Source organism: Cibotium barometz, chromosome 25 (assembly GCF_041138505.1).
Source record: "Cibotium barometz isolate CiBa-2024 chromosome 25, ASM4113850v1, whole genome shotgun sequence".
Classification (NCBI taxonomy): Eukaryota; Viridiplantae; Streptophyta; class Polypodiopsida; order Cyatheales; family Cibotiaceae; genus Cibotium; species Cibotium barometz.
The window spans coordinates 4,766,916-5,055,273 of NC_141070.1; the positions used below are offsets into that span (position 1 = coordinate 4,766,916).

The following is a 288,358-nucleotide window of genomic DNA, read 5'->3' on the forward strand; positions in this document are numbered from 1 at the left end:
ACACACACACACACCCCAAAAAAGAATGCCACATGTTATGTTTTTTGCCTACATACATATACACATATGGTGACACTCTCACACACACCCACACACACACACACACATGGATAAAAGTGATAAAAGGTTATGTTGTAAAGCAATAAAAGGTTACATGGATGAGTGTGTGGGGGTGCGTATGCATACACCCACCCACCCACACACACACCCGCAAACACTCCCACACACACACACACACATGGATGCCCTTGCATGTTTGTTGCCTTTCAATGAGTTTGTTGTAAAGTGATAAAAGGTTATGTGGATGAGTGTGTGTGTGTGTATGAGAGAGAGAGAGAGAGAGAGAGAGAGAGAGAGAGAGAGAGAGAGTTAGTGTGTGTGGGTGCGTTTTGTAAATGGGGTGACACTCACACACACACCCACACACATGTAAAGCACATATGGATGCACACACACACACACACACACACACACACACCCCAAAAATTAATGCCACATGTTATGTTTTTCTGCCTACATACATATACACATATGGTGACACTCACACACACACCCCCCCCACACACACACACACAAACACTCAATGAGTTTGTTGTAAAGTGATGAAAGGTTATGTGGATGAGTGTGTGTGTGTGTGTGTGTGTGTGTGTGTGTAAGAGAGAGAGAGAGAGAGTGGGTGCGTTTTGTAAATGGGGTGACACTCACACACACACACACACACACACACACACACACACACACACACACACACACCCCAAAAAATAATGCCACATGTTATGTTTTTTTCCTACATACATATACACATATGGCGACACACACACACACCCACAAACACTCCCACACACACATGGATGCGCTTGCATGTTTGTTACCTTTGAATGATTTTGTTGTAAAGTGATAAAAGGTTATGTGGATGTGTGTGTGTGTGTGTGTGTGTGTGTGTGAGAGAGAGAGAGAGAGAGAGAGAGAGTGAGTGTGTGTGGGTGCGTATGCATACACACAACCACACACACACACATGTAGAGCACACATGGGTGCACATACATATTACAAAAGTTGTATAGTGTAATGTATTTTAAATTAGAGAGCAAGTTCAAGATATATGTTGCCCATGTTATGTTTTTTGAATATAGCTATGTTATGTTTTTTGCTACACACACACACACACACAGACACACTCCCACACATAAACATGGATGTATGTACATATTACAAAAGTTTTATAATATAATGTATTTTTTATAGAGAGCAAGTTCAAGATGAGACTATTTTCAAGATGAGCAACACACACACACACACATGTAGAGCACACATGGATACACATATAATTAGAGAGAGAGAGAGAGAGAGAGAGAGAGAGAGAGAGAGAGAGAGGACATGTGTGTGCGCCCTTGATTATGTGCTTTTTGTGTTTAGGGGTAGGCAGTTTTGTAAATGCAGTTTTAATATAAAAAAGAATGCCACATATTTTGTACAAACATGAGAGAGAGAGAGAGAGAGAGAGAGAGAGAGAGAGAGAGTTAGTGTGTTAGTGCAACAAAAGTTAATAATAAGTTGTATTTATTTTCATGTATCTAAAAGATTAATGTGCATTTGTATATGTGTGTGTACATATGTACATACATACATACATATATAGACAAATCTAAAAATATTCCTTTCTTTGCTACACTCTTCACTGTAGGAGGACCCTTCTTTAAAATATTCATGTTTTTTGTGCAATATGCTTTTTAATTTTCATGGTGATCTTTGTAATTAGATGTGTTTATTTACATGTCACATCTTTTTATATGTTGCACATCTTTGTATATCTTTGCACATAGTAGCTACAATTCTCATTTATATACACATGCACACAGTAATCATGTATCTACTTACCTATATGTATGTATGTATAATTGACAGAGATGGAAGAGGTGGCACACATTTTTTTTGAGCACGAGGAGTACTCTTTCCTTTGAGGAATACAGAATTTGAGCGTTGCTTTTTTGATAGTCCAAGCTGGTTCGGACCATGGGTGGTTGGTTCATGCTATTGGATGGAACGATGTTTTTAAAATTATTATACGTTTAGATTTAGAAAAATTAGATAAAAATTTTACGTTAATAAATATTAAAGAAATTCTAGGCTTGCTTGAACTTTATGAAATAGACTATAATGTCTCTAGCCCAAGATATAAAGTACCTCAAGTATTTGACGAAGCTATTAAATGTATCCCAAATCATAAGTTCATTCAAAAATAAATATGGTTGTCTTCTTCTTTGGTGGTCATTGGTATTTGAATAGTCTTTATTTATTTTTTATAAATACCATCTTTGTCTCTCTCCTTCTTTTCTTATGCTCTGTGTGTGTGTGTGTGTGTGTGTGTGCGCGCGTTGCTAACTATAAAGAAGATTATGATTGTTATTGATGTGAAGTTTGATTCTATTTTACATAAAAACATGGCATTAGACATTTTGAAGTTGACCTATGATAATAATAAATTGTCAGATACGATCTTCTTTGAGGAGATGTCATGGTTGGGTTTTTTTGGGTCCTAACCTAGCCCAAAATGGGAACTTCTTGGGTTTGATGGATGGGATGATATTAACCCACGGTATATGTATATAGTCTTAGACCCTTACAGGCTAGATGACAATTTGAAGCTCCTCTTAATTAATCAAAGACGCATTGGGATTACTAGATGGCTTTTACATTGTGAGTAGTAAATGTAGGAGCCTTGAGGAAAATCACTTCATTATGAAGTGCATTCCAAGAAGGAAATTGATGAAGTTAATGATGTAATTATCTTTGAGGTTATTGATCATTCTCTCTCTCTCTCTCTCTCTCTCTCTCTCTCTCTCTCTCTCTCTCTCACACACACACACACACACACACACACACACACTCTTAGACACATGTAACACACAAATAGTTACCCTTGCCTTGAGGTTATTGATCATTCTCTCTCTCTCTCTCTCTCTCTCTCTCTCTCTCTCACACACACACACACACACACACACACACACACACACACACGTGCACTCTTAGACACATGTAACACACAAATAGTTACCCTTGCCTTGAGAAATCGAGAGAGAGAGAGAGAAAGAGAGAAATCATAAGTTTTGTATTGTTTTTTAGAGGAAAGGCACAAGGTTGCTATAGCCAACAAAGCTGGTGGTTCGAATATCATTCTCTCTTCAACTTGAGGTAGGTTTTATTGTTGCCCTTTATTATCTATCTATTTGTATATTTGTAGTTGAGAGAGAGAGAGAGAGAGAGAGAGAAGACACCACACATTAAAATACTTTGTATATCTCTTACTGCCTCATTGAATGCTTCAAAATTGATAATTGGAATGGCAAATGTGAATGTTGTGATGTTTTTTGTGTGCACACAGAAATAGTATTTAATACCTTAGTGGCAAGGCTGGCTACGCTATAAACTTTTTAATTATAGGACATTGCGTTTGATTATAGAGTAAGCTCTAGAGAGAGAATATATGACCTAAGAGAATATTCAAAAGTTTAAAGATCTTTAATTTGGATTTCAGCAAATGGAGATGTCTAATGGGTAACAACCGTTCAAAAGCCAAGTGGAGGCATGTGGACCTTCCAATTCTGATGTGGCTTTGTCTACCCCGCTAGAGCTGATAAACGTTCATGCTGCAAAAAACCTTGCTCAATCAAGGTCTCCATTAGAACAGCCAAGCCTTAAGAGTCTACAGACTATTGTGGACATATGTGAGCACACCGAGAAAAATCAGATTGCTTGCAGGAGTTCTTAGATGCCATTTGAGATGAAGTCCGTGGAAGTGGCACTCAAAGGGGAGATATGATGAGAGATGAGTTGCCACATCATCTTCATCGCGTTTTTAATAGTAGTGCTTGCATGGAGGCCAAAACCAATCAGATATAATTTCTTTTGTGGAAAATTTGCATGTTCCTTTTGACCCTGGAGCTCCTATCTCTTTGGAGTCGAGCTTTCCTTTTGACCCAGGAGCTACTACCATTTCAGCTTCAATGGTTCAGGATGTATATCATACATATTGCTTTGATCCTGGAGGATACTCAACTAGCTTCATCTCATCGACAGTGGTTCCTTATCCTATCCACTTGCACCAGATTATCATGGGCCATTGCCTTGGATTTTGCATGCCTAGGATTTCCTTTCAATCCAGTTGATTGCATACATAGCCTCATCATCGGGAGCCCTTTATCCTTTCCATTTGACCCAGGGGGTCATATGATTCATGTATGGGTCTTCTGCTCTACATTAACATTCAGTCATGGATGTGATTTTTAGCTTTTGTACATAGCCACTTGTACATGTCTTTTCTTTGGGCATGACCACCCTTCGATTTCGAGAATAAAATCATTGTAGGAGGGGATGGTTTATAATGAAGTAGGTTTGGGTGCACATACACATGGGGAATGAGACCTAGGCACTTGGGCTTAGGGACATTTATATGTGTGCTTTTGGGGGCCTTGGGCTATATTAGGCATAGGGCTCATGGACATTGTACCCTTTTGATGATATTCACTCTATGACATTCATGTCTTCTTGGTGCTCATGCCCAAGATTTCGTGGCCTTCTTGGCTATTACCCTAGGATGGTGACCCACACCCATGTTATCACTCCCTGCTTTGAGTGGCCAACCCTAGTCTCTTGCAAGTCCAGTCCACATGTAGATATGAGAATGGTCATTAGTGAAGCTCGATCAACCTTAAGGAAATACTTGGTTCCTACGCGGGTAGTGAGGTAGCTACTATTATGCCAGGTCAAGGAGATGATTTTCATGTAGGTCATAGAGATATTCAAATAATGTCTTCAAGGTGCTATAAAAATAAGATCTAATTGCATCATTCATATATGCCGCTATTATATGTTCTTCTGTTTTCGCGGGGAGAGGATGGTTGGTATGTTGGAATTCCACTCCATGGTAGAAATAGACAAGGTTCAAATGAAGAGACAAAGACTGTAACTCAATGGCAATATTATGCATATAGATTACAAATAAGGGAAGATACAAATACTTGCCTTCTATTATGCGGTGATCGACTTTTGTGTTATGGCTCACCCTAACCCCCCTTGAAACACATCTAAGGAAGATATTACTTTGTAAAGTGCAACCAATGGCCAAGCTCGTAACCCTCGAGGTCTCCAAGCTCTACAACTCCTTGAGAAGCAATTCCACCGCACCTCCCGCGAGTGTTATCACACTGCCGCGTTGCACTACGGTTACTCATCCCTCCTCTCACCTCACATCACGCACACACACTCACTAGCATACATTAGAGAGAGACCAACAAGAGGATTAGCAAGATCAAGACTCTATTGTGCACAATGGGAGAGTATCCTTGTATTATGCGAGATATTCACTTATATACATGGCCATAAGTGTTCACACTCACTTAAACTGTGGTCGATCGGGCACTTTAGGCTCATAAGAGACCTAATGCTATTACAATGACTACTCTCATAATATATTCATGAAGTACATCATTTGGGACTACATCCTAACTTACTACCACACGCTCTTGAAGCAGGAATTGCCATAAGTATTCCTTCATACCATTACGGGCACCCAAAAGTTGTAGCTTTGGACACCATTGCTTCATATCTTGAATGTATGAACTTTTGGTGTATCTACCTTGACTCTTTGATGTAAGATAGTGGCAGTAGCTCTTGTTAACTCTATAAATGAGTTAACATTCCCCCTTTCTTGATGGCAATCACGTCCTCGTGATCGCGTTGAAGACCTTTGTGTGGGGAGAATTGACATGCTTGGAGATGGCGTTGATGTTGATTGACGTTCAATGGTCTTTTATTCCTCTGGAAGGAATAAGAAGGGCTAGTTAGTAAATGAAAAGGTTAGTGGTTTATCGGGAATTCCTAACGGGGTGGGGGAGTGGAGTTTTTTACGAGTGTGCATTTTTATATTTGTGTGAGTATGTTTTTTTGGGGGTTTTTTGCTCACTTTGTTTTCGGCAATCATAAGCAGGGTTACATGTGATTGTGTTAGTGGGGACGCTAAGAGATGTTAATAATGGGAGAGAAGAGAGGGAAGGATCCGAAGAAACGTAGGCATAATCATCAAAACGAGATGGTGATTCTCAATTCCTCATTTAATTCATTGAAGCGACATTCATCATTCGAAGAAATCGGCTTTCGATTATGTCCCTTAGTGTGGCAAGATTCTTGTCAAATGTTTTTGAGTAGGACCTATTCCTGCATACTTCTTCCCATGTGCTTTTTATGTTTTTATGTATATTTGAGTGCTCTTATGAAGTAGATATACATGAAGTACAAGAAGTAAGTCCTATAGACTCTTACTAAACTGCTCTGTGTTGAAGTAGCCACTTGTTGGCAGGGATTTGAAAGAATTACATCGACTTGCGAGGCTAATATAGATATCTTCACTAAGGCTTGGAGAACATTGATTTGTGAAGATGGTAGCGTTGTTCGAAGAGGTTTGTAATTTGAAGGAAAATTCCAGCCTGATGGGTTGTACCATTGACCAGGCTTTCACCCACGATGGCCCCGCATCCAAAGATGTACTTGGAAAGTTGTTGAGATGGTGAGGCGTTGGTGTAAATGTCCTCCAGTGCATGAGTATAGATATGTATTCATGGAGCAGTTACTACATTAACTTAGCCAAAAGAATAGTAAGCTATAAGCTTAACAAAAATGAAATGGCTATTTAAGATGCTTGAGAGTTGTTTGTGATATTCTACTACTTTTAGATAGGAAATATGTGTGACTCCCTTGTGTTTGTTTATTTGTTTTTTTTTTTTAACCACCTTGCAAGCAACAAGTTCTTGTGGATACTCTCCTTTTTTTTAAAAACCACCTTGCAAGCAACAAGTTCTTGTGGATACTCTCCTTTTTGAGAGGATAGGTTCTTATGTCTGCCGCAAAGCTTCTGCACTTACACTTCACATCCAGAGAGGTGAAAAGAGAATTGTGAGTTTGTCTTTTATGCACGCATAATTCTCCATTGTTGTAGATGTAGGAATTGATTCTTGAATTTTTGGCTCAAATGTTGTTGAGGTGATAGATAAGATTGCTGGTTGGTTACCATTGGGGTTACTTGAGCACACAAGCTCTTGTGTAGGTGCTGAATGCACAAGAGTGTTTAAGTGACATGCTTTGGTGTTGCTTGGCCTCCATTCTTGTCGAAATTTAGGTGAAGCTGTTGGGGTTAAAGGCTATAAGAGGTTGTCTTCACTTTGTTCGATTTTGGCAACCATATAGTGGGATTGCCATTAGAGTATCCTTGTTGTTGAAGCACGTGCACAGACACCCATCTTTGATGAACATTATAAATTGGTGGGCTGATGCCTTTGGTGCTGAGGTTTGTTTCTTTGAACAAGCTTAGGGGACTTTTTGATGCACTTGGGAATCCAAGCTTTGGTATTAATTTGGTAGTAACCTTATGCTTGCACTAAATTTTTTGGTACCTACACTTGTTAACTTGGTGTTCTTTGAGGAAATCTCATAGGCTTTTGTGGACGATGTTGTGGAGGAGTACTTTTATTTTTCCTTGGGCTGCTCTGAGTGTTGCGTTGAGGAAGAGGCTTTGATGATCGAGGCACCCAAATTGGATTGGTGCCTTCGTAGTAGCCTTGGGCTACAAGTGGCTTCTTCTCCACCCACCTATTGATACCATGATTTGTGTTGTCTTGGTGGATTTTTCTTTTTGGTGGAAGTGGAAGGTTTTGGGCCCTCCTTCACATTGGTTGGCAGTAGTGAGGCTACAGGTTTGAGACTCATGGGCATTGTTGACGATGAGGTTCAAGTCTCTTGCAGAGTGGTGGTACTGATGTGGAGGCTATTGAGCATACAGTCCCCTCTTTTGGCAAGGTTGGTTGATGAAGAGGCATTTCCTCTGGGGCTTTTCCCTTGAGTTTCTTCTTTGAGGTTTGAGTTGGGGATTTTCTTTAGGAATAGCAGTTGATTGCATGGTTTTGGCATCCAACTTCGTTGGTGAGGATGGAGTTGAAGGAGTAGCTGCTTTATCGGAGTTGGTTGAGGCAGATGGTAGGTCATTGTGTAGAGGGGCTTCTGTGGAAGAGGCTTGTAACCTTTTGCGTTCCGCATCATAGAAATCCATTAGGGTTGGATGCTCTTCTGTGCAGTATTGTATTATCAACTATGTGTCATTGACCATCATGGGGTGATGACCCTATCACTAGAAAAGCAGAGTGGTTCTTGGGCAGTAATAGTCCATTTATGCCCCAAAATCACATCTGCTTCTAATACATACTCAACCACAAAAAACTTGCAAGTAAGGGGGTTAGTTTCAATGTACATTGTATGTTCAAAGTACCCCAGACATGGCATGTTTAAGTCTTGTGTAAATGGAATTCTTTCAGGACATGTTTAAGTCTTGTGTAAATGGAATTCTTTCAGGATAAGCTGTAAGTGTTGGTTGACCTAACAAATCCTATAACTTGAGGGTCATGAGATTGTGTTCTTGAGTTGGATAAAGCTGTGCTTGGATTGTGGTGATTTTATTGGAAATTTCCAATCCAACCATAATTCTTAGAATATTCTCATTAAGGTATGTTGGAAGTTCCAGCTCCTTCAAGGTGTCTTCCTCCCATAAGAGCACAATGCCTGCGCAGGAGTGCTCAAGGTGACTATATGCATGGATTCATCAAGTGAATACAGCAAGTCACGTATCCAAGTTTCACTTAAGGACGACATCATACTCAAGGGAATCTGTGGGTAAAAATGGAATCTAAATTCCACATCTCCACCTATTGTTTGAGTAGCATAGCTAAAGTAACCTGGAACTTCAATGTTTTGTCCATTGGCTCCTCTTGCAAGACCATGTCTTTAGGGGTGATTTTAGGTTGTCCCAATGACACCCAAGTGTCTATTGTCAAGATGTTATGACTAGCTCGAGGGCTAATCAATCCGCGTTTGCGTTTAACATCATTGTCTCTAGGGAAATCCAACCATATCATGATAGAATTTTCAAGAGGAACCATGGATGTTTTAGTTTGTGTTTTAGCTTCAGCTCCGTTTCGATTTCATATTCCCATTCACTTCCATCCTCGTTTTGGCTCTCAGCTTTTTCAAGAGTTCCCAATGTGTACAATGGTACACTCGATCCTTTGACAATTCTAACTAATGTTTGTTTGAAAACTTGTGAATCCTCACAGTCTTATTCTATGGAGCTCTTTATTTCTTGGTATAACTCATGTTTAGTCTTTAAACGTGTAAGTGTTGATGCTATGCTGGCTTCACCACCATGAGAGAATAGCACTCCTCCAAATGAGGTTTTGAGAGACTGCTTTTATTTCGTAAGGGATTCATCGAATTTCTCACATGCTTTTTTAACTCTATAATTCGTGCAATATGCCTCTATTGACTCTTTTATCGAGAGTTTGTCTTCCTCTTGAAAGAGGAAGCCTCAAAGCATACCTACACTAAATCTTATAATTTGCATATACAACACTTCAAATATACTAGTCATGTAACATGTTTACGACTAGCCAACTCACATCAAAACTAATAAGTAAGCTCTAAATCTTATAATATGCATACACAAGATTTACTTTATCATCTCAAAGCATACCTACACTAAAAGGAACATTGGGTTTATGGGATTTTGGAAACCATGTAAAAGTTACAATTCTCTAAACTACAATAACTTTTGTTGTGCAATCCAGAATTACAAAAAACTTACATAGTTAGGAAGCTTACTATTTGTAGATAACTTTTGATTATTTGATTGCCCCAATCCGACTTACAGATCTCAAGGTACTAGCATAGCAAGTAAACCCAATCTGGAAGAGTTGTCAATGTGCCTGGCCAAAAGTTGTCAACACCTGGTAATATTTTTCACATCAAGTATTGGATTTTATATGTGACTTTTGCTGGATGATATTGGAGACTAGTTCTACCCTTGTGCCATGTATCACCTTTAAGCGCTAAATATAGAAATTAAATAAATATGGTGCCCTGGCCTTGACTCCAGTTCATGCGTGGCTAAAAATAGCAAGTGAGAGGTAAAAAACATGACCTAAGGTGTGAGGCTTGTAGATCATGGTGGGATGTAGCTGGATTTTATGCTTTATGTTGAAGACTTTTAAGTCTCTTTAGGACCTTGTCCATGCCTCACTTTAAACAGCACCATAACTACCGGTTTTGGACAAGCACATACATGGTGAAGGTCCTTGATGGGCTCTACGATCCTATTTGGTCAGATTTTTATTCCAACCACCACCAGTGTGGAAATGACAATCAGGACTAAACGAAGCAGTATCCCTTCTTATAACCTCTATGGGGACGCCCATTATTTTATTTCAGGCTATTTTATTTGGATGCACCTTTTATTTATATCATCTACCATAATTAATCAAGCTATGTACACTGGTATGATGTCTACCGGGATTAATATGTTTAATCAACTATGTGCGCTGGTATGATATGGTTAGGATTAATTTTTTCAATCAGCTATGTACACTAACTAATATTATTTTGGATGAAAGCAATGATTGAGTGGCAGATTATGTGTTAATCACGGGTGGAACATGTGTTGGACCACTATGAGATATTTTGGAAGACATGTGAACACCTTTTATGGTTTCATATTTAGGCATCAATATTTTTGTAAGGCTTAGTTCGATTGAGGTCATGTAACCACGTTCACCCTTCACAAACTTCGTAGCTTTCACTTAGACCTGCTTTCTATTGCTAGCTCAAACAAGTTGGGAATATCCACTTAGTTAACACCTCAAATGGTCTTAACACCCCACATATCCTTAAAATAGTAGCAAGTAGCTTTTATTAGCTTGAATCCACTAAATTTTTTAGAGTTTTAGTGTGGTTTGACTCAATGGACCACAACCAAATGATACTAAATATGGCACATGATCACTAGGATTGGTAAGCCCTTGGATAATAAATCTAATACAAAGATAAGAGTTGAGAACTCATTACCGTAGAATACCTTCCTTGCAGTCACAAACATGTCATTCATTGTCATGGACACCAAAACCACACTATCAAAAGAGAGTATGTAAGCTTTCTTGTCTTGCCTTGGCTCAACTAAAGGAGAGAGTCTAAGTGGTTTTGGTCACACCACACACTAGTAGAAATAACAATGAGCGAGGTGTGATGTTACCTTGCTTACTTGCCATTCCTAGCTGCTTTTTGAGAGCAAATCCTCGTTGATGTCCAATATATAAATACAATACAAATGCATGCAAATGTGTATGTAAAGACTAGGTGGATTTTGTAAGTCACACTAGTCAAAATATGCCGAGTGAGAGTATAGAAAGATTACTTTACTCACATGATGCTCACCACCTAAACTGTAGATGATCGAGTTCCTTCTTTTCTTCACACTTGCAACTTGCAACCACCTAACCGTAAATGATGCCCACCACCTAAACCATAGATGACCGGGTTCCTTCTTTTCTTTGTGCACTTGCAACCGCATGTTAGTATCCAATGCAAAGGATCGAGACGAGACATGTATGTAAGCTTAGATAAGAATTTATAGCTCAAAGTAGTGTAAAACAAACTCTAGTAGTGCCAGGGATAATTAATGATGTAAGATGCAATTCACAACTACCCCACAAGAAAATATAGTATGTAAAAGCACCAAAACCAAAGTTAAGACTCTCAGACATTGTAACAAAGTAATCCAAATCTTAACCTAATCAAATAAAACCAAGTTTTATCACAATACTAAGATAACAAGTGATTAACAGGCAAATACAACCTAGATTATAATGCCTAGCTTCACTAATCCTTATTAGGGACCAAAAATTTAGAAAATATGTAGGCCAAACTAGGTAGAACTGAAGTTATAAGCTTGTAAAGCTTGATCTCCCGGTTCTAATGGTAGTATGGATTTCAAATTTGAGTTCAGGAACTCTAGATATGAGCAAAACAAAGTTAGCAAAAAATTAGTTACAAAATTGCTAATTAGTTCCTAACCCAACTTAATTAATACTAATCACACCTATAAAATTAATCAAAATACTTCTAATCATGATGTGAGTGTATTCTTTAATGTAAATCACTAATTAATTATTGAATTAGAGATTAATTAATTAAAAAAACTTTCTTTGCTATTCTTTCAGAGTTACTAAAGAGAGTTAATAAGTAATTAATCTTCTAATTATTATAAAAATTAAGATGAAAATACCTACAATGCAATACAAAGGCTTAGCAAATGCCTAATATATAATTAAAATTAACTAAATCTAATAATTCTCTAAACTTATAACTATTTAACATGCCTTTGAGAACTTAATTCTGAACATAGCTAAGAGCTAAAAACATGTCTGTGAGAACTTAATTCTGAACATAGCTGAGAGCTAAAAACATGTTTTTTTTCTTTTTCAAATCCATTAGATTAAATCACAAAAAACACACACAAACACTAAAAAACAAACGAATGCTAACAAGATTAAACACAAAAACAAGGTAAAAACATAAAAATAAACTCATTTTCCCCTCTCCTTCCACATAACTTATACTATCTTCTCTACATAAGCAAAAATGGATATGAAAGAAACACAAGAAAAACCATAGAAACTGCCTCACGGGTCTAAGGAGGTAACCTTGCCTCCATTGCATGTACCCTCCTCTCCACAATGTGGTGGCCCAAAACAAAGCAAGGAATCCTTATCTTCATCATGGGAATGCAAATGCTACCCATTTAGAGCTTCCCAAGGGAGGCTCTTTAACTGCTTGTGTTATAGCTAACCCTTGAGGCTGTCACCCACAGCGTTGGATGTGGAACTCCTTGGACAAACCCCTCTCACGACAACAAGAAGCTATGGTGTTATGAGATAATAATCTGCAAGCTCTCACTCTTACACTCACTCTCACCACACTCAAGAGATAAGATAGAGAAGCTAGTGCTCTTAATCTCATACAAGGGAAGTGTCCATTTCTCATTAGAGAAGTTATCTTTATACAACTTACTAAGTGCCTAGGCACCTAGACTTAGGCAATCGGCCTTAGTCTAAACTATGTATATATGTGTCCTAGGCTAACTAATGTACATTCCTTTGATTCCAACATTACACTTAGGTTGGTCATCCCTCGTTTATATCATTATGCACGCATTAGAGTGAAAAATTTAATGGATCTACATGAAGTGCTAAAAAAAATCGCTTAGGTGACAAGCAAAGTTTACAAAGAGACCTAAATGAATAGATTTGTTGATGCCGATCACTCGTAATGACTTTAATTTTATTAAAAAATATGTTGAAGGAACACGTCGTCGAAGACGTTCATCTCATTAACCACCATTAAGTTGCTAGTGTCCACCACCTTGGCTAGACATTACTACAAAGTACCAAAAACTAGTATCTCTTGAAACTTAGGTACTTTTTCCACAACTCTAGCAATAAAAATAATTTGTGATGGGACCCAATAGAGTTGTCCACCTAGTTAACTACCAAAAATGGGCTTAATATTCTTCATGTTGGGCACACCTTCTGCCCTTTGCCAAGTCACATCTCTTACATATTTCACTATGGCCATCACAAATTTTTCACATCTCAACATTCTTAGACTATGAGTCACCTAATCCCCCTCTAAATCTTTATAGTGGTATCCTTGACTACATTTCCTAGCCCACCATAATCTCCTTCTGAGCAGCCTGTGTACAGAGCTCTCTTGATTCTTTCCTCCCATTGAATATAGACTTTGATAATCAACAATTTCATCTTTCTAGCCCTCTTCACTTATCAGTTCATTCCCTTATTTATTCCCATCCACCCTTCCTCCCCAATCTTGGAGCCAAACGATCCCTAGCACACTGTCCAAACTTCCCATGATGGAAGCATGCCCTAGTAAAGGACACAAATTATAGTTTATTTCTCATTTCTTTATACCTAACCTTAGCAAGGGTCCCAACGGAGCACATTTATAAGCCCTTTAAGAATAATAAAGGGGCCTTAGTTAAAAGCTTAAAAAACAACATAGGATTAGAGAGCATGATATGAAAAAATCCCTTAGTTAAAAGCTTAAAGGGGCCTTAGTTAAAAGCTTAAAGGGGCCTTAGTTAAAAGCTTAAAAAACAACATAGGATTAGAGAGCATGATATGAAAAAATCCCTTACCCAACTTGAACACTTCTTGAACCGCCTTGGCTTATATAACTTTCTTTTCAAACAAAGTCACCAAGTCATGCTTCATAAAAATACATAGGATACAAATAGCTCACTTGTTTATTCTTAAAGTCTACATGCACATAAACCTGAATCATGCCACCTTGTTGATTCTTGACACTATCTTCCGCTTTTTGTTTCTCTAAGGCTATGCTATGTAAACTCTATTAGAGCCTTGCCTTTGCCTAGGTGATGTGAAACATGGTTGGATCATTAACCTGTAGCGATTCCACAAACTACTTGGACCTCTTGCTATTGTCCTTTCATTAACTTTTCTCTCTTGTAATGTCATCAACCTCCCCCCTGTATCCTCTCACACACACTCCCCCTGTATCCTCTTTGTAATGTTGTCAACCTCCCCCTATATCCTCTTTGTAATATCATCAACCTCCCCCTTGTATCCTCTTTGTAATGTCATCAACCTCCCCCTTGTATCCTCTCTCACACACACTCCCCACTCGTCCATCTCTCTCTCTCTCTCTCTCTCTCTCTCTCTCTCTCTCTCTCTCTCTACTTATGGAAGCACCTTGCATGTTGTCATTCACCGAAGAGAAGGCCAAAATTCCATAGTGTCAAGGCCTATCCTCTCCTTTCCTCTATCTAAATTCACCTCATTGACATTTTTAAAAGAACCTTGTCTACTTGCTTGCTCTTTGTGTTCGTGGCTTTGCAACTTCTTTTCTCCCTAACCTATAAATGGCCGTAATACTACAATCCCCCCTGTATCCTTTCTCTCACACACTCCCCTTGTATCCTCTTTGTAATGTCATCAACCTGCCCCCTGTATCCTCTCTCACACACACTCCACCTTGTATCCTCTCTCTAATGTCATTAACCTCCCCCTTGTATCCTCTCTCACACACACACTCCCCCCCCCCTCTCTCTCTCTATGTGTGTGTGTATATATATATATATATATATATTTCTACTTATGGAAGCACCTTGCATGTTGTCATTCACCTAAGAGAAGGCCAAAATTCCAAAGTGTCAAGGCCTATCCTCTCCTTTCCTCTATCTAAATTTATCTCATCAATAATCTTTAAAAGAACCTCTATCTAAATTTATCTCATCAATAATCTTTAAAAGAACCTCTTCTTCTTGCTTGCTCTTTGTGTTTGTGGCTTTGCAACTTCTTTTCTTCCTACCCCATAAATGGCGGTAATACTACAATCCCTAAAGATTTTATCATCTAATACAATCCCCTAAAATTTTATCATCTACTTTTATTAAAACTCAAATCTTAGAGCTAGTAAAGTAATAGATTCAATTTTACAAAATTCAAATCTTGAAGCTAGTTAAAGAAATAGATTCAATTTACAACAAACTAATTGGTTATTTAAGATCAAACTACAAAATTTCAAAATTTAAAATTTGCATATCTTGGTAATATGACACCTAATGAGATTTTCTTTTTCAAACTTAAATTCTTTGTGCAGAGAATTAAAAAAATAAAAAATTAAGCATGTGCTTACCATATTTTCAATTCAACAAAAAATGCTAAATAGTTATCTTACAACGTTAGACCTTGACAAAAAATTTAATAATAATACAAGTTATAGGAAATAGTGGATCTTGATACTAACACTCTTCTACGTGACTTCATAGACTCTAATGAATTTTTTGATACCTCTTCTTCTATTTTCACATTGGCGCATGGCAAAGGTCACTCTTTATTAGGATTCTTCCAAGATAGTCACTATGAAGGACTCACCCTGACAGCATTATTTTTTGGAAGCAAAAGGGACACAAATATAAAGAACACAAAAATTATCAAAGAATAGCACAATCTAGTACTATCACTCTTTTACATGACTTTATAGACTCTAATGATTTTTTTGATACTTCGTTTTCTATTTTCATATTAGCACCTATGTCAATCTCCATTGGGAATATTCCTCCAAGATAGACACCATGTAGGAATCAACTTATCAACTTTACTTTTTGGGCATGAAAGGGGCACAAATATAAATAACAATAATCAAGCTATCAAAGAATAGTACAATTGAAAATTTTAAATTATGATCATAGATTTGATAAACATATTATATATATATTTAAAGTAATTAAAATATAAAACATTAATATTTTATAAAGAAAAATTGAACAAAATAATTATTCAAGTTAAAGATGTGAAAACCAAAGCAAACCTTGACAATATATATCAAGATTTGCAACGACGGTTAAGAATATCACTAGATCACGTAAGATACCTATGTAAGGGCATCTAAGCTTTTTTGTAACATTTGTAGAGTGTAGAACATAATTAGGAGCCTTTATAGCATGCTCTGGGCAAATAAGCTCAAAATAAAATAATAAACTTACATTTAAAATAAAAAATTACAAAAGTTATCATGGTATGGTAGTACAATCAAAGAACAACAACTTTATGATAAATAAACACAATAAAACAAGAAACTAACATTTTAAATATAGAATTACAAAAATCAAAGATCCTATAAGATGGGTACGATATTAGAATCAAAGAGGGATATTAATCACAAAAGATCAAACTTTCATAGGTGAAAGGAGAGTTTTCTTTTTCGTGATAGAATTTCAATCTAAAGGCAACGAAGATGGCTATGGTCTTCTATGGATTATTGATTTACAAATGAAGAATTCATAAAGGCTTTTGACAAATACATATCATATCGCAAAAGAAACTCCTTGATTGACTCTTAAAAAATGGTAAACCAAGTGAGTTGGCTACCATATTCGGGCTATGCCTCAATTAATGAAGCACTAAGGTATTCACTTTCGCAGCCATGCGCATCAACCACACCGCATCGACTTTCTCTCTTTCACTCACCGCCTCGTCTCTCTCTCTCTCTCTCTCGGCCTTTTGCCCAGATGAAAAAAAGCAGCCGAGTAGCTTTTATACCTGCGGTGAGGCAATTATTGAACGAGTTGAGAAGATTCAAGATAGTTCTCTTTTTTTAAAAATCTGCCTCTAGACACTTCACTGCCTAAGGTTTGAAACCCTAATGTTAATAAACCTAAGCCTAAGGTCCCTCTTTCCTTAACTAATTAATTAATGAAAAAGAAAAGTTGGTACCCATATTTGAAGGAAAGGGTATCCCTTTCTCCTAAAATACATGGCACACTTGTATGTGAACAATGTGAACACACACCTACCCTCAATGATATAAGTTAATAGTTTTGCTCACAAGAGAATTGTGAACCTTTTGAGTAAGCAGAGTGTGCACTGTGACCTTTTTGGCATGCAACGTGACGAGCTTTATATTGGCCAGAAGAAAAGCTGATATATGCGTGTATGGAATATTCTGGTCTCTGAATCTCAGCTGTATTGGGACGATGTCGGGCGTGTTAACGTGTGCCTTCTTCTCTAATCCTATCACAAGTGGGCATTTTGGGTCACACCTGTTTCAAACCCTTGTCCTGCTTTGAACAGTTAACGTGGATGAAAGCTCAGCTCAGCACACTTTGCGCCATGGACTCTTCTTGCTTCGTGAATTCAAGAAGCTTGCTGGAGAGGGCAGATTTAAGCCGTGGGGGCAGCACGCTTCTAGAGAAATGGCACCAAAAACCCATTTTCTGGGCACGGTCACTCCCTTCGCCTACCTTCTCTGGATTAAGGATTTGTAAGCTGAACATCAGTCATAAGCCTTCATGTCACTTCCTCGTCTCAGCAACAGCAAAAAGCCTCCACGATTCAGCGCCTGCAGAAGAAAAGGTATGTGCCCACATGCTCACTTGTGTCAGAAAGCACCACCTGCGCTTGACATTCCAAAATATGCTAGTTGTTTTTGTCTCTGATCCATTGGATGGTGCATCACCTGTGGGATGATGGTTCGAACATGCTCACATATCTTATTGCTGGGCTGCTTCTCCTCTCTTCTAAGATGCTAATGAATGTCGCCAGCAGGCTCTGGCCGAAGTGGCTATTGCACCATGTTATCCAGAGCAGGGGGCAAGGGTTCGAACTGACACCTATAATACATATGGCTCACACATTAAAAAAAGATGTCAGTGAATGTTCTTCTGTAGGATGCCTTAATCAAGGTGCCCTTGATTGCTACATGAAGTAGGATAAGCAGGTCAGTCTAATTTCCAGTAGCGACGGTTATTGCAACTCTTTGCTGAGATGATGAAAATATTGTATCTCCCAAGCAGATGGATGCCTAGGTCATGGAATTGCATCACCCGTTTTGCGGTGCCTTCTGACCGATGCACCAAAGAAATACATGATAAAAGATTTATCATGCACGTTGCATGTTCTGCATTGTTAAGAATATGTCACCACTTCTTTAATTCATAAAAGACAGCATAAAGCTTCCTTTCATGCATTGGATACTTACTACGGGGTGTTGTCTAGAAAATTGGTCATTCTGCATTAATCTGATTTTCTGATGATTTTTCCCTGAATCTAGTGTCCAGTTCCTGTCGTCTCCTGCTCAAATGTCCCCATCCTATTTCATCAATGTAGGCCACTGCCTCCCAGCACTGACCATTCCATCACACCTGTGCATCCTACTCTACCCATATGCATACCCTAGTCTCACTAACACTCAGTAGGGATTATAATGATCGCTCTCCCACCTAAACTACCCTATACTGGTCTTTGTAGGCAAGGTGATTGCTTTGATGCATATAACAATCAAGTTGGGGACCAGTGGAATTTGCTTAGTTCCCGGTCTGGATTGCTTAGAGAGTATGGTAAGGTAACAGATTTCAGAGATCAGCTAGTATTGTACTTCATTCTCATATGATCAAAGGAAATCAGCAGATTCGGAGGTGGGGCCAGAGGAATTTGCGTAGTTCCTGGTCTGAATTGCACAGAGAGTATGGTAAGGTAACAGATTTTAGAGATCAGCTAGTATTTATATATATATACCTGGATGAATCCAGGAACATGCCCAAATTCACCTTTTAGGAACGTGCATGTTATATACTTATGGTAGTCAACCCACAAGACTATATAACTATCAACTCCATTATGCATAGTATGTACTAGATACTACGACATCCCCACTAACGTCATCAGTGCCCAATAGTGGGTGTCGAACTCTGTATCAAGATATGCTCTCACACACGCACTCCACACACACACACACACACACACACACAGACACACACACACACACACACATAAGAGCATATATTCACACAAAGCCCTTCGTATTGAGTTTTTGTCAAACCTCCGGACATGCAGGGCAGACTCAGCCATAATGAAGCCTAGCACTAAGGGAAGTAGCAAATAGAAAGAATTAGTAAAACAAATAAGTAGTTGATAGGGAAAATGCATCACTAAAGATAGAAAGAATAAGCACAATATCAACTGGCGCAACTCGGATGAAAACTTCACAATGTGAAATCTGTATGTCCGCTAATACAATTGAATTATATACCCAGATGAATGCATGAACATGCCCAAATTCACCTTTTAGGAACGTGCATGTTATATACTCATGGTAGTCAATCCACAAGACTATATAACTATCAACTCCATTATGCATAGTATGGACTAGATACTACGACATCTCCACTAATGTCATCAATGCCCAATAGTGGGTGTAGAACTCTGTATCAAGATATGCTCTCACACATGCACTCCACACACACACACACACACTTTTTTTTTTTTAGTAAAACCAGTAATTGTTATATTTTCATAAAGTCAATATACAAGACATTAGACTCCAAAGGAGAGCCTAATGGAAGCACACAAGAAAGTTTACATAATCATATTCTCCAGAGTGGAGAATATCCAAAGATCAAAAGCACTCGAAGAAAAGCTGAATACAAGATGCATCCATGTCACCCTCAAGGCAAGCAGCATATACAGACTGTCGCAATGAGGCTCGGAAAGATTCATATGATTGGAGATTGTGCCTTCCCAAATATGCAAAATTGTGTTCACTCCAGATGGTCCATAGGGCCCAATATCTCACCCAAAATAGAAAAAGTGAGTATTGGGACAAAGTTCTGAGATGTCTGCCAAAGAGCCAGAAATGTTTCCCAAATCTATGAGTTGGGAAGCGAAGGCAAAGATAATCAGAAATACGCCTGAGGAGGATTCTAGAACAAGGACAATGCCAAAGCAAATGAGGAATTGTCTCTGAAAGAGCCATACATCTTAGACAGGTGGATGATGCAATATGGCGTCTTGCAAGTGTAACCCCCACTGATAATGTACCTGTCAAACATCTCCAGAGGAAAAGTCTTTGTTTCAAAGGCATTTTACTTTTCCATATCATTCGAATATTCTTCCTCCACCATGAAAGGGGTTTCCTTATATGCCATAAAGAATTGCCATATTGCTGGATCCATGGAGCAGGCTGAAGTAAATGATAGGCTTTAATGGAGGTTAGAGCGGGGAGAGGAACAGGATGAGTGCCTGTAGTGGAGGAAAGCAGCTGCCAATCCATAAGCCGATCCATAGGAGCCATAGGAGGAACTGGTAGAAAAGGAAATAATAAATCAGCAATTTTCTTCCATATGGTCCTGTGATGCATTCCCAAAGGATAGGAAGCCATAGCCTGGGGAAAAGATAAAACATATCCCTGATCATCCACCACATCTTGTATATACCGAATTCCCAATTTAGAGAGGTTGTATGCTCGGATCGGTTCCTGTAAGGCAAGTGGAGTGTCAAAGATGGCACTCCAATGAATACTTTCCTGTCTCATGGAATTTGTCCCCGAGCAATTATTAGGAGCCCATTTAACTTTTGAAAGTAGCTGTTTCCAGTCCAAAATCAAAGCAGTAGAGAAAGGGCAGCCTGGTATCTTTCCTGCAAATCTCCCAATGACAACCTCCCAGGGATCAGTAGTCCATTGGCCATAAGCAGAAGTCCTCATATTAACACACATAGATGCAAGCATACATGTCCATGGCTGTTGTTGGCGGAAAAAAGTATGCAGCATAGTGATTTTCCTTGCAAGGACATGATACCGCACATTTAGAATATTTAGACCACCATGCATCCCTGGGGAGCACAACAATTCCATCTTCATCAGTCTTAATGCTTTCACTGCCGCTTTTGTTCTCCAGAGTATTTCCATGGCTTGTGACATAAAGGCTGAAATATCCCGAGAGGACCAATGTAACAATGGCAAATAAAATTGCACATATGACATTACAATAGACTGCACTATTCTGAGCCTGACATGAAGTGGCCAGGTAGATATCTTCCAGAAATCCAATTTATGTTGCAGTCTTTGTAAGACCCATTTGAGCTGCTGCTTCCTAGTAATATGCCACACACACACACACACACACACACATAAGAGCATATATTCACACAAAGTCCTTCGTACTGAGTTTCTGTCAAACCTCTGGAGATGTAGGGCAGACTCAGCCATAATGAAGCCTAGCACTAAGGGAAGTAGCTAATAGAAAGAATTAGTACAGCCAATAAGTAGTTGATAGGGCAAATGCACCGCTAAAGATAGAAAGAATAAGCACAATATCAACTGGCCGCAACTCGGACGAAAACTTCACAATCAACTAGTATTGTACTTTATGCTCATACTCCACGGCGGGGGTCTGGTGGGTTTGGGGGGGGGGAACGTCTTGGCCATTGAGACTCAATGCACTTGTTCTATCTGAGGTGCATAGTTGCCAGACGTTTTAAAAACGGGAAGTATTATACGAGTTTTATACTTTTAAAAGCGTTTTTTATTTTTTGGGAAAGTTTTTAAAATAAGTTTTTTATTCATTAATTTTTAAAGCTATAATTATGGCATGTATATATAGTTTTCAACCTTAGGAACCACAGATTTCATGTATAAAAGTTAAACTTGTGCATAAAAACTCAAGAGCGAACAATTTGAAGCCTATGGCTATCATAATTCATTAAATCATAATGATAATATATTCACATGGCCCCAGGCCCCCATGGGTCTGGTGGCGGCAATGCCAACTTTAATATTGATTTACCAATGACCATTCAACATTGAGCATTCTTGTTTTTAAAAAAACGTGTCCCAATTTTTTTTTTAAAAATAAATATTTTTTTTTCAGAAAGAAGACTTCTACTAAGTATGAAAAATTTTTACAAAATGGAGATTTCACACCAAGAAAGGTGGAGATCTCAACCAATCAGGAGCCCTGTGCTGCCAATAGGGTCCCGAATGAGAGGACGTGAAAAAGATACCAATGTCCCACTCTCATAAACTGGCCGCGCTTCCTCTCCGCAGCCCTCGAAGATCCCTGGATTCTGGCCCAGGTAGCCATGATGGTGTGAATAATATCACTCCAAATCCTGCAAAGACATTGAGAAACAAAAACGGGAGTACCCTCAATAGCCTCGGTGCATCTAGCCTTCTAGATATTCTATCCATGACTGTGTGTTTTTCTCTGGACAGTATGCAGGTGTGCATGGGGACATGGAGGACAGTGTGAATGGCATCAGATTGGAGTCAAAAAGTAAACCCATGTGTGGACAACCCCAAGTGTGAAGGGGGCCAAGTGATTAAAGTCTTTTCTCATAACCCATGGGGACAAAGGGGTTTGGAGGGGACAAAGGTTTTTTTTTTTTTTTTCCCCCCGAGAATAGATCCTTTCATTAGTTATATAAAAACGCCCGTAGGGCTACAAAAGATCTCTCCTGCTCATAAGAGAAACAGAGCAGAGAATACAACAAGGCAGTCTGGGAGACTCTCCCTAGGAGCTGCAAAATACAAGCATCAGTACTAAGGATTGAGGGGCTAAATCATACAATAGGGGGGGGGGGAATAGCCAAACAGGTGGCCTGTAATGCCAACGGGGGGATCCCGTGTGTAAGGTGTAGAAAGGGCCGTTGCGCCAGGTGGTGTGAAAGGCCTGGCGCTGCAAGATCGCCTCGTCCGAGTCGCCCCGGATGCGGTCATACTGTCCTCGCAGGGTGTGGATCAACTCCTGCCAGATCCCCCGAACAGTCTCTGCTGGTGGCTCCAGTCTCCCCTCAAAGGCCGTGAAACACCGGGCCCTCCAGGTGAACCAGATGGTCAGGCTGTTGAGGAGCTTCCATCGTAAATCCCTCTCCTGTGTCCAGCTGGCGGACGAGAAATCTGGTGCCGGAACCAGGCGAGGCTGGCCCCTAATGAATCTGATGGCCTGATTGTCCTGCTCCATCTCATAGCCCATAGCAGGCCCTGTCGAAGTCGACCAAGCAGCGGCACCCCACGTAAACATTCCCTCTGGAGAGAGGGGGGCCAGAATACGCAGCATCCGCAGCCAAATCTGCTGCGCCTGAGGGCAATCCCAAAGGCAATGTCTCTGTGTCTCCATAGGGTGGCCGCATCGGACGCAGGCCGCCGGAAGACCGCTGTAAACAAGCCAGGTGCCAACTGCTGAGCCCCTGTGGGCGACCAGCCACTGGAAAGTCGAGATCCTGCGGGCCTGTCGACTAGCCCAGAGCCGAGCCCAAAAATCCTCCAGGAACTCCTGTGAGAGTCCCTGTAGCCGCCAGCTGGAGAGACCATCCTCCTCGCCGTCAAAATATGCCTCCCCAGCCGAACAGTATACTGGAAAAAGGTGATCTCTGTGGCCTCAAGGGATGCATAAGGATCATGCCACTCGTACTCCCCTGGGTCCCACTGTAACCGGGCCAAGGGGCGCGCTGCATATGCCCATATACGCCAATCCGGGAGCACATCAACAGGGTCGGGGTCAATATGCCACTTCCGAGAAGCGGCGGCCACTACCCGTATCCTCTACAAGGTGCACTCTGCAACCAAAGGCGACTCCACCTCCACTCTCTGAAGTCTGCCCTCATCCTGTATCTCATAGTAGAGGCATCTGCCATCCTCAGTGCAAGCTCTGACAGCAATCAGGATCTCCAACTGAGTAAAGGCTCCCATCCACCGTGGGGCCACTGGCTCGAAAGGCGTGAACCACTCCTCTGTGAGTGCCTCCTGAATATCATCCCTCATAATCATCCCCCCTCTGAAGTGACTCAGCCTCTCCACCTGGATCTCCTCTGGGAGATTGCAGAAGGTCTGCCAGTCTCCAAAACTGCGTGCTGGGCCTGCCGCTAAAGGTCCCCAGGCTAGACGAGGCCGAGAACCCAGCATATGACCCTGCTCTGTGCGAACCGCTGGGCTCCAGATGAGCAGCTGTCTGGCCCGCTCCTCAACACAAGAAGGAGGTCACTGAGAGAGCCCCGGTCTCAGCAGCTCCCAAGCTCTCAGGATACTCAAAGCAAATCTGTCCTCCCATCCTCTACTGAGGCCTGTCCTCATCTCTATGAAGATCCAGCGAATCTCTGGTGCCCAAGTGCCCCCTGCTGGGGAGCCCGAGCCTGCAGCTGCTGCAAGAGAAGCTCTTTCCAAGGCTCAGCGCCTGGAAGCAGCCCCCGAACAATAAGCTTCCCCAATAAGGCTCTACTCTGATCGACTGGATCTATAATGCCCAAGCCTCCCTGAGCCAGCGGAAGTGTAATAACTGCCCATGCAACCTTTGCCCGGGCTAGCTGACCGTCCCGCCCAGACCAAAGAAAGTTCCTGATCAGCCTCTGTACCTGGCTGATGCAAGAGCTCGAGAAGATCCAGCAAGACGTAATGTACCACATGGTCGCTATAGCAGCACCTGATTTGCCACCACCACCCTCCCAGCCAAGGATAGTCGAGCTGTACTCCAATACAAAAGCTTCTTCCGAATGCTCAGAAGAAGCGGGGCAATCTGCTGCTCAGGTGACAAATCCAGTCCAATCTGGCATCCCAAATACCGCACTGCTGTGCCAGGAGGAATCCATCTAAAACCGGGGTCCGGGCTCCATGCCGGAGTGGGAGCACTGCTGATCCAAAAGGCCACTGTCTTGCGCCAATTGATCAATGCTCCCGAAGCTGCACTAAAAACCTGGAGCGACTGCTCTGCCCGAAGAAGATTGGCCTCTTGGCCATGCAAAAATAAGCCCGTGTCGTCTGCAAACTCAGCATCAAGCAGGTCCTCCCCCCGGACTGGGAGCTGAAGTCCTCTCAAACCAACCTCCTCTGCCGTCAAATACATGCTCATAGCCTCCGCAAAGAAGAGAAAAAGAAAAGGGGCGAGGGGACACCCCTGTCGGACTGATCTGGTCAGCTCAAAACTCGGCCCCCGTCCTCCTGCAATCAACACCTGGCTACGAGCTGTGGAGTACAGAGCCGCCACCCCTCTGATCCATCCTGGCTCAAAGCCCAGGCGCAGCATAGTGCCCTCTAAGAAACCCCAATCAACTCTATCGTATGCCTTCTCAAAATCGAGAAGCATCACGACCAAGTCCTCGCCAAGAAATCTAGCTCGGGCCGTCGCCTCCCAGAAAGTAAAGATGTTGTCAAGGATACTGCGCTCCTTGACGAATCCTGTCTGGGTAGCATGAATCAACTCCCCCAAAAAGGGCTGGATCCTCAAACTCAAGGCCTTTGCCAAGACCTTGTAGACAGTGTTGAGAATCGTAATAGGCCTCCAATGCCGAATATCATCTGATACTCCCTCCCCCTTGGGGATAAGAAAGATCAAGCCCTCTGAAAAGCTCTGTGGCATCACCCCAGTGTCCAAAACATACTGAAAGCCCCTACGGAGGCCTGGCCCCAAAAGGTCCCAATAGCGCATAAAAAAGGCCGGCGTCAGTCCGTCCTCCCCTGGGCAACTATGTCGCGGCAGGACCCTCAAGGCCTCGGCAAGCTCAATCTCTGAAAGAGGCGCACCAAGAACTGTGCGCATACGATCTGTGATCCTCCTCTGCACATGGGCCCACACAGTCTGTCTGCAAGCATCTCTGTCCTCAGTGGCTGGCTCCGCTGAAAGCAGGTCTCTATAAAATGCAGTGGCTCCCCGGGCTCAGTAGCTACCGAACCATCCGGTCTACCAAGCTGACGGACTCCTGCCCGAGCATGGCGGGGTCCAGTGATCTCAAAAAACTCCCCAGTCACTCTATCACCAAGCTGCGTCCACTGAGCGGCCTGACGACGATAGTAAAACTCATGTCTCTGCTCCTCTGCCTCTCTAACCTCCTGGCGTGCCTGGCTCAGCTGTGACGCCAACCACTCACATGCAGGCTGCTGCTCCTGGAGGCGCTGTAGCGAGGCAAGGCTGTGTCTCAGCCGATGCTCCCGCTCGCGAATCTCTCCCAGCCGTGTCAAAGGTGCAGCGTGCAGAAAAGAGCTAAGCTCGATGAGTCCCTGGGCACACTGGCCTGCTGCATCCTGGTCAGAGCACTGACTATCATGCCAGATCCTCTCAATGTCCTCAGCGAGACTGGGATCTGTAAGTATCCTCTCTGGGATCCTCAACTGCAAACTGGGCTCCCGTGTCCTCTCCTCCAATGTCAGGATAACTGGCGCATGATCTGAAAATGAGGTGCCAGCGAGAATGCCGACGGAGCCCCCTCGCTCCCCTAACCAGTCTGTAATATGCGGAAGCTTCGGAGAAGGATCGGTACTTCAAAACTCAGAAATCAGCACTCTTTTCGCGACGGAATTAACGCACAAACTGAAAGGAGATGTGCAGAAAATAGAGAGAGAAGGGGAAGATGGAGAGGACACAGTATTGCGTCCCAATTACCCTCTGTAGGGCGCCCACCACGGATGGTGTATTTGCTTTATTAGAATGATGTAAATCTGAAAACAAATACAGAAAACTTGACCTTTTCTTGGCTGGAAAATCCTGCCCTTGACCTTCAGTCCTTCACCCCTTTGCGTTAGCAACCTCTTGGCTGTCTTGGCCCTTGTTTGCTTGAACACTTGGTGAATTATGAGATGCTTTCATTGTTTCTTGGCTGGAGTATTTATACTCCCCTTATCATCCAGTCGGCCAGCTTTATAAAAGCCCCACGACTAGGTCTTTAGAAATAAAATGCTTTCACATTATGCAAGCTGCTGGCCACTCTGCGCATGCCTGCTGGGACAGTACCAGGCTGCTGGGCACTCTGCGCATGGGTGTGGGACTGCCCCCTACACCTGGCCGACCTGCTGGGTAGGGTTTTTAGCCCTGTCGGCTGCCTGTCCAGAAGCACTAGGGCTGGCCGACAGCCCTTCCAGCCCATGCCATGGCTGGTGGGCACAGCCTGGGCCCTCCTGGCCCCTTGGGGGTGGTTCTACATCTCCCCCATGCCCACACTAAGGGTGCAAATCTTCGCACTGGGGTAGCCCTATGGGCTGGCCCCATCTCTATATGCAAACCTACATGCCCACAGAGTTCTGGCATCCAGTTGCAAACTAGATACACAGAACATCTGACATCATTCCAGAGGGAGACTCACAGCGCGGACTGGCACTGTTTCATGTGCAGGACAGTGCACACCTGACCTTGGACTCGTGTGCAGGACAATGCACACGTGACCTCGGACGACTGAGATGGATCCCTGGCTGACTCGTCCCGGACTGGGCTCACATGGGACCAGCTCACCATCCCAGGTCTTGCACCTTCTGTACAGAAATGTCTACGTGGCATCCAAGTGCGGGATGCACGTGACATCCCCTTCTGCTTAACTTGACGGAAGCTGCATAGCCTCCAAATAATCCGTCAATAATGCCGGATAGTCTTCGAAAAATTCTTTGTCGAGCCATACCGCTTCATGAGTTCCTCGGTCCTGAAACTTCGTGAGAAACTGTCGTAGTCTTCGGCTTGAGCCATGCTTGAAACGGTGCAGAAGGATCTGTTCTGGAACCATTACTTCTGCTTCATCAATAATGTCTGGTTCCGCTTCGTCTTTGACCTCTGAAGGGGGTGGACCTGCATATGGCTTTAACCAACTGACATGAAATACATCGTGCATAGTCCAACTCGGAGGTAGCTTTAACTGCATAGACACCTCATTAATCTTTTTCCGGATGGGAAATGGTCCGAAGCTCCTGAAAGACAACTTTGGGCATCGCTTGCCCACCTGCTTCAATCTTTGCTTCATAATCCGATGATACACCCAATCCCCTTCCGAAAACTTCATGTCCCTTCGGTCTTTATTGGCCTGTCGAGTGTAGGCCTCTTGCGCTTTAGCCAATCTGTCTTTAACGGACTCTAGGATCTCCTGGTAAGACTCCGTCACTCTGTTCGCCTCCGGTACTGAAGACGAAGTCTTGGTTAACGACTGGAAAGGCCTTCCAAACGCTGCCTCATATGGAGTCCTGCCAATAGCTGAAGAAAAAGAGTCATTCAAAACAGCTTGAACTAAAGGCAAAAACGATTCCCACTTACCTTGCTGATCGTGGACATAACACTTCAGCACATCAAAGGCCAACTGGTTGTATATCTCTGTCTGGCCATCTGTCTGTGGGTGGAATGCACTTGAAAAATTCAACTTAGTACCAAAATTATCAAACAATGCCCTCCAAAAATGACTGGTAAACTTGGCATCTCGGTCTGACGCTATGGTTCTAGGAATCCCGCCAATCGGGTACCAATGCCGAATGAATAGCTGGGCAACATCCTCGATGGTCACATTGGCCCTGCAAGGAATAAGCATAACAAATTTGCTGAACCTATCAACAATAGTTAAACACTGCGTATTACGCTTACTCGGACTGGGAGGCAGATTTGTGACAAAGTCCATCGAAATGTCCTGGAAAGGACCCTCAGGAATTGGCAAAGGCTGTAACAACCCTATCTTCTTTCCACGAGGAGCTTTCACCTTTTGACAAATGTCACAGCGTTGTACATATGTAAACACATCACGCCTCATCTTTGGCCAATAGTATTGCCGTTCTAATTTCTCTAGAGTCGAATTCATGTCCCTATGACCACCTGTAATGGCGTCATGGGCATCATGGAGAAGAGCTGCCCGGAATGACTTCATGACACATAGTCGACCTTTGTAGAAAAGCCAACCATCGCGTATCAGAAAATGGCGTGGTCCTGTGGCATCCAATGCCTGTTCCCACTGTGTACCGAATTCCTCGGAATCCGCGTACGTGTGCTTCATGTCTTCTAGTCCTGTACCAACAAGGTCAAGTCTAGTGGTCTGAATCGCAGATACTTGTCCCTTCCTGCTCAAAGCATCGGCCACTGGATTGGCCTTTCCTGCAAGGTACTCAATCATGCCACCGAACTGCTGGAATATCTGACTCCAGCGGTGTTGTCGATCACTCCACTGTGCACTTGGCATCGTCTGAATCCAGTGCAATGCCTGATGGTCAGTGCGAACCTCGAAGTCACGGCCATACAGGAAATGTTTCCAATGTTTCAAGGCCTGTATAACTGCTAGGAGTTCACGATCATAGACTGAGTAGTTCTTTTCGGCGGGCAGTAACTTACGAGACATGTAAGCTACCGGATGACCATTCTGTTGCAATACACCTCCAATTGCGATGTTACTCGCATCGGTGATCACTTGAAATGGTTCGTCCCACGAGGCAAGGGCTAAACAAGGCGCTTCTGACAAAGCCACCTTGAGGTTCTGGAATGCCTCCAACGCTCGTGGAGTCATTCGAATCTTTTGCCTTCTTGTCTTCACTCCCTTTAGCAGATCGGTGAGGTCTGCCGAGAGATCAGAAAACTTGTCAATGTGGGTGGAATATGCTTGGCATATACCCACAAATGATCTAATGTCATAAGCGGTCTGAGGTACTTCCCAGTTAACAATCTCGGCCACTTTAGCCGGATCAAGTCGAATGCCTTCAGCACTAATTATATATCCCAAGTAATGTACCTGGAACAGATAAAATTCTGACTTCTTTTCATTGACATAGAGCTCGTTGCTTTCCAGCAACTTAAGGACTTTCTCCACATCAATGTCATGCTGCTCAACTGTAGCTGAAAATATGAGTATGTCGTCCAGAAATATGAACACACACTCTCCAATCAACTCCCGGAAAATACGCATCATCATGCGATTAAATGTAGCTGGGGCGTTCGTCAATCCAAATGGCATAACCACAAATTCATAGTGGGCCTGTTCTGTACGGAAGGTTGTCTTGGGGATGTCCCCCTCTACAATCCGTACCTGGTGGTACCCACTCTTTAAATCCAGTTTGGAGAACACCTTAGCTCCATTCAGCCTCTCGAGAATATAGTCAATTCGAGGCATCGGGAATCTGCTCTTGATAGTCAGCTTGTTGAGTGCACGATAATCGACACACAACCGGGAAGACCCATCTTTCTTCTTGACAAACAAGATCGGTGCTGCAAACGGCGACACGCTGTCGTGCCATGGCACGTCTATGATATGAAACCGTGCATGTGAGGCCGTCAAATACACATCCAGATGCATGGGTTAAGTGCCATGACGAGTCATTATATGATGCCATGTACATATGTTCATATTGTAGATAAGGTTCAATAAGATGAGCTGAGGCTGAGCTAGGTTTTGAAGCCTTTGACAGTGTGGTGTGAATTGTGGAGGATTTTTTTTTATGCTTATGGAGAATTTTGGAGCTAGCAGATATCTTGTGCCTTGATAGGACTGGATTTTGCTTGTGACATTAGCACTGAGACAGAGAACCTAATGGTGCATATTGGTCGGGATCTTGATTGTATGCTTTAAATGGCAAAATCATATGCACAATAAGGATGCTAAATGGAGCTAAGGCGTGAGAAAAACCTTTAGAAAGGTTATGGTGTAAAGGTAAAAAGGAGTTGATTATATATATATATATATATATGGTCAACACTCCATAACAATGGAAAAAAGGGAAATAATAGGTGCATTGAGGACTTTAACCTTAATGCTAAGGTTATGCTTTATAACCTTAGTGCTAAGGTTAACAAAACATTGGAGGTTTTCTAGAAAACGCGCAGTTTTTTTTTATGGCATGTATAGCTGGCCGCCGAGTTCGCCGCGGGAAAAGAAAAAAAGGGCCGGAAAGAGAACGGCGATTGCAAAGTGAAAGGGGATTTTCGCAGAGTTAAGAGAACAGCGTCGTTGGCGACCAGTAAATTTCATGGGAAGAGCTTATTTTCTGTGTACTGCTTTTAGGTGCTAGAAATGATGGGAAAGTTGAGTGCTATTCAATGATGTGCTTCTGGAAAATTCAAGCTCACAGTCAGCAGTAGAGGGCTCTGTTCCGCCATTTCTTCCTTCTCCGTGTACCGGCGCTGAAGCGGCTATTATGGATTAATAAAAACAAAGAAAAAATCGACGTGTTCACTCCTCGCTTATTTCAGATAAGCTTAATTTAAAATTTACTTTGTTACTTTAGAAAAAGGGCATGGCAAATAAGCCCTTAAAGGTTTTGGAATATATGGGCAAAGGTTGATGAACAAGATATAAATTTTGGAAGAACTGAAGTTTGTAAAATCACGGAAGATGGCCTTGTGACTGCTTGACTGAGTTTTGGAAATTATGTACATGAAATAGCTATGCCGTATTCTATCTTTTGCTTGTGAAATGTTAGAATATTAAGGCAGGTTTTCAGGTGAAAAAGAGCATCATGATTTAATGGTTTTGAGGGCACTGGATGTAATGGATGTAGCTGGCCACATGTATATTGGAAAAATTAGAAAGCTTTGTTATGCTCACATGTGAATGGTTCAAAGGATTTCATGCAATTCTGTGCAATCATCTGGATGATTTCAAGGATGTATTGAGGGGAGTTGACACATGTATTTGTCATTGGAAATAATGATGTTCAATACTCCTTGGGAAATCTTGTACGTGAAATTCCTTGTTGGATTTGACATTCACTCTCACAGCTAGAAGTTTCGTACTTTCCTGGCTGTACCGCACACTTCACGACATCTTTTGGTGAACCCGACGTGAAACTGCTGGGGTGAGAGTGTGGTGAAATATACAGGGAAGCTATGGCTGAGAATTCTGAGGGCCAGGGGGTTCATTTTGACCCCGGAGTTATGCAGATGTTCCAAATGTTTTCCATGTACATGCAACAGCAACAAGCTGCTGAGAGGGGACAGATTTCCACGACCAAAGCCTTACAATCAATTGTGAAAAAGGTGGATCAATTTGATGGGAAGGACATTACAAAGTATCTGCGCAATTATATAAAGGAGATGGAGTTAAACAGGGTGACCGAGGAGGATATGGTTCGAAGTTTCGAGTTGGTATGCGTTCCTGAAATAAGAGAGCGCATAAAAGGATTGCAGACAGCACAGGGTGGCAGAAATTGGGAAGAATTCAAGCTTGCTTTAAAAGATGAATACTTCATGGAGGATTCTGAGCGAGTGACTAAACGAACTTTTTTGGAATGGGTCACAAAACCTAAAATGGGAATTTTTGCCACAGAATTGCTAAGGGAGTTTGAGAAGCGTTATGCCCAGTTGTCAAGAATAGAGCGTGCAACTTTGGACAGAGAAAAGACAGAGCTCTTCTTGCAAGCAGCTGGGAAAGATCTCCAGGAGAAATTGGAAATCCTCCTTGAGGATAAGAATACAGAGCAGGGATTAAAGAGTGACTGGAATGATGTTGAGGATGCAGTCACTATGTTAGCAAAGCGGCAGCGGAGGAGGGATAAAATGGTGATGGGCTCTGCAACCCCCATAGCTGCTGTTACCCCTGAGAATTTATCCAAGCCAGCTGCCACAATTCCTAAGATAGATGGGCCGATGGATGAGCTTATCAAGGGTATGCGTGATTTAAAATTGAAGATGTCCAGGATCGAAGAAAAAGGTCTACCATTGGGGCAGGCTTCTATGCAAAGGCCTCAAAGCAAAGAAGGGTTTACATATAGATGCATATGGTGTGATGACCCAGAGCATGCAAAGAAGGATTGTACCAGCTATAAAGAAGCTCTTAAAAATCAACTTGTGTTCTTCAAAGATGGGAAAATCCATCTTACAGAGACTGGTCTTCCGCTGAGTACAAACTTTGGAAAAGGAGGGATGAAAAAGCTGGTAGAGGATATGGCTGCTAGTCATGCCATTTCTATGGTTGAGGCAGCAACCTATGGATTAAAGGTTGGTCAACAAAAGCAGGGATTTGAGAATGATGAGGATTATGAGAATGAGAATTTTTGGCCGTCAACAATGGAATTAATAGCATCAAAGAAAGTGTCAAAGCAAGCTTTGCATGAGGCAGGTGATTGTATACGTCTTGAGACTGGCTGGGAGGAGCCTGTGGATTCTTTATCCATTCATGCCTATATTGCCAAATGTCAAAATAATGAGGCACAGGTAGAGGAGAAACGTAAAAGGGAAAATGAGGAAGGAGGGCCATCAAAAAGAGTTACACGTGGAAGTGAAAAGAAGGATCCTGGGCCATCACATATGCCTCCACAGCATAGCAGACCTCCACATGATGTTTCAATGGAAGAAGTGCCAGCAAAAATGAAGGAGAAGGGTAAAGGGAAAAGTCCACTCTACAAGCTTCAATCTGATATTGAGGTTGCAACAGATCTCAAAAAGGTGCTTGAAGAGAGAATTCTAAACAGCAGGGTGGAATTCACACTAGGGGAAGTCTTGGGGATTGCAAAGAAAGAATTTCATGATGAGATAATTGATATTATACGAAGAAAAAGGCAGTCCATAATTGAATCTATTCCATCACAAGGGGAGGCAAGCACTTCCAAGACTCATGGTGTACAGGTACAGAAAAAGGAAGAGAGAGAAAATGTGGTGGAATGTAATCACTCTGCTGATGGGGCACGACAAGTGCGTTTTGTGGAAGAGGATGATGAAAAAGAAGTTCTTACAAAGAGTCATTACTCCAGGAGCCATTGGGCAAGAGCAACCACTGAAACCCTTGTCAAGATAGGTGATTTGGAAGAGCCATATGTCGCTCTAATTGATCATGGGTCTGAAATAAATCTCATGGCTAAAAATCTCTACAACAAATGTAAGTGGCCAATGGATGTGGATCATGGGTGGATGATTAAAGCAGCTAATAATTCATCTGGAGAGCTTTATGCAGCATGTCCAAATGTAAGGGTAACTATAGGGGATGTGAAGGATGATCAGAATTTCTTTGTTCAGGAGATGTCATCGTATCCCCTCATTCTTGGGCAACCCTACATTACAGCTGTAAGGATGGAAACAAAGGTTTTGGATGATGGCTCAGCATATGCAAGAATAAGGAGTAAAGATGGCAAAAAGGCTGTTCAGTTTTTGACAGTTTGCATTAATCATGAAAGGAATCGTGAATCTCTTCGGGCACAGTCACTCCCAAAGATAAACAGAGAGTTTATGAATTACAGGGAGATGAGGGATTTTGGCCAGGTGCCATTGTAAAGCGGGATTCCAATGGTACAAGGGAAAATGAGTTCTCGCAGGACTCAATCAATGTAAATAGTTTTTCAGCAAATTTTCAGGGATTCTCCAGCTATGGGTCACTGGTTTTTGTAAAAAGCAAGGATTTAAAGCGTGGCATGCAAAAACATATACAAAATGAACAAAAAAGTTTTGAGCAGTGTGGTCTTTTGGAGAAGAATGAGTTCATTTCAGGGGTGCTTGATGAGGTGTCATTTATAGATACTGTGGATGTGCTTTTTGATATGGGAAGAGCATGCTTACAGGGTGGAAATGAAATGATAAAGGTGTCATCTGTGGAGATGTATGATATAATCCAGGAATTTAAGGGGGTGGAATGTAAAAACATGAATTGTGAAATGGATGCTCATGTTGATACAAAGTACAAAACGGTTGCAAAAAAGGTGAAGCCAGTTGCCTTGCCCTTGCCACCAGGAAGCAAGGAGAAGATAGATGAAGCTTCTATGCAACCAAATCTTAGAGATCCGAAGAAAATTGGGCATAAATTTACTCAAGAAACTCTGAAAGAGCTGAAGATTGGTGAGAGGGATTTTCTGTTGCCAGTTGAAAGGGAATGCTTTGAGGAGATGCTTGTAAAACATGGGAAAGCTTTTGCCTTTCAGCCGCATGAGATTGGTTGTGTTGATCCAAGTGTAACAGCACCAATGGTGATCTTTACTGTTCCACATGTGCCCTGGAACCTGCGGCCAATTCCAGTACCAAAGGCTCTCTTGCCAAAGTTGATGGAATTACTAAAGGAAAAGATCAAGATGGGAATCTTGGAGCCTTCATGTGCCCCATATTCCAACAGATGGTTTACTATACCAAAGAAAAATGGGACATTGCGCTTTATTCAAGACATGCAACCTGTAAACAAAGTCACAATCAGGAATGTGGGAGCAGGTCCAATTGTGGATGAGTTTGCAGAAGCATTTGCAGGGAAAGCTATATACTCTATGGGTGATTTGTATTCGGGATATGATCAGTTCCAGCTGGATATACAAAGCAGGGACTTGACCACAATGAGAACTCCTTTGGGATTAGTAAGGATGTGTATCTTACCACAGGGAGCCACTAACTCAGTGGCACATATGATGAATGGAATGAATAAAGTCTTACGAGACTTCATACCACAAAAAACTATGCCATTTTTGGATGATGTGCCAATAAAGGGCTGTGATGAGAAAGACAAAGATGGGAATTTGGATTCAAAAGGGTGCCGCAAGTTTGTGGCAGATCATATAAAGGATTGTGACATGATTCTATCCAGGCTTGAAGAAGTGAATCTTACTTTATCTGGGCAGAAATCAGTGTTTGGGGTTGGTGAAGTGCTAATAGTGGGACATCTTTGTAGTACTAGTGGACGCCGTCCTTGTCCAGCCAAGATAGACGCAATACAAAGAATGAAGGAAATATGCATTAATGTTACAGAGCTGAGGAGATTTCTTGGAGCATGCGTCTTTTATGTTATTTGGATCCCACACTATGCACATGTAGCAGATCCTCTTTATCAGCTTTTGAGGAAAAATCAAAAATTTTTGTGGAGTGCAGTACATATTAAAGCTATGCGGAAGCTGAAATATTTGCTCCAATCATCACCCATTTTGAGAAAGGCAGATTATGAGTGTGGCAGGCCTGTGATTGTTACAGTTGCTACTAGTCCTACTGGGATTGGATGGGCAGTAGGGCAAGATGATGAGGATGATCATAGGTATGTAATTAGATTTGGAGCAAAGGTATTAAGCTTTCGGCAGCGAAAGTATCCACAGATCAAGAGAGAATTATGGGGGATTGTCATTGCTCTAAAATGTGAAAAAGAATATCTTATTGGGGCATCTGTACTTGTGGAGACTGATTGCTTGCCACTTCTTGGGATGATAGCAAGTTGTACCACTCCAGATATTGCTATGCTTAGGTGGATTGCTTATATTAAGTCACTAAATCCTGAGTTTGAGCATATTGCGGGAAAAGATAATCCAGTTGCAGATATGCTATCAAGAGCCAGGTATGAAGATGAGAAAGAGATGATTAGTGACATTGATGATGTGGGTACAAAGTTCTATACCACAGCATATGCAAAGGGGGATCATATTTGCTTGTCAAATGCACTTGAGTCTTTTATTGAGGAAATATATGAAGGAGATTGGTTGCTTATTGGTCAATATTTGAGCACTCTAACAAGGCAACAAAATTGGTCTGACTCAGAATTTAAGAGGATCCGCAGAAAAGCATATGGTTACTTTCTAAAGGATGGGTATCTCTGGAAGCATCCTAAACAGAGGAATGCTATGCCACAGAGAGTCATATGTGATAAAGAGACTCAAGGAAAGCTTGTGAAAGAATTCCATGAGAGTCTCTGGGCTGGGCATAGAAGTGTGTGGGCCACTTTTACCAAAATAAAGGAAAAATATTGGTGGAGAGGAATGTACAAGGATATTTCCCAATATGTGGAAACATGCATAGTATGCCAAATGTACTCAAATGTGAGGCATCGTGATGGCTTACAACCAACCTACCCACCTGCCATGCACTACAAATGGGTAGTGGATCTAGTTACAATGCCTTTGGGAATTTGGCAGATGCGGTATATAGCACTTGCAAGAGAAGATTTGACAAATCAGGTAGAAGGGCGTGCTCTTAGAACAAAGAGTACGGAAACAATATGCAAATTTCTCTTGGAAGATGTGATCTGCCGATATGGTTGTGTTGGGAAAATAACAGCTGATAGAGGTGAGCTAGATGTTGGAGAAGCAAAGGAATTCTTCTCTAGAATTGGTATCAAACTGTCTCTAACATGTGCTTACAATCCTGAGGGCAATGGGAAAAGTGAACGAGGACATCCTCCAATCATTAAAGCTTTGGCTAAGGCATGCAGAGAAAGGATGAGAGAGTGGCCAAAGCTGCTACCATATGCCTTGTGGGCTGACCGTACAACTCATAGCTCAGTGACAGGATACATGCCTGCAGAATTAATGTATGGTCAGAAGCCAGTGATGCCAGTTGAAGAAGTAATTCTAACTTGGAATGTATTGCCCTGGGTGGAAGGATTGAGCAGAGATGACCTCCTTGCATTGAGAATAAGACAGTTGGAGAGGAGGCCTGAAGATGTAGAGCTTGCTAAAGCTCGCCTGAAAGATGCAAGGTTGAAAAATAAAGAAAGATTTGATAGTAGACACAGACTCCGGCCAAAACCTATTGAAGAAGGTGATTGGGTTCTAATGTATGATAGTAGCCTTGACAACCAATTCACTGTTCAAAGAAAATTTGCAAAAAGATGGTTTGGCCCTTACATTGTCAGGCATGTGCATGGAAATGCCACATATACTCTGTGTGAGCTTGATGGAACAGAAGTAAAGAATCTTGTGGCTGGCAAAAGAATCAAGATATTTAAAAGAAGGCATGATGGTGATCCTTTTGATTCACAAGAAATTCAGGATGAGAAGCTTGACAGTGGAAGTATGGATATGATTGAAGAGGAAGAGAATGATCTTCCTGGAACTGCAGAAGATGAAGACGACATCCAGTTATATGTGGACCTTGATGATGATTTGGCACATACCAGAGGATGTGCAGGTTTAGAGGGGGTGGATGTCGTGCCATGGCACGTCTATGATATGAAACCGTGCATGTGAGGCCGTCAAATACACATCCAGATGCATGGGTTAAGTGCCATGACGAGTCATTATATGATGCCATGTACATATGTTCATATTGTAGATAAGGTTCAATAAGATGAGCTGAGGCTGAGCTAGGTTTTGAAGCCTTTGACAGTGTGGTGTGAATTGTGGAGGATTTTTTTTTATGCTTATGGAGAATTTTGGAGCTAGCAGATATCTTGTGCCTTGATAGGACTGGATTTTGCTTGTGACATTAGCACTGAGACAGAGAACCTAATGGTGCATATTGGTCGGGATCTTGATTGTATGCTTTAAATGGCAAAATCATATGCACAATAAGGATGCTAAATGGAGCTAAGGCGTGAGAAAAACCTTTAGAAAGGTTATGGTGTAAAGGTAAAAAGGAGTTGATTATATATATATATATATATATATATATATATGGTCAACACTCCATAACAATGGAAAAAAGGGAAATAATAGGTGCATTGAGGACTTTAACCTTAATGCTAAGGTTATGCTTTATAACCTTAGTGCTAAGGTTAACAAAACATTGGAGGTTTTCTAGAAAACGCGCAGTTTTTTTTTATGGCATGTATAGCTGGCCGCCGAGTTCGCCGCGGGAAAAGAAAAAAAGGGCCGGAAAGAGAACGGCGATTGCAAAGTGAAAGGGGATTTTCGCAGAGTTAAGAGAACAGCGTCGTTGGCGACCAGTAAATTTCATGGGAAGAGCTTATTTTCTGTGTACTGCTTTTAGGTGCTAGAAATGATGGGAAAGTTGAGTGCTATTCAATGATGTGCTTCTGGAAAATTCAAGCTCACAGTCAGCAGTAGAGGGCTCTGTTCCGCCATTTCTTCCTTCTCCGTGTACCGGCGCTGAAGCGGCTATTATGGATTAATAAAAACAAAGAAAAAATCGACGTGTTCACTCCTCGCTTATTTCAGATAAGCTTAATTTAAAATTTACTTTGTTACTTTAGAAAAAGGGCATGGCAAATAAGCCCTTAAAGGTTTTGGAATATATGGGCAAAGGTTGATGAACAAGATATAAATTTTGGAAGAACTGAAGTTTGTAAAATCACGGAAGATGGCCTTGTGACTGCTTGACTGAGTTTTGGAAATTATGTACATGAAATAGCTATGCCGTATTCTATCTTTTGCTTGTGAAATGTTAGAATATTAAGGCAGGTTTTCAGGTGAAAAAGAGCATCATGATTTAATGGTTTTGAGGGCACTGGATGTAATGGATCTAGCTGGCCACATGTATATTGGAAAAATTAGAAAGCTTTGTTATGCTCACATGTGAATGGTTCAAAGGATTTCATGCAATTCTGTGCAATCATCTGGATGATTTCAAGGATGTATTGAGGGGAGTTGACACATGTATTTGTCATTGGAAATAATGATGTTCAATACTCCTTGGGAAATCTTGTACGTGAAATTCCTTGTTGGATTTGACATTCACTCTCACAGCTAGAAGTTTCGTACTTTCCTGGCTGTACCGCACACTTCACGACAACGCTGGGGCGGATGAAGCCAGCTTGCAACAATTCTTGGAGTTGGCGGTCCAACTCCGATTCCATTGCCTTAGAAAGGCGATACGGAAACTTGCTCGGGGTTTCCGAGCCTGGGAGGAGGTCAGTCTTGTGATCCTCCGGTCTGGACGAGGGGAGCTGGGAGACTGTCCCGAAGAAAAATCTTCTGGAACTTTTCATGGAGAGCCGAGTACTTCTTGGAAGCACTGGCCACCGTCTGGGTTGTCTGGATGTAAATCATCGCACACTGTGCGCCTTTCCTGACTGCTCGCTTAGCCTGTAAGTGGCTTATGAGCGGAAAGTTTGGAATACCTGGCTCACACTTAATGGTCACCGGGGTGTTTGACACATTCCGATCGATCTGGAACGTGTGCTTGTCCCACTTGACATCAGGAAGAGACTTGTGAAACCACTGGATACCCAAAATTATGTCTGCTCCTACAAGAGGGGCAACCATAAAATCACGCACAAACTCTATGCCCTGAATCACTAACTTAGCACCTAGAGCTTCATACTTGACGCTCGTTGTCATACCTGTGCTAAAACCCTCAACTTGTTTGTCCACCGGAGTCAGCTCGAAACGGGTACGCCTAGCGGCCTGTTCCGTGATCACATCCTCCGTGCTGCCCGCTGTCAAACAAGACGACGACTCTCTGGCCACCTATGTAGCCAAAGGACTTGAGCAATTCGTTGCGCTCATACTCCTGGTCATGGGCGCCCTTCTGCTTATCTTCGAGCTCCCGGCTAATAATTGCTCCAACTGAAGCACCGGGGGTTGAAGAACTAGGGGTAGCCGCTGGGGTCTGTGTGGGAGCCGTGCTCACCACGGAAGCTGTGGAGGCGGCGGCGGCCTTTGGAGGTTTCTTCGGACAATCCTGAGAAGTATGTCCTTTTGTGTGACAAAAGAAACATCTACCCTCCTTCCTGTACTGAGAAAGCTCCTCAGCACTCAACTTGCCACCTGTCTTGCCTGCCTCTGCTTTCTGGTCTGGAGTAAGCTTAGACGCATTGTTCGAGTTCTTGGAGCCAGAGGCTCCTGGGCTCTGTCCTGGGGAAGACCCCGTCTGGTTCTGGCTTTTGCCCCCCAAGGCGTTAGCCTTGGGAGAAGCCGGCTGGGAAGTCTTGGGCTTGCCACCATTGTGTTTCATTTCTGCACTCTGCGCAAGCGAGAGTGCGTCCTCAAAAGTGGCTGGCCTAAACATACGCACCTCCCATTGGATTTGCGTGTCCAGGCCATACAAAAACTGCCCTTTCTTGTCCGTATCAGATAAGCCTAATTGCAGACACAAGGTCGAAATTTTATTGGCAAACTGAAGGACTGGTTGCGCGTTTTGACGCGCTCCCCTAAACTCGTCTTCGAGTCGCTCAAGGTAGTGGGGCGGTAGAAACCGCTGCTTAAGGTCGCGGACGAACTCGTCCCACACATAAGCTGCCATACCTGCTCTGGTGTGGGCATGAGCCCACTGAGTCCACCAAGGAATGGCCTCACCTTCCAAGTACCAACTAGCTAAGATCACTTTGTCAATATCTGTTTTCCTAACTGCGGCAAAGTAAGCTTCAAATTGATGTAACCATAAATAAAGAGTAGTGGGATCGAGTTTACCATTATACTTATTGAAATTCATTTCCTCGGGAAAATGATTCGAGGGCGCCGCCGGTGTCAATCTGGCGTCCAAAGCTCTGAGGTAACGCTCGTGTTCCACTCGTCGCATGGCGTCGTCTTCTCGTTGTCGAATCTCCAATGCACGCATCTGCATCTCAAGCAAGGAGCTTGGCTGCGGCTGTGACGAGGATCTGGTATCTGGGATACGGAAGGAGAGGGAGGAGGAGATGGAAAACGTGACGCTGGAGAGCGAGAATGCTCCTCCAGAGCCAAAATCCGCGCCTTCTGCTCATCCAACTTGGTTGTCTGGTCTGCGATTGCTCGCATCATCTGTTGGAACATGTCTGTGACTCTCAAGCCGGGTGCCCTGGCTGGGCTGCCTGGTGCACTCTGGTCCCATGGTTCTGGTTCTCTCTCGTCGCCGAAACTCGCCATAGCGGGAAAATGCAATTCCTTTCCGGAACGCAATCTGACCATCCACTATCTGTGTGGGAGACTTCCGGAGGCTTCCAGAGGCTAAAAACCAACCGTCCTTCGAGGGACAGGAGTCACTCCGAAAGGGGTAGTCCACCGGCGTCTAAAAACCAACCACACGAGCGAAAAAATTTTCTGGTTTTCTTTGCTGAATCCTTGTCCTTGAGGTAGGCTCTGATACCACTGTAATATGCGGAAGCTTCGGAGAAGGATCGGTACTTCAAAACTCAGAAATCAGCACTCTTTTCGCGACGGAATTAACGCACAAACTGAAAGGAGATGTGCAGAAAATAGAGAGAGAAGGGGGAGATGGAGAGGACACAGTATTGGGTCCGAATTACCCTCTGTAGGGCCCCCACCACGGATGGTGTATTTGCTTTATTAGAATGATGTAAATCTGAAAACAAATACAGAAACTTGACCTTTTCTTGGCTGGAAAATCCTGCCCTTGACCTTCAGAAGTCCAGCCCTTTGCTTGGCAATCCCCTTGGCTTGACTGGCCCTTGATTGGCTTGAGCACTTGGTGAAAACTGAGATGCTTTCATTGATTCTTGGCTGGAGTATTTATACTCCTCTTATCATCCAGTCAGCCAGCTTTATAAAGCCTCACGACTAGGTTTTTTTAATAAAATGCTTTCTCATTATGCATCATGCTGGCCACTCTGCGCATGCCTGTTGGGACAGTGCCAGGCTGCTGGGCACTCTGCGCATGGGTGTGGGACTGCCCCCTACACCTGGCCGACCTGCTGGGTAGGGTTTTTAGCCCTGTCGGCTGCCTGTTCAGAAGCACTAGGGCTGGCCGACAGCCCTTCCAGCCCATGCCATGGCTGGTGGGCACAGCCGGGGCCCTCTTGGCCCCTTGGGGGTGGTTCTACACCTTCCCCCATGCCCACACTAAGAGTGCAAGTCTTCGACTGGGGTAGCCCTATGGGCTGGCCCCATCTCTACATGCAAACCTACATGCCCACAGAAGTCTGGCATCCAGTTGCAAACTAGATACACAGAACATCTGACATCATTCCAGAGGGAGACTCACAGCGCGGACTGGCACTGCTTCATGTGCAGGACAGTGCACACCTGACCTTGGACTCATGTGCAGGACAATGCACACCTGACCTCGGACGACTGAGATGGATCCCTGGCTGACTCGTCCCGGACTGGGCTCACATGGGACCAGTTCACCATCCCAGGTCCTGCACCTTCTGAACAGAAATGTCTACGTGGCATCCAAGTGCGGGATGCACGTGACACGGACGAACTCGTCCCACACATAAGCTGCCATACCTGCTCTGGTGTGGGCATGAGCCCACTGAGTCCACCAAGGAATGGCCTCACCTTCCAAGTACCAACTAGCTAAGATCACTTTGTCAATATCTGTTTTCCTAACTGCGGCAAAGTAAGCTTCAAATTGATGTAACCATGAATAAAGAGTAGTGGGATCGAGTTTACCATTATACTTACTGAAATTCATTTTCTCGGGAAAATGATTCGAGGGCGCCGCCGGTGTCAATCTGGCGTCCAAAGCTCTGAGGTAACGCTCGTGTTCCACTCGTCGCATGGCGTCGTCTTCTCGTTGTCGAATCTCCAATGCACGCATTTGCATCTCAAGCAAGGAGCTTGGCTGCGGCTGTGACCCCGCGAGAGGGTCCCTGTGACGAGGATTTGGTATCTGGGATACGGAAGGAGAGGGAGGAGGAGATGGAAAACGCGACGCTGGAGAGCAAGAACGCTCCTCCAGAGCCAAAATCCGCGCCTTCTGCTCATCCAACTTGGTTGTCTGGTCTGCGATTGCTCACATCATCTGCTGGAACATGTCTGTGACACTCAAGCCGGGTGCCCTAGCTGGGCTGCCTGGTGCACTCTGGTCCCATGGTTCTGGTTCTCTCTCGTCGCTGAAACTCGCCATAGTGGGAAAATGCAATTCCTTTCCGGAACGCAATTTGACCATCCACTATCTGTGTGGGAGACTTCCGGAGGCTTCCGGAGGCTAAAAACCAACCGTCCTTCGAGGGAGAGGAGTCACTCCGAAAGGGGTAGTCCACCGGCGTCTAAAAACCAACCACACGAGCGAAAAAATTTTCTGGTTTTCTTTGCTGAATCTTTGTCCTTGAAGTAGGCTCTGATACCACTGTAATATGCGGAAGCTTCGGAGAAGGATCGGTACTTCAAAACTCAGAAATCAGCACTCTTTTCGCGACGGAATTAACGCACAAACTGAAAGGAGATGTGCAGAAAATAGAGAGAGAAGGGGAAGATGGAGAGGACACAGTATTGGGTCCCAATTACCCTCTGTAGGGCCCCCACCACGGATGGTGTATTTGCTTTATTAGAATGATGTAAATCTGAAAACAAATACAGAAAACTTGACCTTTTCTTGGCTGGAAAATCCTGCCCTTGACCTTCAGTCCTTCACCCCTTTGCGTTAGCAACCTCTTGGCTGTCCTGGCCCTTGTTTGCTTGAACACTTGGTGAATTATGAGATGCTTTCATTGTTTCTTGGCTGGAGTATTTATACTCCCCTTATCATCCAGTCGGCCAGCTTTATAAAAGCCCCACGACTAGGTCTTTAGAAATAAAATGCTTTCACATTATGCAAGCTGCTGGCCACTCTGCACATGCCTGCTGGGACAGTACTAGGCTGCTGGGCACTCTGCGCATGGGTGTGGGACTGCCCCCTACACCTGGCCGACCTGCTGGGTAGGGTTTTTAGCCCTGTCGGCTGCCTGTCCAGAAGCACTAGGGCTGGCCGACAGCCCTTCCAGCCCATGCCATGGCTGGTGGGCTGTAACGGGAGGCGGACGCGTGTATTGGAATCGTATAAATGTGAACAAGATTCTGAGCACTTAACACTTGAGCATTACAACCACAAAGCTGAAAATGACAGTACACCACATAAAGGGGCCGATGATAGGCTGACCCCCCCCCTTTAGGTTATATTACCAAAAGAGTCTGCAAAGTACAAGATTATGGGTGCCTGGGGATTCACCACCAGCCTGCACCTGATTCTTCCAGATACATCATGTATGAATACATCTCAAACAAGAGAATCTGTAGGTACATCCGCCCTACACACAGGTACATCCGCCCTGCACAAGCCTCTTCACAGGTACATCCGCCCTGCACAAGAGTATCACAATCCTCACAGGTACTCCGCCCTGCACAGGATGTAAATGGATCTTTAGGCCCTGTTTCCACGCGAGAAACTGATCCAGAAACCTGTGTTCTCCGCGAGCAAGTGTTCCCAATGCTTGCCCTAAACACCTGTTACACCAGGAATCCTTGAGACACATCCATGCTCACATATTCCATTGCTGTCCGGCCTGTTTTATGCAATAACCAGTCCAAAACAGCAGCTTTCCATCGCGAGAAATCCACCTGTAAAGGGTCCTATAGCCCTGTGGAGGTCCCTAGAGCTGTCCTGTATTGTCCAAGTTGACTTTGGACACCTGTAACCAGCCCAAAACTCGCAATAACCAGAAAATACAGGTCTGAAATTTACCAACCAGCCCTTTAGAAGAGTGTGGGGATCATTATCCAAGCTTGTGTGAGTCTGGGAAGCAAGCAACCAGCCCTGTAGCAACTCCAAAAGCTTCAACCAGCTCTCCAATGTGTTGAGTTATCAATAAAACAGCCCAAATGGTCTCTTGAAGGAGGCGCCTTTCTCCAGTGCCACCTATGGTGCTTGGTGGGTACACATACAGGCTGACAAGTGTCCCCATAAGGTGTCCAGGTAGGTGTCCAGCCCATAGTGCTCCATTTGTCCTGTTTGTATAAGTTTAGGTCCAACCAAATGGGAAATGGCCATAAGCTGTCCGGACTTCATTAATTTTGGTCCAACCAAATGCGAACGCATTGTAAGTTGTCCGGCCACTTATTAATGAGTGTGGACCTGCAAACCAATAAACTTTAGTAGTAAATGAAATAAGCTGTAAATTGAGTGTGGACGCACTTACCACCTGCAAAACCCATAAGCCCACAGTTTTAGGCCCAAGCAGGAGTGCACACACGTGTCCACAAGGTGCCCGGGCGTCCCCGGTCCCTCGGACTTCACAAGCCAAAATAACAAGCATTGTCCAGGCAGCAAGACAATGTCACACAAAGTAAAATAAAGTTATGGCATGCATCATTTATGCATTGTGCACATGTAAACTTGGAGAACCACCTATCATCATTCTTGTACTTGAAAATATTCCGCCTGCCATCATAACACACCATGTGTGCATGGCCGGAATCCACACGGGCACCGCCCGAAAGTCCACAAATGTCCTGCCATGTCCTTGGACTCATATGCATCCACTCATATGATCCATACACATGCCCAGGTATAATACATACATGCATCCGCATGTTTCTAGGCCTGACACGCATCCGCATGTCCCTAGAATATAGGGATTTGTGACACTCAGTTTTGACCATAAAATCAGCCCCTAAAAGATAGTGTTTCCAAATAGTAAGGGCATGAATTACAGCCAACAACTCCTTCTCATAAACCTGTAAGTGAAGCTCTGCATGTTGCAAGCGTCTGCTCTCATAGGCAATGGCATGTCCTTCTTGGTTCAAAACAGCCCTATGCAGTCCCCACTTGCATCACATTCCACAACAAAAGGTTTGTGCAAATCCGGAATAATGAGTACCGGTCCCGAGATGATTGCACTCTTCAACTTTTGAAAGGCATCTCTCTCTTCTTGTGTCCATTTAAAGATTGCTTTCTTCTTCGTTAAGTCATGTAACGGAGCGGCAATAAAAGAAAAATGCTTGACGAACCTCCTGTAGTAAGCACATAAACCAAGGAAGCTCCTCACTTCATGGACTGATTTCAGCTCTGGCCATTCTTGCATGGTTTGTATCTTTGCGGGATCCATGCGCACACCATCCTTTGATACAATGTGACCAAGATAGTGAATTTCTGGGAGGAAGAATTCCCTCTTTTTTGCGTTTATGTAGAGCTGATTTTCCTTAAGCTCTTTAAACACAATAGCCAGGTGCTCACGATGTTGGGCTTCATTCTTTGAGAATACAATAATGTCATCAAAGAATATACCTGTGAACTTTCTATGCTTTCTGAACACCCTGTCCATCATCCTGTTGAAGGTAGCGGGTGCATTTGTAAGGCCAAAAGGCACCACCAAAAACTCATAAAGACCAAAGGCTGTCCTGAATGCAGTCTTGTGTACATCTTGAGGTGCCACTCTCACTTGATGATACCCACTCTTGAGGTCTATTCGGCTGAAACATGCCGAACCTTCAAGCTTGTCCAAGATGTCATCAATACGCGGAATGGGAAACCGATTCTTGATGGTTATCTTATTGAGGGCACGGTAATCAACACACATCCTGTAAGTACCATCCTTCTTTTGAACAAGAAGTACCGGCTAGCAATATGGCGAGGAACTAGGCCGAATCAAACCCTTTTCCAAAAGTTCATTCACCTGTGCCATAATCTCTTCTTGTTGACTAGCACTCACCCTGTATGGTGGCCTATTAGGTGGAGAGCTACCGGGAATTAGATCTATGCAATGATCTTCTGGCCTCTCTGGTGGCAACCTTGCTGGCAAAGCATTTGCAAAACAATCTTTGAACTCATTCAAAAAGTTAAGCTTGTCCTGATCTAATGCAGTAACATCAACACTAGAATGTTCAATGGTATCACGTACAAAAACCAAGTAAGAACAAGCTGATTTCTTTATTGCCTTATTAATTTGTACATGGCTTACAAGAGGTATGGTACTTCCAGTAGTACCAGCATCTATAGAGTGCTCACGGCCTCTATGTACAAAGCTGATTTTCTTCTCTTTGTAAGCCTTAACAGGCTCTAAACGGTGATGCCAGGGCATCCCCAACAAAACATCACAACCTGTAAGAGGAGCCACTAAAAAGCTCTCATAGTCGAGGTAGTCCTGTATATGTACACGGAGCTTACCAATGACCGGAGTTACATCAACCTGTTTGCTCTCAAAGGCGGCATCTGCATTCATTTGCATTCCCATGTCTTCCACATTGAGACCTATGGCGGCAGCCATCTGTACGGATATAAAGTTATCTGTGGAAGCATCATCAAAAAGAAACAAAGCGGGCTGATCCTTCAATTTGCCCCAAGCCTTGCATATGACTCTACTCTTGGGCTCATGCCCTGTATTACCCTGCACATCGGGTACAACATTCACAAGAGGCTTTTGCACATTAGGCTCAGCATTCTTAGGATTCTGTGGGCATTTAGGATATATATGATCTTTACTGCCACACTTAAAGCATTTTCCAGCCTTCCTGTACTCTTCCAATTGCTGTTTTGAGAGCCCAAAATTGTGGCGTTTACCCCCCGGCTTCTTTTCGGAGTCATCCTTTGCATCTCGGCCATCTTTGGGAGCATTCTTAGGTGGCTGTCCACCCTTCTTCTGGTCATAACCAGCCCTGAATTTGCTCTTGTTTTGACCTGCAAATGGCTTATTTGTGGGTGCTTTTATGTGCAAGTTCTCCGCAATCATGGCTGAGTGTATAAGCTCTTGTATGGTCTTATTTGGGTACACTCCCAAGCTTTGTTGGATGATGTGATGGAGCCCCGATTCAAACTTTCTCTTCTTCTCGTCCTCTCCAATCTTCATGAAGGGAGTAACCTTGAGAAGGACTTTCCAAAACTTTGCTATGTATGAAGCAACGGACTCTCCCTCATCTTGGGACAACCAATCCCACTCCTTGCGTACATCCTTTGCAAAGTTTGGTGGTAAGAATTGATCATAAAACTGAATTTTGAAAGAAGACCAAGTTGGGGCAGCACTTCCATCAAGTATTTTTGCAAGCCACCAATCACTTGCCGTATCCTTGAGATGCATTCCCGCATGCCTGAGCATAGACTTTTCCGAAAAGTCTTCATTGCAAAAAGCTATCTCAAACTGTCTGATGAAAGCAAGTGCTTTGGTAGAGTCCATCCGTCCCTGAAAGTTTTCAAACTTTACATCCTTGTCACCGGACTTGAACTCTCGAGGCTTCTTCCTTCTATATGCATCCCTATGTACATCCTGTTCATCTGCATGATGATGATGCCGCGATGAAGATTCACGATCCCTCTTCATTCTCTCTTGAGTCACACTCTCCAGATGAGTGGAAAGCTCAACACGAGAACGGACGTGTCTTCTTGGAGCAAAGCGGGAATGAGTAGAGGATCCCTCATCCTTACTCTTCTCTTGACCTGCATCAAGCCTAGCACCAGGGACTCTTGTCCTTTCAGCATTTGGCACTTGTTGTGCTCTTTCTGCTTGTAGTGCATCATGTGCATCACCATGGGCAGCCATGAGGGGTGGCTTCTTGAAAGCCAAACTACCATCTGCTTCAGTGTATATATCACCCTTAACCATTAGGTATGCAAGTGCAAGCTCTCGAGGCTTCTCAACATCCATTTCCTTTGCAATTGCTTCAAAAGTGACTTCATGGACCGAAGCCTTTGCCTTCGCAGCCAACACCCTTTGTACATCCGGGTCATTTTTCAATGACCTAAGCTCTTCGGTTTCAGCCCTATAGCGTCGCACTTGACGCCTCAAAGATTCCAAATCAGAATGCATAGTGTCATGAGTACCTGCATCTCCATAGACATCATTGCCTGCAGCACCTCTTGCATCCTTTGTACCATGAAATTCACGGTCCTGTGTGTCCTCCCCACTGTCAGAAATGTGGCTGTCCATGACACTCAAATCAGGTCACCACTTATGATTCCAAGCCTCAGACCGTTTTTCCAATGAGGAGAAAAACTGAGCTCTGATACCAATGTAACGGGAGGCGGACGCGTGTATTGGAATCGTATAAATGTGAACAAGATTCTGAGCACTTAACACTTGAGCATTACAACCACAAAGCTGAAAATGACAGTACACCACATAAAGGGGCCGATGATAGGCTGACCCCCCCCCTTTAGGTTATATTACCAAAAGAGTCTGCAAAGTACAAGATTATGGGTGCCTGGGGATTCACCACCAGCCTGCACCTGATTCTTCCAGATACATCATGTATGAATACATCTCAAACAAGAGAATCTGTAGGTACATCCGCCCTACACACAGGTACATCCGCCCTGCACAAGCCTCTTCACAGGTACATCCGCCCTGCACAAGAGTATCACAATCCTCACAGGTACTCCGCCCTGCACAGGATGTAAATGGATCTTTAGGCCCTGTTTCCACGCGAGAAACTGATCCAGAAACCTGTGTTCTCCGCGAGCAAGTGTTCCCAATGCTTGCCCTAAACACCTGTTACACCAGGAATCCTTGAGACACATCCATGCTCACATATTCCATTGCTGTCCGACCTGTTTTATGCAATAACCAGTCCAAAACAGCAGCTTTCCATCGCGAGAAATCCACCTGTAAAGGGTCCTATAGCCCTGTGGAGGTCCCTAGAGCTGTCCTGTATTGTCCAAGTTGACTTTGGACACCTGTAACCAGCCCAAAACTCGCAATAACCAGAAAATACAGGTCTGAAATTTACCAACCAGCCCTTTAGAAGAGTGTGGGGATCATTATCCAAGCTTGTGTGAGTCTGGGAAGCAAGCAACCAGCCCTGTAGCAACTCCAAAAGCTTCAACCAGCTCTCCAATGTGTTGAGTTATCAATAAAACAGCCCAAATGGTCTCTTGAAGGAGGCGCCTTTCTCCAGTGCCACCTATGGTGCTTGGTGGGTACACATACAGGCTGACAAGTGTCCCCATAAGGTGTCCAGGTAGGTGTCCAGCCCATAGTGCTCCATTTGTCCTGTTTGTATAAGTTTAGGTCCAACCAAATGGGAAATGGCCATAAGCTGTCCGGACTTCATTAACTTTGGTCCAACCAAATGCGAACGCATTATAAGTTGTCCGGCCACTTATTAATGAGTGTGGACCTGCAAACCAATAAACTTTAGTAGTAAATGAAATAAGCTGTAAATTGAGTGTGGACGCACGTACCACCTGCAAAACCCATAAGCCCACAGTTTTAGGCCCAAGCAGGAGTGCACACACGTGTCCACAAGGTGCCCGGGCGTCCCCGGTCCCTCGGACTTCACAAGCCAAAATAACAAGCATTGTCCAGGCAGCAAGACAATGTCACACAAAGTAAAATAAAGTTATGGCATGCATCATTTATGCATTGTGCACATGTAAACTTGGAGAACCACCTATCATCATTCTTGTACTTGAAAATATTCCGCCTGCCATCATAACACACCATGTGTGCATGGCCGGAATCCACACGGGCACCGCCCGAAAGTCCACAAATGTCTTGCCATGTCCTTGGACTCATATGCATCCACTCATATGATCCATACACATGCCCAGGTATAATACATACATGCATCCGCATGTTTCTAGGCCTGACACGCATCCGCATGTCCCTAGAATATAGGGATTTGTGACATGGGCACAGCCTGGGCCCTCCTGGCCCCTTGGTGGTGGTTCTACATCTCCCCCATGCCCACACTAAGGGTGCAAATCTTCGCACTGGGGTAGCCCTATGGGCTGGCCCCATCTCTATATGCAAACCTACATGCCCACAGAGGTCTGGCATCCAGTTGCAAACTAGATACACAGAACATCTGACATCATTCCAGAGGGAGACTCACAGCGCGGACTGGCACTGTTTCATGTGCAGGACAGTGCAGACCTGACCTTGGACTCATGTGCAGGACAATGCACACCTGACCTCGGACGACTGAGATGGATCCCTGGCTGACTCCCGGACTGGGCTCACATGGGACCAGTTCACCATCCCAGGTCCCGCACCTTCTGTATAGAAATGTCTACGTGGCATCCAAGTGCGGGATGCACGTGACACAGTCGCCCACATAAAAGCGATCAATCCGTGATAGATTAGTCCCTCCTTGTCGGCGATCCGACCGAGAGAAAACTAAGACTGTCCTGAGAGCGGGAGAAGGCCCCATGCTACCATGCATCAGTGATCCTCAGTGACATGCAAAACCGGTCCCAAGCTGCAAGCTCCGTGCCGTGCACTGTAACATGACTGCCTCCCACCCTATCGGCCGGGTCCTCAAGCATGTTGAAATCTCCCCCGACACACCAATGTGCGGCCTCTGGCAATGCATCCGTAACCTGGGTCGAGAACTCTGCTCTGGCACTAGCATGATTAGGCGCATAGACGTTGAGCACGCCCAATAGCTCATCATGCATCCTCAGAATGACATACTATGCTCTACCAGGCACAATGATCCCTCGATCCACAATGGCCTGCCGCCATACATCGGCAATGACCATGCATACTCCTCCCTGTCCACCCAAAGGACCAAACCCTGCAGACCAAAATGTATCCCATCTACCAGGCATCACCGAACCATATCTCCGGATCCTGCTCTCACCCAAATGGTGCTCCTGCATCATCAAAATATCAATGCTGCCACCAACCAGGCATCTCTGAAGCTCCTGCCTCAAGCAACCTCGATAGCGTATAAAATGTGCTCCGCCCAGGCCCTGTACATTCCATGAGATGATCCTCATGGATGACCTGCTGAGGTGGATGCTGTCTCAGCCGTGCGGCGGGCCTTCGCAAGCGGCTTGGATGGAGAGTAGTCCCCATCCGAGCGGCTGCAAATCTGCCCACCCGGTGTACTGCAAGAATCACGGATCAGGCGCCAGTAGCTGTGGCCCATGGCGACTGCCTCTCCCGCTCTGACAGAGCAACCTCGTGTATACATACATATCCAGGGTCGCGTGCTAAGTCTGCCACTATACGCACGACCAAATGACAAATCCCTGAGGCATCCACACTCCCGGGATCCAAGAAAAAATGAGCCAACTCCCAGAGCCGGCCTATCACATCTGTCACCTCCAGATCGCTCACATGATGACAAAACTCAACTGCCTGAGTCTTCAAAGTACTAAGAGCGAGCTCTAGAGTCCACTCCCGGTCACAAGGGCCACATAGAGGGAACGAGAAGGCCACCGTTGAATCAAGTGCCTCCTCCCCGCGGGCCGGAGGTATCACTACATGAACTCGGATGGGTGCTGGCTCATGGGGGCCCTCTGCTCCAAAAAGCCGAGTGAAGGCGTAATCGAAAGCCTCCGATCGCTGTCTAACACCGAGGCGACTCAGCCGACTGCGGATAGATGATATCCGTGAAGCCCGAATCGGCATGGTAGGTCTCCTCTGTGGTGCTCGAGCGAGGTCGGTGCTCAGCACCCTCCGGACTGCGGGGGAGCGCCAGGGGACTGCCAGGGTCTCCCGAGAAGGCGAGGCAGGTGGGGGGGGAGGAGGGGGGTGGAGAGGGAGCCGCTGCCGAAACCGGAGCGGGGGCGGGAGGAGGCGAAGGTGGAAGCGAGGCGGTGGGAGGGGATGGGGGTGGGGGGGGTGAAGGAGGGGGTGTTGGCATCTCCTGGTCCTCAGTCGTCGCTGCAGGTGTCCTCTCCTGGAGGGGAGCAAAGCTGTTCCTCACGGTAACCCAGTGAGGCTGAGACTGTGGCTGCTGCTGCAGTGGTCTCTGTGCGTGCTGCTGTGGCTGTCTCCCTCGGCGGCGCCCCTGTCTAGGCTGCCACTCCGAGGTCTCTGTGGCCTGAGCAGGTGTCCCGGAGGCAGCCTGCCGTGCCGCATCTGTGGGCGGGCCATCAGGGGCCTGCTACTGTGGTGAGGGTCGAGGTCTCCTGCGAGGGCAGGCCTTGGCCAGATGACCGACCTGCCTGCATATGAAGCACTGGTTCGGGAGCCCCGAGAACTCCACTCTCTGATCAATCCATCCCCCCCCTATCCTAGGTAGCTGAATGACCTTAGGAAGGGAGGAGATGTCAGACACCAAAACTCTGACGGAGGGTAGCCCAGCTGCTCTGGCCACCACTGAAGCTGCTGTGGGGCCAGTCTCGAGTACCAAGCCCACCAATGCTCCTAGCCGAGAGAGGAGCGGAAGATACTCCCGGCGGAGTCCAGGGAAGCAAACTGTAACATGAAAAAGGCGCTCCCCCTGCTCAGCCGCTGCTGGGTCAAAGCCATGCTGCCAAGGTCTGAAGAAAGCCCGAGCACCCCTGATGTCAAGGGGACTCATGGCAAGGACCTTGGCCACACTCTGGGCGGTCTCGAACTCGATCTGATAATGTCCACGGCCCAGTAGCTGTACGTCCAGGATCTTGCCCACATCTGCAAGAAGGCGGGCCTGGAGAAGATCCCGGATCTCCCCTCTGCTGGGGCGAGTGCCGACTATACGGTAGATGGTGGAATGAGCCTGAAGGCGTTCCACCTCTGCGGTGAGGCTCGCTTCCTCTTCCGGCGAAAGAGAAAGCCTGATGGGGGTGTCCCCAGGGGCAGGCGAGGGGGCTGCGGATGAGTCCCTCTGAGGCGAGGCGGGAGGAGTCTCCATCAGAGTCTGAAGCTCAGGCGTAGGCGAGGCGAAAGCGGAAATCCTGCAAGAAACGGGCTGCACACAGAGAGGCGGAAAACTGGAGAAAAAGGAAAAAACAGAACCCCCTGGGGGCGGAAGTCAGCACGAAAGGGGAGGGGGGGGGTGAAATGGCGAAGGAGAATCCCTTGGGGGGGGGGGGGGGGGGGGGGGGGGTGCTATGCGGAAGAGGGGCGGGGAGGAGAAAAGCTGGCGGAGGGGGGGTCGGAGCGTTGCAGAGGTGAGTTGGGCGCGAAGAAGGGGGGGGGGGGCGAGAAGGCGAGGAGGGGGGCGCAGCAGCGAGGGAGGGGGGCGCAGCTTCTAAGCAGGCGGAGGGGGGCAAAAAGGATGGGCGGCGGGCAGAGCAACGTGGGAGGGGGGCGCAGAAACTACAGCAGGCGGGGGGGGCAAGAACAAGCGCGAGGGGACAAGGCGGGGGCCGCAGGTGTGCAGGACGCGCAAGCAAGGACGGGGCGGAGCTTCAGCGAGGGGGCAAAGGTTTAAAAGCCTTTAAAAATAAAAGAACCCCTTTTAGGGGATAATCGTGGCCTTTATGCTTCTTTTAGAGGGAGTCGAGCTGCAGCTTCAGTCGCATGTGCTTTTTGGCTCGTGGAAAAAAAGTTCTGGCAGGCTGGTCGGGCCAACAGACTGATGCGCTTCATCCTTTGGGGAAAAAGTCGGGCAGCTGCAGAGGGGCTCCTTGAAAGGCTGGTGGTTTGGGCTGCAGGAAACGCAGGGCTGTCCACGCCTTTGGGGAAGAGGTCGGGCTGCAGCACGTGTACTTTCCCTTTTGGCTACTGGCGGGCTGGCTGCAAGAGGTGCAGTACGACAGGTTTTGCTCCTCCTTGTGGCTATTGGTCGGTAAATTGCAGGTAGTGCACAGTGAGCAGGAGGCGGGGCTGGACTACGTTTGCTCTCTCTCTCTCTCTCTCTGTCTCTCTTTGGATAGCTAGTGGGCAGACCGCAGGCAGTGCACAGCTCAGCAGCAAGAGTCGGGTTGGACTGCTCTCCCTCTTTGGCTGGCTAGGAGTCGGGCAGCATATATACATGCTTTGTTTCTCTTAGAAAAGAGGGACTGGCGGGCAGAAAAGGAGGCGCATCCCTTTTGATAAAAAGATGCTTTTCGCTTGGAAGGAGATCTGTGCTGCTGGTCACAGGTTGCTTCTTGGAAGAGCTACAGTCGGACTGTGCTGCAGAGTGCAGAGGCGCAACCAAATACTTGTTTACACATGCTTTTAGGGGATTAAAGTCGGCTGCTGCTGCTGTGCTGCACTACAGGGCAGAGACACAGGCCTACTTCTCTCTCTCTGTCTTTGGCCGATGTAGGATTGGTTGGCTGTTGTGTGGCTGAGTATACAGGCGCGTATAGGACTTTTCTTTTTATGGGCTGTTTTTGCTTGGCTGCAAATTCAGCTATGTACTTGGGTTTCCGGCTGCAAGTACAGGTCACTTGAATGTGTTTCTTGGCATGGGAGTGAAGCAAGCTCGCATGGCTGCATGCTCATGGAGCAGATTGTTTTCTTCCTGCTAGAAAGGAACAGAGGGACCTACAGTTATGGGCATCTCTATGTTTCCAGATGTTTCATGAGGGAACATGTAACTAGATGTATGCCGTTGTTGGCACTGTTGTTGAATGGTGCCATGAATGGTTCTGTATGGAAACAGGACAGAAGTTTCAAAGGGAAACAGGCCTAAGGGTTTCATGTGGAAACAGGTCGTAGGTTCCTCGAGGAAACATGTTTTTGGGTTTCTCCAGGAGATAGGTCACATGCAGGCAGAAGGTACAGGAATGGACACATGTTTGGTACAGCCTTGCTACTGATTGGGCAGGGGAAAGGGAATCCATGACAAATATGGATAGTACCCTTGGAAGGTAGAGAGGGTTGGTACAGGTGTGTCGACTGTGTGGTATGCTGTGCTGTGATACAAGTTCTCTTTTGAGAGACAGTTTGGGAGTCTGTTGTGTGATGCAGAAGCACTGGATGTGTCAGGGTGTGATGCTGTTCATAGGGTGAGAGGCTATGGATGGTTGTGGCAGTCCTGATCATAGGAGAAAGCTTTTGTATGCAGACTCAATGTGAGAGAATCTCGATGAGAACAATGGTTGGACTTGTTTGTGGATGCCGAGTGGACAAGAAGCCATGATGCAGGTTCTTTGCAGGCTTCAGGGGTTCTACTGTGACGGCTGAGTTCCCAGCCTTATTGTAATCAAAGCTCTTATAATCAATTAAAGAAATACCGCAAGGGACGCCACTGCGTTTTGGGGCCAATCGGTGTTCGTGTGCTGTTTGCAGGAGCACTCTAGCTTCCCCTTTTTGTTTTCCTTTTCTAGGTCCTCAATGGCGTTGAAGTGTTTTATGTGCGAGTGTTTGTTTCACCACCCGTCAGATTTTTGAAGGCCGGTTCCATATTCCAGGCTGAGATGCTAGCAATAATCTCCCAAGAACTGTCTAACCTCTGTGCCGGAGGGACAAAGTGTGAAAGTGGCAAATCCTGAAAACAACACTGCCGAGCAACTCCTTGCCTAACCATAATGGCCAAGCTCCTGTCAGTCCCCTCGAATCTCAGCTGTGGCCCAGACTGTGTCAACCAAATGATAGAACCAAAAGAAATGATAGCATCCCAAAAACTCCTCATGAAGTCCCAGGCCCATAGGAGGGACCTAACTAGGGGGGATGAAGGGGAGCAATGAACTACATCCGAAAAAATAAAGCGTGAGCTGAGAGTCCAGTCACCTCCGTGAACAGGGACACACTTCATGATCTGCTGCATGAGAAAGTCCTTCCACGGCTCAGAGCCTGGAAGAAAGCCCCTAACAACCAGCTTACACAGCAAAGCCTTACATTGCACCTCAGGGTCAATGATATTCAATCCCCCTTCCTGCTTAGGCCTGATAATGGTTTCCCAAGCAATTCTAGCCCTGGTGTGTGCATTTCCATCAAGCCCCGACCAAAGAAAGTTCCGAATAAGGCGACGAAGCTGTCCAATGCAGCCCTTATGAAAAATCCAGCACGAAGCGATAAACCAAGTCGTGGCTAGCAAAACTTGGTTAACCACCAAAGCTCTTGAGGCCAAGTCGAGCTTCCTCCTAGTCCAGTGATGGAGTTTGCTTTTAATGCTTAAGAGCACTGGAGCAAACTGTTGTGCAGGGGAGATGTCAACGCCCACTTGACAACCAAGGTATCTAGCAGAGCATCCTCTCTCAATCCAAGTAAAACCAACATCTGTACCCCAATCTGCAAGAGGAGAATCACTGATCCAAAAACCAACTGACTTATGCCAATTGATAGTAGCTCCTGCTGCCAAACAAAAGGCCTCCAAGGCTGTCTGGAAAGCACATAAACAAGCATTTGAAGCCTCAAGGAACAACGCCGTATCATCTGCTAACTCAGAGTCCAAAAACTCTTCCTCCGTACATAAGGTAGCCTGAGACCCACAACACCAGGGGCAGCCCAAAGAAACCTGCTCATAGCCTCAGCTACAATGAGGTACAGTAAAGGGGCGAGGGGACAGCCCTGCCTCACTGAACAGGAAATCTGAAAATGCTCACCACGCCCCCACAGGCTAAAACAGTGCTATGAGCCTCCTTGTATAGGCAAGACACACCTCTGATCCAGTTTTGGGAAAACCCCATGTGTGCGGTAGTGCCCTCCAAAAAATCCCAATCCACTCTGTCATAAGCTTTTTTAAAATCAAGCAAAAGAATGGCAAGAGGCTGCTGACTAGCCTTTTGCCCACTCGACAGCTTCCCAGAAAGAAAAGATGTTATCAAATATACTCCTTTCTTGGAGGAACCCATTCTGGGTATCATGGATAGTCCTTTGGAGAATCGGCTGCAACCTTATACTCAAGGCTTTAGCTAAGATTTTATATGCAGATCCAAGGAGGGTGATGGGCCTCCATTGCTTGATGTCAGTCTTGTCCCCACTCTTGGGGATAAGGTGAATCAGCCCCTCCGTGAGGTATGGAGGCATCATACCTGACAACCACATTTCCTGAAGGGCAACAGTGATAGCATCTCCAGTATGATCCCAAAAAAGAATAAAGAAGGCGGGAGAAAGACCATCATCCCCAGGGCATGAACCACTGGAAAGAGCATGCAGTGCGTGAAGGAATTCATCCTTCAAGAAAGGAGCAGCCAGGGAAGAACACATAGCATCTGTAATGAGCCTGGGCATGCACTCCTAAACTTTCTGCCGTGCCACATCTCTCTGAGGGGAGGGCACCTCTGCAGTCAACAGAGACCGATAAAATTCTAAAGCAATATCCCTCACCTTATCAGGCTCAATCTGAACCTCACCCTGTGAATCCTGCAAGTACCTCACAGAGTCCCTGCTATGGGAAGGCCTGTGTGCTGAAAAAAACTCTTTGTTGCATCTGCCACCCATCTGAGTCCAAAAGGCCTCGTTCGCATGAAAGGCGAACTCAGCCCTCCTGTCCATGGCCAAGTGCAGCTTTGCTCTAACTGTGGTCAAGAGATTTGTAATCCAAGTCGCATGTGGATGCTTTTCATGTTCCCTCTGAAGAGCAGCAATCCTACGCCTAATAGCTCCCTCCTTGTCCAGAGCCTCCTGCTTTTCATGTTCCCTCTGAAGAGCAGCAATCCTACGCCTAATAGCTCTCTCCTTGTCCAGAGCCTCCTGCTTCTTAGACAAGGCAATGCTATGATAATGATGGCTGGTCCTCTCAAGAGCTAGCGCAATATTATGACGAGGATCAAGACCGTCACAAGATCTCCATATCTCTCTGATCTCAAGGGAAATGTCAGCATCTAGATAAAGAGAGTCAGGGATACAGATACGGGGAGAGGCCGAGCGAGCCCTAGGTTCCCTGAGACACAAAACGACAGGGCAATGATCGGATTGGGTGGTGCCAGGCATAATAGCAATGGTGCCTCCTCTGTCCAAGGACCAATCATCCACATAAAACTTGTCCAGACGTGCAAAGATGCTCTCATCCCCACACCTGCGGTTATGCCAAGAGAAAGATAAGGAATTTGGCCTTCTCTGGAAGTCATCCTCAGTCTAGCAATCCCTGCCAAAAAAGGAAAGTGTGAACCTCTCCCATGAGGCTCGCTCCAAAGGGTGTAAACCCCCTTCGCGTCCACCCTTCTTGTTAGAAGGTTGCTCAACCATATTAAAATCTCCTTCCGCTATCCAATGATCAACCTGGGGAATGACATTTGTAACGGTGTCCCAAAAGGCCACCCTTTCACCTCTCACGTTAGGTGCATAGATATTCAAAATTCCCAATTTCTGACCCTCATGCATGATCAAGATCCACTGCGCTCTAGCAGGGATGATAACACCGTGCCCATGATAACACCGTGCCCAATAGCATGAGGTATAATAGATGCTGCCACTGAAATACAAACACCCCCTCTAGTCCCAACTGCCGAGGACCAGAAGGTGTGGCTAGAAAGCATCTTACCAGTTTTGCCACACTGAGATCTATCTAATTTGTGTTCCTGCAACAAACGTGATGGGGAGAAACCTGAAATTAGGGTTTACAGTTCATTCATGGGAGACATACACAGAGAAGCAAGGGAGAGAGAGAGAGAGAGTTGTGGGGATAAGTCAACTCATGAAAAGCATGAGTGTGTGACTCCCCTATCACACATGTATATTGCACTAGTACACATAGTGCACTTAGTACATTAAAAGTACTAAGTGTACTATGTACTATAACTTATGGGCTTGTACACACTATAAGGGTGGGCATAACGCCTTTACCCCAACAACCTCCCACTTAAAGACAAAGTGCCCTTAAGGAAAGGAAAAGAAAAAATCAGCATGTACATGATAATATACAAGGCCATATCAAGGCTGAAAATGGCCTCATCCAATGCCCATCAAGTGTCTGCAATGAGCAAACCGCTCCGGAGGCAAACTCTTCGTCAACAGATCAGCCGGGTTGTCATCCGTGTGAATCTTAACAAGCTGAATTTGCTTGTTCTCTATCACCTCTCTGATGAAGTGATACTTCACATCCACATGCTTCGTCTTTGCATGAAAGACAGGGTTCTTTGCCAACTGGATGGCACTCTGACTATCACAATGCAACAATGGAATATCCCCTGTATAGCCCAAATCAACCACTAACCGAGATAGCCATAATGCCTCCTTGCAAGCCTCTGTGGCTGCAATATACTCGGCCTCTGTAGTAGATAAGGCAGTGCACTTCTGCATCCTGGATATCCATGACACAGCACCTCCTGTGAATGTAAATACATAACCGGTAGTAGACTTCCGGTTATCTGGATGACCGGCATAATCCGAATCCGTGTAACCATGCACTAATGCATCCTGTTTGCCAAAGCAAATGCACATATCCTGTGTGCCCTTCAGGTATCTCATGACACCTTTCACTGCTTCCCAATGCTTCTTGCCAGGGTTGGCCATGTATCTAGAAACCACTCCCACTGCAAATGCAATGTCCGGCCTAGTAGCAACCATGGCATACATGAGACTGCCACAAGCTGAAGCATACGGAATCTTGGCCATATCAGCCCTGTCTCTATCTGACTGTGGGCTGTCCATAGCACTGAGTTTCACATATGGAGGCAAAGGAGTACTAGCCTTCTTCCCCCCGTCCATATTGAACCTCTGCAAAACTTTGCCAATATATTCCTTCTGAGACAAATACAACACATGCTGATTTCTGTCCCGAAGTATCCGCATACCCAAGATGTGATTTGCATCACCCAGATCCTTCATATCAAAGGTCTCATGCAGCCTCTTTTTCAATGCATCCATCTCTTTACGAGATTTCCCGGCAATCAACATATCATCAACATACAAAATGAGAATCAAGAGACTGCCATCCAAAGCTTTCTTGGTGTACAAGCAGTGATCAATGTCACTTCTCCTGAATTTCTGAGATTTCATGAATGTATCAAATTTATGATACCATTCTCTTGGTGCCTGTTTGAGCCCATAAAGACTCTTTTTCAGCTTGCATACAAGCTTCTTCTTTCCACTCACTGCATAACCCTCTGGCTGCTGCATATATATCTCCTCATGGAGATCACCGTGAAGAAAAGCAGTCTTCACATCCATCTGAATCAAGTCCAGATCATCATGCGCAACCAAAGCCAACACAGCTCTAAGTGTGGTCATTTTGACCACTGGAGAGAAGATCTCATCAAAGTCCACACCATATTCCTGCTTAAAGCCCTTAGCCACTAACCTGGCTTTGTATCTTGGCTTTGCATCTGGTGCAACTTTGAGCCTGTATACCCACTTGCATGGCAAAACCTTCTTGCCTGCAGGCAAAGGCACCAATTTCCATGTTCCATTTTTATGCAGAGAATCCATCTCTGACTTCATGGCACGCTCCCAAAGAGCCTTGTCTGCCCTCTGTAAAGCCTCCTTATAACATGAGGGCTCCCCACAGTCAGTAAGCATCAAATAGTCAACCCCTGGAACAAACCTGTCAGGGGCTCTGGAGGGTCTAGTGGACCTCCGTACCCAATGACCATCATTTGCAGGTTGCTGTCCAGCCTGCATATCACCCATTGGTGGCTCCTGTTCCATGCCATAAGGCTGAAAAATCATGCCCGGTATATCCTCTAACTGTGGTATATCCATAGGGATATCTTCTGCCATATCTGGCTGTCCATTTGGACCATTTTCAGCACCATTTAAGGGCTGGTTTTCCTGCTGTAATGGCTGATTTACAGCCCTTTGTTGTTGTCCATGATGTCCATCATCATCAAAGATGACTCTGCCAGGCTCCTGTTGCCTTGCAGGCTCCTTATACATGCATGTTTCATCAAAAATGACATCATTGCTGCGTATGATCTTTCTATTCATGGGATCCCAAAGTCTATACCCCATTTCACCTCTGTCACCATATCCTAGGAATATGCATTTATGAGACTTAGGATCAAGTTTGGTGCGCATTTCCCTGCGTATGTGCACGTACGCAACGCAACCAAACACTCTCAAGTGCTTGTATGACGGAGGCTTCCCTGTCCATACTTCTTCTGGCACTTTCCCACCAAGCCTCGTGTTAGGTGACCTGTTTATAAGGTGAACGGCTGTCATAACAGCTTCAGCCCAAAAACCATGAGGTAATGCAGCATGTGACAACATAGAACGGACCTTCTCCTGTATGGTCCTGTTCATCCTCTCTGCTGTCCCGTTTTGTGGAGGATCATAAGGAGTAGAGAGCTCCCTCTTGATGCCTTTAGCATCACAAAAGTCCTGAAACTGTTTGGACGTATACTCTCCACCATTGTCGGAACGCAAAGCCTTCAGTGTTTTGCCAGTTTGATTCTCAACAAGAGCAACAAACTTCTGAAACACTGAGAATGTATCACTCTTCAAACGAAGAGGATAGACCCACACCTTGCGTGTGGCATCATCAATAAAAGACACAAAATATTTTGCCCCTCCCAAAGAAAGCTGAGGCATCTCACATACATCTGTATGCACAAGCTCTAACTGAGCATCTTTCTGTCCAAGAGCTTTCTTGTGGGGGCACTGTAGTTGCCTACCATAAATACAATGCTCACAAAACTGAAAACTTGAAAACTTTAGAGAAGGCAAGTAACCCAAACGAGACAATTGCTCCATTCCCTTGACACTCATGTGTCCCAACCGGCTATGCCACATAGAAATTTCCGGCAGCTCGGTTGCATTTACATTAGCATGGTGACAAACACCTGCATGCATGAAATAAAGAGTGTCCACCTTAGAGCCTCTGGCAACAACCAGTGAGCCCTTACTAATCTTCCACTTTCCACTACCAAATGTGGTAACATAATCAGCATCATCAAGCTGTCCAGTAGAAAGCAGATTCTTCTTGATCTCAGGCACATGCCTGACATCATGGAGCATAAGCTGTGAGCCATCTGAAAACACAAGTCTCACATCACCTCTGCCAAGTATCTTGCATGCATGGTTATCACCCAAATAAACCACTCCTTCATTGCCAGCAGTGTACCTGACAAACAAGTCTCTGCAACCTGTGACATGAAAGGAGGCACCTGAATCAATGATCCATGAGTGCATACCATGACCACCTGTAAGAAGTGAATGGGCATCAAGTGAAGAAGTAAATAGGACCTCATCCTCACTGCCACCTGCATGTGACACATTGATTTCTTCGATCTTGACTCCACTTTTGCCCTTTGGCTTTACATCTTTGGCTTCGTCTTTCTCTTTGTCTTTGCCTTTTCCCTTTTCCTTTTGATCATTTTTCCATTTGTAGCATTGCTTTTTGATGTGTCCCTTCTTGCCACAATAATGGCATTCCAAATCCTTTTTGGAGCGAGACTTGCTACTTCCCCTTTCTTGGCTTTTCCCCCTTTGCTGGGATCTCCCACGTGCATTCATTGCATTAGACTTGCCAACAGAGTTGTTTTTCCTGTTCATCTCTTCTTGAAGAAGAGCACCCTCAACATCTGCATATGACAGCATAGCATTCGAATTGCTAGTGGCTGTCCTGAATGTGTCCCAACTCTCTGGCAAAGTGCATAACAGAAAAGTGGCTTTGAACTCATCGTCCATTGCCAACTTTTGATTGATGACTTGGCTGACAATACCATTAAACTCATTGAGATGGGCTGTCATAGAAGCCCCTTCCTTCATCTGAAGACCTATGAGTTTCTTCAACCAATACACTTTGCTTGAGGCACTTTGTTGGGCATACAAGTCCTGCAATCTCTGCCACATTCCCCAAGCTGTCTTCTCTTCACGAATGCTGAAAAGTAATGAGTCTGACACAGACAACATGATAGTAGATCTTGCCAGCTCATCCATATCTTCCCACTCTTCAGCTGTAAGAGAAGCGGGCATCACACCCCTTTCTTTGATAGGCTTATGTTGCTTTTTCTGAAGCAACACATTGTAGCACTGGGTTTGCCAAATATCATAATTATGCGAGCCTTCAAGCTTCTTGATGTGAAGCAATGAAGAGCTCTCACCTGTGGTTGCCATAGCAAAATACAACCTGTAATGCCTGACTCCCTGCAAATGTGCAAACACTGCACCCAAGATGTGCAAACACTGCACCCAAAGCACACAAAGTGCTTACAAATGTTCTCCCAAGCTTTATCTCCCACTGCGGAAGCAAGAATGCAACTTTTCTCCCACTTTTTGTGATGAAAACACCAAAATCTGGTTGCTGCAGATTTTGGACAGCACCTCAAATGTGCTCTTTTGCCCTTCGAAAGTACTGTACAGCAGTACCAAGCGCTCACCAATGATGTACCAAACCTGTACCGGCAATTTCAGCAGCTGAATTTGAACCTTTTGATCACTCAAAACAGTGTACAGCCATGTCAAAACATGCACAAAGCTGTGCCAAATCTGTACCAGCAGGTACAATAGCAATAAATGCTCTCCTGGCTGTCCAAATGAGTGAAAATCAGACTTTTACAGTCCTGTACACTGCATAAAACAGTCCCGAACAGAAATTGGGCAAAAGCCCCTTGACTGCAAGCTGATTTTTGAGGATTCAAGGCATAAATGGCTTGCCTGCTGCTTTGCCAAGCTCAACAAGCATACAAACTTGAAAAGCCCCTTGATTTGAGATCAATTTCTGATCATACATGGTACATTGACGCACATAAAGGCATCCAGAGTGTTCACGATGCTTCCCCCTGGCCACATATACATCCAATACATGAAAGCCCCTTGATTTACAGGCACATTGAGTGCTTGTAAGGCATCAACACATTATTCACAGCATCAAATGCGATTGCCTGCATGCAAATCAACCAAATCGGCACAAAAGCCCCTTGATTTGCACTGCAATTTGCTGCGATTTTGCCCAAATGTGCGATTTTTCACATCATACAGCATGTATGAGTGCTTAATTGCACAATTACATCAAAAGCCCCAAATTTCGACATCCAATTTCCTGCAAATTGATCCTGATTTGACCAATTTCCTGCAAATTTATCCTGATTGTGACCAATGTCACCCAATTTTGCCAATTTTGCTCAAAAATTGAGCAATTGGGCACCTGTACCTGCTCAATTGCTTGAATTGATAAGAAATTCGCAAAATTGAAGCAAAAATACCTCTGAAATTTCTGATTTTTTCTGATTTGCAGGTTGATTTCTGTTGCAGGAAAGGAGGGCGTCGATTAATATGCTGGTGCTGTATTGATGCAGATGCTGATGATCCTGCTCAAATACATGTATCAAGAAGAGGCTGGTTGAGATCCATTGTCAAAGTGGCCAAGTGTGCTGCTGCATCCGGGGAAGCAGCAGACGCCTTCGCTTCCTCCTCCTTGGTCTTCTTGTGTTCTTTTGGTGGATTCAAGCTGCCAGCGCCGGTGTCAGGCGATGCCCAGCTTCATAGGAAGATCGCCATCGCCCACAAGGAGAACGTGTCGAGCTTGCCTTCGCCGTCTCCGTCTAGCCAGCCGTAATGCTTTCGCCTTGCTACCTTCACCGTGTAGAGCTACACGCGACAAGGAGTCGCCTCCGACTGAGAGCCAGCCGACACGTCACCTTCGCTATGCTGCCTTCGCTCCACGCCAGCTACCTAGTATTCGATGGACGCCCGCCACACCGACTTCGCCTAGTCGCCAGCGCTTTTGTATTCGCCTTGAATTCTTGCTGCCGACTAGCGCTGGCGCTACACACGACTTGGGCTGGCCATGAATGAGTACAAGGCAGCAACGAACATGACGGAACAGATCAGCCGTTGGCAGCCATTGCTCACACTCACGCTGAAGGGCCAGCGCTCACCACGTTTATGGAAGCAGGCGACCAGTTGATGGGGCTGAATACGACCAGAAATCAGCAAGGAGAAGAGGGAGGGACCACTAGGCTCTGATACCAGTTGATGGGGAGAAACCTGAAATTAGGGTTTACAGTTCATTCATGGGAGACATACACAGAGAAGCAAGGGAGAGAGAGAGAGAGAGTTGTGGGGATAAGTCAACTCATGAAAAGCATGAGTGTGTGACTCCCCTATCACACATGTATATTGCACTAGTACACATAGTGCACTTAGTACATTAAAAGTACTAAGTGTACTATGTACTATAACTTATGGGCTTGTACACACTATAAGGGTGGGCATAACGCCTTTACCCCAACAAAATGCACATCCATAGACCCTCCTGTAACAGCAGGGTGAAGCTGGTCCTTTAGAAGGCGCTTCCTACCACGGGTGGGAAGCCCTCCAAGGCCTTGAACATTCCATGAGACGATTCTCATGGAAGAGAAGAGGGTTTGACCCCCGATCTAAGAAGACGATGGGCAGCCTGAGGACGCCTCTCATAATGCTAGAGGATGGGAAAATCCACAGGGCAAAGTCCACTGACATGCCCTTGTCCGAGGCCCTGCACCGTGCCTGCATATGTATGAGAAACCTGTTCGCCCTCCTGCGGGGCATCAAGGGCAATGGCATCATGCTGAAAATCCTGCAATACATGATCCTCACTGTGCTGAACATCGTGCATATCGCCCCCTCCAAGTAGAGAGGACTCCACAAAGTCATCCTGATCAGAAATATCATCTCTTTGCAAAGATGCATTAGCTGACACATCCCTCTGACCAGAAACATCATCCATCTGTACATGATCCGAGGAAGCCTTCCCATCAATCGCACTAGGGGGGTGGGCGTGAGAGACAGCACGCCATACCTGGCGAACTGAAGGACGGGAAGGAACCAAGGAAGGTGGCGCCTGAGAGGCACGCTTACGAGGCCTCCTGCGACCTCGAGCCCGAGGACAATCTCGAGCAAAGTGACCCTGTTGGTGACAAACCCGGCATTGATTGGGTTTACCTGCAATCTCCATACGTTGCTTCAAAGGGCCACAAGGGCCCGGAAGCAAAACATAGTCCTCAAAGAGCTCAATGTCACGGGCAAGAACCATGACCTTGGGGACACCATCCGCCGAGGCAGTGACCACCTGGGCAGAAGATGTCGGTAAGGCGTGAAGGGGGGCACTTGAAGAACAAGCCCAAAGGCAGACCCGATGGCCTCTAACATAGGCCAATAAGCACGCGGAAGACTTGGAAATCTGAGAGTAATCGGGAAACGGTTCCGGTCTTCCTCAACAGGGTCAAAATAGCTGGAGTAGGGAAGAAGGAATATCTTCCTCGGGCCCAATGGCAAAGGACTGCCCTTCAAAACCTGTGAGGCTGCGTCCTCAGAATCAAAATCCACTTGGAAGAAACCTCTTCCAAGCAACCTGACATCTCAAAAGTGTAGAGCGAGGTCGGAGGGCAGAGCCGCTAGGACCCAATCCCGAGCCTGGAGACGGGACGGGTGAGATCCCAAGATTCTGGCAATGAGGGTCGTTTTGGAGTCTTTCTCTATTTCGGCGTAGAGGACCGCGAGCTCGGCTTCGGAGAAAACAATGGTTTGCCCGGCCGAGGGAGAATGATTAGCCATGATGCTAATCGAAGAAAAAGGCCGACTTGAACCCGGATGAGGAGCAATCCGAACCAGGGGAAGAGGAAGGCGTTGAGGTGGAGGAAAGGAAAGGAGGGTGGAAAAGGGAACAGCAAAAGGAAAAGGGAAGCAAGGGGAGAGGCTGAACACAAAGGCGAAGAGGGGCGGGGGAGGGGCATCACAACAGCGCTGCGCTGAGGGAAAAGGCGGAGGAAGGATTGGAGGCGATTAGAGGAGGGGAGGCGAAACGATGAACAGGAGGGCTAGGGCGGGAAAAGGCAAGGAGGGGAGGCGGAGGAGGAAAGGGGGCGAAGCAGGAAGAGAAGCGAAATGGCGCAGCGAAGGAAAAAACGAGGAAGGAGGAGGGGGCAGCAATGAGGGAGGGAAGCGAAGGCAGAGGCGGAAGGGAACGATTCAGGCAGCGATGGAGGAAGGAGGGGTGCAGCAATGGAGGAAGGAGGGGCGCAGTTCGGGGAGCTCGCGGTTCCTCGAGACATGTAACTTTTTGAGAAAGCAAAATATATATTTTTTTATTTTTTTTATTTTTTATTTAAAAAAAAACTGCCATAAAAAAAATGCCTCCCAAAAATTGGGACGTTTTGAAACGTACACGATTTTTATTGTAAAAAAAAAAATTGCGTTTTTTTGCAACTATGCCGAGGTGGTTTTTGTGAACGCTTAATTGCTTCCCTTAAGCTACCTGATATTGGTATCAAAGGAAGGCTCAGACAACAGGTTTTATGGCTAAAATGTGTTCTCATGCGGGACAAATTTCTGTTGGTTTTTTAGACAATTGATGGTAGTGTTGAGTTTGGGCAATGAAACAGACATGGTGAAGAACAATGTCCAAGAACAATTTGAAGAGGAGAAGCCTCCCAAAGATGAGATGTATTCCCAGAATCCACCCATTACTCCATCCATCCACCACTGAAGATCGATTATAGGTTTGGTCCTCAGATGATGCACACTATGGATTGGCGTACAGAAGAGGACAATTAACAGGAAGTAGAACAGAAGGCACATGCTGCAAAATTGGCACTTCAAACAGCCCCGGTACGAGGATGACTGGATTGCAGCACTAAAGCCTTTAGCTGAAGAAGTTGCCTTCAAGAGAAAGCCTAGTTTTAGTAAAAAAGGAAGTCACATGATAAAGATGTGGCACTCCAGAAGGCTTAATTCCAGCAGGAAGTGCAGAAAGTGGATAATCAGGAGTTGTTGGAGTAAGACAAAGAAGATTGTCTTTGGAAAGAAGTCGAAACTAACCTGATCAGACCCCCCCTGAAAGTAGCCTTCCACACCTTTGGAGAAAAAGCTTAACGAGTGGAATTCAGTTTGCATCCTGTTTTAAGGTGGTGAATATTGAAGAGAGAGCCTGGTTGCTTCATGCATCCATTTATTTCAATGAAGATGCAGGCCGAGGCTATTGGCGGCAAAAGAGAATATGCACGTGCTTGGGAATGCGACTTTTACATGGAAGGCCTTTACAGACTCGTTTTCTCCTTCAACCGCTTTGTACTAAAAGCGGTTGAAAACAAAATTCAAGAGTCTTCAATAGGAGTTGTTGAAATTGGTGGAAGTGTTTGCCTAAAGAGTTCATCAACTAGGTGTGCGGTTACAGGAGTTAGACGACAATTAGTTGACACAATTATCATTGGACTTGTGCAGGACCTCAAATGCTATGTGGAAGGGTTGGAGCCAGCTACGTTTTACAAAGGGTTGGCTTTTGCACAATCATATGAGCCAACTATGCTGAAGAATGCTAAAAAGGGGCTCGTTCAACAATTAGACCAGAAGTCTAGCAACAACAAGAAAAAAGAGGAGACCACTCAAGATAAGGAGAAAAGGCCTCATTTTCTGTTAGAGGAAGAGAGGAATGCCATTTTGAAAGAACGTGTGCTTCCACTATCATGAATCAGGGCATTCTAAGAGAATAATTTAGTAGAGGAAGAGAGAAACGTCATTTCTGGCAGAACAGTTGCTTCCATAGGGGATTCTAAGAGATTGCTCCTAGTGTCAGCAGGCATATCAAGGTTTGATGAGACTGGCATAGTTGGGAGATGGGTAGCACCATTGTTGCTCCGTGTGTTTTGGTCCAGTAGAAAGGAGTTCTTTTGATGGAAGGAGGATCCCATTTGAAGGAGAGTCTGCAATGCTTTGGAAAAGTGCATGGGGTCAAGATATCTGATTGAGGTGGTATAAAAGATTTGATTTCTTTCACAGTAATGAAAAGAGTTACCTGTAACACCTACTGCAGTTTATAGTTGTCAGGTGCTTTTTTAGGTGGTGTTTGTTACACAAATTCAGAGGTGCAGGATGTAGAAGTTGTGGATCTAAGTTCAGATCAAAGGACCATTGTACATATTCATGTTTTGGAAGAAAAAATAAAAAGTAGACTAGGGTTGCATCTGTTGTCTCTCTTCTCCTATGTGTTTGCTAGATCATTAGAATTAGCATCAATCTAGTTTGCGTAGCGTTAATCATGTGTTTAAGCCTTCTACTGTTGGCACTCATGTGACATTGGTAAGAGCGTCAAGGTCATGTAGGGCTAGATTTTTGCATTTGCATAGGTAGCCAAGTTTTTCACTTGCAACCAGTTTTGTGCATGTGCATTAGGCTTCTCTCAATAGAACTTGCACAGATGGCCAAGGTTGCACATAACTAGCTGAGTTTGCTCGATTAGCCAATCAAGGGTTAGGTGTTGTGAGCCATGCTTCCAGACATATACTGCACCACCACGGAAAGCATTTCAGCTGAGTTGCAAATGTCATATGCACACTCTCGTGAGCGCGACGCGGACATGCTTCTAACCATTGGCTAGCTCAAAGCTTGAGTACGTGGCCATATTCATGTGTTTGTAAGGACTATTGTGCTAGATCATTGTAGTATTGTCTAGGCGCCTAAGTGCCCAATGAGCAGTCCAGTGTGGACAGAGTTATTGGGTTATTGTGTGAATACACTTAGTTGGACATTATTATTAGGGTTGGTAGTTGGAAGCCAACCCACCAACATTAGACACTATAAATAGGAGTCTAGGCCTTCATTCATTGATCAGTCATTGCCTCACAAACATGTTTGATAGGGCCTTCAAGATGTGGCAGCTGAAACACCATGTCATGCTTATGCAAATGCAGCAAATTGCCAAAGTTCAAGTGACCAAAGCGTGCATGCCACAACTTAGTATCACCCGTTGCCTTTGTGGCAAAGTATGTATATACATCATGCTTTTGTCTTTCATATTCATCTAGCCTGGTAAGGCCATGAGACAAAGTACCAGCAACAATAATTATATTGTCATCGCTGCGATCAGGAACAATATATATGTCATCCACAAAGCGAACCACGAAGCCAACCTTAGTAATGCCAGAGACAGATAACAAGTTCTTCTTGATCCCTGGTACATATAATACATCTGAGAGCGTGATTGTTTCACCATTTGCAGCAATGAGAATAATTTTACCAACTCCTTTTACATGATATGAGGAGTTGTTTGCACATGTAACAGTATTTCCTTGTGGAGCAGATTTAAGTGATGGGAACAAATTGCGATGAGAAGTAATGTGCTTACTAGCACCATTGTTAAGATACCAGACATGTACATCTTGTAACAGCTATGCATTAATTCTTATGTAAAGGGTCAAAACTGCGTTGCACAATTAAAGCCCAATCATCATGTGCATGGTTTGCAGATTCTTTGTTTTGTACATTAGATGCTGATGCATTAGCTACAATCATTCCTGAGTCTTTCTTTTTCTCCTTCTCCAGCCGCTTCCTGTACTCATTAATGTAGTGACCAGGTTTCTTGCAATAGTTGCATTTGTCCTTTTTCTTTGCTTGTCGCCTTTCTTGTCTGCAGGCTTGCTCGATGACTTTGATTTCGGCTTGTAACTACCCCGAGGAAAGGATTTACCTTTGCCTCTTTGTTGATTGGCAGCAAAGGCCTGATCTCCTTGTCACGTGCATCCCGCACTTGGATGCCACGTAGACATATCTGAACAAGAAGGTGCAGGACCTGGGGTGGAAAATTGGTCCCATGTGAGCCCAATCCGGGACGAGTCAGCCAGGGTTCCACTCCATCCGTCCGAGGTCAGGTGTGCATTGTCCTGCATATGCGTCCAAGGTCATGTGTGCATTGTCCTGCACATGAAACAGTGCCAGTCCGCGCTATGAGTCTCCCTCTGGATTGATGTCAGTTGCTCTGTGTGTTTGGTCTGTGACCAGATGCCAGACAGCTGTGTAGGTTGCATGTAGAAGGGGGCATCCATTAGGGCTACCCCAAAAGGGGTATTATACCCCATGTTTGGGCAAGGGGTAGGCCTTAGGCCACCCCAAGGGGCCCATGGCCCTTGCCCACCAGCCCAAGGAGGGGTTGGGCAGGCTGTCGGCCAGCCCAAGAGGGCTTGGCCAGGCAGCCGACTTGCCTTTGGGCAAGCCCAGCCAGTCGGCTAGCCCATACAGTAGCCAGGATTGTAGGCGGCCAGAGCCCAGAAGGCTGCCCAGCAGCATGCGCATAGTGGCCAGGCAGTATAGGTTTGAACACATGGTATTTTTAGCATTTAATGCTACTTTAAGTAGGTTGTGGGGCTTTTTCCAGCAAACCGACCTAGATAAAACCAGCCAACCAGCATCTAAGAGGGGTATAAATACCCAAGGCATAATTCACTTCAGCCATCTCGTAATTCACAAGGTGCAAAAGCTACTCAAGGGCCAGGACAGTCAAGGGAGAAGCTAACGCAAGGCTCAAGGATTGAAAGTCAAGGGCAGAGATCTATCTCAGCCAAGAAGGTTCAGGTTCAGTCTTTTATTTCAGATTTTGCATCATTCTAATAAAAGCAAATACACCATCCATGGTGGGGGTCCTACAGAGGGTATTTGGGACCCAATACTGTGTCCTCTTCTCCCTCTCTCTCTCTCTCTCTCTCTCTCTCTATTTTCTGCACATCTATATTCAGTTTTATGCGTTATTCTCGTTGTGAAAAGTGTGCTGATTTCTGAGCATTGAAGTTACTGATCTCCCCCGAAGCTTTTGCATGTTATAGTGGTATCAGAGCCTACTTCAAGTGTAAAGATTCAGCAAGAAACGAGAATTTTTTTTCTCGCTCGTGTGGTTGGTTTTCAGACTCCGGTGGACCACGGTCCACCCCTTTCGGAGTGACTCCTGTCCCTCGAAGGACGGTTGGTTTTCAGCCTTCGGAAGTCTCCCACACACATAGTGGATGGTCAGATTGCGCTCCGGAAAACAGGTGCATTTTCCTACTATGGCGAGCTTCGACGACGAGAGAGACCAAGAACCTTGGGGCCAAAGTGCACCAGGCAGTCCAAGCTAGGGCATCAGGCATGAGTGTAAAAGAGATGTTTCAACAGATGATGCGAGCAATTGCAGACCAGAGTACCAAGTTGGAAGAGCAGAAGGCGTAGATACTGGCTCTGGAAGAGCGCACCCGTTCTCCAGCTCTGTGTTTTCCATCTCCTCCTCCCTCTCCTTCCGTTTCCTAGATACCAGATCCTCTACACAGGGACCCTCTCGAAGGGTCACGACCGCAACCGAGTTCGATGCTCGAGTTGTAGTTGCGTGCATTGGAGATCCGACAACGTGAAGACGACGCCATGCGACGCGTGGAACATGAGCGATACCTTGCGGCTTTGGACGCAAGACTGACACCAGCGGCTTCCTCAAATCATTTTCCCGAGAAAATGAATTACAGTAAGTATAATGGTAAGCTCGACCCCACAAATCTTTATTCATGGTTGCATCAATTTGAAGCTTACTTTGTCGCAGTTAGAAAAAATGATACTACTGACAGAGTGATCTTAGCTAGTTAGTACTTGGAAGATGAGGCCATTCCTTGGTGGATCCAGTGGGCTCATGCCCACACCAGATTAGGTATGGTAGCTTATGTTTGGGACGAGTTTGTCCGTGACCTTAAGTAGCGGTTTCTACCGCACCATTACCTTGAGTGACTTGAAGACGAGTTTAGGGGAGCGCGTCAGAACGCGCAACCAGTCCTTCAGTTTGCCAACAAAACTTCAAACTCATGTTTGCAGTTAGGCTTATTTGATACGGACAAGAAAGGGCAATTCCTGTATGGCCTTGACATGCAAATCGAGTGGGAGGTGCGTATGTTTAGGCCAGTCACTTTCAAAGACGCACTCTCGCTTGCGCAGAGTGCGGAAATGAAGCACAATGGTGGAAAGTCCAAGACTTTCCAGCCGGCTACTCCCAAGGCTACCACCTCGGGGGGAAAAGGCCAGAACCAGACGGGGTCTTCCCCAAGACAGATCATGGGAGCCTCTGGCTCCAAGAACTCGACCAATGCGCCCAAGCTTACTCTAGACTAGAAAGCAGAGGTAGGCAAGACCGGTGGCAAGTTGAGTGCTGAGGAGATAGTCCAACATGCCGGCTGTTGCTCTGTACCCGCCACCAGCCCTGCTCTCGGCTGCTGCTCTTGTACCTGCCATCAAACAGGCCCGTTTCTGCTGCTCTTGTATCTGCCATCAGTACCGGCTGCTGCTCCTGTACTCGCCATCAAACAGGCCGGTTGCTGCTGCTCTTGTATCCGCCATCAGTACCGGTTGCTGCCGCTCCTGTACTCGCCATCAGTACTCGCTGACTGTTGCTGTTTGCACCAACCAAGACCACATTAAAGGGGACATTCTCATCTCCTTAGATCCTAATCTGAATTTCAATCAGGTATTTGTTTCTGTAATTCAAATTCAGATAAGATTAAATTTAAATGTTGTTTTTCCAAGTCTTGTGTAGGCAACCATCACCACCGGTTTTCTTCACCATGGAAGGCCACTGGATTGGTGATCTTTTCTCGTGAGTACCCTGACCGCGCCCTCACATTCAGAGGAGCTAGTGAAGGTGAATGGGGTCTTAGGAAAACTGGGAGCAAAGCTTACTTGGGAGCAGCAGGTATCACTCCCTCTGTAGTGTCTCACCCTGCCAGGTGTTTGTACGGGCGTGCCTATTGGTGCACGGTCCCGGAAGACCAGTGAGGGGCGGGTGTTCACCCAGTGAAGGTGGGAGACTACTTGTGATTTGGGCTACTCTGACTACCGATTCTTCATCGACAGAAATCTTATTGTTTTCAGTTGTATTCACTCCATGTTATGGAGAAATCTGGCCTTGGGGCCCTTGAACACTTGTGCATATAAATACTCCAAGAAATACAAACTGTATTGAGGGAGGGGGGGGGGATCTTTCCGGCCCCAGTGATGGTGTCAAGTGTTCTTTGTCATTTCCAGTTTTAATGTTGCAAGTATTGTTCCATTGTTTGTATTGGTTTAGTGATCTAATAATGTGTATTTTATCTTCCGATTTGTAGGCCTCCCGTAGGGAGCGGTTATAGCGTGCAGTAAGAGAGCCTACTCCAAACCAAGACAGAGGGCTCCAATTTATAGATTAGGACCTCCCATGCGATATAATGGCAAGAGAAGGCTATAATGACAAGTGGAGAGCCACACAATAGTTGAAGTGACAAGTGTGAGGCCACTTGTCTCACTTTGATCCACTTTCTTGCCACATGTCCCAATCTAAGAGAAAGGGTCAGTCATCTTATGTCAGATGGACGGGAACTAGTTTTGTGCCACCCGTGTGTGACCAGTATTATGCGATATGGACGGGAGCCTGTTTGCTGCTACCCGTGTATGACTAAAATTGCGTCTTACCCATGGGACTGTCACTCCATGGTAGGATTGATATTTGTGCCGAGCTTTGTCTATAGGATTGTCACTCCATAGGAAGGCCCATACCAGGATTTGTGTTTTGCGTATGGGACTGTCACTCCATAGGAAGACTAGGACTTCACATTTCTATCGCGCCAGTTTTGTGCCCGGCAAGAAATTCTTGTACAAGTTTCATGAAAGGGAGATTTCGTCCATTACATGTGCACATGCATTCATGTTTGCATGCGTAAACTTGTTTTCACATGACTTGTTTTCGTGTGTTTGCCTGCTATGACGTGCCAGTACACTGGACGGGAACACCCCCAGTGTACCGTGGGTGTGCTGTTTGCTGACGAGTTGGTGTGGTGTGTGAACAGGTGGTAAGTATTGCCTTTTTGACCTTTTTCAAATGTAAAATCTATAAAGTAGTGTAAACCTTAATATTTATAAGGTTGGGTGTTCACACATATTTTAAGTTATGGGTGGATACCTTTCAATTTGGGTGCCCAAGGATTAACCATTGATTAAGGCCTAATAATATTTAAGACTAAGGATTGCAGGGGAAAAACTCTCTGTAGCACGTGGATGGTGTGTGGGGGTGGTTGATGGAAAGAAGGCGCCTAGGATTGGAGGAGGGGTGAATGGTTTCACCCGCCTGTGGCTGTCACTGTACCGGCTCTCACACCTACCATCGGCTGCTGCTCTGTACCTGTCACTAGTCCCACCTGCCAACTGCTGCTCTGTACTCGCCACTAGCGCCACCTGCCGGTTGCTGCTTTGTACCCGCCATTGGCTGCTGCTTTGTACCCGCCACCAGCCCCACATGCCGGCTGTTGCTCTGTACACGCCACGAGCCCTGCTCTCGGCTGCCGCTCTTGTACCTGCCATCAAACAGGCCGGTTTCTGCTGCTCTTGTACCTGCCATCACTACCGGCTGCTGCTCCTGTATCCGCCACCAGCCTTGTTGCCGGCTGCTGCTCCTGTACTCGCCATCAAACAGGCCGGTTGCTGCTGCTCTTGTATCCGCCATCAGTACCGGCTGCTGCCGCTCCTGTACTCGCCATCAGTACTCGCTGACTGTTGCTGTTTGCACCAACCAGGACCACATTAAAGGTTAAAGGGGACAGTCTCATCTCCTTAGATCCTAATCTGAATTTCAATCAGGTATTTGTTTCTGTAATTCAAATTCAGATAAGATTAAATTTAAATGTTGTTTTTCCAAGTCTTGTGTAGGCAACCATCACCACCGGTTTTCTTCACCATGGAAGGCCACTGGAATGGTGATCTTTTCTCGTGAGTACCCTGACCGCGCCCTCACATTCAGAGGAGCCAGTGAATGTGAATGGGGTCTCAGGGAAACTGGGAGCAAAGCTTGCTTGGGAGCAGCAGGTATCACTCCCTCCGTAGTGCCTCACCCTGCCAGGTGTTTGTACGGGCGTGCCTATTGGTGCACGGTCCCGGAAGACCAGTGAGGGGTGGGTGTTCACCCAGTGAAGGTGGGAGACTACTTGTGATTTGGTCTACTCCGACAACCGATTCTTCATAGACAGAAATCTTATTGTTTTCAGTTGTATTCACTCCATGTTATGGAGAAATCTTGGCTTGGGGCCCTTGAACACTTGTACATATAGATACTCCAAGAAATACAAACTGTATTGAGGGGTGGGGGGGGGGGCTGGGGCGCGGCTCTTTCCGGTCCGAGTGATGGTGTCAAGTGTTCTTTGTCATTTCCAGTTTTAATGTTGCAAGTATTGTTCCATTGTTTGTATTGGTTAAGTGATCTAATAATGTGTATTTTATCTTCCGATCTGTAGGCCTCCCGTAGGGAGTGATTACAGCGTGTAGTAAGAGAGCCTACTCCAAACGAAGACAGAGGGCTCCAATTTATAGATTAGAACCTCCCATTGGAGATATAATGGCAAGAGAAGGCTATAATGCCAAGTGGAGAGCCACACAATAGTTGAAGTGACAAGTGTGAGGCCACTTGTCTCACTTTGATCCACTTTCTTGCCACATGTTCCAATCTAAGAGAAAGGGTCAGTCATCTTATGTCACATGGACGGGAACTAGTTTTGTGCCACCCGTGTGTGACCAGTATTATGCCATATGGACGGGAGCCTGCTTGTTGCTACCCGTGTATGACTAGGATTGCGTTGTACCCATGGGACTGTCACTCCATGGTAGGATTGATATTTGTGCCGAGCTTTGTCTATAGGATTGTCACTCCATAGAAAGGCCCATACCAGGATTTGTGTTCTGCCTATGGGATTGTCACTCCATAGGAAGACCAGGACTTCACATTTCTATTGCGCCAGTTTTGTGCCCGACAAGAAATTCTTGTACAAGTTTCATGAAAGGGAGATTTCGTCCATTACATGTGCACATGCATTCATGTTTGCATGCGCAAACTTATTTTCGCATGACTTGTTTTTGTGTGTTTGCCTGCTATGACGTGCTAGTACACTGGACGGGAACACCCCCAGTGTACCATGGGTGTGCTGTTTGTTGCTGACGAGTTGGTGTGGTGTGTGAACAGGTGGTAAGTATTGCCTTTTTGACATTTTTCAAATGTAAAATCTATAAAGTAGTGTAAACCGTAATATTTATAAGGTTGGGTGTTCACACATATTTAAAGTTATGGGTGGACACCTTTCAATGTGGGTGCCCAAGGATTAACCATTGATTAAGGTCTAATAATATTTAAGACTAAGGATTGCATGGGAAAAACTCTCTGCAGCACGTGGATTGTGTGTGGGGGTGGTTGATGGAAAGAAGGCGCCTAGGATTGGAGGAGGGGGGAATGGTTTCACCCGCCTGTGGTTGTCCCTGTACCGGCTCTCACACCTGCCATTGGCTGCTGCTTTGTACCTGTCACCAGTCCCACCTGCCAACTGCTGCTCTGTACTCGCCACTAGCCCCACCTGTCGGTTGTTGCTTTGTACCCGCCATTGGCTGCTGCTTTGTACCCACCAAAGTTCCACATGCCGGTTGTTGCTCTGTACCCGCTACTTGCCCTGCTCTCGGCTGCTGCTCTTGTACCTGCCATCAAACAGGCCGGTTTTTGCTGCGCTTGTACCTGCCATCAGTACCGGCTGCTGCTCTTGTATCCGCCACCAGCCCTGTTGCCGGCTGTCTGCTGCTCCTGTACTCGCCATCAAACAGGCCGGTTGCTGCTGCTGCTGCCGCTCCTGTACTCGCCATCAGTACTCACTGACTGTTGCTGTTTGCACCAACCAGGACCACATTAAAGGGGACAGTCTCATCTCCTTAGATCCTAATCTGAATTTCAATCAGGTATTTGTTTCTGTAATTCAAATTCAGATAAGATTAAATTTAAATGTTGTTTTTCCAAGTCTTGTGTAGGCAACCATCACCACCGGTTTTCTTCACCATGGAAGGCCACTGGAATGGTGATCTTTTCTCGTGAGTACCCTGACCGCGCCCTCACATTCAGAGGAGCGAGTGAAGGTGAATGGGGTCTCAGGGAAACTGGGAGCAAAGCTTGCTTGGGAGCAGCAGGTATCACTCCCTCCGTAGTGCCTCACCCTGCCAGGTGTTTGTACGGGTGTGCCTATTGGTGCACGGTCCCGGAAGACCAGTGAGGGGTGGGTGTTCACCCAGTGAAGGTGGGAGACTACTTGTGATTTGGTCTACTCCGACAACCGATTCTTCATCGACAGAAATCTTATTGTTTTCAGTTGTATTCACTTCATGTTATGGAGAAATCTTGGCTTAGGGCCCTTGAACACTTGTACATATAAATACTCCAAGAAATACAAACTATATTGAGGGGGGGGGGGGGGGGGTTGAGGCGCGGCTCTTTTCGGCCCCAGTGATGGTGTCAAGTGTTCTTTGTCATTTCCAGTTTTAATGTTGCAAGTATTGTTCCATTGTTTGTATTGGTTAAGTGATCTAATAATGTGTATTTTATTTTCCGATTTGTAGGCCTCCCGTAGGGAGCGGTTACAGCGTGCAGTAAGAGAGCCTACTCCAAACGAAGACAGAGGGCTCCAATTTATTGATTAGGACCTCCCATGAGATATAATGGCAAGAGAAGGCTATAATGACAAGTGGAGAGCCACACAATAGTTGAAGTGACAAGTGTGAGGCCACTGGTCTCACTTTGATCCACTTTCTTGCCACATGTCCCAATCTAAGAGATGGGTTCTCCCATAATCTTTACCTTTAAAAATATCCCAACTGAAAGACCTTATGCCAAATGTGCTTTGGTATGTCTCCCCATTTGCTCAATTCCAGACGTAATGACGCGATTGGAATTTTCATTGGAGTCAGGCCAAAAATAGTAACTCTCCTAGATTTTAGGAGTGTGATTCGTTGTATTCCAGGATAATCCCCCATTCTCAAAGCTTGTACTTTCCAAATATTTAGACATCCTGGAGTCCACCAGACCCCTTTGATACTTGGAAATTTCTAGGCTAGTGACATTACCCCAGGCGGATGCAAGGCATCTAGGATTAGCGTAAGGAGTAAAAGTGCATCTTCCATCAGCGTTTGCATGGAGGACATCTCCATTTTCAATCATGCATTACTAATCATACATAAGGAGTAAAAGTGCATCTTCCATCAACGTTTGCATAGAGGACATCTCCATTTTCAATCATGCATCAGTAATCATACATAAGATCAGTTTATGCACATCATTCATGGTCCAGAGATGATGTAGATCTGTGGACAGCATTGTATATTTCATGTTCTGAGTAAAAGACAATAGATTAGGTCTTTGCCATGGCTTCTGTGTATTTGCAACATTCATGTGATCAGCGTTAACCTTTGCTTAGCTTTAATCTAGTCAGCTTCCACATAGTTAGCATGCTAAAACATGCATAAATTTAGCCATGTGTGGATAGATTTATGCATTTTATTGGGTTGTGGGTCGACCAATTGGCCAACTCTAGCCAACTCTACCAGCCGACCATCCCTACAGTGTCTTATAAAAGGGCAGATTGAGGGTCATTTAGAAGCATGTATGGAGACAGTTTCAGCCACAACACCCCAGGTGGATGCACGGCATTCAGGAGTAGCATAAGGTGGCATCTTCCATCAGCGTTTGCATGGACATCTCCATTTTTAATCATGCATCAGTAATCATACATAATATCCGTTTATGCACACCATTCAGGGTCCAGATTTATGCATTTTATTGGGTTGTGGGTCGACCAATTGGCCAACTCTAGCCAACTCTACCAGCCGACCATCCCTACAGTGTCTTATAAAAGGGCAGATTGAGGGTCATTTAGAAGCATGCATGTAGATAGTTTCAGCCACAACACCCCAGGTGGATGCACGGCATTCAGGAGTAGCATAAGGAGTAAAAGGGCATCTTCCATCAGCGTTTGCATGGACATCTCCATTTTTAATCATGCATCAGTAATCATACATAATATCCGTTTATGCACACCATTCACGGTCCAGATATGATGTAGATCTGTGGATGTATATATTCATGTTTTGAGCAAAATACAATAGATTACGTCTTTGTCATGTCTTCTGTGTATTTGCAGCATTCAATGTGATTAGCATTAACCTTTGCTTAGCCTTACTCTAATCAGCTTTTGCATAGTTAGCATGTTACAGTAATGGACCAATCGAGAAACAACCCAAAATTGCAACGAAAAGGTTTTTCCTTCCAAGAAAGGATCCTTCTATTAGTCAAAAGAAAACGTCTTTCTAAAGCAGACTACAATCCTCAATAGAGTCAACAAGGTACAAAAGATCCTTCATATGAGGTTTGGAAACCAACAAAAAAGGAGGGGGGGAGTTCCCTCTTTGGTTGGCCGCTCTCACAGAGAGGCTACATTGGGGGACGTCCAGGAAAGAGCCACACGGGGTGCTGATATTGCTAGACAAGTCCGTTGGGGCACCGGTACCGAGTAGGCATGGATGGCTGAGATGCAAAAGTGTGAGCTGAATTGCAGGGATTGCATAGTGAGGTAATGGATTTTAGATTTCAGGCAGCATTGTACTACATTCTGATATCAATAAAAAGCAAATACTTTGCAAGAAAAGAGGAGGGGGGGGGGTGGGGCGTGTGGGTTATGCTGGCTGTTGGAGCCCAATGCCAATGTTTTGTGTGGTTGATTTCGTAAAGTTTGAGGTTCAGTTGCTGTCTAAAACGACAAATTAGTAGCAAGAGACAATCGTTTTGTGAAACTATCTGACATTGATTGTGTACCAGTTTGCCAAGTACAACCTAATCATTGGCATACCTCTCAACAATCTTGGTTGATTCTGCAGTAGGGCACCACCTACAGCCTAATAATTGACTCACAAAAGCTATGGGCTGTTGATTCTGGGATAGATCTGAAAGAATTGTACAAAGCTTAAATAAAGGCTTCTTTTTTGTGATAGTTTTAGTCTTGGCATAGTTATCGTGGTTTTGATGCTTTGGCATACGTGTCCAAACATGTGTTGGTAAGAACCCAACCGTCCACATGTCTTTTCTTGGAAGGAGCCATTGCTAACCCCATTGAGATTTTTGCATTCAGCCTACTAGCCAACCCTTTCTAACACCATTGACAACTACGTTTGAAAGCTTTGGCTGGCAGGTTGGGAAAGGCCACATGGCCACATCACATTAAGCTTGGCCCTTGGAAATTTATGTTTTACCTTACTGTGAAAGAGGATCGCGATGGCCACCGTTGAGTGAAACCATTTCCATTGCCATTGTTTTGCTCCTTCCACCAACTCTTTTCTGCAGATTCACGAATTTGATCTTGCTCTTGCATGTGAATGTGTCTATGGGCACCTTGACATGGCATGAGATTTGTTTTTGTTTTAGTTTTTTGTTTTGTGCAAAATGTTCAGGGCATGTCCATTCTCATTTCGTTAGGAGACCTGGATACCTTCAAACGTGTGGATATGGCAAAGATATATATATATTTTGAAGAACTCACACTTGCTCAACTTCGCATAGAGCACTTCATTAGAATTGTCAAGACATTTCTCAAGTGTCCAACTTGTTTGGAGTGAGACTTATATTATATACAAGGATGTTGTCGCTTGCTAATCTAGGTTTGATTACTTTGCTCCCTTTTCTCCTCTAAAATGATTTTAGGCTGAAACCACTATATTCTGATGACTGTTTTGGAATCTTCTTAGGGACAAGTTATTGTTTGAAGAGTGGACATTGAACCACACTTGGAGTAGGACTAGTGATGTTGTGATGTGGCCAATGGTTCAAGCAGCAGAGTTGAGGAGCTCCTCAGTGGTTTGCAAAACAGTTTGGTTAAGTGCCTTAGTGTGAGGTCCACCATAGGCATAAACCTAACCTCACCAGTAGTGCTAGCCAAGTTATGGGCCTTGGGGCATTACAAGAAGGGCATTTTTTAGGTTCCAAGAAGTTTTTTTTAAAAAAAAAAACAAGGGCTAGAAACAATTTGTTTCTTTGATCAAAGCCTTTTGAACTTTCTTGAATCACAGTTAGTACTTTTGACACTTTTTGTACAAGAATCATGTCAAAGTCCTATTTTAAATTGCTGCAAGCTTTCAATATCTCAATTTAGATCTCTCTTTCATGTTCCGTATAAAACAAAAGAACTTTGGTCCCGTAGCCCCTTACCTGCCATCGACCACTTTGCCTAGAAGGGGGTGTGAGTTTGGACCCCGACACCTATAATTTAAGTTTCCACTCACCAAAAATAAAACAAAAGAATTTGGATGTAGGTGCATTCAAATTCAGCAGGGCTTGTATCTTATTTTGCTTTCTTACAAGCTTAATTGTGCGTCTCAGGAACTTTCAAACCCGAGCAGAGTACATAGAAAAGATTCACTCAAAACAACTTATGGAGGGACTAGGAAGTACAAGTTTTATCAAGTTGGTGGAGGTGAGGTAAGGTATTGAAGGTTGATTCATAACCATAGCTAGGTCTTGTTAAAGTGAGAAAAACAATTAGGCTATTTTATACACACTGGTCTTCAGTTTCTTCAAATCACATCTAGAAAAAAAAATGCTAAACATCTGTATTTATGCATACCATCAAAATGCTGGATCGTACTTTCACAAATGATACATATTTTGAAGAATGAATTGAAGTTGTCTCACACAAAAACATGCATGTTGGGCCTTGACAAATTTGCGTGCAAGCATTCACAGAGAGAGAAAGAAAGAAAGAAATACTAACGTCTTTAAAAGATCCACGTGATCTATCAGACCAAAGAGTATTACAATAACTCCATGAAAATGCTGCAGCATCCATGGAAAAACTGAAAACTAAAAGAGAAAACTAGCTACTAATACTATGAACATGTGTCAATGAGAAAAGGTATGTCCTTTTTAGGTTACAAAGGTTCTCTTTTGACATCATGCTTATGTCATAACACAAATATATCTTGATATTATTTGATACCCCTTTTAGAGGTTTCCTCACACACACAAACACATAAGTGGGTGTTTACTCCTTTGCTAGAGGATGTTCACACACGCACACACATACTCAGGCTTAATAGCCTTTCATATGCAGACATATTACCACACATATGAGTGGGTTCACACAAGTAAGACCTTGATTCCCAACAATCCCCCCCTCAAGGGATTGCCTCATACTATGTCAAGGATAAATCTAGCCTCATAGGATCAAGTCACAGACTTGCAATAGGAAACAACACACAACTGAATAGAACACAACACATAACTTGGACTTTAAAAAGTCCTTGGACAAACACAGACATTTGACATACACAAGACAACACACATTTGTGCTGTGGCACCACATTTATCATCACCACCCCTTGATACCAACTTGGCCTACTCATTTGGTGGCTTAGAGATTGAATCATTACGTAGAACATATTTTTCATCTTTTGCTACGGAAAAATTAGGGTTTCCTAGAAACTAGGGTTTCCCAGAAATTCGGGCTTTTTGAATCTGATGCTATAGGAGGTTGCAGCAACTCGCCAATGCTTGATATATGCCCTCAATTTTGAAAACATTTGGGGGATTTGAGATTAATGCTTCGATTTAGCAAGAGTTTAAGAAAATCGTAAAAAACCACAAATTTACCTCTCTGATTTGGATTTGATACTTGTGTTGTTTTGATGCATATCGTTGAAGGAGACTACCCCCTTTCTTGAGATGTGTACTATTGATGTGGGCGGGTACCGGACTTTTATGTTGCTCTTTGGCACTGAGGCTTCAATAAACCTTATTACTAAGGCTCATAAGCCTTATGTAAAGGGTTTACACAAAGCCTTAATTAAAGGCTTAGTCGGGCAGCTGAAAAACCAAAAAACTGGATAGTCACAAACTGAGGGGTCATCGGCCAGTCACAAGTTGGGGCAGGTGGGCTGCGCACAATATCAGCAGCAGGCAGAGAGGATGACGAGCTACAGCAGCACTATTTGATGATCAGCATAAGGGGGCTGCTGTAGGTGCAACAAAAGGTGACAAAGCATGTGCGGAGTGTCAATGAAGGGGGGCACAAGGAGTAGGAGGAGTCTCGTTGCCATTTGATGGTACAGTCCACATGCTAGGCTTGCAGGTAGCCAGGCTATGGGGGCTGGAACTTGAACATCATCATGGCATTTGATTAATAGAGATAAACGAGAGAGAGAGAGAGAGAGAAAGAAAGAAAGAAAGAAAGAAAGATATATTAACGTCTACGAGAGGCCAAAGTCGGCCTATGAGACAAAAAATAATACAACTGTGTTCTTCCGGTCATCGGAAGAAAAGAAAGAAAAGAAAAAGTGTGCATGTGTCTGGATACAACTGTGAATCATCATGGATTGGTGGAGCCCATATACAAACAATATAAGGGGGGGTGGGGATGTGGATGGAGTGCTAAGGTAAGATGCATCTCTATATGCTGAAGGAGTAGGAGGAGTCTCGTTGCCATTTGATGGTACAGTCCACATGCTAGGCTTGCAGGTAGCCAGGCTATGGGGGCTGGAACTTGAACATCATCATGGCATTTGATTAATAGAGATAAACGAGAGAGAGAGAGAGAGAGAGAGAGAGAGAGAGAGAGAGAGAGAGAGAGAGAGATGAAATGAAATGAAATGTTATATTAACGTCTTCAAAAGGCCATAATGACCTATGAGACCAAAAGTTACATCATGGTGGATCTGATACAATGTCTGGATAAAAAAACCCAGAAAAATGAAAAATAAAGATGATACTACTTGTACCTAGAAAATGAAACTGGAACTGGAATATAGCGAGGGGGGGGGGGGGGGGGGGGGGGGGGGTACGCTATGGAGGTGAGTGGAATATAGTGAAGGGATACAATATCATGTGGGACGGAGGGGTACACTATGGAGGTGCCTCCATCTCATAGTATGTGCCGCATCGGACACTGGCGGATCTCCTCAATATCCTCTGTGGTCAGCACCCTGACTGGGTGTCCCGCATGCCTCGCAAGAATAATCCGAATCTGCCGCTGCAACCTCCGTCTATGCTGGGATGCCCCCCCTCCGTAGTCGTGGGCGTCTGGACCACCCAAGCTCAATCGCACGATCAATCAGTGTACCCCTGGTGTGGGCGGTATCCATGTCCTGCTGCTGCTGTGGTCCATCTGGCACAGTGATGGCTGGACTAAAGAAATCTGTAATGTGCCTCTGAGTCTGGCTCTCTGTGTGCCTAAGCAGGCTATCTCTATGTCTCCGCAGCTCAAGCAAGAACAATCCCAAACACCTCTGGTCCTGGTACCCCATGACTCTGGAAAGTGGTCCAAAACCCTCTCTGAATAAACAGTGGAAATGACCACGTATCTCATAGTATGCAGTACAATGGCATATATAATGCAGCTCTGTCTCTGGCTCCCCATGGCATACTCGGCATATCCTGGCCTCAGCTGGTATACCTCTATATCGGCCAATCTCAATCTCAAGCTGGTGTGAGGATGTGCGAATCTGACCAATAGCACATCGTACTACATGAGACAAGTGTACATCCATGTAACTGGGTCTGATCACAAAACCATCTGCTGTGAGCTGAAGAAAATGCTCTCTGTAGAAAGCCATCTTCGTGCCCAGCTCCTCAGTCGGCTGTGTCCATGTCCTCCTAATGTCCAGCTGAACTAAATCCTGACGGATGAGTCTGGTAATCTCTGTCCGTGTGAGAGTGAGAGAGGGTGCCTCCAGAGAATACTGGAAGGGAGGCAATCTGTCCATGCTAAAACCATGTGCCTGGAACCAAGATGTCATCTGTCCATACCAACAAGCCGTGTCTCCCTGTAAAGCTAACTGTCGGGAGGACTCCAGGGCGAGGCGTGCATATCTGTCTCGGGGGAGATCCCACAAGCCATGTATGTAGGAGACTGATCTCGTAAGAGCCTCAATCACCAGAGGGGCAGCCGCCAGCTCTGCTCGAATAATCTCATGAGGTACCACGGCCTTGGCTCTTATAATCCTAGCAATCATAGATACCAAAGGCCTCTCCATACCTCTCCACCCGCCTGCGCTATGATGGCCCACTGAAGGTCCCCATATCTGCACTCCATAAAGCATAGCTGATGTCACTAGAGTGTCAAAAAGCCAAAGTTTCGTTCGAGGTTCTTGAAACTGAACCTGCGAACACATCCTCTCCAAACCACCCAGGGCTGCATGTGCTCTAGTCAATCTAGTCTCTGCTGCTCTCCTCGAGAGAGAGAGAGAGAGAGAGAGAGAGAGAGAGAGAGAAATGAAATGAAATGAAATGTTATATTAACGTCTTCAAAAGGCCAAAGTGACCTATGAGACCAAAGTTACAACCATGTGACATCTGATATACTGTCTGGAAAAGAAAAAAGAACTGAAGGTAAGTATCTAGCCCTACAATACATCAGTAGGGAGCATCCGGAAGCAGCAACTAGGGAGAGTGGGAAGCTAATGCTACTAGTCAAAATGGGGTACGTGAGTACATGGATACACGAATACATGAATATGGGGGAGTACAAAAGTGACAGTGAGTACAACAGTATATGGCTAGAGTGGTAATCATCCTAGGAGCTCTAGCATGTGTCTCTGCCGGATGGCCTGGATATCTGCCATAGTGAGATGCCTGGTAGGACGAGCTCGATGCCTCGCAATGATGCTCTGAATCCTCCGGTGTAGGCACCGTCTCTGATGTGAGGATCCGCGAACCCTCGGGCGTTTGGATCTGCCCAACTGGATAGCTCTCTCAACTAGTCCCACGGGGTGCCTGCTACTGGGCTGTCGGCTGTGTGTCCTCCCGGGTAGTCCCTCTAAAGAAGTCAGTAATCTGTCTCTATGTGGAGTCCCTGCCAGTCGGGCGTCTGCTCCTAATAATGGACTCTCTGAGCCTGCGGATCTTCAGGAGATAAAAACCCAAGCATGACCTATGAGACCAAAAAGGTTACAACAATTGGTGGATTTGATACAATGTCTGTGTAAGAAAAGCTAAAACAACTAAACAACTAACTGAAATTGAAACAACAACTATGAGGAAAAGTAAGGTACTAGGAGCTTCTAATGGATAACATCTGGGAAGGAAAACTCCAACAACAAAGGTAAGCATCATATACATCACTATCCAAAGATGTCTCTCATCGGTCGATGGCGGATATCCTCAATGTCCTCCATGGTGAGTACTCTGATTGGACGTCTCCCATGCCGTGCTAGTATGGTCTTGATCGTCTGTTGTAGTCTCCGCCGGTGTCGAGATGGGCCTCTCATCTTGGGGCGCCTGGACCGCCCCAGCTCTATAGCCCGATCAATTAGTGTACCTTTGGTGCGGCTATACTCTGGGGCTAGCTGCAATGCCTGCTGGCCTGATTGCTCAATCTCTGGTCGAAAGAAGTCTGTAATCTACCTCTGTAGGTGTCTCTCCCTCTCTGATCCCCTCCCTCTCAAGAGACCCTCTCTATGTCTATGCACCCCCAGCAAGTATAATCCGAGGCATCTCTGATCCTGGTATCTCATGACTCTGGAAAGTGGTCCGAAACCCTCTCAGAACAGGCAGTAAAAATGGCCTCGTATCTCATAATATACTGGACAGTGACATATGTAATGTAACTCTGTCTCTAGCTCCATCTGGCACAACTGACAAATCCTGGCCTTCGCTGGTACTCCTCTGAATCTGCCAGTCTCAACCCCTAGCTGGTGTGAGGATGTGTGTATCTGACCAATAGCACACCGTACCCCATGAGAAAGATGAGTATCCATGTAGCTGGGTCTAATCACAAACCCATCCTCCGTGAGCTGGAGAAGATGATCTCTATAGAAAGCCATCTTCGTACCAAGCTCGTGTGTCGGCTGTATCCATGTCCTCCTAGTGTCCAGCTGAGTCAAGTCCTGCTTGATAAGTCTGGTAATCTCTGCCCGTGTGAGAGAGAGGGATGGTGCATCGAGGGAGTACTGAAATGGAGGTAGCCTTTCCATACTAAAGCCATGCAGTTGGAACCAAGCTGTCATCTGTGCATACCAACATGATCCGTCTCCCTGTGATGCCAACTGTCGTGAAGACTCCAGGGCTAAGCGAGCATATCTGTCTCTAGGGAGAGCCCAAGTGCTATGTATAAAGGAGACTGATCGAGTGAGTGCCTCTACTACCAATGGGGGGGCAGCCATCTCTGCACGGATAATATCATGTGGTACGGAGGCCTTGGCCCTAATCATCCGGGAAATCATAGAAACCAAGGGCCTCTCCATCCATCTCCATCCATCAGTGCTACCAGCTCGGCTGTGGTGATCCATTGAGGGTCCCCATATCTCCACTCCATAATACAGCATGGCTGAAGTGACCAAAGTGTCAAAGAGCCAGAGCTTTGTTCGAGGTTCTTGAAACTGAACGTGCGAACACATCCTCTCTAGTCTCCCCAATGCTGCATAAGCTCTGGTCAATCTGGTCTCTGCAACTCTCCTCAAGGAAAATAGTGGGCCACTAAAAACCACACCAAGGTAAGTATATGCATCTGTATACTCCACTGTCTCCTGACCATATGTAAAGGTGGGTGTTGACCTCCTAACCCACTGTGCTGTGGTGTTTGAAGTGGTGGGCATACACCATGGGGTATTCATAAGCCTCATTGCCATCAAGCTTCATCAACATCTTCAAGTGCACAAAGCATCTCAAAGTGTGCTAAGCACTAATAGTGTTGATTAACACTAATGAGGCTACTAATCCAATAAACGGGAGCCATTCCAAAGTGTTTCTAACACTAAGAGTGCTCTTAAACACTAATGGTGAATCTAATCACCAATGCAAGTGTCATTAGATGCTAGAAATATACTCTTAAGCACTAATAGTGTTGCTAAACACTAATGGTGATCTTAATCACCAAACAAAGTGTTCTTTGACACTAATGAAGCTAATCTCCATCAGAATTAGTGGTTGGGCACAAACCCTAAGTGCTAAACCATAAGCTTCATCAACTTAATCTCCTTTTTTTATGTTCTTCAGGGTGGTGACTAAGGCGGGGTACACCTTCTTGACTGCTTTTAGCAAAATAGCCACTGCACCATCTTCATCCATTCTCACATTCACTGATGCAAGCTGAGCCATAAGGCCTTCAAGTGAGAGATGAAGGCTCCAATGCTCTCTCCCTCTTTGAGTTCCAAGCTGAAAAATTCAATTTTAAGTGAGATCTTGGAATTCTTACCCACGAGCTCCATAGAGCTTGTCAATCTTATTCCATTTCTCCTTTGCAGTCGGAAGCTGGTCCACATGGTGAATGAGAGCCTCATCAAGATGAAGCATGATGATGGCTTGTGCCCTCTCATCATCTTCAATATCTTCAGCCTTAGTTCGATCAATAACCTTAGTGCCGGAGATGAATGGCCAAAAACCTTTGGACATCATCTTGTACTTGACATTGGGTATTGAAGGAGATTACTAGAGAGTAATGGGCTGATTTATGAAGAAGAAAACCAGAAAATTTATGACGTTTGGCTTAAGTAGAAAGAGAATGGCTTATGAGAGTGCAACAACCCTTAATCAAACCAAGGATGTTGCATAGTGTAAACACTATCACCTTGGTTTTACCAAGGTTAACAGACAATCCACTGTCCTGTGCAAACGTGTGCAATGCATCCAAATGACGCTGCATACCCTCCGCTCTACATAGTCCGAAACCTCATCCACATACATCCCAAATAAGGTGGGAGAAAGGGGGCAGCCTTGTTGCACCCCAATAGTGGAGTGAACCATCTCAGATATACCCTAAGTAGTACGTACCTGCCTCACAATTGTCCTGTATAAAGCCATGATTCCCCAAATTAGCTCCGTGGGCACTCCCATCTTCTGTAGTCTGCGCATCAGTCTTGCTTTCGGTACTGTGTGAAAAGCTTTGCGGAAATCCACAAAGCAACAATAAATCCTCCTGCCATATAATCTGCCCTCCTCAATAATAGCTGTGAGTATCAAGATATGGTCAAGAGTGGAGAAACCTCTCCTGAACCCTGCTTGCCTTGATGCACGTATGCCCTCTTTCTCTGCCCATCTACTCAACTCGTGCTCAAAGATAGATGTACATAATCTAGCCAATGCGTGACCAATCATGATGGTACGATAATTCCCAGGAAGCATGGGATCCCCTGACTTGAAGATAGGCACAATCGTGGACATATTCCAAGTCTCAGGAAAACCCTCACACATGGCTCGGTTAAACATCATAGCAATAAGCTCTGCAAGCATATCTCTGGCATGAATAAAGTGCTCTGCCACCAAACCATCATGATCATATGCTCTCCCAGTCCTCATCCTGTCAATAGCTTTCCTTACCATCTCAGCAGTAAAGAAAGCACATGTCTGGGCTTGGCTCCGATGGGTCTGGCAAGGGCGGCTGTCCTGGTGCTGTGTACAGGGATGCTGCATACTCACCCCAAATCTCTGTGGAGGTAATGGTTGGTGATGGTGAATGCTCATGGAATAGTCTCCATGCCTCGCCTGAGTCCTGACTCATAAATAACTGATACAAATCCCTCTCTAATTGAGCAAGATAAGCCCCCTTCTTCCGTCGCACTAGGCGCCGGAAGGTAATCCGTGTGACTGTCTGTGAGTGGTAACACCCATGAGCACCTCTCTCTGTAATCTGATCCTCATCTCTTTGCACTCCTTATCTTACCAGCTGTTCTGGGGCATGTTCCCAGATCGTCTCCGTGTAGGCTGACTATGGGGATATGCCTCTGATGCTGCAGCATGAAGCGTCTCTATCAATATCTGAGTGAGCTCATCTAATGACCGTCCCGGCTCCTCGGCACATAAGCGTCTGTATATCTCATCGGTGTAAACGGTGTCAGTCTCCCTCGTAAAGGTATAACGAGTGTGTGTGGAGACCTGTCCCAATGGAGCTGTGCTGAACTGAAATGTGAGAGTGAAGGACAAGATAGCATGATCCACTGCTACTCCAACCGGCCTAGTGCCTACCATAAAATCCTGAAAAGAGGGAATGAGACTTGGCTGAGCCATAACATAGTCCACTGTACTAGCATCATGCCGATGTGGAAAGCTAGTGAAACTGCCCGTTGTCGGGAATCTCTGTAGGCCATTCAGGATGGCGAATCCATGTGCAGTCCCCATGTCTATCAAATACCGCCCATACACAGTATGTTCCTGATCCTGTGAGAGTCTAGATAGGCCCATATCCCTAACATCAAGCTCCCTTAACATCTCTGAGGTATCGTAAAATACTGTCTGGTTATGGGCGGTCCTGGCATTGAAGTCCCCCAGGAGAATGATGTCACCATCCCTGGAGAACTCCCAAATGTCATCATCCAAAATAGAAAAGGGAGACTGCCCGCTAGGTGATGCATACACTGATGTACTAGGAGCAAAATAGCATATAGCAATGTAGAGATATCTGCCCGTCTCTGCTCTCAGTCTAACCCACATGTACCTAGCCTGCTCATCTCTGCGGACTATATGTATCAGTGGCTGCAGCTCCTCTCTAAACAATACTGCCACTCCTCCTGAGCCCCGTCCTCTATGCTTTGAACGAGTCTCCTGTCTACAAGCTGTCTCCCATCGGTATCCACTAACATGTGGCATGGACTGTCCAGGAGCCTGATGTGTCTCACAGTAGAAGATGATGTCCCTCCCAGTGAAACTATCCTCAAAAGCCCCTACATCAAGGCGTAGAGATCCATTACAATTCCAAGTAGTAACTTTGAGTGTAGTCCCATAGGTCTCGCGCCATCATGAAGAGCGCCTCTCCATAATCACCACTCTACCATCTCTATAGAAGGCCACTTTGAAACTTTCCCTTTCTCTCTGGCTGCCCTTATCTCGGGCATAACTTCTTTCATGTGGGCAAGTTGCGAGAGTGTGAGGTCATCTCCAAGAAATATTCCCGTCTTCTTGAGTGTAGGACGTCTCTTCAAGAAGTCCTTCTTCGCTTTCATGGAGGGGAAACGAATGATAAGTGCTCTCTCCTTAGAAGATTCGCCACTACCTTCTCTCTTCTTTCCCACTCTCCATGTCTTTGTGTGCGTGGCTTCAATGCCCATCATAGAGAAGAGCTCCTTGGTTTCCCCTTCCGCATCATCACGGTCTTTTAGACCGGACACTCGTACATGTAAGGCCCGGGTCTTCCTCCTTTGCTCCTCTTCAAGGGTCATGTTGATGATGGTGGGAGTGGGGATGGGTGGCGATTCTTTACCTTTCCCTTTCTTGGCGACCTCGATCCAGTTCTCTGCCTCGTCCATCTTCTTTTGTGTCTCTGTGATCACCTCCACCCATGAAGATGTCTTCTCTTTATGTTGCTCCTCCTCCTCTCGAATGATCCTCATTTGTTCCTTGATGGTATTCAGCTCTTCAATAAAGGAGGGCTGAAATTTTCCATCCTCAAGATTGCCTTGTGAAGTGGCTTTCCAACTCCTTTTTGAGGGCTGAGATTTCAGCCGCTTGACTTTTAGCATGCAATTAGGCCTCCACTAGTTCCTCCTTTAAGGCTGAAATCTCAGCCTCTTGCCTCTGGGGTGATACAAAGCTGTCCATGGAAACTCATTATGGAACACTAAGAACATAGAAACATGAGAGCAACATCAGCTGTGAGTAGATGGTATACCACTCTCCAAAATATCAAGCATGGGGCTAACGAGTATGGCCGAGAGGTCTCCCTCAGCTATGTCACGTGGAAAGGTAGCTCGATGGCGGTGGAGCATGTCTTGGATTTGGAGCTGATGAGGTGATCGTGGCCGACGGGGGGGTCGAGGGCGTCGGGCACGTTGGAGTGCAGAGGCTCGGTTCTAGGTAACTCCTCTCGGAGAGCAGCTCGTGGAGGGTCCACAAGATCCACTTTGTCTGTGTCCTCCACCTCCTGGGTCCAAAAGAAACTGGTGATGGTTGGCTGGCGAGGGAGGGAGCGGGGTGGCTAGGGCCGAGGCTCTCTCAAGAAGGTGTCCCTGTGTCTGTGGAGCTCAAGCAGGAAGAGGCCCAGGCAACACTGGTCCTGGAAGTCAATGATCCTGGTGAGTGGACCAAACCCCTCACGAAATAGACAGTGAAACCTCCCGCGGATCTCATAGTATACTGGGCAGTGGCATATGTAATGCTCCTCCGTCTCAACCTTTGTGTGGCATAGTCGGCAGATCCTCTCCTCTCTAGGTCTCCGTATGAGCTTCCCGACTCTAAAGATGCGCTCAGCTCTACCTGTCTCCACTCTAAGGCGGTGGGATGAAACCCGTATCTGGCCAATCGCAATCCGCATGGCATGGGACATATGAACACTCAAGTAGCCTGGCTGCTGGATGAATCCATCCTCAGTGAGTGTGAGGAAGTGATCTCTGTAGAAGTGCATCTTCGTGTGGAGCTCCGGAGGTGTGATCCATGTGCAATGTGTGTAGAGGTTGAGAAGATCTAACTCGGTTGGTATCCTCGTGAGACATCCGAAGAAAAGGGGAGTCCAGACTGTACTGAAGGGGGGGTAGGCGGTCCATGCAGAGCCCATATACTGAGAACCAAGTGGAAACTAGTGCATACCATACTCCAGAGTGCCCCTCAAGTGCTAGCTGTCTGGAGGACTCCAAGGCAAGCCTCAGGTACCTGTGGGGATCCATGTGACTGATGCGATGGAGGTATGTGATTGTCTGGAAGAGTGCATCCACTACCATCGGGGCTGCAGCAAACACTGCCTGGATAATCTGATGTGGGACTGATGGTTTGCTGCGGGTCATACGGGAGAACATCATGACCTGGGGCCTCTCAACTCGCTGCCAATCCTCATCGGATGAATCTGGCCCCAAAAGGCTGCTCCATACATCAAGGTTGGTGTGACGAGGGTGTCAAAAAGCCAGCCCTTCGTCCTGGGCTCCTAGAAATCTGCCTGGAAGCACTGCCACTCAAGTAAGCTCAAGGCTGCATATCCCCACGTCACTTTGGCATGTGCTGCAGGAACCATGGTAAAGCGTGGGCCACTGAAAGTGACACCAAGGTAGACATAGGATGAGACAATCTCCACAGGATCCCCTCTATATGTGAAGCTCAATGTGGATGTGAAGGGGCGAGAGGTATTGAAGACCATTACCTTGGTTTTACCAAGGTTAACAGAGAGGTCCCGCTGAGTGCAAAAGTCATGTAAGGCATCCAACTATCTCTGAAGCCCTTCGGCTGAGTCTGAGAGGAGGACGATGTCATCTGCATAAAGTAGTATGGGGATCAATATGCTTGCTAGTGTGGGACCAGCCCCGCCTAATCCATCAATGAATCTCGAAATCTCATCAATGTAGAGGCCAAAAAGAGTGGGTGATAGAGGGCAGCCCTGTTTCGCCCCAATAGGGCTGGAAATCTCCTGTGATGTACCTCCTGGGGCTCTCACTCGTCCGGTGACGGACTCATAGAGGGCAATGATGCTCCAAAATAGGTCAGATGGGACTCCGATATCCTGTAGACGATGTAGGAGGCGGGCTCGGGGTACAGTATCAAAAGCTTTGCAGAAATCCACAAAGCAGCAGTAAATCCTCTGATGTCGTGCTCTACCCTCCTCGATGATGGCACGGAGGGTGAAGATGTGGTCAAGGGTAGAGTAGCTCCTCCGAAAGCCAGCCTGTCCTGAGGCTCTGCATCCCTAGCTCTCTGCAAATGAACTGAGCTCCGCCTCTAGCACTGATCCATTGAGTTTGGCCAATGTGTGGCCAATCATGATCGTCCTGTAGTTATTAGGATCAAGTTGATCTGCGGCTTTGAGGATGGGGGTGATGGTGTTGGTGGACCAAGAGGGTGGAAATCCTTCACAAAGGGCTCTATTGAACATGTAGGCTAGTAGGGGCGCTAGGGTGTCATCGGCATGCGAGATGTACTCGGCAGTGAGTCCCTCATAATCCTGGGCTCGCCTTGCGTAGTCTACGAATGGCCTTGAGGACCATGCCCTTTGTAAAGAAGGTGGAGGTGGTGGGACGGGGATCTGGTGGTGGGTTAGGTGTGACTGATGGGGGATATGATAGAGGGAGTGTGCATAGGAGTGCCATGTGTCCGGGCAGGTGATAGGTGTGGGAGGGCGATGTTCTCAGAGTTTCCTCCATGCCGCTTTGCAGTTCGGTCCTAAGAAAAGTCGGTATTACTCATCCTCTTTCCGAGCATATAACTCCCGGGTGAGCCGTTGAGAAATCCGTCGCGCTTGGCGCTTCGTGATTTGCCCAATCCGTGCTTAAGACGGGAGCGTGTGGCCTGGCATTCGTCAATTGATGTGGCATTAGCTTGTATTCTTTCAATGAATTACATGTACCTTTATAGGTTACAAAGGTTCTCTTCTGACACCATTGCTTATGTCATAACACACACAAATATCTAGTTATTATTTGATACCCCTTTAAGAGGCAGTTCACACACACAAACACATATTCAAGCGTAGTAGCCTTTCACACACAAACATATTACCACACTTATATGAGTGGGTTCACACAGGTAAGACTTTGATTCCCAACAATCTGGTGTCGACTCTCTATCTCTATAGTTCTATCTCCTATGTATAAAGCAGGTTGCTTAAACTCACTAAAGAAAAGATCTTGCTACGCATTACACGATCATACCGGTTGCATACATACATTGTTCACTTGTTTAAAATTCTGGTTGAGCTTGTGTGACTAATTTATAAATTGTCCGGCCTTGTTTTAATGTGGTGTGTATCTATCAACACAAACCTTGGTAATAAAAACATTGTGAGTTGTAAATTGGGTTGTGTGAACACTCACCACCCATGAAACACATAAGACAGTGCATAAGTCCCGAACAAGTCATGTGCATACGCGTCTACATGGTGCCTAGGCGTCCCCAGCCCCACTGACATTTCACAAGCATCAATACCAGGTGGTGTCCACGTAGGAAGATACTTTCACACACAAGAATATAGTGTTCAGATATTCATCATATATGCATATGCACTTGTTGACTTGGAAAATTAGATACCGCTTGGCCATCACAGTACACTGCGAGTACTAGCGAGTATCCGTGTATAGGCACCACATAATCCATACGGGCATCATCCATAGATTATCTAACACTCAAAAAGAGTCACCACTCTCAATGAGTCATCATATAAGGTCATGGGCACCACCCAAGAGATCCATACACATATCCAAGTTTTCTTGTCATGTTCTTGGACTCCTCATGGACATCATCAATGAGATCCATACACATACCTATAGACATCCACATGTCATTAGTCAGAGGGTTAGTAACATCCCCTCCGCTTCTAATTAGTTGCCCACAACCAAGAGAGATCCAAGTCAAGCCACTCTTGATTGGATTGTGGCCCACCATTTCTTGATCTAGTCACCACTAGTGACTCTGTGATCAAGGAGTCCGAATCTTGATTTGGTTTCCATGCACAATGAACCACAATCAAGCCATAACTTGGTTTAAACTATAGCCAATGGTCTATGGTTGAGAGCAATCTCTTGGCCTAGCCTGCAATCAGTGGACTTGGGCTAAAAGCCTCAATGTCCACCACTCTCATATGGCAACCAGCCATAATGGACCATAACTAAAGCTACCAGCTATAGGTTCATGATGACCACATGCCATAAGGTCCACAAAATGTCCCTGACTCTTTTCATAAGTTTTTGATGTCCACCTGCCATTTACTAATTTATGGCTGTTGGCCATGAAGTCCACATGGTCGTCTGCCATGTTTTGACCTCATGTTACATATCCAGCTCGTGACACAACCATGGTAAGCTGTCCAAAGCTTACTCTACCAAGTCCACTGCATGGTAGATTCTCCAAAACTTTTTGAAGAATTCACATGATTTACATGACAACTCTTGTATATCCAATCTCCTTCTTGGAGATGAAGTACATAGCATGCTTATCATGGGATCTTTACATGGCTGTCCGCCATCCCAGGTTTCCCGCTTCCCTACACTCCAGGAGTACACTAGCACTTCTTCTAGTTTATGGATGCACCATGGCCTTGTAGCCTTCCATGTGTACCATTTTGTACAGTTGTTCATTTTTTGTATGTACCAGAATGTACATTCATCCAAACATGCATGTTACTTAGAGTATGGTGTCTACATAACCTCCAAACATGCATGTTACTTAAGAGTATGGTGTCTACACAACCTTACAACGTGTTTTACGCCAAAAATAGTGCCAAATTGAGCATTCAATCAGCCCCAAACATCAAATGTTTCATGGTTGCAACAAAGTAATTACTATATGATGAAACATGAATCGCATGTCACCGAACATGTCTAATATCATACCACAAAAAACTTATTGACAAAAGAATGGTATAATTACCAACTTCTCAGACGACAATTCATCTAGTATTTTGCACCCATGAAGCAATCCTTGTAAGTATGCAAATAGTTAATCTATGTTTGTCCAAACGACCCACATTAACTTTTGCTCATGTTATCATTGCTTGAGTATGATGCTCCACGATCCAAGATCTTGGTCGTAAAGTAAGCTCTCATGGTCCAGATACCCTTGTATATGAATACGGACTTTACCAATTATGGGTGTTTCATCAACCCCTTAAAGATAGCATTTGCAATCATATACATTCAAAATTGTTATATTAAGACTAGTGGCGGTAGCCATTTGTACAAAAATGAAATTATCAGTGGAGGCATTATCAAACAAGAATAAGGAAGGTTGATTCTTGAATTGCCCCGAAGCTTTACATATCACTCTGCAACTACTAGGCGGTTGCCCTGTATTACCTATATGGGCACCACATTTACATTTGGCTTGTCCACATTTGCATTAGCATTCTTGGAATTCTTGGGGCATTTGGCATACATATGCTCTTTACTACCACATTTAAAGCACTTCCCATCACACACACATGCGGACAGCCCATAGTTGTTGTGGTTAGCCCCCAGCTTTGTAGCCGAACCATCCTCTTTCATCCTTGCCATCAATGGATACACGTTTAGGTGGCTGTACACCCTTTTTCTGGTCAAAACCAGCCCTCTCTTTGCCCTTAAATGGGCCTGAAAATGACTTACTAACAACCCATTTCATGTGTAGATTCTTTGCTACCAAAGTAGAGTTCATCAACTGCTGTATGGTTTGATTGGAATATACCTCTAATTCCTGCTGAAGGATGGGATGGAGTCCAGATTCGAATTTCCTCTTCTCCTCGTCATCTGAAAATTGCATAAGCGGGGAACTTTGAGGAGTGCTTTTCAATATTTTGCAATACATGAGGAGACAGATTCTCCCTCATCTTGGGATAGCCAGTCCCACTCTTTGCATACATTCATAGCAAAATTTGGTCGCAATAATTGAGCATAAATTTGAATTTTAAATTCAGCCCAAGTGGGTGTAGCACTTCCATCCATTAACTTTGGAAGCTACTAGACACTTGTTGTATCTTTCAGATGCATGCCTCTGAGAAGTCTTCATTGCAAAAAGCAATCTCAAATTGTCTAATGAATGCAAGAGCCTTAGTAGTGTCAAGCTGACCATTGTAGTTTGTGTCTTGATTTGAACTCCTTGTAGTTTGTGGCATGTGCCCTATAATGTCTCACCCGATACCTCAAAGTTTCCAACTGTGAGTGTATGCCTTCCTGAGAGGCTGGCATATGTTCATGAGTGTTCTCCACACTTTGTGAAGAGTGGCTGGTCATGTTGCTCTAATCAAGTTACTGATCAGTATTCCGAGCCCCAAACCATTTCCCAACAAGAGGGGAAATCCATGCTCTGATACCAATGTAACAAGGAGGCATGTATCCTGAATTACTTAACGGTAAAACATGATTAAAATCACAGAACATAACATAATCACAACCACAAAATAAACTGCACAGTGCACCAAACTAGGGGCCGAAGATGGGCTGACCCCTCCCCTTTAGGTATTTGTATTACCAAAATTAGTGCTCCTTGCACAAGATTGCGGGTGCATGACCTCATAGATGGGCAGGCCTGCCATGCGCAGTCTGTATGGGCTTTCAGGCGCACTACAGGAGAACATGACTCCTCCAGAAAAGCATAGACGTGGATGCTAATTAGGGCATAACAAAATTAAAAGCTATTTAATGCCTAAAAGAGGGCTATAGCTGGGCACATGCTTTTCTTTTTGGGGCAAAAATTAGCTTCCTTTGGAACTCGCCCATCTCTGCACTTCATGTGTGAAGGAGCATCTTGGGCATGGAATCTGCAGGAAAAGCACATTTTTGCACAAAGTTCTGGGTTGCCATTTTTTTGCCTTCATAAACCCACATGCACACTTTTTCTCTCTGCTGCGATTTGAATTTCAGAACTGCGCTACTACTCTCTAGGCCTTTGGCAAATCTTTTCCATGGCGGAACACCATGCTGGAGCAGCTATGGGTGTAGACACATGTGATGGACAGCCTATCCAGCCTTTTGCACCTGAGGTTGTGGGTGAAGTTTCCTCGAAGCCCATGGCGTATGCAGTACTGGGAGGACTCAGGAGATATGCCAATGGGAACTCAAGTACATATATGTTCGGCATCACGGGTACCATCTCAATGGGAGGACTCAGGAGATATGCCAATGGGAACTCAAGTACATATACGTTCGGCATCACGGGTACCACCTCAATACATATTACATGGGACAGCCAGTTCATGTGGTGGTATTTGGTAATGATCCTAATCTTTTTCCTGTTTTCTCTTCATATGCTCAACCATATCAGCAACATATGGGCTTTATGCAACCTCCTTTGGCTCTCGGACTGCCATCATCTACTACTACTCATCCCCCTGAATCTCCTTAAAATCTTGTGAATTCTTTGGACTTTACTGTTCTTGACTTGCAGAAATAGTTGCAGGAGTTATGCCCAAGTTGCAGATAGTAATCTCCCCACCCGAATCCCTTCTCAGGAGAGCGGAAAGAGTGTGAGGAGCTGGTTTGGGAAGTGGAATGCTTTTTTCACTTGGTATTCGAGACTTTGCTTCGTATTCTCGAAGCTATTGCTTAGTGGTGATCGCTTCGTATCTTTGAAGGAGCTGCAACTGCTTGGCATTGTCTATGGCCAAAGCCAAGAACCTTTCTCCTGGGAACAAGAAAGACACAGATATTTTGGCATCTACATTCGTGCATATCCTTGGGGAAACAATTAGCTGCTAGGGACCAAACCCTACGTGCTTAGGTGATTGTGTGGAAGATTGTGTCAACTTAAAGGGGTGAAGCTCTCATGGAGGATTGACCTCATGTTATCTCAGGGCTTACTCCTAATGAGCCTAGTTTTCATCATGTTCAGGGTCAGGCCTTGGCCCCAAAAAAAGGTCAGCACATAGCTGCTGTGGATGTAACTATGTTTTGATTTGCACTAAAGGTGAGACATAAGTAATTTATAACCTGAAACTATCATGTGTCTGGTGATTTTCTGGTAAGCTCTTATTTGTGAATCTGTTGCAGGTAAGAGTAATGGTGAGAAAAGAAGATAACTGCTACAAAGTGAGCATAGTGGTCTCCTCAATGCAGGGAGGGGAGACTCTGCATATGCGTTGGGTACGCCGTTTTTACCGAGTTTGTTCTTTTAACTCTTATCTGTTGCATGACCTAAGGTCATTCCCAAGCGGCATTTCCTCCTAGACATGCTACAGTCAGCATGCTCAGAACATAAACTAAGACACATGATGTAGCTATTGTTACTCAAAAAAAGTAATGAAGCTTTGCGAAGTGTGGCTTTTCTAAATATTTGTATTTACGGTTTTGTGTATAAAGATACATACAGAGAGAAATGTGTGCACGTGTCCATATTTTTATATCAATTTATACTTTGAAGTTTACTTACATGGAGTAGGAAACCTATCTTTGAGAGCATTTATTAATGTTCTGAGTACTAATGTGTGGAAGGGTTTTAGATTAATGGATGAAGTAAGCATTGAATCCCTTAGATGACAAGGCGATAACTAAAAGAGAACATGAGAAAGCAATGTTGGCGCAAATCTAAAGAGAAGCAACTCCCCATGCTTTACCTACAGCACCTTTTGTAGATTGTGGAGTGGTTTCCCTCATCAGTGGTCCAGGTTTCATCCTTTGTGTGCTACTCTCTTGTGAATGCTGCTGTCTCAGGAGCACAAAGTTTGTAAAATTTGTATTACATGCGCGCGCGCGCGCGAGTGTGTGGGAACGATCTGCCACCGACTGTCCATCGCCGACCGAGAGAGAACAATCTGCCGCCGTCGTCACTGTACAGCACCGCCTTCGTTTCTGTGCAGGGCTGTCTTGGGTGACTTCCTCCTGTTCCACTTTGCGCACTTGTGCTTTGCCCTTATTCGGTCTGCCAGAAGCACGGGCTGCCACGTGGAATCTCAGATGGACTGAGGGCTCCGACCAAGTCTAATTGGCCTGCGCAGGGCTGACGCTGAGCAGCAACACTCCACCGACCTCCTGTGTGTGTGCGCGCGCGCGTGGGAGTGCAGGTAATTGTGTGTGTGCTTCTGCAATCATGGCAGCTGTTTATGAAAGAAAAAGGAATCAAGAAATCAAGAAAAGACATTTTGAAGTCAACTGTTCAGGGGTGCTCCATAACAATGAAGATGCTCAGTTCGTTTATGATGTGCTGCATGATGAGTTCAAACATATTAAGAGAACCTGGGATAAGCTTGTACCTGCTCTCAAAAGCTCAAGCTGCCTTGTGTGGTCTCGCCAATCATAAAATACTCACAAAATGCAATCACAGTTCTTCCCAGGTAGAATAACCATGGCAAGTGATGTTGCACAATGGATTCAGTCTTTACTAGGTGGCAATTATGTGGAGGGAGTGTATTATGTAGACAGAGGATTTTATGAAGTGCTGCTCACTGAAAATCAATATAACTTGCAGATGTTGGAAAAATCGCCACTGTACTTTGGAAATCAAATGGTGCATATCTTACCGTGGATGCCCACTAAGGCGAGAGGATTTGCTCGGGCTTGCTGCTTGTCTTGGAACAGTCACATGCCCACCTCGTCCTTCGGGTAATAGGAACAGGTTTTGTCTACTTTGGGAAATGATTCAACCCAGGCCTTCGTCCATTGCAGTGGAAGTAGATGAGGTTCATCTGGGCGAAGCATACTATGAGTTGAAATGGGGTGTATTTGTTTGTGCATGTTACACGTGTGGTAAATTTGGTCATATGGCCACTCAATCTCCCATAGTGTTGCATCCTCCACCACATGCTATAGTCCCACAGTCGACACCAAATGTCAATGTGAATGTTGAGGCACCTCCTACCACTGCAGGTGGGGAAACCGATAAGGCAAAAAAGCAGCCTCATCTGCAAATCCAAATGTATCATATTCACAAGTTGTGCAAAAAGGCAAAAAAAAGGGAAAAGAAAAGTCGGCAAATGATGGTTGGCAAACACCTAAAAGACCAACACAGGTGTAGCCAGCCTGAGTGGCTCAGGTCGTCTACTCACTATGGACTCTCTCTCAGATGACAGTATGTCGAGCCAGGGAGTCTACTCACAGGAACTGCTCAAATACCTACAAAGTGCTAGTGCATAGTGGGAACAAGCCTGTGATGAAAAGAGAAATGCAAGGTGCTCATGTGCAAGTGCTCAGTGAACATGAGAGAATATAAGTGCACAAGTAGTACAACAACAGTGAACTGCAACAACCATGAATAGTAGGAAGAAATGAGAATAGCCAAGCCAAGACAATCCACTATATATCCCAAAGAGTACAAGAGTGGCCACTGTCTCCGCACACGAGCATCTAGACCAGTAGCCGAAGGGAAACCAAGGGATGTGTAGGGAGTGCACCACGACTACTGTAAGAGAAAACAGTGCAGCTACAGAGGAAGACCAAGGGCTGAGTGCTCCTAGATGAGATACAAAACTGATGATGAGGATGTGATATATAGATTCTCCCACCAGGAACGCGTGTAGTAGCCCTTGGTAGAGGTCAACCAAAATAGCCTATGGTAGGTGCATAGCCGACTCCAGTAGTCCATGGGTAGATGGGCTAAGCCAGCTTGCCATCAATGGCCGACTAACTATCGCCATCAATGGCCGACGACCTGCCAAGTCCAAGTCGGCATCTGCCAGCTCGCCATCAATGGCTGGCTACCTGCCAAGTCCAAGTTGGCATCTACCACCTGTCCCATGTCCCATGGCCGGCTATCCACCAAGTCCACATCACTCCAAGTCACCTCTCCTTTTGCCATGTCACCTGGTGCTGTTCCCACGATAAGGGTGCTGGCTACAGGTCGACCGCCACTAGAGAACTCACCGTCCACGAGAGAACTCACTGTCCACGGTGAGGGCAATGAGAAAAAAACATGCTGATAATGAAAGACAAAAGAAACTGAAGTAATTGAAACGCTGGTATATACAATGGGAAAAAGTGGTGGATGATGAGAAGTCAAGGGGGAGTAGTAGTGGTGGGAGTGGAGTGATTACTGGCGGAGGATGGTGTAGGTGCAGTAGAGGTAGAAGGTGCTGAAGGAGGTTGGTGTAGAGGCTGAAGTAGAGCACCCAAGCTGGCTTTCCATTGGCTAAGTTGATCGGCTTCAGCTCTTTCCTGGGTAACAGTGGCTTCGGCGACTTGAAGTTGCGCTTCCAAAGTAGTGATGTGAGAGCGAAGCTTAGAGATGGTAGCTTCGCTAGCAGCGGCGTCGTGCTGTTTAGTGGTCATGGAAGCAATCTGCGAGCGGGGATCGGAGATGATAGTGTCACGGGAGTCGATGTTGAAAAGACTGAGGCGAAGATTTTCACGAAGGTCATGGAGGGCTTGAACGGTTTCATTGTAGGCTTGGGTGAGCCTAAGAAAACCCTGATCCAGGTTGGTAATAGCTGCATTGAATTCGGTAGATGCCGTCTCAGCTCTTGGAAATCTGCGGTTTGGATCAGAAGACCTAGGTGGGCCTATCAAGACTGTGGACCGAGGGCGAGGGCGGGGTGTTGGCGAAGAGGGATGAGGAGACCAAGGTGGAGAGGTTGCAATAGATACTAGGGCAGCGGGTGGTGCAGTTATTGAGGCGGATGGGATAGGAGCCGTAGCATAGGAGAGGTTAGGAGCAGAGGTAGGAGGGGGCAAAGGTGCGGACCTCCTCCCGATGAGATGAAAAGGATGCTTGTATAGGGGGGGTTGGGCGAGCCGTTGAGGGGTGTCCTGAACCACCTTGGGGCGCTTGTGAAACTCGCGGTGCCGGGGGCACTAGGGCTTTTGACACACTTGTTGATACCATCAATGCATATTAAAACATTTAAACATGGCCACAACCTTAACACATATCCATCATCACTTTGCATTAAACATAAAAGTTGGACAAAACATCCACAAATGCTGAAAATGGATGACACCACATAGCGGCTGGAATGGGCCGACCCCCCCCTTGGAGTATTGTATTACCCAAGGAGAAAATATCATGTACAAGCTTTGAGGGCCTTACTCTCCCCATGGGAGATGCCAGATTATCCATATACAAATGCCATAACACAGCCTGACACGAGGCAACAAAACCGGAACACAGGCTGTAGAAATGCCAAGCCAACAATATAAACCATATACCTCCGTGTGGGTACTAATTCTTATTTGCTGTACTAATTCTTTCTAATTGCTGCTTCCCTTAGTGCTAGGCTTCATTATGGCAGAGTCTGCCCTGCGTTTCCGGAGGTTTGACAGAAACTTAGTACGAAAGGCTTTGTGTGAATATATGCTCTTATGTGTGTGTGTGGAGTGCGTGTGTGAGAGCATATCTTGATACAGAGTTCTACACCTACTATTGGGCACTGATGACGTTAGTGGGGATGTTGTAGTATCTAGTCCATACTATGCATAATGGAGTTGATAGTTATATAGTTTTGTGGGTTGACTACCATGAGTATATAACATGCACGTTCCTAAAAGGTGAATTTGGGCATGTTCCTGGATTCATCTAGGTATATACTAATTCTTACCCAAAAACCACGGGTCTTCATGCAATAGAGTTGGTACAGGAAGCACAACTCTCCATTCAGCCGGTACAAGTACAATGGCTGGGACAGCAAGTACAAGGGTTGGTACAATAGGTACAGTGGTTGGTACATCAAATATAATGGTTGGCACAGTAGGTACAGCAAGTACAAGGGCTCGTAGAGCTAGTATAGTGGCTAGTACAGTTGGTACAATGGCTGGTACAGCAAGTACAGCAAGTACAAGGGTTGGTACAACAAGTACAATGGCTAGAAATCATGATAAATGATTAAATATCCTTGCCTTCAGTATTTCTTCGCGATGGAAGCCTCCAAAACAATCCCCAACACCGGTATACTTCATGGGAAGCCTTCAGGAGAGAGAAAGAAAGAAAGAAAGATTTTATTAACGTCTTCCAAAAGACCGAACTCGGCCTATGAGACAAATCGGTGTACTTGTATGGGGTATCCTTTGTCATCCCAACAAAATGAAAAAGTACTGAACTAAAAAGCTGAATCTGGGTGTGCAATAAGTACAATGAGTGGTGAAGGGGATGGAGCTCTACTACTAGGAGAATGCAAAGCTATATGCATGGAGTATACAATCATGATATGCAACCTAGCTAGCTCCATCCTGTACCATACTGGGGGGATAAAATGGTATACATCAATGAAGGGGGTGTCCACAGCTCCCTGAAGAACATGCCTGGGTGTGCTCTGAAGCGAGCCAGTCGCTCCGCACCCTCTCTGTGAAATTGAGCTCTGATCTCTGTCATCTCTCTCTGGTATAGGCGTGGTGTCCGAAAGCCAGGTGTCCTCTGTCTCCTGCGGGCTCTGAGTGTCTCTGCTCTCTGGAGAGTAATTCCCTGCCGTGTAGGGGCTGGGAGTGGGATGGATCTCTGAAAAAATGTAGTAATCTGTGTCTGTCGTCCCCCCTCTGGAGCTATCTGAGCTTGTAATGATGTCTCTCTGTGGCGCTGTATGTCTAGAATGAATCTCCCCAGTGTGCGCTGGTCTGCTGCCTCAAAGATCTGGCGTAGGGAATGTGGATCTCTGAATAAAATGGGATATCTCTCTCTGATGGCTGTATATGCTCTACATCTGCATACATAATGCTCCTCACTCTCCACCTCCTCTCTGCACAATCTGCATACCCTCTCCTCTCGGGGGATCCGTGCTGTTCTGCGAGTCTCAATCTCCAATCGGTGTGATGAAACTCTAAGCTGACCAATAGCCACTCGGGAGCGGTGTGGTAAAAAGCCCTCCATGTATCTAGGTCTCTCTTTTTTTTTTTTCCCGGAAAAAAGATCCTTCTATTAGTTAATGAGAAAACGCCATAAGGCTACAAAGCTCACCTCGCAAGGAGGGATAAAAACACAGTGAACTCTTGAGCTCCACCCCCGTGGCTGGCTGCTCTCTGGGGGGGGCTACCTAATAGTACATGTGGGAGGTGAGAAAAGCCAAACTGGAGGCCTGTAGTGCCAAGTGACATCCTCGCCCCTCGCGGTGAGGAAAGGGCCAGGCTGCCAAGTGCGGAGGAAAGCCTTGCGGCGCCCTCTCATGCGGTCCGAGTCGCCCTGGAGTTTCCCCCAGTGTCCTCTCAAGGTGTGAATGATGTCCACCCAGAGGGCCTGTATGACCTCCGCCGGTGGAGTCGCCTGGCGGTCAATGGCCTCCCTGCATCGGGCTCTCCAAATGTGCCAAGCCGTCATGCTGCTGATCAACTCCCATCTGTGCCCGACCCCCTCCTGAGGGGCTGCCGAAGAGAAATCTGGCGTCGGAACCACCACCATCACCCTGTCAGAGACCTGGATGGTCGCACTGCCAGGGACGTCCTCATATCCAAGGGCCGGGCCGCTGTCCGTGGCCCAAGCCACCGCACCCCACGTCACCAGCATCTCACCTGGTGAGCCTGCAAAAACCATCCTGAGAGCGCGCTGCCAGACCTGCTGTGCCTGTGGGCAATCCCATAAGCAGTGCCGCTGCGACTCCTGTGCATGGCCGCACCGAGGGCAGGACCCTGGGTGACTGCCGAAAGCTAGCCAAGCCCCCACAGCCAGTCCTCTATGCGCTGTGAGCCAGAGAAACAGCGTCACCTTCCGGGGCCGGAAGCTGGCCCAAAGGCGCTGCCAGAAGTCCCTAAGAAAGGCAGGGGAGAGCCCCTGTCGCCGCCAATGCTCGGCCGCCGCCGGGGTGCTCGCTATCCTGTGTCTCTGAATCCGCCGCCCCAGCCTCGCTGTGTACTGAAAAAAGGGAATGCCTGGGCTGGTAGAGGCCAAGTAGGGATCTCGCCAAAACCACTCACCTGGATCCCACTGACGGCGAATAAGAGGCCTGCTGTCCCAAGCCCATAATCTCCAAGAACAGTCCTCCCCTATCGAGGCCGGTGAGGGGTCTACATGCCACTGTCTCTGATGAAAGCCGACCGCCCGCACCCTCTGAAGAATACATCCCTGGAACCCATCCAAATCTAGTCGTGTCCTCTGAAGCTGGCCACCCTCTCCCACCTCGAAAGTGAGTGGGGCGACTCTCTCCGCTGTGCCGCAGACCGCTAGAAGGATCTCATGCCGAGTAAAGACACCCATCCACTGTGGAGGTGGAGGGTCCTGTACTGGGGTCCGCCACTCCCGGGGGATGGCCGCCTCAATGTCCTATCTCATCAACTCTCTGCCCCTCATCCCAGTGAGTCTCCTCTCCTGAGCCTCTAGAGGCAGCTGCTGAAAACCTATCCAGTCGTCTAGGGACTGGGCTGGGCCAGAGCTCAACGGGCCCCACGACACGTGAGAGCGCGATCCAACCATATGGCCACTAAGGAGACGAATCAAGGGGTTCCAGATCAAAGGCTGCCTCAGGCGCTCCTCATCGGTGCCCGGGGGAGTCTGGAAGAGTGACGGCCTCAGATGCGACCAGGCCCTCAGAAGGCTAGCTGCAAAACGCTCCTCGAAGCCAAGGCCCACTCCTCTGGATTGCTGCTCTGTAAAGATCCACCTGATGCTGGGGGTCCAGGGGCTGCTAAGAGAAGGGGTGCGGCTGAGCATCCTGGAAACAAGAAACTCCTTCCACGGCTCAGCGCCTGGCAGGAGGCCACGAACTACCAGCTTGCCAAGCAATGCTCGGCTTTGGCAAATAGGATCAACAATGCCCAGGCCGCCTCTCTCCCTTGGCTGAGTGATCACCGCCCATGCCACCTTGGCCCTGGCGGGCCGCCCGTCGCCACCGGACCAAAGAAAGTTCCTGATGAGCCTCTGCACCTGGCCAATGCACGCCCGAGAGAAGGCCCAGCAAGAAGTGATGTACCACATAGTAGCAAGCAGAACCTGGTTGGCCACAACTACTCGGCCAGCCAGAGATAAACGAGCGGTACTCCAATACAGAAGCTTCTTCCGAATGCTCAGAAGAAGGGGGGCTGTCTGCTGCTCCGGAGATATGTCAATGCCCACATAGCATCCCAAATAACGCAGTGTAGTGCCGGGGGGCAGCCACTGAAAACCGTCAACTGGCCTCCAAGTCGGGGGGGGCATAGAGCTGACCCACAACCCACACGACTTGTGCCAGTTGATCAAAGCGCCCGAAGCTCTGCAAAACCTGTCCATGGCTAAGGTGAAGCGACGGAGGTTCTCCTCACCCCCCTGAAGATAGACAGCAGTGTCATCCGCAAACTCCGAGTCTAGGAGCTCCTCTGAGGTGCGGATGGGAAGCTGGAGGCCCTGCAAACCTGTATCCTGTGCCGTCAAAAAAGTGCTCATGGCCTCCGCCACAAAAAGAAAAAGAAAGGGCGCCAAGGGGCACCCCTGCCGCACCGAGCGCGAGAGCTGGAACCTCTCTCCGCGCACGCCCTGTATCAGCACCTGGCTATGAGCCGATGTGTAGAGTGCAGAGACCCCACGGATCCACTGAGGGGGGAAGCCCATCCTCTCCATAGTGCCTTCCAAGAAGGCCCAGTCCACCCGATCATATGCCTTCTCGAAGTCGAGAAGGAGCACTGCCAGATCCTCCTGTCGAAATCTAGCCAGAGCCGTAGCCTCCCAGAAAGAGAAAATGTTATCGAGAATGCTCCTATCCTGGATGAAGCCTGTCTGCGTGGAGTGGATGATGTCCGGAAGGTGAGGCTGAAGCCGCCTGCTGATCGCCTTAGCTAGGACCTTGTAGGCCGTGCCTAGCAAGGTGATCGGTCGCCACTGTCTAATCTCTAGTCTGTCTCCTCCCTCTTTGGGGATCAAGTGGATCAACCCCTTTGCCATGCTGTCCGGCATGACTCCTGACTCCATAATCTCCTGGAATGCCACTCTGAAGCCCCTATGTAAGAGGCCCCAGTACCTCTGGAAGAAAGCCACCGAAAGACCGTCCTCTCCAGGGCATTTGCCCCGAGGTAATGCGTGAAGAGCCTCCTCCAGTTCCGTATCCGAGAAGGGGGAGAGAAGGGAGTGCTGCAAATGGGCCGGCACAACCGGTCTCGTGAAGCTCCAGACTGCCTCCCGAGCCTCTCTCACCCTGTCATCTGCTGGCTCAGCAGAGAGAAGATCCCTGTAAAAATCTGTGGCTATAGCCCGAACCCTGGGGGGATCCACCACAACCTGGCCATCAGCCTGCCGAAGACGCCTGAGACCCTCTCGTCTGAAGTGAGGCCCTGTCGCCTCAAAGAAATCTCGAGTCACTCTGTCTCCAGCCTGTGTCCAAAAAGACGCCCGAGCATGGAATCGGAACTCCACCCTCCTCTCCTCGATGGATCTGATCTCAGTGCGAGCTGACTCCATCTGCTCTGAGATCCAAGGGCTCGTAGGATCCCTCTCCTGGAGTCTCTGGAGGGACACTAGACTCCTCCGTAGGCTCCTCTCCTGCTCTCTGAAGGCCTCCAGCCGGTCCAAGGCAGCCTGTCTGAGCATCTGGCTGATCTCCTGCAAGCCACTGGCAAGATCGCTGGCTACCGATCCTCTCCTGAACTGCAGCTCCTGCCAGACCTGCTCAACTCTGATCGCAATCTCGGGCTCGTCTATGAGACAATCTGGAATCCGGACGCTCTGGCCCTTCTCTCCTCTCGTGGGGTCCTCGATCTGGAGAAGCACTGGAAAGTGGTCTGAAAACGAGGAGCCTGCAAGTATGCCCACTGTGCCACCTCTATCACAGGCCCACTCATCAATGTAAAACCTGTCGATGCGGGAAGGGTTAACTCGTGTGGCCCGTCTATCCGAGTGCGAGAAAGATAGACTCCCCTGCAACCTGCCAAACTCCGGGAGAGTCCACGGATCCTGGCCTCTCACCTGTAGCACTAGTTCCTCCCAGGCAGCGAGCTCCGGCCCATGAATGGTCTCCTGGCTGCCCCCCATCCTGTCCTCTGCATCCTCTAGCATGTTGCAATCCCCTCCGAGGCACCAGTGGTCTGCCAAGGGGAGGGACTGCCTAATGGTGCTCCAGAACTCGGCTCTCCCGGTCGCCCCATTAGGGGCGTAGAAGTTGAGGAAGCCAATGCGGTCTTCCCCAACCCGAAGGATGATCCATTGCGCACGACCCTGGACCAGAATGCCAGAGTCCACAACCTCGGATAGAAGCTGCTCGCTGACTGAGATGCATACTCCACCCTGGTTCCCCTGGGAGCCATATGCCGGTGACCAAAAAGTGTGACTCCTGCCTGGCAAGATCTTCCCGCAGGTGCGGGTACGCCCGGCAGAAAGGTGGTGCTCCTGGATGAAAAGGATATCTATGGGTCCTCCAACGAGAGCCCTCTGGATCTCCTGACGAAGTCTGCCCCGACCAATGTAGCAGCGATGTCCACCGAGACCCTGGATGTTCCATGAGAGGATCCTCATGGATGAGCTATGGCAAGTGAAGCAGCCTCCACTGGCTCACCCCTCTCAGCCGGCCCGGATGATCTGCCCTCCACTCTGTGAGTCTTGGGCGCCGGCTTGGAGGGAGAATAATCACTGTCTGTCCGGGTGCGGAGTCTCTCCAAAAAGAGGGTGACCTGTCTCTGTGTCCAGCCCCACTCCGCCTTCGCCCTGTCCAGGGCATAGGCGTGAGACCAATCCTCTGCATATATGTATCTAAAGGTAGGCTGCACCCTCGGGGCTGCATGGAGGAGAATCAGAAGCACCGCCTCAACTGAGGTGTGGACCGGATCCGCCCGCCAGTCTCCTATACCAAACAAGCTCATGCGGGCTGAGTGTAATCGGGTCTGCAATAGGTCCGTGAGCCCCAAGTCACTGAAGTGGTGGGAAAACTCCAAGATCCGATCACGCAAAACTTCCTCTACAGAGTTGCAATCCCAAGCTGTGTCTGGGGCAACACTGAGAGGAAAGGAGAAAGCCACCATGCTGCTCACCACAGAGGGAGAACGAGAGGGATGGCACACCACGCAAACTCGCAAGGGCGCGACCAGTGTCTCGAAAGGGCCAGCATCCAGCTGGAGGCACCTGAAAAAACCGTAATCCACTGGTAGCCCCATCACTCGCGGGGGCCCCCCAGGGGAGGCAGGAGAGAACTCTGTGGCGGGCGTATCTAGGTCTCTCTATAAATCCATCATCAGTGATACTCATGAAGTGATCTCTGTGGTGGAAGAGGCTGTGTAGGCGATATCCATGTCTCTCGTGTATAGAGCTGCCATAGATCCTGTCTCAATACTCTGTTCCTCTCACTATGAGAGAGACAGATATGTGGTGCATCCCTGTCATACTGGAATGGTGGTAGATGATCCATGTCTAGGCCATGCTGTGAGAACCAATGTGTGACCTGTGCATACCATGATTCTCTGTCTCCTGCCTCAGCCAGCTGTCTAGATGCCTCAAAAGCTCTGTATGACAATCTGTCCTGTGGCATCTCTCTGAATCTGTCTAGCAAGCATATAGTCTGGAATATGGCCTCTACCATCATAGGGGGCGCAGCAAACTCTGCTGGGATAATGTCATGAGGTACTGACTGTTTGCTGCGTATTATGCGTGCCATCATGAGGGCCTGTGGTCTCTCTATCTGTGTCCACCAATGGGTAGCAAGGCCTGGCACCCATACCGTTGCTCCATACATCAATGCCGGTGTGACTAATGTGTCAAATAGCCACCCCTTCGTCCGAGGCTCCTGAAAATGCGCCTGGTGGCACTGTCTCTCTAGCGTAGCCAATGCTGCATATCCCCGTGTCAATCTAGCTCTGGCTGCTGAACCCATGGTGAAGCGGGTGGCTGCTGCAGAGAGGGTAACCCCTAGGTACACGTATGATGTCACCGCCTCCACCTGGCGTCCTGCGAGAGTGAATGTCAGCTGACTCTTGCCCTGTCTCGATGAAGACCATAACCTTGGTTTTCCCAAGGTTCACAGTAAGACCCCTTTGTGTGCAGAAATCATCGAGTGCATGTAGATGTTGTTGTAGACCACCTGGAGACTCAGACACTAATACAATATCATCAGCATAAAGCATAATATGTACTGAGGTACCTGCTAAATCAACCTCATCTCCGCCTCCGCGTGTAATGAAGTCAGCCACCTCATCAATGTATAACCCAAATAGCGTGGGGGAAAGTGGGCATCCTTGCTTCACACCAATGGTGCTAGCAATAGTCTCGGACATCTGACTCGCCCAAAAACTTGCTCATATAATGCATAGATGCCCCATGTCATATCTGCTGGTATGCCAAGAGACTGCAGGCGCTGAAAGAGCCTCTCTCGTGGTACTGTGTCAAATGCCTTGCGGAAATCCACAAAGCAGCAATAGAGCTTTCTCTTCCTCACTCTGGCCTGATCAATCATACATCTCAAAGTGAATACATGGTCAGTGGTAGAGAAAGCTCTCCTGAAGCCTGCCTGCCCTGATGAGGGTAAACCTGCTCGCTCAGCATATAAGCTAAGCTCGTGCTCCAACACTGCACCATAGAGTTTGGCCAGCACGTCGCCAACCATAACCGTCCTGTAGGTGCTCGGATCGATTATATCCCCTGTTTTGTGAATCGGCACAATGGTGTGCATCGTCCACTCCGCAGGCAAACCCTCTGCTAGTGCCCTGTTAAACAGGTGTGCAAGAAAAGGATCCAAAGAATCTACTGCATATATGAGATGCTCACCCTGCAGGCCCGTATGGTCGGCGGCCCGTCCATGCTGTAGGCGGCGGATAGCTTCCTGTACCATCGAGTGGGTAAAGAAGCTAGCTGTGGTAGGTGGAGGCTCCTGTGGCTGAGGTATAGGTGGCTGCTGTGGGGCGTGGTATAGGCCCTCTGCATATGTGTGCCATGTCTGTGGGTCTGCAATAGGTGTCGGTGTCCGGGGCTCTCTGAAGTGCTGCCATGAGACAGGGCTATCTCTACTCATGAAGAAATGAAAGATCTCTAGCTCCTGTATCTGTGCGAAGGCCCGCCTTTTGCGGCGAGTACGTCTCCTTATCTCTCTCCTCGACTCTTGCTCTGTGATGGCTCCCAAGGCTCTCTGTATGCGGAGCCGTGAGTATAGGGCTCTGCACTCGTCATCATACCATCTGTTCTGGGGCATAGTCCCAGATCTCGCAGGCTCTCCTGAGTGTACACGATGTGGGAAGCTCTGTAATGCAGCCGTGTGTAGGAGTGATGCCAGCTGGGCTGTAATGGTATCCATAGGTGCCAGGGGATCCATGAGTAGGAGCCCATCCTCTACTCTGCCAGTGTATATGTCTGCCATGTCATGTGTGAAGTAGATGGTAGTGTGTGGCGTCGGTATGTGGGGGGCTGGTGATACCGGTGATCCGGCTAGTGAAAATGCCAAGTATGTATGATCTGCCCCAATAGGACGAGGTGGAATGGAGAATGAGGTGACAAGCTGTGATGCCTCCAAAGACCCCATAATGTAGTCTACCACCGTGCCTCCGGTCCGTGTATGACCCCCATGTGGGAAGCATGTCAGCCCTCCTGATCCCGGCCACTGTAGCATCCCGTTATAAATAACGAGACGATGCATGGCTCCCAACTCTAGTAAGTGGTCCCCATAATGTCCTCTGTCTGGTCCAGTGTCCTCTGATGCCCGACTAGCCCCTATCTCCTCTGGATCCACAGGGTGGAGGATCTCCATGTCATCATAGTCATACACCTCACACTGTATGCTCTGTGTGTGGGCATTGAAGTCGCCCGTAAGAAATACTTCCCCTAGTGTAGAATAATGCATAATCTCCTCTGACAGGCAAGTGTATGGCGAGGCTCCTGTCTCCTCCTCCTGTGGCATGTCCTCTGTAATGACATAGGAGGATCCTGATGGAGAAAAGTAACATAGAGCTATGTATATAACCCTGTCCTGTGAGAGCTGTAAGCTGATCCACATGTATCTGGCCTCTGGATCCTATGCTACCACTCTCAGTCTCCCCTGTAGCTCCCGTCTGAATAGGACTGCTACTCCCCCCGACCCTCTCGAGGTACCCTGGCGTGTGGTCCTCCTGTATGCTGACTCCCACTGGAATCCCTCTACTCGAGGTAGCCCTCTCTCTGGGCTCTGATGTGTCTCTGTCAGAAGTATGATGTCTCTCCCCACCATAACATGCTCCAGTCGTCCAGGCTGCACCCATAGTGAACCATTACAGTTCCATACTGCCATGTGTATCTCTGTCAGTGGCCTGGTTTGTGTCCCATAGGCCCCAAACCGCTAATCCATGGGCTGGCCATCAATGATGACCCGACCATCTCGATAGAAGGCCTTCTTGCCTTCTCTCCTCGCGTGTAAGACTCGTGGCATGCAAGTTCTCCTATGCTCAAGCTGCATCCTCGTGAGATCATCATCCAAGAAAATAGGAGCTCCCTCTAAACCCCGTAGTATGACCCTCTTCCTCATGAAGGTGACCCTCTCCGTCTCTCCTGCAAACTGTAGGATGAGGGCTCGCTTGCGTGTTGAGTCTTTCCCGGCTCTCCATGCTTTGGTGAGGGTGCTCTTTCTTGTAGCCGAGCTTCATGCATAGAAGCTATCCATCTTTCTCGGGAGTGGAGTCGGGTGTCTCGGCTATACCTGTGACTCGAATGTTGAGGCGGCGGGCATGTCTCATCTTCTCCTCCTCAATGGTGGTGTGAATGATTTGGTGTTCTTCCCTTTGAGTCTCCTCCCTCAGTTCTTTACGGATGTTCTTCTTTACCACCTCAACCCATCCTGACTGCTTGGCTTCGAGCTTTCCCTCCATGTCCTTTGTGATCTCCTTGGAGATCTCTTCTTTGATGGCCGTGAGAGTGTTGTCATTTATCTCCCCTTCTTCCTTCTCAGTATTCTTGATGGCTACCATTTCCACTCTCAATGCACTCACCTCCTCCTTGAGTGCCGTGTTCTCTTGTTCGAGGTTTGTGACCCGTGCTTCGAGAGTCATGATGTGCCGGTGTAGTTTGTTCTCCACCTCATTGAGGTTGGAATCGGATGTCTTCTTGTTCTCCTTGATTAGTGCCTTCATTGCCGTCTCGAGGACCTCGAGTTTCTCTTGGAGACTCGGGGCCATTCCTCCAGATCACTCTGCAGTCCTTCCCACAGGCAGGGAGGAGAGAGAGAGAGAGAGAGAGAGAGAGAGAGAGAGTTATGTTGCTGCCTTGGGGGCCTGAGCAAGACTGCGTCAAAGAGAGAGGGAGAAATGAAATGAAATGTTATATTAACGTCTTCAAAAGGCCATAATGACCTATGAGACCAAAAGTTACATCATGGTGGATCTGATACAATGTCTGGATAAAAAAAACCCAAAAAATGAAAAAATAAAGATGATACTACTGGCACCTAAAAAATGAAACTGGAACTGGAAGGTACACTATGGAGGTACCTCCATCTCATAATATGTGCCGCATCGGACACTGGCGGATCTCCTCAATATCCTGTGTGGTCAGCACCCTGACTGGGTGTCTCGCATGCCTCGCAAGAATAATCCGAATCTGCCGCTGCAACATCCGTCTATGTTGGGATGCCCTCCTCCGTGGTCGTGGGCGTCTGGACCACCCAAGCTCAATCGCACGATCAATCAGTGTACCTCTGGTGTGGGCGGTATCCATGTCCTGCTGCTGCTGTGGTCCATCTGGCGCAGTGATGGCCGGACTAAAGAAGTCTGTAATGTGCCTCTGAGTCTGGCTCTCTGTGCGCCTAAGCAGGCTATCTCTATGTCTCCGCAGCTCAAGCAAGAACAATCCCAAACACCTCTGGTCCTGGTACCCCATGACTCTGGAAAGTGGTCCAAAACCCTCTCTGAATAAACAGTGGAAACGACCACGTATCTCATAGTATGCAGTACAATGGCATATATAATGCAGCTCTGTCTCTGGCTCCCCATGGCATACTCGGCATATCCTGGCCTCAGCTGGTATACCTCTATATCGGCCAATCTCAATCTCAAGCTGGTGTGAGGATGTGCGAATCTGACCAATAGCACATCGTACTGCATGAGACAAGTGTACATCCATGTAACTGGGTCTGATCACAAAACCATCTGCTGTGAGCTGAAGAAAATGTTCTCTGTAGAAAGCCATCTTCGTGCCCAGCTCCTCAGTCGGCTGTATCCATGTCCTCCTAATGTCCAGCTGAACTAAATCCTGACGGATGAGTCTGGTAATCTCTGTCCGTGTAAGAGTGAGAGAGGGTGCCTCCAGAGAATACTGGAAGGGAGGCAATCTGTCCATGCTAAAACCATGTGCATGGAACCAAGATGTCATCTGTCCATACCAACAAGCCGTGTCTCCCTGTAAAGCTAACTGTCGGGAGGACTCCAGGGCGAGGCGTGCATATCTGTCTCGGGGGAGATCCCACAAGCCATGTATGTAGGAGACTGATCTCGTAAGAGCCTCAATCACCAGAGGGGCAGCCGCCAGCTCTGCTCGAATAATCTCATGAGGTACCATAGCCTTGGCTCTAATAAGCCTAGCAATCATAGATACCAAAGGCCTCTCCATACCTCTCCACCCGCGTGCGCTGTGATGGCCCACTGAAGGTCCCCATATCTGCACTCCATAAAGCATAGCTGATGTCACTAGAGTGTCAAAAAGCCAGAGTTTTGTTCGAGGTTCCTGAAACTGAACCTGCGAACACATCCTCTCCAAACCACCCAGGGCTGCATGTGCTCTAGTCAATCTAGTCTCTGCTGCTCTCCTCATCGAAAACACTGGCCCACTGAATACTACCCCAAGATATGTATATGCATCTGTATACTCCACAATCTCCTGCCCATATGTAAATGTGGAAGCTGATCGCCGAACCCACTGTGGCGTGGTGTTAAACACCATAACCTTGGTTTTGCCAAGGTTGACAGACAATCCACTATCATGTGCAAACTCATGTAAAGCATCCAGATGACGCTGCATACCCTCAGGAGAGTCAGAGATCAACACAATATCATCAGCATATAACAATAGTGGGATCCATGTACCTGCTAGCTAGGCTCCTCTGTCCCCCAATCTCTCAATGTAGTCAGAAGCCTCATCCACATACATACCAAACAGTGAAGGAGATAACGGGCAACCTTGCTTCACTCCTATAGTGGAGTGAACCAAAGTAGAGACCCCCTCTGGGGTGCGTACCTGTCCTGCAACTGATCTGTATAAAGCCATAATTCCCCATATGAGCTCTGTGGGTACCCCCATCTCCTGTAATCGCCTCATCAATCTGGCTCTGGGCACTGTATCAAATGCTTTGCGGAAGTCCACAAAGCTACAATAAATCCGTCGCCCATGCGACCTGCCCTCCTCAATAATGGCCCGGAGAGTCAAGATGTGGTCAAGAGTAGAGAAACCTCTCCTCAAGATGTCGAAGAGAGAGAAGAGAGTCGAAGAGAGAGAGAGAGAGAGAGAGAGAGAGAGAGAGAGAGAGAGAGAGAGAGAGAGAGAGAGAGAGAGTAGCCATCATTAGGGCAGCCTGTAACGGTAGTAGAGGCCAGTGTGCAGCAACAGAGCCTCCTCCAAATGAGGAGAGAGGGCTTCAATTTATAGGTCTCACTTTGGTTCACTTTCTTGCCACATGTCCCAATCTAAGAGATGGGTCCTTCCATAAACTTTATCTCTAAAAATATCCCAACTGGTAGACATTCTATCATAGGCACTTTACCAACTCTTGGTATCTGGTCAATTCCAGATGTAATGACGCGAGCATGATTTCCATTGGAGTCAGGCCAAAAATAGCAACTCTCCTAGATTTTAGGAGTGTGGTCCTTTGTATTCTAGGATAATCCCCCATTCTATCATAGGCACTTTACCAACTCTTGGTATCTGGTCAATTCCAGATGTAATGACGCGAGCATGATTTCCATTGGAGTCGGGCCAAAAATAGCAACTCTCCTAGATTTTAGGAGTGTGGTCCTTTGTATTCTAGGATAATCCCCCATTCCCAAAGCTTGTACTTTACAAATATTTAGACATCCTGGAGTTCAGCAAGCCCCTTTCATACTTGGAAATGTCTAAGCTGGTGACATCCTCCCTAGCTTCTTAAAAGTTGTCCTCAACTTTAAGCTTCAAGCTCTATATCCAAGATATAATCATGTCCCATCAAGTAGACAAGACGAGATTCAATATAATTGAAAAAGTCCATGCCCCAAATAAATGAGCGAGACTAAATAAGTCTCCATAATACCGTGGAAAATATGCTAGACACAGACACAAGAGCCAACTGTGTCTCAAATGAGTCAAATGAGTATATCCTAGACATGGCGATAAGAGTCAACCATGTCTCCATATATAATATACTAGATACGGGCATAGAGCCAACCATATCTTCGAAACAATATATGTGTGAACATGGGATATTAAATCCAAATCCATAATCCAATAATTCAAGGCACACAAATAGGTGCCAGTCCAGAGCACAAACACGCTCAAGGCACAGAAAGAGGTGCCGATCCACATGATCCTTGGTGTAGACATAAGTTTTTTGCTAACCAAGCATCATGTTCACTCTACCACTTGCACTCCGTGTTGGTACTCCGACCACACACCTTGGATGAGAGGTGGGCTCAAGTAATAAGATAAATAATCACTCGCAGGCATAGACGGCTTGGTGTTCCATAAGCATTTCTGCTACACATAGTTTATAGGCATTTCAGCCACCAATAGTTTGTAGGAATTTCGGTCACCAACTCATGCTACCTTTCACTACACAGGGTATGTTGTGCTTGACACTACCCTCTGAAGTCCCCATGTTCCCTTCCATCTGCTCTCTATTGTTCCACCCACACATGGTAGAAACAATCTTCAAGAGAGCATGTAGGACAAGAGAACACTACATAGGGTATGTGAACCATGAGTTCCATAACTCCAATGCATCCCAAATAAAGGGAGCCATAAACAATGTTTTCCTGAAACCATCTCGAGGCAAACAATAGCACCTTCTCCTCGCATGGCTATACAAGGGTTTGTGAACATAAAAAACACTTCATGGTAAATAGCAAAAGCACCAACTTTGCAAACTCAAAGTATACTTAGGTTTTCTTTGCCAGGTTGGTGATGGAGCCAAAAGAAATATCTCCTCACCATATCCTTAAGATATCTCGAGATATATCTCCATATAGCTTGCATGTAATCTTGATAATATAATCCACAATATCTATATGGAAAGAGTGCTAAACATGTACACTTAAAGCCAAATCCATACTTCCAAGATAAAATTTTGTGAATTCATAAATCCTTAGATCAACAAGCTGTCTACTGCTCATACTCTTGCGTCACAGGCTATGAAGCGGTTGGCCATGCTTAACAGCAATGATGGTACATGTGGTCCCCACTTGAGATCTTTTCTCTTCCTTATTGATAGAAGGAAGCCTTCGCTTCCAAGAAAGCCAATGCTCTGATACCAATGAAACTCGCAGTGCCCGGGGGGCTAAGGCCTTTGACACACTTGTTGATACCATCAATGCATATTAAAACATTTAAACATGGCTACAGCCTTAACACATATCCATCATCACTTTGCATTAAACATAGAAGCTGGACAAAACATCCACAAATGCTGAAAATGGATGACACTACATAGAGGCGGAATGAGCCGACCCCCCCCCCCCCCCTCGGAGTATTTTATTACCCAAGGAGAAAATATCATGTACAAGCTTTGAGGACCTTACTCTCCCCACGGGAGATGCCGGATTATCCATATACAAATGCCATAACACAGCCCAAGTTCCAACACGAGGCAACCAAACCGGAACACAGGCTGTAGAAATGCGGAGCCAACAATATAAACCATATACCTCCGCGTGGGTACTAATTCTTCCCCAAAAACCACGGGTCTTCATGCAATAGAGCTGGTACAGCAAGTACAACTCTCCATTCAGTTGGTACAACAAGTACAATGGTTGGTACAACAGGTACGATGGTTGGGACAGCAAGTACAAGGGCTGCTACAGCAGGTACAGTGGTTGGTACAGCATGTATAATGACTGGTACAACAGGTACAGCAAGTACAAGGGCTGGTACAGCCAATACAGTGGCTGGTACAATTGGTACAGTGGTTGTACAACAGGTACAACAAGTACAAGGGTTGGTACAACCAGTACAATGGCTAGAAATCATGATAAATGATTAAATACCCTTGCCTTCAGTATTTCTTCGCGATGGAAGCCTCCAAAACAGTCCCCAACAGTCGGTATACTTCATGGGCAGCCTTCAAGAGAGAAAGAAAGAAAGAGAGAAAGATTTTATTAACGTCTTCCAAAAGACCGAACTCGGCCTATGAGACAAATCAGTGTACCTGTGTGGGGTATCCTTTGTCATCCCAACAAAATGAAAAAGTATTGAACTAAAAAGCTGAATCTGGGTGTGCAATAAGTACAATGAGTGGGGGAGGTGATGGAGCTCTACTACTAGGAGAATGCAAAGCTATATGCATGGAGTATACAATCATGATATGCAACCTAGCTAGCTCCATCCTGTACCATACTGGGGGTATAGAATGGTATACATCAATGAAGGGGGTGTCCACTACCATTACAGGCTGCCCTAATACTGGCTAGTGTGCAGCAAGAGAGCCTCCTCCAAATGAAGAGAGAGGACTCCAATTTATAGAGAGCTAAAATGGCAAGAGAAGGCTATAATGACAAGTGGAGAGCCACACAAAAGCTGAAGTGACAAGTGTGAGGCCACTTGTCTCACTTTGATCCACTTTCTAACAAGTGTCAGGCCACTTGTCTCACTTTGGTCCACTTTCTTGCCACCTGTCCCAATCTAAGAGATGGGTCCTTCCATAAACTTTATCTCTAAAAATATCCCAACTGGTAGACATTCTGTCTCATAGGCACTTTGCCAACTCTTGGTATCTGGTCAATTCCAGATGTAATGACGCAAGCATAATTTCCATTGGAGTCGGGCCAAAAATAGCAACTCTCCTAAATTTTAGGAGTGTGGTCCTTTGTATTCTAGGATAATCCCCCATTCGCCATCTGGCAAGCATTTTGTGGCACAGGCTTATCCAGATGATTCCTTCTTCATGCCACGAGATGATCCTCGTGATCTCCGCGTTGTAATGGATGCCTTGGATGTGTTTGGTACATCTGCAGGATTGCGAATTAATTTCCATAAATCCAAGCTTATTCCTCTCAAGCCACAAGCTTGGCACAGTGTCTTGTGGCCAGGGTTCTTGTTCCTTCCAATCAACTGGTTGGACATTTGGGTTACCCACTTGCATGGCGCATGTCATTCGAACTCCAAGCTGATTGGATTCTGCAAAGAATAAATGCTAAATTGCAGTACTGGAAGTTGGCCACATGGCCTTTACATGTTAGACTCCATATTGTGCAGTCCATTCTCATTGCATACATACAATTCTTCTTGCCGCTCCTTGCTTGGCCAAAGAAGAACTTGGATGAGTACATGTTTGCTATATTAGAGGTACTTTGGAAAACTAAGCACAATACTAAAGGCCTTAGATTGCTATGAAAGGACAAGCTATGTACACCAAGAAATCATGGAGGCGTCAACATTCTCGACCTTTGTACTCATGTTATTGCGAGGAAAGCCACTTTGCTCGCTGATTTTGCGGCTCAAAAACAGCCATGGGCATAGATGTTAGTAGCCATGTGCACCACTTTGCAGTCCGCCACATTCGATGCATGGACCACAGATTATTGGGAGGTGGCTTTTGGGAACTTTAAAGGAAAAATTCCAGGCTGCCCTTACAGCTTTAGGCTACTCATGGACTGGAAATTACTGACAGAGAAACTACAATGGCATGGAAGACCACCCGGGGTTGGAAACACCATGCGGTTGGAAAGCATACATTGGAGTAGGTTGTTTTGTGCTCTGTTAGGCCTTCTTAAGCCACGGAAAGCTTTCTTCTTGTCACAAAAGGGTGTACGTTTCGTGGTGGACGTGGTTAATGATGAAGGCTATGTTATCTCCTTCCTAGTAGCACGCCGGATGTATGGGTTAGGCATGCACTACGGGCCTCTATGGCATCTCATATGCACCCTCTTACAACCTCTTCAGCCAGCGCCTCTGCTGAATCATGAGGAGCGTTTGAAGGACTGGCGGGTCGCTTCACCACAAGCTATAGGGTTACATGAACTACCAACTAAAAGGGTCTATATCAATTTCCTTACTCCTCCTTGGATCGCGGATCATGCTAAAGCACTTTGGACAATGCACAAAACAGATAGATGGTGGGGTGGTTGTTTTAGGAGCATATGGAAAATCGGTTTGTCATTGAAAGAAAGACTGTTCCTTTGGGGATGCATCGTGGGAGTTCTGCCGGTCGGTGTATTCTTGGAAAAGAGAGTTCGCTATGGCAAGATGTCACTGTTGCATGCTATGCGATCAGACAGTACCCCATTTGCTATGGTATTGTGATTTGTCTTGTGTCCTCCTGGACAAATTTGTCTCTTGTCCTCTTGGACAAACTGTCAGGGCATCTTCGCATGTGATTCCGGGGAGCTGAATTTGGGAAGACATTCTGGGTTTTTGCTCGGATTCCACAACGATATACCAACTTCAGGGTATTCTTCTCGTTGTGGGCTGCCCTCAAGGGCACACAGGTGTACATGGGAGATGATCTCACCCCAACATAGGTGGCACACCGGCATGAGGCGATGGTGATAGTTCATGAGGCCCGTAGAGCCGTTAAGTGGGCTATCTACAGAGATGGTAGGGAGGTTTGAGCGAGATTCTCACAAGCAGGGATGTCATTTTCTATACAGAGACTCATTAGAGCCCTGAGAGGGGCTTACCATACATGGCCGGGTATGAGTGGGAGTCTGCTTTCCGAGGTGAGACCCGCACATCATCAGGAGTAAGTGGCTCTGGAGGGGTAGCTGTCCTTTTTAGATCCCATCTTCGACAGATTCTCAGCATCGTCCAGAAGGACGAGGATGCATGATATCTTTGGGTGCGGCTACAACTTAGCAGTGACAGTCATCCACATTGTTGTGTGTTATTTTGCACCACGCCACTCCCCTTACGCTGCACATCATGGCCAGTCACCGTACTTACCATTATATGGGGATATTATGGAGTTCTCATAGCTGGGGGAAGTCCTCCTACTTGGGGACTTCAATGCCAAGTCGGGAAGTCAGCAGGTCCCACTACTCGATCTGGATGACCCTATCAGACTACAGGAGCTGGACATCACTGACACAGGGCTGCAGAGATCACCACAGGACTATGAGGAGGTCACGGTGTATGGGAGATATTTCTTAGAGTTGGGAGCTGCACATGGTCTCATTATCTATAACGGGATGTCCTGATGGCCCTCCTCCGATGTCTCACCTCCTTCCCTCACTTAGGAGGCACTAGCACCGTGGACTACCTTATGGGATCTCCAGCTTTGGCACACCTTCTCCCCAACTTGTCCATCCTTCCACCACCCTTTGAAGAAGCTGACCATGCCTACCTCTCTTTCACTCTTACCTGAGGCTGCACACCACCCGTCCCTCCGCCACCGCCCCCCATCTCACATTACACCCAGGTCCTTTTTGATCATGAGCTTGACCTTGTTTACACCAACCACATCTACCGCCAACTCTAGGATGTGGAACCTACTGTCTCCCTATCCACCCTCACATCACAGCTCACCACCATACTCCACACATCCGCCACCACTTCTTTCATCTGCACGTCGTGGTCTACTGCCAAGCCACCTTGCGGTTCCATGTCCCAGAACTGTTGGAATGATGACGAATGCCGAGCCACACGCTCCCATCTTAAGCATGAAGTACAGATTGGGCAAATCACGAAGCGCCAAGCGCAACAGATTTCTCAATGGCTCACCCAATGCAAGAAACGGAAGTTCTACGCTGAGAAAGAGGATGAGTTATACCGACTTTTCTTAGGGCCGAACTGCCAAGAGGCCTTGAGGAAACTCTGAGAATATCGCCCCTCCACACCTGGACGACACATGGCACTCCTATGCACGCTCCCTCTATCATATGCCACTAGAATCTCGCCCCACCACCTCCACCTTCTTCACAAAGGGCATGGTCCTCAAGGGAATTCGTAGACTACATAATGGGCAAGACCAGGATCGTGAGGGACTCAATGCCAAGTACATCTCGCATGCTGATGATACCCTGGCGCCCCTACTAGCCTACATGTTCAATAGAGCCCTTTGTGAAGGATTTCCACTCTCTTGGTCCACCAACACCATCACTCCCATCCTCAAAGCCGGAGATCCACTTGATCATAATAATTACAGGATGATCATGATTGGCCACACATTTGCCAAACTCTACGGATCGGTGCTAGAGGCGGAGTTCAGTTCATTTGCAGAGATCTAGGGATGTAGAGCCTTAGGACAGGCAGGCTTTTGAAGGAGCCACTCTACCCTTGACCACATCTTCATCCTCCGTGCCATCATCGAGGAGGGTAGAGCACGATATCAGAGGATTTACTGCTGCTTTGTGGATTTCCGCAAAGCTTTTGATAGTGTACGCTAAGCCTGCCTCCTACAGCGTCTACAGGAGATGGAAGTTCTATCTGCCATTGTTTGGAGCATCATCGCCCTCTACGAGTCTGTCACTGGACGAGTGAGAGCCCCATGAGGTACATTGCAGGCAATTTCCAGCACTATTGGGGTGAAATAGGGCTTCCCTCTATCACCCACTCTCTTTGGCCTCTACATTGATGAGATCTCCAGCTTCATTAACAGATTAGGCGGGACTGGTCCCACACTAGCAGGCATATTGATCCCCCTACTACTTTATGCAGACGACATCGTCCTCCTTTCAGATTCAGCCGAGAGGCTTTAGAGACGTTTGCATGTCTCACCGGAATTTTGCACTCAGCGGGATCTCACTGTTAACTTTGGTAAAATCAAGGTCATGGTCTTCAATTCCTCCTGCCGCTTCACATCCAAATTGAGCTTAACGTACGAAGGGGATCCTGTGGAGATTGTCTCATCCTATGTCTACCTTGGAGTCACTTTCAGTGGCCCACGCTTCACCATGCTTCCCGTAGCACATGCTAGAGTGACACCGGGATATGCAGCATTGAGCTTACTTGAGCGGCAGTGTTTTTAGGCACATTTCTAGGAGCCCAGGATGAAGGGTTGGCTTTTTGACACCCTCGTCACACTAGCCTTGATGTATGAACTTTGAAGTAGCCTTTCTGGGGGCCATACTTATCTATCTGATGAGGATTGGCAGCGAGTTAAGAGACCCCAGGTCATGATGTTCTCCCGTATGATCTGCAAGAAACCATCAACCCCACACCAGTTTATCCAGGCAGAGTTTGCTCCAACCCCGATGGTAGTGGATGTACTCTTTCAGACAGTCACATACCTCCATCACATCAGTCACATGGATCCCCTTAGGTACCTGAGGCTTGCCGTGGAGTCCTCGAGACAGCTAGCACTTGAGGGCCACTCTAGAGTATGGTATGCATTAGTTTCCACTTGGTTCTCAGTATATGGGCTAAGCATGGACCGCCTACCACCCCTTCAGAACAGTTTGAACTCCCCTTTTCTCTGGCTCTCTCATGAGGATACCAACTGGGTTATCTGGTTAGATTTTCTCAGCCTCTACACCTGTTGCACATGGATCACATCTCTGGAGCTCCCAACGAAGACTACCCGAGTGTTCACATGTCCCATGCCATGCGGATTGCGATTGGCCAAATATGGGTTTCATCCCATTGTCTCCTCAGAGTGGAGACAGGTAGAGGTGAGTGCATCTGCAAAGCCGGGAAGCACATACGGAGACCCAGAGAGGAGAGTATCCGTCGATTATGCCACACAGAGGTTGAGACGAAGGAGCCTTACATATGCCAATGCCCAGTTTACTATCAGATCTGTGGGAGGTTTCACTATCTGTTTCAAGAGGGATTTGGTCCACTCTCTAGGATCATTGACTTCCCGGACTAGCGTTGCATAGGCCTCTTCTTGCTTGAGCTCCGCAGACACAGGGACACTTTCTTGGGAGAGCTTCGGCCCCATCCACCCCGCCCCTCCTCCCTCGCCAACCAATCATCACTAGTTTCTTCCAGACCCAAGAGGTGGAGGACATCGATACAGTGGATCTTGTGGACCCACCTCGAGCTGCTCGGGACCTACCTCGCCTGAGAGGAGTTACCTCGGACCGGGCCTCCGCACTCTAGCGTGCCCCCCCACCCCCGCTCCTCGGCCGTTAGCCACGATCCCCTCATCAGCTCCAGATCCAAGGAGATGCTCCACCGTCATCGAGCGACCTTTCCATGTGACATAGCTGAGGGAGAGCTCTCGGCCATACTCGTTAGCCCCATGCTTGATATTTTGGAGAGTGGTATACCATCTACTGGGAGCTGATGCTGCTCTCATCTTTCTATGTTCCTAGTATTCCATAATGAGTTTCCATGGACAGTTTTGTATCACCCCAATGAGATAGCTATGCTTATGTTTTGTTTTTGTTTTATTTCCATTCTATGATGAGATATGCCATGGTGAAACCGATCCCGTCAAGTGGGAAGACTCCGTTGGACATCCACACGCTGAATAGCACAACTTTAAAACCACAAATTTGAAATGGACAACTTAATACAACTTGAAATTGAATTGAAATGAAATGGAAAGATGGACACCAGCACTGGGGCCGGAACGGGCCGACCCCTCCTTCAATATATGATATATTTTTTTTTTCCAGAAAAGATCCTTTCATTAATTATATAAAAAACGCCCGTAGGGCTACAAAAAATCTCTCCTGCTCATAAGAGAAAAGGAGCAGTGAATACAGCATGGCAGCCCGGGAGACTCTCCCTAGGTGCTGCAAAATACAAGCATCAGCACAAAGGACTGAGAGGCTAAATCATACAATAGGGAGGGGGGGGGGGGGGGGGAAGAGCCAAACAGGTGGCCTGTAGTGCCAACGGGGGAATCCCGTGTGTAAGGTGTAGAAGGGGCCACAGCGCCAAGTGGTGTGAAAGGCCTGGCGCCGCAAGATTGCCTCATCCGAGTCTCCCCGGATGCGGTCGTACTGTCCTCGAAGGGTGTGGATCAACTCCTGCCAAATCCCCCGTACAGTCTCTGCTGGTGGCTCCAATCTCCCCTCAAAGGCCGTGTAGCACCGGGCCCTCCAGGTGAACCAGATGGTGAGGCTGCTGAGGAGCTCCCATCGTAAATCCCTCTCCTGTGTCCAGCTGGCGGACGAGAAATCTGGTGCCGGAACCAGGCGAGGCTGGCCCCTAATAAATCTAATGGCCTGACTGCCCTGCTCCATCTCATAGCCCATCGCAGGCCCTGACGAGGTCGACCAAGCAGCGGCACCCCACGTAAACATACCCTCTAGAGAGAGGGGAGCCAGAATACGCAGCATCCGCAGCCAAATCTGCTGCGCCTAAGGGCAATCCCAAAGGCAATGTCTCTGTGTCTCCATAGGGTGGCCGCATCGGACGCAGGCCGCCGGAAGACCGCTGTAAACAAGCCAAGTGCCAACTGCTGAGCCCCTGTGGGCGACCAGCCACTGAAAAGTCGAGATCCTGCGGGCCTGTCGACCAGCCCAGAGCCGAGCCCAAAAATCCTCCAGGAACTCCTGTGAGAGTCCGTGTAGATGCCAATGCCCCGCTGCCGCTGGAGAGACCGTCCTCCTCGCCGTCAGAATATGCCGCCCAACTGTATACTGGAAAAAGGTAATCTCTGTGGCCTCAAGGGATGCATAAGGATCATGCCACTCGTACTCCCCGGGGTCCCACTGTAGCCGGGCCAAGGGGCGCGTTGCATATGCCCATATGCGCCAATCCGGGAGCACATCAGCAGGGTCGGGGTCAATATGCCACTTCCGAGAAGCGGCGGCCACTACCCGAATCCTCTGAAAGGTGCACTCTGCAACCAAAGGCGACTCCACCTCCACTCTCTGGAGTCTGTCCTCATCCTGAATCTCATAGTAGAGGCAACTGCCATCCTCAGTGCAAGCTCTGACTGCAATCAGGATCTCCAACTGTGTAAAGGCTCCCATCCACCGTGGGGCCACTTGCTCGAGAGGCGTGAACCACTCCTCTGTGAGTGCCTCCTGAATATCATCCCTCATAATCAACCCCCCTCTGAAGTGACTCAGCCTCTCCACCTGGATCTCCTCTGGGAGACTGCAGAAGGCCTGCCAGTCTCCAAAACTACGAGCTGGGCCTGCCGCTAAAGGTCCCCAGGCTAGACGAGGCCGAGAACCCAGCATATGACCCTGCTCCGTGCGAACCGCTGGGCTCCAGATGAGTGGCTGTCTGGCCCGCTCCTCAACACAAGAAGGAGGTCGCTGAGAGAGCCCTGGTCTCAGCAGCTCCCAAGCTCTCAGGATACTCAAAGCAAATCTGTCCTCCCATCCTCTACTGAGGCCTGTCCTCCTCATCTCTATGAAGATCCAGCGAATCTCTGGTGCCCAAGTGCCCCCTGCTGGGGGTGCCCTAGCTTGCAGCCGCTGCAAGAGGAGCTCTTTCCAAGGCTCAGCGCCTGGAAGCAACCCCCGAACAATAAGCTTCCCCAATAAGGCTCTACTCTGATCGACTGGATCTATAATGCCCAAACCTCCCTGAGCCAGCGGAAGTGTAATAACTGCCCATGCAACCTTTGCCCGAGCTGGCTGACCGTCCCGCCCAGACCACAGAAAGTTCTTGATCAGCCTCTGTACCTGGCTGATGCAAGAGCTCGAGAAAATCCAGCAAGACGTAATGTACCACATGGTCGCTAACAGCACCTGATTTGCCACCACCACCCTCCCAGCCAAGGATAGTCGAGCTGTACTCCAATACAAAAGCTTCTTCCGAATGCTCAGAAGAAGCGGGGCAATCTGCTGCTCAGGTGACAAATCTAGTCCAATCTGGCATCCCAAATACCGCACTGCTGTGCCAGGAGGAATCCATCTAAAACCAGGGTCCGGGCTCCATGCCGGAGTGGGAGCACTACTGATCCAAAAGGCCACTGTCTTGCGCCAATTGATCAATGCTCTCGAAGCTGCACTAAAACCCTGGAGCGACTGCTCTGCCCGAAGAAGATTGGCCTCTTGGCCATGCAAAAATAAGCCCGTGTCGTCTGCAAACTCAGCATCAAGCAGGTCCTCCCCCCGGACTGGGAGCTGAAGTCCTCTCAAACCAACCTCCTCTGCCGTCAAATACATGCTCATAGCCTCCACAAAGAAGAGAAAAAGAAAAGGGGCGAGGGGACACCCCTGACGGACTGATCTGGTCAGCTCAAAACTCGGCCCCCGTCCTCCTGCAATCGGCACCTGGCTGCGAGCTGTGGAATACAGAGCCGCCACCCCTCTGATCCATCCTGGCTCAAAGCCCAGGCGAAGCATAGTGCCCTCTGAGAAACCCCAATCAACTCTATCGTATGCCTTCTCAAAATCGAGAAGCATCACGACCAAGTCCTCGCCAAGAAATCTAGCACGGGCCGTCGCCTCCTAGAAAGTAAAGATGTTGTCAAGGATACTGCGCTCCTTGACAAATCCTGTCTGAGTAGCATGAATCAACTCCCCCAGGAAGGGCTGGATCCTCAAACTCAAGGCCTTTGCTAAGACCTTGTAGACAGTATTGAGGATCGTAATAGGCCTCCAATGCCGAATATCATCTGATACTCCCTCCCCCTTGGGGATAAGATAGATCAAGCCCTCTGAAAAGCTCTGCGGCATCACCCCAGTGTCCAAAACATGCTGAAAGCCCTTGCGGAGGCCTGGTCCCAAAAGGTGCCAATAGCGCATAAAAAAGGCCGGCGTCAGTCTGTTCTCCCCTTGGCAACTATGTCGCGGTAGGACCCTCAAGGCCTCGGCAAGCTCAATCTCTGACAGAGGCGCACCTAGAACTGTACGCATACGGTCTGTGACCCTCCTCTGCACATGGGCCCACACAGTCTGTCTGCAAACATCTCGGTCCTCAGTGGCTGGCTCCGCTGAAAGCAGGTCTCTATAGAATGCAATGGCAATGGCTCTGATCTCCCCGAGCTCAGTAGCTACCGATCCATCCGGTCTACCAAGCTGGCGGACTCCTGCTCGCGCATGACGGGGTCCAGTGATCTGAAAAAACTCTCCAGTCACTCTATCACCAAGCTGCGTCCACTGAGAGGCCTGACGACGATAGTAGAACTCATGTCTCTGCTCCTCTACCTCTCTAACCTCCTGGCGTGCCTGGCTTAGCTGGGACGCCACCCACTCACATGCAGGCTGCTGCTCCTGAAGGCGCTGTAGCGAAGCAAGGCTGGGTCTCAGCCGATGCTCCCGCTCGCGAATCTCTCCCAGCCGTGTCAAAGCTGCAGCATGTAGAAAAGAGCTAAGATCGGTGAGTCCCTGGGCACACTGGCCCGCTACATCCTGGTCAGAGCACTGACTATCATGCCAGATCCTCTCAATGTCCTCAGCGAGACTGGGATCTGTAAGTACCCTCTCTGGGATCCTCAACTGCAAGCTAGGCTCCCGTGTCCCCTCCTCCAATGTCCATATAACTGGCGCATGATCTGAAAATGAGGTGCCATCGAGAATGCCGACGGAGCCCCCTTGCTCCCCTAACCAGTCGCCCACATAAAAGCGATCAATCCGTGATAGATTAGTCCCTCCCTGCCGGCGATCCGACCGAGAGAAACTAAGACTGTCCTGAGACCGGGAAAAAGCCCCATGCTGCCATGCATCAGTGATCCTCAGTGACATGCAAAACCGGTCCCAAGCTGCAAGCTCCGTGCCGTGCACTGTAACATGACTGCCTCCCACCCTATCTGCCGGGTCCTCAAGCATGTTGAAGTCTCCCCCAACACACCAATGTGCGGCCTCTGGCAATGCATCCGTAACCTGGGTCCAGAACTCTGCTCTGGCACTAGCATGATTGGGCGCATAGACGTTGAGCACACCCAATAGCTCATCATGCATCCTCAGAATGACATACTGTGCTCTACCAGGCACAATGATCCCTCGATCCACAATGGCCTGCCGCCATACATCTGCAATGACCATGCATACTCCTCCCTGTCCACCCAAAGGACCAAACCCTGCAGACCAAAAAGTGTCCCATCTACCAGGCATCACCGAACCATATCTCCGGATCCTGCTCTCACCCAAGTGGTGCTCCTGCATCATCAAAATATCAATGCTGCCACCAACCAGGCATCTCTAAAGCTCCTGCCTCAAGCAGCCACGATAGCGTATAAAGTGTGCTCCGCCAAGGCCCTGTACATTCCATGAGATGATCCTCATGGATGCCCTGCTGAGGTGGATGCTGTCTCAGCCGTACGGCGGGCCTTCGCAAGCAGCTTGGATGGAGAGTAGTCCCCATCCGAGCGGCTGCGAATCTGCCCACCCGGTGTACTGCAAGAATCCCGGATCAGGCGCCAGTGGCTGTGGCCCATGGCGACTGCCTCCCGCTCTGACAGAGCAACCTCGTGTATACACACATATCCAGGGTCGCGTGCTAAGTCTGTCACTATGCGCACGACCAAATGCCGAATCCCTGAGGTATCTACACTCCCGGGATCCAAGAAAAAATGAGCTAAGTCCCAAAGTCGGCCTATCACATCTGTCACCTCCAGATCGCTCATGTGATGAGAAAACTCAACTTCCTGAGTCTGAAAGTGCTGAGAGCGAGCTCTAGAGTCCACTCCCGGTCGCAAGGGCCACACAGAGGGAACGAGAAGGCCACCGCTGAGTCTAGTGCCTCCTCCCTGCGGGCCGGAGGTATCACTACATGAACTCGGATGGGTGCTGGCTCATGGGGGCCTCTGCTCCAAAAAGCCATGTGAAGGCATAATCAAAAGCCTCCGAGTGCTGTCTAATGCCAAGGCGACTCAGCCGACTGCGGATAGATGAAATCCGTGAAGCCCGAATCGGCATAGTAGGTCTCCTCTGTGATGCTTGAGCGAGGTCAGTGCTCAGCGCCCTCCGGACTGCAGGTGAACGCCAGGGGACTGCCAGGGCCTCTCGGGAAGGTGAGGCGGGCGGTGGGGGAGGAGGGGGGGGCGAGGGGGGTGGATAGGGAGCCGTTGCCGAAACCGGAGCGGGGACGGGATGAGGCGATGGTGGAAGCGAGGCGGTGGGAGGGGGCGGGGGTGGGGGGGGTGAAGGAGGGGTGCTGGCATCTCCTGGTCCTCAGTCGTCGCCGTGGGGGTCTCCTCCTAAAGGGGAGAAAAGCTGTTCCTCACGGGAACCCAGTGAGGCTGAGACTGTGGCTGCTGCTGCAGCGGTCTCTGGGCGTGCTGCTGTGGCTGTCTCCCTCGGCGGCGCCCCTGTCCAGGCTGCCACTCCGAGGTCTCTGTGGCCTGAGCAGGTGTCCCGGAGACAGCCTGCCGAGCCGAATCTGTGGGCGGGCCATCAGTAGCCTGCTGCTGTGGTGAGGGTCGGGGTCTCCTGCGAGGGCAGGCCTTGGCCAGATGGCCGACCTGCCTGCAAATGAAGCACTGATTCGGCAGCCCCGAGAACTCCACTCTCTGATCTATCCATCCCCCCCCCTATCCTAGGTAGCTGAATGACCTTAGGAAGGAGGAGATGTCAGACACCAACACTCTGACCGAAGGTAGCCCAACTGCTCTGGCCACCACTGAAGCTGCTGAGGGGCCAGTCTCTAGTACCGAGCCCACCAATGCTCCGAGCCTGGAGAGGAGCGGAAGATACTCCCGGCGGAGTCCAGGGAAGCAAACTGTAACATGGAAAAGACGCTCTCCCTGCTCCGCCGGCTGCTGGGTCAAATCCATGCTACCAAGGTCTGAAGAAAGCCCGAGCACCCCTGATGTCAAGGGGACTCATGCCAAGGACCTTGGCAACGCTCTGGGCGGCCTCGAACTCGATCTGATAATGTCCCCGGCCCAGGAGCTGTACATCCAGGATCTTGCCCACATCTGCAAGAAGGCGGGCCTGAAGAAGATCCCTGATCTCCCCTCTGCTGGGGCGAGTGCCGACTATACGGCAGATGGTGGAATGAGCCTGGAGGCGTTCCACCTCTGCGGTGAGGCTTGCTTCCTCTTCTGGCGAAAGAGAAAGCCTGATGGGGGTGTCCTCAGGGGCGGGCGAGGGGGCTGCTGATGAGTCCCTTTGAGGCGGGGCGGGAGGAGCCTCCATCAGAGTCTGAAGCTGCGTCGAGGCGAAGGTGGGATCCTGTTGGAACCGAGTTGCACATAGAGAGGCGGAAGACGGAGCAAAAAGGAAAACAAAACCCCCTGGGGGCGGAAGCAAGAAAAAGGAGGGAGGGGGGAGGGGTGGGGGAAGTACGCGAAGGAGAAACCCTAAAAGGGGGGGAGGGCGGGAGCTGCGCGCAAGAGGGAGGGGAGGAAAGCGAGTTGGCGGAGGAGGGGGGGGGGGGATGAGGCGCTGCAGAGGGGAGGAGGGCGTGAAGACAAGGGGGGGGGGGGGGGGGGGGGGGGCGCGAAGGAGAGGAAGGGCGGCGAGCAGAGCAGGGCAGCGGCAGCGAAGGCAGGCGGAAGGGGGTGCAGCAGCAAATGCAGGCGGGGGGGAGGCTAAAAGAAAGGCGGCGGGCAATGCAGGGAAGGCGAGGAGGCGAGCAGGCGGGGGGGGGGGGGGGGGGGGGGGGGGCGACGGGCGCTGTGCAGCAACGCGAGCAGGGAGAGGGGGCGGGAGCTTCAGCGAGCACCGGTCAATTTTCGCTATAATATATGATATATTTATTGGGAGTATTTAACAAATACAATGCTCCATGGGTTCCAAGAACTAGATGATGTCCATGTACATATGAAAACAGTACCAAACAAATAGATTCGAAGTCGACGTTCGAAGTAGACGCTCGAAGCAGAATGACCACTAGCGTGGTCCAATCTCTACGGTCCTGTGCTTTCACTGGACTCCGCGGAGAGCGCCTCACTGGTGTTGAGAGACCACGCACAAACAGGCGCTCTCGTACTAACGCCTGGCTCTCCCGATCTCAGCACCTTTGGACCGAGGTTCTCCAATAGAGCTTGGACTCCCGGGCACCGAACAGGTGTATAGGGAGTCGGGAATCCCTTATCAGATTTAACACAAAATACTTTACCCAACAATACATCACATCCATTCAGTGGAGCAACTAGGAAATGCTCATTATCAAGGTAGCCCTGGATATGGATGCGCAACTTCCCTATCAACGGGGTAACCTGCACCTCTTTACCAATAAATGCAGCTTCGGCTTCAATCTGAGGTCCCATATTCTCAACCTCAATACCCAATGCAGCTGCCCTTTGCATTGAGATGAAGTTATCGGTTGCACAGTCATCAAACATGAATAGTGCGGGCTGATCCTTGATTTGCCCCCAAGCCTTGCAAACCATTCGCTCTTTTGCATCATGACTTGTATTTCCTTGCACATCAGGAACTGCATGTACATTAGCCTTGGTCTGCTTGTCCTCGTGCTTTGGTTTGCGATCTGGGCATTGTCGAAACATGTGGTTTTTGCTACCACAAGAAAAGCATTTTCCATCCTTGGCATATTGCTCTCTTTGCTCCGGAGTTAAGCCGAATTTGTTCTTCCTTAGGCCCTGATCTTTAGATGTGTTATTTTCAGCTTTACCACCCTTGTAGGTCTCCCGGAAGTTCTTTTTAGGTGGCTGTCCACCCTTTTGCTGATTTGGAACAGCCTTGTCTTTCCCCTTTGAACTTCCTTGATCCTGTTTAATCTTGAGCACCAATTGCTCCGTAGCAAGAGCAGAAGCTGTGAGCTGTTGCAACGTATGTTTCGGGTGCAATTCAATGCCCGATCGATATGCTGGTTGCAGTCCAGAACGAAACTTCCTCTTTCTTTCATCCTCACTAATTTGCATGAAGGGAGTTACTAACAGCAACACTTTCCAGAACTTGTTAACATACTGTTGCACGCTTTCATTGTCTCTTTGTTCCAGCCTGTCCCACTTTTGAGTGAGAGTTTGCTCCGCATTTGGTGGCAAAAACTGAGCATAGAATCTGTCTTTAAATTCCTTCCAAGTGGAAATGGGATCCTTGGTGATCTTTTCAGTGATCCACCAATGAGCAGCAGTCCCTTTCAAAAACATGCTAGCATGGCGTACCTTTGACTTTTCAGTAAAGTCCTCATCGCTAAAAGCAATGTGGAACTGTGCCACAAATGCTAACACTTTAGAAGCATCATGTTCACCATGAAAGACATCAAACTTAACAGATTTGTCACCTGCTTTGAATTCCTTGAGCTTTCTGGCATGAGGCTCATGGTCTTCTCTTTTTCTTTTCCCCTTGTCCAACGGGGCAGCCCTATCTGCATGGGCTCCATGGGCCGTCATAGAAGTTTCATGAGGCACGGTGGCATGTGCTCCACGAACTTGAAACTCAGATGCATGTGACTTACCTGCATAAGGCAGTGTCTCTCCATGAGACAACTCAGAAGGCAAAATTTTTCTAGCAGTAGACGTGTCACCCTTACCAAGAGATACATGTCTTGAATGCATGTGACTTTCATGCCCTTCATGAGCACTGGCATACATATATCTGTCAGGCTTAGTGCCTTGTGGAGAAGATGCATGTCGAGAGGTGACTGTCACCTCTTCCTTTTGCATTAAAGATTTTAGCCTTTGAGATGTAGGATCTCCATGCTTCAAACGAGGTGGATTTCTGAATTTCAGCTCTCCGTCATCTCCCTCTTTAATATCACCTTTGCGGAGAAGGTAGGCAAGTGCCAACTCCCTTGGTTTCTTGCTCACTTCCCGAGCCATAGACTCAAAAGTTACATCTACCATTGCATCAGTCTTCCTGGCTTCAATAGCACTTTGCACATGGGGATCTTCATGCAAAAACTTTAACTCTTGCTCTTGTGCTTGCAAAAGTTTTCTCATATGTTCCATTTCAGCCCTCATAGCATCAGGCTCTTGTTCAAGCATAACTGTCTTTCCTGGAGACAGTTGACCCTTTGATTCACTATCATTAACCCTTTCAAGGGGCTTGTGTCTTCCTCGTAGGGCATCAAACCCACGAGAGGCACTAGATGGACCCCTCGAATTAGGCACTTCCAAAGGGTTGCCTTGGCTGTCCGTTGTGTTTAAAGTGTGCTAAAAGCGGGATGTCCAGTACACAGGTTCGTTTCCCCACTAGGAAGAGGGAAACAACCTTGCTTTGATACCAATGAAACCGATCCCGTCAAGTGGGAAGACTCCGTTGGACACCCACACGCTTAATAGCACAACTTTAAAACCACAAATTTGAAATGGACAACTTAATACAACTTGAAATTGAAATGAAATGAAATGGAAAGATGGACACCAGCACTGGGGCCGGAACGGGCCGACCCCCCCCCCCCCTCAATATATGATGTATTTATTGGGAGTATTTAACAAATACAATGCTCCATGGGTTCCAAGAACCAAATGATGTCCATGTACATATGAAAACAATACCAAACAAATAGATTCGAAGTCAACGTTCAAAGTAGACGCTCGAAGCAGAATGACCACTAGCGTGGTCCAATCTCTACGGTCCTGTGCTTTCACTGGACTCCGCGGAGAGCGCCTCACTGGTGTTCCGAGACCACGCACAAACAAGCGCTCTTGTACTAACGCTTGGCTCTCCCGATCTCAGCACCTTTGGACCGAGGTTCTCCAATAGAGCTTGGACTACCCGCCGGCACCGAACGGGTGTTGGCCGTATAGGGAGTCGGGAATCCCTTATCAGATTTAACACAAAATACTTTACTTAAATCTGAAATTCACTTACTTGTGGATGGCAGATAGAGGACCAATACCCGTGGTATTTGTGTAGAAGATGTAGCCACTCAGGAGATGTGAAGTCCTCTGGTAGTCGCCAGTGGAGAAGATGTGCAACCTCTTTCAAAGTAGGAAATAAAGAGGCAGCCTTAGGAGAGATAACACCTTGTTGAAGAAGCAGCCACCTTGTTGGGATGGCACAGTCGCCTCGTGGTGAACTTAGCGCAGCCACCAAGACAAGTACCACCGCAAAGGGCACAACTGCCCGCTGTGAGAGAAGAAACACCCACTTGTAAGGGAGGAGATGCCTGGCTGCAGCGTGGAGAGAATGAGCAGCTCGCTGGAGTTGGAGCGCACAGCCACCTGCCTTACTGGAGATGGAGAGCACAGCCGTCTGCAGGTGGTGATGCTGTACACAGTCGCCTACAGGTGGTGATGTGCAGCCTGTATAGATAGGAGGATACACAGCAGCCTGCGCAGCATTCAGTCGAACTGCCTGTAGCCTGTGGAGTCACCAGCAACGATGGAGAAGGAAGCATGCGCAGCCTGCAGCGATGGATGAAATAGCACTTGTTGAGAGCATGCGCCGACTGTATGCAACAGTAGCACAGCCGCCTTTGATTTGGCTCAACCGGCAGCAGGCGATGAAGCGCAGGGTGGTGGAGGCGCACAAAATCCGTGTCTTTCAAAGGTGGTCGCCGGCTTCTTTTATTATGGTTGGAGGAGGAGTAAACAAACTGTTTTGGCTGCCCCCCCCCCCCCCCACGCTTGCATTTGGGTGGCCAGTTCCAAAGAGGTGTGGTAGGTGACCATGCCCACTCCCACACTCACTTAAGTGGGGCTCCCCACCTTGGCCCCTAAGTGGGTGCCCAAAGGGGGTGCCCACTTTTAAGGGGGTGTGAACCTGTAACCTTATAAATCAGAAGGTTAGAAATAAAGTATTTAAAACATGTTAATTATACTTACCACCTGTTCACATGCACTAAAACTTGTCAGAAGACAGAGCAGACTTCACGACTCACTGGTAGGCGTCCCTGCTCAGTAAGTAACACGTCAAGCAGGCAAACACAAAAATACAAGTTATGCGAAAACAGTTTCAAACATGCAAAACATGTGTGCATGTGCAAATAGTAACATGGACATATCTCCCGTTCATGGAACAAGTACAAAATATCTGTCGGCACAAAAACTGGCATGACGTAAAACATAAAAACCTGGTCTTCCTATGGAGTGACAGTCCCGTAGGTAAGACACAGTTCCAGGCACGAGCCTCCCTATGGTGTGACAGTCCCATAGGCAAAACACTGCACGAATACTGGCTCTTTCATGGCGTGACAATCCCATGGGTCGAACATAGTCCAGGTCATACACGGGTGGCACCAGTTTGGCTCCCGTTCGTACGACACCATCCTGCTAACACACAGGTGGCACCAAACTGGCTCCCGTCCATGTTAGCAAAATACTGGCCTCTTCACATGAGACACCGGCCTGGCCTCAAGTGAACGAGACGCAAAAACTGGAGATGGACCAAATGGTCGGCCAATTGGTGACACATGGACATTGATGTATCACTTTGGTCTCATAGACCACAACATCCATAAGGGGGTCTTCATGTTCTTTATGTGCTTTTGGATATTGCTATGTAACCGCCAACTAAACGATGCCGAAAGAAATTATCCTACAACTGAGAGGGAAGGGTTGGCCATGGTTTACACTGTTAAGAAGTTTTGCCATTATCTTCTGGCGACCAAATTTATCTTCTTCGTAGACCATCAAGCTCTTGTATATCTAGTAAACAAGCCCTGTTCTTTCTCTCTATCTCATTAACTCTTTCTCTCTCTCTTTGCCTCAACGACCACTGAGGATGGGCTTTCACTTCTAGATGTGCTTTGAGCGCCTTCTTGAGTAGGCACTTTCACACAAAGCCAGGTGGTATTCCATTAGGATCGAATCTTGGTGGGCTTTCCCCCTTCCTAGGTCGAGAAAACAAAGAGAAAAGAAATAGAAGAGAGGGGGCGGCTCAGAGAAAAAAAGGGGGGGGAGGGAGAAGACAATGTACAGCGAGGAGAGGCAATCTGGCCTTCTGTAAACATTAATCTCTCTGTCTCTCTGTCTCTCTCTCTCATATGGCATGAGCACCTTCGCACCTCTGCTACTGCGTGTCTATTCGCTGGTCGCTGTGCTCGCTGGGTGCTTGCCTGCTGCACGTCTGTTCGCTGGTTGCTGCATTTTTGTGTGTACCCTCTCCGCCTCCCTTATCCCACCCACCCACTCACCCTGCTGAGGCCCCCAAGGCAGCAACTAGGGGGGAATAGCCAGAATGAAGCTACAAGAGCTGGAGGCATACAACAAGACTGGAGGACAACACCAAGAAGATGCTGGGCGAGCAGAAGGTGCTGGACAGGGCCTTGAACCAACATGAAAAACAACCTCCGCAACAAGGAGTTACAAGGCAAGAATAACAAGATTGAAGAACTGGACGCAAAGGTGAACCACCGAGAGGAGGAGATTCGGATGTTAAAAGAGACCCAAATGCAACAACAGGCAATGCCAGAGGCTGCCCCAGTGATAGGGGAACTCCACGCAGAAATGGAAGCCCTAGAGGCTATTGTCAAGGATCATATAGTGGAGGAAGGGTAACTGATATACAGGAGGGCCTAAGAAAGGACCCGGAGCAGTTGAAGGCTGCAAGTGATAAGTTGCGGGAAGAACTGCAGACCACCAAGAAAGATTGGGTGGAGGTGGTGAAGAAGCACAAACCCCCACACAACATCATACATGAGGCTTATGAGGAGGAGAAATGCAGGAAAGATAGAGCCCTCCATGTGCGAGTGCAGGGGCTTCCCCCAAGGAAGATGATGCAATGACACTTTACCAAATGATAGGAGCAGATGGGAACCCCCCTCCCCCTTTTGCAAATACATGGAGGGCAGGGAAGGATATGCCACGAGAGCGGCCTCTCATCATCAGATTTCCTGACGCCATGAGCAGACCGACGGGCTTCCCTCAAGGCACACAAGTCTACATGGGGGATAATCTCACCCCAGCATAGGTGGCACACCGGTGTGAGGTGATGGTGACAGTTCATGAGGCCCATAGACCTAGCAAGTGGGTTATCTATAGAGATGGCAGGGTCATTATCATTGATCACGGTCCCAAATAGGGACGCAAGGTTTATGAGACGAAACACGTGAGGTTAGCAGTATGGAATTGTGATGGCACCTTGTGGTCGAATCTAGGAGGTTTTAGTGAGATTCTCACATGCAGGGATGCCATTTTCTATACAGAGACTCATTAGAGCCTTGAGAGGGGGTTTACCATGCATAGCTGCGTATGAGTGGGAGTTAACTTTCCGAGGCGAGACCTGCCCATGAGGAGGAGTACGTGGCTAGGGAGGGAAGCTTTCCTTTTTAGACCCCACCTCCGACAGATTCTTAGCATTGCCCGGTAGGATGAGGATGCATGGTATCTTTGGGTGCGGCTACAACTTACCGGGGATAGATTCATCCACATTGTTGTGTGTTATTTTGCACCGCAGCACTCCCCTTATGCCACACAGCATGGCTAGTCACCGTACTTACCATTATATGGGGATATTATGGACTTCTCTTAAAGCTGGGGAAAGTCCTCTTGCTTGGGGACTTCAATGCTAGGATAGGAAGTCACCAAGTCCCAATACTTGATCTGGATGACCCTATCAGACTATAGGAGTTGGACATCACTGACACGGGTTTTCAGAGAGCATCACGGGACCGTGAGGAGGTCACGGTGTATGGGAGACATTTCTTAGAGCTGGGAGTTGCACATGGTCTTGTTATCTATAACGGGATGTCCTAGTGGCCCTCCTCCGACGCCCTCACCTCCTTCCCTTACTTTGGAGGTACCAACATGATGGGATCTTTGGCTTTGACACACCATCTCCCTGACTTCTCCATCGCGCCACCCCCCTTTGAAGCTGACCATGCCTACCGCTCTTTCACTCTTACTTGCACACGCCTGTCCCCCCACCACCACCCCCCATCTCACATTACACCCAAGTCCATTTTGATCATGAGATTGACCTTGTTTACTTTGACCACATCTATCGCGAACTCCAAGATGTGGATGCTACTGCCTCCCTACCGGCCCTCACATCACAGCTCACCACCATTCTCCACACATCTGCCACCACTTCTTTCATCTGCATGCGGCGGTCTACCGCCAAACCACCTTGCGGTTCCATGCCACAGACCTGTTGGTATGATGACTAATGCCTAGCCACACGCTCCCGTCTTCAGCATGAGGTATGGATTGGGCAAATCACAAAGCACCAAGCGCAACGGATTTCTCAACTCCTCACCCAACACAAGAAATGAGAGTTATACGCTTAAAAATATGAGTTATACCGATTCTTCTTATTACCGAATTGCAAAGAGGCTTGGAGGAAACTCCAAGAACACGAACCCCACACCTATCACGTGAGCCCCCCCTAATTGGAGCGGGGAACGCAGGAACCAAAAGCTTTGGGCCGGCAAGGGGCCTAGACTTCTCATTCGTCATTTGAGCCGTCTGCGAGGAAACTTGCACGTTGGTTCCCCCAGACACATGGCACTGCTATGCACGCTCCCTCTATCCCCCATCAGCCACCTCTACCCCCACCACCAGACCCCTGCTCTACCACCTCCACCTTCTTCACAAAGGGCATGGTTCTCAAGGCCATCTATAGACTATCTAATGGGCAGGCCTAGGATCATGAGGATCTCACTGCCAAGTACATCTCATGTGTCGATGATACCCTAGCACCCCTATTAGCATATATGTTCAATAGAGCCCTTTGTGAAGGATTTCCACCCTCTTGGTCCACTAACACCATCACCCCTATCGTCAAAGCTGGAGATCCAATTGATCCTAATAATTACATGATGATCATGATTGGCCACACATTGGCCAAACTCTATGGATCGGTGCTAGAGGCGGAGCTCAGTTTATTTGCAGAGAGACAGGGATGTAGAGCCTTAGGACAGGAAGGCTTTTGGAGGAGACACTCTACGCTTGACCACATCTTCACCCTCCTTGCCATCATCAAGGATAGTAGAGCACGACATCAGAGAATTTACTCTGCTGCTTTGTGGATTTTTGCAAAGCTTTTGATATTGTACCCGGAGCCCACCTTCTATAGCGTCTATAAGAGGTCGGAGTCCCATCTGCCATGGTTTGGAGCATCATCGCCCTCTATGAGTTTGTTACTGGACGAGTGAGAGCTCCGTCAGGTACATTGTAGGCAATTTCCAGCACTATTGGGGTGAAATAGGGCTGCCCTTTATCACCCACTCTTTTTGGCCTCTACATTGATGAGATCTCCAGCTTTGTTAACAAATTAGGCAGGACTGGTCCCACAGTGGCAGGCATATTGATCTCCCTGCTACTTTATGCAGATGACATCGTACTCCTTTCCGATTCAGCCGAGAGGCTTTAGAGACATTTGCATGTCTCAGAGGACTTTTGCACTCAGCGGGATCTCACTGTTAACCTTGGTAAAACCAACGTAATGGTCTTCAATTCCTCCCGCCGCTTCACATCCAGATTGAGCTTCACGTACAGAGGGGGTCCTGTGGAGATTGTCTCATCCCATGTCTACCTTGGTATCACTTTCAGTGGCCCACACTTCACCATGCTTTCCGCAGCACATGCCAAAGTGACATGGAGATATGCAACCTTGAGCTTAGTTGAGCGGTAGTGCTTCCTGGCACATTTCCAAGAGCCCAAGGTGAAGGGTTGGATTTTTGACATGCACGTCACACCAGCCTTGATGTGTGGAGCAGCCTTCTGGGGGCCAAATTTATCCGATGAGGATTGGCAGTGAGTTGAGAGACCCCAGGTCATGATGCTCTCCCATATGATCCGCAAAAAACCGTTAGTCCCACACCAGATTATCCAGGCAGAGTTTGTTGCACAGCCCTCAATGGATGCACTCTTCTAGACAGTCACATACCTCCATCGTATCAGTCACATGGATCCCCACAGGTACCCGAGGCTTGCCCTGGAGTCCTCGAGACAGCTAGCACTCGAGGGCCACTCTGGAGTATGGTATACTCGAGTTACCACTTGGTTCTCAAGATATGGGCTTGCCTCAACCGCTTCCCACCCCTTCAATACAGTTTGGACTCCCCTTTTGTCCGGCTTTATAATGAGGACTCCAACCAGATTATCTGGTTAGATCTTCTCAGCCTCTACACCCATTGCACATGAATCACACCTTCAGGGCTCCCACTGAAGGTGCACTTCTATAGAGATCATTTCCTCAGGCTCACTGAGGATGTACTTATCCAGCAGCCGACCCACCTGAGTGTTCACATGTCCTCATGCCATACGGATTGTGATTGGCCAGATATGGCTTTCATTCCACTGCCTTAGAGTGGAGACAAGAAGAGGTGAGTGCATCTTTAGAGCCGAGGAGCTCCTATGGAGACCCACGGAGGAGAGGATCCGCTGATTATAACACACAGATTTTGAGACATAGGAGCACTACATATGTCGCTGCCCGAACACACTGAGATCCGTGGAAAGTTTCACTATCTGTTTCATGAGGGGTTGGGCTCACTCTGTAGGATCATTGACTTCCCGGACCACCGTTGTCTAGGGCTTTTCGTGCCCAAGCTCCGTAGACATAGGGACACTTTCTTGAGAGAGCTTCCACCCCAGACACCTTGTCCCCTCCTTATATCTATGAAATAGCTCACTTTAGTGGATGAAGGGCATGACGAATTCGCCTTCAGTGGATGAAGGACATGAAATAGCTCACTTCAGTGGATGAAGGACATGACGAATTCGCCTTACTTTTCTTTGTGTAGATCCGCACCTCAAATAGCCTCCACGTGTCAACAATGGAGAAAGTGCACCAAAATAGAGTGCCACAAATAATTGAAAAGCAATCTTTGGAGTGATAAGCAAGTTGACGAAAAGTGGTGCTTTAACTCTCTCTAAAAAAAAAGCGTTGAGGCCGTATCTTTGTAGATTATGTCATATAAACATGTCTTCTTGCGCCTTTGATTCATGTCCTGCGATTGCAATCCAAATTTTGCCATTTCAATCCTCGAATTGAAACTGTAAACATGCGATATGGAAATCTAGTCACAAAGTCAGTACAAAACAAATTCTGCAGCATCTTCGGACCTTTGTTTGGACACCAAGAAGAAAGAATTAGATGGGATGCAAAAAGACAAAGTTATTCTACTCTAGAAATGCTACAATTCTCTCAGCAAGTGTTCTCTAGATTCATTTTCTAACATGCTCGAAAATAGCTCATAAAATAGGGAAAAAACCATTTCAATACTATGTTAATAAATTTAAATTATTAAACTAATAAGAAAAAATGAGTTTCTAGATCTAAATGATTAGTCTAAGTAAAAATCTCATGACAAATTTTGAAAATCTTCGATAACATTTTCTCGTTTTGGGAGGTTGTGGAATGGGCCAAAGCGAGAAATCAGGCTCTAGCCATTTTGCTTTTGGATTTTGAGAAGGCTTATGATAGAGTGGATTGGGACTTCGTTGAGGTTACTCTTAGCCATATCGGTTTCTCTCAGAGATGGATCGAGAGTTTTTTTTTTTTTCACAGAAAAGAGACTTCTATTAAGTATGATTTTTTTTTACAAAATGGAGATTTCACACCAAGCAAGGTGGAGATCTCAACCAATCAGGAGCCTTGTGCTGCCAATAGGGTCCCGAATGAGAGGATGTGAAAAAGATACCAATGTCCCACTCTCTCATAAACTGGCCGTGCTTCCTCTCCGCAGCCCTCGAAGATCCCTGGATTCTGGCCCAGGTAGCCATAATGGTGTGAATAATATCACTCCAAATCCTGCAAAGACATTGAGAAACAAGAACGGGAGTACCCTCAATGGCCTCGGTGCATCTAGCCCTCTAGATATTCCAGGCTTAGATGCTAGCAATAATCTCCCAAGAGCTGTCTAACCTCTGTGCCGGAGGGACAAAATGTGAAAGTGGCAAATCTTGAAGACAACACTGCCGAGCAACTCCTTGCCTAACCATAATGGCCAAGCTTCTATCAGTCCCCTCGAATCTCAGCTGAGGCCCATACTATGTCAACCAAATGATAGAACCAAAAGAAATGATAGCATCCCTCTTAATCCTACCAAAGAGGTGTGCAATCGCAGACCAAACCCTCTATGCTTCCCTGCATTCCCATAAACAATGGTAAACTGACTCCGAAACTCTTGCACATCTAGGGCATGCTGGGCAAGCACCAGTAACAGACCTCCACTGATTGGTGGTTGGCCAGACCACCATGAAGAGAAACCCAGATAAAGGAGGAAATCTGTGGCTTCCTATAAGAATGCCACAATCTCCGCCAAAATACCCTCTGAATGTCAGTCAAAATGCCGTAAGATTCCCAATGGGGTCTAAAAGTAGGGACACTGAATGTGTCCTAAGATAAGATGTCTGGCATTCCACACTGTATAACTGAAAAAAGGCATGCTTTTCAAAGGGTTACAAGCATCCTTCCACTCCCACTCACCAGGGTCCCAATGCAAATGTCTGATAGGGTAGCCACCATACAACCAAAGGCCAACACTCTCTGTGATCATCCCTAGGGGGGGGGGGGGGGGGGGGGGGGGGGGGGGGGTCAACAAAGACGTGCTTCCCTAACCTGCCAACAACTCTAACTGGACGAATTTGGGGGCCCTCAATAAGGTCTTGCACGTCACATCTCTCCGGCTGCCATCCATCTTGTACAGAAAAAAAGACCGGTACATCATCCTCCCTAGGCAAGGGGAGACCCATAACCTGAAGAGGAACACCTGTCCCAAAAAAAACCCCCAAACCAAGAATGATGACGGCCTTCCAAGAAAGATCCAGTAATCCAGTGGTTGGGAATGGCTGCATCAATTTGTGCAATCCTCCGGCTAGAGCCTCTCAAATGTTGCGTGAAATCCAATCTCTGCACCTCGGTGAGGCTCTGAAGCCTCTTCGAAGTCAGCAATGTGGGGCATAGGGTCTCCCAGCCAGCCCAAAGAATATGCATAGCTGTCCCAAGAGGCCTACCATGCACATCTAAGATCAAATCATTCCACAGAATGGACTGCCGGTTAACTTCCTCCGCTGAACGCGGGGGGGTGTGTACCAAAAAAACTCCTTAGGCAGTCCTAGGCCCGTAGTAGGGACCTAACCAGGGGGGATGAAGGGGAGCGGTGAATTGCATCCGAAAAAATAAAGCGTGAGCTGAGAGTCCACAGCCACCTCCACGAACAGGGACACACTTCGTGATCTGCTATATGAGAAAGTCCTTCCACGGCTCAGTGCCTGGAAGAAAGCCCCTAACAACAAGCTTACAAAGCAAAGCCTTACATTGCACCTCAGGGTCAATGATATTCAATCCCCCCTGCTGCTTAGGCCTGATAATGGTTTCCCAAGCAACTCTGGCCCTGGTGTGTGCATTTCCATCAAGCCTTGACCAAAGAAAGTTCCGAATAATAGCAGACAAAGCCAATGCAGCCCTTATGAAAAATCCAGCACGAAGCGATAAACCAAACCGTGGCTAGCAAAACTTGGTTAACCACCAAAGCTCTAGATGCCAAGTCGAGCTTCCTCCTACTCCTGTGATGAAGTTTGCTTTTAATGCTTAAGAGCACTGGAGCAAACTGTTGTGCAGGGGAGATGTCAACGCCCATCTGACAACCAAGGTATTTGGCAGAGCATCCTCTCTCAATCGAAGTAAAACCAACATCTGTACCCCAATCTGCAAGAGGAGAATCACTGATCCAAAAACCAACTGACTTATGCGAATTGATAGTAGCTCCTGCTGCCAAACAAAAGGCCTCAAGGCTGTCTGGAAAGCACATAAACAAGCATGTGAAGCCTCAAGGAACAACGTTGTATCATCTGCTAACTTAGAGTCCAAAAGCTCTTCCTCCATGCATAAAGGCAGCCTGAGACCCACAACACCAGGGGAAGCTCGAAGAAACCTGCTAATAGCCTTAGCTACAATGAGGTACAGTAAAGGGGCGAGGGGACAGCCCTGCCTCACTGAACGGGAAATCTGAAAACGCTCACCACGTCCCCCACAGGCTAAAACAGTGCTATGAGCCTCCCTGTATAGGCAAGACACACCTCTGATCCAGTTTTGGGAAAACCCCATGTGTGCCATAGTGCCCTTCAAAAAATCCCAATCAAGTCTGTCATAAGCTTTTTCAAAATCAAGCAAAAGAATGGCAAGAGACTGCGGACTAGACTTTGCCCACTTGACAGCTTCCCAGAAAGAAAAGATGTTATCAAATATACTCCTTCCTTGGAGGAACCCATTTTGTGTATCATTATCGTGATGCCCATAGTAGTGTGCTCATTTGCGGTGATAGAGGTGAGCAGTTTCAGATCTCTCGCTCAGTATGGCAGGGATGCCCTTTAGCCCCGTTATTATATATCATAGTCGCAGAGGCAATGAGCATCGTTCTCCACTCCACTGCCGGTATTTCTGGATTGAGGTTGCCTCTTCGTAGTTTGGAGGAGCTGGTTGACTCGGAGTTAGCTGATGACACATCCATGTTCTTGGAGGCCTCATACATATGTTTATGTTGCTTTCGGGTGGCACTGGAAGAGTTTTGTTTGGCAGTAGGGTCCCTCATTAATTGGCACAAATCTGTCGGTTTTTGGATTAGTGACTTGCCGAGAGTTGCTTGGGGTGCAAAGTGTGGTTTTACTTGGATCAGCAGAGGATGCACTGCTAGATACTTGGGATTGCCATTTTGGGGTTGATATTTCTCCTGCACAGCAGTTTTCCCTGGTACTTTTGAGTATTCGAAAGAAGCTTGTTCATTGGAGCTCGAGGAGATTGGATTTAGCCTCCAGAGTAGTGGTGGGTAATCAAGTATTGCTTGCCTCGGCTTGGTTTATTGCCTCTTGTTGGTGCTTCTCTCGTACGTGCATTGGTCAGTTGTGAAGGTTGATCTGCAATTTTCTTTGGTCAGGTTTGGATGGCACCATAGACACACGTGCCAGGGTAGCTTGGCTTACAGTTATTCAGCCCAAACGAGAGGGGGGCTGAATATTATTGATCTGGATGTTCAGTGCAGGACTTTGCATTGCAAGCTTGTGGTTAGAGGTTTCCTACCAGGCATCGAGCCTTGGAAGGATTTTTTCTTGTCTCAAATTTCCATATGTACACCCCACCCCGTGTTGGGAGAGATTGGCTGCCCAGCACACGGCTTTTGTTCACAGAGGCAAATATGAGGGCACCATCTTCCCCTCTTATTGTAGCCATTGTTAGAGCATGGAGAAGCATGAGACCTTACTTGCGACAGAGGCTTCCTAGGTCTTTGGATGAGGCTGATCGACAACCTGTTATGTGGAACGAGTTCATTAGGGATGAGGCTGGTCGGCCACTTGGTGCATCTCGTTACATGCAATGGTTAGGATGGGAGAGATGTGCATATACAGTTCTTACTTGGAAGACCTGCAAGAGCCTTCCAATGGATCGAAGAGTTGCATCCATTCAGCATCTTTGGGGCTTTCACATATGTATTGATCAAATTGATACAGCTATACCGCACGAGTGGCTCTCTGGGATCTTTCATTGAGATTATCATCTGAGATGGCTGGAAGTTTTCTCTAGGATAGATGTACCTTTGTAGGTCATTGCTCTCCCGGGCTAGGAAGCTACAGATTGCATCATCTATTCTATCATGCTTGGATGGAGGTTGAGGAGATGTAGCATGGAGGGGATCATCCCAGACATCATCCTATTGGCTTTTCAACAAATTCGAGGTAAATTTAGAATCTCTAACACTCACAATGTTCTTTGGCCTTCCATAAAGTCTAAAACTATGAATGATTCTTATCTTATGTTTTAGACTTGAGCCCACCTCTCCTCCAAGGTGTATGGTTTTAGTACCAAGACGGAGTGCAAGTGATAGAGTGGACATGACGCTTGGTTTGTAGGGGACTTATGTCTATGCCAAGGGTCATGTGGACTGGCACCTTGTTGGCAGGAGACTTGTGTGTATGCCTAGTGTTAGTGGACTCGAATCTAGTATGTGCTAGGGACTTGATATTTGCGCTCAGATCGAGTGGACATTCTACATCTACGTCCACGGTCAATCGGTCTTGTATTTCTCAGCCTAGTGTTCGCAGTGTGTGCGTATGCATTTGACGCGACACGGAGGATTGGGGAACGAGGGGTTTCTCCTTGGAGATGATTATATGAAATGTTGCATTGGCATATGATTTATCTCATTGATATTGGTTATTGAGACAGATTTGACTCTTGTGCTTATGTTTGGCATGACTTTGTGGATTTTCAAAATGGGAGTATGGATAATTTGGATTTCCTTAAGAAAATATGGAATTTTTGGATCTCTATGAAGAGATATAATTTGAATATTTGTATTATGGAGACTCATTAGTCTCGCCAATTTATTTGAGGCCATGGTTATGATATCTGGACTTATGGGACTGATTTGTCTCACCCATTTATTTGGGACATGATTTCCATATTGGTATTGTAGAGACTTATTCTTTCAGCTACATTGCATTTATGAGACTATCTCGTCTAGTCCACTTGAATGGGACAGGATTTTATCTTGGATATATGGTTTGAAGCTTAAAGTGGTGGATAACTTTTAAGAAGCTGGAGGGGATGTCAACAGTGTAGACATTTCCCAGTGTGAAAGGGGTTTGTTGGACTCTCACCATATAATACACAATGTTCTTCTTCTTTTGACCCTTGTTAGAATGACCTCTGTCTAGACAAATACGGGGGCTACCTGTGGTGGTTCCCACATGTCCTTGGGCTCCCAAGGGCCACATTGCAGATGTCTAGTGACCTTGAATCCAAATGGCGCAGTGTCTTTGTGTTGGATAATTCCCCATTCTCAATGCTTGTACAAAAAAGTTTTTGCGTCCATATTGTCTAGATTGGTGAGACAGAGTATACAAAGGGTACTTCTAAGTTGAGGTCAGCGGGGGGAGAGGTGGGGTGGGGTATATACGAGGCTCTAGAGGAGGGCCAATACATTTTAGGTCTCATCTGCCCAGGGTGATCACAATGGTTAGATGGGATGAAAAGGCTCGATTTATGTGGATTTGCCTAGTCTTGCCAAGATCATGGACAATATACATTGCAATATGTTATTCCCCTTGGGAGTCGTCAGCTTTTGGTAAGTCATATTATGCTCCCCTTTTGTGGAGTTTGCCTAACAAGAAGACATCCTCCTTGTCGATGACTTCAATGCTTGGACAACTAGTGCACAGGTGTAGATGCATGGCTTTCACATGGACCCACGGTCCTCTTCGAGATAGACCCATGAGAGCTAGGCATGTAGCAGGTGTGGATGACATTGCGCCTATGACTAACTTTGGAAATTCCTCCTAGAGATGGGTGCAATGCATGAGGTGATCATATACAATGGGCTATCATAATGGTTTCCATTTGGGATATTCACCTGTTTTCGACATGGTGGTGGTTCGAGTATGGTAGACTATCTGCCTTTATGCAACATCTAGGACTTTACCATCCCTCCTCCACCTATTGGTGCTGATCATACTTACCTAGCCTTCACCATATCTCTCCACACCCCGCGTCCCCCCCCACCTCCCCCCCCCCTCCTTTCACCCACATCCACTTCCAACATGACTTGGATCCTAGATATGATTAACATCAAGATAGCCGTAAAGCCAATCTAGGCCTCTCATTACCTTTACCAGGCCTCACCTCGCAACTCATTTCCATTCTTTATGAATTTGCACAAGCCAACTTCCCATTGATCACCTTCTCTAATGGCCTCTTCCATTCATGAGAGTCCAAGGCGGTTGTTGAGCCAAAAAAGGTTGTAGTAGGGTTGCTTTGCATGCTAACATATGATAATGAATATCAAGTACATTGAGACCACCATACATCTTGGGTGAGCAGATTCTTTCAGATTTAAGAAGGCGCAATGCTTTCTGATGATGTTTTGTTCACCAGAAGACCTCCATGGTCTTTGACATAAATTTGGAAATCTGTTTTTTTGACCATATTAAAAGCAGCAAGAAGAACTGCATGTAAGCCATAAGAATGGACTGCACAATGTTGAGTTGCACATGAAGAGGCCAAGTAGATAAGCGCCAGTAATCCAATTTGGCTTGCAGTCTTTGCATGACCCAGTCAGTATTCCAACCTAGTGGATATCCCAGGTGTCGAACAATGTCAATGGGCTAAATAATCTGTCCCGGCCATAAAATGCTATGCCAATGCATCTCCTTCAATGGCCGTAATTTTGTTTTTAAATTTATGAATAGGCCTGCCGCTTTTCCAAAGAGCTCAAGAGCTTCCTTAAGTATTTGAAGATCATTTGGTGTATTCTTAGGGAATAAAAAAGAGTCATGAGCATAAGCTTGAGCAACCAAAGCACACTCATTTGGTAATTGCAACCCGTGTAACTACCCTGTATAAGTGAGTTTATCCATATAGAGGAGCAAAGGACGAGTGGCGATTGCATACAATGAAGCACTTAAGGGGCAGCTGTGTCTAACAGATTTCCCCAATACCCCTTGAGAGGACAGTCCTTTGCCCAGTATACAACGTGCCATATTGTCTTCATAAAGCTAGTAAATAACATTAGATAGTTTTTGCCCAAACCCAAGCTTTGTCATGACTACAGCAATGTAATCCCATTGAATAGTGTCAAATGCCTTTGCTACATCAACTTGCACTAATAAGAAATCTTGCTTTGTATATGTTGCATATTCTATTCCCACATAGGCATTACAGATACTGTCAATGATCTATCGTTGAGAACAAAACCATACTGTGCTGGATGGAGGTCTCTATGCATCAATGTAATGGGTCTCCAATCAAATAAATTTGGACATAGATGTTTTTTGGGCACCAGTTTGATGAGCCCCTCTTGCCAAGAGGATGGCATAATTCCTTGCAACCATGATTGACACACTCACACACACTTTTTTTTTTTGGTAATATCCAGTGCAGTATATTTATATGCTCATAAATTTACATGATGGGAGGTCTCTGAAATGGAGAGTATCCCAAAGATCAGAAACATAAAAAGAAAAGCTCTATGCAAGAAGCATCCATATCACCCTCATGGCAAGCATCATATAAGGATTGCCGCAATGAGGCTCGGAAAGATTCATATGACTTGTGAATCTGCCGACCCAAGTATGCCAAATCATGCTCACTCCAGATTGTCCAAAGAGCCCAATATCTCACCCGAGAGAGAAATAGTGAGTATTGAGACAAAGACCTCATAAATCTGCCAAAGAGCTAGAAATGTTTCCCAAATCTGTGACTCGGGAAACGGAGCCGAAGATAATCTGAAATTCTCCTGAGGAGGATCCTAGAACACGGGCAGTGCCAAAGCAAATGAAGAACAGTCCCTGAAGGAGCCTGACATCTTAAACATGTGGATGGTGCAATGCGACGTTTAGCAAGTGTGACCCCCACTGACAATGTGCCTGTCATACATCTCCAAAGAAAAAGTCTTTGTTTCAATGGCATTTTACACTTCCATAACGTCCCGAGATTCTTCCGACACCATGAGAGGGGCTTCCTTATATGCCACAGAGAATTAGCATGTTGCTGAATCCATGGAGCAGGCTGAAGAAGCCTGTAAGCTTTGATGGAGGTTGAGGCGGGAAGAGGAACAGGATGAGTGCATGTAGCAGAGGGTTGCAATTGCCAATCCGTAAGGCTGTCTGTGTCAGCCACAGGAGGAACAGGTAGAAAAGGATGTAATAAATCAGCAGTTTTCTTCCATATAGACCTATGATGCATTCCCAATGCATACGAAGCAGTGGCCTGAGGAAAAGATAAGACATAGCCCTGATCATCTACCACATCATGTATGTATCTAATTCCCAATTATATGAGATTGTATGCCCGAACAGGTTCCTGTAAAGCGAGTGGAATGTCAAAGATGGCACTCCAATGAATACTTTCTTTCCTCATTGAGTTTGTCCCCGAGCAATTATCAGGAGCCCATTTGTCCTTAGAAAGTACTTGTTTCCAGTCAAGTATTAGAGCAGTAGAGAAAGGACAGCCAGGTATCCTCCCTACAAATCTCCCAATGACAACCTCCCAATGATCAGTAATCCAATGACCATAAGCACAAGTCCTCATGTTGACACACATGGATGCTAGCATACAAGTCCATGGCTGTTGTTGGCGGAAAAAAGTATGCAGCATAGTCGCCTTCCTTGCAAGTACATGGTATCTTATATTGAGGACATTAAGTCCACCATGCATCCTAGGAGAGCACACCATTTCCATCTTCATCAGTCTCAATGCTTTCACATCAGTTTTTGTCCTCCATAACATCTCCATAGCTTGAGACATAAAGGCTGAAATATCCCTGGAGGACCAATGCAGCAAAGGCAAATAGAACTGGACATAGGACATTACAATGGACTGTACTATTCTGAGCCTGACATGAAGAGGCCAAGTAGAAATCTTCCAGTATTCCAGTTTATGTTGAAGTCTTTGGAAGATCCATTTTAGTTGCTGCTTCCTGGTGATATGCCATCCTATGGGATATCCCAAATGCCTGACTACATCTTTGGAATGCACCACCTGACCAAGCCAAAGAATAGAATGCCAGTCACATTGTTTCAGGGGAAGTAATTTAGATTTGTCAAAATTGACATGCAATCCCGCTGCCAAGCCATACAATGAAAGAGTGGTCATAAGCATTTGAACTTCCCGGGAAGAATTCTGTGGCATAAAGAAGGAATCATCAGCATATGCTTGTGCCAAAAAAGATGCAGCTCCAGGGATTTTAAGACCAGTCATCTGTCCTGTGTTTGTAAGATGATCAAGATACATTAAAAGGGGATGGGTCGCAATGGCATATAAGAGAGCACTAAGAGGACAGCCCTGTCTAACTGATCGACCCAATGTCCATGACTGAGACAGATGACCCCCAAGAATGCACTGAGAAGTAGAGCCAGAGTAAAGCCAGTAAACTGCATTTGCCATCTTGGGACCAAAGCCTAACTTGGTCATGATTTGAGAGGTAAAATCCCATTGAACAGTGTCAAATGCCTTAGCAATATCCACCTGCAATATAAGCACATCTTGATGTGAATACTTAGCATATTCAATTGCAGTCAAGGCATTGGATATATTGTCATGGATTTGTCTTCGCGGCACAAACCCATACTGATGAGGATGAAGTCCTGCATCCAGTATCCTGTGAAGCCTATGCACAATAATTTTGGTAATGAGTTTGTAAACTACAGGCATCAAAGTAATAGGCCTCCAATCTGACATATGGTCACACAGATGTTTTTTGGGCACAAGTTTGACTATGCCATGCTTCCAAGAGTGCGGCACAACTGATTTTCTTGCCAGGCAACATTGATCATTTGCAAGAAGACTTCTTTTAAATCATCCCAAAAAGAAATATAAAATTCCACCGTAAGGCCATCCCAGCCAGGGGACTTGTATTTGCTGAGGTGGAACAATGCATTATCAAGTTCTGTGTCAGTAAAAGGTCTCTCCAAGGTAAGAGCTTCATCCATTTCCACTATTCCAGAAACATATTGGAGAAACTCAGTCCTAGCCTCAGTCATTTGATTTGATGGGGAACTAGGAGCGGAGAATAATTTCTGGAAATAATTCTGGCATTCATCTTGGAGATCAGAGAAAGAGTGCGTCCAAGAGCCATCTAGCTTCCTTACCCTTAGGCATGAGTTTTTCTTTCGAGTAGCATGCAAGCCCTGAAAAAAGGCTTTTGATGAGCAGCCCTTATCCATGAGGGGCTTCATTCTTGCCCTAATCTGCCATTTGTGCAATTTCCTCTGATCATTAACAGTCAATTTAAACTGAGCATGTGAAAGGAAATCCTTTTCTGAATCACAGAGAGGCCTTAACTGAGAAAATTCAGTCAAGTGTTGTGCTGTCCTTTTTGCCCATTTAACCTCATTCCTCCATTCAGTCATATGCCAGTTGCCATACTCCCTGATGACATTCTGCATACGAGAGACAAAGCTGTCCCAAGCATAATTCATGTCCTCCTGGGCATGCAAAGGCAAGGGATGAATTGCAAGTCTGATCATTTGCTGGAAATAGTGATGTCGGAAATAAGCCTGATTAACATGCAATAATCTACTGGAGAGAGGTGGCAAATCATCCAGAGGCATGCCAAGCTGCAAATTCATCCACAATGGGGCATGATCTGACAAGCCCAATGAGAAATCTATAAGGAGATGAGGGCTAAAATCTGCAAATTGTTGAGGGTCAAACAAATACCATCTGTCAAGCCTTGCCCAGTATGTAGTAAGTGCATTATGATGAAAAGTATATCCAGGCACTGACCCTTGGAGAAGCACTCATAAATCTTCAGCCTGCACAGAAAGAAGCATGCTGTCCCATTTTTGCCTTTCCAATGATAGCATATGAGATCTTGAAGTGGTGTTATCTCTTGGCAGAGGGGAATTATTAAAATCTCCATAGATGAATGCATTGGATCTCCATGGATATCTGCATAAAGAATCCCATAATGAAGCCCTCATGGCAGAGGTCTGGGAAGCATAGACTGATGCAAACTCAAGAATATCACCATTGACATTACATTGTATGACCATCCATCTGCCCACTGCTGTCATTGAAGGCTAACTGAGGCTCCAGCTCATGTCTAACCAGTATGCATACACCCGAGTAGGTAGTGGTACCAGCATAATATATATCATAACCGCCAAAATAAACATGATGACCAACCATGGAGTGTTGATTATGCTCTTGCAAACAAACAATATCTGGCTGCATTTTATGTACATAATTCCATAAAAGCCTCCACTCTGAGACATTGCAGAGGCTCTGTACATTGTAGGTAAAGCACTTAAGTGTTTGAGGCATGAAAGAGGTATATACAGCAAAGTATCAGATATAAAAACAAGACATCAGAGAGGCAAAGCCTCTGCCTGCATGGGCTGCATTCCATCATGACCCGACATAGCATTATCCCCTTCTTCTAAATCACATATGGGGATGCCCTTCTTCAAAACCCCCACCCAATTTTGAAGGACAGGAGCTGAAGTAGAAGCCTGTCCTGGTAAGGGAGAAGAAGCATCCCATTGACGAGATTGAAGGGGGCGTTGCTTCAATACAACCACCTTCTTAGGTTGTTGAAAACCATCCTGATCAATCCCCGCAGATTCCTTCATCTTCTCTTTTCCTTTATCTTTTCCTTTTCCAGCAAGTGACTGCACCTGATTGATTGGTTTGGCATTCTTTGCTCCATCTTTATTTGCTGTCTTAGCTTGCAAATTCTCATTCTTTTCCCGTGTCTGGGGCGGCAAGGCATTGGGAGGGGGCTGATGCAGAACCATTGGGCATTCAGAGGCTAGATGCCCAAACTTGTGGCAGGCAAAACACACACACACACACACTTTTTTTTTTTTGTAAAGCTTCATGTCATTAATTACAGGTGGGAAACCTCAAAACGAGGAAAACCCACCAAAAAGACCATATACAAGGGAAACTACTAGAGTGTTCACTATGTTCAGTGTGAACATAGTTGAACATCTAAAAACAATCTGTAAAAAGAGCATACAGAGATGAGTCTATCTCATGAAGAGAGAGACAGTCATATAAAGATTGCTGAAGAGAGCAACGGAAGAATGAGTAAGCATCCAAATGAGGCCCAGCAAAAACTATCCTGTTGCGAGACTCCCACGTAGTCCATAAAGCCCAATAGCGAACCCAATCAAAGAAGACTTTATAGGATCTAAGGGGTGAAGGGAGAAGGCCGAAGATCCAAAAGTATTTCCCAAAGGGTGCCTGTCGGAAGCGGGCTCTCAAACGTGTAGCAATCCGATCCAATAAAGTCCTGGTGAGAGGACAACTCCATAAAAGATGAAAGACTGTCTCTTGAGAAGCACCACAACTATGACAAGTTGAAGGTGCCAAAAGTCGCCTAGCCAAGAAAAGACCGACTGGCAAGACTCCAATCAAGCATCTCCATAAAAACAGTTTACTTTTCAAAGGTAGACTGCATTTCCAAAGAGAATGAAGCCGCTGTTTCCACCAAGCTTGGCTTTTATGAAGATGCCAAATCTGATTTGCATGTTCTTGAACCCAAGAGGCAGGCAACAAGAAATGATATATCGAATGAACCGAAAGTTTAGCCATTGATAAAGGGCCTCGTGCAGGTTGTTCTCTTTTAAGGCTCCAATCAACCAAACGATCAGAACGATCCAAATCTGCAATTGGTTCAAAAGGAGCAAGAAGCTCTCGAATAAGCTGCCAGATTGATCTATAATGCATCCCCAGACCAAATTTCCTGGCGGCAACCACAAAAGAAAGCACATGGCCAGCAGCATCCAAAACATCATCAATAAGATAAACTCCTTTCTTTGAAAGGAAATATGCCTTCCTAGGCTCACGTAGAGCCAGTGGTACATCAAAAACCTTCGACCAATGAATACTCTCAAGGCGAAGCGAAGAAGATTGCGCATTAAACCTCGGATTCCAAAAAAGATATTGCGTAATCTGTTTCCAGGCAAAAATTAACTTAGATGAAAGAGGACAGCCGACAATCTTTCCATTGAAATGGCTGAAAATTGCATCCCAATACGTAACAGTCCACTTTCCAAAAGCAGGTGAAGACATAGACATACACATATGACCCAACATAATAGCCCATGGCTGGCGTTGTTGTACAAATTCCAATAGCAAAGTGGATTTACGAGCAAGCACATGAAAATGAATATTCAATATGTTCAAGCCACCATGTGTCTTTGGAGAACACATCTTTGGCATTGACAAAAGACGAAGACCCTTTTTACGATGTTGAGTTTTCCACACAATTGCCATTGCCAGAGACAAACCGATCTATATCAGCTTTCCTCCACATAATCAATGGAAGAAAGAACTGTATGTAAGCCATCACAATAGCCTGCACTATCCTGAGACGTACATGAAGAACACACACACACACACACACACACACACACACACGCATGCATGCACACACTTTGCCCAAACACAATTGTTGCCGACCACACCGAGGGTCTGTTAATGTAGTAGCAAGAGAGGCCAAGATGGTGACGATTTAGGGTTGTCACCGAGAAGTGTTCCGAGTTGTACATGAAGACCCACGCTTGCACGAATGCATGCATGTGCACACACACACGTGCCCTTGCAATGTACATTCTTTTTTTCCCTCATGCAAATCCAAGTCTTCCATATTTATGATGTGTTTTCTAGTTATTGTTTCCTAGCTGTTCCGGTCATCTTTTTTATGGTGGTTCCGGCCTCTCGTGGCTTTTGTTGCTGTCAGGTCCGCAAATAGAAAAGGATGGTGATAATCATTAGCAATCATGGCTTTGCATACCATTCCGTTGGGGGGCCCATGATGGCAAAGAAATTGAACTTAGATGTCCTTATGGAAGCCACATTTCTCATGAGCACATGTGATATGTATAGTTATTAAAGTATGTTCTTCAAGGGGCAGTTAGAATATCTAGAGTGATTTCATGCATGGTTGATCAGGCTGGTTTACCAACACAGATATAATATAAAAAAATGTATGTGTCTGTCAAACATACATCCATTCTAATGTATGCGTGTTGTGATTTTAAGTATTTAGTCTATGGTATGTGAGCAAAAGTCGATAGTTTGCAGCTTTACGAACTGCTTTTTATGTGGGTAAGACTGAAAGACTTTCCCTTTTACATATTTGGCTTGTTTTATTCAGGCCATTTTCCGGTCAATCTCTTCAAATTGGGGGGTTCTTGACTTGAAAGACATGCCGGCAGGGACAACAAAAGTGTAAGAGGACCTGTATTTATGCAATTGCTGTAGATGGCAAAGTAACCTTACATATATGGTGGCTTTTAATTTTGTAAGTAATTTTGCAGAGCTAAGTCACTTCAAACTCCATTTAAGGAGGTGGAGTCTGGTGTGCACAGCTTGGAGTTTGAGCTGGGATCAAATTATGCACCACTTTTTATCAGTTTCTCGCTTTCTCAATTATCAGACTGCACATCACAAGACGTCTGGACAAGGTTCCATGATTTGTACTCGTGCCCTTTCCAGATTGAAATAAAAGTCTCAGGTTCCAGATTGGAGTTGTTTAGCAAATGTTGAAATGATGAAGTTTGTAGGAATGTACTTCGGCAAGGTTTTGTGACATGTTGTTATGTAATATGTGTTGAGGTTTTTGGATTTAGCATTCATGGATTGAGTTTTACAGGGAGGCATCCGACTCAAACTTTGTTTTCCCGGTGGGTTGTGGAAGGGGACGGCCTGATCCCTTGGGGACAGTGGTGCAAAGTAATGGATCTATCAATTTTGCACTTTACTCAAAACATGCTGCGGAGGTGATTCTGTGCTTGTATAATGCTGGGAGTACACAACCCTCAGTAAGTTTTTGATTGAGTGCATACATTAGCTTAGCATGTAGGTCTTCATATATCATATCTAGGAGATGTTACTGGCCACTTTCTCAATTAGGAGGTTCGAGGTTTATGATCAGAGAATACGTGAAGATACTCCTTACCCATGTCACACTTTGGGCCTAAATTTTGCACTCTTTTTATGGCTACTTTTTTGTGTGTAGTCGTCAGTTTTTGGTTTTCTTGTTTTCATGTCATATGCCATTGTGCATATAAACCCTTGTGGTCTTTTTTTAAGAGATTAATATTTTTTTTTTCAAATTTCTTTTGTGCCCAGAGCGTGTTGACCCTGTGCACACGTGGAGTTCTCAGAAGGAGAGCACAGTCCCGAGTTCTCAGGCGGTCCCCCCCTTCTACACCGCCCGGCTACCTCACCTACACCGCCTACTCACCCTGCCTAGCTCTACACCGCCCCACCCACACCATCCTAACCCTGGCCACACCCCCTAGCTCTACACCCTCACACCCACATTGCTCTACATTGCCCAGTCGCTAGTCTCCACACTGCTTGTACCCTGGTCACCAAACCCCCCGTCACATATTCTCCACACCATTGTGGTCCACAGATCTACATTGCCCGTCCCTAACTAAACCGACCCACGCCACACCACCTCACGCAGATGCCCCCATCCCAAGTGATTCAGGCTTTCTTCTTGGAAGCTTCAGATCCTGGACATCCTCCAGTGCGATAAAATGACACTGCCATGGGAGGCTGACATTTAGTCTATGTATCCAGTTGTAGGGGAGGATGATATACGATAGTGCATACATGTCTCTTTGTACATCAGGGTTCATGCAGTACATGGGCCCTGTTTCTTTAGACACACAGGCTTTTTCCTTTTCCATGTTTTATGACTCCACACGGAACATATGCACTACATTTTGCTCTCGTAGACCTTGTGGGTCTTTAGTAGGCACAGGATCATGATGGGCTGATTGCTGAGCACTTCTCACATGCGAGGGATGTATTGGATCCACTTCTGGTTCATATGTTTAACAGGGCCCTATGCGAGGGTTTCCCTGCCAGTTGGTCTTCTAATATCATTGTGCCGATTCTGAAAGCAGGTGACCCCATGGATCCCGGTAACTACAGGACTATTATGATTGGTCACACATTGGCCAAGATTTATGGTCGATCTTGGAGCATGAGCTCAGCAGATGGCCGGAGGAGCACCAGGGCAGGCAGGTTTCCGGAGAGAGCACTCCACACTGGACCACATCTTCACATCACGGGGTATCATTGAGGAGGGGAGAGCACATGGGCACCAGATATACTGCTACTTTGTGGATTTCCGCAATGCTTTTGACATAGTCCCACGGGTCAGATTGATGAGGAGACTGCAGGACATGGGAGTACCGACAGAGATGCTTTGGGGGATCCTCACACTCTATGATTCTGTCAATGGCAGAGCGCGGGCCCCGCCGGGGGGGGGGGGGGGGGGGGGGGGGGGGGGGAGGAATCAGAGGACATACATAGCACTATCGGGGTGAAACAGGAGCACTTTTGGCAGGAGTTTTGATACCCATTCTATTGTATGCAGATGACAGTGTCCTCATTTCTGACTCAACAGAGGGGCTGCAGAGACACTTGGATGCATTACAGGCCTTTTTTGAGGATCGGGACCTCACCGTAAACCTTGGGAAGACCAAGGTTATGATCTTTAATACCTCCTTGCAGTGGATACACAGATTTGCACAATAGTTTACATATAGTGGGGAGCCAGTGGAGCATGTGACCTCTTATGTATACCTTGGGATCACTTTTACCAGACCGTGTTTCTCTATGTAGATGGTAGCCGAAACCTGATTGATGCGCGGCTATGCAGCCTTGGGCTCACTTGAGAGGTAGTGCTCACAAATACAGTTTCAGGAGGAGCCGAGGATGAAGCTTTGCCTATTTGACACACTAGTCGCACGTGCACTACTGTATGGAGCTCCTATCTGGTGTCCTAGTTTATACCACAGGAGGAGATAGAGGGAGGAGCCAGCTGAGACAGACACGGAGGATGTATATGATGGGTGGAAGCCGATGGAGAGGCTGCTAGTGATGATGATCTCACGCATGATTAGAAGTAAGCAATCAGTGCCACACGAGATTGTGCGGGCAGAGATAGGGGCTGCACCGATTGTGATAGAGGCTATTTTCCAGACAGTGACATACTGGCACAGATTATGGCAGCTGCCACTAGACAGATGCAGGCTTGCCCTAGAGTCCTCGATACAACTGGCACTAGACGGAGACACGCAGTGTTGGTATGGTCAGGTGAGCACTTGGTTTGGTATGCATAGCATGTAGATGGAGGCACTCCCTCGGTTCCAGTATAGCATAGAGGCACCATCCTTTGCTCTCAACAGCACAGAGCTGCACACGGTCATCAGGAAGAACATCGTGAGGCAGGTTACTCAGAGGACTTGGCACCCACCCGTCCAGCCCCTTATGACCAAGATGGCCTTTTACAGGGACCATTTTCTTCGCTTGACAAAGGACGGCTTCATCACACGCCCGCACTACATGGACACACATCTGTCATTCGGGGTGCGATGTGCGATTGGACAGATTTGCACCTCATCCCATCAGTTGAGAGTGGAGACAACTAGATATGGGCCGAGGGAAACTACACCAAGGACATGATATGTTAGCTTTGTCACATAGAGGTTGAGACAGAGGCCCACTATGTATGCAGATGCCCAGTAAACTATGAGATTAGGGGGAGGTCCCACTGCCACTTTTGAGATGGATGTGGACCACTTTTGAGGATCATGGATTTCCCAGACGAGAGATGCTTCTGACTTTTTCCCCAAGAGCTTCGTAGACACAGGGAGTCCCTTTTGTGGCCTAGACCAGCGGTACTTGTCAGAGGACCAATACAGAGAGCTCTCACCGACTTCTTCCAGACCAGAGTGACGAGGGCAAATTCACCTACTACACCCGACCTTTAGGGTGATGCGGGAGCTCGGCTGAGAGGAGTGACGCTAGACACAGCCATTGAGCTATGCAGAGCCTGGTGCCCTTGACCTCGTAGTCCCCGCCCACTCACACACCACAGGACTTTCTCCTGCCGGCCCTGCTTTACTACATTGGGTGCCATGTTGCAATATCCTATGCGGGATATTTTAGGGTGATATAAAAGCTGGACACTTTTTGTTTTGGGATCAGATCTGACATTTCAGCTCTTATTACTTTGTCTGATTGTTATTTTTAGTACCTATGATGTATTTCATGGACATGATGTAACCTTTTGGTCTCATAGGTCATTTTGGCCTCTTGTAGACGTTAATACAACTTTCTTTCTTTCTTTATTTCTCTCTCTCAGGAGGAGACAGAGGAGAGAGCCGGCCGAGACAGATACAAAGGAGTTATATGGTGGGTGGAAGCCGATGGAGAGGCCCCTAGTGGCGATGATCTCGTGCATGATTAGGAGTAAGCCATCAGTGCCACATGAGATTATGCGGGCAGAGATGGGGGCTACACCGAGAGTGATAGAGGCTCTATTCTAGACAGTGACATACTGGCATAGGCTATGGGAGCTTCTACTAGATAGATACCCCCGGCTAGCCCTGGAGTCCTCGAGACAGCTAACACAAGAGGGAGATACAGGGTTGTGGTATGCACAAGTAGGTACTTGGTTTGGCATGCACAGTACGCAAATGGAGGCACTCCCCCCGTTCCAGTACAGCATAGAGGCCCCGTCATTTTCTCTCAGCCGCACAGAGCGGAACAGGGTTATCAGGAAGGACATTGTTAGACTAGATACTTAGAGTACATGGAGTTCACCTAGTCGTCCACTGGGGATGAAGATGGCCTTCTACAGAGATCACCTCCTATGCTTGACAGAGGATGGTTTCATCATCCGCCCCTAGCTGAGAGTGGGACTTGCCAGATATGGGCCTAGGGCGGCCGCACCAGAGGACAGGATATGGCAGCTCTGTCACACAGAGCCCGAGATAGAGGATCATTACATATGCGGATGCCCTGTATACTATGAGATTCGGGGCAGGTTCCACTGCCTCTTCTGAGCTGGGTCCGGACCACTTTCCAAGATCATGGACTTCCCGGATCAGAGATGCCTTGGGACTTTTTCTTCTAGAGCTCCGTAGACATAGGGAATCCTTAGTGAGATCCAGATCAACTGTACTTGCTAGAGGACCATCTCACCGACTTCTTCCATACCAGCACTCCGAGGGCCGATCCACCTATCATACCCGGACCACAAGCTAGTGCAGGAGTTCTGCCCAGAGGTGTGACACTCGACAAAGCCAGTGAGTTATGCAGAGCTCGATGCCCCAAACCCCATGGTCCTCGCCCACGACCACGCTACCCCACAGGAGGATCTGAGCCATCATCTCCCATCATCGTCTTAGGACCTTCTCGCGCCAGCTCAGTTTTACCACCTTGAGCACCATGTCACAGTGGCCCATGAGGGATGTTTTAGGGTGATATGAGAGCTCTTTGCTCATGTACCGAGATCAGATTTTATAGTTCTAGATTTTGTTATCTTTCTATATTACCATTTTGTACCCAGGATGATGTACCTCATGGATATGATGTAACCTTTTGGTCTCATAGGTCATTTTGGCCTTTTGAAGACGTTAATACAACTCTTTCTCAGTGGATTATGTGTCAAAACCGTTTCGAGCATTTATCTTAGGATCACTCATCTGGAGAGGCAGTCCCACCTGCCCCTACTTGAGTTTGGAGGTGATCCTTTTCGTCGACGTTCATGTATCGATGGTGGCAGTCCCCCTCCCCCCCTCCTACAGATACCTATATTGTGATAGCTGGAGCCCAGATATGCATATGGGCGAGCCAGAGCCGAATGGGCCCACATGGAGCATAGGATCAAAGAACTCCTCAGACGTCTACGCACTAGGACAATCTTAGACTACTCGCCATTCAAACCCTCGACCAAGTCTCACAGGGTTGAGGGCAGCTTAGACAGATCTCACCTTACTAGACCCCTTTGATGCAGATGTCCTCTTGGAACATTCAAGGATTGGGTGGCCCGCAGTGCCGCTCTTGGTGGGGAGTCCTTCGTGAGGAGCTACAGAGAGCCTTAGTGAAGGAGGAAGGGGAAGAGAGGCGAATATAGAAGGTGCACACTTGGGGGGATGCTCGAGCTTATTTGGCAAGGGCCCATGCTTTGGATCAAGTAAAAGTTGGGAGAGGCTGAATTTATAGGGGAAGTGAGTTAAAAAACACCCTTGCTTTAGTTTTGTGCTTTCCATAAAAGCTAGGGCTTGAGATAAATCCCCTTCTTGCTTTAACACAAAAAAACCCCACTGATGCTTTTTTTTACTCACACTTTTCCCCATTTTAACCCTCACGCCTTTAGCTTTCCTTCTTCCAGAGTGCCTCCTACATCCCTATGTATGCAATCTAAGGATAACCCACGCAATCTAAGGAAGGAGGGAAGTGTGACTGCAAGAGGAAAGGACCAGATGTACGAGAGATCAGAGCAAAACCACACAACATGAAATAGGTGAGTGAGTCTATATATACTGGTGAATGAACATATGTACAAGAGCCCTCTGATGTGAGGTGACTTTGAGTAGAAAGACCAGTGTAGAAGCAGAGATGATGTCGGGGCTGAAGCACGGTCGATGAGGAAGGCTCGCGTCGATGTGAGGCAAAGCACTCCGAGAGGTGGTCGAGGCACTGTGAGGTCATAGTGGCAGTGGAAGATGAGGTGATGCAGGCTCTGGTGACAAGGGTGGTGCAGTACCTGAGGTGGTAGATGAAGAGCAGAGAGGGCTTCCGTCCCGAGTGTTGTAGTGGTGCAAGCTCTGGTGACAAGAGTGCTGCGTACCTGAAGGGTGCAGGCTCTGGTGACAAGGGTGCTGCGTACTTGAGGGGTGAAGAGCAGAGAGGGCTGCCGTCCCGAGTGGTGCCGATGGTGAAGATAAGCAGAGAGTGGGCTGCCGTCCTGATGGTGTGATGTAGCAGAGAGTGGGCTGCTGTCCCGATGGTGAGAGCCGAGGAAAAATGCTGAAGTGCTCTATGTAGCAGAGAGGGCTGCCGTCCCATGAGCTGAAGATAAAACGCTGATATGCTCTATTGTAGTAGAGAGGGCTGCTGTCCCATGATCAGATATGTAACGCTGATGTAATCTATGTAGTAGAGAGGGCTGCTGTCCCATGAACAGATATGTAACCCTGATGTACTGAATGTAGCAGAGAGGGCTGCTGTCCCAGGGCTGGACAAAAAGCTGTTTTCACACAGGAAGCGGGGGCGGAAGGTGATGGGGCAGGCGGAAGGCTCTCTCAGGTGGGGAGAACAGGCTGCACAGGGAGGGGGGGTGACAAGGCAAGGACGAGGAGGAGGGGTGGGGGGTGTTGGGGTGTGTGACATGCTCGCACAGGGGAGGGAGGCTCAAGCACTTCTCATCACCAGAATAAGTTTAGATATTGCTTCGGAGAGAGGACCTCAGACCTCTTTGGCAGATATAGGGAGATTCTGTATTCGGATCCACCAAAGGAGACAGCATCAGCTGCCTATGCTACTGCATCACCGTGACAGAGAGTGAGTGTGCAGCTCTAGTAGAGGAGCACCAAAGAAGAATCACTACTGCCAATGTTACGGTCGTCTTGACTGAGAGAAACCATGCAACTCTAGTAGAGGAGCACCAGCTCAAATCACACTATCTCAAGGGATATTGTTCTTGACTACATTGATCGAGGGCCTTTGACGCTGATTAGCTTTTCTATTTTGATAAGCTGTTATGATGTCCGTACTGTGCATAATTGCAAGGGAACAGACTATGGTGCACATCACCAACCCCATGATGATGCAGATTGATCATGACTGTCACTGGTCAGGTGTAATTTTTGAACACATTCAAGAGATTGTTTCTATGTGGCCTCTATGGGAAAATCCTTTTCTATTTCAAGGCTCTTTTCTTGTGCTTCAAACTGTTGCTTTTTTAATCACCAAACTTCTATTTTGCTGAGATTTTTTTTTCTCTGCCACCTTTTCTTTTAATTCAACTGTTGAGGTTCTCAAGATCTAATGGAACTTTGCAAATTTTTAAAATCCCAGGGTTGATTTCATATTTGTAGTGTTACTATCATTTAAAAAAGAAGATAAAGCAAGATTGCAGATATTCTAATTAAGATAATCATTCCTGAGCCAATGAGGTGATAGCTCGAGGGGTGAAGGTGTTTGCCTAGGACCAAGAGGTCCTGGGTTCAGAACCCAGGCGCCTACGGGCAGTGAAAAAACAGTAACTATGGGAGGATCTTGGACCAAAGGCCAGTCGGAAAAAAGAAAAAAAAGATAATCATTCCTGAGGCGAATGGGAAGATTTCTGTATGGTTAGAGGCACAGCAAAGTACCTCTTGCATCTACAAGCGCCTTGGGTCATGTGTGTTTGGTTATTATGACTTACACAATAGTTGTCAGCGTGTAGCTGTCAGTGTGCTTGTGTAAGTGAGATATATGTTTTATTTTCTCATAAGTAAGCTGTTCCTGGTTTCCATATTCTTATGATAAGAGAAATGTTTTGGAAGTAAATAGTAATAATAAATCCTGACTTGGCAAATAGGTTTTAGGAAGCCGATGCTGATTTATATCTAGGCACTTCTTCTGGAAACATAAACTGTAAAGGATGTCTTGGTTTTCTAATATACAGGTGGAGCTAGAGCTTCAGAGTTTAATCCATCGAACAGGAAACACATGGCATATAGAGCTGGATGACATTGGCATGTTTGATCGATATGGATATAGGTGCAAAGTAAGCATATCAAAATCGCTTGAAAATTTTGCGCCACATATAGTTAGCAGCATACTTCCAATGGAAGACTCTTTAACCGTGCAATAAAAGTACATTTGTTTTAACTTTCTTGACCATGTTAATCATATGTATGGTGATAATATACATTTGTGTAAGATATATATTGACAATATATATTAGGCATATATTAAAGTGATAATATGCCTAATTATGTCAGCACACTACACAAATTCATATTGTCACCGCAATATATGATATATGCCCATAATGTCAGGCACATTGGGATAAATGTAAAATAATAACCTTAATATTGTCAAGTACAATAACATAAATGTATATTTTAGGGTGATAGTTCTTGGGACAAAGGCAACCGTTTTCATGCACGACGGATTCTTTTGGACCCTTATGCAAAAGCTTTGGCACCATTCCTGCCTGGGCAAGGTAAGAAAGATATGCTCTCATCACCTCTTTTTTCCTACTAGTGGGCTGACCCGTGTATATAATTCCCAACTTGATATTTGTCAAATTCGTAGAGTAATAGGAGCCTACCTCTCCTCGAACCTCCAAATTACCCTCTTGAACCTCCAAATTCTTGCCACATGGCAGTTTCGTGTAACTTTTCCTTTATATAATATAGAGAATAGAGATATAGAGAAGGCTGTGCAAATCTTGTCAGTATAATTGATCAACCTTGTTGTGGGTATTATTTTTTATAGATAGTCTTCCTTCACCAGCTCTAGCACTCGGTTTATTGACAAAAAAACAGCCACGATTTGAGTGGGAAGATGATGTGCACCCTGAGTAAGTGTAATTCACCTTTAAAATCATCGTGTATGTTTTTTTTTGGACTACTTTTATGATTATTTTGTGTTTCTTTTATTCACAAGAAAAAAAGATTTTGATATTTTGATATTTTGTATATACAAATTTTAGCATCCCTTTGGAGGAAGTTGTGGCCTACCGGTTAAACGTCATGGGGTTCACGGTGGATAAATCCAGTGGATTGGAAAAAAGTGTTTTGGGAACATTTGATGGATTAAGTGAAAAAATTCAACACTTCAAGACTCTGGGTAAGATATCTACTGTAAAGGAAGCAAGATCAATGACGTTAAAAACTTGTGAGTAGCTAGCCAGAGTGGTGGTTGCGACACCGCCTGCTAAATGACAGGTCCCAGGTTTGGACCCTGGCACCTTAGCTTAGGGAAAAAATTATCAACAAAAGGAAACTCCCAAGATTTTTGTTCAAAGGAGGAATTATCTCTATTTAGTTTTAAATCATCCTGAAAACTAGCTTATCTTTTTCTTTTTGGTTAATTGAAGGTGTAAACTCCATCATTCTGCAGCCAATATTTGCTTTTCAAAAGGAAAGAGGTTTTTTCTATCCTTTCAGGTACATCCCGGTTGAAATTGAATGTTAAAAATGGCACTTGTAAGATGGAAATCATATGTTCCATGTATTGGAAGATTTGTCTGGAATGCATGCATCTTGTTGAAATAAATTGTTGACGTGGTTGTTGCTAGCAACCCCTTCGCCTCTCTCCCACCTTCCCTGCCCTCCAGCCGTATGAGCCTTCCTCTCACCTTCTTTGATGAAATTTATCCAGTAATTAAGCTATTAATTGAACAATTGGCATTCATAATCTTGCATCATCACAAAGAGAAGAACGTGAATTACATATTGCTTGGGCTCGCTTAAATAACCCTCATACAGAGTGTGAAGGGTTTTGCTATTTTGGCTATCCACACAAAATACTCACACGTACTATCTCTTCTTTATTCTTATCACCTTATTTAACCTTTAGGAATGAACCTTAAGTTTACTGTTCCTAACACTAATGAAAATGTCCTAGCTGATAATAAGTAGGCATTATTTTTTGAGGAGGTGATGACGAGAGAAAAATAGAGGTGAGAGCCAAGATAACCTGCTCGATACCAATTGTTGGAGTGGAGACAAATGTAGCAACACACTTTTTTTGTTAAACCATACTTTCTATTCCTTTCTGTTTAAAGAGAAGAGCCCCCAAGATGATACAATGTACAACTAAAAGCGATGGAAAAACAAGTCCAGATGCTGCAAGTGGTCTAGCTGCTGTAGCTGAACACAATCACGTAAAGATCGACAAAAGTAGTAATACTTGTCAATCTCAGGTGACTGAAAAACCAATCGATTCCGACCAATCCATACTGTCTAAAGTGCCCAAAACCTTGTCCATGCAAAGAAAGGAGCTTTGTCTGTCAAGTTCCTCGCTAGTTTGCCAAAGATCAAGAAAAATATACACTCAAAAATGTGGTAGTTAAACATAGTAATAGGCGATGTAAGAACTCCTTAGTATCTGTGCAATTCCATAAAAAGTGTGGAATAGTCTCATTCAAGCACACGTACCGTACGCATTTAGTAGTAGCAATTTTTTTTCCTTTTTTGCCAAATATGTGCCAACAGGGAGTACCCTGCAATACATCTCCATAGGAATAGTCTCTTTTTAAGGGGAAGTTTACTACTCCATACCGCTTGCAAATTTTGCTTTCACCATTTTTCTGTTTGGTTAATTGCCATATCCCATTTGCATGCTCCGAAAAACACGGGTAATGGATGATCAATATGTAAATCTTTGATGTTGTAATTTGAGCAAAACGAATCGTAGTAGAAATATGAAGCGCTACTCTATGCAATGTCCAGTCTTGTAATCTATTCTCTTGAGGGTCATGCAATACATCCTGAAAGGGTTGCATTTGATTGTTTATTTGCTGCCATGTTGGCCTATACTGCATACCCAATCCCCATCTTATTTGTGCCTGTGAAAATGACTAGACCCTTCCATCACGAGATATCATATCTTGCACATACCTTTAGTAGATAGAAAATAAGCTCTTCTAGGTGTTGTAATCGCCAATGGAGCAATAAAGACTTTACTCCAATGTATATTCTCTCGTCTTAGAGAATTTCCTATTTGTGGAGGTCTCCCAAACCAATGTAAGTATTGCAGCACTTCTTTTCAATCAACAATCAATTTGCTCATGTATGGGAATCTTGCCTTGCACATGCCCAAAAACTATGTCGTAGTATTGTAGTTACCATTTACCAAAGGAAGATGCCTTAAATTTTTTTACACATTTCAGTTACCATGAGCATCCAAGGTTGTTCCTGAGGCAGGAAAGTATGTAACATTGTTGCTTTTCTTGTCGACACATGATAATTAATATTTAGGACATTCAGTCCTCCATACATTTTAGCTGAGCAAACCTTCTGATACCTTGGCAGCCTTAGTGATTTTTTGTGTTCTTTTGACTCTATACTACTTCCATTGTCTGGGACATGAAAGAAGAAATTTGCTTTCTTGAGCATATCAACAGTGGGAAGAAAAACTGGATGTATGCCATGAGAATAGATTGTTCAATGCGAAGCGTGACATGAAGCGGCCATGTAGACAATTTCCCATAATCTAGCTTTGTTTTTGTTTTTTGCATCACCCATTTAGTAGTATCCCAGTGAAAGACATTCTAATTCAATGGATATCTCGAATGTTTGACAATTTGAGTGGGTGGGAGAACTTGCTGAGTCCATAAAATAATGTGCCAATCTTCTTCCTTTAAAGGCAACAATTTTGATTTCTTGAAGTTTATAAACAGCCCTGCACGAATCAATAGACTGCCCACCATCATGTGCACAAGATTTTAGGATCACTCAACCTAGATAACATGACTTTGTCAAAGGCAATTGGATTTTAATATTGATGCTAGTTGAATGGCTCTCTCTCTGCCCGTCAGTTCGCCTCTCTGCCCCTGCCAGTTCGCCACAGTTCGCATTTCGCCATTTTCGCCTTTCTGTCGCCTCTCTGCCCCCGCCAGTTCGCCACAGTTCGCATTTCGGCATTTTCGCCTCTCTGCCCGCATTTCGCCATTTTCGCCTCTCTGCCCCTGCCAGTTCGCCACAGTTCGCATTTCGCCATTTTCGCCGTTGTGACCCCTTTCCCCACCCACCCTTGCTCAGGCCCCCAAGGTAGAAACATAACTCTCTCTCTCTCTCTCTCCTCCCTGCCTGTGGGAAGGACTGCAGAGTGATTTGGAGGAATGGCCCCGAGTCTCCAAGAGAAACTCGAGGCCCTCGAGATGGCAATGAAGGCATTAATCAAGGAGAACAAGAAGACATCCGATTCCAACCTCAATGAGGTGGAAAACAAACTACACAAGCACATCATAGCTCTCGAAGCACGGGTCACGAACCTCGAACAAGAGAACACGGCACTCAAGGAGGAGGTGAGTGCATTGAAAGTGGAAATGGTAGCCATCAAGAATGCTGAGAAGGAAGAAGGGGAGATCAATGACAACACTCTCACGGCCATCAAAGAAGAGATCTCCAAGGAGATCACAAAGGACATGGAAGGAAAGCTCGAAGCCAAGCAGTCAGGATGGGTCGAGGTGGTGAAGAAGAACATCCGTAAAGAAGTGAGAGAGGAAACTCAAAGGGAAGAAAACCAAATCATTCACACCACCATTGAGGAGGAGAAGATGAGGCATGCCCGCCGCCTCAACATTCGAGTCACAGGTATAGCCGAGACACCCGACTCCACTCCCGAGAAAGATGGACAGCTTCTATGCATGAAGCTCGGCTACAAGGAAGAGCACCCTCTCCCCTTCACCAAAGCATGGAGAGCCGGGAAAGACTCAACACGCAAGCGAGCCCTCATCCTACAGTTTGCAGGAGAGACGGAGAGGGTCACCTTCATGAGGAAGAGGGTTATACTACGGGGTTTAGAGGGAGCTCCGGTTTTCTTGGATGATGATCTCACGAGGATGCAGCTTGAGCATAGGAGAACTTGCATGCCACGAGTCTTACACGCGAGGAGAGAAGGCAAGAAGGCCTTCTATCGAGATGGTCGGGTCATCATTGATGGCCGGCCCATGGATTAGCGGTTTGGGGCCTATGGGACACAGACCAGGCCACTGACAGAGATACACATAGCAGTATGGAACTGTAATGGTTCACTATGGGTGCAGCCTGGACGACTGGAGCATGTTATGGTGGGGAGAGACATCATACTTCTGACAGAGACACATCAGAGCCCAGAGAGAGGGCTACCTCGAGTAGAGGGATTCCAGTGGGAGTCAGCATACAGGAGGACCACACGCCAGGGTACCTCGAGAGGGTCGGGGGGAGTAGCAGTCCTATTCAGACGAGAGCTACAGGGGAGACTGAGAGTGGTAGCACAGGATCCAGAGGCCAGATACATGTGGATCAGCTTACAGCTCTCACAGGACAGGGTTATATACATAGCTCTATGTTACTTTTCTCCATCAGGATCCTCCTATGTCATTACAGAGGACATGCCACAGGAGGAGGAGATAGGAGCCTCGCCATACACTTGTCTGTCAGAGGAGATTATGCATTATTCTACACTAGGGGAAGTATTTCTTACGGGCGACTTCAATGCCCACACACAGAGCAGACAGTGTGAGGTGTATGACTATGATGACATGGAGATCCTCCACCCTGTGGATCCAGAGGAGATAGGGGCTAGTCGGGCATCAAAGGACACTGGACCAGACAGAGGACATTATGGAGACCACTTACTAGAGTTGGGAGCCAGGCATCGTCTCGTTATTTATAACGGGATGCTACAGTGGCCGCGATCAGGAGGGCTGACATGCTTCCCACATGGGGGTCATACACGGACCGGAGGCACGGTGGTAGACTACATTATGGGGTCTTTGGAGGCATCACAGCTTGTCACCTCATTCTCCATTCCACCTCGTCCTATTGGGGCAGATCATACATACTTGGCATTTTCACTAGCCGGATCACCAGTATCACCAGCCCCCTACATACCGACGCCACACACTACCATCTACTTCACACATGACATGGCAGACATATACACTGGCAGAGTAGAGGATGGGCTCCTACTCATGGATCCCCTGGCATCTATGGATACCATTACAGCCCAGCTCGCATCACTCCTACACACGGCTGCATTACAGAGCTTCCCACATCGTGTACACTCAGGAGAGCTTGCGAGACCTGGGACTATGCCCCAGAACAGATGGTATGATGACGAGTGCAGAGCCCTATACTCACGACTCCGCATACAGAGAGCCTTGGGAACCATCACAGAGCAGGAGTCGAGGAGAGAGATGAGGAGACTTACTCGCCGCAAAAGGCGGGCCTTCGCAGAGATACAGGAGCTAGAGATCTTTCATTTCTTCATGAGTAGAGATAGCCCTGTCTCATGGCAGCACTTCAGAGAGCCCCGGACACCGACACCTATTGCAGACCCACAGACATGGCACACATATGCAGAGGGCCTATACCACGCCCCACAGCAGCCACCTATACCTCAGCCACAGGAGCCTCCACCTACCACAGCTAGCTTCTTTACCCACTCGATGGTACAGGAAGCTATCCGCCGCCTACAGCATGGACGGGCCGCCGACCATACGGGCCTGCAGGGTGAGCATCTCATATATGCAGTAGATTCTTTGGATCCTTTTCTTGCACACCTGTTTAACAGGGCACTAGCAGAGGGTTTGCCTGCGGAGTGGACGATGCACACCATTGTGCCGATTCACAAAACAGGGGATATAATCGATCCGAGCACCTACAGGACGGTTATGGTTGGCCACGTGCTGGCCAAACTCTATGGTGCAGTGTTGGAGCACGAGCTTAGCTTATATGCTGAGCGAGCAGGTTTACCCTCATCAGGGCAGGCAGGCTTCAGGAGAGCTTTCTCTACCACTGACCATGTATTCACTTTGAGATGTATGATTGATCAGGCCAGAGTGAGGAAGAGAAAGCTCTATTGCTGCTTTGTGGATTTCCGCAAGGCATTTGACACAGTACCACGAGAGAGGCTCTTTCAGCGCCTGCAGTCTCTTGGCATACCAGCAGATATGACATGGGGCATCTATGCATTATATGAGCAGGTTTTTGGGCGAGTCAGATGTCCAGGAGGTATGTCCGAGACTATTGCTAGCACCATTGGTGTGAAGCAAGGATGCCCACTTTCCCCCACGCTATTTGGGTTATACATTGATGAGGTGGCTGACTTCATTACACGGGGAGGCGGAGATGGAGTTGATTTAGCAGGTACCTCAGTACATATTATGCTCTATGCTGATGATATTGTATTAGTGTCTGAGTCCCCAGGTGGTCTACAGCAGCATCTACATGCACTCCATGATTTCTGCACACCGAGGGGTCTTACTGTGAACCTTGGGAAAACCAAGGTTATGGTCTTTCATACATCGAGACAGGGCAGGAGTCAGCTGACATTCACTCTCGCAGGATGCCAGGTGGAGGTGGTGACATCATACGTGTACCTAGGGGTTACCTTCTCTGCAGCAGCCACACGCTTTACCATGGGTTCAGCAGCCAGAGCTAGATTGACACGGGGATATGCAGCATTGGCTATGCTAGAGAGACAGTGCCACCAGGCGCATTTTCAGGAGCCCCGGACGAAGGGGTGGCTATTTGACACATTAGTCACACCGGCATTGATGTATGGAGCAGCAGTATGGGCGCCAGGCCTTGCTACCCATTGGTGGACACAGATAGAGAGACCACAGGCCCTCATGATGGCACGCATGATACGCAGCAAACCGTCAGTACCTCATGACATTATCCGAGCAGAGTTTGCTGCGCCTCCTATGATGGTAGAGGCCATATTTCAGACTATATGCCTGCTAGACAGATTCAGAGAGATGCCACAGGACAGATTATCATACAGAGCTTTTCAGGCATCTAGACAGTTGGCTGAGGCAGGAGACAGAGGATCATGGTATGCACAGGTCACACATTGGTTCTCACAGCATGGCCTAGACATGGATCATCTACCACCATTCCAGTATGACAAGGATGCACCACATATCCGTCTCTCTCATAGTGAGAGGAACAGAGTATTGAGACAGGATCTATGGCAGCTCTATACACGAGAGACATGGATATCGCCTACACAGCCTCTTTCACCGAAGATGCTATACTATAGAGATCACTTCATGAGTATCACTGATGATGGATTTATAGAGAGGCCTAGATACATGGAGGGCTTTTTACCACACGGCTCCCGAGTGGCTATTGGTCAGCTCAGAGTTTCATCACACCGATTGGAGATTGAGACTGGCAGAGCAGCACGGATCCCCCGAGAGGAGAGGGTATGCAGATTGTGCAGAGAGGAGGTGGAGAGTGAGGAGCATTATGTATGCAGATGCAGAGCATATACAGCCATCAGAGAGAGATATCCCATTTTATTCAGAGAGCCACATTCCCTACGCCAGATCTTTGAGGCAGCAGACCAACGCATACTGGGGAGATACATTCTAGACATACAGCGCCACAGAGAGACATTATTACAGGCTCAGACAGCTCCAGAGGGGGGGCGACAGACACAGATTACTACATTTTTTCAGAGATCCATACCCCTCCCAGCCCCTACACGGCAGGGAATTACTCTCCAGAGAGCAGAGACACTTAGAGCCCGCAGGAGACAGAGGACACCTGGCTTTCGGACACCACGCCTATACCAGAGAGAGATGACAGAGATCAGAGCTCAGTTTCACAGAGAGGGTGCGGAGCGACTGGCTCGCTTCAGAGCACACCCAGGCATGTTCTTCAGGGAGCTGTGGACACCCCCTTCACTGATGTATACCATTTTATACCCCGAGTATGGTACAGGATGGAGCTAGCTAGGTTGCATATCATGATTGTATACTCCATGCATATAGCTTTGCATTCTCCTAGTAATAGAGCTCCATCCCTTGCACACCCAGATTCAGCTTTTTTATTCAGTACTTTTTGATTTTGTTGGGATGACAGAGGATACCCCATACATGTACTCCGATTTGTCTCATAGGCCGAGTTCGGTCTTTTGGAAGACGTTAATAAAATCTTTCTTTCTTTCTCTCTCTCTCTCTCTCTCTCTCTCTCTCTCTCTCTCAATATGATTTATCCTTTTTCACAAAACTCATAGCATCTCCAAGAGGTTGAAAATAATAATGTTTGTACGGCGTGGGTTTTACTCCTTTGTTTTGTAAATGCATACAAGTAATTTTATCATGCAAAGAAAGGTTGTTCTTTGCTTGATTATTATTAAAGAGTTCACATTATGGGCTCATTAATCAAGTCACGAGTCTCTTCATAATTATCTTTTAATCAGAGAAAACAGAAAAAAAAGCATGTTTGCTTTTGGTTGAACGCGAGAGAGAGAGCGAGTGAGAGATGTGAAGAAGGGGATCGTTGGCAGTCGCGTGCTGGTCGTGGGTTACCAGGCGTTGCAGGCGCAAGCATGCAGTAGGCGCAGGCGTGTAAGCAGCCAGGCCTATGCAGGCGGCCAGGCTGCCTCCTCAACACGATCCTTCCACTTGATCTTGTATTCCGTGATAAGCGTCTTCTTTCACGAAATCCAAGAATCTTTTCATGTTCGTGTGGAACAAATTTCATGTCCTCGACATCTATGATTTCTTGAGGAGTAACTAACTGGTCTGTTCTTCCCAGTACTTCCTTAAGTCTGCTGACATGAAATACAGGATGAACTTTCACATGAGAAGGCAAATCCAATTCATATGCAACTGAACCAATCCGTCGTGTAATACGAAATGGTCCATAGTATCTAGGGGATAATTTCGGAGATCGACCTGTCCGTAAAGTCTCAGAATCTTTCGGAACTCGCAAATACACCATCGTTCCTTCAGAGAACTCTCTGGGTGAACGATGTCTATTAGAATAAAATCTGTCTCAGTCTTGAGCACTTCTAATAGATTCCTTCGCAACTTGTGACATTTCTTGCATATCTTGCAAAAAATTACGTGCTGCAGCATGCTGAAGTCCCGAGAATCCCACTGTAACAGGTGATCTAGGTTGAAAACCATACATAAGCATGAAAGGACTAAAACCTGTACTCGTATGCTTAGTACTGTTATATGCAAATTCTAACATAGGAAGATAATCCTCCCATGAACTCTGTCTTTTGGATACATATGCTCGAAGCATATCTTCCAAAATCTGATTCACTCTTTCAGTCTGGCCATGAGATTGAGGATGATCTGAGGAACTCAAATTCAAAGTTGTTTCCAACTTCTCAAAAACAAGTTTCCAAAAATCACTCGTAAACTTAGAGTCCCTATCACTGACTATGTCCTGCGGTCGCCGGTAACCCATACAGTCTAAATAATTGCTCGATAAACTGCCGTGCTAATTACGTAGCTGTAATAGTCTTCCGGATCGGTAAAAATCTAGCCATTTTTGTCAAGCGATCTACCACAACCCAAATAGAATGGTGGCCTTGATGTGTTCTTGGCAATCCGGTAATAAAATCCATGGAAATACTTTCCCATTTTTTACCTGGGATTTGCAAAGGATGCAACAAAACCCAGCCTGTCTAAAGCGTTAAGCTTTATTTGCCTGACAAATTTGACACTTGATAACATTATCTTCTACATACCCTTTCATCTTTGGCCAATAAAAAGTGTGTTTCACTAATGATAGCGTCCTATGTACCCCAGGGTGTCCAACAGAAGGGGCGTCGTGACACTCCTTAAGAATCTTGGACCGAATGTCCGGGATCTGTGGTACACAAATTTTGTTATTACGGAATAGTAAACCATTCCGAATCATCCACTGGCCTCCTGCAGCCTAAATGGTAGGCTGTTCAGTCATTGAGTCTTGGTCAATCAATGAGCTCCCGCCCTGAATCTTCTGCCAAAATGGACCAAAATAACTATCAGTTCTGCAAAGCCCTCTCAATGACTGAAATAAGTCAGTAGAAATCTCGGTGAACGACAAAGTATTCACCTCTCTAATTCGACTAAGCGCATCTGCAACACTATTCATGGACCCTTTCCGATAACGGATCTCAAAATCAAAATCTTGCATTAACTCAGCCCAACGAGCTTTCCTTCCTCTCAGATCATCCGCATCACACACATACTTGATTGACTGATGATCAGTCAATACCACAAACTTGGAGCCATATAAATAATGTCTCCAAACCTTGAGAGCATGAATCACAGCATAAAGCTCTTTCTCAAGGGTTGGGCTAACGAGATTGAGTGTCGTATAGCTTTTTACTTTCAAAAGCAACAGGTCTATCATCTTGAAATAAAGCAGCCCTGATGGCATAGTCACCGGCATCAGTTTCAAGAACATAAGGCCGACTAGGATCGGGTAATGCTAAGATAGGTGCTTCCTTGACTTTATCTTTCAAAAGTCTGAAGGCCATATCCAAATCGTTATTCCAAGTGATAGGCTGATTTGACTTACGTCCACGACCTTTCAACAAGTCGGTCATCGGTAGTGTGAGCTGAGAGTACTCCTGCACAGATTTCTGAAGAAAAACAACAAAACCTAGAAAAGAATGAAGTTGTTTCATTGTTCTTGGTATAGGCCAGTCGAGAACCTTCTGAACTCGGTCATAGTCAATGCTCAATCCATCTCTAGTGATCTAGCACATTTTCTTGTGCAAGATCGAATTTTCTCTCCACTTGTCCTCTTCACGATGTCGACCCAAGAATCGGAGTTGGAGTCCCTTGTCGAACGCGAAGGCTTGCCGGCTACGGAAGATACCGTTATGTGTCAAAATCAGATTTCCAAGAGTTCAAAGTAGCTCTCGAAGCTTCTTCTTCGGAACGTCAGGCACAAATCGCCGCCCAGATGCAAGCTTTGCAGAACTCCATCTCTCTCTTGAACTACCCTATCTACTCCTTCGGGTATGGATACCTTTGCCTCTACTTTAGGCCCCAATATTACTCCGGAACAGTTCGGGGGCGAGCATAAGCAGCGTACCAAGGAGAACGTGGGCACTTGGCTACATAAGTGGTAGGTCCATTTTAAGTTTCATCCATATGATGATGGAAAAAAGATCCAGTTAGCAGCACATTTCCTCTCAGTCAAAGCTTTGCTTTGGTGGAAGGAACTCAACCCTAAGCCAACAACTTAGGCACAATTTGAAGACGTCTGCAAGAAGGAATTCCTCAAGAAAGAGGATGATTTTCTATTTGGGTTGTGGTAGATCGCTTCACAAAAATGGCTAGATTTTTACCGATCCGGAAGACTATTACAGCTACGCAATTAGCACGGCAGTTTATCGAGCAATTGTTTAGACTGTACGGGTTACCCCAGGACATAGTCAGTGATAGGGACTCTAAGTTTACGAGTGATTTCTGGAAACTTGTTTTTGAGAAGTTGGAAACAACTTTGAATTTGAGTTCCTCAGATCATCCTCAATCTGATGGCCAGACTGAAAGAGTGAATCAGATTTTGGAAGATATGCTTCGAGCATATGTATCCAAAAGACAGAGTTCATGGGAGGATTATCTTCCTATGTTAGAATTTGCATATAACAGTACTAAGCATACGAGTACAGGTTTTAGTCCTTTCATGCTTATGTATGGTTTTCAACCTAGATCACCCATTACAGTGGGATTCTCGGGACTTCAGCATGATGCAGCACGTAATTTTTTGCAAGATATGCAAGAAATGTCACAAGTTACGAAGGAATCTATTAGAAGTGCTCAAGATGAGACAGATTTTATTCTATTAGACATCGTTCACCCAGAGAGTTCTTTGAAGGAACGATGGTGTATTTGCGAGTTCTGAAAGATTCCGAGACTTTACGGACAGGTCGATCTCCAAAATTATCCCCTAGATACTGTGGACCATTTCGTATTACACGACGGATTGGTTCAGTTGCATATGAATTGGATTTGCTATGTCATGTGCACAGTGTGTATCTACCGTGTGCTACACGCACACAAGACTAGCTTCGAGGTTTGGGGAAGCTTGGAGCTAGGCACGCTGATTGACGAGCTGAGTTAGGGATAGACTAACGGGCGGGCACCCAACTATGGACGGACGGGCGTCCAAGTGAAACTCGTATCGTGAAATATTTCAATATTTCGCTCCTGCTAACCGGTCAATCACGTCATCTGATCTAGGGAGAGGATAACGGTCCTTAATTGTCAGCTTGTTCAATCTCTTGTAATCTATACACATTCTCCAGGTGTTATCCTTTTTTCTCCTAAGCAACACAGGTGCACCCCAAGGTGATTTACTTGGACGGATTTGGCCCATCCTCAAATAATCTTCGAGTTGTTTAGCCAACTCATCTTCCTCAGCTTGGCTCATCCTGTAAGGTGGAATACTGAGAGACAGGATGAGCTCCAGGATCAAGTCAATACGATGATCTATTGCCTTTTCAGGTGGTAAACCCAATGGCAATTCCTTAGGAAATACATCTTGAAACGAATCAAGTATCTTCTGTAATTCTTTGCTTTCAAATACACTTAATTCATTGACATCCATGGAAGGTATGAGAAATGAAGAAAGTGGAATCAATACACAATGGAAAGCGGTATACAAAGAAGAATCCATTATTTTTCCAAAATCAACTGTATTTACAAGAGGTCCCTGAGAGGGATGTATACAATCACCCAAAATACTATATTGGGTGTCCCTATGCTGAAAAGAAAAAATATGACTAGACCAATTTATCTGGACTTGAAGAGTCTTAAACCACTCAATTCCTAATAACAAGTCTACAAAGATATTCTGGAATGCTATATTATGAGGAGATCCGGTGGGGATTTGACAGTGCCGTGGGTAAGCCCACAGTCTTGGCTGTCCCCAGCGAGCCACGAGCTGAGCTAACTAGGTTGACGAACCGACCAATCGCTACCTCGCAACGTCCCATACCGCCACAAAGCTACCCTCCCGGAACTCGAGACTGCTGTCGGCTTCAGCTGCGTAAAGCATGTGCACGTCTGCACTAGATCCAAGCTCCAGACCATAAAGCTCTCACAAATCTCGCGAGACTCTATATGACTAATGACTAACCTTGGCTACCCTTTTATAGGCTCTTGGCCGGTCATCGGGCGTCCACACTTGGGCGCTTGCCCCGTCCATACTTGGGTGCCCACCTGTTAGTCTATCCCTAACTTAGCTCGCCAATCAGCCTGCCTAGCTCCAAGCTTCCCCAAACCTCGAAGGTAGTCTTGTGTGCGTGTAGCACACGGTAGATACACACTGTGCACATGACATACTCCCCTTTCTCTAAGAGCTCACTCCTGAGCTCACTAAAAAGCCAGGGTAATCTCTCTGAAGAGTAGTCAATGTCTCCCATGTAGCATCCTCCTCCTCAATACGATCCTTCCACTTGATCTTGTATTCCATGATAAGCGTATTACGCAATCTTCTTTCACGAAATCCAAGAATCTTTTCAGGTTCGTGTGGAACAAATGTCATGTCCTCAACATCTATGATTTCTTGAGGAGTAACTAATTGGTCTGTTCCACCTAGTACTTCCTTAAGTCTGCTGACAGATTTTGGAGGATATGCTTCGAGTATATGTATCCAAAAGACAGAGTTCGTGGGAGGATTATCTTCCTATGTTAGAATTTGCATATAACAGTACTAAGCATACGAGTATAGGTTTTAGTTCTTTCATGCTTATGTATGGTTTTCAACCTAGATCACCTGTTACAGTGGGATTCTCAGGACTTCAGCATGATGCAGCACGTAATTTTTTACAAGAAATGTTGGAACGGGAACGAAAAGCTTGAATAAAAGGGAACGGAATCGGGAACGCCACATCATTGCATAAATGTGTTTATAAATTTACTTTATATATCTGTAAATGCTTTGGAAAGAGGCATAGTAAAGAAAGAACCTCAAACCATCTCAGTAGTGGCCATGATAATGCATAGATGTGTTCTACATGATACATAGTTCACTTATATTTCTTACATGGTCTGCGGTGCCATTTTGGAACGGGAACGGGAACGGCTATCTCTATGGAACACGTTCCCCCGTTCCAAGAGCTTGGAACAACGTTCCCTTGTGACTATGAGGACGCTACATGGGAGACATTGACTACTCTTCAGAGAGATTACCCTGGCTTCTTAGTGAGCTCAGGAGTGAGCTCTTAGAGGAAGGGGAGTATGTCATGTGCACAGTGTGTATCTACCGTGTGCTTCACGCACACAAGACTAGCTTCGAGGTTTGGGGAAGCTTGGAGCTAGGCAGGCTGATTGGCGAGCTGAGTTAGGGATAGACTAACGAGCGGGCACCCAAGTATGGACGGGCGGGCACCGAAGTGTGGACGCCCGATGACCGGCCAAGAGCCTATAAAAGGGTGGCCAAGGTTAGTCATTAGTCATATAGAATCTCGCGAGATTTGTGAGAGCTCTATGGTCTGGAGCCTGGATCTAGTGCAGACATGCACCTGCTTTACGCAGCCGAGGCCGGCAGCAATCTCAAGGCCCGCGAGGGTAGCTTCGTGGTGGTATGGGACGTCGCAAGATAGAGATTGGTCAGTACGTCAACCTAGTTAGCTCAGCTCGTGGCTCGGTGGGGACAACCAAGACTGTGGGCTTGCCCACGGCTGTCGTGGTTGGGAGGTGAGTCAGGCTTGCACCCCCTTCTTGTTTATTTGTTTGTTTGCAGGTTTCGAGTCTCGAACCAGGAGCGTTCTACGAGGAGATCCTTTGGGGTTTTGACACTCACCAAGTAGCTCTAGAGCCTGCATAAGTATGCATGGATCATTCCGATTATTTTTCGGAAAAAAGGAGTCATCAGCATAAGCTTGAGCAACCAATACACGACCAAGCAACCCATGTAGAATTCCATTGTTAGTGAGTTTATCCATATAAAGCAACACTGATGAGTTGCTATCTCATATAACAAAGCACTCAAAGGGCATCCTTGTCTGAGTGATTTTCCCAACTGCTAGGGAGAGGACATATTGCCATGCTATCCTTGTATAGGTAATAAATGACATTACAGGTTTTTTTCTCCAAATCCAAGTTTTGTCATTATTGTTGCATTATAATTCAAGTGAATAGAATCAAAAGTTTTAGCCACATCAACTTATAGTAACAATACATCCTGCTTTGTGTATATCCCCATATATACATTGCAAATATTGTCTGTGATTTGTCTTTTGGGGAAAAAACCATATCGTGCCAGATAAAGACCCCTATTCAAGATGTTTTTGATTCTATGGGTGATCGTTTTAGTAATCAATTTGTAGACCACCATCATCAATGTAATAGGTCTCCAGTTTGCAATATTTTAACATATTTGTTTTTTTGCAACAACTTAACTATCACCTCTTGCCATGAGGATGGCATAATTCCCTGTAACCATGATTGATTCATCATAAGGAAGAGTGGCTGTTTAAGTTTATCCCAGAACTGTAGAAAGGATTCAACAGTTAAGGCATCCCATCCTTGGGATTTCTGTTTGCCTAAAGATTTAAGTGCATTGTCAAGGTCCAATTCCAAAAAGGGAAGTTCAAGGTCTTTTTCTTCTTGTGCATCCATAATTCCTATCACATGAGAAAGTAGGTGAGCATGAGCAGTAGAAGCACAGTTTGTTAATGGAGCAAGTGTTGCAAAAGCATGTTGGAAATGAGTCACACATACTTGTTCCACCTGCATGATATTATTTGTCCATTCACCATTTGTCCTTTGCAGTCATGAAATGCATCGCTTTTTGTCACCATTTGGTCCCTTCACCAGTTTTATCAGTGTTTTGGGGCAAGCCCACACACAGAACAGAACCAAGGTGAGAACGGGGATTTTCCACAGAAGAAAGCTGAAGCATTCATTGGCAAAGTTTGGGTTGAAAGAGGGCTACAGAGCATGAGCAACATGGGATTTTATTCATTAAAGTGACTTATAATGTTTATAAGTCAGTGTCTTCACACATCATTAATGACGAGTTGGACATATTATTATGAACGGGTGGACAGAAGGAGGCGCCTAGAGAAAACTTGGGCTACAAGCTGGGAAAAGCTTAAAAGCAGATATCTTGGGCACACTCAGCCACTTATGGCAAAAAGAGAAAAGCACAAGCCAATAGTAGGGGCTGGTCGACTTTATTAAAAGTTGGGAGGGGCTTCTCTTTTGATCCTCAGCAATTGCTCACATCTTTTGGTCGGTAGTAGCTCTCTCCCTCCCTCCTCTCAGCGTTGACTGTATAGCAGACCATTTGGTAGATTTTTGCTATCTTACCTCTTTTCTCTCTCGACTCTCGGCTGTTTTGACAATAGCACAGTAGTAGTACGAGATCCAGACATCAGCGCAAAACCGTCGTATAGCATCCGTACAGAGCGTCTCTTTGGACAACTATTGGTGTGCTTTGTCCTGACTTTGGATAGAGAATCTGGGCATGAAATTTTGTTGATGCTTTGTGTTGCACCCGCACCTTGGTTTCTTGTAAAAGCTTCTGTCTGAATAAAGAAGTTCGTACGGGGGGGCGGTCGTTCCGGCTCAGTGCGGTGTCTTGATATTATTGTGGCTTCATGCTGTGTTTCATATTTTGTTTTCATACGTGAAGTGTTTGTCTAGGCCTTCTCGGAAGCAAGAGGCTTTCTTCCAACGACGAGGAAGAGAAAAGAACAGAAGTGGGGACCATACTGACCAAAAGTTTTGCTATTGAGCTTATGGAAGTAGTCATGTAGAGCATGAGTAATAGACAGCTTGCTCTAAGGATTTATGGATTCATAGATTTTATCCTCAAAATATGGAGTTGGTTTTATGTGCCAGTGTTCAGCACTTTTTCCATATGGATATTGTGGATTATAAATCAAGCTTACAGGCAAGCTATTTGGAGATATATCTCAAGATATCTTACGGATATGGTGATGAGATATTTCTTTTGGCTTCATGACGTACTTGGCAAAGAAAAGCTAAGTATACTTTGAGTTTTGCAAAGTTGATGCTATATGGCAGTTTGTTGTAAGTGTTTTTGGACGTTAACCCTTGTATCCCGACACAAGGAGAATTGTGTGTTGTTTGCCTTGAACTGGTTCAGGTAAACAATATTAATGGTTGGAAAGTGGATGTCACCATTTGGTCCCTTCACTAGTTTTATCAGTGTTTTGGGGCAAGCCCACACAGAACAGATTCAAGGTGAGAACGGGGAGTTTCCACACAAAAGCTGAAGCATTCATTGGCAAAGTTTGGCTTGAAAGAGGGCTACAAAGCATGAGCAACGTGGGATTTTATTCATTAAAGTGACTTATAATGTTTATAAGTCAGTGTGTTCACTTGCCAATGAGGTTATAGCTCAAGTGGTGAAGGTGTTTGCCTAGGACCAAGAGGTTTTGGGTTCAAAATGCCCCTTGGTGCTTCCTCGGAGGCATCGCCTATGGGTGCATAAATAAGCGCCTACAGGCGGTGAAAAATTAGTTATCATAATTTGCAGGTTTAAAGACCTTCAGTTTTAATTTTAACAGGTGTTTTTTAAATTTGAAATTATAATTACATTGCTCAAAGCGCACCACTACACACTGCCAAGTACACAGTAACGCAGTAGCTGTAGTTCAATGCGCACAAAACCCCGAATACACAATGTATTTTATACTAACTATGGGAGGATCTTGGGCCAAAGGCCAATTGAAAAAATAATGTCAATGTGTTCACACATCATTAGTGACGGGTTGGACATATTATTGTGAACGGGTGGACAAAAGGAGGCGCCTAGAGAAAACTTGGGCTACAAGCTGGGAAAAGCTTAAAAGCAGATATTTTGCGCACACCAGCCACTTATGGCAAAAAGAGAAAAGCACAAGCCAAAAGTAGGGACTGGTCGACTTTATAAAAAGCTGGGAGGGGCTTCTCTTTTGATCATCAGCAAGCGCTCACATCTTTTGGCCGACAGTAGCTCTCTCCCTCTCTTCTCTCAGCATTGGCCGTAAAGCAGACCATCTGGTGGTACTTCTTACGCTGACCATATAGCACGCAGCCGACTTGTTGACTGTTTTTATCTCCTGTGCGCTGGCCATACAGTAGTTTCCTGCTGGTGTTTCTCCGTGCAATGGTCGTACAGCCGACTGCAGCTGGTTTCTTCTCTTACTCTCACTCAGCTGGCGGATTCTAAGAGCCGTACAGAGCCTAGCGACTTGTTCTCTCCCTATTTCTAGTAATGGTCATACAAGCCTGGGCAGACTGGTAGTAGTTTTTTGTCTTACCTCTTTTCTCTCTCAACTGCCAGCTGTTTTGACAACAGTACAGCAATAGCATGACAGTCGTACAGCACTGCAGAACCGTCGTATAGGATCCGTAGAGAGCCTCGCTTTGGAGAGCTATTGGTGTGCTTTGTCCTGACTTTGGATAGAGAACTTGGGCATGAGTTTTTGCTAATGCTTTGTGGAAAATGAAGTGCATATCTTGCACCGCACCTTGGTTTCTTGTAAAAGCTCCTATCTGAATAAAGAAGTTCCTGGGGGGGGGGGGGGGGGGGGGGCAGCGGTTCCGGCTTTGTGCGGTGTCTTTATATTATTTTGGCTTCATGTTGTGTCTCATTATTCATAGTCTGTTTTCATACTTGAAGTGTTTGTCTATTGTTCCGGGTCCCCATTCGGTTACAATGGTATCAGAGCCTAGGCTTTCTCGGAAGCAACAGGCTTTCTTCCAACAACGAGGAAGAGAAAAGATCAAAAGTGGGGGCCATACTGACCAAGAGTTTTCCTATTGAGCTTATGGAAGCAGTCATGTAGAGCATGAGTAGTAGACAATTTGCTCTAAGGATTTATGGATTCACATATTTTATCCTCAAAATATGGAATTGGTTTTATGTGCTAGTGTTTAGCAGTTTTTCCATATGGATGTTGTGGATTATAAATCAAGCTCACAGGCAAGCGATATGGAGATATATCTCAGGATATCTTATGGATATGGTGACGAGATATTTCTTTTGGCTTCATGACGAACTTGGAAAAGAAAGGCTAAGTATACTTTGAGTTTTGCAAAGTTGATGCTTTTTGGTAATTGATTGCAAGTGTTTTTGGACACCTAACCCTTGTATGCCCATACAAGGAGAATTGCATGTGGTTTGCCTTGAATTGTTTCAAGTAAAGAATATTAATGGTTGAAAAGCGGATGTCACCATTTGGTCCCTTCACTAGTTTTATTAGTGTTTTAGGGCAAGCCCACACATAGAATAGAACCAAGGTGAGAACGGGGAGTTTCCACAAATGAAAGCTGAAGCATTCGTTAAGTTTGGCCTGAAAGAGGGCTATAGAGCATGAGCAACATGGGAGTTCATTCATTAAAGTGACTTAAAATGCTTCTAAGTCAGTGTGTTCACACGTCATTAATGACGGGTTTGACATTATTATTATGAACAGGTGGATAGGAGGAGGCGCCTAGAGACAACTTGGGCTACAAGCTGGGAAAAGCTTAAAAGCAGATATTTTGGGCGTGCACAGCCACTTATTCAAAAAGAGAAAAGCACAAGCGAAAAGTAGGGGCTGGTCGACTTTATAAAAGCTTGGAGGGGCTTCTCTTTTGATCATCAGAGCGCTCACATCTTTTGGCCGTCGGCAGCAGCTCTCTCCCTCTCTCCTCTCAGCGCTGACTGTACAGCAGACCATCTGGTGGTACTTCTTGCACTGACCATACAACAGGCAACCGACTTGTTGACTGTTTTTCTCTCCCATGCATTGGTCGTACTGCAGCTGCCCACTGGTGTTTCTCTATGCACTGGTCGTACAGCCGACTGCAACTGGTCGCTTCCACTCAGCTGGCTGATTCTAACAGCCGTACAGAGCCTGGCAACTTTTTCTCTCTCTATTTCCAGTGCTGGTCGTACAAGCCGGGGCAGACTGGCAGCAGTTTTCAGTGTCTTACCTCTTTTCTCTCTCGACTGCCGGCTGTTTTGACAACAATATAGCAGTGGTATGACATCCCTATAGCACTGCAAAACCGTCGTACAACATCCCTACAGAGCCTCACTTTGGACAGCTATTAGTGTGCTTTGTCCTGACTTTGGATAGAGAATGTAAGGATTTGTGGAAAATCTTGTACAAGACTGCACCTGCACCTTGGTTTCTTGTAAAAGCTTCTATCTGAGTAAAGAAGTTCCTAGGGGGGGCCAGCCGTTTCGGCTTTGTGCGGTTTCTAGATATTATTGTGGCTTCATGCTATGTTTCATACTCTGTTTTCATACTTGAAGTGTTTGTCTATTATTATTTCAGGTCCCCTTTTGGTTACACTTTTGCCTTGATGTATGCAAGCTTTTGAAGAAAGCTTTTGAGGAACATCTCTTATCTAATAATGATTTTTTTCGTAATTGGATCTGCCACTTTTTCCACTTTCTTTGATCATTTCTTTCTAGCTCATGCCTGGCATAATGCATTCTTTCTTCTTCTTGAAGGGATAACATACAAATATGGGTGAGTTCGTCAAGCGCTTGCAATTGTCTTTTCAACCCATAGGTTCTTTCTCTTTCTTCCCCTAAGTTCCATTTTCCATAATCAGATATAACACCTTGCATATGCGAACATCAAGATGATACCAAGCAACATCAATATCCTCACAAATCTCTGCATTCAGAGCAGCAACAATATCACCCACCATTTATCAAACATAGCCTCTTTACTGGTAGTTGATCATCAGAAATAGGAGTACCAAAAGAAAGATCCATCCGTAGTATAGGAGAATGATATGAGAGTCCCAAGGAATAATCAATCCACATACGACACGTAATAGGATCATAGTGATTAGCATACAAAGAGTACCCAATCTGGCATTATGATGGAATGTAAAGCCTTTCCTGTTTGCACATGTTTCTTTCCACATATCCATTGCATTTAGTTGATACGTTGCATTTTGCCATGACGCCTTTCCAGCTTCAATCATATTCGAAACACCTCTAGTGTTCTCATCTCGCAATGGCGAGTTATTAAAATCTCTACATAGAAATGCATTTGTCAACCATGGATATTGTAAGATTTTCTACAAGAGTCTAGCTCTTCGTGCTGAAATTGATGGAGCATAAACCGATCCAAATTCATAAACTACTCCATTCAACATGCACTATACAATGATAAGACGAGCATCTGGATCATTATAAGCTACCATTGGCTGTAATTCATGTCTCACAAGCACATAGACCCCAGAAAAAATATTGATTCATGCTTAATATAAATCATTATCATGGAAAAAATCAGTTTATGTTCCTGCAAACACAATATATCCGGTTTCATTTTATATACATAATCCCAAACTAGTCTCCAAGTTCTTGGATTATTCAAACCTTGTACATTATATGACATGCATTTTATTGTGACATTCATTATCACGATAAAGGGAGAAAAATCAAATGTAATTCATCTCAACACGAGGCTGTCAAGTGTAGGCCATATCAATATCATCTTGCAAATCGTGCAATTTCAGCATTCCTCCTTTGATCACTTGAGCCCAAAAACCTCCCCCGTTAGCATTTGTAGAAGTGGAAGCTCTATCCTAAGGTATTGTGGATTCTTTCCATGTACGAGATTGCAAAGGTTGAGATTTGACAGTGACTACTTTATGTGCATTTGTAGTTTGCCATCTATCTGCATCTGTCATATTTTTATCCTTGTTATGAGAGGATTTGTGAGTTGACTCAAGTCGAGTGTTCAATTGTTGTACAGCTTTCCCTTGATTCTGCACGCGTGTACTCATAGTAGGACCTGACACAGGATTAGGCGTCTTATTGGGAGGAGGCTTTTGGGTAACTATATTTGCCAAGACAATTGGAGGCAAAGGGATAGAGTCAACAGGCGGTTGCAGTTCCAAGGTTGGACATTCCTGGCCAAGTGTCCAAACTTGTCACATGTGAAGCATGCTCATGCAAACACGCCCCATTTCAGCTCAAAATATTTATCACCCATATGCACATTCTCTATTTCCACACTTATAGAATCCGGGGTGGGTTTATCAGTGTCCCATAATATGTAAAATCTATTACGGTTTCCCATTATACGTGGGGGACATATTTTTGTACCAAATTCTTTGGCCAGAACAGGCAAAGCATCACTAAAAACTACTGGGGAAAGTCTACCGCTTCTACCCATACATGGCAATGATGCTCAACCAATGCGTGATAATCCGTGGTGGGAGTCCAAGGAAGCACATGAACCATCTAGTTACCATAGAACCGAGGGAATTTCTCTAACAACTGTTGTTTATGCATCATGTCGGATAACACAACCTCAAAAAAACCCATAATACACACGCTCAACAAAGCAACTTCCTAGCAGATTTTTCAGCCATTGAGCCACATCATTTCCAGAAGGCATTCTGCTAGGAAAGAAAAGTATCACCGCTCCCTCAAAAGCGGACATCCCCTTACTTGGAACTACACATTGGTCAGGCAAGCATGAAAACAACATGCAAATTCAATTGCAGGCAAGCACATAAAGATGCGATGCAATGCAGCATTGGTATGGACAATCTCTGGTCATGAGTCTATACCAAAATAGACATGTTCTAGGCAAGTACACGAGGTACCAAACCCAATGGAACACCAATCCTCCAGGCATTTCCGAGCATGTATACACAGGCACAAGTCCCAACGGAAAGCCAAGTCCACAGTATCACATGAGTGGCATCAATCCCCGGCATATGCAACTGCCATGGATGCCAGTCCAACGTACATACATAATAAGAAAGCACAGGTGGACCAATTGGGTGGCCAAATGGTGACATTATCACCGGGGAGGACAAGCTTGTACCAGGGGAGATCGTGGAGCACGTTCATGTGGGCAGTGTGACCCTAAATACCCCCTTTGCAGGAGGAAAATGAGGGCTCCAGATCAAGCTCTGTCGGTTTTACAAGTTTGGGGACGCCATGCCTAGGTGAAGGTCAGAGGGCTCAACAAGAAGCATGCGGAACTGGAGGTCTCCGTTGTGCCCCATTACTCTGTTATGATGAAGAAGCAATATCCCCTTAGAGCAAGCAATGATGCTTGTCTCTTGGTCACTTTCTTGAGGCTGAGGGTCTCTTGATCCACAAGAAGAGGTATTCTGAACTCTAGCTCAGCTTGCCAACACTCAACTGCAACATGTGTACGTGTCATTTCCATGGGAAAAGAAATGAAGCAGCAACAAGGTCATCCACAACAATTAACAAATCTTCTCAGCACAATCACTGGCTACCTATTGGCTTCTTGAAATAGCCGTTGTGTCACAATACTACCTCTTTATGGATAAAGAAAATGGCTTCTACTCATCTCTCAAGGTGAATTCTCTTCTTTCTTTGTATGACGTAGTAGGGCCCTCTATGGCCTCGATGTAGCGAGTACACCATATGTGCCATGCTACTATACTACTGATGATCTCCGACCTGTGATGACAGGGGCCTATGGTACTTCTCTCCGCTAGGGCTGTTGATAGTAGATGTGGTGAGAGAGGAGCAGGGCAAGGTTTTGTCCTGTCTCCTCATATGCTAGGGCCGGTGCTTACTCAGAAGCCCAAGCTACTGCCTCCCAGGTGATGGTGCGGGTAGATGCATGATCCATGGTGAAGATACAGAGAATCCCCAACAACCAAACCTGATGTGTCTCTTGGGACAATCCCAAAGAAATAACGTTGCGACACTCGTGGGTGTTCACACCTAATACAGAGGGATGGCCGACCTCCAATTGCCAGCTAGGTGCCCACAGCCAAGCTCTTCTGAGCTATCTGCCAAAGGAAAATAGTAATGTTTAGTGGTCAGAAGGTTCCTCACAGCCATTTTTAAAAAAATCACGGAGGAAACACGCATGGATGTCTTGAGTCTGCCAATGTACTGTTGGTGTACTATCAATCTCTGGTAGTTGAATCCTGCGGCCCAGAGGAACTGAGTACTCAAAGAAGGGGATGTCGGGGGCGTCCTTGGGTGTGAAGGGATCGTGCCACTGCCACTCGCTGTGAGCCACTCTACAGGGATGGAAGAGTCGATGTCAAGGGTGAGCCTGTCTTTACTGCTCCGCTTCTGGGCCTCTGGCAAGAGCCGCCTGAAGAGGTTAGCCACTCTCCAAGAGATTGGGCCAGTCCCTCACTTAATGCACTTCATAAGACGTGAGGATAAGAGCCAAGCATGTGGCCACTAGGAAGGGTAATCGAGGGGTTCCAGACCAGTGGAGATGACAGTCTCTCCGCATCTAGGATTGGGGGAGACTGGCGAAGAGCAAAACGAATGTGGTCATAGGCTTGGAAGAGGCTGGCTGCAAATTGGCCCTCGAAGGTTGGGCGCAGGCCACAGGTCCTCATCTCTGTGAAGATCCATCTTGGGCTCGAGGGCCACGGACCGCCAAGAACACGAGTGTTGGCAGAGATTCCGGCCATGAGAAAGTCCTTCCAAGGCTCACCACCTGGGAGGAGAAAAGTCCTTCCAAGGCTCACCACATGGGAGGAGACCTCTGATTATGGGCTTGCCCAGAAGGGCTCTGCTCTGCACAGAAAGATCAATAATGCCCAGGCCCCCTTTGTGGCGAGGTTGCATGATGGCTCTCCAAGCCACCTTAGCCCGTGCCGGCTTGCCATCGTTGCCTGCCCAAAGGAAGTTGCATATTAGCTACGGTACTTGGCCAATACACACCCTAGAAAAGGCTCAACAAGAGGTGATTTACCAGATGGCAGTGAGGACCTGGTTCACTATTATTTCTCGACCAACGAGTGAGAGCTTGGTCGTGCTCTAGTAAAGAAGCTTCTTCTGAATGCGCTCAAAAGGAGGGCAAGCTACTGCTCTGAGGTGATGTCGATCCTTGGCAACCAAGATAACGCTCCAGGGTTTACCCTCCTTGGAATCCATTGGAAGGACTCAACTGGACGCTAGGCCGGGGTAGGGGATGAGCTAACCTGAAATCCGCACGATTTGTGCCAGTTGATCTGTGCACATGAGGCCTAACAAAAATCTTGACTGCATCCGCAAACCTCTAGACATTTGTCCACATCTCCGGAGAGAGAGGTTGCTATGTCACGTGTAAACTTTCAGTCGAGAAGCTCTTTCTGAGATCAGATAGAAAGCTTGAGGCCCTGTAGTCCAGTCTCCAAGGAAGCTAAAAAATTGCTCATCGTCTCTGCCACAAAAAGAAAGATGAAGGGCGCAAGGGGACATCCTTGGCATACAGAACGGTGTACTGAACGAGAAAGTGGAAACGTGTCACCCCAAGTGCCCAGGTGTGAGAGGCCGAGTAAAGGGCCAAGACACATTGGATCGAGGTGGCAGGGAAGCCCATCCTGCACATAGTCCCCTTGAGAAAGCCCCAATCCACCTTGTTGCAGGCTGTCTCGAAATCCATGAGAACCGTTGCGTCCTACTAACGTAAACGGGCCATCGGCGGTTGCCTGCCTAAAGGTGAAGATATTATCAAGGATGCTCCTATCCTAGATAAAACTTGTCTGCATGCCATGGATCAGATCTGGGAGTTGGGGTCACAGTCGAGGGCTGATGGTTTTGGCTAGGATTTGTAGGTTGTCCCCAAGAGGGTGATAGGTCTCCATCGGCGAATCTCCAACCTGTCACCTCCCTCCTTGGGGATCAAGTGAATCGAACCCTCCACCAGTCTCTCGTATAGATCAGGAAATTATAATCTCATTGAAGGTCGTGTGGAAGCGGTCCTCCGTGAGCTCCCAGTGACCAAGAAACAAGGGAACCGGAAGCCCATCCTCACCTTGGCAACTTGCTCCAGGGAGCGCTTGCAAAGCCTCTACAATCTCCTCGGAAGAGAAGGGTGTCATCCAGAAGCTTTGGAGAGCCGATGGGACCACCTCACGTGTGCTGCCTGACCCTCTCTCTCGCATCCTTTACCAGCAGGTGTGAGGCTCCGCAATGATGAGGAGGGAACTGAAGAAGCCAGTGGCTATGGCTCGAACCTAGGGCAGTTCAGAAACAATAGTGCCATCGGATCCTCTTAAGCCTCCAGATGCCATCCCTCCAGTGGTGAGGCCCTGTCCACTTGAAGAAGTCCCGCGTGCTTCTATCTCCAGCCTGAGTCCAGAAAGACGCGTGGGCATGGAATGTGTACTCCACTCTCCTCTCTTCTATGGAGCTAAACTCAGTGCAGGGTGTGGCCATCTAAGCCACAATCCAAGGGCTGTCTGGGGTGAGCTCCTGCAGGTGCTCATGTGTGGCCAGGCTCTGGAGGAGACTCTTCTACTCTCTAAACTCTTGCTAACCTGGTCGAGGTGCCTTGTGGAGAATGGTGCTGATCTCACTGAGCCCAATATCTAGTGTTGCCACCGGTATGCCCTCATGAAAGTCCAAGCTCTCCCATAGCTCCTCAATCCTCCTGCAAATCTCCAAGTCCTGTATCAAGCTCTCGGGAATGCGGAAGCTCTGCTGACTATCCTGTCACCAGGTGTCCTCTATAGAGAGGATGGTCGGACAAGGTTATGCCGACTTGTTCACAAGTCCACTCATCAATGTAGAAACAATCCAACTGGGAGAGATTGGGGCCTGCTATCAGATCTGGAAAATCTCAGGCCTCCTGACTGTGCCCAAACTATGAGATATGCCAGGGGTCCTGTCCCTTGGTGGTGAAAATAAGCTCCTCCCAAGCCGTAAGCTCAGCACCAGACACGGTATCTAGGCTATCCTCCTTTGTCTCCAGCATATTAGTCCGTCCCCCTTACACACCAGAAATCAGCCTGAGGAAGGCCCTGCTGAATTATGTTCTAGAAGTCCACTCAACCTGCCAGTTGTTGGAAATAAGTGCACACTAGGTGTACTATTTCTCTAGTCTACATTTGTCTAGTCTCAATTTTTGTCTTGAGTTTTGAGTGTGTGCCATGTGGCACCTCTACATTTATCCCATAAGCACTCTTGCTCAATGTCTTGTACTTGGCCCTATTTATTCAGGGGTCACATCAATGGAAATATCTCTCAGTTTTGCTTCATTCCTTTGCAGTCTTCCTCATGTTTTAGTTTAGTATGATACCATGCTAGATTTCTAACATGGTATCAGAGCCATGAAGATCCCTCTTCTCTCCCCTCAGTCTGCTGCAACCATAGCTGCGTCATCTCCATCTTCTCCTTTCAGTTTACCTCTCCCAGATATCCTCTACCTCTGCCCCGCTATCCTTCTCCGACATCTGCCCCAAAAATCTGCGCGCCATTTCCTGTTTCTGCCCACCGGCTACTTCTGTTGGCCTCTACATCTGGCCGCACCTCTTTAGCTGCAGTTCGTGGTGCTCCTGCTCCTGGGCAATCTCTGCCCCGCCATATTTCTGTCGCCACGATTCAGCTCCAGCCTGCTGCAAATCTGCACCATCTTCCCCTGGACCGCGCCCCCTTCTACGCCTCTGCCTCTTCATCTCCAGCAAGGCCTGCACTGCATCTGTCCCGCCATCTCCTGCTGGAACTGCTCGCTCGTCTCCTCAGCCTCTGGCCGCTCCTGTCTGCCCCGCCATTCTCTTGTTGCTGCGTGTTCGTGGAGCTGCTGTCTATACCAGGCCGGGTGCTGCTGTTCAGTCAGTTTGTGCCTCATCATCTTCTTCTCCGGCCTCCACTCCAGCTTCCATGTCTCCGTCTTCTACTCCAGCAACCTCTACAGCAGCAGCTCAAGGCACTCTCCATCTAAGAAGTATTTTCAGTCTACTCTCTATTTCTTGAAAAATCAAAAATCTCAGTTCTGAATTTCATTTACTTGTCTATCTTGTACGGGATTAGACACTGCCAAATATGGTAAGACCTTCCCATCTCTCTCATAATTGTCTATGCTTTCATGCTATCTACCACCATTGATCACCAATGATGTAGATCATGGGGTAATGTCATGACTATTTGTCTACATGGACTTATCTTTGTCCCTATCCAAGAGGCACCCCTGCATTACTCACTCTAGCGGGAGGATTGCCCTTGAGGAGGGATTATCAATCAAGGTCCATCTCTCTGTCTATCTACAATCAGTCAGTCTCTCTGTCTATGTGTCTATCTTGTGTGATCTTACAGTCGCATGTATCTGACACTCTGTCTATCAGTCTATATGCCTCTCTTTTGTGGATTAGCTACCCACATTCTCTTGGCATTTTCTGTCAATGTCCCCATTTATCTTCTATTTGTCAGACTCTCTCATGTCTATCTGACAGTCTCTCTCTCTCTGTGGGACCACTCTACTGGCTGATTGCCTCTCTCTCTCTCTGTCTATGATCCACTCTTGTCCCTACCCTTGTGGACCCATATGAGGATATCACTTGAGGAGGGGTGTCTCAGGATCTTTGTCTGTCATGTCTTCTGTCTTGTCTCTCAGTCTATCGGTCTTTATGTCTGTCTTCTAGTCTTGTCTTTCTGTCTTCCTCCTAGTGTCCACTTAAGGAGGGTGTTGGAAATAAGTGCACACTAGGTGTACTATTTCTCTAGTCTACATTTGTCTAGTCTCAGTTTTTGTCTTGAGTCTTGAGTGTGTGCCATGTGGCACCTCTTATTCATTACATATAGTGAATAAGGGGAGGGCTCACAGTACCACTACCGGACTACTTTGGTACTCTCCCCACCATATAGCGGCAGATTCGGATTATTCTTGCGAGGCATGCGAGACACCCAGTCAGGGTGCTGACCACAGAGGATATTGAGGAGATCCGCCAGTGTCCGATGCGGCACATGTTATGAGATGGAGGTACCTCCATAGGGTACCTTCCAGTTCCAGTTCCAGTTTCATTTTCTAGGTGCCAGTAGTATCATCTTTATTTTTCATTTTCTGGGGTTTTTTTATCCAGACATTGTATCAGATCCACCATGATGTAACTTTTGGTCTCATAGGTCATTATGGCCTTTTGAAGACGTTAATATAACATTTCATTTCATTTCATTTCTCTCTCTCTCTCTCTCTCTCTCTCTCTCTCTCTCTCTCTCCCTCTCCTATGGCCTTTTGGTCTCATAGGTCATTATGGCCTTTTGAAGACGTTAATATAACATTTCATTTCATTTCTCTCTCTCTCTCTCTCCTATGTGTGTGCTCCGCCCCGGTCCCTTCAACTGGTATCAGAGCCCGGTGTGTCGCGTGCGCGCGTGTACGCTTGCGGGTGTGCGGAGTCGTCTTCATCGTCGAAGCTCGACTATGGAGTCTTGAGCTTGGCAGGAGGAGAAGAAGAACTTGCTTTGAGTTTGGGCCTCAGCAAGGAGAAAGGAGACACAGATCTGATTTGCAGATCTGGTGAGGAGCTTGCAGGAGGCGTGGAGGTCAACCACAGTGTGCAGGGCAGAGCCGTGGGCTCGGGTCAACGTTGTGGGGCGTGCAAGCAGTGTCCGCAGTGTGTCCGCAGTGCCCCCAGTGCCCGCAGTGTCCCAATGTTCGCAGGTGCAGATTTGAGACAAGTGGATAGTGTGCGTGGGCAGCCAGGAGCAAAACCGTGAGCAGCTCATACAAGAGGCAGTTCGCAAGTGCTAAGGAAATTCGCAGAGTCCACCTTGCTGCGGGATTTGGTTGTGCGTTGAGGATTCCGCACATGTTTGCTCTGTGGTGAGAGTGTTTTGGCAGCAGTTTGCTCTCGGATTAGAGAGTGTTTTGACCTCTTGCAGGACACAGCTTCTCAACAGCTTGTGAGCTTGGTTTAGCTCAGGTTCGACACAGAGATTGTTACATGTATACTTACATGTGGTGCTGCTTGTGAGAGGAATTTGATCCTCGTTTATGCCCTCGCTTGGATGCTATGCACGGTTGCCTCGTATGCATCATTGGATGCCTCGTATGTGAATGCCATGTGCTTTGTTGTTGCATGCCCATTTATGCTCCTCGTATAGATCGAGGGTGAGCGGTTGTTGGTGCCTTGTATGCGCGATTGCTCCAGTGATTCCGGTCGAGAGTTCTCTCGGACAGTACCATTTGGATGCCCGATGGTGTGGGTGACAGTTTGAGAGGTGTGTGATCCTCTTGTCATCATTACCCACACTTGGATGCCCAGTTTTGGATGCCCATATGGATGCGCTTTATGTGTCCTTTGGATAACATGACAGGTAGTTGTTGATGCACTTTTGTATGCAGTTAAGGCAGGTTTGTGACACGGTTAGCTCGTGCTTGAGCTCAGTTACAGCGTGGGCATTTATTGGATGCCATGTATGCATTGTTGGATGCATGACCGCCTCTTGCATGTAAACAAAGTGTGACATCTGTACATGTAAACAAAGTGTGTGAGCTTTGTTGGAGCCATATTGGCATTGTTGGATGCACATTTGCATCTAGTTCGTCGTGTAGACAAGTTGGGGGTTTCTCCTAGATACAAGGGAGACCCTGCCGGATTTTTTGCAAAATCCGTGCATGTGCATTGGATGCTCGGTTGAGCTAGCACACGCTAGTTGAGAGCATCTTACAGTTGTCTCTATACATTTGGACGCGTTTGGTTCAGGTGGGAGACATTGACAGCCACACTACTCTCGGGTAGGAGAGTATATTGTACTCGAGCAGTTTGTCTATCTTGTTTGTGGACAGTCATGGCTTCGGAGATTGCCCACCATGCTGTTGCCCGTTTAGATGGTACAGATGCTACAGGTAGAGGGATGGCTGTGGTTGAGACGCCTCATGTGAGAGGCAGGTCTCATACTCATGAGAGACAGAGATCTAGATCACGTCGACAGCAGAGATGTTGGCATTGTGGTCATATGGGGCATATTAGACGTAGTTGCTTCAGGCGTATGAGGCAGCAGAGACGACGGAGTCGTGATGCTAGTTTGGCATTGACAGCAGTTGACAGCGAGATTGACTCAGCGGTTGAGTATCAGTGTGACGGTCAGGTCACCTTTCTCACTAGTGTTCCTTCATCGTATTTTGAGCCTGTCGATTGCACATTATCTCCACGATGGTTACTAGATACGCATGCTACTTTTCATGTCACTCCGCAGCGTGACTGGTTTAGTGGTTTTTCTAGTGGGAGACTTGGTTGTGTGCAGCTGGCAGATGGCTCAGTGTATGACATTGAGGGTGCTGGAGATGTATGCATGTCTTTGCCTAGTGGTGCATCGTATACGCTTCGTCATGTACGTTATGTGCCGGGACTCATACAGAGTCTCATCTCAGTCTCACAGTTGAGTGACCAAGGGTGCAAAGTTTTACTCGATGAGCATTCGTTTCGGATGCAGTGTGGCTCGCTAGTCATAGCGAGAGGTGCGAGGAGTCACCTAGTATACCCTTTGCATGTCACTCAGATACGAGATGGTCTGGTCTCAGTGATACTCCTTTCATGCAGACAGCGCGACTCTAGACGCATTTCTTTTGCAGATGAGTTGCATGGTGATGCTCAGACAGTGGTCGAGCATACAGAGCCCGAGGTGCATGGTTTGTCCAGCGTGGGACATGTTGAGAGCAGTGCTTGCTCTAGAGATGCACTACAGGGGCAGCAGTCACGAGATGTGACACAGGAGCCAGTGCATGAGATGTCTATTGATGGACATGTGGAGCATCTGTCCTCTATGGATGCACAGGGCGAGTCATCATGTGTGATGGCGGAGATGACTGGTTTAGATGCCGATGATGCTTCGGTAGTGCAGTCATTTCTTGACATGCTGATGTCAGATGAGATGCTACAGTCAGAGCATGACGATGCTTCTGACATGGTTCCAGGACACGTGGATACGGGGACACTGGCCAGTACCCCAGAGCTAGCACATTCATATGTGGCAGAGTCCAGTCCTGATGCGTCAGCTATGGCTGACATGGTGAGGCTATGCGAGATAGCTAGAGTAGCATCAGCGTTCGGGAGTCTCATGTATGAGATACTCATGTCGAGACCCGAGCTTGCATTTGCCGTGGGCGCATTTGCAGTGGGAGTTGTGAGCCGTGCGGTGGCTGACTCCACGGACATTCAGCATGGGGGAGAGATGCAGGTCATTGCTACATACCTGCATGAGTGCATGAGCTCTCGCAGACAGGATGCAGAGATGGGTGATATCTCTGCATGGCTTCCACCGCGCATTGGTCTGCTCGGAGAGCCGGATGCACTACGACACAGTGAGCCCGTAGGTGTGGGATGAGATCCGTCGTATCTCGTCCATCTTGTACATACTAGTTGTAGGCTAGTAGGTAGTGGGTTCTCACTTAAAGGCACATCGGCCTTTAAGTGGGAGGTTGTTGGGTCTCTCTCTCTCTCTCTCTCCTATGTGCGTGCTCCGCCCCGGTCCCCTTCAAGAGGGATTAACTACCAAAACCAATCCATCGAGCCATGATGAGAATAAATCAGAAGTGGAATCTTCAGATGATACTGCAAGTCAGTATTCAACGGACAATGAGATTGAAATATCTTTAGAGTCAGTGATGAAGGATAATGCTACACATCATTTCAGATCTGCACTGGGGGGAGACAACCTTATCTTATGATGGTGTACTTGCCATCTTTACACCCCTGTATTCACATGTTCTCAGAGCATAGATTCAGTACTACTTTTTTGTCTCAGTATTCAATTTTCCATGATTCAGTATTCTCATGCAAACATTGTACTACTTTTTGGTCTCATATGCTCATTGGGACTTTTGAAGATGTTAATCTCTCTCTCTCATGATCTCTAGGATGATTCGCAGCAAACCATCAGTACCACATGAGATCGTCATAGCAGAGCTTGCAGGTGCCCCCCATGGTGGTAGAGGCTCTATTTCAGACCATAGCCTACATCACACGCATCAGAAGCATGGGTCCAGAGAGACTACCCCGCTTGGCCATGGAGTCCTCACAGAGTATTGCCACAGAGGGCCATCACCCATCATGGTATGCCACAGTAGATGAGTGGTTCTCAGCACATGGGCTCAACATGGATAGATTTCCGCCCTTCCAGTATGATGATGACTCCCCATACTTTACACTCTCCCAAGAGGAGAGGAATAGAGTGCTGAGACAGGATTTGATCCACATGCACACCAGGGAGACTTGGTCGGGTCCCCTTCCCACCAAGATGCAGTACTATAGAGATCATTTCCTTAGATTCACAGAGGATGGATTTGTCAGACGCCCAGGCTATATGGATGTACACACGTCTCACGCTATGAGGATGACTATTGGTCTAATTAGAGTTTCCTCTCACACTTTGGAGATTGAGGCAGGGAGAGCAGCACGGACCCCTAGAGAGGACAGAGTATGTAGATTATTCCACAGAGAGGTAGAGACAAAGGAGCATTACATATGCAGATGCCGTGTATATCATGAGATCAGAGGGAGATACCACTGCTTGTTCAGAGAGGGTTGTGGCCCACTTAGCCGGGTGATGGAGTATCCTGATCAGAGATGCTTAGGCCTTTTTCTCCTTGAGCTACACCGACATAGAGAGAGGCTTCTACAGGTGCAGAGCTAGAGATCCCAGCCACGGATCACCAGCTTCTTTAGGCCTATCAGCAAGCCACACCCCCCTCCCCGTGTATCATCTACCTCCCAACGAGGGCTCTCACTACAGAGAGCCTTGGAGATCAGAGCTGCCAGGAGACCGCGACTACCCGGACGCAGACCACCACTACTCCATCAAGCCCAGTTTGCCCAGATTCAGGCATGATACTGCAGAGGTATGGAGGAGAGAGTCAAGAGACTACACCAGGGCACAACAAATGTGAGAGTCCTCCTCGCCCCATGCCCCATGTATGTACTACACCCCACCACCTCCACTGGGTGGAATTAGTAGTATACCACCTATCATGATTGTACATCTATAGCATGCTAGACAGTGACTGCATAGTGAGCTGCATATGACTAGGATTAGGTTTTCATTTCAGTTCTTTCCATGATACTCAGGACATGGACTTGTTGTATACAGATTTGTCTCATAGCCCATCTGGCCTTCCATAGACGTTAATATATATTTTCTTTTCTCTCTGTCTCTCTGTGGATACCACACTTTTGGCTCTCTCTCTCTCTCTCTCTCTCGCTTCCGCCGCCCTGTTAGCGCCGCCAGCTTCGCTTCCCCCTCCCGCCTGCTGTTCGCTTCCCCCTCTCTCTCTCTCTCTCTCTCGCTTCCGCCGCCCTGTTAGCGCCGCCTGCTTCGCTTCCCCCTCCCGCCTGCTGTTCGCCGCCCCCTCTCTGTTCAAACTTTCTGTCACCCCCTCCCGCCTGCTCGCTTCCGCCGCCCTGTTAGCGCCGCCTGCTTCGCTCCCCCCTGCTGCCCTGTACGCCGCACAGTTCTGCTGGCAATGGACAGTCTATCTATCCGTTAGACTGTGTGCGCCCCTTTCCCCACCCACCCTTGCTCAGGCCCCCAAGGCAGCAGCATAACTCTCTCTCTCTCGCTTCTTCCATGGCTTCCCCCTTAAGCAACCCGATGAAGGCGACCTTTATGGTCACAAACAAGAGGATAACAAATGTGGAAAAGGAAATGAAGGAATGGAAGGCAGAGATGGAGGGATGGTGGAAGGAGAAAGCCAACTTTCTCCAAATGGTATTCAATGAGGGTAAGCGGTGGAAAGAGGAGGAGGAGGACCTCATAGCGGAAGTCAAAGACCTTCACGGGGAAGTCAACACGCTCAAAGGCGTAATTTCAGCTCTTCAGAGGGAGCTTGCAGAGGCCAAGGCAAATGGTGGACTTGAAGAAGGTGAAATTCAGCCATCAATGATAGAAGAGCTCAAGGTTATCAAAGAACAAGTACGGGCAATTAAGGAAGAAGAGAAGCAATATGAAGCAAAGACTTCCTCATGGGTGGAAGTCATCACCAAGACGCAAAAGAAGATGGATGAAGCGGAGAAGTGGATAGAGGTCGCCAAGAAGGGTAAAGGTAAGGAGATAACAACCCCTACACCTACAATCATTAACATGACTTTGGAAGAGGAACAACGAAGACGTACACGTGCTTTGCATGTGAGGATTACCGGCCTTAAAGACAGGGATAAAGTTGAAGAAGAGGTGAAAGAGCTTATGGTGTTGATGGGGATTGACAGTCCGGCACACGCAAAAGCTTGGAGAGTGGGCAAAAAAAGCGGAGGCAACGGGGAAACATCAAAGGAAAGAGCTCTCATACTTCGCTTCCCCTCTATTGAGGCGAAGAAGGAGTTCTTGAAGAGACGACCCACTTTAAAGAATACAGGCATTTTTCTTGGTGATGATCTTACTCTTTCACAGCTTGCACATATGAAGGAAGTTATGCCAGAGATTAGAGCGGCAAGAGAAAAGGGAAAGATAGCATTTTATAGAGAAGGGAGGGTGGTCATCGTGGAGCGACGCTCTACATGACGGTGCGAGACCTATGGGACCAAATTAAAGCTGGCAGCCTGGAACTGCAATGGATCCCTCAGACTTGATGTAGGTGCCTTTGAGGACAGCTTTAGAGATAGAGATATAGTCTTCTACTCGGAGACTCACCAGGCTCCTGGTCAGATGATGCCACAGGTGACAGGATACAGATGGGAGACAGCTTGCAGAGTAGGGACGAGATCGGTACACAGTAGTAGAGGATGAGGAGGGGTGGCAGTTCTTTTCAGGGAGGAGCTGCAACCACTTCTACACATCATTCGGAGAGATGATCAGGCCAGATATATGTGGGTGAGACTGAGGGCCGACACAGGCAGATTCCTGTATATTGCCATATGCTATTTTGCTCCTAGTACATCGACATATGCAGCACCTAGAGGGTAGTCTCCTTTCTCTGTGCTAGATGATGACATATGGGAGTTCTCTAGGGATGGAGACATCATCCTGTTAGGGGACTTTAATGCCCGGACGGGCAACCGCCAGACAGCCTTTTAAGATACCTCGGAGGAGATGCTGAGAGAGCTGGACACTCTGGATATGGGATTAGACAGACGCTCACAGGATGTGGAGTGCACAGAGTATGGGAGATATTTGGTAGATATGGGGACTGCACATGGGTTGGCCATACTTAATGGCTTGCAGAGGTTTCCGTCAGCAGCTGGATTTACTTGCTTTCCACATAGACATGGTGCTAGCACAGTGGATTATGTTATGGCTATGCCCAGCTTTGTTTCATGCATTGAGGACTTCACAGTTGGATCTCGGCCCATTGGGGTAGTAGTGGATCATGCACTGTTGACCATTGACTATCTCTTTTCACTTTACCACAGCTCAGAGGACACGAGGGGCAGATCACACTCGATATACTTTTACCTCAGAGACTGATGTTGTCTACACAGATGGGATTTATAAACGTCTGTACACAGAGGAGCCAGGGAGACCTTTGGAGGAGTTGACCCATATACTGACAGAGACTTTACATGATGCAACGAGAGAGGCATATCCACATACTCAGCCTGGACAGAGACAGCGTTCTAGATGTATGCCCCAGAACAGCTGGTATGATGAGGAGTGCAGAGAGACCAGAGCCCGACTGCAGCGGGAGGTTGCTTTGGGAGTCACTACTCACCGACAGTCACGTATTGCCTTCCGATGTCTTGTGCGAAGGAAGAAGCGGGCCTTCCTTGCTCAGCTAGAGCAGGAATTATACCAGCTGTTCTTGAGCCAGGATTCGAGGGAGGCTTGGCGTCTGTTTCATGAGTCCTCCCCTGCTTTGGCCATCACTTCTACAGAGGTCTGGGGTAGTTATGCAGCATCTCTATATACAGTTCCTGGACAGACACCTTTTCCTGACCCGCCAGCACCATGCCCACAGACATGTACTTTCTTTACCGCAGAGATGGTAAGGAAGGCCATTGATAGGATGAAGACTGGGAGAGCATATGATCATGATGGATTGGTCGCTGAGCACTTTATTCATGCGAGAGACATGCTGGCAGAGCTTCTAGCAGTGATGTTCAATCGTGCTATGTGCGAAGGCTTACCCGAGACTTGGAGTAGGTCCAGCATCGTGCCTATCTTCAAGTCAGGGGACCCTATGGAGCCAGGGAATTATCGCACTATTATGATTGGTCACACACTAGCACGATTGTATGCATCCATTCTTGAGCAGCAGTTGAGTAGATGGGCAGAGAGACTTGGCATTCGAGCAGAGGGACAGGCAGGGTTCAGGAGAGGTTTCTCTACTCTTGACCACATCTTGACTCTGCGGGCCATTATTGAGGAGGGCAGGTCGCATGGGCGACGGATTTATTGTAGCTTTGTGGACTTCCGCAAAGCATTTGATACAGTGCCCAGAGCTAGATTGATGAGGCGATTACAGGAGATGGGGGTACCCACAGAGCTCATATGGGGGATTATGGCTTTATATAGATCAGTTGCTGGACAGGTACGCACCCCAGAGGGGGTCTCTACTTTGGTTCACTCCACTATAGGAGTGAAGCAAGGTTGCCCGTTATCTCCTTCACTGTTTGGTATGTATGTGGATGAGGCTTCTGACTACATTGAGAGATTGGGGGACAGAGGAGCCCAGCTAGCAGGTACATGGATCCCACTATTGTTATATGCTGATGATATTGTGTTGATCTCTGATTCCCCTGAGGGTATGCAGCGTCATCTGGATGCTTTACATGAGTTTGCACATGATAGTGGATTGTCTGTCAACCTTGGCAAAACCCAGGTTATGGTGTTTAACACCACGCCACAGTGGGTTAGGCGATCAGCTTCCACATTTACATATGGGCAAGAGATTGTGGAGTATACAGATGCATATACATATCTTGGGGTAGTATTCAGTGGGCCAGTGTTTTCGATGAGGAGAGCAGCAGAGACTAGATTGACTAGAGCACATGCAGCCCTGGGTGGTTTGGAGAGGATGTGTTCGCAGGTTTAGTTTCAGGAACCTCGAACGAAACTTTGGCTTTTTGACACTCTAGTGACATCAGCTATGCTTTATGGAGTGCAGATATGGGGACCTTCAGTGGGCCATCACAGCGCAGGCGGGTGGAGAGGTATGGAGAGGCCTTTGGTATCTATGATTGCTAGGATTATTAGAGCCAAGGCCCTGGTACCTCATGAGATTATTCAAGCAGAGCTGGCGGCTGCCCCTCTGGTGATTGAGGCTCTTACGAGATCAGTCTCCTACATACATGGCTTTTGGGATCTCCCCCGAGACAGATATGCACGCCTCGCCCTGGAGTCCTCCCGACAGTTAGCGTTACAGGGAGACACGGCTTGTTGGTATGGACAGATGACATCTTGGTTCCAGGCACATGGTTTTAGCATGGACATATTGCCTCCCTTCCAGTATTCTCTGGAGGCAACCTCTCTCACTCTCACACGGACAGAGATTACCAGACTCATCCGTCAGGATTTAGTTCAGCTGGACATTAGGAGGACATGGATACAGCCGACTGAGGAGCTGGGCACGAAGATGGCTTTCTATAGAGAGCATTTTCTTCAGCTCACAGGAGATGGTTTGGTGATCAGACCCAGTTACATGGATGTACACTTGTCTCATGCAGTACGATGTGCTATTGGTCAGATTCACACATCCTCACACCAGCTTGAGATTGAGATTGGCCGATATAGAGGTATACCAGCTGAGGCCAGGATATGCCGAGTATGCCATGGGGAGCCAGAGACAGAGCTGCATTATATATGCCATTGTACTGCATACTATGAGATACGTGGTCGTTTCCACTGTTTATTCAGAGAGGGTTTTGGACCACTTTCCAGAGTCATGGGGTACCAGGACCAGAGGTGTTTGGGATTGTTCTTGCTTGAGCTGCGGAGACATAGAGATAGCCTACTTAGGCGCACAGAGAGCCAGACTCAGAGGCACATTACAGATTTCTTTAGTCCAGCCATCACTGCGCCAGATGGACCACAGCAGCAGCAGGACATGGATACCGCCCACACCAGGGGTACACTGATTGATCGTGCGATTGAGCTTGGGTGGTCCAGACGCCCACGACTACGGAGGGGGGCATCCCAGCATAGACGGAGGTTGCAACGGCAGATTCGGATTATTCTTGCGAGGCATGCGGGACACCCAGTCAGGGTGCTGACCACAGAGGATATTGAGGAGATCCGCCAGTGTCCGATGCGGCACATTTTTTATGAGATGGAGGCACCTCCATAGTGTACCCCTCCGTCCCACATGATATTGTATCCCCTCACTATATTCCACTCACCTCCATAGCGTACCCCCCCCCCCCCCCCCCCCCCCCCCCCCCCCTCGCTATATTCCAGTTCCAGTTTCATTTTCTAGGTGCCAGTAGTATCATCTTTATTTTTCATTTTCTGGGTTTTTTTATCCAGACATTGTATCAGATCCACCATGATGTAACTTTTGGTCTCATAGGTCATTATGGCCTTTTGAAGACGTTAATATAACATTTCATTTCATTTCATTTCTCTCTCTTCTACCTCGCTTCTACGACCTCTCCATTCTAGACAGCCCCATGGCGGAGATACTTGATCTAAGGAGAGGGCAACACTTCAACTGATCAGCATACATGGATCTACCTGATATACATTTTTCAGTATTTTCCAGTATTTTCTACTCAGTATCATCTCGGAGTCTTACAGTTCTGTTCTTATAACTGTAGGACAATCAGTTTATTGTACTTTTTAGTCTCATTTAGTTGTTCTCTTTGATGAGACACCAACTTCAGATATACTCTCAGTTTTGGTCTCATAGGCCACTATGGCCTCTTAGAGACGTTAATATATCATTTCATTTCTTCGGTCTCATAGACCCTCTGGGTGTTTTGAGGACGTTAATATACCTCACCTGCAACACACCGGTCCAGTTTGTGACCAGTCAACTGGTTGAAAGACATTCTCCCCGCTGTTACATTACGATATTGTAAAGACATTTTGTTTCTCATGGTGGAAATTATTCGAAACATCATAAGAAGAAAATTTAAGGCAGGCCTGATGAGAACCCCTCTCTTGTTTGGAGTGCAAAGTGTGTTGACACTGGCATGGTGAGTGTGAACGTAAGGTTCTAACTACATTTTGATTTTGCTTCCTTTTGCCAGCTTCTTTGCACCTATGGATTGCTTTGGGCCCTTGAATACAAGCCTCTCATCTAGTCTCTCCCTCAAGAGAACAATTAGAGAACTCCATAAAAATGGAATAGAGGTACCTCTGAGGCATTTGATTTTGAACTGAATTTTATGGTAACTCTTTTAGTTCTGAATTCATCTTAGTTTTTTTGAGAAGTATTGTGCCAACACTATCCAGTTCAACACACGGTTTTGCACCCTTTTTTTGGATCTTCTGTGGGCAGGTGCTACTTGATGTGGTTTTTACTCATACTGGTGAGAACAATGATGAAGCGCCTGAAACCATATCGTTTCGTGGCATAGATAACGCAACCTACTACATCTTAGATCAAAATGGCAGGTTATTCATTGTTATGCCTATCTATTCTTACATTATCTTAAACAAGCTGATGCAATGAGGATAATTTTCTTGAAAATATTTACTTCAATGTAACATTATCTTAGCTTAATGTGAAGGTTTCATGAGGACAAGTGCTCATCCTTATCACTTGAATGAAAAGCAGATTGTCTGCTTGTAGTTGATAGATGTTGTATTTGTGTTTAATGATCCCTAAGAAGGGTATTTCTTTTCAGAGTTACAGGATCAGAATTGGGAGCAGACAATTCTTTCAACTGTAATCACCCTGTTGTACAAACTATGGTGAGCAATGAGCATTATCACAATTCAAGAAACTTAGTTTCTTTGCCAGAACTGAGAACAAGTTCAAGTGGGCAAATTGATTACTTGAGATCGAAATCCCTTTTGTTTGCTTTATGACAGATACTAGATAGCCTTCGGCATTGGGTAATAGAGTATCATGTTGATGGATTTTGCTTTGCAAATGCATCAGCACTCACCAAAGGACCTCATGGCGAGGAGCTAAGCAGGCCATTGCTTGTTGAGGCAATATCTTTTGATCCATTGCTGTCCAAGAGTAAACTTTTTGCAGATACTTCTTCCCCCTTCACAAGAATTAGTAAGGTATGGATGGGACTTCCTTTTTTTCTATCATTTTATATTTTGAGGACACAAGTTACCTGGTTTCAAATGTGACAAGATACACTAAAGCCATGACCAAGGCTCATGTATGAGCTCCTCAATGGGAATTCTCATTGTCTACCAAGATTGCAGCAGGCAATCTTTCCAAGTGTGGCATGGGCAACCCATAATATCCACCTGCTCAAGAATCAAAGTTAAGATACTCATTCAAAAACTTTATGGGTCACTGGAAGGTGCCACATAGGATTCCCAGTTAAGATCAGTTCAGGGTGGCCCTCTTTGCATCTAGGCCTTATTTGAAAATCAAAGAGTGCTGTTTAGAGTGCTCCTCCATGGAAAACTTTTGATGGAGAATCACTTCCTAATCTCTTTAAGGTAGTGACCGTACATGGATCACTCTGCCAAATGTCCAAGGAGGCACAGACCTAGGTGACCAAGAAAATATGCGAGCATGTGATCCCAAGGAGCAACCAGCTTGTTTTGAATTGAGGGTTTCTTTGGATGCACGGTGTAGACGATGCCAAGAGTGAAAAGGTGGGTACAATTCAAGGCTAAGGTGTTAATGTTTGGGAGTGCTGCTGCATCCATGACTGGAACACGTGAACCCCCCCCCCCCCCCCCCCCCCCCCTCCTGTGCACTGTCTTCACCATGCCTGTGGCCCTCCTTCTCTAAATGGCCTGCGCCCCCACCTCCCACGCCTTCTTCCCTCTTTCGCCATCCCACCGCATGCCATCCCCTTGGCCACTGCCCACCTGTCCACCTTCTCTTCTCTGCCCGCCTTCATGCCCCCGTCCCCTCTTCTTCCATTCCCCCCTGCCTTCCTTTAACTGTCTTCTCCTGCCTCCTCTTCTTCCGCCTGCCCTCATTCCATCTTTTTCCTCTTCCGCCTTCCCTCCTTCATCCGCCTTTGCCCCGCCCTCTTTGCTTCCTGTGAACCTCTCTGCAGCCCTCCTGCTACCCTCTGCCGTGTTCAAGGCCTTCACCCAGGGTGCAGGCTGCTCCACACATTATCACGTGGGGGCAGTAGCCTGGGTGATAGAGGCCGATACAGACATTCTATCTTCAGAGACTTGTTCTCCAAGCACTTGTTAGAGATGGGAGATCATCAACAGCATTGTTGCATGGCATATTTGGCAGGCCCGTTGCAATAGCGAGGTCATTGAGGGCATTTCAACCCCCCCCCCCCCACCCCCAAAAAAAAAAACAAAAAAACAAAAAGCTGAGTCCATCTGCTCCATTTGGATTGATATCATTCATACCCTCCATGGCCAATGGGGAAGCTTCAAGGTGGATCCGATCGCATGCGTATGTGGCGAGATGCTTCTTTGTGCACATGGCACTAGGGTCCCTATCTCTCTGATAGGGACGATGAGATCTCTTGGCATTACAGACCTCTTGTTGGCTTCCCCCCCCCTCCCCCCCCCCCCCCCCCCCCCCCCCCCATGAGATAGTCCCTCCTAGTGCGCCAACCATGGATAGAACCACCATCCCCATATATTCTCTTCACCTCTTTTGAGGGCTCTCAGCATGTACATTTAGTCTTTGGATGCTTGACTTTTAACTAATAGAAGGATCTTTCCCCCAAAAAAAAGGGGTAGTGATTGCCTCTAGATCACTTTGCCAAAAGACCAACAAGACACCAGACCTAGGTGACCAAGGAAATATGTGAGCACCCTAGCCGTAGGAGCAACCAGCTTGCTTTGGATTGAGGGTTGCTTTGATGCAGGTTGTAGTTGATGCCAAGTGTGAAAAGGTGGGTGCAATTTACACCCATGTTTCACTTATATAGTGCTCATTGTTGCTATAAATAATCATCTTGTTATAAATAGAGAATACACATGGTTTTATTAATAATAACCTTAGCTTCTTGTATTAGCGTGCTTTCTCCTAATCCCAGGGCTCCCCTAACCCTATTGGATTAGGCCACTAAGCTCGAAGATTAGCACTAGATACGTGACATATTTCCTTGCCTCAGACATTTCCACTCTTGGAAACAAAATCTGTCTAAGAAAGAAAACTGGGAAACCTATGTTGTAAACTAGCAACTGTCCCTCTCAAGTCAAAGATATTCCCACTCTTGGAAATAAATAGGGGAAGCTCAAACTACATGTGACAACTGACTCCATAATCTGGTTCACCATTCATGCACTTTCCACTTATAATGTTGCTATAGGAATTGACTAAAATCTGCAATCATTGTTCCTACAACTATCTCAGTGGAACTAAAAATAGACCAACTCAAACCGGAGTCATGAGGAACACAACAATCCCTCAATCCAACTCCCAAGGAATCGGATAATTTGACATCACAGAGACAATTGTCGTCACCAATTAAATTACCTATCCTATCAGGGTTGGGTAATTCCTTGTACCTAGAGGATAGTAAAAATAATACTTTCCACATAACTATGAGATATCTGAACACTCTCGTCATAAATGACCTCTGCAAGTGTTCCTATCAAGGCACCGTTCAAGCCAAAACACCCATGATATAACTCTCTTACTACACCATATCCTCTTCCAAATGCATGAGTGTGGGATTAGCTATACTACAGGTCAATTCTTTCTAGGACTACACCTAGAACTACATTTTCAAGTTCTAATTCTGAAGGAAAACTTGAGTGTCATGTTGACACCCATACCAAATGTAGCCTATTCAGTATTATCATCAGCAATCAAATGATCTCTCGGTGTTGAACATGTGCAATGTTCCACCATAATTGATTTATCCTCTCTGCCTGACAGACGAAGAACAATCATCATGAGTAGGAACCCCAAACTCAACATACTGTGTCAGGGTAATCAAGATGCAAGCGAAATCTGCCAACATCGACACTCTCTACTGGAACTAGGTTGAACTAGTATAATTCCATGAGTCAATACCTCACTACAGAGCTTTGGATAACAGCCATAAAAGCTGAAAAAGTGGACATCTACCTTGTCAGAGGCATGGCCCATAAACCTTACATCTGCCACGCCAAAGGTGTGGCTAATGAATTGGACATCTGCTATATCAGAGACTAGTGCACTCACCCCATGAACTAGGCATCCATCAATCCTAACTATCCCATGAGAAGCTTAAACAATTTGCCTCGAGGGAACCCTATAAACCCATGCATGTGATACATCCTAGCATCCCATACCCCATATATGTCTTATAATCCATCACTCGTCAGCTTACAAGTCTTCTGAAAGATTTCCTAAGATTGCTAGCAATCTCTTTCGGCATACAAAGTGAATCTTCTCGGGAGAATAAATCTATTTGAGAAACGTACTAATTTCAATATCAGCAAAATTTGGTCTGAATCTAGATCTCTACAAAATATATGTGCGTAAGCAAGGATCCATCAGAACTGTCTCTACGAAGCAAAAAAGCTTCACCTCACATCTGGCAAAGCATAACCGCTTTACCCAAAACATATAGACCCCATCATAGTTGCAAATGCTAAGCAACAACATAACACTCTCTCCGATGATCTGCAATCCAAGTCTCATTCTTCCTTCCTTCTTGTAATTGATTTCTCAAATCAACTGCCACTTCCCTCAATCTAGAAATCCACCAAATAGGAATATGATGTATCCAGAAACCTTGCATGTAGCAAATCCTAGCACCTCATACCACTAGGATACACTCCATACAAAATCCCATTTAGACATAAGGTTAAGAGTGATCAATTCCTTTCCAATCCCGTCTTGACATAACTAGACTCCTACCTGAAGGACAGTGACTTTCAGGTTAGCCTACCACATCAATCTGTCCCATATGATATTCCCTTGATACCAAGTGTCAAATCCCCACGGATCTCCTAAACGCAAAACACGATTAATTAGTACAAACCCCCTAAGAGGGGTGCAAGCTAGCTCACCTCCCAACCATAGGTTCTATGCTTCGAACCACCCCCAAGCCAAGGTCGAAGGTTTGACTCCCACAGATCCATGCTAGTCCTTCGGCATGCTCACTCCCTGTGGGTGTTTGTGTGATGCGTCCCTATGTGTGAACACTCCCTATAGGTGTTTTTGTGATGTGTGAACCCACTCTTATTGTTGTTGGGTGGATAAGTATGCATTAAATGTGAGTCTATGAGGTAGATGAACCTCCAAGCTATAAAAGCAATGCATTTGGTGAAGGCTATTATCAATCATCATTGAGTTGCACAATTTTTCTCTCTTGAGCATTATCTTTCTCTCTCTCATACACACCATGGCTACCTTCCATACACCCTAGCTCCTAGTTGCATTGTGCAAACCCTGAACCTAAACATGGTAGGGATTGCAAGACGGGAAAAGGGATGCCAAGTAATCCCACATGCAAAGGTAGTGTGGAAGAATGAAAAGGTATATATAGTCCAAAGGGACCCCTCCTATCTTCAACTCCCCCAAGCTTATCTTTTGTGGAAGACTAGAAGGATGGTTAGGCAGAGTGGGGACCTGTCTTAGCATGCTAGAGCCTCCACAAACCTATGGAGATGTGGATGCCTCCAGGAGTTTGCGGCCCTCGCGAAGGGGCACTCTAGATACATTTGTTTTTCCAGCTGCCAAGTTCAACCATGATGTGAGAACTGTCATGGCCCTGTGAAAATGGAGCAGGACAAGTGTGGGCATGGTGGTTGCAGAGTCAGAATATTTTATGATTCACATGGGGGGTGCCCGGACAGTGTTTAAGATGTGTGGACATCCCTTGGTGTGAAGGGGGAAACTAAAAACATTAAGTTTTAATGTTTATTGGAGTTTGCCCCTAGGCCTTAGTGGCCCTAGGAACTTATTAAGTTGGGGCCCTAGGGATTAAATTGGGGAGGAGTTTTCTCTCTCTTCTCTCTCTCTCTTCCCTTTTTGGGGAGTCGTGTAGCAAAAGTGGAGAAGCCCTCATGCGCTTGTGTACTAGCGTGGAAAAGCTCAAGAGAAAGGAGAAGGCGGCTGTTTTGCTGTGGCTGTAGCTGTTTTTCTGAGTAGAATCAGCCGTACAGCACTGTACGGCCAGAACTGGGCAAACTCTCTCTCTCTCTCTTTCTCCTCTGTTGCTGGCGGCGCACAGTACAGCTGCTGGAAACTCTGCGCAGAAGACCTGTACAGGCTGTACAGTCTGTTTTTCAGCCCATACCCTACTGTACGACTGCCGTACAGTGTACGGGCAGTCAGATACAGCAAGTTCTGGTGCAGGCGGCGCTTCCTAGGGTGCTGGACAGAACTGTGTATGCTGATTCAGGCAGGTACAGAAGTGGACAGCAGACTGTTTATGCAAGTACAACGCCTGGCACGTATCCCGAGGCGGTACAGTCGGATACAGTGCTGATTTTCAGATCTGTACTTTTCAAGGACAGCATAAGAGTGAGCATCAGGAGGAGGATAGAGGCAAGTGCAAGCACACGTGTGAAGCAGGGTTGTGGATTCAAGTGCCTGCAGGCACAGATTAGTGCTGTTGCTTCCTCCAGTGTTGTTTCACGAGCTGAACTTGGTAAGCCTTGACTCTGTTCATCTATCTCTCTTTCTATTGCTTGATGTCTGCTACAGGTATGTGTTATCTGGCTCCTTGTGAGAGAAGGAGTATGGCAGATTGACAAGGGATTAAGACAGGGATTGAACAGCATATGTGTGTTTGAGCTGAGAAGATGTATCATGCTCTTGAGTTATGCCAGATGTATGCCCATGGTTGGCCTGCTTTGTGAACTTGGCTGATCAGAGGGAGGCACAGTGTGTTGCTTGAGGACACAGATCTGTGTGCATAGATCCTCTGTGCTGAGAAGGATTTGTGGGCAGTCAGATTGGACTTACAGGTGTAAACTCTTGGCTGGTTTTTGTGTTGTACTCAGCCATACATATTATTTTAATTGAATAAAGAAATACCGCAAGGGGCGCCAAGCTTTGGGGCCAACAGGTGTCGCTGTGTTTTCAGATTTGGGCACTCTAGCCCCAATCTGTGTTTTGTTTCTCATCTAGACTACAAGTGGACGGGTGATTGCTCCTACCGCACTCTGGTTTCCATCAGAGGCCGGTGTCAAGGTTCCGTTGCCGGGACCAATCATCAACTTTCTGAAGGGGGTGAGCTCGTGGTTGCTTTGGAGAAAGCCATCGCTGAAAATTCAGCAATCATGTCTGATACAGAGGAAGAGTACTTCTATCAAGAAGAAGAAGAGCAAGAGTCTTCTGAGCCTTATGAGGATGTAACACAGCCAGAAGATGTGCATGGTAAAGAGGATGATGATGCTCGGTTCAAAGATCGCTTGGCTAGTGTTATGGATACTTTTATGCAGCTCACTCAGAGTGAGAGATTTGCTGAATTTTTGAGATCTCGCTCAGAGCCCCGCACAGAGCCCCAGAAAAAGAAGAAGAAGGTTCGTTCAAAGAATCTTTCTCAGGGTCATAGTGGTACCACTCCACAGGATCCATCTCCTGCCCAGTTTCTGAATATGCAGCATGCTTTTGGTGCTAACCCACAGAGTTCCTTCTATGGACAGCCACCTATTCCTCAGCCGAACATGCATCCAGGGTACTTTGGTGGTGGCTCGGTGTTTCAATCCATGACTGGGGGTTATCCTCAGGGAGGCATGGGTATGTATGGGCCTTTTGGAGCCAATTTTCAGCCTGGCATGCAAGGGAATATGTATGGTGGTATGCAGTCCAGTATGCAAGGAAATGTGTTTGGAAGCATGCAACCTGGGATGCAAGGCAATATGTTTGGTGGCATGCAGCCAGGTATGCATAATGGAATGTATGGAAACATGGCTGGGATGTATGGTATGCCTGGTGTTGGAATGGGAAATGTTGACCCAATGATGGGTATGAATGTTGGGGGCAGCAATCTCACAAAACCACTTCCATATGATAATCTAACGCCTCTGGGCAAGGCGAAGGATTACAAGGAAGGGGGAGCTGCAGTGAAGTTTGACACTTTCAGTGGGGCCAAGGATAAATTGAAGGCACTTACCTTTTTACAGCAGTTTGATGCTGCTTTTTCTGGTGGGAATTACACAGAGTCCTCGAAGGTGAGGAAAGCTGCCACTTTTCTCAAGGGCAATGCTTTGCAGTGGTGGTCTACTCTTCTTTTGCAGGGCATAGCACCCACCACATGGGTCCAATTTAAACAGGTTTTCTCTTCCGTATGGCTCACATCTACATTTGAGGTGGATGTTATGACCGCATGGCACAAGCTAGATGCTTCAAAGTGTGATAGTTTGGAGGATTATAACAAGAAGTTTTGGGAAGCTCTTCTCCTAGTGACTTCTTATCGTGCCGTGCCATTATCTGAGCAGGTAGAGAAGTATTGTTGTGGGCTGCCCAAGGAGGTACGAGATTACTGTATAAAGACAAGAGTAACGAACATGTCACAGATGATTGAAAATGCTATGACAGCTAATGCGTTACTCACAGGTGGTTCATCTGGATTTAAGGGCAGTAAGAAATTGAGCAAGAAAGCTGAAAAATTTGGGCATGCTTCTCGTGATGCTAAAGGGTCTACAGAGACAAAGTATAAGAAGTTGCCAATGCCCAAAAGGACTTCTGAGGAAAGACAGGCTTTGAGAGATGCTCAAAAGTGTTTTTACTGTACTGAAGAGGAGGTTGTAGAAGGAGGGAAGAAGATACCACCCATTTTGCATACAAAGGATAAGATCTTTGAGGCTGATCAGTATGTGGAGAGCTTGGATGAAGCTTATCGGAGAGTTAAGTTGGCCCCCCAGAAAACTCAGCAGAAGCAAAAGAAGGCCGCAGACCGTCACATACGTGATTTGCAGTTTGCATTGGGTGATTGGGTTCTTTTGCGCTTTGAAAAGGCTAGACTCAAGAAAATGAAGGGTAAAGAGCGCTTATTCCCTAAGTTGAGCATGCGATATTATGGGCCTTTTCAGGTTTTGGAAAAGATTGGTGAGGTAACCTATCGTTTGAAGTTACCAGATCACTGGAGGATTCACAATGCTTTTCACGTGAGTCTTCTTAGACCTTTCCGTGGGGATGTGCCTGAGGATGTATCAGATGAGGCTCAGCCGGAAGTTGAGGAACTTGATGAGGTTCTGATTCCAGAGCAGATACTGGCACATAAAGAAAGGAAGGTACGAGGTAAAGTTTCCCGTCGCTATCTTGTGAAGTTCAAGAACTATTCACCGATGGATGCGAAGTGGATGGAGGAAGGTGACTTAACAGATTCACCTCAGGTTTTGCAGCTTTATCTCGATGCCTTTGAGTTAGAGCCGACTCTTATTGTGGCTCATTCAGGTTCAGCAGAGCATGGGTCTGGAGCATTACCTGATGCTCAAGAGGGGGGTAGCACCTCCACTCCCTTGATACAGACAGGCTCAGATGACATCTAGAGGTCGCTTGGTGCAGATTTTATCTCATCCGAAGGTACTGAGGCTGACAGTACATCTGTTTATGGGACTTCTATGATATATGTGTACTAGTCACATGGAGATTTTTGTGGATATGTATGGTTCACAGTGGTATACAACTTGGACTATTACTATGCCATTGGTTTGCAGTGAATGTTGATACATGTGTATGGCTCAGAGAGATTGGGACGCTGATCTTGCCATATTGTATATTTCACTTTGGATATTTTGATGCATCACCAGAATGCAATCGAGGACGCTTGCCATCTTTCAAGAGGGGGGTATGTCATGGCCCTGTGAAAATGGAGCAGGACAAGTGTGGGCATGGTGGTTGCAGAGTCAGAATATTTTATGATTCACATGGGGGGTGCCCGGACAGTGTTTAAGATGTGTGGACATCCCTAGGTGTGAAGGGGGAAACTAAAAACATTAAGTTTTAATGTTTATTGGAGTTTGCCCCTAGGCCTTAGTGGCCCTAGGAACTTATTAAGTTGGGGCCCTAGGGATTAAATTGGGGAGGAGTTTTCTCTCTCTTCTCTCTCTCTCTTCCCTTTTTGGGGAGTCGTGTAGCAAAAGTGGAGAAGCCCTCATGCGCTTGTGTACTAGCGTGGAAAAGCTCAAGAGAAAGGAGAAGGCGGCTGTTTTGCTGTGGCTGTAGCTGTTTTTCTGAGTAGAATCAGCCGTACAGCACTGTACGGCCAGAACTGGGCAAACTCTCTCTCTCTCTCTTTCTCCTCTGTTGCTGGCGGCGCACAGTACAGCTGCTGAAAACTCTGCGCAGAATACCTGTACAGGCTGTACAGTCTGTTTTTCAGCCCATACCCTACTGTACGACTGCCGTACAGTGTACGGGCAGTCAGATACAGCAAGTTCTGGTGCAGGCGGCGCTTCCTAGGGTGCTGGACAGAACTGTGTATGCTGATTCAGGCAGGTACAGAAGTGGACAGCAGACTGTTTATGCAAGTACAACGCCTGGCACGTATCCCGAGGCGGTATAGTCGGATACAGTGCTGATTTTCAGATCTGTACTTTTCAAGGACAGCATAAGAGTGAGCATCAGGAGGAGGATAGAGGCAAGTGCAAGCACACGTGTGAAGCAGGGTTGTGGATTCAAGTGCCTGCAGGCACAGATTAGTGCTGTTGCTTCCTCCAGTGTTGTTTCACGAGCTGAACTTGGTAAGCCTTGACTCTGTTCATCTATCTCTCTTTCTATTGCTTGATGTCTGCTACAGGTATGTGTTATCTGGCTCCTTGTGAGAGAAGGAGTATGGCAGATTGACAAGGGATTAAGACAGGGATTGAACAGCATATGTGTGTTTGAGCTGAGAAGATGTATCATGCTCTTGAGTTATGCCAGATGTATGCCCATGGCTGGCCTGCTTTGTGAACTTGGCTGATCAGAGGGAGGCACAGTGTGTTGCTTGAGGACACAGATCTGTGTGCATAGATCCTCTGTGCTGAGAAGGATTTGTGGGCAGTCAGATTGGACTTACAGGTGTAAACTCTTGGCTGGTTTTTGTGTTGTACTCAGCCATACATATTATTTTAATTGAATAAAGAAATACCGCAAGGGGCGCCAAGCTTTGGGGCCAACAGGTGTCGCTGTGTTTTCAGATTTGGGCACTCTAGCCCCAATCTGTGTTTTGTTTCTCATCTAGACTACAAGTGGACGGGTGATTGCTCCTACCGCACTCTGGTTTCCATCAGAGGCCGGTTTCAAGAACCATGACACATCATGGGCAGTGTAGCAACTCAACCATAAAGAAATACCGCAAGGGGCGCCAAGCTTTGGGGCCAACAGGTGTCGCTGTGTTTTCAGATTTGGGCACTCTAGCCCCAATCTGTGTTTTGTTTCTCATCTAGACTACAAGTGGACGGGTGATTGCTCCTACCGCACTCTGGTTTCCATCAGAGGCCGGTTTCAAGAACCATGACACATCATGGGCAGTGTAGCAACTCCTGGTTGAGGAGGGGTTTCATGTTACGCACCTAGGGCAATCCTCAAGATCAGTTGCCTTATCCAGTAGGCTTAGGGGAGCCCTGGGATAAGGAGAAAGAAGGCTAATACAGGCGGCTAAGGTTATTATTAATAAATCCATGTGTACTGGCTATTTATAACAAGATGGTTATTTATAGCAGTAGTGGGCACTATATAAGTGAAACATGGGTTATTATTGTTATAACCTCACTAGGCCTGATAGAAGAGCTTGACCATACATGATTGTGCCTACATCAATCTACCCAAAGACAAATCCTGTGGCTCTAAGTAGGGATAAGTGAAAAACAAAGCCTTTTATAGCTACAAGGCTTACAACATATAAACAAGGATTATTTAGGGGACTGCCTGGGCAAAGAACTCGTGCAAAATGGAAAAGGACTTTGAAAGCCCTGTCGTAATCTTCCTCTTCAAGAAAAAGATTTGTCATCACTTTGAGAGCTTTCTCTAGTGTCATGGATGTCTCTACTACATCTTCTTCGTCTACCACCAGATTTGTATGCTCTTCAACTTGTTCCTCAACCAAGGACCTTGGTCATGGGTTCAAGTATAAAAGGGGGCTCATGGACTATCATTGTACCCTTTTTGACTTTTTGACATCTTTTGATGTCTTTTGATATTAGTCATCCTGACTCTTGGAGCCCTTATGGCTTCCAATCTTGGCTTATGGAAGGCTATTTCCATTCTTTGGTGAAAGGCTAAATCACTTAGGCATTATGCATGATTTCTTGCTAATTGCATGTTAATCAGCATAATGATTATTCCAAATCTCAGCTTATGATCACTCCATTTTAATTGGTATCAAAGCTCTTGGCTTAGATCCTTGCTTAGAGAGTGATTAGATGATAATCATTTTTAGATTATTCTTAATCCAATTTTGAGAATGCATTTTCTTGATCATGATTAGTGATAATCATTTTCGGATTACTGTTAATCCAGTTTTTCATAATGCATTTCCTTGATTATAATTAGTGTTAATCATTTTCAGATTAGGAATTTCCAAAGTTTTCAAAATGCATTTTCTTGCATTTCTTGATGTTCTTGAAAATCTTCTTGATTTTAGAGAATTTTTGCATGAATCAAAGTCTTTTCTCATCAAATTCTCACACAAACCCTAGTTTCCTCCTATCAATTGCAAGATCTTTTGAAATCTTTGCATTTTTGGAGAGATTCTTGATTGTTGTGCAAAGTTTTTAGATTATTGTGCAAACTTTTCAGATTACAATTATTGTGCAGAGAATCAAGGTTGCTATGCGGAGTTTTTAGATTGCTGTGTAGATTGATGTGCAGAGTATTACAGATTCCTGTGCAGAGTTTAAATGTGCAATCTTTTTGGGAAAGTGTGAAGAGTATAGTGTAGAGTTGTGCAGAACTACTATACTAGTTGGAGATTTTAAGATTTTATGTGCAGTTAGTACAGATTTCCAAGGTTTGGTGCAGATTTTCCAAAGTTTGGTGCAGAAACTCAATTTTCTTCAAAATATGGAGCAAGAATGCTGCAATGAGTTTGCCGAAACCCTAATTTTGTTCTAAAGTTGAATTTCTTGAAAACTTATGCAAGACTTCAAAGTTTGGAGAAAAAATATTTCAAAATCTAGTACAAAAATTGTTCTACTTTGAGTCTACACCAAAACAGAGTATATCTTGTGCCATTTTATGCAAAAATTTGGCAAAGAAAGTGTTGAACATTTGCAACAAAGAAGACAGTTTGCAAGCAGCTCGATGAATGCAAGGAAACTCATGCCAGTTTGATGCAAAATGATGTATGCATGTCTTTTGGTGCAAAGAGGACACATGCATGACACAATGATGAAATGCAAGACAAAATTCATGCATGCAGAGAAGGTATATGCATTTTGGGGTTTGAGGAGATTGTTTAACTGTTTGATTTTTTTCATAAGCCCCAGTGAGACAGTCGAACCCAATCCTCTGGCCATAGCCAGTGTGCTCTGTACACCCAAGGATTTTGTGGTTGTGTTGGTTGTTGGGAAAAGACTACCAACCATTGATTGGTTGGCAGCCATCAGGAATTGCAGCATGCTAGGTTTCACAAGGAGTGGTCTCTAACCTAGCTAGTTAAGGTAGCAACATACAAAGCAATCAGCAATTGGCTAAGGTTGTCACATGCAAGCAAAGCAAACACTCAGGCTTTGAGGATTCACATGCAATGAAGTCAAGGCATGCCAGTTTTGAGGGTTTCATATGCATGCAGACAACCATGTAAACAGTGAAAAAAATAGCAAGCAAAAGAGGGATGGAATCGGCCATCCAACAGCCAATTTGGAAATTGATTAACAAGCATTTTACACAGTTCATTTGCAACAAAAGCATACTTCAGATTTGCAAGCATTCATAACAGGGAATCACATATTTTCTATCAGAAAATATAACAACGTAATCATCATTGTGGGCAAAGCAAACAACTCACAGAATTCAATTGTATAGAGAGTAAACAAAAGCTTACAGTTTATCAATTGCATGCAAATACAGTAAACAATCAACAGGAAAAACAGTGGCTCTAGCCATCTGGAGACTAAGGGTCTCTAGGCATCATAGAGCTGATTTGCAGAAGGCATTAGCCTAAGCCACAGGCTGGTCGTCATGGTGAAGGAGAGCCTTGCCACAACTGTAGTGCAAACAGCCTCAGCCAAACCTGCCTAGCCACAGCCATCGCAGCTGCAACCAGGCGGTGAGAGGGACCAATCCAACTAAGGGCAAAACCGTCGCTGCCAGGTGGTGAGAAGAAGGCAACCCATCACATCAAGTGAACTGTGCAATTGCCAGCACAGTGCGAAAGATGCCGCAGCCAGTCGGTTAAAAGGCGGGCGTATACGGCAAGCGAGGCAAGCGAGGCAAGAGAGCAAGAAGAAAAGCAAGCAACACTGGTCGTTGGCATCAATTTGGGGCAGTTTTGTGTGCTTTTGAGTTGAGATCATCAACGTAGATGAATGGCATCCTCTAGCTAGGGTCTGCATCAGCCACAAAAACCCGCCTAGCATGCAGTACAGAGCTGAGACAAAGCTTCAGTGCAGAAACCGCAGCCAGTGGTGAGAAAGAGAGTCAAACTAGTGGAGAACCCGCAGCCGGTGGTGAGAAAGGGCAACAATGCAGAACTCGCAGCTGGTGGTGAGAAAGGGCAAAACTAGTGCAGAGTTGAGCTTGCGAAGAAAATCACACGACAATATAAGAGGGGAAGAAGGTAACCCTAAAGTTAGGGTTTGGAGGCATTGGAATCACACGACAATGTAAGAGGGAAAGAAGGTAACCCTAAAGTTAGGGTTTGGAGGCATTGGACCACACGTTAAAAGAAGTTCACCACACGTTAAAAGAAGTTAGAGCCACCTTTTCACACCTTCCCATTGTCCACAGTCTTTATATACTGTGACCATATTACGTATTGTAATTTCCCACACACCTTGGGGACTTGGGGTGTATATACGCATACACATAGTGGGCGGCTTGGACGTGTAGAGTATTTGTGGTGTTCTCACACGTAGTGGGTAGATTTGGGGATTTTTAGCCGTTGTTCACACACGCCTACTCTATGGTTTGGATTTGCATGATTTTGGGCACTTGTGTGGTGATTCCTATGCAATTTTGGATCTTGTTCACACACAAGCGCATTTGTGTGAGGTGTTCACATGCTTAGGGCTTTTATGGGGCGTGTTCACGTACATTAGCACATTGTGGGCTTTATTCGCACATTTGGGTCCATAGTATTCTTTTCACGCATTAGCGCATCATTTGCGGTTATTCACACGCGGTGTGAGCTGTTTGTGCTTTACCATTCCTTGTTCACATGCCATAGCGCACTTTGGGCTTATTCATACACTGTGTTTTGTAGACTTGCTCACCCTTGGAGTTAAGTGGTGTTCACACACAGCTATGGGTAATTCTTACTATTTTTATCCTTCTTATGACCGACACACCACACATCATCTTCGTCATCGATATCACTTTGACAGCATCTCAGATCCGAGGGTCGCGCATGCATTGTCTTCATGGCTCTACGCTCGTTATCACGAGTTGCCACTTTGTGTCAGGAAGTACATCTCATTTGCGACATTCACACATACCTTCGGCACATTAAGGCTTAGACCTCTAGATCCCGATTCATCGACTTCTATTACGAGGTGGCATATTCATGACATGGCTGGTTGTTCGAGCTTGAGAGTTTGGTGCCTAGCCATCAGAGGCATTTATTCGATGAGGAGGAGATTCATACCAGATGGTCTAAGTCATATGTACATGGCGACTTCTTTGCTACTTTGACACGGAGGGTTCAGCATTGTTCGCATTGGATGATTCTTTCTTTGGCCACTTATACAAGTGTCCCACACTCTTGAGCCGCCATGATTATGTTCCTAAGGATGCATTTGACACTGACACAGATTCAGATCATGATGATGATGTATTATATACACATATACATCACAGAGGCGCGCACGTGATTATAGTGATACACATGCACATCATGACACATACACACCTGATGATAGTGATACATGTGCACATGATGACATACACATGCATGATGATGATGATGATGTATGTAGCAATAATGTGTGTGATCTAGATCATGAGGACATGATCTTGGGAGGTAGGCATGGCAGCGAGTACATCGAGCATTACGAGTATCACAGAGCAACCTATCTCTATTCCTAGTGATCATGGGGATACATTAGATGACCATAGTGATGCATCCGATGATCTTGATGGACATTTGACTAGTCATGATCATTTGGCTAGTCATACGTCCCTAGTTACACATGGGGATGACACTTCACATGTTGATGAGCATATCATAGACCATGAGGAGCATAGACCCGAGGTTCTAGTATTAGATGTGTTAGGCTACTCCTCTAGAGTTGTCACATGTGGAGAGATTTCGGATACGACCACTACTTCTAGTTTCATAGCATTCCTGGCAGCATTCATGTGGATCAAGCTGTTGTGATTGAGCAGTCAAGAATAGTGCATGAGAGTAGTGATGTGTTCATGGAGGTGAGACATCGTATGAGTATGCAAATCGATCATATTTTCAGCATATCCTATGGCATTGACCTCGAGAGCTTTACATTTGATCTAGATATTTTCTTAGATCCAGTGTTGTTGGAGATTGATTTATCATGGGATTTAGGTCATATAGAGACACCATTGATGAAGATTGTCTATACCTTTGGGGATGACCTTAGTGGCCTTGGAGATTTCATTGATAGTGAGTTGGTTCATACCACTTATCTCTTGTGTAGACACTTTGTCAATGCTTAGTGATGGTGATCCATCTTTTGTCTTAGAGGGACACACATATAGAGTGTCTTGCACATGGAGATATTGTGCATGGGTCGGATCATACTCATATATACATTGATATGATGGATCATGTCTTCAACTTTTCGAGTGGTGCTACATGGGATGATGGCATGGGTCACATTTGACTCTACATGAGGCCGACCTCGAGCTATGTTCATTTGGGTCCCACATGTGTCGACACGATCCTATTTTCTTTGGGGCCAGGGCATTTACTTTTGGATGCAGTATATGTCATTTGGGATACATGGTATCTGATTATGTGGCACATTATGTGGATATACATGCATCACATCCAGATTCTCACCTGAGGAGTTATTTGAACCATGGATTTGATGATATTTCTAGTGCCTATTTCACTTTGGACAAGGAGCTTGGATACTTTCTTTTTTATCCAGGTGGTCACACATTTATTCCATGGTTAGATAGTCTACACTTTGGCTATCCATTTGACCCAGACGGAGGTATAGCGAGATACGTCATCGACATCGGTGATTATCCTATTAATCCAATAGCTACCATTACCATGGCTTCAGAGTTAAGCTTTCCTTTTGACCCAAGAGCTACTACCATCTCAGCTTCAACGGTTCGGGATATATACCATACATATCTTTTTGATGCTGGAGGATACTCAACTAGCTTCGTCATTAACAGTGGTTCCTTATCCTCTCTACTTGCACCAGATTATCGTGGGACCATTGCCTTGGATTTTGCATACCTCGGATTTCCTTTCGATCCAGGTGGTTGCATAGATAGCCTCATCATCGACAGGCACCCTTCATCCTTTCCATTTGACCTTGGGGGTCATATGATTCATGTATAGGTCTTCTGCTACATCGACATTCAGTCATGGATGTGATTTTTGGCTTTTGTACATAGCCACTTGTATATGTTTATCTTGGTGCACGACCAACCTTTGATTTCGAGAACGAAATCATTATAGGAGGGGATGGTTTGTAATGAAGCAACACCTTTGGAATAGGTGTAGGACCTTGGACATGGGCTCAAGTATAAAAGGGGGCTCATGGACTATCATTGTACCCTTTTTGACCTTTTGACACCTTTTGATATCTTTTGATATTAGTCATCATGACTCTTGGAGCCCTCATGGCTTCCAACCTTGGCTTATGGAAAGTTGTTTCCATCCTTTGGTGAAAGGCTAAATCACTTAGGCATTATGCATGATTTTTTGCTAATTGCATGTTAATCAACATAATGATTGTCCCAAATCTCAGCTTATGATCACTCCATTTCATCAATGTGTCCAAGCTTTTTGCAATAAGTGGCCTTGCTTAGTTTGCCTTTGCCTTTCATCTTGGAGATAATGGCTTTATCTGCTACTTCTCTAGCAGTTTGCTCCTTGAGATGTCGATCCCTACCTACGATGATAGGAATCATCCTGTCGTATATCATCTCCTGGGCCACTCTGAATATGGAAAGTGTCTCGGCATACTTGGGGATTTCTTCTATGCTAGATAGAAGAACCGCCTTTATGTCATCTTCGTCCACTTGCACTCTTAGGGTAGCGTTATGTCATCTTCATCCACTTGCACTTTTAGGGTAGCATCAGAGGCAAGCAGTAGGCGGTTAGACGGCGTTGGAAAAGGTGAGCAATAGGTGGCTCGGGACGGCATTGGCAGAGGCAATGGCAGTTGGTCGTATGTAGCAAGCATGGATGGGAGGTAAGAGGTAGGGAGAAGAGGCTCAGATACCATGTTCGTGTTTAGGGTTTGCAGAGTGCAAATAGGAGCTAGGGTGGATGGAAGGGATCCATGGTCTGTATGAGAGAGAGAGAGAGAAAGAAAGAAAGAAAGATTTTATTAACGTCTTCCAAAAGACCGAACTCGGCCTATGAGACAAATAGGAGTACCTGTATGGGGTATCCTCTGTCATCCCAACAAAATGAAAAAGTACTGAACAAAAAAAGCTGAATCTGGGTGTGCAGGGGATGGAGCTCTACTACTAGGAGAATGCAAAGCTATATGCATGGAGTATACAATCATGATATGCAACCTAGTTAGCTCCATCCTGTACCATACTGGGGGTATAAAATGGTATACATCAGTGAAGGGGGTGTCCATAGCTCCCTGAAGAACATGCCTGGGTGTGCTCTGAAGCGAGCCAGTCGCTCCGCACCCTCTCTGTGAAACTGAGCTCTGATCTCTGTCATCTCTCTCTAGTATAGGCGTGGTGTCCGAAAGCCAGGTGTCCTCTGTCTCCTGCGGGCTCTAAGTGTCTCTGCTCTTGGAGAGTAATTCCCTGCCGTGTAGGGGCTGGGAGGGGGATGGATCTCTGAAAAAATGTAGTAATCTGTGTCTGTCGCCCCCCCCTCTGGAGCTGTCTGAGCCTATAATAATGTCTCTCTGTGGCGCTGTATGTCTAGAATGTATCTCCCCAGTATGCGCTGGTCTGCTGCCTCAAAGATCTGGCGTAGGGAATGTGGCTCTCTGAATAAAATGGGATATCTCTCTCTGATGGCTGTATATGCTCTGCATCTGCATACATGATGCTCCTCACTCTCCACCTCCTCTCTGCACAATCTGCATACCCTCTCCTCTCGGGGGATCCGTGCTGCTCTGCCAGTCTCAATCTCCAATCGGTGTGATGAAACTCTGAGCTGACCGATAGCCACTCGGGAGCCGTGTGGTAAAAAGCCCTCCATGTATCTAGGCCTCTCTATAAATCCATCATCAGTGATACTCATGAAGTGATCTCTGTAGTATAGCATCTTCGGTGGAAGAGGCTGTGTAGGCGATATCCATGTCTCTCGTGTATAGAGCTGCCATAGATCCTGTCTCAATACTCTGTTCCTCTCACTATGAGAGAGACGGATATGTGGTGCATCCTTGTCATACTGGAATGGTGGTAGATGATCCATGTCTAGGCCATGCTGTGAGAACCAATGTGTGACCTGTGCATACCATGATCCTCTGTCTCCTGCCTCAGCCAGCTGTCTAGATGCCTCAAAAGCTCTGTATGACAATCTGTCCTGTGGCATCTCTCTGAATCTGTCTAGCAGGCATATAATCTGAAATATGGCCTCTACCATCATAGGAGGCGCAGCAAACTCTGCTCGGATAATGTCATGAGGTACTGACGGTTTGCTGCGTATCATGCGTGCCATCATGAGGGCCTGTGGTCTCTCTATCTGTGTCCACCAATGGGTAGCAAGGCCTGGCGCCCATACCGCTGCTCCATACATCAATGCCGGTGTGACTAATGTGTCAAATAGCCACCCCTTCGTCCGGGGCTCCTGAAAATGCGCCTGGTGGCACTGTCTCTCTAGCATAGCCAATGCTGCATATCCCCGTGTCAATCTAGCTCTGGCTGCTGAACCCATGGTGAAGCGTGTGGCAGCTGCAGAGAAGGTAACCCCTAGGTACACGTATGATGTCACCACCTCCACCTGGCATCCTGCGAGAGTGAATGTCAGCTAACTCCTGCCCTGTCTCGATGTATGAAAGACCATAACCTTGGTTTTCCCAAGGTTCACAGTAAGACCCCTCTGTGTGCAGAAATCATCGAGTGCATGTAGATGCTGCTGTAGACCACCTGGAGACTCAAACACTAATACAATATCTTCAGCATAGAGCATAATATGTAGTGAGGTACCTGCTAAATCAACTCCATATCCGCCTCCCCGTGTAATGAAGTCAGCCACCTCATCAATGTATAACCCAAATAGCGTGGGGGAAAGTGGGCATCCTTGCTTCACACCAATGGTGCTAGCAATAGTCTCGGACATACCTCCTAGACATCTGACTCGCCCAAAAAACCTGCTCATATAATGCATAGATGCCCCATGTCATATCTGCTAGTATGCCAAGAGACTGCAGTCGCTGAAAGAGCCTCTCTCGTGGTACTGTGTCAAATGCCTTGCGGTAATCCACAAAGCAGCAATAGAGCTTTCTCTTCCTCACTCTGGCCTTATCAATCATACATCTCAAAGTGAATACATGGTCAGTGGTAGAGAAAGCTCTCCTGAAGCCTGCCTGCCCTGATGAGCGTAAACCTGCTTGCTCAGCATATAAGCTAAGCTCTTGCTCCAGCACTGCACCATAGAGTTTGGCCAGCACGTGGCCAACCATAACCGTCCTGTAGTTGCTCGGATCGAGCATATCCCCTGTTTTGTGAATCGGCACAATGGTGTGCATCGTCCACTCCGCAGGCAAACCCTCTGCTAGTGCCCTGTTAAAGAGGGAAAAGGAGCTAAAGAATCTACTGCATATATGAGATGCTCACCCTGCAGGCCCATATGGTCGGTGGCCCGTCCATGCTGTAGGCGACAGATACCTTCCTGTACCATCGAGTGGGTAAAGAAGCTAGCTGTGGTAGGTCCTATGGCTAAGGTATAAGTGGTTGCTGTGGGGCATGGTATAGGCCCTCTGCATATGTGTGCCATGTCTGTGGGTCTGCAATAGGTGTCGGGGTCCGGGGCTCTCGGAAGTGCCGCCATGAGATAGGGCTATCTCTACTCCTGAAGAAATGAAAGATCTCTAGCTCCTGTATCTCTGCGGAGGCCCGCCTTTTGCGGTGAGTAAGTCTTCTCATCTCTCTCCTCGACTCCTGCTCTGTGATGGCTCCCAAGGCTCTCTGTATGCGGAGCCGTGAGTATAGGGCTCTGCACTCGTCATCATACCATCTGTTCTGGGGCATAGTCCCAGGTCTCGCAGGCTCTCCTGAGTGTACACGATGTGGGAAGCTCTGTAATGCAGCCGTGTGTAGGAGTGATGCCAGCTGGGCTGTAATGGTATCCATAGGTGCCAGGGGATCCATGAGTAGGAGCCCATCCTCTAGTCTGCCAGTGTATATGTCTGCCATGTCATGTGTGAAGTAGATGGTAGTGTGTGGCGTCGGTATGTGGGGGGCTAGTGATACTGGTGATCCGGCTAGTGAAAATGCCAAGTATGTATGATCTGCCCCAATAGGACGAGGTGGAATGGAGAATGAGCTGACAAGCTGTGATGCCTCCAAAGACCCCATAATGTAGTCTACCACCATGCCCCCGGTCCGTGTATGACTCCCATGTGGGAAGCATGTCATCCCTCCTGATCCCGACCACTGTAGCATCCCGTTATAAATAACGAGACGATGCATGGCTCCCAACTCTAGTAAGTGGTCCCCATAATGTCCTCTGTCTGGTCCAGTGTCCTCTGATGCCCAACTAGCCCCTATCTCCTCTGGATCCACAGGGTGGAGGATCTCCATGTCATCATAGTCATACACCTCACACTGTATGCTCTGTGTGTGGGCATTGAAGTCGCCCGTAAGAAATACTTCCCCTAGTGTAGAATAATGCATAATCTCCTCTGACAGACAAGTGTATGGCGAGGCTCTTGTCTCCTCCTCCTGTGGCATGTCCTCTGTAATGACATAGGAGGATCCTGATGGAGAAAAGTAACATAGAGCTATGTATATAACCCTGTCCTGTGAGAGCTGTAAGCTGATCCACATGTATCTGGCCTCTGGATCCTATGCTACCACTCTCAGTCTCCCCTGTAGCTCCCGTCTGAATAGGACTGCTACTCCCCCCGACCCTCTCGAGGTACCCTGGCGTGTGGTCCTCCTGTATGCTGACTCCCACTGGAATCCCTCTACTCGAGGTAGCCCTCTCTCTGGGCTCTAATGTGTCTCTGTCAGAAGTATGATGTCTCTCCCCACCATAACATGCTCCAGTCGTCCAGGCTGCACCCATAGTGAACCATTACAGTTCCATACTGCCATGTGTATCTCTGTTAGTGGCCTGGTTTGTGTCCCATAGGCCCCAAACCGCTAATCCATGGGCTGGCCATCAATGATGACCCGACCATCTCGATAGAAGGCCTTCTTGCCTTCTCTCCTCGCGTGTAAGACTCGTGGCATGCAAGTTCTCCTATGCTCAAGCTGCATCCTCGTGAGATCATCATCCAAGAAAATAGGAGCTCCCTCTAAACCCCGTAGTATGACCCTCTTCCTCATGAAGGTGACCCTCTCCGTCTCTCCTCCAAACTGTAGGATGAGGGCTCGCTTGCGTGTTGAGTCTTTCCCGGCTCTCCATGCTTTGGTGAGGGTGCTCTTCCTTGTAGCCGAGCTTCATGCATAGAAGCTATCCATCTTTCTCGGGAGTGGAGTCGGGTGTCTCGGATATACCTGTGACTCGAATGTTGAGGCGGTGGGCATGCCTCATCTTCTCCTCCTCAATGGTGGTGTGAATGATTTGGTGTTCTTCCCTTTGAGTCTCCTCCCTCACTTCTTTACGGATGTTCTTCTTCACCACCTCGACCCATCCTAACTGCTTGGCTTCGAGCTTTCCCTCCATGTCCTTTGTGATCTCCTTGGAGATCTCTTCTTTGATGGCCGTGAGAGTGTTGTCATTGATCTCCCCTTCTTCCTTCTCAGTATTCTTGATGGCTACCATTTCCACTTTCAATGCTGTGTCCACTCTGATGATATCCATCCTGATCACGCGGTTTTGCTTTGAGCGGGTGAGATCCAAAAATGGACAATCCAGACTGTACTAAAAGGGTGGTAGTGCCTCTATCCGCAAACCATGTAGGTCAAACCATGATCTCATCTGAGCGTACCAGCAATGAGTATCTCCATCCTCTACCAACTGTATGGATGAGGTTCATCTACCTCATAGATTCACATTCAATGCATACTTATCCACCCAACTATAAGAGTCCTTCGTTCAACGGAAGACTTAGGGATGTTCTGATCAATGGAATCGTAACCTTTCTCTATTTCCAGCTCTAACAACCAAGAGATGCTTGTCCATTTTTTTGTTATGAACTCCACTCCGATGTGACACTCTCTGTTTGGCCCGAACCCATGCGAGTAATCCAAAAAGGTACTTTCATACATGCCTTCTGGAGCTATTCAAATAGCTTCCTGCACGACTCTATCCCTCGGTAAAGTTATGAGTTGCGGCCTTCCAGTTTTCTCATGCTCTGATATCACGACACGTCGAGAGCGGGTTGAACTCCCTGGAAACTTTCATCCCAAACAGCTTGGCAAGTCTTATTAACCCATCGATCAAAGATTTGGGGGGTAATGGGTTCACACACATGCACGCAAATACTCATAGGGACTGTTCACACTCATAGGGACACACACATGAGACTCCAAATCCCAACATACTACCCATGTGAGATTTGCACCTTCTTCAACACCCTTCTCCAATCGAGCACGGAGGGAAGAGGCCTGGGACCATAAAGTAGGGCTCTGATACCATCTTGGAAACCAAGAGTTGCCACGCCGTCCATGATGTGTCATCATGGTTCTCACACCATATTTGAACATGGCAGCTGGCCAAGAAATGGGCCCAACATGCCCTTTCTGCAAGGGCTGCTAGCACCCCTGGAGGCACCCACATCTGCATGGGCGTGCGAAGGCTTTGGCATGCTAGGGCAGGTCCCCACTCTGCCTAACCAACCCTCCAACCTTCCACAAAAGACAGGCCCGGGGGAATCAAAGATAGGAGGGGTCCCTTTGGACTATATATACCCTTTCATCTTCCACACCACCTTCGCATGTGGGATTACTTGGCATCCTTTTTCCATCTTGCAATCCTCACTACCCATGTAAGCAACACCCCCACCCCCCCCCCCCCCCCCCCCCCCCGCCTTCTTCTTCCACCCACCCACCATCACCTTCTCCCTTGGCCCTTTTTGTTGACAACGGCCACAAAAAACAAAAAACAAAGCGATCTTTCCCTTGCATTAAGTTGTTCTGTTGGTGTTGGCACACATGGCTATTGGAAGCAACGATTGTGGATTCAAGCATTGTATGGCTTGGAGACTTGTGTAGAGTGTAGTCCTCTGAGTGGTTGGTGATAGAAGCTTCCTTTCCTTGGATAAATGCCTTGCTTAGTAGTTGTTTGTTGACGAGGTAAAAGCCCAAGGAACAGGGCTACATGAAGTCTCCCCCTGCATGCAAAAATAGGCTAGTATGGAAAGGCCCAGGTCAAGGGATTCAAATAGGTTGTCTGGAAGGGATAATTAAGGCTGGCTGTGTGTGGTGTGCAGTTGGGCTAGTACTGAATGAGCCTGCAGGACAAAAGAAGAAGGGAGGAGGGGGCTAAGTGTGGTGACGGGATTGGACAGGAGACCTTGGTAAGGCATGCTGTGAATGGATGACTGGTCGAGTGGGAGCTTGTACAGAAGTGAAAGAGCACAATGAGGTTTGCCAGCTGAAATGTGTGAAACGATGCAGTGGTGAAACCTGAATATATGAATTGGGGGAGCAACTGAGGGCTGGTGATAATGGAGCGGTCTTCATAGTATAGAATGTAGGGATGTGTACAGTGACAGCGGCTAGCAAGTCAGGAGCTAGAGAAAATATTCAGCATGACTATCGGAAAAAGAAGGGGACAGGAAAGGATAGCTGGCTCAGAGAATTATAGCAACAGGGCAGAGGTTTATGGAGGGAGTGTACAGAGGAAGAAACCGAGGAGCTAGTTTTTCGCAGGTGTTCTTTGTCGCGGGAGGAGGGGGTGCGGGGTGTGGGTGGTATGTGAGCAAGGTAAAGGCCTGATTGCAAGCTTGTACAAGAACAGGAGATCAGTGAAATCTCATAGAGAGCAGCTGGTCAAAGGGTTGGCTTCTTGCTGCAAGTAGCCAAGGCTAGTTGTGAGTATTGGCAAGCTTAGGGCCCACAGAATGCATGACTGTGCATGTGGGTGGGGTTAATTATGGAGAGAAACACAGATCAGATCATTGCAAGAAGAGCAGCTGTGTTGTGAATAGGAGGCTGGCTAGACTAGCAGAGAAAATAACTGTATGGAGGAAGCCCATGTTTGTGGTGGTGCTTAATAAGACATGGTGTGTTCTAAGGAGCTTGCCATTCAAACCACTCAAACGTTTCCTTGCAACATGATGTATTACACAAACTCTAAGACCCTGGCTCCCTGCAGCCAAAGAGATAGGATAATGTTTTAATACAGAAGTTTTGTGCCTAATCACGGCATAATTTAACATCCTAGTTTGCACATGGAGCATGGAGGTAATAGTAGTGTTAGTCAGCAATATGTACCAGTGCTCCTCAGCATTCGCAAGGCATTTGATCCTAATCTGTGCTCCTGTGGTAAGATGCCATAGCATGCATGCCTTTTCATGAAAATATATGGGACCATTTCTAGAGGTAAACTAGGCAGCTGGAAACCTTTCTGAAAATTGGCTTCAAGAGGCTGTTGCATGCTTTGTTGTGTTTTGACACATGCAAAGGTAGTCTACATAAATTCCTGGGATGATTAAGCATTGTCAAGTCTCTACTGTATTGGGAAGCTGTTCAGCTCCGTTTAAACAAACAGAATGGCTTGGTTTGTTTTGCTGCCTAGGCCATAACTGATATGAGAGGTTTTTAGTGAAGAAAAGCATTGCGTGAGAAAGGTGAGGTGAGCATTTCAGTGTAATAAAAGAATGTTTTTTTTGTATAATACACAGCAAATTGCCATGATTTTATGAGATGGCTGCCATCTATGTAGTGATCATCATTGTGTTTCTTCCTTGTTCAAGTTTTTTTCCATAATGTATGCAGGACCTCGCATTTCCACATTGGAAAAGATGGTGCCTTTGGAACAGTAGATACCGTGATGATGTGCGCCAGTTTATGAGAGGTGATAAAAAGCAACTGAGCAGCTTTGCAACAAGACTGTGTGGCAGGTATAGACTGGTTAATTTAATTTTTGTGATTTATTGAGAACAGTTTGCACTAGCACAATTCGCACTGTAATTGAGCTGGTGTTTTTGTATGCAGTGGTGATATCTTAGCTGATGGACGGGGACCTAGTTTCTCCTTAAATCATGTCACCAGCCCCTATGGCTTGACACTGGTGGATCTGGTCAGCCACAGGTATTTTGTTGACAAATGAAACTTGAAGACATTAAATAATACAAGTACATTACTTTCTACATAGAGAAAGAAAGAAAGAAAGAGAAATATATTAACGTCTTCAAAAGGACCAAGGGTCTATGAGACCAAGAACGCAGTACAATGTATACATGATAAATACTGAACCATGGAAAAGAAAAAAATCTTACAAAACCAGCTACCTAAGCTAAAGTATCCATGTGATGCTGAGAGTGTTAACGTCTACAAAAGACCTCGAGGGTCTATGAAACCAAATGTAGTACAAAGTGTTGATGATGAATAATGAAACATGGAAAAAACCTGTGCAAAAAAATAGCTGGATCGCTATGTGCTGCTACATGATGTTGACGCATGGTCACACAGTGATACCATCCTCCTCTAAAATCTCCTGTAGAACTGCAGCAATGTCAGCGGCCGAGGCTCTCTATGTCAAAGGAGGTCATGGATCTGCAGCTGGTGGGTAGGTCGTCGCACCTTTGGGGGTCAGGAGCGTTTGGCTCTCAGGTCACCCTTTAAGTGTTAAGAGATCGAGGGGGCTCCAATTGAAGCGGGATGAGCCTGGTCCGTATTCCCTCCTGTCGCAAAAGATGGGAGAAGACATCACAAGTAGAGCAGAGGACGATTCGGATGGTGCAGGTATTGGAGGCATGCAAGGAAGGGAACTAGGCCGTTTACAAGGATGGGCTTGCCAATAATTGCCCTAAATAAGGGTACAAGATCTAGGATACCATGCCTACACTACAGATGCCACCTCGAACTACAATGGCACATTTTGGTCTCCATCACTAGTGGGTTGTCTTGGTTTTATCCTTTCCACCTCGTCAAGCATCACTGGAAGGGGTCTCATCAATATCCATTTGTCTGCATAATTTTTCCCCATCCTCCTTAGTCAAACACCCTGCGAGAAGGCTGGCTACTCTCACATGGAGAGCTCTGTAACTGCTTTTTGGTTTTGGATTATAGGTTTCTGCCTCCTGACCACGTTCACCCATTTCAAGGCGTCATCCACTTCCATTTTTGTAGCCAGTATGTCCTGGTATTGGCATTGTCAGGAATTTTCTCCATTTTCTATGGGACACATACAAGCAGATGCATCCATTACAAGCCCAAAGCGTCAATTAAGGTCTGAAAGAAGAAAAAGAAGAGAAAAAGAGAACCTTCGTTGGATAAAGACTAGGGGTTGCCTTATTTGCTGCAAAATTCTTGGATGGGAGCCATCCTTTCACCGAGGACTGCCCACTTGCCCGTTTTATGTGCTGCCCTCACCTTTTCTGATCTGGCTTGGTGTAAGTGCTTCAGAGGAGAGAGAGAGAGAGAGAGAGAGAGAGTCTGTTGACTGTCAATCTTTTAACTACTCTTGTGGTCTTTGAACAGTGCAAATATGGTGGCAGACTCTGAAAAGAGGTTTCTACGCAATTTTATTTCTTGTTACTGTGGCTTGGTTTAATGGAAATAGCATCTTAATAAATCTAGAAGACGGTGGTTCTTAAATAATCTTGTTTTCATTTTTCCTTTACTGAGCTTTGGATCTTAAAAAACAAGCGGAAAACTTGTCTTCTTCAGCTGGAATTGTGGAAAAGAAGGGAGAACGTTAAACCAATCAGTGTTGAATATCCGTGTTAAGCAGGTTTATCTTCAATAAAACCACCTTTGTCACAGCATTATCTGTTGGTGTTTCTGCATCTTGTTTATAGTTTTAGCATTACTATTCTTAGGCTGAATACAGAACCATCCCTTCCCATGGGATGGGCTGGAGTTGGATGGGCAAGACTGCCTGTCGATCACTGATAGGTGGCCGTGATGGGGCCTGTCAACCGGCAGAGATGGTTCTGATTCCAGCTTTAATGGCCAATGCCTATCAAAAGTACTATCACAAAAACATGAATTCAATACCCCACCCCCTCCCCCCCCAACACACACACACACACACACCACATCAAACACTACAAGTTAAAATATGATCAGTTGAAGGTGTAATGTTCTTCCTACATGTATCTCCTCCTTTGCTCACTGGCACTGTATGATGTATCTGGTCTCATCTAGGTTCGGAACTTTTTGATGTGCCTCTTTCTCTCCCAAGGTATCCCTGTCCTCAACATGGGTGATGAATACGGACTTTCTAAAGGTGGCTCTGTGTCAATAGATCAAAGGTTTATCACACTGAAGATTCTCTTTTTTATATTGTAATATTGACTTTTAGTTTGATGGATATGTAGGACTTGATCTTTTTGGAAAATGCAACACCTTCACTTTCGTGTATGTCCGCAGGGTTATGACTTTGTTTTATTTTGTCAATTTTCTGTTGATATTCAGCAGGGTTTTTAATTGGGATGCTCTGAATCTAGACTTTGGAAAGCAAATAATTTATTTGATTTCTTCGTTAGCAGCATTTCGTGCCCGAAGAAAGGATCTCTTTCAGGTTTAAAAAAACTTTATTATTGAATTTTTCTTTTCCCAAAAGTAGTAGTCATAAAAGAGAAACGTGAACTATAAAACTAGCAGCCAGTTTGAAAGAACGTATGTATGTGCAATCCCTCAAGAGTCTCGATACTTATTTAGTGCATGCCTCGTGTGCAAATGAAAGGTAGTAGACTACATAATGAATAGTTTGTGCTTAATGTGTAGTGTAGGGAAGTACCATGGTCTCTAGTGCTGCATGAAATGTGTGGTGATGCTTGTTGTGCAGCGCAAAGACTTTATCAAGCTTGAGAACATCCAATGGCATGGTGCCCAAACCAATAAACCTAATTGGAAGAGTGCAGATAGGTAAATGTTCTCTATAATCTATTTCTCTTGAACAGCTGCCAGTTTTTTGCTTCTTTTGACTGTATCCACTTGTTTCATGCAGCTCATTTATTGCAGTGAGTCTCCACCCTGAAAAGGCTAGCATCGGATTACCGACTGCAGTGGGTGACATCTATATAGGCTTCAATTCAGGAGACACTCCAATTTCGGCTTCTCTACCTGAACCTCCTGCAGGCATGATCTGGTAGGCCTTTTTGACCCGGTGGTGTTACATTTGTGTTGAGGTTCAAGGTTTCCAAAGGTGTCCTGTAGGCTGTTACTGCATTACATTCTCACCACTATGTCTTTCCCATTTGTATGGCGGCTCGGAAATATTTACATTAAAATATGGTTTGAAGCAGTGAAGTTAGTTTGCATCTTCACACTGAACTTGCATCTTACACAATTTCAGAAGCAAGATTGCAATATATCAGATTAGCGCCCTATCACATCACACAAAGGTCTTCACTCTGTGAGGATTAACAATCCCATAGCATCTTCTTTTTGTGAGGTGGAGAGCTGGAGATAGTGATAGGAGGGATGGTGACTCTTTAACATTTAGTTCTTTTTACATGCTTTTATACCATTGTGCATGATAAATGCACTCTTGATGTATTGCCTTGGTCTCATACATCCTTGTGGTCTTTCTTATGTACACCCTCTTGTGTATGGGTGTTTTTCCCGCTGTGCATGCATGGAGGATGCTCTATGTACTTGTTTTTGAGCAATTTGAAGCTAATCACTGGTAGTTGTTTTATGTGTCCAAGGTAGGTCGTGCATAAGGCAGTACACAGTAAAATCCATGCTAGTTCTTTTTATTACCTATTTATATCGCTTCTCTACAATGTCCATGCTGATTTTGTTGTCGCCAAGGTTGGCAATTACTCTGCAACATGCGTCTTTTGGTGTTAGGCACTGTATTGCAGACACTAGTCTTCCTTATCCACAATATTTTCAGAAAGAGGGAATTGCAATCACTCCAAAGGAAGAATTGAGGTGTGTTTGTTTCTTTGTATGTCTTTTGAGAGGGCTGATAGATTTAGGTTCTTGCTGCGTTGCTTGATACTCTTCTTTCAATGCAGTGGCTTGGTTGGATCTTACGAAGTACAATCTCACAGTTCTATACTCTTAGAGGCACGTGCAGTAGGTGGCATGAAGCTGAAACCAAGAAGTTAACAGGTTTGCATTCAGATGACAACTCACTTGATCACAAAGACATGCTCAGTTGGGGCGTTGATTTGTCTATGAAGGCTCTCTACATCTTGGGTTAACAGGTACAACATTATATCCCAGTCCAGGCTTTTGTATACTTGAGGTAGGGTTGTAGTGCCATTGCATACCTCGGGGGTAATGAACGAACGGATTGCCATATACCCGTGTTATCCCACTTAAAATGAGATCAAAAGCAATGCTGCTTTCCCTTATTTTTATCAAACAATTTGGACAGTGAGGCTCACTAATATAGATGTTATGTGGAATAATGTAATGGCTTTGGCAAATGGTGCATTTGGCAGATTTAGTGAAGCTTTTGCATAAGCTTTACATACCAGTTGACAAATCTGATATTCAAGTACACATGCTTGCGTTAGAGTATTTAGCTACGAGGGTGTGCCTTCATTACCTGTTTAAATTTAAACTGCTCCTCCTTGAAGCTGTATGTATACTTTTGCTTCAAGGAAGTTATTAAGAAATGCACTCGAAGTGCCCTGGAAAGAACGTTTGGATTGTGTTAATTTTTACAATTAGAACAAAGGTTTTTTCATGGTCAGTACCTTCCTTTTGGACATATCTCTTTGTTACTAGCCTTGCTTAATGTTTATTTATGCTATAATATCTGACTTACAGTTCAACTTGTAGACCCATTGCCTTCTTTTTCTTTGGGAGTGGTCATGTTGAAAATCGTCATTATTTACTTAATCATCATCATTAAACCAAGCTAAAGAGTTGTGGTCTTGATTTTGCTACAAAAAAAATTGGACTCTTACACTCTATCAAAACTAACTAATCGCCACTGATGGTAACTTTACTTTTATGGGAATCAAACAATTGATAAGTTTTTTTATTTGATTTATAACCACTGAGAGGGGTTCGGTCCTCTTGAGAGAGGAGTAACGCACTACAGAGATTAGAGACGTTTGGATGTGTATTTGACAAAGTTGTGCTGCCATAAAGAGACCTTGATATTCACGATCATTAGAATACTACCCACAATTTTGGATTTCTTTAGCTTACATCAAATGGTCATTATGGATATTATGCCTAGTGATGGCGGCACGAGAGAGAGCATATAGATTAAGAATGATAGTTTGACCTTTCATGGCTCTCTTGGGCGTTTGTACAAACATAGAGTAGTTAGACCCATCGCAGATCCAGAGGCTCTCCCTTGAGTACAGCATTTGGGGCTCTGTTTAGTAGGCCTTGTTGTTTCCTTACAACACAATAGATTTTGCATGGTTTCCTACATACTTTGTTTTATTTTACTTTATTTTAATGATATATATGGTCTCATAGCCGCTTTGTAGTATGTTGAAGGATGTTTATAACTCTCTCTCTCTCTCTCTCTCTCTCTCTCTCCCCCTCTCTCTCTCTCTCTCTCTTATTTCCATTAGGGCAATACCCATCAACATTTCCATGAGGGCAATACTCAACTAGGACTTCGAAGGCAGTGTTATCCTTGAGAAGCTAACAAGAAGTCAAGAGAAAGCCAAAATGGTTGAAGATACCTCATCATCAATAAGGAATCCCCTATGCTCAATAATAATGGTTTTGGGAGGAGATGGACATAGCCGTTATAGGCATGTAAAGAAAAACATGTACATAAAGAAGAGAGTCCTTTGGTTTCAAGCTAGTTTTCTTGAGAATACTACTCCGTTGGTTAACATAGTTTTGCATGCTCATCCTACAGTAAAAAGGCGCTTCACCGTCTTACTTGCATGTAGCGTAAGTCTATCCTTTGTTGGATGTTCTACCATAAGGCGCTTCACCATCTTACTCGCATATAATGGAAGCCTAATATGTTTTGTAAGACGATTGTGGACTTTATGAAGTGGCCTTACTATGTGCTTAATACCAATTATAGAAGTCACAAACTTCCTATACATACTTGTTGAAGGCTAGAAATAGTGTCCTTAGACCTTTTTTAAGTTTTGTTCAGCCATTTGTATATGAGTCAATTTTGATATTAAGCAATACACATTATTTCCTTGCAATAGAATACTTGTAAGATCTCCCATTCAATGTATAGGCGTCTATACTACCTCTTGTGAGTGAGAACCATCGTGTCGGCCACTTTTCCCTCACATCCATCAAGTGAACGAGGCTCTACTTTCACTCCCATAGCAATGGCAGCTCTCTGATGTGACAACGGAGAGAGGATGCAAAAATGGGCTAGCGTACCCACACGAGAAGTTGCATTTCGTGGCTCTATGACAAAGCATCCAACGACACATGTTTCGACAAAGATAAGGTAGGTTGTAGTCTATAGCATATTTGGCATTGTCCCCAAGGACTAGCCCAGGGATTAGCTCTTATTTTCATCCATTCTGGGTTATTGGGCTTATACCCAATATCGAGTAGGTAGTTATACTCTTAAAGATATTCGGTTTTGGAGTCTTGGATATTCGGTTTTGGAGTGTTGGATCCACTCCGAAAATATAAGCTACAAGCTCCAATTTGTGTGGAAGTTAGTGTTCTTATGTTGTTCATGCATTGCTTGTAAATCGGTCGCATTACAGCACATAAAATCAACAAGAAAATCATTTAGGAATACTCAATCACTTACATAAATACTCTTAAATTAAAATTAGAAACATTAAACACTCACATACACCAAGGTCCTTGAACAGGACCCAAGAATCAATGGATAAACAAAGAGCAGTTGGTCTTCAACCTTAATAAAGGTCCTAACTTTCGCCTGCAAATAGATCTTTACGGCCTGGTTAAATGCTCCACGGTCATAGGGTGGTCGCTTTCAAAGTCATACCCAATATTGGGCTTGATATCATGCGTTTAATATAATATGATGGTCTGGTCATTGGCTTTCTCGCAAGCCCTTTATCACATCCTTCTATGAGATCAACATTGGAACCAATGTGGGTAGGTAAGTCTCACCCCCATGTTGGACCCATCTACTACTTTCCAATTGTTTATGGGCCCAAAGTCAGTACAAAACCCATGTCCAAGGGTGTCAAAAAAAACAAACTACAAGGAACGAGTCAAAGAAACCAAACAATTAAGAGACAAAGAAAGCAATATGTTACGAGTTTTGATCGAAAGAAGCTTCTATATAGGCACACCTTTAGCCCCAGGCCCATGCATGACACATGTAATATACACATAGGCTCTACATTAAGTAGACAACATCTAGCAAGAATAGGCACCGCTAACTCAAGCACCTGCATTAAACCTCATCGTCAATTCTAGGTACATCTTTGAATGGGGAAACCATGGCAAGTGTAAGCCTAGCCCATGGTACAACCCATTGCCTAGATCCACCTCAAATCAGCAGGAACCTTTCATGGACTCTTCTTTAACCACACCAACTCTTGATTCATATTTCTTTCCCCAGTGCTTCGACGCCAAATCCCTTGAGCCACAGAGTCCACCCAACTCCCTTGCAATTATGGGCGAAGTCCACTACCATACGTCAACAATCTAATGCTCTTGCCTCCCCAATGAAAGGGATGTCGAGTAAATGTTAAGAAAAACAACAAAGAGAGTCAAAGAAAGCAATTAAGTCAGAGAGTTTGGAGGAGTACCCACACAAGGCATACCACATCACCTATATTTCACTTCAGGCCTCACAATTTTTGTATCTAATGGCACACACGGGCACACCCATCTATAGTTAACCTCGTCTCAACGTACCAACCTTCTAGATAGGGTGTGTGTGTGTGAAGGGACTTAAGGTCCACTAGCTCACCTATCTAAGGTTATGTAAAAGGGGAGGAGAAGGGTGTGTGTGTGTGTGTGAAGGGACTTAAGGTCCACTAGCTCACCTATTTAAAGGTGAAGCTAGGAGGCATGTTATATTGAGCAAGAAGCCTAGTTGTATTTTGAGCAACTTAATAAGCAAGATATTCTCTTGTATTTTGTGAGTCTCTCTCCTCCACACAATGATCTAGCATGAGCACCACGAAATTCTAACATGGTATCTAGAGCTTGGCAACAGTAGGTCACTTTTGTGGTGTAGAATAGGTCAATTTTCTTATCATATCCTTTGTGGAGCTGAACCTCCTGCCTTCCAGCATCTCGTGGAGGCAATATTTCAACGTGTTTTCATCTAAGAAAATGCAGAGGAGGTATGGGCGCTCAGCTTCGTACACGCAATTGGTGGATTACTCCTCTCGCTGCTGCCGCGGCATTGTCGCTTGAGCAAACCGGCACATAGTTCCTGCGCAGCTGATGCCGTACACAAATACACAATGTGTAGGCATTGGCAGCAAATAATATATACACTGTTAATAAATATGAATGTCATCCAAAATGAATTAGTAGAACTGGTCACAAAATTAACTATTATTTGTCGACATTTAAAATTCAGTCAAAATATTCTTGACCATCATCAGCTCACCTCCATTATCCAATCCAAATATCAATGACAAACATTACCTTTTCTTGTTGTCTGCTCATGGTCTAAAATAATTTCTAGTTCTGTGAATCATAATCTTCATCCAATATTCGGGGATTATCATATACTAGATAGGTTGGAAGAGAGCCTCTAAATTGTTTTTATCAAACTAATGTGAAAAGAGTTATTTACATGCCAATGTGATGGAATATCAAGACGATAAGCATTGTCATTGATTTTTACTAGAATATTGAATGGGCCGTAAAATCTAGGGGCTAATTTTATTGCAAGGTGTCTATCTATACTTTTGAGTCTTCTTTTTTCTACATGAAGCCAAACATAGTCACTTTCTTGGAAAGAAATTAGCCTTACGTTTCTTATTCGCTTGGTTGGTATATTTTGTTTGGGATTTAATTATAGCTTCATATAGGTGTTGTAGCATACGGTTATGATCTTCTCTAGTGAAATCAGCAGCTGCTGCAAGGACATTGTGTGAAAGTTGAGAAAGAGGTGTCAGTGATTTCTTACCATATATGATTTCAAAATGAGCTTTTCCCATAGTTAAGTGTGGTGTATTATTGTAAACAAATGAAGATGTTGGTCCTAATTAGCTCGTGTGGAGATTGTGTAGGATCTTAATAAATCTTAAATGATACTATTTGTTGCTTTTGTTTAGTCATTGATTTTAAGATGGAAAGCAGATGGAAAATCAAATTTTTATCCTAGATTTAAAAATAAATCAATCTAAAAATGATTACAAAACCTAGTGTCATGATCAGATATAACAGCTTTAGGTAGGCCTTGATGTTTGAAGACATGTTTAATGAAAAGATATGCAATTTACAAAGCAGATAATGTCTTTTTTCATGCAATAAAATATGCTTGCTTACTAAATCTATCAACAATTGTCCAAAGCATATCATTTTGTACAAAAGTAATAAGTAAACTAGTAATGAAATTGATAGATATTTCTTCCCAAGGACCATCAAGAATAGGCAAAGGTACTAGTAATCTATGCTATTTTCCATGATGTCAATTGACTCGTTAGCACACAAGACATTTAGAGACAAAGTTAGAAATATCATTCTTTACGTTAGGCCAATAAAAATCATCTGTCATTTGCTTTGAGTATAGTAATGATTCCTATATGACCAATGTAAGGAGAATTATCTAGAAGCAATTGTCTAAATGAAAGAGTTATACATAAACACTTAAAAATGAATCCATCATGATATGAATATTATTAATAGGCAAATAATTGTAAGAATGTAGTTTCAACCATTCATTATGAAAGTCAAGATCATTCTTATATGTATCACGCATAGCATCAAACAAATTCAACCATTCATTATTTATGAAAGTCATAAACATTCTCATATGTATCATGCATAGCATCAAAAGAATACATGTCAAGAATAGAAATGTTTGTAATGGAAGGATGTCTAATTAGTGCATGCAATAGGTACAACATTTTCTTTTCCTGGTTGATATTGAATGAGAGGATGAAAACTTTGAATAAATGATGCACATTTATAATGTGATGATCAGATATCAACAATTGAGTAAGTTGATAACGTATACTTTGTTGGTCTCTTTAAATAAGAAACTTGGAACCCATTAAATAATGTTTCCACATATGAAGTGCGTGAACAACTAGAAGTTCTTTATCATAACTGTTGTATTGAGTTTCGAAGGATTTAAGTTTATGACTTTCATATGCAAGAGGATGACTACCTTGCATGAGGATTGCACCAATACCGGATCCACTGGCATCGCTGACAACAAGAAATAAAGGTCTAGAAATATCAGGTAATTGAAGGACTGGGAGTGTGTCAGAATATGCTTCAGCATGTCGAAGGATTTTTGTTGGTATTTATCCCAATGGAAGAGAGTCTTCTTATTACGAAGAAGCATAGTGAAGGGTAATGCAATTAAAGAGAAGTTGCGAATAAATTTTCTGTGATAATTGCATAGACCTAGAAAAGAATGAACCTTGATAACATTCTTGAGAGTAGGCCAAGTGTTAATCGTGTGGACTTTGTTGGGATCTACTCTACTACCTTCAACTGAGATAATATGGCTTAAATATTCAATTTCCTTTTGGAAGAAAGAACTTTTCTCCTGGATAAGCATATAATTGATTTTATTTCAAGAGTTTGAAGACAAAGACAAGATGTTGTTTATGCTCTTCTTCATTTTGACTGAAAACAAGAATGTCATCAAAGAAAACAATGACGAAATGTTGGTGTCTCAAGAAGATATAGTTCATTAGTCAACTAAATGTTGCCGGTTCATTAGTAAGACCAAAAGGCATAACAAGAAATTCATAGTGTTTGGATAGAGTGCGAAAAGAAGTCTTGTATGTATCAGATATACGCATACAAACTTGATGATATCCAGAGTTCAAATCTATCTTACTAAATACAAATGCACCACAAAGTTTATCTAATAAGTCATCAACACGAGGAATAGGATATATATTTTTAACAATCATCTTATTCAAAGCTCTATAGTCAATGCGCAGTAGGTTTTGTCTTTTTCTCAACTAAGAGTACTGGGGCACCAAAAGGAGAACTACTAGGTCGTATGAGTCCAGGTCTAAAAGTTCTTCTATTTGTCTTGAATTTCTTTTTGTTGAATTTTATTTTTTCTATAAGGAGTGGTTTAGGGAGGATCTCAATTGTGTGGTCTTTTGGACAAGATGTAGGTAGTCCCAGGGGTAGGTCGTCGGCGGCAAAAGAGTCTTTGAATTGATCTACAAAAAGTTGTGGACTAGGTTATAAACTATGGTCAGTTGCTTCAATTTCATTCACATACAAGCTTATAAAGCTTTAAAGCTTTATTTAGTAAATCTTTTATGTAAAACCGCTAGGCGGCTAATCGCATAGTGCGCAGGCAAGAGAGAAAGAAGTAATTGAGAAAGAAATATTTTGTCGTATGCCATTGATTGAGAGGAGAAGATGAAGTGCAGCCAGAGATCAAAATGAGAGTGGATTTGGGGCCTTCAAATTCATCTATGTTGGTCGATCTGGAAGAGGGTTGGAAATCGTAAAAACCACTTTGAGCTTTTGAGTGGTTTCGAAAATGGACCAAGTAGTTTCCCACCTTATAGAGACTCTTAGGTAAAAGATTTATGGATTTTTGTTACCCAAAGGAAAAAAGATTACTTTCTTTAAAACCATAGTCTCTCTATACTTGCAATTACCTATGGCGGCCAAGCTCTTCCACCTCTTTGTCCACTAGGTCTTCACCGTTTTTAATTAGTTGCAACAATCACTCTTGGCTCTAATACCACTATTGTCGGAGGTTGACATGAACCCAAATTAATGATTGCAACAATATAAATATCAAGCACAAATAAAATAAAGAATTACTCAAGATGCAAGATTGGGTCCAATTTGCCCCCACACAAGAGTGAGCCCACGATTCCTCTTGGTGTACTTAAATATATTTCTTGAGATAGCTTTTGGAGCTCAAAAATAGTGTGCTTTACAAATATGACTTCTTCAGGTAAAGCTTTGCTTCAAAAGTACCGCGCTTTAAAAAATAGGCTTTCTTGAGCACAAGCTAAACTACTACAAAAATGGATATGAGTCTAAGACCAATGTTTCTCATTTATTTCCCTCTCAGTGGAATGACAAGATAGCAGTCTGGTGTGACAGACCAGTTAGGCAATGCCGTGGGAGACGTGTAGTCACCCACTAGAGTTTCTGGATACAAACACCAACCCTTAAGTGGTCATGGGGACACTCAGAACACCATTATTATTACTGCTTTGGCATTTGGCAGAAGGCACAGAATCTCTTCTTCCTCTTGGTCCTTTAGGGTTTGGGCTTCTGACTGGGAGACCGCCAACGTCGTTGTGCTCTCCAACACTTCATCTTTCAGTCCTTGGATGGCGTTGGCCTAGACCTTCACTGGCTTTTGGGCTTCCGCTAATTCTACTCTGAGCTTGTCTGGCTGAACTTGGAGCAGGTGCTTTTCACTAATGTGACGACTTTGATCTTCCCTTCACTCAGGTCTTTTTGCTGTACTAGGGCCTTTTTCACCATAGCGATCTTGTTTTGCATCTCCTCAATGTGTTGTGCCATTATCTGTGATTTGTTCTCTAAATCATTGGCTTTAGTAGTGGCATTCATGAGCATCTCATGTTGTCTATGGTTTAGGGCACACATCTGATTAATGGTGCTCCGGGCCTTTGACTTATAATCCTCCATCAAAGAGAGAGCCTGAGAGAGGATGTTCTGGGCCACAGACATCATCCCTCTATTCATGTGTAGCCGCTGGCTTGGGAACTCCACCTCTAGCTCTCCAGGTAGCTTGAAGATGTGGCTTGGGCATTCCTGCATCTTCTGTGCTAGTTCCATTAGTATGACAATTTCAGTTTTTGTAGGCAGCTTCCCCTTTTGAGCTTCTTCTTCTCTCTTTTTCTGTTGATCTCCTTCTCTCCTCTTTTTCTCTTCTTCCTCCTTTTTTTTTTCCTCTTCTTCTAGCTTCTTCTTCTTTTCTACTTCCACACAGTGGCTTCCTGCTTCTGTCTCTCCTCCAGCTCCCTTTTTCTTTCTTCTTTTGCTTTTTGTTTCTTGACCTCTTCCGGGTCAGGTAGCATCTCTTCATCTATTCTGTGTTTTCTCTTTTTGCTAGCTTTCTGTGCAATCTTCTACCATTCTTCCTCATCATCTTCAAACAAACTGAAGGTCACTTTGGCGGCCTTTAAGGATCCTCCAGCTTCCCTATGTTGTTGTTTAGCATAGGCGTCTCCTGTCCTGAGATCCACTGACCTAGCAACCTAAGAAATCACCCTTAGATGCGCATACACTAATATTGGATGTTTCTCCTTGGCCCAGGTGGCTACTCTCTTTGCCAGATTTTCTTTGTAGATGGCCACCCATTTTATCTTTTCTCCTGCTTCTGCTACTCTGAGCAATCTGTAATTTTAATTTGGCATATCCTTTGGCTTGCTCATATCATGACGTTGTGTAAGAAAAAGATGAATTGTTAATGCCAAGTCTCATCCCGCCACGTCCTTCACCTGATGCATGTTGCTTGTCTTCGGGATTTCTTCTTCCATCCTAGGCTTCAAGTTTGTGTCCATCGCTCCATCCATTGACAACCCTAGTGCATGATGCACTGCGAACTCCGAAACCTTTATGGGCTCCTTCCCCTCTATATGCACAGTGTTGGTCTCCAAAAACTGATTGATCAGCTTCCCTCCATCCTCGGGGTCCTGCAGCTCCTCCCACTAGCGATCCAATAGTTTTTCGAACCCACACTTCCTCACCCACTCTTAATGTTCCTTCTTCCTCATGTCATGGATCATCATGGACATGCAAAGGCTTTTCTCATGCCTTTTTTCTAGCCTAAAAGTCTTGTTGATCTTCGACATGGCGCTGAGAGAGTGTTGTAGATGGGTGAGAAAGCTGTGAGCAAGAGGGAAGATTGTGAATGTGCATGTTTAGACTCCTTGTGCTCTTTTTTGTGATGTTTTCTCCTTTTTGCTTCCTTTTTTGGAGTGTTGTCGTTTTCAACTTGCCAATTTTCGATGTAATGTGTTCCTTGATTCGTATCATGCCCGTCGTCTCAACTTAATGGCATTAAAGCTTCCTTGCCGTCTTACCGTTGTGACACTTGCTTCATGCAGTTGCTTATGTTGAAATCATGGTCTTTTGTGTTATTGACATGGATCGGAAGGGGCGCACACCTAGTCACTTGCTTTTTTATTGACCTCGTTTTGATTCGTTTGTAAAAATCTAAGCTTTTGCGAACTAACCACCCATCTGCAGCTTTGTGGTTTTTTTAATTTTCCACATCAACCTCCACAAGTGAGATCATGCCACAGCGGTGCTCTGAATCGGCTCCTAGTCCTCCACTTGTCCTTCTTCCGGTGTAATTACCACCGGTTGGACCTTATATTTTCTTATCCTAAAGCCATTTACTATTTTTGGAAAAGATATACCATCCAAGTTTTCTACGATAAAAGCATTCTGGCTAACCGGGTTTTTTTACTATAAATGGTCCTACTCACCGGATTTTGAACTTTTCGGGGTGAGATCCCAACTTGGAATTATAAACCAATACAAGGTCTCCTTTCTCGAGAATCCTATGCTTGAGATGCATGTCAGTCCAAGCCTTTCTTCTACACTGCACTATCTCTGCCTGTAGACAGTTGATTTGCCTTCCTTCCTCCAAGGCTAGGAGTTCCTATATTCTAAATGGCCACTCTTAGACTAGGCACCATAAATTCCATAGGCATTATTGCCTCCAACCCATAAACTAGCTTGAATGGTGTTTTGGCATTGATAATTTTCTTTAGAATTTTGGTCAAAACCTTGTTGGTAGATTCCTCTTGGCCGTTGCACTGTGTAGTAGGGAGGAGAGGATTTCTTATGATTGATCAGGTACCTCTCCATCAATCCTTTCATTACTTTGTTTATGAAATGCGTGCCGTAGTCACTAACTATTTCCACCGACAACCCATGCTGAGCAATGATGTCCTTGAAGAGGAACTTCACTACCTCCTCTACTGAGTTGCTTTTTATAGCTTTATCTTCCGGCCACTTGGTGAAATAGTCAGTAGCCACAATGATGTACTCACATATGTTGCCTTTTATGGGTGGCTTGATTGGTCCAATAAAATCCAATCCCCACTTCATGAATGGAGATAGCGATAGTATAGGTGAGATGTGCAATCTATTGGAATCTCCGGGTTGACCCATTCGCTAACAAACATCACACTACTTAACTTCACTGTTGGCATCCCTCATGACATTTGGCCACCACATGCCTATTTGTAAAAAAATTCAAGCTGTTATTTCTCCACCCATGTGTCCTCCGGTGATACCACAGTGTGCTTCTCTCAACATTTGCTTTCTGCTCATGATTCGGGACACATCTGCGTAGGATCTGATCTATGCCTCTTTTGTAGAGATTCTACACAATCATGGTGGAATTTTTGCTCCTTAGGAAAATTCTCTTCTTCTTGTCAGCAGTGTACCCTTTCAAAAAAGTCCCCTCTTCCAGAAACTGCATCATATCATAATATCAATTTTCTTCCACCTTAGCAACTCTTACTACTGTGAATAAGTTAGTATTTGGGAGTTGATCATCTACTCCATCTAGAGCAGGTTCTCCGGAATCTAGTCTGGACAAAAAGTCCTCCATTGCATTTTCTTTTCCAGGTGTGTGCTAGATGGTGAACTCAAACTCTTAAAGTAGAAGCATCCATCTTACCATTTTTCCCACTAGAAAAGCTTTGTTCACTAGATAAATGAGGGCTTGATGGTCCACATGGAAAACAAATTTGTTTCCCAAGAAATAGTGTCGGAACTTGTTCACAGCATAGATCATTGAAAGAGCTTCAGGCTCTGTTGTGTTGTAGTTTCTTTCTGCCCTTGTGAGGGCTTTGCTAGCATAATGGATGGGCTGTATATATCCTTTTTGCTTTTCATGCATCAGTGCATTGCCCACTGCTTTGTTTGAAGCATCAACATAAACATGGAACATTAGATTCCATTCCAAATTGATCATCACTGGTGCAGATGACACCATGCTCTTCAGCCACCATTGGAATGTCTTCTGACACTCCGGACTCCAATCATACTTTGCATCCTTCTTGTTAAGTGCATGCAATGGGTAAGCTACATGTGCCAGATATTTTAAAAATCTAGCATGCCACTTCACCTTACCAAGCAACCTTTTAAGTTGCTTGATGTTCTAAGGAGTAGACAGTTTAGATATGGCCTCCATCTTATAGCTGGATCTATAGCCAATCCTTGGGCTGACACAATGTGTCCTAATAGTGTTTCTAATTTTACTGCAAACACACACTTGGCCGGATTTAACTTCAACCTTGTATCTCTGCATCTCTGCAGACATAGCCTCCTCAAATGATAGATGTGATTTGCCTTATCTCCGGAAACATTGCAATCATCCACAAAAGCTTTCTTGAAATCTTTTAGGTAGTCATAACAAATCTCATGCACCATTCTCTAGAAGGTAGCATGTGCATTTTTCAAGCCAAACATCATGACGGTCATTGTTCACCCAATTATAGGGTTAACAAGAGCTACCGCCATTATCTTACATCAAGGAGTCACGGTAGATATACCAAAGGGTCATACATTCAAGATATACCAAAGGGTCATACATTCAAGATATGAAGCCATAGTGTCCAAAGCTACAACTTGGACGGGCGCCCGTAATGGTGTGACAGAGTATTTAAGGAGGCGATTCCTGCTTTAAGAGCGTGCGGTAGCAAGATAGGATTGAAGTCCTAAGTGATGTACTTCATGGATATATTATGAGAGTAGTCATTGTAATAGCATTAGGCCTCTTATGAGCCTAAAGTCGCCGGCAGCAGCGCCAAAAATGTTATGGTTCATCCTAACCCTCCTTGAAACACATCCAAAAAGAGATTACCTGGTGAACCGCACCTGCCGTGAGGATCTTTCCAATGGACAAGCTCGTAACCCTTGAGGTATCCAAGCTCTACAACTTCTTAAGAAGCAATTCCACCGTGTCTCCCACCGCAAGCATTGTCACACCGTCGCGTTGCACTATGGGTCCTCGTCCCTCCTCTCACCTCACTTCACTCACACACACTCACTAGCATGCATTAGGGAGAGAGATTAGCAAGAGGATTAGCAAGAGCAAGACTCAATTGCACAATGGGAGAGTATCTTGTATTATGAGAGAAATTTTCTTATATACATGGGCATAATTGTTCACACTCACTTAAACTGTGGCCTGCTGGGCACTTTAGGCTTATAAGAGGCCTAATGCTATTACAATGACTACTCTCATAATATATCCACATGAAGTACATCACTTTAGGACTTCATCCTATCTTGCTACCACACACGCTCTTGAAGCGAGAATCGAATTTTCCGTGAAGTCCGGTTCATGACGTGAATTTATAGTTTCACGACGTGAAACTTTGGAGACATATATCTTCTAAACCGTATATCCGATGAAGGCGTTCTAGGGCTTATAAGCTAACATCGAGCTCTTTGACTTTGGACTGGCTGCCCGAACTCAAAATCAACCATTTTGGCCTCCGACCAATAGCCTCAAAATTCGACCCAAAAATCGAGGCAAAAAACAGTCCCCAAAACCACGAAAAATCACAAAAAAACAGTGCAAAAACGACGAAGAGCCATATTCGGGCTACTTTTTGAGGGTCTAAACAATAAAATTACAGACGACTTAGGAAAACAAAGTTGTAGTACTCCAAAAATACTACAACTCCCTCATACATAAATTTTCAAAATTCCTTTGGAACACCCTCAAAAGCGTGCTACGAAACAAGGGAAAAATTCTTTGAAAAAAATCATCTTGGGACAGTGATGGAAAATAGGTTTTAGGACCTCCTCTTCCATCTAGGAAGTTCCTAGCATACGCTTTTTTTGAAAAAAAATATCAAGAGGTCGTTCACGTGCGTAATGCGCCTAAGCTAATTAGGGCAAACGGACACCCGTTTGATCCAACAAAGAGTACACCAAGCCTCTTGAGGCTGTAACGGGCTATGGGAGAACATAAAAAGCAAAAAAAATAAAAACAAAAAGAAACTATGATTACTCATTAAGAAGCATTTAGGCACTGCCATGGCCACGATAGAGAGATTGCCAAGGATTACACAAGGACTGAACCCAATGGTTGACATCTTCGAGCCATTGAGATCTATGCCACAAATTCCCTCCCAATACCATTGGCCATGCCTACAACAAGCGTATCATCGGATTTTACACTTCCATCACACCAGGCTTTGGTCCCTTACCTAACATTCTCGCAAATCCTATAAGGACCAACCCTTTCCTGGATGCCCACACCCTAGACATACTGACTAGTCTAGGAAGGGGGGTGGCCCAAAGGACTCACTGAGTCGCCTCCAACAATAAGAGCACTCACATACAGCCTCAGTGACTCATACAGTTAATACGACTATACAAATTTCCAAAATTATGGGTAAATATGACGGAACAACAGAACCTGTTCAATTCATTCAAATGTTTGACAGAGATCTGAAGCCTTTGGAAATCCCAATTGTCCCACTAAGGTACATGCGTTGAACTTATGCTTAGAGGAAAAAGCTAGTCAATGGTTCATATTGCATTGATGTCGACGATTAAGACCAACTTCAAAACCTTGAAATTAGGCTTTATACATGGCTTTTCCAGACAAGGTGATCAGTGGAGTGCAGTACCAGAACTTTATTCAATTGAGCTTCAATCAAATGAATCCATTAGAGATTTTATCCTTAGGATAAAACTCTTGGACTCACATTGTGAGTCATGAGAAAAATTAAATGATGTTCAATTGAAGAGATGTTTCATGATGGGCTTAAAGAATAATAGCTCTTACACAACTTGATCCATGTATCCAATCCGAAAACATTCGTTCAATGTTGCAAAGAAGCAATACGTTTAGATGACAACATGCTAGAAGATGATCATGCTACGAGGTGTTCCTCATCTAAACCAAGTGAACCAATGGTAAAAGACAGATCCATCTCGGTAATGACATTCCCAAAATTTTATGCAGCCTTGCTTAAAACCTTACAGCCAACATCTTTAAGAGAGGATGAAAACCTTCAAAACCAGACATCCTTAATGCCTCTAAAAAAGTGAGGAACGAAATGCCTTGTGTAAGTGTAATCACTACGATCATCCCAATCCTCATTGTGCATACAAGGCACCTGTTCTTCTATACTGCATATGTTGTAAATCCTTTGACCATAATACTAAAAAGTGTCCTGCTTCATCCACAATGGACTCAAAACCTCCATCTCCCATGCACCAAACAGAAACAGTCCAAAGGGTAGAAACTGCTCAAGAGATAGTTAATCGAACGCTTCAGTGTTTCTATTATCATGGGCCTCACAAGGTGGCAGACTACACAGTTTGGAATACTTCCATGCCCATAGTCATTGACACCTTGCAACCGATGTGTGAACAATGTGGCATTGATCACATGTTCCAAGATTGCCCAAGAGATGAGTTGCTTCAATGCAACTTGTCTCACAAAATACAACTCTTAACATCTCAAGTGTACAAAATGGGCAACTGGCCAACAGTACCCTTGAATGTGCTTACACTCTTACAAGCCAAGGCATAAGAAACAGTAAAAAGAAATGCAAAAGACGATACCTCAACATGGGTAGAAGAACGTGCTTTAAAATAGAATCCAAAAGAAGGAGCAAAACCTTCTAAAACCAAGTCTAAAAACAAAGGACAACAAACTGTCGAAACTAAGGTCGAATTAAAAGGCAAGAAAAAGGAGCATGTTAGAGGACATAAACCCAAAAGGGGACATAAACACAAAAGAGCCAAAAGCTATACAAGATGCAGAAGCATCCACCTCAAAGACCACCACACAAACCTCGACACCCATATGTGCGACACAGAATACAAATACCCAAAAGAAAATTCGATCTCGTCGCATGGGTAAACATAATGAAAAACTGACAAACCAAAGAAAGTCAGAGAATGAAACAAGTTCTAGTACATCACTAAGTGAGGATGAAACAAGTTCTTATTCTTCACACTCAGTGAACCACACAGACCAATCAAGAAACTAGAACCCACCCAACCACCCCAATGGATAATGATGAGGATCACATGACATATGCGGAATGCAAAAGCAAGCTCATGAGAGCATGCTTAGCTTGGTTGAATGTCTTATAGGGTCACCTGTTATAATTGAGCCTCATAATGCCAATCATAAAACAGCAACCAAAATACAAAGCCTAGATAAGCACCACTTTTCCTTTTAAAGAGGAAGACATACTCTTTACAAAAGAGTCATTTGAAACAGATTGTACGAACTATATGCTTGAGAAAGCACGTGAGGAATTCGATAATTCCCTTACAAGATTAAAACAGTCTCTCAAAACCTCATTCAGAGAGGAATGCTCTTCTCTCATAATAAAGCCAACATCACATCAGCACTTGCACCTTTAAGGGCTCAACCTAAGTTATATAAGGACATAACAAACTCCATAAAATAGGACTGTGAGAATTTGCAAGTTTCCAAACAGCCCTCATTAAGAATTGTCAGAGAGCCAAGTGTGCTAGTGTACGCATTGGGTACTCTTGAAAAAGCTGAGACCCAAACAGAGGATGAAAGTGAACGGGAGTATGAAACAGAAATGAGATCTGAAGCCGAAACAATAACCAAAACACCCATGGTTCCTTTGGAAGATTCTATCATGGTATGGTTGGATTTCCCTACAGGCAATGATGTTAAGCTCAAACGCGCATTGATTAGCCCTCGAGCTAGTCATAACATCATGACAATAGACACTTGGGTGTCATTGGGACAACCTAAACTCATCCCTACAAGCAATAGTCTTGCAAAAGGAGCCAATGGACAAAACATTGAAGTTCCAGGATACTTTAGATACACTAATCAAACAATCGATGAGCGATATGGAATTTACATTCCATGTTACCCTAGATTCCCTTGAATATGATGTCATCCTTGGCAGAACTTGGGTAGGTGAATCGTTGTATTCACTACGTGAATCCATGCAAATAGTCACCTTGAACATTCCTGCAAGCAATGTAAAATTGCTGTTTACGGGAGGAAAAAGCCTTGCAAGAGCTAAAACTTCCAACGTGTCTTACTGAAAAGATCCCTAGGATTCTGGTTGGATTGAAAATTGCAAATAAAATTACCACAACTCAAGCACAACTTTATCCAACACGAGAACACAATCTCATGACCCTCGAGCTATGGGATTTGTTAGGTCAACCAACACTCACGGCACATTTCTGAAAGAATAAACTTTACAACACAAGACTTGAACATGCCATGTTTGGGGTACTTTGAACATACAATGTATATTGAAACTAACCCCCTCACTTCTTGCAAGTTTTTTGTGGTTGAGTATGTATTAGAAAGCAGATTTGATCTTGGGGCATAAATGAACTATTGCTGTCCAAGCACCACTGTGCTTTGCTAGCGACAGTCATCATGATGGTCAAAGACAAAAAGTTGACAATACCATACTACTGCAAGGAAGAGGATCCAACTTTAATGGATTTCTATGATGTTGAACGCAAAAGGATACAAGCCTCTTCCACAAAATCCCCTCTACACAATGACCTACCATCTGGCATCAACGACCGACTTTGATAAAGCATCTACTCCTTCAACCCCATCCTTACCTACAAAGTTCGATGCCAAAACCTCGCAATCAGTAGCTATTCTTGAAGAAGTTCCCAGAGCCAAACCATCTATCTCTAACAAGGAAATCAAAGGAAAGACCCCCAGAGCCTATGCATCTTCATCGACAAACCTCACCAAAGGAGACAACCACATGCTCAAAGGCCTCGTCATCATCATCAACAGCCACTCCACAAGAGACTCTAACCTCATCATCATCAACAATGCCCATGAGTCTCAAACTTGCAGCTTCAATAATAACCAAAGTCAAGGAGGGTCCCAAACCTTCCACACCAACCCAAAAGAAAACTCCACCAAGACTACCACAATCACGATATCTTAATAGTATCAAAATGTGGGTGGAGAATCAGCTACTTGTAGCTCAAGGCTACTATGAAGGTGCCAATCAAATTTAGGTGCCTCGACAGTCAAAACTTCTTCCTCACAACGCAACACTCGTAGGCCAAGGAAGAAGAATACTCCACAACACTGTCCACAAAAGCCTATGCGAGTTCCTCAAAGAACTCCACCAATGCAACAAGTGTGGGTACGAAAAACACTACTACAGGCACAAGGGTGCTACCAAAGAAATACCACAGCTTGGGTACCCAAGCGCATAACAAAAAAATACCACAGCTTGGGTACCCAAGCGCATAACAAAGTCCCCTAAGCTTGCACAAATAAGGAAGCCTCAACACCAAGCACATCAGCCACCAATTTATAATGTTCATCAAAAATGGGTGCCTGTGCCTGTGCTTCAACAACAAGGATACTATGATGGTAATTCCATCATATGGTTGCCAAAATTGAACAATGTGAAGAAAACCTCACCACCATCGACATCAACCCCAACAACTTCACCTAAAGTTTGACAAGAATGGAGGCCCAAGCAATGACAAGCAAATCACTCAACAACTCTCGTGCATTTAGCACCAACATAAGAGCTTGTGTGTTCAAGCAAACAATCAGCAATCTTCCCTACTGCCTCAAAAAATCAATACCCACATTTGCAACAACGGAGACTTATGAATGCATCAAGGATAAAATAACAATGCTCTTGTCACCCCTCTGGATGTGAGAAATAAGTGCATAGGATGTTTCTCGCAAGTCATGACCTAGCTGACCCATAAAATTTATTTATTTTTTTAAACTATTGGGATCAAAACCTGCAATCTCACAAGTTCAGGTTTCTCAAGAATTCTCAAGAAGTACAGGTCCTTCTCAACATATTTGACAAGAGTCCTCCCACACAAAGGGACATCATCAAAGGACAAATTCTTCAAATGATGAATGTCGCTTCAATGAATCAAATGAGGAACTGAGAATCACCATCTCGCTTCTGATGATTAAGTCTACGTTCCTCCGGATCCTTCTCTCTCTTCTCTCCTCCCATTATTAACATCTCTTAGTGTCCCCACTAATAAAAATCAAATGTAACCTTGCTGATGATTCCCAAAAACAAAGTGAGCAAAAAAAAAAGGGGCTCACACAAATATAAAAAATGCAATCATTCGCACAAAGACCATTGAACGTCATTCAACATCAATGCTATCAACAAAGCTTGTTCATTCTCCCCGCACAACGATCTTCAACGTGGTCACGCAAACGCGGCTATCAGCACAGGAGGGGCAAATGTTAACCCAATTCTAGGGTTAACAAGAGTTACCGCCATTATCTTACATCAAGGAGTCATGGTAGATACACCAAAGGGTCATACATTCAAGATATGAAGCCATAGTGTCCAAAGCTACAACTTAGACAGGCACCCATAATGTGTCACGGAGTATTTATGGTGATTCCCGCCTTCAAGAGCATGTGGCAGCAAGATAGGATGAAGTCCTAAGTGATGTACTTCATGGATATAGTATGAGAATAGTCATTGTAATAGCATTAGGCCTCTTATGAGCCTAAAGTGCCCGGTCGGCCACAGTTTAAGTGTGTGTGAACACTTATGGCCATGTATATAAGTTAATTTCTCTCATAATATAAGATACTCTCCCATTGTGCAATTGAGTCTTGCTCTTGCTAATCCTCTTGCTAATCTCTCTCCCTAATGCATGATGCTAGTGAGTGTGTGTGAGTGAAGTGATATGAGAGGAGGGTCGAGAACCCGTAGTGCAATGCGACAGTGTGACAACGCTCGCGAGAGATGGGGTGGAATTGCTTCTCAAGGAGTTGTAGAGCTTAGAGACCTCAAGGGTTACAAGCTCGGCCATTGGAAAGATCCCCTCGATAGTTGCGGTTCACCAGGTAATCTCTTTTTGGATGTGTTTCAAGGAGGGTTAGGATGAGCCATAACAGTCACTCGAAGACACCCCATTCAGTGATCAAGTTGGTCTTCTCCGTGTCTTTTGGTGCCATATTCACCTAGTTGTACTCGCTGAATCCATCTAAAAATGAGTACATTTCCTTTCCGGCTACCTCATCTAGTAAGGAGTCCGTGAACGAAAGTGGAAAGGGAGTAAGTTGCAACATTCAACTTGCGATAGTCCACACAGATTCTGATTTTCATGTTCTTCTTGGGAACCACTACAATTGGGGATATCCAGGCAGCTTTTTCCACTAGCACAATGAAACCCACCCTCAGTAGTCTGTCAATTTCTTCTTTCACTTGCTTTGCATAGTTTGAGTTCATTATGTACCTCTATTGTCTGGCAGGTATAGCTCCCTCTTTTAAGTTGATGCTGTGCTAGAAGAATTTAGGGTCAATGCTCTCCATGTCTTCATATGACCAAGCAAAAACATCTTGGTATTCCTTTAGCAAGGACACAAACTCTTTTTTAAATTCTTCTTCCAGTTCCAGACTGATCTTCACATGCTTTTCTTCTTTTCCATTGTCCGAACTTACTTTTGTGGCATTGTTGTTCTGGTTCTCCTTTTTCTTTTGCACCCAATCTCGGCTCTCTTGGATCTCTTCTTCTTGCTCCAGATTCTGAGCCCATTTAATTTCTTCCAAGACTTTCTCCTACAAGGTTTTGCTCAGTTTTGAGCCCTCTGTTTTTGCAGAATCTGCTTCTTTTTTCTTCATTTGTTTGTCTACTACTTCCGTGTTTTCATCCTTTGCTTCTACATAATGCCCTATTACTTCATCCACATGTAACATGTACAAGGGCACCAAGTCCAAATGTTCACGGAGTATCCTGTTCTCTTCATCATCATCAAAGCCTTGTGACATGTTGAACGTTTCAGCATATGAACCAGCCTTTAAGCAGGTTTCACTGATCCCCTTGTATCGGAAAGATCAACATGAACTTTTCACTTTCCCTTTCTGATGGTGATTCTGTTTATTCCCCAATCCTTATTTACCTTGCCATGTCTCAACCAAGGCCTTCCTAATAAACCTAGTAAGACACCCGGTGTGGTTTTCTATGGTAATAACCACTAAGTTGACCTTGAAGTAAACTTGTTTGATTTTCATTGGGACATTTTTTATGATTCTTTTAGGCACTACCACCGTGTTATCTTCCATTCTTATATTGAACGGAATGGGCTCCCACTTGAGGGCCCAATCCCAATGCAGTTTCCTTAGTGATGACATTCACTAAGGAATGGGCTCCCAATGCAGTTTCCTTAGTGATGACATTCACTCTGAATCCTCCATGAGTACGTTGTTCACTGGAATTGTGACTTTTGCCACTTCATCATATCTAGATGTTGGGGGTTCTTCAGCTTGTATATTGCTGCATTTTAGGGTTTCTTCTTCTATTAAGTGCTTTAGTTCCTTGCTCAGTCCTTCAATGCCTACCATCAGGATTCTGGCCTTGAATCTAGGACATAAGTCCAGCATTTGTCTCAGTCGGACTTGTCTACCCAGCAACATTGACACTACGTTGGTTTGCAACCAATCAGCATTCCTCTAGCTTTCTTCCAAGCATTCCTCACATTGAGGTGTGTTAATCCCATTTTAGATTAACAAGTATGCTCCTCCAATTGAGGACATTAATAAGTGTCATGTAAAGGCACTATAAACGTTATACATTATAAGAAATTGGCCACCCAAGGCCTTAGTTAAGTAAGTTTTGGGCACCCAAGTATGAATAAGGGCCAAATGTATATAAGACATTTTCTCAGAAATAAAAAGACACAATCCCCCTTTGTGCTATTGAGAGCTCTTCTTTGTGTCTTGAGAGAGATTGAGAGAGAGCATTCTAGCACTTGTGCCTTTTCTATGTTTGTATGTTCCATGCTTGTGTGGGAGAGTAAGAGAGAGTGATTGCCTTATGCGACGGTGCAAGTGACTCTACAGTGACAACATGGAGGTGGAGCTTGGAGGTTTGGAGCTTAACAAGTGAGCTTGGAGGCCTCAAGGGACTCAAGTTCGAAGCATTGGTAAGTGCCCTACGACAGTTGTGTTCTATTACGCTTCCTTTAGGTGAATGCATTGAGTTCCCTCTTGGAGTTGTGGTAGCCCATAACATTTTTGGCACCGTTTTGCCAAGGAAAAACCTTTGTTTCTTCCTTCCTCTTGGAGTTTCAGCTCCCATTGCATAAGATTCATGATTGCCTTTGCATTCTAGTAGTGCATTTTGTAGGAAATGAATGAATAAGATTTGTGTGGAAGTGAAAAATCATGAGAAATTGATTGTGTTTGTTGTGTATTTATGTGGTGGAGTGGTCTTGAAAGAGAGCTTCACTATTTTTTCTAGGTAATTTTGATGTTTGCATCACTGGAATCATCAACGTGAATGAGCAAGTTGGTGTTCTGTTTTTCTTTCTTTTCAAAAATTCACAAAAAATAAAAAAATAAGATGCCATTAATTGTGCCTTGAACTTGTATTACACTCCTTAGAGGTGTGGCACAATCATTTTGAAAACAGTTGGATAAGTATTTTGCACCCAAAATCACCTTAGTCGACGCACAGGAAGTTTCCACGTGAAATTACAGGAAAATCGTTCACGACGTAAACCGTTTTCTGCAAGTTCACGCCGTGAACCGCTCATGGCATCAACGCGGCGATTAACGCCTACAATTCACGGGATTACCTTGCCAAAAATAGGTAGCCTTATCCTGACACCTCTGACACCACAAGGTCTGATAAAATTAAAAATCGTGAACGTGCAGAAAACTGTTCATGATGTGAATTATTTCAAAGCACTTCACGGCGTGAAACATTTTCATTTCATGACGTGAACCATTTTAGAACCCTTCACAACGTGAACCAATTGCTTTTCACGACGTGAAACCTTATCTCTTCACGGCGTGAACTTTTTCTACAATTTCATGCCTTAATCAAATCAAACTCACGAACTTGGTATAGTCAAATTAAGGCTAAGAAAGTCTTAAGAAAATTGAAAATTGTAATAAGGTAACGTGGAATTCTGAGCCCAAAAGCAAAAAATTTAAACACATGAAATTATAGAAAATTATTCACGACGTGAACTGTTTTCTGACACTTCACGCCGTGAACTGTTCTCTGCAATCTCACGGCCTCAGAAACAAGGCAACAAAATCTAACCAAAATTTAATTCGGGTAGCAAAATAGCTTATCAAATCATATATACATGCACTTGAGGTCTAGACAGCTCATCAGAGACGACCTCACTCTTGACAATAGTGCATCAAATCACCCAGAATCTTCCTATCAAAAGAATGTGGGTTCAGGCCACTCAGTAATAAGCACTCAATTAAGTGTCTTAAGAAATCTAAGCATCGTTGAAACTAGTATAGTGAAGAATCCATGGAAGAAGGGTTGTGATACTCTGGGTTTGGGGAAGAGGAGAAACCACCCTTCCCAACCAGATCCAGCAGTATCATTGATATAGCCCATGGGTTTTTTGGTCTCCAAACCAGCAATGACGAAGAAGCTCAATCTGCGGGCGGGCATGGGTCCATCAACCACCACTGCTAGACTTGGTCCAAGGCAAGAAGTGCCTATCCAAACTTCAAATTCGAAGCTGCCAAACACTGGCACCCCCCAAATGGGAAGAAACATGGAAAGTGCGGCCAGGACGGGTCAAGTATTCTTCCCGACCTCAGAGGAAGTAGAGTTAGATCTGAAGAGGATTGAGTTGGAATGGCAGCTATACGAGAGTTGAGCTTAAGGAAAAGAGCTCGATACTCAAAGGGCAAGAGCCGAACAAAAGGAGATGGGAAGTGTAAACTTACTCCAATCATGGGGTAAAGAGCCGAAAATAGTCATGGAAAGAAGTGAGAGAGAAATTCCAAACTTACAACCCATTAATGAAGAGCCTAGAATGGAGGAAGGGGTAGTAACCTTAGAAGAAGAGGAAAACCTACCAAGAGCAGTGGGCTAAGTGAAAGACTGCTTGTACACCAAAAAGGACATTGAGCAGATGATCAATCATCCTACGTTCCTACAGGACATGGAACACTCTTAATTCTGCAAAGGCGTACAAAGGCGACTAATGATGAGCCATTCTAAAATGAAGTGGCAAGACCATCCCATAGACTGGAGATGCCTAGAAGAGCCAACATAGGAAGAGGAAGAGGTCTAGGTAGGGGGCATAGCAATTCCTCAAAGACCAAGGGTGGATCCACCAACCATCAATCTTAATACAGCCACAAGGACGGATCTGTTGAATATAGCCGCAAAAATGGACCAAGGAATGGTCAGGGAACTAGGCACTGCTCTAGAATCCCAACCCTCCTAAATGAAGCCACACATCATTTCCAAGCTCGTTCAAAAATTCACTGGGGATGGGGATCCTATTCAATATGTAGAGATTTTTGCATCCACATGCGAAACCTACAGGCCAGTCAGTCATGTAACAATGATTCATGCTTTCTCACTAACCTTAGAAGGGAAAGAGCATCAATGGTTCCGAACCCTCAAACCCAAGGATAAGGTTAACGTCACACAACTCAAAAATGTGTTTGTGCCTAGCTTTGCCAGAAGTGGCGATAGATGGAGTCCTATGGCGGCACACTGCATAATATCAAACAAAAGAAAATGGAGTCGATGATGAAAGACTATGTGTCTCAACTAAAGCACCTGAATTCAAGGTGCAAACTATGGGAAAGGCTAACTGACGATCAATTATTGCCTTGCTTTCTAGAGAGGATTTAGAGACCACAAGATGCATGATTATTTGGTATTAGCCTGACCGGCTACTCTAGATGCATGTTGCAAACTGCAAATTGAATATGAAGATAATATGTTGGAATTGCCACAACCAAAAGATGTTAGAATATCTTTGGCAATGACTTCGCGTGTTTCAAGTTACCAAGAGATTGGAACTCGGAGCAAGCAAGTCGGAAACATGACTGTGGACGATCTCATTAATGTAATACTAGAGAAATTGAAGGTAAAGGAGGGAAGAGACACATATGAGCATGGGCATACTCGTCTTTACCCCCGTAGGGAATTGGTGTGATGCTCTATGTGCAGATTGAATCACACTGCCACCGAATGTTCACAGTTAAGAGCAAGGCCACTACTCTATTGTGCACACTGTGTCAAATTAGGAATCATGACGCTTCCATGTGTAGATATCCAAGGTTCCAAACAGTTGCACAATTGCCAACACCTAGAGCTTCATTGGCCTTACCAGCACCGCCTGTGCAAGGATTCTAAATACAAAACAAATGTGTCCCCATACAAGGTTGGCTTTCTACAGCATATATGAACAACAAGGAAGATGATATATTGATTGAAAACATTGGATTAAGTATAGTGCGTACTTCAATCATGTAAGAAGATTGAGATATAGCTCCCTATGCATTTTAGGCTTGCCCCTTGTTGGAACACTCTTTTGATTTTTGTAGGTTTGCAACCAGTTATCAAACAAAAAAAGTAAATCGTGTTGTTAAAAAGAAGTTCTACTATGCAAATTCCTTAGTAGGCTAGGATGTGCACATTGAGCCATGAAAATTCAGCCTAGTGGTAAGGTGTTGAAGTCCCATGCAAGAGATGATGAGTTTAAAACCTACTAGCTGTTGTTGAGACGATAGCATGAAGCACACATGCACACGAGCACAAAGAACCCCAAAAAAAATAAAAGGATGTGCACATCGAGGTGACCACACACCGAATGAGAATGGAACTTTTGTGCTTCTTCAATGGAGTTATTATCAAAATACAAGCATTGATGGATTATTTGATAAACCATTAAATATGTCCATGGTTTTACATACAGGTACAAGCACATTACAAGGGAAAGAAATCGTTAGTACGTGAGGAGGTTAACATGCGTAGTAATTGAGCCAAAAATAAAATAAAATTCTCAAAGTCAACTTGCATGGAAAGCATTTATACTCAAATTTTCATTTTAAAAATGCAAGCAAGTTATTTTTATACAATTTGTTACGATTTTTTTTAAAAAATTAACACAGATGGCTTCAAAATATTGTAATATCTTGCTTTTGAGGATAAGTTTTTTCCTTAATGATGTCTTCAAGTTACGTAAATAGTTTGAGGATCACTAAGAATTCCATAATTAGACATACATTTGGTTTGAAACTTCAAATTAACACATCATTATCATTTGTAGTCCCTTAAAACGTCACCACCTGATTCTGAAGTAGCTTTTCCTAGTTTAACTTAACAGAAACCTTGAACCAACTGTAGATTGACTGGCTACAAATAGTTTGATTTAATTTTTGCATTGGGAACATGCAATGAATGCCTCAACCATGTGTTATGAACGTTGGCCTATGTGACTGACCTTTCCCAGTTTTCCTTGCCTCAACTAGGAACATGCTGCTAATCTCAACCTTCACTTCATCAAAACCTAGTAGCTTAGCTAATGAAGGTTCTTATTTGTGCTCTATGCCAATATGCATGAAAAGAAGAGAGTTTTTCTCTAATCAAATTGTAGTAACGTTAGTTTGTCAGATTTGGCAAGCATCATACCAATTTAGGGCATAGATCATGCAAATTCATGAATCTGCTTCATTATCACTTTCCGAAAGGCTTTGCTTCAAGTAGGATTGTTGCGAAGGCACTAAAGGCAAATATCATCAATGTCAATGTGCTTGATTTTTTTGTTTTTTGAGCAAAGGTCAGAGACGAGCAGACTCGTCCTAAGACTCGAACAAAAACGCTTGTCATAAGCTTCGTCGTCCCCAGCCACAAAGACAGATTCGCTCAGTGTACTGTATGGCGCTGCAGAATCACATGAACAAGATTGTGACCCATCTATAAAGAACAGGTTGCATGTAAAATCTCACAGGTGAGGTGGCCATTATACATATTGATCTTCAATAGAAGCCTCTACACTCTCGAATAATTGTGACCCTTTATGACTGTGTGTATGGCTTTTGGCCATAAGTTTCGCTCTTCTAGGAAATTTGAAAACTGCTACTTAATGCTAGCTTTTAAAGTGTATGAATCATGCAAGAGAAATGTCAAGTTTTATTTCTTCAGAAAAAGCATATACTCATAACCTTTGGGGTTTCAGAATACAAAGCATCCCGAGGGATCCAAAATACTAAAAAAGGCTGGCCTTCCATAAGAAGTGGTTAATAAAAATTGGTTAAGTAGCTGTGAGAGAAAAGGAACCCAAATCTTAAGAATCGGAAAGTAAGCTATCAACATTACCAGGACAATCGTTGACTACCCCTAAGCATATTACCCTTGACAAAAAAATCGTGAGTTCTTCCTTGGGATGTCCCTTGAAAACACTCCCCTGATTTTTCTGGCTTTGCAACCAATCTTCTTTTTATTTTTTTAAGAGAATAAATCATGCTGTTACACAGGAATTCTGACATAGAAATCTTATGATGGTGTCTCACCGAACATTTACACAAAAATGTACCCAATATGACCACCCGTGAAATGTACCCAAAAAAAGTATTCAGGATTCCCAAAGAAAAAGAAAAAGAAAAATCTTATGCGCCTCGTAGTTCCTTTTCTTTCTTTGCGTTCCAATACATGACTAGGCCAAATCCCATTAGGGACATGAGGACAGTCTGCAACAAGAGCACAGGAAACAAAAAGGGGAAAATATATATATATATCACTTGTGTGTCAAGTCCATCCAACCTTTGATGGGAGCAAATATTTGTAGATCAAGTGCCAGGTGCAACTTACCGACATGGCCGATGGAAGCCCAACAAGGGGGTCCGAGAAGTACTTGTTTGCTAATGCCAGGCCAAGAAGGCTGCTCTGCATGCCTGTAAACAAGCACCAAACAAGCCAGAGGAGTAAGCTCTCCAAAACAAACAACTCAGCAAAATCACGACGCACATGTGGTGCACATGTAAGTTGCACAAGTTCATGTCATATGCATCCAATCGATGCCATGACACATGCCATCCAACAGTTGAATATACGAATGCAAGTTCAGGTTATTTCACAAACTAAACAAAAACTCTGTGTTTTTAGAAAACTGAATTGGATTCTTCAAAAATAGACCATTGCTGATTTACCTAGACCTTGCTATCCATCTGCTCTCTTACTACAAAAGTAAAGTTTAACCTGTTTCAAACGATATTGTTCTCTGCAATCCTTTCCTGTCGGACTCCTTGGAGAAAATAAGTCCAGAGAATTTGTGTCCGACCACAAAAGCAGCTGCATGGAATCCTATGATAGGCAGCAGAAGCTCGAGACCCAATGGAGACTCAACAGCATTGATGTTCGTGGCCAAGGGAGACCCCATGCACAAGCCTGTAACCATCACGGAGAGAATAGGAAGAAAGGGCTTGATGATCCTTGTAATTGGTGGAGCAAACCTGTAAATAAAATATATCAATGAGAAACATTTGGGCTTTTTTTTCAAATAAAGTTTTTTTTGCTTTTCAAGAGTGGAGTCTCGTACTGTTTGAGTGCAAGACCTGCAGCAACAGGTGCAACAACGATCTGTGTGATGTCAAACATCATTGCCCGGACATCCACAGGCAATCGTTGGCCTAAAAACATGTGTGTTAGGGCTGGTGTGACAAACACTGCGGTTGCTGTAGAGAGGGCCGTCATCACTATGCTCAAAGGCGCCATTGATGGCTCAACCAAGAATGTTGCATAGTTAGATAACTGTGCCCCACTTACACAAGAAACTAAAACTATTCCCGACCCTGTGTAAAACATCAAAACACAAACAAAATCTTTTCATCAGAAACATGGAGATAAAATCAAGTTAGATGAATACTGCCGCATGTGATCATGGGCATACCAATGGCCTCGGGTAGATGAAGATAGGAGACTGCGACAGAGGCAAATAGTACACCAAGAAGAGGTTTGACAACAAATTGCCCAATGTATCCCACTGCTATTACCAAAGGGCGTTTGAAGGCACTGACAAAGTCTGCGTAGTTCAAATTGATGCCTACGGCAAACATCAAGAATCCTAAAGCTGGTGCATAGTACCTGTAAGCACAATGTTTTGAGTTGGATTAGCTTGGGAGCCTTTCATGATGGTATAAGTAGGATTTTGAGCTACACATAAATGACATACCTGTTTGTGAACCATGAAAAGGATGGTGGATAACCAAGGGCAAGTAATGTGCTTCCTAATACAACATAAGGTATCAGCTTGTTTGCATTCTGAAGAGCATTTAGAAGGTTACCGGAAGCTGTCACAGGAGAGAGAGCTGTGCCAAAAAAGGGTACAATGTCATCACAATCGAACTACACAATAACACAACTTTTGAAAAACAGCCAACGATTAAGGCCTCAAACAAGTTCAAGCACACACATCCATGGGGACAGCAACAGTCATTGACAAGCTCCAATAGGTTCTTGAAGGAGCAAGAACAGTACGAAGACCTAGATAAAGATAGAGCATCTTTGAAGATAACCCACCGTGCTGTTCAAAGATAAGTAGGAAAGAACGTCACGTGCATCTGTCCTCAAGTGCATACACCAAGTCTAACATGAAGACATGTACAAGGTAGAACAAGGCAATTAGGGTTAGCAGAGCATTGCAATTTTGTGAAAGTGGATCTCAGCGACTGAGGGCCGGCAGGGTATCTCTTACAAACATGACCTACTTCTTGGCCATACCAATGACTGTGAGTGAATCTCAAGGAAAGGACTATTGCAGTTTTCGTTTAATAAAAAAGGGAAGGAGAGTGTAAAACGTGAATCTGTCCTCAACAAGTGCATACACCAAGTCTAACACGAGGACATGTACAAGGTAGAACAAGGCCTTCCTTTTAGGGTTAGCAGAGCATTGTCACTTGTCGGGCAGCAGGGTGTTTGAAGATAGACAAAAGGGACTGACAAGTAAAGGTGTCAAATCTGCAGCTGCCTTGCACCAACATCTGAAGCTCCACGTCTTGGATTCCCCTTCCCGACCTCAAAGAAAGATGATTCAGATCAAGTCCACAAAGACCCACCTCTGCCAAACCCTGTGCAGAGCTCTTGAAGTGGTCTAGAGTGAGGCTCTTCAATGTCTTGTCACACCTACCCTATAGTTGAGGTTACACATCCTGATGCAATTTTGTGAAAGTGGGCACGCTGGGTATCCCTTACAAACATGACCTACGTCTTGGCCGTACTAAAGACGTCTTAGGTAGTATTTAATGGGTAGCTTCTCCTTTACCTCTGATTGACTTTGAGTGAATCTCAAGGAAAGGACCATTGCACTTTTCGTTTAATTAAAAAAAAGAGGGAAGGAGAGTGTAAAACATTGCAGCTCTTCTCTCTCAATTTTATTTTGTTTTTTAAAAACGAAAATTTTAGAAACATTGCAACTCATTTCAACCGAAGTACCTGGTGATGTTGCTTTGTGAAGCTGGCCATCTTCACCAGCGGTTCCAGAGGCTCGGATTGAAGGATTCTTCCAATTGCCAGTGTCTGCAAAACCAAAAAACGTGTCAAGATGCTCACAAAGGGTTTTGCACATAAATCAGGATTTTCAATCAGCATTTCTTCCTTCGCATGAGTCACTAGGCCAAGCAGCATGCTTTTCTTTTCTTTTTTCCCGGGTAGAGATCCTGCTAATCCGTCAACCATCTTGCCAAGCTCAACCCACTGAGCGCTAGGCCGTGGATAGGCCAAGCACGTTTTGCAGGTTCCCCACAGGAACTACCAACACGGTTTTTACATCGGCAGCTGCACATGTAATGAAAACAAAGGTGGGAAAAAGAAACATACTAGTACAATGGTGGCGGCTTGTAGAGGGTAGAGCACCAACAAGAACCCTAAATATATGCTTGTTGTTGCTTCTGCTGCCAAGGTGGACATGGGGACACTGCTGAAGCGAAAGCAGGGGGAAATTCGAGACAGCACTCTGAATGACGAGGGTCTTCATGGTGAGGGTGAGATAACACTAGAAGTTTTGTCTGAAGCCCTCCGACTTTTCTTTGTTTGTTGTTTGTTTGTGCTTGTGCTGTGTATGCGCGTGTGTGTGTGAAAGAGAGAGAGAGAGAGAGAGAGATGAAGAAGGAGAAGACGACGACGAAGAATAAACCTCCCCAGTGAGCTTTTTTGAAGTCGCTGCTGCCCATTTCGCCCGCAGAAATAGAATGCGCATGGATCGAGAGTCCATGGTAAGGGCGGAGACCTAATACCGGCAACTGTCCACTGCAGCAGTTTTCTTATTCGTCTCTGGAGCCCTCCAGTGGACGTACCTGGTTTCCTTTGATGCCGTGGGGGTTTCCAAGCGCACTAAAACTTCGAAATTCAGTAGACTGAGACTCGAAAGTCCTGTAATAAAATGATTCTAAGTTCTAGAATCTTGACAATATGCACATTTCTAATTTTCTTGGCATGTGCTGAAAAAATAAGTCTATGCGTGGTAAAGCCTGCCTTTTTTGGTGGAGTTTGGAAAGAAAGAAAAGTATATTCGGGCCTATGAGACCAAAGTGTTACAATAATGCCCATGGCATATCGCATCATGGAACTTAAAATACACAAAATCTCATCATGGAATGCCACTCTCCAAAATATCAAGCATGCTCCCTCACCTACATCACATGGAAAGGTAGCTCAATGGCAATGAAGCACGTCCTGGATCTGGAGCTGATGAGCTACCTTTCCAAGGTAACTCCTCTCGAGCAAGGTGGATCGTGGCCTACGTCAAGGAGGCCAGGGGCCCTAATCCAAGGTAACACATCTCGAGCAAGGTGGATCTACAAACAGCCCAAGATAGGTCCACGGGATCCATTGTATGGGTGTCCAAAAGCTAGTGATAGTTGGCTGGCAAGAGAGGAGTCAGGATGGCTGGGGCCAAAGCTCTCTCAAGAAAGTGTCTTGTGCCTACAAAGCTTGAGCAGGAAGTGTCCTAGGCAACGATGGTTTAAGAAGTCAACGATCCTGGAAAGTGGGCCAAACCTCCCACAGATCTCATAGTATACTGGGGATAGCGAGTAATGCTCCCCTATCTCAACCTCTGTGTGGCATAACCGGCAGAACCTCTCCTCCCTAGGTCTCCATATGAGCTCCTCGGGTCTCTGTATGAGCTCCCCTTCTCTAAAGCCAAGTTGAGCTCTCCCTGTCTCCACTTTGAGGCAGTGAAATAAAACCTGTATCTGGCCAATTGTGATCTGCATGGCATGGGACATGTGAACACTCAACTAGCCCAACTTTATTAAGGATGAACCCATCCTTAGTGAGCATGAGGAAGTAATCTCTATAGAAGTGCATCTTTGGTGAGAGCTCCGCAGGTGTGATCCATGTGTAGTGGGTGTAGAGACTGAGTAGATCTAAACAGATAACCCACTGAAGGGATGGCAGGCAGTCCAAGCGGAGCCCATATACTAAGAACCAAGTGGAAACTCAGGCATACCATACTCCATGGTAAGCCTCGAGTGCTATAGCTGTCTCGAGGGCTCGAGGGCTCGCCTCCGGTACCATTTGACAAATGCAATGGAGGTATGTGTTGGAATAGTCGGAGTCTCAGTGGTGTGAAAGGTTATTTAAGTCTTTTGGTGTAAACACATTAAGTGTGAACCACCTCTTATTAAGGGACAAAAGATAGGGCCCTAGTGCCTATAAAAGCATTGATGCATATAATTCATTCATCATTGTGTTGTGCAATCACTCTCTCTCCATTGTGCTCTCTCTCTCTCTCTCTCTCTTTGAAGCACTATATAATCTCAACATGGTTTCACAGCCACCTTATCCACCTCTCTCTCCATTGTGCTCTCTCTCTCTCTCTCTCTCTCTCTCTCTCTCTCTCTCTCTCTCTCTCTCTCTCTCTCTCTCTCTCTCTCTCTTTGAAGCACTATATAATCTCAACATGGTTTCACAGCCACCTTATCCACCTCTCACCCGTGTTTTTCCATCCCACCATGCTCATGCCTAACTAACCCTTTTCTCCACGCCATCATGCTATCTACTTCTTTGTGTCTTTTTCCATGTACTTGTTCATGACATAACACTGATTGTAGTTCTATCTAGCCCTTCTCTTCATCAAATTCTTGCATTTTTAGGGTTTTTGTATTTTTTGGGTTTCCTTATAACCCCTTTTTCAGCCTAAAGTCAATGTTTTCTTTTTTCATCACACTGTTGCTGCCATTTAGGCATTTCCCTAGCAAAAGAATCATGAGTCACCTCACTAACCTACGTGTCGCTAGCCAACTATGTTTTGCGTAGCCATGGGCAGCATCGATGTGTTGCCTCGATAGCAGCCGCCTTTTCATCCTCACCTAGCAGATTTGCCATCGTAAGGTGGTTCTCTGCTATATATGGTGGCTCGATTATAGAAGAGAATATATTCTCTCTACATTAACTCTTATGTTTGACTCATTGGCCACCATGAGTATGTTTGATGTGATAGAAAATTTGCTACTCAATCATGACATTTAGAAAGGCCAAGAAAGTTGCTCATTGTTGAGACAACCATATGTGTGAATGCCCCTAAGACCCATGTGCCTAGGCCTATCTCCCATGTGCATCCTAAAATCCCCCATGTGCCTAGGCCTATCTCCCATTTAGAAAGGCCAAGAAAGTTGCTCATTGTTGAGACAACCATATGTGTGAATGCCCCTAAGACCCATGTGCCTAGGCCTATCTCCCATGTGCATGTGCATCCTAAAATCCCCTTTGTTACATTTACATGGGCTACATCCTATGCTTCCTTCATGGAGCTACATCCTATTGCCTTAATTGACCTCTAAAACCATGCATGACCTCAAGTCACATTTTCATGGAGCTACATCCTATGCTTCCTTCATGGAGCTACATCCTATTGCCTTAATTGACCTCTAAAACCATGCATGGACCTCAAGTCACATTTTCATGGAAATGTCGACGCAAGAAGACGACATCTTATCATCATCGACATATTGCCATGGGGAGTTGCTAAAACTTCCAAAATCTATTTTTCCAATTTTATTTATAGGGTTCCATGCCAGGGTTGTCCACCCAAAATCTAATTATTTTTTGTCTTTTGGATATGTTGTAAAGCCTTAATGCTATAAAAAGCAAAGATGCATTCTTAATGATATAAAAGGCAAAGATGTATTTCTTAATGTTATAAAAAGCAAAGATGTATTCTTATTAATTAGGAGTTGGGTAAGCAATAACCTCAACTTCAATCATAATCTGATTGAGGGAATAGCATGGCACGAGAGGTGTGCATGGCTAGGTCGCCTCTTTGTAGTGATGTGATGGAGTTAGAGGTTGGTTGCTTATTTTGTGTTCGGGTCTCACCATCTTCGCTCTCCAGGGGGGGCGGGGGCTGTTGGAATAGTCTAAGTCTCAGTGGTGTGAAAGGTTATTTTGGTCTTTTGGTGCGAACACATTACGTGTGAACCACTGTCTTATCAAGGAACAAAAGATAGGGTCCTAGTGCCTATAAAAGCATTGTACGTGGTGGAAGTCTCATGCATATAGTTCATTCATCATTGTGTTTATGCAATCACTCTCTCTACATTGTGCTCACACTCTATCTCTCTCCCTCTCTCCTCCATCTCTCTCTACATTGTGCTCCCATTGTCTCTCTCTCTCCCTCTCTCCTCCATCTCTCTCTACATTGTGCTCCCATTGTCTCTCTCTCTCTCCCTCTCTCCTCCATCTCTCTCACTCTCTGAAGCACTATGTAATCTCAACAGTATGTGACTATTTGGAAGAGTGCATCCACACCATCGGAGCTGCAGAGCAAACTCTACTTGGATAATCTAGTGTGGGATTGATGACTTGTTGTTGCAGATCAGATGGGAGAACATCATGACCTAGGGCCTCTCAACTTGTTGCCAATCCTCATCAGATAAATTTGGTCCCCAAAAGGCTGCTCCATACACGTAAAGTCTGGTGTGACGAGGGTGTCAAAAAGCTAACCCTTTGTCCTAAGCTCTTGGAAATGTGCCTAAAACTAGTGATGCTCAAGGCTGCATATCCCCGTGTCACTTCGGCATGTGTTGTGGGTGGGCCACTAAAAGTGACACCAATGTAGACATAGGATGAGATAATCTCTATAGAATCCCCTCTGTATGTGAAGCTTAATCTGGATGTGAAGGAGTAGGAGGTATTAAAGACCATTAACCTTGGTTTTACCAAGGTTAACAATGAGGTCTTTGAGTGCAAAAATCCTATAAGGCATCCAAATGTCTCTGAAGCCCCTCCGCTAAATCTGAAAGGAGGAGGATGTCATCCACACTGTGGGACCAACCCCACCTAATCCATCAATGAAGCTTGAGATCTCATCAACGTAGAGGCCAAAAATAGAGGGCATCCCAGTTTCACCCCAATAGTGCTGGAAACCTCTTGCGATGTACCTTCTGGGGCTCTCACTCATCTCTCACAGAGGGCGATGATGCTCCAAACTATGTCATATGGGACTCCAAACTTATGTAGACATTGTAGGAGTAGGCTTGGGGTATAGTATCATCCACAAAGCATTAGTAAATCCTCTGATGTAGTGCTCTACCCTCCTTAATGATGGCATGCAGGGTGAAGAAGTGGTCAAGGGTAGAGAAGCCATTCCAAAAGCCTACATGACCTAAGGCTCTACATTCATGTCTCTCTGTGATTGAACCGAGCTCCACCCCTAGCACCGATCCATAGAGATTGGCCCCCATGTGTGGCCAATCATGATGGTCTTGTAATTTTTTGCATCAAGTGGATCTCCGCCGGTGTTGAGGATGGGGGTGATGGTTTTAGCAGACCAAGAGGGTGGAAATCTTTCATGCTACTAGGGGCGCCAAGGTATCATCGACATGAGATGTACTCAGTAGTAAGTCCCTCGTGATCTTGGGCCTGTCCTTTATGTAGCCTATGGATGGCCTTGAGGACCATGCCCTTTATGAAGAAGGCGGAGATGGTGGGGTGGGGCTCTAGTGAGCTGGTTGATGGGGGATATGATATAGGGAGCATGCATAGGAGTGCCATGTGTCCGGGCAAGTGCCATGTGCATAGGAGTGCCATGTGTTCGGGAAGGTGATAGGTGTGAGGGTGATGTTCTCAAAGTTTCCTCCAAGCCTCTTTTCCCTAAGAAGAGTTGATATAACTGATCCTCTTTCCGAGCATAGTAGAACTCTCCTTTCTTGCGTTTGGTGAGGCATTAAGAAATCCATTACGCTGGCGCTTCATGATTTCCCCAATCTGTACCTCCCGTGGCTCAACATTCAGCGTCATACCAACAATTCTGGGGCATGAAACTACAAGGTGCCTTGGCGGTACAGACCCCCTCATGTAGACGAAAGAAGTGGAGGTAGCAGATGTGTGGAAAATGGTGGTGAGTTGTAGTAGGGGGGACAACAGGGTCCACATCATGGAGGTGGCGATAGATGCGGTCAAAGTAAACAGGGTCCACATCCTGGAGGTGGCGGTAGATGTGGTCAAAGTAGACAAGGTCCACATCTTAGAGGTGGCGATAGATGTGGTTAGAGTAAAACATGGTCAAGCTCGTGATTAAAATGGATCTAGGTGTAATGTGAGATGGGGGGTGGTGGTGGGGGGCAAGTGGTGTGCAAGCAAGAGTGAAAGAGAGGTAGGCATGGTTAGCTCCAAAGGGAGGTGGTGGGATGGAGAAGTCAAGGAGAAGGTGTGTCAAAGCCGGAGATCCCATCAAGTAGTCCATGGTGATGGTATCTCCTGAGGCTCTAATGGTACACTTGCTACATAAAACAATGCATAATCAACAGTGGCCCTTAAATACTAAAGTGTGCGTCGCACACTGTCAAGATGTGGTTTGGCTCTCTAAGCCAACATTGTAGCTCAAATCTGGCCTATTGATCGTGATATAGATCAAACTCCCCACAATCTTCATGTACACATAGTGGGATCCTCCAACACATAACCTACATCTGCACTAAGCTTGCCATTTTGATCTAATGGCACCAAGATTGGCTTACAATCAGCCATCCCATATTTGGACAACATGTCTAATGCATACTATCTCTGTGACAACCAAATACCCTCAGGTGTGTGAATGGCCTCAATTCCCAAAAAGTAGCGTAGATCTCCCAAATCCATCATCTCAAACTTCCTTTGAAGAAGACTTTTCACATGCCCAATCTCTTCCAAGTTGTCACCCCCAACAATAAGATCATCTACATACATGGTGATGATCACAATACCCTTATCACTCTTGCGCACATATAAAGAGTGATTTGCATCTGCCATATGAAAACCAATAGTGACAAGATACTCATCAATCTTGTCATGCCACGCTCGTGGAGCTTGCTTTAGTCCATACAAGGTCTTACGAAGCTCACACATTCTCTGGGTGACCTGTATCCTCAAAACCCGATGGCTGATCCATATACACCTCTTCTTGCAAGTCACCATGCAAGAATGCATTTTTGACATACATTTGACGTAAAAACAAGCTTGGTTGCAACCACCGCAATCACAACTCTCACAATTGGCATCTTTGCAACTGGGGCAAATGTCTCCTCATAATCAATCCCATGTGTTTGCGCATATCCTTTGGCTACCAATCTAGCCTTGTACCTGCTTATGCTACCATCACTGTTATGTTTCACCTTATACACCCACTTACAGCCAATAGCTTTCTTGCCTTCAGGCAATGGCACCAAATCCCAAGTCTCATTTCCATACAATGCATCCATCTCTTCATCCATAGCTTTCTCCCAAAACACATTTCCAATAGCCTCATCAAAACATGTGGGTTCTTCAACCTGCACAACTTTTGCCATATATACATAGTGATGTGCCACATAACCATCATAAGTCAACCTCTACACAGGATTTTTGACTCTTCCAGATCTTCATAACTTTGCATTCATGGCTTCCATAGCCTTCTTCACACCAGGTGTCCTCATTGCTAGAATCCCAAACTCCTCATCAAGGCTCATCTCCGAGCCACTAGAATCTCCATCAACAAGAGAATGCCCCTGTAGAAATGTCAGGCATACCAAGGGGCTCAACCGCTTTCTCTTTGCCTTTAGGTGATGTACCAACTACATTTTCAGAACTGGTATTATGACGTAGCCTGCCACTCCATGGTCTATCAAGAGAACCGCTGGATGAGGACTCTCTTGGTCCACTCAATGACTGTGATTACTGACTTGCATTTTGTACAACCACATTTCCACTTACATCAACCCCAATAACATCCTTTCAGCAACATACCGGCTGCTCATCTCATCAAATACAACATCCCTGCTTACCCTCAATTCACATGTGTAGTAGGATTATAACATCTATATCCCTTCCGCTCAAGGCAATACTTAATAAACAGACATTTTTCTGCTTTTGGATCCAACTTGGTACGTAACTCATTTGGTACATGCTCATATGCAATACATCCAAAAACTTTCAAGTGAGACAAATCAGGTTTCTTGCCAGTAAACTTCTCCTCTGGGGCATTACATCATGTATGGCTGCAGAAGGAGTCTTGTTCATAATATAAACTGCTATAGACATAGCCTCAGCCTAATAGCTATGTGGCATATTCTTCTCAGCCATCAATGCTCGTGCTATCTCTGCAATGTGCCTACTTTTCCACTCAGTAACTCCATTTTGGTGTGGAGTGTATCTACATGTAAATTGTCTCTGAATGCCATTCTTTTGTAAGAATTCAGCGAACTCATTAGAGAAGTATTCTCCCCCTCCATCTGACCTTAGGCACTTTACATGCTTTCCTGTTTGTTTTTCAACCATAACTCTGAAATTTTGAAAATGAGTGAACACTTCACTCTTCTCCTTCATGAAGTACACCCACACTTTCCTCGTGTGGTCATCAATGAATATTACGTAGTACTGCTGCAGCCACCCATAGACATAGTCTTTGTAGGACCCCATACATCTGAATGCACAACATCTAGTACATTCCTACTCACATTTTTGTCATGTGGAAATACATGTTTTGTTTGCTTTCTAAATTGACATGCTTTATAAACTTTCTGCATACCTTCAACTTTATTCCCTTTTGCAACCAACCTGCACTTATCTTTAAAGTCTTCTACTACATAACAACCATCAGGGTTAAACCGAATGTGCAAACCCTACTCAATCATTTTTCCAATAGAAACCAGATTCTTTGTAATGTTTTGAACATGAAATACATCTACAAGGTACTTCACCTTACCATCCTGCATAGACAATGGCACATCCCCAACATGGGCAATCGGATGAGCAGTGTCATCCCCTGTTTCAACAAAACCTGGTCTTTCAAGACTCTTCATTTCCTTGAACCACTCACCATGACTTGTCATGTGGTTTGAAGCACCTGAATCAACATACCATACATCATCCTTACATGCTGCTACATGATTTCCAGACACAGCATTAACCACATGTTGCATAACAAACAACCTCTCATTATCCTCATTATTTCTGCTAGAGGATGCATGGTTGTTTTGCTGCACTTTTCCATTTCACATGTCATTCTGCTTTTATAGAGCAATCTACCTGCACATGCCCAAGCTTACCACCACAGTAAAAACAGCCTCATGTATCATTATGCTGCCTTTGCCAATTTACCACGACCTCGTTGACTCCCCCTGCCTCTAAACTAGCCTCTTCCACCTGTATGTTGTTGTTGTGAATCCTGGGACTGTTGCCCTACTGACCATAATTCTGATTACCTGTTCGGCCACCACCTTGGCCACGTCCACGACCTCTACCTGCACTTGTGTAGAAGGCCTGCTGCTCTGAACTGTTTCTGTTTTGCGAAGACTGTTGACCTTCACCCAAGTTCTTCTCTTCTCAATGATCAGCATTGACACCAAATATGTGAAGTTAACATTTATATCACTGGCGGGTTTGATATAGCTGGCACTGACATATCTTCGCTGTTGGAATTAGGGTTGCAGGAATGCACACACAACTTCAAGAAGATGAGGAAGCTTGAGCACAACACTGTAGTGTATTATGAGTGCCAAAAATGAAAGATAACCAACCCTAAAAGATAATGGGCGTATATACAATGCACGGGGGAAAAAACCTCCTAGTGAGGGAAAAAGTGCCCCGGCGGTCCTAAGTGTGTTCACACACATCACTACTATAATATGGTAACAAATCCCCCCTGGAGTGATGCGGTGAACAAGAGCTAGCACTCATGTATAAGGAAGTGTCTAGCTATGTGGACGAATCCACAAAAGGGAGTAAGCCCAAAGCTTTGCGAAAAGCTTCGAACTTTTCACGAGGCAGAGCCTTTGTGAAAAGGTCTGCAAGGTTATCCTGTGTTGGCACATAAGCCAAACTGATCTCTCCTGCAGAGAGTCTCTCCCTGACATAATGGTAGTGCACCTCAATGTGCTTCGTACGAGCATGGAACACTGGGTTCCGCGCAACTACCAATGCGCTCTGACTGTCAGTGAAGATGGTGGTGGCAGATGGCTGCCCAACACCCAAATCAGCCATAAGGCGTCTGAGCCACACACACTCAACCGTAGCTGTGAAAGCTGCCCTGTACTCAGCTTCACAACTAGAAGTGGCCACAGTAGGCTGCTTCTTGCTCAACCATGATATGCATGAGCTTCCAAGCATGAAGCAAAAACCACTCGTGGACACGCGTGTGTCATAACAACCAGCCCAGTCAGAATCTGAAAAAACATGTAAATCTGGCGGCAATGATCCCCCCTTGGGATAAAACAACCCAAGATGCCGAGTACCACTCAAATAGCGAAAGATACGCTTCACTGCCTGCCAATGCTTAATGCCTGGGCTATGCATAAATCTGCTCACCTGTGAGACTGCAAACTGAATGTCTGGCCTCGTAATGCATACATAAATGAGGCAACCAACAGCTGTCTGATAGAGTGTGACATCAAAGTGATCTCCAGCATCATGAAGACTCAACTTCAAACCTGTCTCCATTGGAGTAGCAATAGGCTTGCAGTCTTCAAGGCCAAATCTCCGCAACAATGTTTCAATATACTTTGTCTGACACAAAGCAATACCTCCATCACACTGCTTAAATTGTATCCCCAAATAATGATACAAATGCCCCAAATCTGACATCTCAAAAGAGGCATTCAAATCAGCCTTAAAATCAGCAATATGACTCTCATTTGGTCCTGTGAGCAGCATGTCATCGACATAGAGAGCAATGATTAGATGTACACCATCCACACGTTTAACATACAAAGTGCTTTCTGTTGGACTATTCTGAAACCCATGTGCAGTCAAATATGCATGTATTTTTTCATACCAAGCTCGTGGAGCTTGCTTTAAACCATATAAAGCCTTTTTTAACCTGCACACTTTGTTTTCCTGCCCTCTTTGAACAAAACCACGAGGCTGCGATACATACACCTCCTCATGCAAATCTCCATTTAAGAACGCAGTCTTTATGTCCAGCTGATGTACATTCCAACCATTATGAGCTGCTAATGCACAGATGCTACGAACAGTGGTCATACGACATGTGGGAGCAAAAGTCTCATCAAAATCAATGCCCTTCTCTTGAGCATAACCTTTTGCAACAAGCCTAGCCTTATGGCGATCCACTGTGCCATCAGGCTTACGCTTCAATTTGTATACCCACTTAGTGCCAATGGCCTTCTTGCCAGGGGGCAAGTCACATAAAGACCATGTACCATTCTTCATAATAGCATCGTATTCTGCTTGCATAGCAGCCATCCAATTTTCTGAACTTTGTGCCTCATCAAATGAAACAGGCTCACTTTCATCGCACATACTAGAAACAGCCAATGCATAACAATCTGACGCATAAGAGGCACCATGAGAGCCAGAACGAGTGCGACTAGACAAAGGGGCATCCAACTTGCTGTCACGCAAAGTCTGCACCAGCCATCTAGGCATATTCCTAGAGCCCTCAATCTCTTGTCTCTCATCCTCAAGTGCATCATGCACATCTGCATCAGATATAGGCTGATCTGTGCCATCATTTAAAACCTGCATAGGCTGAAAAACTGCCTCATGAGGTATTGCACTTGACTGTGCACCACTGAAAAGAGGCAACAATGTATCATAGACATCAAGTGAGCTGATATCTGTCTCCTTAGTACATGAAACCAAGGGCTGAACTGCATCTTCCACAAATACAACATCACGGCTAACCAAAATGCGCTTTGTCTGTGGATGATACAAACGATAGCCTTTGCTCTCAGCACTATATCCAACAAAAATACATTTGACAGCTTTGTCATCCAATTTTCTGCGATGTTGCACAGGCACTAATGCATATGCCAAGCAACCAAAAACACGTAAATGGCCAACAGATGGCTTGCGGCTATGCCAAGCCTCATATGGAGTGACAACCTGTAATGCTTTGGTGGGACACCTGTTTAGTACATAAGTGGCACACATGACAGCCTCAAGCCAAAAACCATGTGGTAGACTTTGACTCTTAACCATACATCTTGCCATTTCCATGAGAGACCTGTTTTTTCTCTCAGCCACACCATTTTGCTGTGGTGTATACGGCACTGTACATTGGTGTTTTATCCCACGCTCAGCCAGAAATGCATTAAATTCTGAAGACATATACTCCCCCCCTCGATCTGAACGGAGGGTGCCCATCTTACTTTCTGACACATTTTCAGCCATAACCAAAAACTGTTTGAAGCACAAAAACACTTCGGACTTTGCCTTCAAAGGATATACCCATGCATGCCTGGTAAAATCATCAATGAAAGTCACGAAGTAAAGGTAGTTTCCAAATGATGGAGTTTGCATGGGACCACAAACATCACTGTGAACAAGCTGCAATCTGCGTTCAGCTCTCACTGATCCATCTTTGGGAAAGGAAGCACGCTGCATTTTACCCAATATGCAGCCCTCACAAACATGCTTGACAGGTGCCTCAAGCTTAGGCAAAGAAGACACCATTTCAGATTTCTGCAGGCGCAGCAAACTTGCAAAATTCAGATGACCAAAACGTGCATGCCACAGTTTTGCATCTGAAATAGCCTGCGTATCCATAATAGCACATGCTGAATCCTCTACACATTTGCCATCCATATTGAGCTTATACAGCCCTCGACATAGTGAACCAGATGCTACAATGATGTCACCACAAGAGAGATCATGAACAGTACATCTGTCATCCACAAATTTTACAACCAAACCTGTTTTGGCAAATGCGGAGACTGACAGCAGATTCTTTTTGATCCCTGGCACATACAATGCATCAAAAAGTGTAAAGGTGTTGCCATTTGCAACATTCAGCACAATCTGTCCAACTCCTTCAACGGGATAAGAGGAGTTATTGGCACAAGTGACAGTATTCCCTGTGGGAGCAGACTCAAGGAAAGTGAATAAACTGCGCTGCGAGGTGATATGCTTAGTGGCACCACTGTCAAAGTACCATACATCTGAATCTACTGCAGACATACATGTGTCATGCAAAGATGGGTCATAACTGCACTGCGCATTGAATGCCCATTCTGTATCTAGCACAACATTAGCAGATTCATTGTTAGAAGGAGAGGCATCTGCAACAGCCATACCAGCCTCTTTCTTCTTAGCCTCTTTCGCAGCCAGCTTAGGACACGCTTTGATGACATGATCATTTCCCTTACAGTACTTGCAAAATGTCTTCTGTTTGTCACCCTTCTTCTCATCTTTGTCTTCCTTCTTTGGTTGCGCAGCATTTGCAGATTTCTGCTTACTAGAAGAAAAGCCAGCTTTACCTTTCCCGCTTCTCTGACTAGCAACGAAAGCTTGATCTACGACACGCATAATATTCCTGTTTTGCCTTGACTGGTCTTCTTGCAGCAAAACAGAAACTAACTCCTCAAATGATAAGGCATTGGGATTGCCTTTCATCATCAAGCGAAGAGTGGAAGCAAAACCCTGATAAGAATCTGGTAGACCATTCAAAACAGTCTGCACAAGTGAACTGTCTGACAGGATTTCATCTGCAGAAATGAGCTGCTCTTTGAAATCCTTGATCTTTGTCAAAAAGCTATCCATAGAATCACCTTCGTTCATATGCTCACTCTCCAACTGTTTTCGGAGATAAGCAACACGAGCCTCATTTCTTGCCTGATACAATGTGGCAAGTACATCCCAAGCATCCTTAGAAGTCCTGCAGGAGCGAATATGTGGGATAATGGTACGTTTGACAGACAGCGCAATCAAGGCATGAGCCTGCGCATCTCTACCATCCCAACGAATCTGCTCTGCTGAAAGTGGTGGTTCTCGAACAGCTGCTACAGCACTTGTGCCTGCACCATCATCAACAGTACCTGTTTCTGATGTGTTTGCAGCATTCCCAGCCACAATAGGACGTGCATCAATACCCTGCACAATGTTCCATAACCCCTTTGCTACCAATACATGTCGCATCATATATGCCCACAATGGATAGTTGGTGCCATCCAACTTATCCTCAGCAGCCAACATGCGGAATACATCATTGTTGTCAGCCATGGCCAATGACTGTACTACTAGATGTAAATGCTGCCTGTAAGAGGTAAACCTGTATAAAATCGACCTGTGCTATGTAGCACAGCCCAAAACAGACGAATGGGCACCTGTCCTGCAGATTTTAATCTTGACAGAAAATCTGCACAGTAGGACGATTTTGCCTGCGCAGTACTTGGAATGCAAAAACGGAGGGCGAAATGACTTCAGATCAAAATTCTGAAACGAACAAGCCTTACGGGCTTTCCCACGGCATATACTAACCTGCAGACGCTCGTGAAACCTCGTTGCAATCGGAGGAGATGAAGCGACAGGTGCCGGTGATGCTGCCCGGGAGGAGGAAGCCTGCTCTGATACCAATTGTTGGAATTAGGGTTGCAGGAATGCACACACAACTTCAAGAAGATGAGGAAGCTTGAGCACAACACTGTAGTGTATTATGAGTGCCAAAAATGAAAGATAACCAACCCTAAAAGATAATGGGCGTATATACAATGCACGGGGGAAAAAACCTCCTAGTGAGGGAAAAAGTGCCCCGGCGGTCCTAAGTGTGTTCACACACATCACTACTATAATATGGTAACATTCGCTAGAGATTCTACAACTGGACTACACGGACTAGTCCACATCTATCCACTCCTCTTAGTGTGTTCACATTATGGACCGCTTGTATATACTCTATTATGTGTGTTAGTCACTTTATGTTCTTTGTAGACCTCTTTTGTTGAAGAAGAAAAAGAATTTTCAGCCTCTCACCTTGTGTGTTCTCTTGTAGGGTTTGTGTGAATGTGTGTGTGTTGCCATATATATATATAGGCAGTGATGTGTGTGAACACACTTAGGACCGCCGGGGCACTTTTTTCCTCTTTAGGAGGTTTTTTCCCCCGGCTTGTATATACGCCCATCCTTCTAGGGCTAACTCATCTTTTGTACATTGACACAATCTAATACATAGTGTGTTGTGTGCATTCTTGCTTCTTCTTCTCCAAGCTTTGTGTGCTTTCCTGCAACCCTAATTCCAACAATTGGTGAGCAGGCATCGGCTCCCAGGGCTGCGTCGCCAGCATCCTCCGACTCATGTTCTCCGATTGAGGTGAGCTTTCACGATCGCTTGCAGGTCTCTATACTCTGCAAATAGGCCCATAGGGCTTTGTGTTCTCAGAAATCTCATCTGAGGTCGTTTCGGGCTCCGTTTTTGCATTGCAAGTTCTGCACAGGTGTTTTCGTCATTTTCTGCAGAAATTTTGACAGTGCAGTTTTCTACAAAACAGGCATATGTATTCTATTGTGGACCGTGCTACATAGCACGAGTTGTTTTCTGTTCAGTCTTTGCTTCATTATAGGCAGCTTTTGCATCAGTTTCAGTCAGTGGCCATGGCTGATAACAGCAATGATGTATTTCGCATGTTGTCTCTGCTGAAGACAAACTGGATAGAGACAGCAACTACCCACTTTGAGCATACATGATGCAGCATGTTTTGGTTGCAAAAGGAGTGTGGAACATTGTGCAGGGTATGGATGTACGTCCAGGTTCTGTGGATGTAGGATCTGTTGAGGATGTTGCAGGTTCTAGCAGCTCTACTATTGCTGCTGTTTTACCCACTGCTGAACAAGCTCGTTGGGATGGTAAAGATGCGCAGGCTCATGCCTTGATTGCACTTTCTGTCAAACGTAACATCACCCCACATATTCGTTCAGCTAAAACAGCAAAACAGGCTTGGGATATCCTAGCTGGTTTGTATGCAGGTCGTAACGAGGCAAAAATCTCTTACCTACGTAAAGAGCTAGAATTGAAGATTATGCAGGAAGATGCTGAGATGAATGTTTTTCTTGCTGAGATTAAAGATCTCAAAGAACAGTTGATTTCTGCAGGTGAGATTATTCCTGATCATTCTCTTGTGCAGACTGTTCTTGATGCTTTACCTGAGACATATCAAACTTTTGCTTCCACATGGAGACTTCTTACTGAGGACAGACCTGATACTGTCAAGTATGATACTTTAGTCAACAAGCTCTTGCAAGAAGCGCAGTCCAGGCAAAACAGGGCCACGCAGCATGCAGTTGATCAAGCATTTATTGCTGCCCAGCAGCAGAGAAGAAGTGGTAAGGCAGCCCCTTCCACTGTTTCTTCTCCTATTAGTAGGTCTGCAACTTCTTCTCCTTCCACAGGTAGCAGCAATAAGTCTGAGAAGGCTCTTGATAAAGGCAGTCCCTTCCTCTGTTTCTTCTCCTATTAGTAGGTCTGCAACTTCTTCTCCTTCCACAGGTAGCAGCAATAAGTCTGAGAAGGCTCTTGATAAAGGCAAGAAAAAGACCAGGTGCAACTATTGTAAGGCAAATGATCATGTCATTAAGAATTGCCCTAAGCTAAAGGCTAAAGAGGCAAAGAAGAAAGAGTCAAATGCAGCCACAATAGCGGATGCTTCTACAAATGCAGATTCTGCAAATGTTGTGCAGGATACAGAATGGGCGTTTAGCGTGTATTGCCAGTACGACCCATCTGTACATGATGCATGTTTGGCAGTTTCTGTTGACTCTAATGTATGGTATTTTGACAGTGGTGCTACAAAGCACATTACCTCGCATCGTGATATGTTCACTTGTCTTGAGGCTGTCTCTAATGGGAATACTGTCACATGTGCCAATAATGCTTCTTACCCAGTGAAGGGCGTTGGTAAAATTATGCTTACTACTGCAAATGGCAGCGCTTTCACACTTTCAGATGCTTTGTATGTGCCAGGGATAAAGAAGAATCTATTATCTGTCTCTGCGCGCTTGCTAGACTTGGATTTGTAGTCAAATTTGTGGATGACAGATGTACTGTTCATGATTTGACTTCTAATGATACGATTATTGCATCTGGCACCTTGTTTCGTGGGCTGTATAGGCTCAATTCTTATGACAAGTGTGGAAGATTCAGCAAATGCAATTTCTGATGAAAAGGCAGTTTCAGATGCAAAACTATGGCATGCTCGTTTTGGTCATCTGAACTTTGCTAGTTTGCTGCGTTTGCAGAAATTTGATATGGTTGCTTCATTGCCCCCTCTTGAGGCACCATTGAAACATGTTTGTGAAGGCTGTATTTTGGGCAAAATGCAGCGTTCTGCATTTCCAAAGGATGGTTCTGTGCGGGCCACTCGCAAATTGCAACTTGTACATAGTGATGTATGTGGGCCTATGCAAACACCATCATTTGGTAAACACTTATACTTCGTGACTTTCATTGATGATTACCCAAGGCATGCATGGGTATATCCACTGAAGGCAAAGTCCGAAGTGTTTTTGTGCTTCAAACAGTTTTTTCTTATGGTTGAAAATGTATCCAATTGTACTGTGGGCACCCTCCATCGAGGGGGGGAGTACTTGTCTAAAGAGTTTGATGCATTTCTGGCTAGTCGTGGGATAAAACACCAATGTACAGTGCCGTATACCCCTCAGTAAAATGGTGTTGCTGAGAGGAAAAACAAGTCACTTATGGAGATGGCACGATGTATGGTCAAGAGCCAAGCTTTGCCACCACATGCGTTTTGGCTTGAGGCTGTCATGTGTGCTGCATATGTACTCAGTAGGTGTCCCACTAAGGCCTTGCAGTCTATTACTCCATACGAAGCTTGGCATGGCAGGAAGCCTTCTATTGGTCACTTGCGTGTCTTTGGTTGCTTGGCCTATGCTTTAGTGCCTGTGCAACAACGCAGAAAATTGGATGATAAGGCTGTCAAATGCATTTTTGTTGGTTACAGTGCTGAGAGCAAGGGTTACAGATTGTATCATCCGCAGTCAAAGCGTATCTTGATTAGTCGAGATGTTGTTTTTGTGGAAGATGCTGTGCAGCCTTTGTTATCATGTACCAAAGAGACAGGTGTGAGCTCACGGGATGTATTTGATACATTGTTGCCTCTGTTTACAGGTGGGAATTCAAATGTAAGTCCTAATGAGGCAAATATTCAGCCTATGCAGATTTCAAACGACATCATAGATCAGCCTATTTCTGATGCAGATTTATAGGATGTAATTTTTGAGGATAGGGCTGAAAATGAGCAGGCTAGAAATATGCCTAAATGGCTGGTGCAAACCTTGCGTGATAGTAAAATTGATGCACCTATATCTAGTCGTACTCGTTCAGGTTTTCAGCATGCCTCTTATGCATCAGATTGTTATGCTTTGGCTGTGTCTAGTATGTGTGAAGAGGAAGAACCTCTTTCATTTAATGAGGCACAAAAATCAGAAAATTGGTTGGCTGCAATGCAAAGTGAATATGATGCTATAATGAAGAATGGTACATGGTCTTTATGTGATTTGCCTATTGGTAAAAAGACCATTGGATGTAAGTGGGTTTTTAAGTTGAAACAAAAGCCAGATGGCAGTGTTGATCGCTATAAGGCTAGACTTGTTGCAAAGGGTTATGCTCAAGAAAAGGGCATTGATTTTGATGAGACCTTTGCTCCCACTTGTCGTATGACTACCATTCGTAGCATTTATGCATTGGCAGCTCATAATGGTTGGAATGTACATCAGTTGGACATAAAGACTACGTTCTTGAATGGAGATTTGCATGAGGAGGTGTATGTATCGCAGCCTCGTGGTTTTGTTCAAAAAGGGCAGGAAACAAAGTGTGCAGGTTGAAAAAGGCTTTATATGGTTTAAAGCAAGCTCCACGAGCTTGGTATGAAAAGATACATGCATATTTGATTGCACATAGTTTTCAGAATAGTCCAACAGAAAGCACTTTATATGTTAAATGTGTGGATGATGTACATCTACTAATCATTGCTCTCTATGTCGATGACATGCTGCTCACAGGACCAAATGAAAGTCATATTGCTGATTTTAAGGCTGATTTGAATGTCTCTTTTCAGATGTCAAATTTGGGGCATTTGCATCATTATTTGGGGATACAATTTAAGCAGTGTGATGGAGGTATTGCTTTGTGTCAGACAAAGTATATTGAGACATTGTTGCGGAGATTTGGCCTTGAAGACTACAAGCCTATTGCTACTCCAATGGAGATAGGTTTGAAGTTGAGTCTTCATGATGCTGGAGATCACTTTGATGTCACACTCTATCAAACAGTTGTTGGTTGCCTCATTTATGTATGCATTACGAGGCCGGACATTCAGTTTGCAGTCTCACAGGTGAGCAGGTTTATGCATAGCCCAGGGTCTCAGCATTGGAAGGCAGTTAAATGCATCTTTTGCTACTTGAGTGGCACCATACATCTTGGGTTGTTTTATCCCAAGGGGGGATCGTTGTCGCCAGATTTACATGCTTTTTCGGACTCAGATTGGGCTGGTTGCTATGACACAAGAGTGTCCACAAGTGATTTTTGTTTCATGCTCGGTAGCTCATGCATATCTTGGTTGAGCAAGAAGCAACCTACTGTGGCCACTTCTAGTTGTGAAGCTGAGTACAGGGCAGCTTTCACAGCTACGGTTGAGTGTGTGTGGCTCAGACGGCTTCTGGCTGACTTGGGTGTTTGGACAGGAGTCTGCCACCTCTATCTTCACTGACAGTCAGAGTGCATTGGCAGTTGCGAGAAACCCAGTTTTTCATGCTCGCACAAAGCACATTGAGGTGCATTATCACTATGTCAGGGAGAGACTCTCAGCAGGAGAGATCAGCTTGGCCTATGTGCCAACATAGGACAACCTCGCCGATCTTTTCACAAAGGCGCTTCCTCGTGAGAAGTTCGAAGCTTTCCGCAAAGCTTTGGGCTTGCTCCCCTTTGTAGACTGATCTACTTCGGGCATGGCACTCCCCTATACATGAGTGCCAGCTCTTGTTCACACCATCACTCCCAGGGGGGATTTGTTGCCATATATATAGGCAGTGATGTGTGTGAACACACTTAGGACCGTCGGGGCACTTTTTTCCTCTTTAGGAGGTTTTTTCCCCCGGCTTGTATATACGCCCATCCTTCTAGGGCTAACTCTTCTTTTGTACATTGACACAATCTAATACATAGTGTGTTGTGTGCATTCTTGCTTCTTCTTCTCCAAGCTTTGTGTGCTTTCCTGCAACCCTAATTCCAACAATGTGTGCTTGCAAGAGCTCAAGCTCTCTTCTCCCCTGCATCTTTTCACCGTGCACACTCACGTACCTTCTTCTCTATCCATCACTCACGGATCTATTCCCACCCCCCACCCTTGCACCACAACTTGACATTCTGAGCTTAGCACAAGCTCTAGGAAGGGGAGTGTCACAACACTTGCACCCTCAAATATCACATATACAAAACCTATCTGTGTGAAAATTTTCAAACTTCTACCAAAATTCCATGGAGT

At 45.5% G+C, this 288,358-nt stretch overlaps 2 protein-coding genes across 11 annotated transcripts; one reads left to right on the forward strand and one right to left on the reverse strand.

Annotated features, from left to right (window-relative positions):
* Positions 1-17,303: 17,303 nt before the first annotated feature.
* On the forward strand, positions 17,304-238,524 carry LOC147624169 (isoamylase 2, chloroplastic-like). 9 transcript variants are annotated; one of them, XR_015269056.1, is made up of 26 exons: positions 17,304-17,822; positions 82,522-82,620; positions 100,497-100,589; positions 158,569-158,642; positions 158,732-158,878; positions 159,067-159,235; positions 166,897-166,998; positions 167,343-167,439; positions 167,715-167,799; positions 167,932-168,068; positions 168,319-168,388; positions 207,493-207,595; positions 207,744-207,859; positions 208,093-208,159; positions 208,280-208,480; positions 233,640-233,764; positions 233,859-233,954; positions 235,347-235,376; positions 235,536-235,599; positions 236,016-236,097; positions 236,189-236,228; positions 236,360-236,391; positions 236,659-236,738; positions 236,821-236,961; positions 237,669-237,752; positions 237,839-238,331. XR_015269056.1 is itself a non-coding variant. In XM_086819095.1 (25 exons), the coding sequence occupies exons 1-25, from the start codon at positions 17,550-17,552 to the stop codon at positions 237,930-237,932; spliced, it is 2,760 nt and encodes a 919-aa protein (XP_086675221.1). In that variant the 5' UTR covers positions 17,304-17,549; the 3' UTR covers positions 237,933-238,524. The 9 variants fall into 9 exon arrangements, 6 of the variants coding, with proteins under 6 accessions (XP_086675221.1, XP_086675222.1, XP_086675225.1 ...); XR_015269057.1 differs by lacking the exon at positions 236,189-236,228 and having other exon boundaries at positions 236,286-236,391; positions 237,839-238,524; XR_015269058.1 differs by lacking the exon at positions 236,189-236,228 and having other exon boundaries at positions 236,289-236,391; positions 237,839-238,524.
* A 26,263-nt stretch (positions 238,525-264,787) lies between these two features.
* Positions 264,788-268,973, reverse strand: LOC147624170 (putative sodium/metabolite cotransporter BASS5, chloroplastic). 2 transcript variants are annotated; one of them, XM_086819104.1, is made up of 8 exons: positions 268,801-268,973; positions 268,101-268,184; positions 266,842-266,977; positions 266,560-266,753; positions 266,209-266,461; positions 265,869-266,122; positions 265,482-265,564; positions 264,788-265,360 (listed from the first exon to the last, which is right to left on the reverse strand). In XM_086819104.1, the coding sequence occupies exons 1-8, from the start codon at positions 268,835-268,837 to the stop codon at positions 265,280-265,282; spliced, it is 1,122 nt and encodes a 373-aa protein (XP_086675230.1). In that variant the 5' UTR covers positions 268,838-268,973; the 3' UTR covers positions 264,788-265,279. The 2 variants fall into 2 exon arrangements, with proteins under 2 accessions (XP_086675230.1, XP_086675229.1); XM_086819103.1 differs by having other exon boundaries at positions 268,485-268,933.
* Positions 268,974-288,358: the final 19,385 nt, after the last annotated feature.

Coding starts and splice junctions, on each gene's coding strand:
- LOC147624169 (XM_086819095.1), top strand. CDS start 17,550: ATGAAAGCTCAGCTCAGCACACTTTGCGCCATGGACTCTTCTTGCTTC. Junction 159,236..166,896: donor CTGGGAGTACACAACCCTCA/GTAAGTTTTTGA, acceptor TCTAATATACAG/GTGGAGCTAGAGCTTCAGAG. Junction 236,392..236,658: donor GAAGAAAGGATCTCTTTCAG/GTTTAAAAAAAC, acceptor CTTGTTGTGCAG/CGCAAAGACTTTATCAAGCT.
- LOC147624170 (XM_086819103.1), bottom strand. CDS start 268,641: ATGAAGACCCTCGTCATTCAGAGTGCTGTCTCGAATTTCCCCCTGCTT. Junction 266,754..266,841: donor TTTTCATGGTTCACAAACAG/GTATGTCATTTA, acceptor TTGTGCTTACAG/GTACTATGCACCAGCTTTAG. Junction 265,565..265,868: donor AACAATATCGTTTGAAACAG/GTTAAACTTTAC, acceptor GCTTGTTTACAG/GCATGCAGAGCAGCCTTCTT.